At 50.1% G+C, this 234,426-nt stretch overlaps 4 protein-coding genes, 1 long non-coding RNA gene and 1 pseudogene across 9 annotated transcripts; all 6 read left to right on the top strand.

The window, feature by feature from the left end:
- Window positions 1-3,250: 3,250 nt before the first annotated feature.
- Window positions 3,251-13,258, top strand: LOC147650796 (uncharacterized). Its single transcript, XR_015275425.1, has 2 exons — window positions 3,251-3,594; window positions 10,199-13,258. It is a non-coding gene; the product is annotated as an uncharacterized LOC147650796 (long non-coding RNA).
- A 3,697-nt stretch (window positions 13,259-16,955) lies between these two features.
- LOC111922220 (hypoxanthine-guanine phosphoribosyltransferase-like) lies at window positions 16,956-26,427 on the top strand. Of its 2 annotated transcripts, XM_086847708.1 has the most exons (8): window positions 16,956-17,046; window positions 21,625-21,731; window positions 22,171-22,354; window positions 22,694-22,756; window positions 23,513-23,595; window positions 24,590-24,636; window positions 25,311-25,387; window positions 26,296-26,427. In XM_086847708.1, exons 1-8 carry the CDS (start codon window positions 17,029-17,031, stop codon window positions 26,341-26,343), a joined length of 627 nt encoding a protein of 208 aa, XP_086703834.1. In that variant the 5' UTR covers window positions 16,956-17,028; the 3' UTR covers window positions 26,344-26,427. The 2 variants fall into 2 exon arrangements, with proteins under 2 accessions (XP_086703834.1, XP_086703833.1); XM_086847707.1 differs by lacking the exon at window positions 16,956-17,046 and having other exon boundaries at window positions 21,522-21,731.
- Window positions 26,428-26,461: 34 nt separating this feature from the next.
- LOC147650795 (axonemal central pair apparatus protein HYDIN-like) lies at window positions 26,462-83,624 on the top strand. Of its 3 annotated transcripts, none has more exons than XM_086847704.1 (59): window positions 26,462-26,804; window positions 28,129-28,248; window positions 29,331-29,444; window positions 30,953-31,072; window positions 32,853-32,987; window positions 34,498-34,697; window positions 35,143-35,267; window positions 36,575-36,779; window positions 38,478-38,670; window positions 39,299-39,398; window positions 40,643-40,761; window positions 41,932-42,155; window positions 44,062-44,129; window positions 44,931-45,163; window positions 45,973-46,082; window positions 47,315-47,450; window positions 47,899-48,063; window positions 48,961-49,113; window positions 50,945-51,183; window positions 52,334-52,592; window positions 53,218-53,361; window positions 54,683-54,823; window positions 55,302-55,618; window positions 57,192-57,357; window positions 57,867-57,965; window positions 58,671-58,880; window positions 59,705-59,833; window positions 60,582-60,759; window positions 61,279-61,436; window positions 61,768-61,889; window positions 62,838-62,974; window positions 63,612-63,733; window positions 63,821-64,012; window positions 64,407-64,559; window positions 65,627-65,866; window positions 66,466-66,609; window positions 67,029-67,216; window positions 67,391-67,573; window positions 67,812-67,931; window positions 69,138-69,297; window positions 69,403-69,575; window positions 69,731-69,929; window positions 70,617-70,716; window positions 71,245-71,338; window positions 71,823-71,991; window positions 72,278-72,516; window positions 72,835-72,904; window positions 73,538-73,742; window positions 74,115-74,347; window positions 75,409-75,557; window positions 76,506-76,698; window positions 77,246-77,354; window positions 77,944-78,198; window positions 78,544-78,686; window positions 79,030-79,254; window positions 80,413-80,573; window positions 81,433-81,539; window positions 82,117-82,564; window positions 83,233-83,624. In XM_086847704.1, the coding sequence occupies exons 2-59, from the start codon at window positions 28,174-28,176 to the stop codon at window positions 83,393-83,395; spliced, it is 9,711 nt and encodes a 3,236-aa protein (XP_086703830.1). In that variant the 5' UTR covers window positions 26,462-26,804; window positions 28,129-28,173; the 3' UTR covers window positions 83,396-83,624. The 3 variants fall into 3 exon arrangements, with proteins under 3 accessions (XP_086703830.1, XP_086703832.1, XP_086703831.1); XM_086847705.1 differs by having other exon boundaries at window positions 26,795-27,090; XM_086847706.1 differs by lacking the exon at window positions 29,331-29,444 and having other exon boundaries at window positions 26,489-26,804.
- Window positions 83,625-100,144: 16,520 nt separating this feature from the next.
- Window positions 100,145-157,343, top strand: LOC147650794 (axonemal central pair apparatus protein HYDIN-like). Of its 2 annotated transcripts, XM_086847700.1 has the most exons (59): window positions 100,145-100,510; window positions 101,849-101,968; window positions 103,053-103,166; window positions 104,677-104,796; window positions 106,576-106,710; window positions 108,220-108,419; window positions 108,865-108,989; window positions 110,297-110,501; window positions 112,208-112,400; window positions 113,029-113,128; window positions 114,374-114,492; window positions 115,663-115,886; window positions 117,811-117,878; window positions 118,680-118,912; window positions 119,720-119,829; window positions 121,050-121,185; window positions 121,634-121,798; window positions 122,696-122,848; window positions 124,679-124,917; window positions 126,068-126,326; window positions 126,951-127,094; window positions 128,414-128,554; window positions 129,034-129,350; window positions 130,924-131,089; window positions 131,599-131,697; window positions 132,401-132,610; window positions 133,435-133,563; window positions 134,312-134,489; window positions 135,009-135,166; window positions 135,498-135,619; window positions 136,568-136,704; window positions 137,342-137,463; window positions 137,551-137,742; window positions 138,136-138,288; window positions 139,357-139,596; window positions 140,191-140,334; window positions 140,754-140,941; window positions 141,116-141,298; window positions 141,537-141,656; window positions 142,855-143,014; window positions 143,120-143,292; window positions 143,448-143,646; window positions 144,334-144,433; window positions 144,962-145,055; window positions 145,540-145,708; window positions 145,995-146,233; window positions 146,555-146,624; window positions 147,258-147,462; window positions 147,835-148,067; window positions 149,128-149,276; window positions 150,225-150,417; window positions 150,964-151,072; window positions 151,662-151,916; window positions 152,262-152,404; window positions 152,748-152,972; window positions 154,132-154,292; window positions 155,152-155,258; window positions 155,836-156,283; window positions 156,952-157,343. In XM_086847700.1, the coding sequence occupies exons 2-59, from the start codon at window positions 101,894-101,896 to the stop codon at window positions 157,112-157,114; spliced, it is 9,711 nt and encodes a 3,236-aa protein (XP_086703826.1). In that variant the 5' UTR covers window positions 100,145-100,510; window positions 101,849-101,893; the 3' UTR covers window positions 157,115-157,343. The 2 variants fall into 2 exon arrangements, with proteins under 2 accessions (XP_086703826.1, XP_086703827.1); XM_086847701.1 differs by lacking the exon at window positions 103,053-103,166 and having other exon boundaries at window positions 100,159-100,510.
- A 10,768-nt stretch (window positions 157,344-168,111) lies between these two features.
- LOC147650793 (hypoxanthine-guanine phosphoribosyltransferase-like) lies at window positions 168,112-173,061 on the top strand (annotated as a pseudogene).
- Window positions 173,062-173,256: 195 nt separating this feature from the next.
- On the top strand, window positions 173,257-230,145 carry LOC111944238 (axonemal central pair apparatus protein HYDIN-like). Its single transcript, XM_086847702.1, has 59 exons — window positions 173,257-173,438; window positions 174,760-174,879; window positions 175,964-176,077; window positions 177,652-177,771; window positions 179,552-179,686; window positions 181,140-181,339; window positions 181,785-181,909; window positions 183,217-183,421; window positions 185,052-185,244; window positions 185,873-185,972; window positions 187,218-187,336; window positions 188,504-188,727; window positions 190,634-190,701; window positions 191,502-191,734; window positions 192,543-192,652; window positions 193,873-194,008; window positions 194,457-194,621; window positions 195,497-195,649; window positions 197,481-197,719; window positions 198,870-199,128; window positions 199,754-199,897; window positions 201,219-201,359; window positions 201,839-202,155; window positions 203,729-203,894; window positions 204,404-204,502; window positions 205,208-205,417; window positions 206,242-206,370; window positions 207,119-207,296; window positions 207,816-207,973; window positions 208,305-208,426; window positions 209,375-209,511; window positions 210,149-210,270; window positions 210,358-210,549; window positions 210,943-211,095; window positions 212,163-212,402; window positions 213,002-213,145; window positions 213,565-213,752; window positions 213,927-214,109; window positions 214,348-214,467; window positions 215,665-215,824; window positions 215,930-216,102; window positions 216,258-216,456; window positions 217,144-217,243; window positions 217,769-217,862; window positions 218,347-218,515; window positions 218,802-219,040; window positions 219,359-219,428; window positions 220,062-220,266; window positions 220,632-220,864; window positions 221,924-222,072; window positions 223,026-223,218; window positions 223,766-223,874; window positions 224,464-224,718; window positions 225,064-225,206; window positions 225,550-225,774; window positions 226,933-227,093; window positions 227,954-228,060; window positions 228,638-229,085; window positions 229,754-230,145. The coding sequence occupies exons 2-59, from the start codon at window positions 174,805-174,807 to the stop codon at window positions 229,914-229,916; spliced, it is 9,711 nt and encodes a 3,236-aa protein (XP_086703828.1). The 5' UTR covers window positions 173,257-173,438; window positions 174,760-174,804; the 3' UTR covers window positions 229,917-230,145.
- Window positions 230,146-234,426: the final 4,281 nt, after the last annotated feature.

Genomic DNA, 234,426 nt, shown 5'->3' with positions numbered 1-234,426 from the left:
CTTGAGGGGCGATGGGGAATGGGCACAGGCGAAGGACCAGGCCCGGGTTTTGCCAAGGCCGGTCCTTGAAAAGATCAAAACAGCTGCAGAGAAAGCGTTCCTCACGTTACCATCCAGAGAACCCCAAGCGAGTTCCACAATCATTCTGCAGCAACCTAATGAGGCGTTCCTAGATTTTATTGATGGTGGTGGGTTCACATGGAGAAACAGGTGGAAGATCCAGGGCTGCATTTTGCCTTGCTGTTGGAATTAGCAAAGGCAAATGCCAATGATACATGCAAGCCAGTCATTATGGGAATGCCCTTGGATCCTCTCCCCACCGTCACCACCACCATCGAGGTGTGATCCAGAAGGCTGCTAGCTTAGGGGCTGACCATCATAGACAGCCAGGAAGGACGGGGGCTCCAGCAGCGGTGGCGGTCCCACCACCACCTGTAACACCATGGGAACCACGGTGCCATCGCTGTGGGCAGCGAGGGCGTATCACCCATTTCTGTCCAGTGCCCAGCCCCTGTGGGCCAGGACAAAGGAACTGGAGTGGAGGGCAACGTACAAAAAAAAACCAGAAGGGCAGCATGAACCTCCTCTGCGTGTGGATAGAACAGAGCAGGCTTTGCAGGGGGAGGGGGGCTCAGATAAGACATTTCTAACTGGACTGACTTTCACCAAAGGACAAATAATACCTTCAATAAAGTATGGCAGCCTCAATAGCCACTCCATTTAGCAGCAGCAGCAGACCATCTTTTTAGGTCCTGCCATTGGACTGTGATTGCCGTGGACCTACTGGGCAGAAGATTGACTTTCCCTGACCCAGGCTGTAAGTATTTTGTTATTGGGGACACCAAGCACACACCCCCAGAGACTGAAGTCTCTCTGGTCACCCTCAAGGGTGATCTGGATGGACTCATTCTCTCAGTGCGATGCATCCACCCACCCTTCTACTTGGCCAAGGGGCAGGTCATCGCCCAGGCCTTCCTCATGCCATTGGGGGTCCTGGTAGATGAGTTTTCACCTGAGCTCTACTGGACAGAACTGGTGGGTGAGAACAAGCCCATGCTCCCATGCTACGTTAAGCTGGTTTGGAGATCCTAGGGATGAAGGGCTTGTTGGACACTGGGGCAGATGTGACACTCATCCCTGAGAAGAGTTGGCCGTCACATTGGGAATTGAAAACCGTGGCAGGCACCATACAGGGCATGGCGGGGGGGCTTGTTCTTGTTACCTTTTCTATTTTTAAGAGATGTTGTTAAGAGGTACGGAAATTCTGTGCACTGACAGAGCCCTTGTAAGAAGTGTAAATTAGTACAATGCCTTTGGGTTTAAATTCAAGCCAGAAGCACCCCTGCTCCCAGAGCAGCAACCCTTCTGTCACTGCTCTCGGACTGCAGCTTCACAAACAGGTGAAACAGACAGACCTCAGCTTAGAAGACCTAAAAGCTAACTTTGTTTTCCTTGAGCAGATTCAGGAGCTACCTGTATTATATATATATAAATACTTCACAAGAAAAGAACAAGAGTGTCAAAAAGGCAAAAGAGCTTGGTAATTTGTAGAAAGTAACTTTGATCAAAAATACAGTGGGTTAATAGAGCAGTCTGAAGATGACATTCACAATTTTCCTGGTGATATTGTGCACTGTACTGTAACAGTGGGTAACAATTAGACATAGCCAGTAGGATAACTGGATATTCAATCATTGAATTCTCATTCTTCTGAACACTTCAACTGTGCTGTAAACTTCAGAGACATTTTTTCAGCAGCTTTCAACAAGTTACTCTGGATTCATCATTCCTGAGACCTAATTGAGTCAAAATGCCAAGTGGGATTATTCTTTCTTAAAGCCTGGAGCCACACAGAGTGAACAAGTACATAAATCATCATGTGCATCCCCATACACCTAACAGTCCAGCCACTAACCAGAGTTTACAAAGGAAAATTCAACATGCACAGTCATTTTTTCACTTTTGCTACAAATTATGTAAAAGAATAAGCTACAAATAGTATCTGAAACCTGTTTAAACTCAGGGATAGTGATGCGGTGCCACAGTCCCAGGCCAGCTCACCACCACCAAGGCACCCTGACAAGTGTGGGGAACAGCTCCTGAATTTCACAGCAGGGGGGCATTGCAGCCTCCAGCTGCAGAGTATGCAAACTGAGCTGCATTGAAATGTGTCCTCCAGAGCTCAGTTTTAGGCTGGTCCTGGTTACCATCTTTACTGATCATCTGGATGTGGGGATTGAGAGCACCCTCAGTAAATTTGCAGAGGCCCAGTTGGGTGGGAGCGTGGATCTGCTGGAGGATGGGAAGGCTCTGCAGTGAGACTTGGACAGACTCAATCAGTGGGCCAAGGACAATGGCCTGAGGTTCCACAAGGCCAGGTGCCACATCCTGAGGGTCACCAGACACCTCAGAGTGAGCCAGAGTGTGCCCAAGGGGGCAAGAGACCACGGGCACCTGGCCTGTATCAGCACCAGTGTGGGCAGCAGGAGCAGGGCAGTGCCGGCCCCTCCGTGCTGGGCACTGGTGAGGCCCCACCTCGAGTGCTGTGCCCAGCTCTGGGCCCCTCATGAAAAACAACATTGAGGGGCTGGAGTGTGTCCAGAGAAGGGCAGTAAGGCTCATGAAAGGTTGAGAAAATGTCCCATGAGGAGTAGCTGAGGGAGCTGGGTTTAGTCAGTGTTGTTAAGAATAATATGTTACAGTTGCTGTTTGTAAACTCCTTACTTACCTTGTACCCCGGTCCCAGGATATTGTTAAGAATAATACGTTCCAGTTGCTGTTTGTAAACCCCTTACTTACTTTGTAAACCCCTGTCCCAGGTTTACTTACCCTTGTACCCCTGTTGCAAATTGCTGTACCCCATATTTTTGTTCCTTGTTCAGCCAGGCCCTGCCCCCTCTCCCAAGTTGCTGTACCCTGTGTTTCTTGTTCTGTGTTCAGCCAGGCACTGCCCCCACTGCTCCTAGACTCCCACATGGCAACATTGTATCCCTTTCCCAAGTTGCTGCACCGCTCTGAGGAGGAAGATGACATACTGACTTTTATGCAAACGAGAGAGACCAGAGACTTATGGGATGCACCCAGACTGGAGAAGACCCCAAAACAACGAGCCACGCAAAAGGGAAGGAATAGAACCAGCACCATCTAACAAGGAAGACCCAGAGGAGTCCCCTGGCTTCTTTCCAGAGGCCGACGTAACCTCGAGGAGACTCGACTGGGATGACAGCCTAGACTACGAGCCTGAAAGAATGAGTCTTCCCGGGGACTCCCGTGAGGAAGGAAGGCCCAGCTCTGTCCTAGTGACAGAGCTGCACGGATCCTCCTCTTCTGCGGTGTCCAGTGGGAGCAGTGGCGGTGTGCGCAACCCCTCGGGCCCCCACCCCAGAGCTGTGCTGCTTAATAAAGGCCTTTTTAAAAGGAGCTGGTCTCCTGGCCCGTTTATCACAGCTTGGGGGCTCGTCCGGGATAGCCACGCCCTGAAGAGGACCAGGGACGGGACGGCCGCCCATCCTATTGGGCCTCCAGAGGACAGCTGGCTATACCGGACCCAGAAGAACAGCCTGGGATCGACATCGCAGAAGAGCGCCGGATTGGGTAAGCCACCGGTGGCGGGAGTAGGAGGCGAGTGAGTGGATGTGTGAGTGAGACGGGGGCTGGCAGCTCAGACCCCCGGGGCGAGTGTGGACTGCCCAGTACCGCGGTTCCGGACTCCCGCGAGGGGGCCGGCCGGGAACAGCAGGAAGCGAAAGAGGCTCACTTGGGCCCAGAGAAACGAGTGAGGCGTCTCCTGGGGATAAAAGCCCCCCTCTGAGTGCACAGAGGGTACCTAAGAGAGTGAGTGGCGCACATAGGGGTAGGCCCCTCTACTGAAAAGGGCTAAACGGCCTAGGCTGCTCCGGGCGTGTGGAAGGCCTAGGTGAGTGAGAGTCACACGCAGGCAATCTAGGTAACTCCCGGGGTGGTGTGTGGGGGTGCCTAGGTTCGGTGTGAGTGAACACACCCCCCCCGCTTGGGTACTCAGACGACCTGACCGGGGAATTGGAATTGGGGGTCCCCAGGCCCTACCGGCACCAGGCGGTCAGTGAAGGGCCCTCGCTTCCCAGGGTCTGTGACACAGGACGTGCTGAAAGGCTCTAGTTGTCGCGGCTCAGTCTCGGCTCAGGGGGTTCCTGAGAAGGGAGGTCGTTAACCTGCTGCCGGAGAGCACAGGGGCAGGTAGTCTGCGCGGGCGGGCGAGGCAGCTAGAGTAATACACTCACGCATCCCTTAGCCGAAGCCATTCCCTGGTGGGCGGAGCGGCTAGGAGGCAAGGGGGAATTCTCCCACCACTCACTTACAGTCAGCCCTCGCGCAGAAGCTATTCTCACTGGGGAAGGGGGATAGTCAGGGAGCGGAGGGGCAGGGGGTTCCGGGGTGAGCCCTGCTGACCAAATCTTGTGGACGGCACTGAGACAGGGACGGGGGAAGGTCCCAGGAGCGTCTAGTGCTAGGGTCCCCTCGACGTCGACCCAGGAGTGCTCATAGTCTTCGCTGGCAAGGGGGTCAGGGAGGCGAGGCGCGAGGGGAACGGGATTGGGGTGTAGGGAGGGGCAAGCGGAACCTGCAAGCCCCGCTGGGACCTAACCCCCGGGGCAAGCGGAGACTGCAAGCCCCAGAAAATTCAAAGTGTGAGTGGAAGGCCGGCCGAGTGTAAGAAAGGGTGTGGATTCTTGTGTGAGAAGATTGAGTGCATTCCCTAGTGTGAAAGGAGGAGAGAGTAAGTTCCTAAAGTGTGAGTTTTTGTTGAGGTTTGAAAGGTTAGTTGTCCGTCATTAGAAATTTTCAGTCTGAGTAGGAGCACCTTTATAAAGTTTAATTTAAGAGCCAGTTTTAAGCTGGTTGGAAGTTGTGTTGTCTGTCAGTTCCAGTTTTATTCAGGAAAAGGCACCGTAAGTTTTAAGTGAAGGTCCAGAGGTAGGAGGAGCAATGGGACAGTGTTTAAGTAAGAGAGTAAGTCCCAAGGGGAATGAAGAGGCCACCAGAACCATTCCCCCCGATAGCCCACTAGGGCAAATGTTAAATTGCTGGGATGCACAAGAGGCCACCAAGGGCCTGGACCGGATCAAGATGATCCATTACTGTATAGAGGTCTGGCCCAAACTAGAGATACAAGGACAGTGGCCTTGGTATGGTACTAAAGATCCTTGGATGTGCTCCCAACTGTACCAGTATCTGAAAACCAGAAGAGGCTCAAGTCCAGAAGAGATCAGTTATGCAGCCTTGTGGCTGAAACAAAGAGCAGACACAGAGATGGTGAAAGTATGTAAGTTGAAGGAAGAGAAGGGGGAAGGGAAAGAAAGTAAGAAGCAAGAAAAAGAAGCTAGCGAAACAGGTAGTAAATGGGACCCCCTAGATCATCTACCCCCTCCTCCTACATACCCAACAGCACCCCAGACTTCTTCACCCAATTCCCCGACCTTTTCCCCTTCTGCATCACCCCCACAAAACCCTTGTACACCCGGTTCAAACCCTTTCTGCCCAAACCAATCCCCCTCCACATCTTCAGCTTCCTCTACTATCCCGATACCCTTTTCCTCAATCCCACCACCGTTGGTGGCCCCAGTCCTTTCTAATCTACTTCCTACCTCCCCCTTACCTCCAGAAACCCCTACATCAGACCAAGTTTCTTCTCCCTCGCCTAGTACTGTCCCTTTGCCCCCTCCCAACTGGGAGCTGAGTACCCCCAAATTTAATACCAATCCTCCTCCTCCTAACAACCAGCAGCTCCCTAAGACTCCCACCCCTAGTCAAGAACAAGATTTTGGAGATGGACCCTACTGTCACACACGATCTAAGACAACTAAGCTCCTTCCCCTGAGAGAAGTCCCTATGGGAGGAGTAGCTGGAGGGGTAGGGTTTGTCAATGCCCCATTGACAGCTTCAGAAGTCCGGGGATTCAAGAAAGAGCTAGGGAACTTAGTTGAAGACCCAGTAGGGATAGCCAACCAGGTAGACCAGTTCCTGGGTCCAAATACTTACACCTGGGGGGAGTTAAACTCTATTTTAAACATCTTATTTAACCCTGAAGAGGTAGCCATGATCCGTACTGCGGGGATACGAATCTGGGAAAGGGAGAATAGATCAGGACTCCCAGGAGAGTATAAACTCCCACAAGTAGATCCAGGGTGGGATCCTAACAGGGAGGAGGGAAGGCGGAACATGAGGGACTACAGGTCCCTAATAGTGAAGGGTATTAAGGAATCAGTTCCCCGGGGTAATAACACAAAATTAGCCTTTGATGGGACCCAGGAGAAGGACGAGACTCCAGCCACCTGGTTGAATAGGTTGAGGAGAAATTTTCAGCTGTATTCAAACATAGACCCTGACAGCCCTGAGGGCCAGGTGTTATTAAAAGTGCAGTTTGTGACTAAGTCCTGGCCTGATATCAGGAGGAAGCTTGAAAAACTAGAGGACTGGCAAGAAAAGGGGATCAATGAGCTATTAAAAGAAGCTCTAAAAGTCTACTTGAGGAGAGAAGAGGAGAAGACGAAGACAAGGACAAAGCTCATGGTGGCGGTGGCCCGGGAGATTGTTAGGGCAGACAAGGATCAGACAGGTAGGAATCAACAAAGTGATGGAAAGCCAAAGTCCCAGTTTGAGGGAGATAGGAAGAAATCAGTTATGTCTCCATGGACCAACCCTAGGAACTCTCGAGTGAGTGGGAGGTGTTACTACTGTGGAGAGACTGGACATCTCAAAAGAGACTGCAAGAAATTATCCCTGGATGAGGAAATAGCTAGAGAGCAGGATGTCATGGAGAAAATCTTAAGGGGAGAGGAAAGTCGTGATTAGGGGTGTCAGGGGCTATATGTAATAGGGGACCCGATGAAACACCGAGAAGAGCCCCTGGTAAACCTTGAGGTAGGTCCCCAGAGTGAGGAAGTAGAATTTTTAGCAGACACGGGAGCAGACCGTTCAAGTTTGAACAAGCTCCCAACTGGAATGTTTTTAAGCAACAAAGTTTGTGAAGTGTCAGGAGCTGAGGGAAAACCCTTCATGGCTCCTGTGATAAAAAATGTTGAAGTGAAAGGAAATTCTCGGCAGTGCTATGCAGACTTTGTGTACCTACCAGACTTAGAGACTAACTTGCTGGGAAGAGACTTGCAGGTACAACTGGGAGTGGGAGTAATACCAGTGAACGGAAAAATGGTGGTCCATATGATGAAGCTAACAACCAAAGATATAGAAGAGATTAACTCTGAGGTTTGGGCGGAAGAAGGGAAGTTTGGATATTTAGATATTTCCCCAATAAAGATTGAAATCCAGAAGAAAACCCCTCCTATCAGGATCAGGCAGTACCCAATGTCCCTAGAGAGCAGAAAAGGATTGGCCCCAGTTATTGATCACCTGCTGGCATAAGGCATTTTAGAGCCATGCATGTCCCCCCATAACACCCCGATTTTGGCTGTTAAAAAAGCAGAAGGGAAGTACCGGTTAGTCCAAGACCTGAGGGAAGTGAATAAGAGGACTGTTACCAGGCACCCAGTGGTGTCGAATCCATACACCCTCCTGAGTCAAGTACCTAATGAACATGTTTGGTTCACAGTTATCGATCTAAAGGATGCATTCTGGGCATGTCCCCTAGCAGAAGAATGCCGTGATTGGTTTGCCTTTGAATGGGAATATCCTGAAAAGAAAAGAAAACAACAGCTAAGGTGGACTCGGTTGCCTCAAGGCTTTACAGAGTCTCCGAACCTTTTTGGGCAAGCGTTAGAAGAATTACTGAGCCAATTTGATCCCGAAGGTGACATCCAAATTTTACAATATGTTGATGATCTCTTGATATCAGGGGAAGATCAAGACAGGGTAAGAAAAACCAGTGTGCGGCTGTTAAACTTCTTGGGGACCAAAGGGTTAAGGGTGTCCCGGAATAAATTACAGTTTGTAGAGCCCAAAGTCATTTACTTGGGACACATAATAAGACAGGGCAGTAAGGAACTGAGCCCAGAGAGAGTATCAGGCATTCTAGCCATACCTGCACCAAAAACAAAGAGAGACATAAGAAAACTCTTAGGCCTTTTTGGATATTGCAAACTATGGATAGAACAATATACCCAGAGCGTCAAGTTTCTTTATGAAAAGCTGGTTGATTGTGAACCCATAAAGTGGACAGCTGAAGATGAAGCGCAATTAAATCAGCTAAAGGTTAAGCTGTCCACAGCACCAGTTTTAAGCCTGCCTGACCTAAAGAAAGAATTTGATTTGTTTGTCAACTCTGAAGAAGGGACTGCATATGGGGTTCTGACCCAGGAATGGGGAGGATGTCGTAAGCCCATAGCCTATCTATCCAAACTGCTGGACCCAGTAGCTCGTGGGTGGCCCACCTGCGTGCAATCAATAGCTGCTGCTGCCATTTTAATAGAAGAGGCCCAAAAGCTAACCCTACAGGGTAAGATCAGAGTCCACACACCACATGATTTAAAAACAATCTTGAGCCGAAAGGCTCAGCAGTGGCTGACAGATGCCAGGATATTAAAATATGAAGTCATCCTAATGGATACTAGCAATTTGGAGCTAGTAACCTCCAAGGGCCTGAACCCGGCACAATTTTTGTCAGGGGAGCCTCTGCCTGAATTAGAACATGACTGCTTAGAATTGGTAAATCTCCAAACCAAAGTGAGGGAGGATCTGGGAGATGTACCCCTGCCCTATGGGAAGGTACTATTTACTGATGGTTCCTCCAGGGTGGTGGAGGGGAAAAGATATTCAGGGTATGCAGTGGTCATAGAGGTAGGGGAAGGAAAACTAGAGGTCCTAGAAAAAGGGAGACTACCCCCCAGTTGGTCAGCTCAGTGCTGTGAGGTTCATGCTCTAAAGAGGGGTCTGGACTTGCTAGAGAGAGAAAAAGGAACCATCTATACAGATTCAAAGTATGCCTTTGGGATAGTCCATACCTTTGGTAAGATCTGGGAGGAGAGAGGCTACCTGAACTCCAAAGGGAAGAACCTGGCACATGAAGGGCTGATTAAATCAGTATTAGAGTCCTTGACCAAACCCACAGAGATTGCAGTGGTCCACATGAAGGGGCATCAGAAGGGAGACTCCTTAGAAAGCAGAGGGAACCGACTTGCTGACCAAGCAGCTAAAGAAGTGGCCTTAGATCCAAAGGAATCGGTGAAAATTTTTAAACTAGATGAGGTAGTAACTGAAGAGGACGGAAAGAAGGAACCAATATTTACCAAGAAAGAGTGGGAAGTAATAAAAAAATTAGAATTGTCTCAAGGGGAACAAGGGGAATGGTTAACCTCAGATGGGCGAAAGTTTCTGAACAAGGCTTTAGCCCGGAAAATATTAAATGAGATACATGAACTGACTCATTGGGGAACCCAAGGGTTGTGTGATCATTTTCTGAGGGAAAACTTATGCTTGGGAGTTTATGATCTAGCAAAGGCCATAACAAAGGGGTGTGTAATATGCCAGAAGGTAAACCAGAAAGTAATGAGAAAGGCTGAACCTGGGGGAAGAGAGTTAGCCATGAGACCATTCCAGAGTGTGCAAGTAGACTTCACGGAAATGCCTCCTATACAAGGATATAAACACCTATTGGTGATAGTTGACCATCTAACCCATTGGGTAGAGGCATTCCCCACAAAAAAGGAGACAGCAGAAGAAGTTGCCCGGGTAATACTGGAGAGTATTATCCCTAGATATGGGCTAGTGAATACTATTGACTCAGACAGGGGATCCCATTTCACCTCCCAAGCCTTACAGGCCATTGTAAAGGCTCTAGGAATAAAGTGGAGACTGCACACTCCATGGCACCCCCAGAGTTCGGGTCGGGTGGAACGTATGAACAAGACATTGAAAAATGTGTTAACAAAACTAATAGCTGAGACCCAGATGAACTGGTTAAAGTGTTTGCCTCTCGCCCTCCTGAGAATCAGAACCAGGCCACGATCTGACCTTGGTGCCTCCCCATACGAAATGATGTTTGGGCTCCCCTTTCTAATGACCCCTTACAGCACTGGAGATTACATAGAAGGGGAAGAAATAGCTAAAAAGTACCTAGAGACAATTGGGAGGACCCTGAATAACCTAAGAAAGAGAGGATATCTCCCCCAAACCTTCCCACTTGACACAAACATCCACCAGATCAATCCGGGGGATTGGGTATTGATTAAATCCTGGAAAGACACCCCCTTAACCCCAAAATTTGAAGGTCCCTTCCAGGTTCTGCTGGTGACCCACGCTGCTATTCGGACCCAAGAAAAGGGGTGGACTCACGTCTCACGTGTAAAAGGACCGGTATCGCCTCCTCCTGACTGTGGACAAGGCACAGAAAAACCCCCCATGAATTCTCCCAAGTGGACTGCCATTACAGATCCTACCAGTCTAAGAGTGACTCTTAAGAGGCAGCCAGAAACAGACTGAGAGAGAAAGAATATAAACAAAGACTGCAGAACTCTGCTGAGTGAGTTGGTTTAAGTGGGAGTGTTCTTAAAGTTCTTGTGGTTGTTGCTGTAAAATAATTTTGATGTTAGCAAAGTTGGTTGAATGAAAACCCCACCCATTGACTTCTCCCACAGGACATTCTCCAAAAAGGCAACTAAATTAAAGAAGAAGGTGGGAGGAGAAGGACCATACCATCTCTCCTGATCCCCCAAAAGACCTAAGAGGCAAGACCGGGTGAGGCTAACAGGGAAGGTGAGCCATGAAGCTCCCTAAAACAAAACTAGCTCATACCGGACTCTTAGGTGGACTGATGTTGGTCCAGCTGGTGAGCCTTGGGATAGGGGACAGTGGAGAAGCATGTACAAAGTGCTACTATCCCCTATATGATGGAGAGGATCTAGGATCACTGATGAGGGTCCACACAAACATCAATCCCACCTGTTTTGATCACACCAAATTGGAAACCTGTCAGGAGGAAGGAAAGACATATTGGATTACTAGAAATACTGCCTCATTTAGGCAACGTCTTCTTGGAGAATGCCCTGTAGGAGAATCCTGGCTCTGCTTTGAACAGGAGGGACTGAATGATGTAATAAAAGAAAAACAATTGAAGATAAGGAAAGGTGATCTGGATGAAACACGAGGTAAGAACCTATTCATTGACCTGATGGAGAGAATCAGCAGAGAGTTAAACTTAACCAATTGTTGGGTATGTGGGAACACCCAGATGTCAGATATTTGGCCCTGGGAAGGGATCAGCCTGGCACCTTTAGACATTCTAAGGTGGAAATTAACTGAGCAAAAACCCCAGACAGGGAACAGGGGACGGGAACAATGGGATCTGAAAGCAAGAGTGATTGGAGAAGAATGCATTAAAAGGACAGGAAGAAGATACAAAACCCCTGTGGGAAAAATGGCCTGCAAAAGATACCTGACGGTGAAACACTCAGGCAGCAGGTGGATTCCCCAAGAACCAAACAGGTACTGGGCCACTGGGAGAAAGGAAAGGGGGTGTATTTATCATGAGGGGTACAAACTGTATGAGTGCGCAGAAAAAGGAATAAACCCTTTTTGGGGGTTAAGAGAACTCTCAAAATACTGGGAACATCCTACAGACACACAGGACACTTTCTGGAAGGCCCCTGAGTATTTATTTTGGATTTGTGGGAGCACTGCATATACCCACCTCCCAGGGGATTGGGCAGGAAGCTGCACAATTGGGATAATAAAGCCTGCTTTTTTCCTCCTACCTAAGAAATCAGGGTCATACTTGGGAGTCCCCTTGTATGATAACTTAAAAAAAGGCAGTCGAAAGAGGAGGCATGTAATGGACCTAGGAAGCAATCAGAAATGGAAGGGGAAGATCTGGACCCCTGAGGAAATAATTAAGACATATGGACCGGCCACATGGGCCCAGGATGGATCCTGGGGGTATCGTACCCCAGTCTATATGTTAAACCGAATCATCCGTCTCCAGGCAGTATTGGAAGTGGTGTCAAACAGAACTGCCCTTGCTTTAGACCACATCAGCACACAATTGGCACAAACCAGGGCTGTAGTCTATCAGATTCGGCTGGCGGTGGACTACCTATTGGCAGATGAAGGAGGCATTTGTGGAAAGTTTAATTCCTCTGAATGTTGCCTGGAGATAGATGACAAGAGTGAGGTAATCAAAAACATCTCAAAAGAAATACGAAAGATAGCTTATGTGGGCACCCAGGAATGGACTCCTCTGGTGAACTCAGACTGGTGGAATGACCTTTGGTCCTTCAAAAAAGGGTGGTGGAAAAAAATAGTCTTTATTGCTGTCTGTGCATTTGCAAGTTTCTTGATCCTGCCCTGTTTACTCCCCTGCCTAATCAAGACAGTGACTACCACAGTACAAGCAAGCATCCAAATCCCTGAAATAAAAGATAAGAAGCAGGCCAGGATCATGTTAATGGAGACTCAAAGTCAGGATCGAGAGCACAAAACTGCCAGGGAAATATATGAGCAATATCGAGAATTAAGAGATAAATATTCCCAAGAGCCAGAAGTTAATGGTTGATGCGGGCTAGAGCCCGATCAAAATATAAGAGGGGGGATATTGTTAAGAATAATATGTTACAGTTGCTGTTTGTAAACTCCTTACTTACCTTGTACCCCGGTCCCAGGATATTGTTAAGAATAATACGTTCCAGTTGCTGTTTGTAAACCCCTTACTTACTTTGTAAACCCCTGTCCCAGGTTTACTTACCCTTGTACCCCTGTTGCAAATTGCTGTACCCCATATTTTTGTTCCTTGTTCAGCCAGGCCCTGCCCCCTCTCCCAAGTTGCTGTACCCTGTGTTTCTTGTTCTGTGTTCAGCCAGGCACTGCCCCCACTGCTCCTAGACTCCCACATGGCAACATTGTATCCCTTTCCCAAGTTGCTGCACCGCTCTGAGGAGGAAGATGACATACTGACTTTTATGCAAACGAGAGAGACCAGAGACTTATGGGATGCACCCAGACTGGAAAAGACCCCAAAACAACGAGCCACGCAAAAGGGAAGGAATAGAACCAGCACCATCTAACAAGGAAGACCCAGAGGAGTCCCCTGGCTTCTTTCCAGAGGCCGACGTAACCTCGAGGAGACTCGACTGGGATGACAGCCTAGACTACGAGCCTGAAAGAATGAGTCTTCCCGGGGACTCCTGTGAGGAAGGAAGGCCCAGCTCTGTCCTAGTGACAGAGCTGCACGGATCCTCCTCTTCTGCGGTGTCCAGTGGGAGCAGTGGCGGTGTGCGCAACCCCTCGGGCCCCCACCCCAGAGCTGTGCTGCTTAATAAAGGCCTTTTTAAAAGGAGCTGGTCTCCTGGCCCGTTTATCACAGTGTGGAGGAGGCTCAGGAGGGACCTCACTGCTCTCTCCAACTCCCTGCCGGGGCCATGCAGTGAGGTGGGGCCGGTCTCTTCTGCTGGGCCTGCAGTGAGAACCAGAGGAACTGGCCTCACGCCGAGAGAGGAAATTCAGGTTAGATTTAAGAAAAAAATTTTCGCTGTTCAGGTGTTCAGGCCTGGGAATAGGTTGGCCAGGGAGGTGGTGGAGTTGTCATCGCTGGAGGTGTTAAAGAGGCCTCTGCATCTGATATTCGGAAATGGTTTAGTGGTTTAGGGTTTGCAGTGGCAGATGCTGGGCTGACATTGAACTGAGTGGTCTTAAAGACCTCTTCCACCCCTGACGGTTCTACAATTGCAAGAGCTTCCTAGCTGGCTGAGGGGAAGGCTCAGGGCTGTCCCGAGTCCGCCGCGCCCTGAGGCGCTCGGGCGGCGCTGCGGCTGCGGCGGCTCCTGAGGGGCCGAGCCGGGCGCTGCCCTCAGCACGGCGGGGCCGCCGCTGCCCCTCAGGCCAGCGATCCCATCCCTCAGCCCGGCGATCCCTCCCCTCAGCCCGGCGATCCCATCCCTCAGCCCGGCGATCTCGTCCCTCAGCCCGGCGATCTCACCCCTCACCCCGGCGGTCTCGCCCCTCAGCCCGGCGATCCCATCCCTCAGCCCGGCGGTCTCGCCCCTCATCCCGGCGGTCTCGCCCCTCAGCCCGGCGGTCTCGCCCCTCAGCCCGGCGGGCAGAGCTCGGCAGCGGGGACCCGCCTCGCCTCGGGATCTGCCCGGAGCCCCCCGCTCCGCCGGGTCACAGGTACCTAAAGCCTGTGATCCTGACGAGCCTGTGCTGTGGCCGTGGTTGGTGTCTCACACTTCTGCCATAAGAGCTTCCAGGGGAAGTTCACAAAAGTTTCAAAGCAGAAACCTGCACTAGTTCTGAGTGTAGTTTCAGAGCAGTTGGTGTGTGACAGGACTGGGGCTCAGCATGATGGACGAGCAGTGGTGTTCCCAGTGCCAGGAAGGGCTCGTCCCCTGCTCTTTTTATGGCAGATACTCTGTGTGTCAAAGCTTATTCAACTCTCTCTGGCTCCATGCTGGAGCTGATAAAGGTTTCTCTAAAAATGTACACACTGTCAAAATAAAAATGTTTAATTTTTTTTATTACTTTTTTATTTACGTTTAAACAAGAAAGAACTATTTCTAGCAAGTTATCACTTATATGAATACACATGCAAATGAGATCACAATAAAAATTTATCTAAATACGTAAGAAATTAGGAGGAACAGATTGGATAGACCAGGATTAAACTACTAATTTTATTATGCTAGTTATAAACCCTGAGATTTTGATATTTCTGGATCTCAAACCTCAGAGAAATGTAGCATATCTACTCCAGGAGCTGGTAATGGAAGAAAAGAAATACAAGAGTCATTATTTGAATGTTTTAGGCCACAATTAAATGAGCTTGGACCTCCATCCTGTAATTTGTTTCAGTCATCCTTTTGTTTTCTTGCAGAAATCTGAGTTCTGGTCAGATCATCCTGTGTGATGTAAAGCTCTCCTGCTGTCTCCTGCAGCAGGCTCGAGTCTCTAATGAAAATCTCTTTTTCTACAGAAACTTAGAGAAAGTTGCCAGTATTGGCTCCTAAAATGAATGTAAGGTTAAGGTGTGTGGGGTTGAAACCAACCTATTTTCCTTTGCCATGTCTTGTTCTAGAAGAAAACCAGTGTGAGCTGCTTCAGAACAATGGTCTGCCACTTATGATTCAGGTATTGACAGAATCTCAGGATGAGGAACTCATCAAAGCTGCTACTTTTGTGCTGCAGAACTGCAAACAAATGAGTAAGCTCTCAGATACTGCTTTCCAAATGGTTCTTTCAATTTCTGTGTTCTGCTGCTTCCCCAAATGATTTTAACTGTGGCAGCTTTGTAATTCTGTGTACTCCAAGACACGTTTGTTTTCTGCATAGAAAGTTGTTTATTTGTCATCAAGAACTGACTTGGGCAGCAAAAAGAGAAGTAAAAATTCCAACAGTGTTGCAGTAATGCATCTTTCCCAGTTCTGATTCTCCAAAATACCTGGTTTGTTTGCAAGGCCATCGTTTGGAACTCGTTTCCAGTTCAGTCTCTCTCTCAAGAACATCTTCTCTATTCCATGGCATAGCTCAGTCAGCAGACCTTATCTCTGAGTTTGCAGACAGATGTATGAGACTATGTGAGCTTTCAGTCAGGCTTTGAGAATCCTCCACAATTCCATTTCTCACAGACAGGCCACTGGTTTCCTGGAGCCTCCCCAGTCCTGTGCTAACACTCCCTGTTTTCTACAGCCACAAACAGATAGAAAGGTTTGTCTAAGGCAGGAAGGCTCAATGCCAGTGCACCGACTAATTTCTGTTTTAAATCTTCAACCTTCTGCTTGTCTTTTCCCCTCCCAATCTCACCTTCTACTAGCTTTTCATACGAGAGCTTGAGGGCCTGAGTGTACCCTTTGATCCACAGCCTACAATAGCCCAACAAGTCTAGAAGTCTGCTAATCTCTCTCTTAGTTTTTGCTTGCAGGAGTGAGACTATCCCCTTAATTCTTTCAGGATTCAGTCTCTGGTTCTCTTGACAAATTATATGTCCTAAAGTATTTTACCTCACGTCCTACAAATTGAAGTTTCCCCTTTGATACCCTCATTCCTTGGTTTCCCAGAAAATTTAATAATGCTATGGTGGATTCCTGAGCCTTCTTTTCATCCTCTCCTGAGAGATGTAAATTATCCACATACTGGAGAAGTTTTATTTCAGGTGTGGTTGAGAAAAGTTGTAGTACTTCCCTTAGGGCTTGACCAAATAAATTTGGGGATTCAGAAAATCCTTGGGGCAGCCTTGTACACATACACCACTGATTGACCACCTGCTACAACCTCTGTAGGTTTGATTGATCTGATGTGTGTTTGCAGTTAAAAACCCCACTATTCTGCCTAGTCCTTCCCTTTAATTTGACTCACGAGCTTCCCTTTTGCATCTCCCTCATTCCCCACATCTTTACCCTCCTTGGTTACAGCAGAGCTCAAACCCATTTTATTTCTGGTTAATCTGATTAGGTAAGAACCTGGGATTGTGATGTCATTGCATTAGCAGAAGGAAGGAATACTTCCTGCAGGAAAAACAGTGGAGGCCAAAGAACCAGCCAACCTCCAAATGCTGGCTCTCCCCTGGAGAGCTTCTCCCTAGGCCAGACACTTTGATGTCATGAAGAGAAAAAGTGTCACTGCCAGAGGCCTTGGAGTTGAACATGTTAATTTGTTCCACCCCATTGGTTTCCCTCCCTATCAATCCACCCCGATCCATGTATCCCAGTTTCCCCCTCCCCTCTCCTTCCCTATAAATATCCCGGTTTTTTCCCCAGTTCCAGGAGCTGCTGTCACTGGCTCTGTTCACTGAGGGCCCTGCTATAATAAAGGCCATTTCTCAGTGGAATGCCTTCCAGCTCTCCAGTCTCTCTCTCCGTGTTGCCTGCACGCTGCCGCTGAGCTGAGCTGACTCTGCAGGCAGAGGATGTGCCTGTGGCCCTGGGCAGTCCTTTTCAGGACGGCTTCTTCAGGGCAGTGGCAGCAACCCTGCCATTGACACCGCCACAGCAAAAGATGACAATTTTGACCTTTGAGAAGCAAGTCATGATCTGACTGGAAGATTAAAACAGAGCAAGCCAAACTGCAGTAGTAACACCAGCTCATTCTGCGAGAGCATAGCTCAAAGAGGGAATTATGGCTCATGCACTGCAGGTAATAAAAGCATAATGTCCTTGTGTTTGGTTATTTGCCTGGAGGGGGCTTTGGCTGAAAGGGGGGAAAGATCAGCTTTAGCAAAAATAGCAGAGCATTAGAAATACTGACTGTGGTTCTTCTATTTACTTGGCAGAAAAGATGGCTTTCAGAGTAGAGGCATCTTGATAGACTCACTTTTCTACAAATGCATGACATTATTTGACTTTAACATACCTCTATTCATATTCTTTCATTCTGTGCTGATGAAACAATTCTTATGAATTCTTATGAATTCCTCTACTGTACAAAATTGCTGTAGTTCATTTTGTTGTTTTTTCTTAAACTCAGAAATCGACATCAGTAATGGAACAACAGACGATACTGAAACTAAATGAAACAATTAATTCCTCAACTTGTAAACTCATGATTTAAAACTGTAATGATTTTGTATGATAGTTTAGTGGATTTCTTTATATTATGGGCTGTCACGGTATTATTCAGCAATATGCCACAATGCAAAGGATTTAATGAGCCTGTAAGGCAGGTTGCTGTGGTGCTCAAACTGATGCAATCCTTCAAGTTCTGGTTTTGAACCTTCCATTAGGCTTTAAGAAACGCTTCAGACAGAGGATATTGTAGCAGATATTGTTTGTACCCAAGACTCTCACTGAGCAGAGTTGTTAAACCAAGTAACAGCTACAAAGCTGCACTGCTAGACGAGCTCTAAGCAGTAATGACTATTTACATCTGTGTGCCTCAAGATTACCTTTATTGCACGGTTACACCCACACAGACAAAGCTCATCCCTCACCTGAGCTGAAGCAGTTGTAGTGTCACTCATCAAGTGCAGCAGGAAGCTCAGCTTTGCTAAGAAGGCTGAACTTACCTTGCTGTGCAGAAGAAATGCTGTGCATTTAGAAATGCAAAAGCAGATTGTCAAGCTGAAGTCCATTAAATACCGCAGTTAGGATCATGATTAGGCACAAGAAGCTGCTGAAATTGCAGAGAGAATTATCACTGCATTTAAGCTGCAGTTAAGTAGAATGCAATAGACTTGGGAATCTTGGAGACAAACCAAAACAGAACAACACAAACAACACTTTTTATTCTGGTGTCAGTGACTGTCCTTAAAGGTGCTTTTTTTTTGATACTTCAGATGATACAGAGATGGTGTTTATGTGTTGCAGTAGTCTCAAATAATCAGTGTCTTTGACCAATGCTTCTAATTCAGTGACAATCTCATCCCCAGCACTAGCAGCCTCCCAGAGGCAGAAATGGGCCAGTTTTGAGCTGCCCAGCTGGGCTGACCAAACACCAAAGCATGAGCAGCTCTGCACTCCCTGAAGCTGCTCTCAGTGCTGGCACAGCCCAAGCCACAGCCCATCCCAGTGTCACTGCCAGCGTCTCTCCACGATCAACGAGGCACCAACAAACCTGAGCTAAAACCAGTCCTGCACTTAAGCTTTCACTTCACTGACTTCAGCCACAAAGACAACAGTAACTAAACCAGGCAGAGCAGCACTGCTGCCACCCAGCCAGGGCTCAGCTGCGAGGTCATTCTGCATATTCTTGGACCATTAGGGCTGATCAATTTTGAGAACTTGCAGAATGTGCTTAGTGCAGCCAGGAGGAGCTTCTGTTTTCATTGCCTTTTGCTGCTATAATCTGTTCTCTGAAATTTCCTTTAACACCTGGCTCTAGTTTCATCTTTAAATGCAGGAAGCTATTTGTGGCCAATTTAAAATAAATGGCAGTATTTGGTTATTTCCTTTTGGCTGCTGTGAGTTTTGCAAGTAGTAACGTGCTACTGTTTCCTACAGTCCATTTGTCTTTTCTTCCTAAGTACTCATCTCTCCTGTGCCAAAGAAAAGGAGAATTAAAAACAATTCATCTGTGTAAAGAGTTTGCAGGTGTTAACTTGGTGTTAGCAATACTTTATGCTATTACTGCTGAATCCACAGGTCTGCACTTTTAGCAAGATGCTTTACTGAGTTCTGTGGAATGTAACTGGTATGTAGATAACCTGTTTTTCACTAGAGAAGCTTTGAGCCAGCTCTGAATTTTTCTTTCAGTTAGTTCTGTATTTCTAACAACAGCAGGGCAGTATCAGCATGACAAAAATCTCAGGAATTTGTGGGGGGTTTTCTTAATTTATTTCTAAAACATACATATTAATCTTATTCACAATTCTTTCTACTTCCTTCTATTTTTCCTTGCCTGGTTTTGTACCACCACTTTATAAATGAACAAAGCATCCATCAAGGTGTTGAAGGGAGGTAGAATCCAAAGACACAGATTTGTTTGGGGCCAGAAGAGAAACCCAAATGGGGATTATGGAGCTTCTAGACATGCAAGACACCTCTGGGTGCAACCACCTGGAAGCAGCACGTTGGATAAAGAACTGTAACCCTAAATCCTGGAGGCAGAAGGGCTAAAGGCCAAATCTATGGGATGTAGCCATGGCCAGTCCCCAGCCACGATGAGGAGCACTCTGATCCAAGGGCAAACAGCACAACTTCTTCCCATCCATGGGCACCCTCTGCAGCTTCCCCTCTTCTCACTGCCATCCCAAAGCTTCTCCTTTTGGGTGAGCCATCTCCCCTGTCCTCTGAGAGAGTTAATGGCTGGAATGTCAAAGGTTCAGCTGTGAAATCATGCTTAGAAGGCAAAGCTTTCTCTTTTACCCAGTGGAGAACGATGGTCAAAGTAGAGCAGCACCCCAAAGTGACATGCTGACCTGGAATCCCAATCTCCTTGCCTTACATTTTAATTTTCGCTTGTCTACCTGTCATGGAGTTACTTTACCTTTAAGGGAGTTGGAGTTGCTGGGAAGTGCTTGGAGTCTTTTCTCCTGACCAATTATCGGTCATTGCTGGGAATTGACAGCAGTTTAGGCCATTGAAAAGTGGGATCAACTTGTGAACCCTACCTTAAAATGTAAAAGCAGAGCTCTCTGGGCTCTCTTTGTTTTCTGGCTGTGGAGGGTAGCAGAGCTCCAGGCCTCCCGTCCCTGCCCAGGCCATGCGGCCGGGCGGGGATGGGGCCGGGCCTGCCCCGTCTCCCGGCCGGGAGATGGGGGGGCCTGGGGAAGGTTTTCCCCGGGCCGGGCCGAGCCGATCTCTGGCTCGGCTGCAGGTTTTGCTGTAACTAATTCACTAAAAACTGCCCAGTAAAGAAAGAGGGAAACCCTGGACTTGCAGCGGGTTAAAGCAGAAACTACACGCTCCAGAGTAGCCATGAAGAACTTCCTATCGCAGACGGCTCCAGCTCCTGTTCGGCAGAGATCACCGAACCATCTACAAAAGCCTGGGCAAGATGTTAACTCTTTCATTACCCAGATGAGACTTGCGGATTAATCTTTTTATCCAGAGAGAGAGAAAGAGAGAGAGATATCAACATGAAAAGAGACTTTATAAACTACCAGTGACAGGAAAGAAAAGAAGCTTCAAGGAAGGTAGAGAATTAAGAAGATGCTTTAATTAAGCTGAAATATCTCCCTGTTAAAACTATGGAGATAGACAATGAAGTCCTGAAAAGAACTCCTTTAATTCATGATATAGGATCTAGAGAAGAATAGTATTCAAAGTGTAAATTTGAGTAAAGAGTAATTATAGTATAGTGAAGTACTGGGAGATTAAAAGCCTTGAGAGGCCATGAGAAAACTGTTGAGAGATTTGAAGCCCTGAGAGGCCATGAGAAAACTGTTTTCTGGTGAAGCTCACAGAAACAGATGAAGAAGACTTTTTTTCTTTTTTTGCCTTTGAATAACTTATCCTTAAAAATGCTATCTCTAGACGCATAGCCCATACACACCTCAGAGTGATGTGAGAATGGGAAGAGTGAACTCTAATAATAGCATCTCTGAACAGCTAACATTAGGGCAATAGAAAACTATAACAAAAATAGTTTTCTTGTGAGAAACTCGATAAATTAACAAGAAGAAACTTCTGTTTCTCTATAAAGATTAGTAAAAAGACTAGCAAGAATTGGAACTGTTTTAACCATCAGAGTTCCAGAGTTTTTGTCTCTGTTGTCATGTGAACAAGGGAATAGTGAGTAGATAAGGGATGGAAAAGTTTTTCTGGAAGTTTATTCTGGTGTTCTTATTATTGTGGTTTGTCAATAAACTTTCTTTTTTTTTTTCCCCCTTTTAAGTTGTATGCCTGTTTTACTCTTATTCTAATCCATATCTCACAGCAAGAAGTAAGTAATTTTCTTAGTTAGTAGTTTAAAACCACGACACTACCACACAAGCAAGCTACTGAGCTCTGCAGAAGGGCAAATGGAACAAGAGGGGAAGGTTGTTACTATTTTGGGTGGCTTTTTGAATGAGTTGATGATAGCCAAGAATTGATTTCATCATGACTGGGGCAAAGTACTTGTTATGCATTCACAACTCCATTCACAACTCAGCCACCAGCTCCAGTTATCAGATTGTGAATTGTTCTAGCAGAAAGATCAAAAACTCTCAGAAATATTTTTATTTTGACACATTATTGGAGGGGAGGAATTTTTTCTTCACACTGTCACAGACTGGAAGCTTTTTCTTGAATGCCTTGGTTGCTAGTTTTAGATGTATTTCCCTTTTCCTTGCAGATAAGAGATGAGGACAGCGGCTACAACAAAAATCTGTTTTGCATTCCTAAGCATTATGAAGAGGATTTAGAAAGAGTCTTCATTCCTCACGGACTCATCCTGGACAGGTATGAGGGTAAACAGGAAAGAACAGGGACAGTAATGCCCATTTTTGTCCCTCCAAATGAAAAAAGCCTGAGGTCTTGCCCTGTGCAGCCCATGGGAAACGGGGAAACCCTGCAGCCCTAACACTTCTGTCCTAAAGTCTGGGATAAGAGGGGGTTTATGGAGAGGATTCCTCTGCAAGCCCAGTCAAGCTTCCATGTTCCATCACCTCTCTTGAAGCCCACCTATCCTGCAATATTTGTGTTTATGGGTTAAATCTGCTTATGCTGTGCAAATACCTAATTTATTTTCCTATGACTTGCTGTGCTCACAATTTGCTAGTTAGAAAAACCTAACAGCAAGATCAGAATTTTTACTTGAACATTGCTTAATATATGCACAAACAGCTCTGATATACAGAACACTTTCCAGAATTGCCTTTTTTTTCCTTCTTTCTCCCAGGACAGAGCGTTTGGCTAGAGATATCATGCAAGACATGGGAAGTCATCACATTGTTGCACTCTGTGTCCTTAAAGGAGGCTATAAATTCTTTGCTGATTTGCTGGACCATATAAAAGCACTGAATCAAAATGGTGAAAAATCTGTGCCCATTACCGTGGATTTTGTCAAAATAAAAAGCTACTGTGTGAGTGACTTTCTTTTCTTTGGAAAATTGACTCTCTCCATAGACTGGCATTCTAAATACTGGTGGTTTGTGTGAGAACCCCCCAAAAATGGAGTTTATGTGTACATTCTCTTCAAATTACATACTAAAAAGGAACTGATTTACTGATCTGCCCCAAAGGGTGGATATTATATATTCACTGGGATAAACATAGCAGAACACTCAAGATGACAAAGCCAGGGGCAGATCTCCAACTCCTTCCTCTTGTAAGAAGCAAGAGCAGCTCACCTTTCAAACAAATCCAGGACAACACTTTGGGGCATGCTTTATGTGACTTCCATCTCTTCTTTCTCCTTCTAGAATGAGTCACCTGCAGAAAAAATCAGTTTTATTGGTGAGGAGCTGTCTACACTAAGTGGGAAGGTATGAATTGGCATCTTCAGCTTTTAAAGGAAAACAACTCTTCTTGTGTGTTTTCCAGGAAATCCATCTTTATTGAAGATTTTGATACTGCATACTTCCAGCCTCTTAACACTGATTTAAAATGCTGGGCTTTGAAGCAGTGAATAATTCCCACTGATCTCAGTGGAAACTTGGAGTGATCAGCAATGAATGCTCCCAAAGGTCCTATTCCCCATTTTATCCCAGAACCCCCAGAAATGAACCACACTCACCTGACTCATTCAGTGCCTCTGGAATACTGGTGCTGTACACAGAGCAATATACAGACCTGACACAGGTGCCTTTAGCACCATATTTAAGCTTTCAGAAATACTTACAAAAAGACTCTTCAGTAAGCACCAAAGTCAAGTCAGTAGTTCAAGTGACAATCTCCTTTGAAAATCAAGGCAAATTCCTTGTAACTGAGGGTTTTAGCGTGCTTTTCTTGGCTGTTTGGTTTGCTGAAAATTGCCATTTAAGTATTTTTTTTTTCTTTTCCTTCCTTCCCTATGTAATCTCTTCCAGAATGTGTTAGTAGTAGAGGTAAGTAATGACTGAAGGAGGGGTGGAATGACACAGATTCTTTTCTCCCTTCTTTTCAAATGAATACATATTAGATATAAAATAATAATTACTGAAGTTACTGGGCTGCCAGGTTGGTATGCTCTAATTTAATCCACTGACAGTCTGATTTTCCTTTCAAACTTGAAGGATAATTTATTTTTTTATCACTTTCAGGACATTATTGAGACTGGTAGAACAATGAAAACACTGCTTTCAAAACTAAAAGTCAAGAAACCAAGGATGGTAAAAGTTGTAAGGTACAAGGATATAGCTGCTAACTAACATATTCAAATCATTTGGGTGAATAGTCATTGTATGCTGCCAAGTGCTTGTTTGGCTTGAAGTTTGGGGGGGAGAAAGCAAATGCAGGAAGCAATCCTTACCCAGCTGCTGGAAAATTAAGTGTTTCTTAAACTGGGAAATTTCCCTGTGCACTACCATCTTCACTGCTCAAATTAATAAAGGAAGGTTTGATGGCTCTTTCTATGGTGTCCATAAAGTCTGATGGATTCCCTGTTTCTTACTTTATGGCTGAAGGAAATTGATGTCCTTCCGTAAGTTTTCTAACGTCGCCTCAGTTGCCTCAATGCTGGAATGACAACACTCAGAATATCCCTTACTATCCTCAACTCTAGAAGTTTCCAGAATCTAAGAGTCTGTCAGCACTTGGAAGATGACTTCAAGCAGCATTCTAGATCTGCTTGTAGTAGGTCTCTAAAAGGAAATTTTGTGGAATATCCCTGTGTCTGTCAAGTAATCACAATGCTTTATAAAAACAGTTGCTTTATGCACCAGTTATTCAGACAGGCCTTCTAGGGACTGTCCAGGAGGTTCTCAGTTTCTTCTGAAGGGCACAGGCAAACCAAGACTAGATAAGATTTTGCAGAAGAAATGTCCTTTTCTCCCTCCCTCCCTCCCCACTAAAATCATTCCCAGCCACTTGGACATGCTTCCCCCTCTGTGCTGTTCCAATGTCCTGAGGCATTGCTCCATGGAAGGGCAATGACCTGAGACCCAGGATTGGAGGGAACTGAATACAAACTAGAGCCACTTGGACATAAAGAATGAACCTAGATCAGAGCCTTTGCTTCTCCCTCCACGACAAGGCTGAACACTACTGCTTTCTGTGAAATAATCTCACTGCCTTAATTTAATGGCATGATTTTACAAGCTTATGGGGAGGCGTGGCAGAAGGGAAGTCTACAGCTTAGACATATTTTAAAAACCAACCTTCTCTGCTCTGCCTTACAGCCTGCTCGTCAAAAGGACATGTCAGAGTCCAGGTTACAGACCAGACTGTAAGTACCATGTTTTTCTAGTATTTTCCAAAACACAGTCTTACCATTTCCCTTCAGGCAAGCACATCTGACAACTGCACAGAAGTTTCATGAAGGCCAAGAGAAATGGGGAGAAACTACATAAAAACTTGTGAACTGATGTCCAGCTATGGCATCCTGAGGCCTCATGACCACCTTCTGTTTTTCCCCTGGCTGGCCTCAGTGCAGGTTTAGCTATTTGATACACAAATTTAACTATTTAGATAGCAGAAATGAATCAAACCTTAACTGTGTGTTGCTTTGCTTTGGCCCTGGAGGACGTTTGTTTTGACTCTGCATTATTAAACTTGCCTTGTTTCCAAACTGAAAAGTCCTACTGAATCACGGTTCATCTACTTTCACTCAAGTAAAATCTCATTCCTTGTCTCTTCTCCCAGGACTAACTCATAACCAGGTGTTAAACAATTATTTTGTTAATAAACAGAATTCTCTTAACAACCTTAATTATATTACTGACTGATGGGAATGGTTTAGATTCTAACCTCTGTCATCAATTTATAGCTCAGATTCTTAAGGAAGCACCCTGAAAGAGATGATGTCTTTTACTCTTAGCTCAAGTGTGTGTTGAATACAAACTCTGCATTTAAAAGCTGCTTACACCACTGAAGTATAAAAAGAACTGTATTTTCTTACAGATACAGGCTTTGAAATCCCAGATCAATTTGTGGTTGGATATGCTCTTGACTACAATGAATACTTCAGAGATCTAAATGTAAGTACATGCACATTCCTCCACTGCCAAGTATCAGGTACCCAGCAAGAAGATTTGCTTCTACTCAGAGCTTCTCAACAATTAAAAAACCTTCAACTCCAGCTAGAAACTTCCAATAAAGGAGCAAAACCATTTTTAAGGTGCCGAGTTGGTAATGCAGTGTAGGTGCATGAGAAATGTTTGTGCTTCACCTTTTTATAATTCTACTCCACAAGTCTCACGGCTCAGCCGTGCTGCAGAACATTCTGGGCCCCCAGGATGGTGAGCAGCACACAATCTGTGACCCCATCTGAAAATAACTTGTCATTTGACTTTGATTGGATATTTGTCTGACTTAGTTCAACCCTATGTTGCTCTTCAGTCACCAGGTCTTTAAAGCAGCCCTGCAGGGACTCTGTGTGAAGGTCTTCCATACACTTAGGGATAACATGTCTTACATCTTACATGTCTGTAAGAACTCTTCCCTTATTCCATTACAGCTTCTTCAGGCTGCACAGAGTAGTGGCCTTGGAAACATCATAAACTGATAGGGTTGATCATTCTCCCTCTGTTTTCCAAAGTACTTCCTTAATTCTGTTTAACTGGGAAAGTTTTTTACTTCAAAGCCTTTTTCCTAAGACAAACCAGTCCTGCTGAAGACACAAACAGTCTGTGCCATTGCTCAGCAGCATTAAGGAGCATGCAGTAATTTAAGAAACCTAAGTTCTTTCGAATATATAAACCTATATATTACAAATAAACTTGCAAGGAATACTAAGAGCTGGAGTTTACTGCAAGTAGGAAACTTCCAACTATTAGGGTTGTAGTGTGTTTTGAGTGCAGTGCTGGGAATACAGCTGCAAATCAGTCTTACACTTCATTGGAAGATAGAGATGGATAAATATTGTACTTTTTATTTTTTCTTGTAGCACATCTGTATTTTGAAAGAGAAGGCCAAAGAGAAATACAGGATGTGATAATCTCAGTCTTCTGGAGCACTGATTTCTGGCTGCTGCTGAGGTGATCTAAAGCATGCCATCAGGAAATGACTTTTGCTACTTGCGTGTCCCTGAGCAGCAGGAGAAGCTCCCCGTTAGTGCCAGGAGCTGCAGCTCGCTCATTGCCACGTGTAGGCAGCGCTGAACACGAGCTCTGCAGACGCTGGGATTTTTCCTGCTGGAAGCAGCAGCAGCAGCAGGAGCTGGGTGCGGGGCTCTGGCGATAGCGAGAAACGTGCCCGGCACGTTCCGGGCCCCGCAGCGGATTCCTTCGGCTCGTGGCGGGGCCCGAGGGAGCTCCGAGGGCGGAACAGGCCTCGAGCGGAGGCCGAGATGGAAGCCAGGGGCACGGGCAGGGCTCGGGGTTGCCGGGGAACCGCGGCCGCAGCGGCCGCGGCGCTGCTGCTCCAGGCTCAGTTGCGTGGAGACCGCGATCCTCGGTGGGTGTGCGCAGCCTGGGCACGGGCACACGGCTCCCCTGGGCCACTCGCCAGGGGAATTGTTCACAGGGAATGGGGCTGTGCGGGGCACTTCGTGCTGCATTGCTCTCACAGGGAGTCCCGAGTTCGCGGGGCTTTGCTTTCTGCCAGGGACTCCCGAATTCGCGGGGCTTTGGTCTCTGGGAGGGAGTGCCGAATTTTGTTTGAAGTCAGAGATGGACTAAAGTTGTACTTTTTGGTTTTGTCACATCTGTGCCCCGAATTGTGTTGTGGATGTTCGGATCTGGTGTGTTACTTTGCATCCCCTGCACTCATCTGGTGCAAGGCCTCAGGCAGGGCTCTGGGGGCGCGCTGGAGGCCTTGGATGGGTTGTGACACCCCCTCAGCTGCTCCTCATGGCAATGTCCCCTGCATGTGGCCTTCTTGTGGGGGGAGGTTTTAGAGCTGAGCCGCTTTGTGGGAGGGAGGATGGGTGTGCACTGCCTCTTACCAGAGCCTATGCCACACGGCCAAAATTTCCTCCTTGCCCCTCTGTTGAGGGGAGGTTTGTGTGCAAACCTGGCCTCAGCAGATGAGTCTGTGCCTGCGACTTCCCCAGCCTGAAGCCACACAGAGCTGATTCTCAGGACAGCTGCTGCCTTTGGCTTTGGTGTGGATACATTTTTCTCCCTCAGTGTTGTTGACTTCTCCCCAGACCTGAGATCATAGGACAATAGTGTCACCTCTAGTTTGTCTCAAGTTCCTGAGAGGTGGCTTAACTCACAGTCCAAAGTTCCAGTCAGCAGGCATTTCCAGGGAAGGCTGGGCTTTGGTGGTCACGGCTTCTTTATACAAATTTGTCACAACGGGCAAAAAATGCTTTATAACAAGATTTAAGCCATTAGCCATAACATTCCAGTCTCTCACACGTCTTGTGAGGAGCAGCTGAGAGAGCAAGGGGTGTTTAGCCTAAAGAAGAGGAAGTCCATTCTAGCTATTTTAAAATAATATTAATATTTAAATTAATAATAATAATAATAATAATAATAGTAGTAGTAGTAGTATAATATTGAATCTAATAATATTAAAGCTACAGCTTTTACAGTCTGTTCTAACTATTATTAATGTTATTCAGATTTTTAGCTCCAGGTTTCAGTGTGATTCATTTTGGAATTGCACAACATAGCCATATAGTTCAACTAGAGGCCTAACAGTCCTAGGTACTCACACCAAACAAGCACTTGGCTACTTTTAAGTAATATAAATTTTTTAGCATCAGTGTATCTCTTGAGTCTGCCGTGAATTGGATTCTGGATTTTCAGAGTTCCATTCTTGCTCCTTGCAGTTTTCTTGAGGCATTGTTGATCTTCTGCGACTTCCTGCTTTCAAAATGCCTTCTGGATTCCCAGAAAAGACAACGACACCTCCTCGGCTTTTGCTCAGGGAAAGACTGAAGTCTTTTAGTGTAAGTAGCCTCTGGGGCTGTGTTAAGGCTGGAAATGCCCCTGGTGTCCCTCCTCTCCGTGCCCCTCCTGTTGTCCAGCAGCACTGTGAGGCTGCAGAGCCCTCCCCAGCTCTCTGTGCCGTGCTCCTGTTGCTGGGGGCTGTCCTGGTGCACTTGGGAACAGCGTGTGTTGCTCCAGGGACACTCCAGTGTCTTCCCTGGCTGTGCCAGCGGGGCCAAGTGAAACCAATGTCCAGCTGGAGCCCTGAGCATGCGCTTCTCTCCCTGCCCTTGTCACAGCAATTCCTTCTGCCAGGCTGGGCACTCACTGTGCTGCTCTCACAAAGCTGCCCTTGAGCACCTGGGCAGCTCCAACTCTGCCCAAAGCCTTGAGAGACACGGCTGGTCCCAGCAGCAGAGGTTCCAGAGCAGCTGTTCTCTCTCATCTCCTGCGTGGGGCACAGATCCAGCCCTGCAGACAGCACTGGAGTCAGGGCCACAAAGGTCCCTTGGCTGTCTGGAGCTCGCTTGACTGAAGATGCCCTGCTGCTGAGGCTCTGTCCAGGAGATCCTTGTGTTTTCTTCTGTGGAGGGCTGTGGGAGCCCAGACAGAGCAAGCAAATGCTAATTAACAGAGAGAACTAAAACCTGGACACTTTCCTGTGCCCCTCACTCTTGGTACCACTTTGCTTTCTTGCATCTCCTGGACTCACCCAGCAGCGCTATCTCCTCGCTGTGAGCTTTGAGTGTCGTGCAGGGATGGAGTTAGGGAGTTCTGACAGCTCCTCCCCACTCTCTGAAAAGATCACTGCCTCAATCCAGTGAACCTAAAGAGGAAAGAAATGCCCAAAGAGCAGAAATCCCCAAACATGTCCCATCAAATCATGGAGAAGCTGAGGGACACAGCCATGTGTTTGGAGTATGTCTATTCTGCTCTGTTATTAATTTACTGATGCTAAGTATCTCAACAAGTAACTTAGGGAGCTTCCAGGACTGTCCTAGATGATGTGATCACCAATTAGTCACCAGTGCCACTTGTTCAAGAAAAGCCTTTCTGAACAAGCACATCTCTGATGGTTTTGCTGGGTTTTTTTTCCTTTCAGCTGCTTCCCTCTAGATTCTCGAGAGAGAAGTTCAACAAGAATGAGGCCAGTGCTGGGGAGAGTAGTCTGCCCAGAATTGGCCCATTTCTACACACGAGTGAGACTGGTCAGAAGGTAGCCTTTTCCTGCTCTTTTCCTTTCTGTCTGATGCAAGGTTTGAGGAGGGTGTGTGCTTGTGACAGGCTCGCCTCCAGCAAAATCCCTCAGTGTCCAGGTGCTGTTGTCATTGCAAACTGCTGGTAGTGGTGGACTTGGAGTCCTGGTCTGCACCAAGCCAACACAAATAACTTCTGCTGAAACTGCTGGGGTTTGCTGGAGTGGAGCTGCCATTGCTAAAACAGTGGGGGGAAGGGTGGGGACACAAAGGCACAAATTTGCCATTTGCCATTCTCCTGCTGAAATAACCACCTCTTGCTTTGCTGTGGTCACCATCAAATGCTTGGGGTCATAGGATTCCATCCACAGTGGCAGTGCTGGCCTCTGAAGGCCAAGGAGCTGCAGGAATGACTGCAGATTTAACAAAACTAACTGCATGAATGCTTTGGGTTGGAACAATGTGTTGGGAGCCTGAGAGATTCTGCAGGCTGCCAGGTGTACAGGGGACTCGCCCTGGGCAGGGGGAATGGATGTGCTTTCTCTGGATCAGTGCCTACTTAGAGGTGTGTTTAAAGCTGCTTTTCCTGCAGGACTGGCTGGGTACATTGCACAGTCCAGATGTGGTAGGTGGCCGAGGTGGGTGCTGAGCAGGAAATTGGCAGCAAGAGACAGTAACAAAGTGGTGAAGGATTGCCCTGGAGAGGGAGGTCAGGGACAGCTCAGAGAAGGGCACAACCAAGGGACAGTGTGCTGCAGCCACTCCCTTCAGCAGTGCAGTCCCACAGGAGAGCTGCTGGTGTGTCTGGAGTGGCAGCAGTGTGGCTGGAGAAGGCAGACAACAGGGGAGAGTTTTCTCAAAGCAATGTCTCGGCTCCAGAAGCATTTGCTGCTGTTGTGTCATTTCAGACATGCCTCTAGAATGGTATCAAATAAGACAGCAATAATAGACTACAAGAAAGCACCCATTTTAAAGCTCATGGGAAAAGGAGATACTAACTCTACTCTTACCCAAGTTACTGAGAAAAGAACTGACCCTTATCCTCATTCAGCATTCACCTCATTTGTCTTTTTCCTAATTTCTGTGTTATTGTATTTTTGCCTTTACCTCTGTTAGAAACACACTAACTTTTAAATACAATTAAAGGGGACAAAGTTGTGGAAGCAAAAGAAAACTGTTCATTAGTGACAATTCAGCTGAGCTGGGTGTGTGTCTCCCTCCCTGAGAGCTGAGCACACACACCCCCTTCACCAAAATGGCTTTTTTTATACCCTTTATACCCTTTTATATAGCTTCTTTTATACCCTTTATACCCTTTTATATGGCTTCTTTTATACCCTGCCCTGTGTGGCCCAGCAGCTCTTGAGCAGCTCAGAGCAGAGGTGGCTGAGCTACTGTTTCCCCAGTGTGGCCTGGGCAGACGTGCTCTCCCAGAGTCTGTACTTCACTGGGGATCAGAGGAAGAGTCTCCCTCATGAACATTCCTCCCAGCAGCTGAACCTCTCCCTGCTCTCTCTTGTCTCTCCAGTTGTTGCCAGTTCTCCCGAAACAGAGCTCGTTTCGTGTTTCCCCACCAGAGGTGGTGTTTCAGAACTTCGTGGCTCATGAAGTCTCTGAAATGGAACTGTCTCTCACAAATGAGAGCAAGGTGAGTGCTGGGGCCTGGAGCTTTAACACTGTGCTGGAAGAGGAGAGGGGTGTCATTCCCATGGTGTGCAGCAAAGCAAGTTCCCTGCTGCAGCACATCCAGAAGAAAATGTCTCAGCACCTTTGTTCTGCAGGATGCTGGAAATCTTGCTGTGCTGGGAATTCTCCCCTGAGTTTGCCTATGCATTGATGGTATCTATCCCAAAAGGATTTGCTTTCTCTTGAAAGCTCTGGATTGATAGGAATGTTGAGGGCTGTACAGTTCTAACCTGCTTTCATGCTTTGCCTTGGGTCTATACCACATGCTGTGTCTCCCTGGTTAATCTTGGTAGGAATCCTGGTAGGAATCTCTGCCTCTCTCAGCCTGTTTGGCTCCCTTTGAGCAGCTCACAGTCAAAGCTCATGGGCTGAGACTTCTCCACTTTATGCTGGAATCACTTAGCACTGATGGCATTGGTACTGCAGGAAATGTGTTCTGAAACAGCCCTGGAGTCAGACTGATGCAGCAGAAGCAGTGAGAGGCCTTTAGGTGCCACTTCAGGCTCCTGCTAAGCTTCATCCAGCTCTGCTCAGGTTTTCCAAAAGCAACGTGGTGCTCTGCTTTCCCTTTGGAGAACCACAGCACATCCAAAGTCATGTGCTCCTGGAGGATTTCACCTTCACTTGAGGCAATTGTGATTATTTTTCAGTTTCCCAAGAGAGCTGAGAGGGGAAAAAGTTGAAAAATGTCAGCAGTTGTGTTCCACTGTAAAGAGGAAAATCGAAACCGTTTGAATTTCAGTCAGGGAAACATTTTCTCAAATGAGGCTTGTGCCGAGAGTGGACTGGTGGGAAGAGCCAGGAGGGAGTCAAAATCATCTGGTTTAGACTTTTTGAGAGCATTTGGGTGCTCAGGGGTTGATATCTATGTGCTAGAAAATGCACATTTGCTGTGTCTGTGTATCCCAGAGGGCAGAACCTGGCCTGCTGGCTGCAGGCAGGAATGCCCAGCAGCCCAGCTCACCTGCACAGGCAGCAAGAGCCCCTGGGGAGCCAAGATTGCTTTAATGCTGCAATGTGAGTCAACACTGGTCATGTTTGTCCAGGCAGAAAATGCCTTTGAAGCCCACAGTCAATAGGCACAGCCTGTCTGTATTTCCATCACTTTTGGCAAAGTGATTGCTGTCCTGGTTTTATGATTCTTCCTTGCTGCTGTAGTTGCTCATTTAAATTCTCTTTTGCCATCTCCATGATTTAGGGATTTTCTTGCTGTGTTCCTTCTTTGCCTTTTCAGGTTTGCTTTTATTCCCAGGGAGGCCACAGTGTTTGGTCTCCTCTCTTGCTGGTCTGCCTGCCTGACTGTATCCCCAGACCTGCCCTAGGCAAACCTGATCTGCTAGAAGGGAATTTCTTCCTTCCCCCAGGATAATGTGCTGCTTTGCTTTCAGGTAGCACATCCCCTGTCTGGAACACCACTGCATGGCTGTGTGCAGGCAGCAGCCAGCAGGTTTTTTGGCCTTGTTGAATGTGCAGATGACTTGGTGCAGGTGCTCTGTCTCCATCCTGCTGGTGCTGACCTGCTGGGCCCTTCCTTCCCACGGGGCACTGCCCTAGTGCCCCTGGCCAAAATGAGCCAGACAGAAGGGATTCAAGTTGTCCCTTGTGAATGATGTGCCTGTACCTGCACAGCTGAAAGTGCTTTGGGAAAGGGATCAAGGAAGGATGTCAGCAGGGCACGGACAGGTCTCCTGTCAGCCTGTTTGCACAAGTGGCACAATCATTGTTTCATGTCTTCCCTGCAGTGTGTTCAGCTGGTGCAGGTCTCCATGCAGAGCTCGCCTTATTTCAGGCTGGTGTGCCCCAACGACGCGTACCGTGCTGTGCCACGAGGTGCGACTGCCCGTGTGCGCATTCAGTTCACCCCCAACGAGAGCAAGGTGAGACTGAGCCAAAACACACCATTATCTCCAGAGCCATTGTTCTCCCTGCACTCTGGGACAGCCCATTCCATGCTGTGAGCTTGGCTCCAGGCTGGGGGCAGGCAGCCTGCAGCCAGGCTCACCTTGGCACGTGCTGTCAGGGGCTGCAGCCAGGCCTGACAGGCCCTGCTTCCCCTCCCTGCACATTCCTGAGCATTCCCAAGGGAAGATGCACAGGGAACAGGATGAAAATGACAGAGGGCTGTTGAGAGATGTTCAGCCATCTCTAGGTACGGTGGAAGGGGTTTCATTCTTATGGAAAACACTGGAAGAATGAAGAGCTCAGAGAGCTTTCCTCCTTCCTGACTGGCAACAGCTTCCCTGCCTCAGCCTGGGCTGGAGCAAAGTGGTGATTTCTGCCCCCTCTGTTCTCCAGCCTTGCAGCTGTGCTGTGCCACAGCACAAGTGACCAAGGTACAGCTGCAAGGCCAGGGCAGAGGATGTGCTGTGCCTGTGAGCCCAGCCTGGCACAGGCACTCTGAGCTCTAGGTGCCCTTAGCAGGAGGTTGGTGAGCTGCAGGGGACTTGGACACCTGCTGAAAGAGCTGCTGTAGGGCAGGTACAACCTGCAGGCAGAGCTGTGAGCCCAGAGCCTGTGGCAGTGACACTGCTGTGGCTCTGTCTTCATGCCTGTCACTGGGGCTGCTCTGTCCACTGGCCCCCATTCCGTGCCAAACGTGCTTTGCTGGGGAGATTTGAGCAGCAGTGCCGAGGCCCTGGAGCTCTGATCTCAGTGCTGGGATCTGGAGGTTTGTTCATACAGAAGGGTTTAGGACATGGCAGGGAAGGGAGGAAGGGAAACAAACAACATCCAACAGCATCCTGCTACCTCTTAGCACTGTTCTTCTGACTTGCTTGGAGAGGCAAAGTTAGAGGGGAGTTGTGAGCCAACTCATGTTTCTACACTAGACCAGAGGTGCAGGACCTTTTTGGGTGCAGCTGTTTTCTCACCTTCCTTTCCTTTTGCTGCTTAGAGTCAGTTTAACATTTGGTCTTATTCTCAAACAGCAGGAATACAGGAACCTAAAGAGGAATGGCCTGTGTTCCCTAGCTCCATGTTCCTTAGAAGGGACTTGGAAATTATTTAACATCATTTAACTTTAGAGTAAAAGCTGTGGCCTAGGGCAGTTCTCTGTATGACCCTAATGACATGAGAGCTTAATGCCACTGAGATAGGTTTTGCAAAGTGCACTGGTGCCTTTAGTAATAATAATATTATTGGTAGAACTTAGTGTTCATTTTGGGGTGGAATAGAATAGAATAGAATAGAATAGAATAGAATAGAATAGAATAGAATAGAATAGAATAGAATAGAATAGAATAGAATAGAATAGAATAGAATAGAATAGAATAGAATAGAATAGAATAGAATAGAATAGAAGCCCTTGAAGAGTTCTAGGCCATTGTTTTCTTCTGCCATGGGAATGGCACTAAATGCCCCATGCTGAGCTAGTTTCTTTTCCTGCAGGATTATTCCCATGAGCTGGTCTGCATCACTAAAACAGAAAGGATAGTTGTGCCAATTCGGGCCATTGCTGCCCGAGCTATCCTGACCATCCCAGACCAGCTGAACTTCTCGGAGTGTCCGGTCAAGAGCAGCACCAAGAAGACTCTGCTGCTTCGCAACACTGGCAACCTGGAGGCTCATTACTACATCAGCACCCAGAGGTGAGGCAGCTCCTCTGTCCTTGTGCAAAACACCTTTGGGTGATAATAGGCTTGGCAAAGAGCAACAAAAGGAAGCTGAGCATCAGGGCTGCACTGCAGCTCTGGCTGGAAGTGAGCAGGATGGATGGCATCTGCTCTTGCTTTCAGTGGTTTCACAAACCATTCTCTGATGGGATTGCTGGCAGTGGGATCCTTGGGTCTCATTGCAGAGAGCTGGATGCAGAGTATGGGGCAGATGAGGTCATTTTATCCCACAGGATCTCCTGAGGTCTGTATCCGCTCAGAAGTGGGTCAGCAGCTGTTTCTGATCCTGTTTTGTCTCTTTTCTGTTGCCTGAGGTTTCTGTGCTCCCTGCTTGCCCAAGGGAGCCGAAGTGACCTGCACTGCAGAAGGAATATCATCCCCAGATGTCCCCTGAGTCCTGATCTCTCTCTTTGTGTTGCAGTCCTTTCTCCGTGGTTCCGGCCATGGGAGCTCTGGGTGCTGGTGACAGCGTGCAGGTGACAGTGGGATTTCACCCGCTGACCACTGGTGCCCATTTTGGGTCCATGGTGGTGTGCTACAACACAGGTGAGTGCTGGGCACTGCACGGGGCACAGGACACTTCTCCAGCACCACTCCCTGTTGTGCCAGCCACCTCAATTCCCTCTAGGTGTACCTCCCCTGTTCCAGCTCAACCCCAAAGAAAACTGAGAACCAGTTGGTGCTTAGGGGGCTGATAAAGTGCATCCCCTCTAACAGGACTAAGATTTTTGGGCTCCTGTTTTGCTGAGAGTTGCTGAGTGGAGGAAGGAGGAGCCCTGATTCTCCACTGCCACGTGGCTATGCCTGGCTGAAGTTTTGTTTTATTCTGGCCAGTGCTGTGTGTGAGGTGTGAGGTCTCCATCAGACTCTCTCCAATGCAGTGTATTTCTTGCACACCTCTGTCCCATAGGCTGCTGCTCCACTGGCTTGTCACAGACCCTTGTACTGTGTTGCCCTCTACACATATATATAGTTTCTGTCCAATAACATTTTCAAATCCTCAACTACTTTTTGGTGACAAATCAAGACAATTTTTTCCTTGTCCCCATTTCCCAGGCCATTCATGCTGTTGCACACCTCTCACATCTATCTCCCATTTGATTTCTTGACTGAGGAATCCCATTCAGGCTTCATGTGGAAGCTGCTCTGTACTTACTGATCTTTCCTTGGTCCCTTTTTTATTCAATTTGAAATGCTCCAGTTTGGTTTTTGAGATCAGAACAATATCAAATATTTCAAGACTGATGTGGCTGTGTGTTTGGACAGGGAGCTGCTGCTGCTGCTGCTGATTTTCATGGTGTTCATTTTGTAGTGGTTTGTCATATTGCAGAGCCAGGCTGGTTGTGTTTCCTCACCTGGGTCCCCTCCTGCTGTGGGCTTCACCTCACTTGTTCCTCTGGGCCTCCTTTTTCTGCTCACATGCCCCCAGGTGGATTTGCTTGTCAGCAGCAAGGGATCCAAGGGATCAGGAGAGACAGGAATCTCATGGGATGCCCAGGGGGAACCCCAGGCAAGCCAGGACTGAACAGGGCTCCTCAGCATCACCTGAAGGACTTGGATGCAGAAATCCTGGTGATCTGAGTGGGTCACCTGAGCACACCTGACAAACCTCACTGTACCTTGGGGCCAAATCTCCACAAACACACTCCAAAATGAGCTGTTTTAGGAGGTGCCCAGGACACCCTCACGCTGCACACACACAGCTGTCAGGACGTTATAAATGTGCTGACCCCTAGAACTGCAAATAGAGCTAAAAGCTGTGACCCTTTCTTCTGTCACCTGTGGTTTGCTCTGTTCCTTGGGCTTTCATCAGCAACTGAGCTGAGCAAAGGCTCCCCTTTGCTTTGTTCCAGGTGAAGAAAGGATCCACACAAACCTTCAGGGAGAAGCTGTAGATGTCAGCATCGGGTTGAGGACGTATTCTGTGGAGCTGAAGAAGACTTTCATCACCACGTCAAGCCACACAGCAATGTTCATCGAGAACAGGAGTAACATCAGAGCCCAGTTCCAGTGGAAGACTTTTCCTAGTGAGGAAGATGAGAATGAAGAGAAGAGGAGGTTGGTTTGAAAGATGCATTTCAGTGAGATCCATGGGCCAAGACTAAAACTAACGTACGGCCTCAGGAGGGTGTTGGTGCTTTGGAATGGCTCAGGCCAAGTAAAGCATCCCTGGCATTAGGGGGTGTGTCCCTGGGCTTCAGGAGCTCAGCACTTGACATTCCAGTTCCATTTATACCCCAGCCAGGGATGGCATTTTGGGAAGGAAAGGTTGATGGCAATGACTGGATTTCCTCAAGTTCTAACGGGGCAGCAGCAGCAATGGCTTTTGGTCATTTGTAAACCATTGCTGGGGGGGAAAAAAAGGGAAGAAAGCAAAAAGAAAATAAAAGGCAAGCACCTCACAACCAGCCAAAAGACACAACCCACTACAGAAGGAGGGTGGGTGGCTGCATCCTTTCTGCTCAGCCTGCTTGTGCAAACTGCCCTGCCAGAACTGCCCTGCCAAAACTGCCCTGGAAAGCCCCTGCTTGCTGTGGGCCAGGTCATTTGCACTCCTCAGAGCCATTTTAAGCTGCCTGCAAAGGACCAGGACTGGCCCACTTGAATGGCTGGCAACAGGGTCCTTCAGTGCCCTGGGCTTCTTGGTTTTCCACTGTTCTCTATCTGCTTACACGATGTCTGACTTTCATACAAGCTCTGTGTGTTAAAAGAAAATCCTGTGACCTTCTCTGGCTGCTTCCCTGGGCTGTTTATTTCCATTTTTCCCACTTGCCTGCCTCAGCCTGGACCCCAGGTGATCCACTTTCCCCTCAGAAGCAACAAGGTTTCCCCAAAGGAAACTTCAGCCTGGTTTTGGTTTTATGGGTTTTTTTCCTAAAGCATCTGTTTTCACACCAGTTTTATGACAGTCCTAGACTGTCACCATGACATTTCATTCTTCCTTATTTCCAGTCCTAGGGATGGTTTTAGCTCCAAGGCCACTGTCCTGCTGTCAGAGAAGCTTTTGAGGTCTTGGAGCAGAGAAGACTTTTTTTTATGAGAGGAGATAGTGTAGGATCCTTTTCTTCTCAGGACTACTACAGGATTCTACTACCATGCACTGGGATGGGACCCAAAAAGCTCTGGATCACAAAAAGGTCTCTCCAGGAGTTTGCTGTCCCCCTCCTGCACAACCAAGTCCCTTCCCTTCTCAGAGCCTCTGTTTTCATGCATATAAAACCTTGAATGTCATTGAAGGGATGCAGTGCCTGAATTCATCCTTTTCCTTTGGAAGTGCTCTGGGATGCTCTTGAGAAAGGCAGAGCAGGGAACAGGGCAGGTCCCAAAGAGAAGAAATTAAGAGTGATGCTGGTAACACAGAGCTGTGACCCAGCTTCATCTCCCCTTCCCAGGGAAGTCCTGCTCCATGATCTTTATCTCCTCCCCTGAGCATCTCAGTGGTAGGAAAAGCCAGTTGAGGTGGCTGCTGGATTGTCCCTCAGTTTTGGCAGAGGCTTTGAGGCCGGAGGTTCTCTTAAGGGATGCTGGCTTTCCAAACCTCTCCTGTGTTTGCAAGTGTGCAGTAAAACTACCTGTTGTACCAGTGAACAAGTTATGCTCTGATCCACTTGGGATTGCCATGGCTTGGGGTCAGCCCTTGCTGGGAGCTGCTGCTGCTCCTCCCCAGGTGCTTTGCTCTCCTGCACTTCCACTTCTCTCTGCAAATCTCGGGCTCATTGAACCATCTGCTGGCTTTGTCTGTCCCTGTGGCTGCAGGCAGTGTTACTTGCTGCGATCACCGAGAGAGGCCTGCGTGGACAACACGACGGGAGAGAGAAGAAGAGCGAAGAAGAAGGGTTCCTGTGAAGATCGCCGCGCCATCCTGAAGAGCAGCGTCCGGGAGAAGATGATGATGGTGAAAGAAGACCCCATGCTATTCTCCAATGATGCTTTTTCCCTTGAGCCACTGGTAAGTGATAGCTGAGAGCCTCACTTTCTTCCTCTAACTCTAACTCTCTAACTCCCTAACACTCTAACACTCTAACTCTTCCCTTTCCCCTTCCCCTTCCCCTTCCCTTTCCTCCTCCTCCTCTTCTGTTTATGCAAGTGAACCCCCACGTTCTCCCATCAACCAGAGCCCTGATTCTGAGGATTGGCATTGTGAGAGATGATGAATGCCTGGTGTCTGCACAGTGCAAAATCCCTTCTCATCTTGGAGTAAACCCCAGAATAATCCCAACCCCTGCTTTCTTTCCAAACAGGTTAAACTAATATTTTTATTTCCAGGGAAGGGGATCATGTTCTCTTCTTGCCAAGTGCACCAGTGCACAGAGGCAGTTACATACTGCAGCTGACAGCAGCATGATGTGACCAACAGCTTGTGTCAGAGCAGTGGGAATGTTGTGGAGAGTGGGAGCTGATCAGCTGAGCATTGAGAGCTTCCAGTGGTGTATTGAGCTGGGTTTGGAGCGTTTCCTTGGGCTCCTTGTGTTGTTCACTCATCACTGATGCTCTAAATAAAGGCTTGCAGGACTGTGGTTGTACACAAGAAATGGGAAGTTTGAAGAGAAATGTTTTGCTGTCTCTTTCTGTTTCAGGAGGGAGAGATCGGGCCAAATAGTTCAGTCCAAATCAAGGTGACCTTTAAACCCCTAAAGGCCCGAGAGTATCGGAGTGTGGCTTACTGCAACATCTCAGGTACAGCTCCTTTCCCCTGTTTCTCTCAGCCCTACTGAAGCCATGGTGCAAGCCTGAGCCCACTGGGCTCCCCTGGAACTGCTGGGAAGAGTCCCTGGGCAGCAGGGCAGTGCTGGCACATGCCACTGCCCCTGCAGCTTCCAGGGAGTCTCCTGTGCAAGGCCAGGGTCAGAATCCTGGGTCTGGGTTACTGATCCCAGAACAACCCAGGCACTGCAGGGAGATGTTTTCATGGCACGGCTTTGCCAGCATTTCCTCAAAGGCCAGAGCAGAACAGCTTGAGAGAGCAAGCACTAAGCCCCTCTAGACCAGTGACCTCCAGGATGGGTCCATTTGGCATGGATCCATCATCAGGCAGCAGGAGCTGAGTTAGAAATGTGCTCCCTGAGCCTGGATCACCTCCCACTGCTCACACACCACCAGACCAGAGGTGGCTGAGCCCCACTGAGCCCAGGGTCTTTGTAGAGGGACCAGCCTTGGCCAGCACCTGCTTCTCTCCCTGTGTGGGAATTGGCACCTTGCAGCTCCCAGTCTGTGGAGATAGAACACAATGCTGAGTGCCAGAAGTTGAGGGCTTGGGCAACAAAGTCTTGTGCTACTGGGCCAGGTAGTTTGGCAATTGCTGCCCAGCAATCTGCCAGGTACAATTGCCAAACTCTTGATGAGCTTGTGCCTTCACTGAATGGATTTCAAAGCTCCTCTAGGTGCATGGGAAGGAAACCATAGAATCATGGTGTGTTAGGGATGGAATGGACCTTAAAGATGATGTAGTCCCAAGAGCCCTGCCTTGGGCAGGGACACCTCCCACTAGAGCAGGTAGCTCCAAGCCCCAAGCAGCCTGGCTTTGAACACTTTCAGGGCTGGAACCTCCACAATTCCCCTGGGGAGCCTGCTCCAGTGTCTCACCAGCCTCACAGTAAAACATTTCTTCCTAATACCTCACCTAAATTTCCTTTCTTTCCATTGATACCCATTACTCCTTGGGCTGTCACTTCAGGACATGAGAGATGTTTAAAACTCAGCAAACTGGTGGCTAAAATTGGAAACCAGCCCAAGGAATGGGTTAGAAATTGGAAGTCAGCCCCAAGGGAAATGTCCTGAGGGAAGAGAAGGGTCCAAATCTTCTCTTGCAATATCAGGAGCTGGTTTTATCCAGCTCAGAGTCAGGGGCCAGCGTTCAGGCAGGCTGGAAAATAGAGTGTAACAGTGGGAATTATTGTACTGAAATGAGCATCTCTCCCCAGGCCGTGGGAGCAGGCTGCCCCTGCACCTCCGAGGGGAAGGCCAAGGACCCGTGGTTGAATTCAGCCGTCAAATGCTGAAACTTGGGAACATTTTTGTCAACACCTCCCACGTCTATGAGGTGAGCAGCAGGGGTTGGGATGGATCTTGATGGCTCCTGAGGCAGCAGCAAGCCTGGTGGACCTGTGGAATTCCTGACAACACGGGCAGTTGTGAGCAGGGAATATTGGACGTACTGGGCAGATCTGGTGGGGTCAGAAAGGTGTGTCTGCTGTTCATGAAGCCCCAGTCCCTTGGTAATGCCAATTTTTGGCAGCCTTCCTTGGGGATCAGCTCAGAAGCTTCCTGAAAAACAACCCCTTGGCATATGAAACCCAGACTGGGTCAAAAAGCTGCACGTTCAGAGGCTTTTGTGGCAGCCCCAGACACAAGGCACCTTTGCACTGGACTGTTCAGAAGCAGCTGGAACAAACTGGCTGTGTTGAGCTTCAGTACCCTGCAAACAATTCTCAGTGGAGTGTCTCCTGCTTATTCCTGGGAGTCACAGGAAAGCCATCCAGCCTCCTGGCTCAGTGCTGGCCCTTGCAAAGGGCTTGGGATTCTTTCCTTTGCTGACCACTCCCTCACCACACTCCAGCCTTGCTGCATCCCTGACTCTAGAAAGACAAAAGTGTTCCTGGGAATAAAGCTAAGGATCTTTCTACCTCTTTGCCTCCCCCTCAAAATAGTGTCAAGTTTGCAAAAAAAATAGAGAGCAACTGAAAGAGGGAGAAAATAAGGCACTGCATCATGCCAGACTCTTTCAAAAGCTTGGCTGTGGAAAGGAAAAACACACTGGGTTTTTTTTACCAAAAGATGGTGCTGTCTCTGTATTTGGTGGTGATGCCTCGTTATCAATGTGTTGTTGTCATGATTTGGGAAAAGGTGAATGAGTAGATGGAACTGTTGGAGCTGTGCTAAGTGGGGCAGTGGCAGCTCTCTGGTGATTGACTACGCAGCTGCCCCACGCTGCTCTCAGGGCCAGCTCTGAATGAGCTTGGTGATGCTGGCCAGAGCTGGAGTGCTCTGTGTCCATGGGAGAAGCCCAGGGTGACTCTGGTTATGTGCAATTACTGCTGCTTTGCATGAAAACCCAAAGGCAGAACTTGTCCTGTTGTATTTTTGGACTTCTGCCTTTCAGCAGCACAAAGCATCTTCTGCCTTTTCTGGGTGGGAATTGCATCATTAGAAAATAACTGACAAGAAGGGAAGATTGCACATGAATTTCCCTTTTGCTTTCTTGCTGCTGCAGGTGAAACTGATGAACCGAGGAGCTATAGATGCTCCCTTCACCTACATCCCTTCAGCCACAACCGTGGGCCGCTGCTTCAAGTTTGCCCCCGAGGAGGGCGTCATTGCAGCAGGTGGGATCCAGACGATTCACATCTCCTTCAATGCCACCGTCCTGGGGAGCTTTGAGGAACAATTCCAGTTCCGTGTGGCTGCATCTCCTACGCCTGTGATCCTGACAGTCTGGTAAGGACTCTGGGAGCTTGCTGGGCACATCTGTAGCTGTCTCTGGGACATCCCCCACCTCCCTCATTTTGGGGTCGAGCAGAGGAAAAAGGAGTTTCCTGAGCTCTTCATCTCTGCTCTGATCCTGGCACTGCCCCAGTGTAGGGTGCCCGGGGGCTGGAATGACTCCTCCCTGCAGGGATCTCCCTCTGCCTTGGGCCATGGCAGGCAGTGGGATGGATCAGCTTTGGGCAGTAGCTGCTCTGGGCTGTCCCAGCTCAACACCCAGCAAAGCTCCCAGGGCTTTGGAGATGGGGCAGCCTGGGTGATTCTGCAGCAGCAGCAGTGTTTTTAAAAACTTCTGCTCATAATCCATCCCAAATGGGCAGCAGCAGCCTCACCTCACCTCTCATGGCCATGCTGTGGGGGACAAGCTGTGCTCCCAACTCCTGTGCAGAGAGTGCTCCAGTCCCTCCTTTCCACAGCCAGGAAAGGGCTGGGAGACAGGGAACTGTGCAGCAGGAATGTGCCAAGGACATGGGCATCATCCCATGGGCTGGTGCCACTGCAAGAGATAATCCTGGCCCAGCAAAGGGAGAAGGGGTGATAACAGGGAAGGCAGAGCTCAGTCCTCAGTTCCACAGCAGCACGAGGGATTGTCCCTGCCAGCCTGAGCCATGTGCTGGTAGGATAATGTCCTGCAAGCAGGAAAGCTGATGCTGGCTGCTCTGGAGCTTTGCAGCTAGGCTGCTGCTGTTGGGAGGCACTGGATCAAGGCAATAAAGAAATGAATGCACCCTGCACTTGATTATACCAATGAGATAAGGGAGATGGATCAAAAAAGAATAAGAAAATTAGGACTTAGCAAGAGGAAAGTGGTGAGTAGGTCTGCCTGCAGTGGAGAAACAATTATGCTGGCTTTGTTTTTGGAGGAAAAGTGCTGCTCTGTTATTTTGGAAATCAAGAGGGAACCTTTCACCATCAATTGATTCTCCTCTGTCTCCCCCCAATCTGCTCCTGGGACATTATTGCATAAGCAGCTTTCTCCTTGGGCAAGGGCAGGTGTCTCTTGTAGAGATGTGTAGAGCAGAGCCAGTGGCAGTCCTGGGAACACAAGAGAAGGCACAGTTCACTGGTCCTTGATTTTTAACCAAAAAGCAGAGTGGGCATGGATTGGTGTCACCCACAAAATAAACTCGTGAGTGTTGTGCAGCTTCAAGTGCTGATTTCAGTGGATGTTGGTGACTTTTGGAGCCTGTCTGCTGAGTTCAAGGACAGGTGAGGTGGCGTGGTAGATTCAGGACACCCGTGTTTGGTTGTTGAAGCCATTGCCCTTGGCTGTGCCGGCTGCTGCACTGGTGCCAGGCTGGTCCTTTCCTCTAGGATTCATCTGCCCACTGTGCAGAACTGTTGCTGCTCTTTTCAGAGGATGCTTGGGGCTCCCCTGGCTTCATGTCTCTAAAGTCTGTCAGTAATGATTGTGTGGCTCAAAATCTCCTGAGAAAGCTCCTCCATGGGAACACCAGTTGGAGCTAAGAAGCAGCAAGGCAGGGAGCCCGTGGCTGGAAAGGCTGGTTACAGAAGTTTGTGGGGACTTTTATGTCCATCACATTACAGATGGGGAAACTGAGGCAATGGAGCCATGTGTGGGTGTGTGTTCAGGGTCCTTCATGGCACCACCAGCAACTGGGGGCTTTTCCTGCCTGCCCTGTGCCCAAATCCCCACCAGTGGCTGTTGGCTGCCGGCCACTTGGCTTTAGCTGCCTCCTGCCCACACGGACACTGTGCTGAGCACATGGTGCTGTGTTGATTTGAAGCCCACGGTGCCCCTGACCCCAGGCTTTATGTCCCCGAGCCAGGGCTGCCACACGCTTTGTAACTGCCTTTAACCGAGGCATTTCCTCCTGCTCTGTGCTCGTCATCGCAGGGGGTGTGTCACTGGGCCGGCTTTACACTTCGACCTCCATGAGCTCCACTTCGGTGACATCTCCTTCGGTGAGTGTTCCCTGGGCTTGGGCACAGCGTGAGGGATCTGTGCGTTCCACAATGAACCACTTGAACATAAAAACATCCATCACTCGTCTTCTGCCACAGCAGCCTCTTCAGGCTGGGAACTCCAGGGCTGCTGGTGCCTCAGGTAGCATTTTGCCCTTGTCAGATCAAATAGAACCAAGGAATAGAAGCTCTGGGCTGTGCCTGCAGTTGTTTTTTCCCCCCATCTGTGTTCAAATGACTCTTGGTGAGCAGGCCTGGGAGAAGTCTCCTCCCCACAGAGCTGGCCAGCCAAGCCAGATGTCCAGTGCAGAGCAGTGGTGGCCGGTGGCCGGGCTCTGCAGGACATCCCCACCATGTGTGGCTGGAGCTCTGGCTTTCCAGGATGGAAAGCAAATCTCAGAGCTCAAGTGGGGTAAACCCTTGCAGGCAGCAATCACAGGGAGCAGCAGGGCTGTGATGGCCCCCTTTGTTGGGTGAGGTGGGACATGGTTCCTAATCACTGCTCTCGAAGCAAGGCTCAGGTTTGCCTCCAGTGGAATGTGCTCTGAGCTGTCACCTGCTCAGTCTGTTTGGCCCAAACCAGGAGATGCCTTAAGGATGCTGCAGAGAGAAACTGCATTAGGGTGCTTTGCATCACCTTCTAGCTCCAGATTCCATTAATTCCTCACGTAGCTTCTCGGTGAGCTGTAGTTCAGATAGTAAAGAGCTAAACTGCAGTCACCCTTTCATCCTACCAGGCTGTTCACACCAGCAGTCATGACACAGTTGGTGCCTAAATGGATATTTGTGTCCTTTTCCCAGGTTTTCCCCGCACCATGACCTGTCGCCTCACTAACACCTCCCCGCTGGCCGTGACATTCAAGCTCCGCATGTCGGACGATGGCACGCAGCCTGCTGTCAGCAGCTTGGATCAAATCTGCAAGGAAGGTGACCCATCCTGGAGGAAGGGAATTCATTTTTATGTGGAGCCAAGGGAGTTTACAATGAATCCCAGCCAAGGGACCATCCTCCCCCAGGGACACCAGGATATCGAGGTATGGGAAGAGTCCAGCCACACACGCTTCAGCCCCAGGGCTAAAGCTTCACTGGAGTGTGCGAGGGCTTTAGCTCTGATGCCAGCTTTGAGGATCATGTGAGTGAGAGATCTGCACTGGCCTGAGGCCTCTGTTAGCTGGGTTACTCAGGATGTAACTGAAGCAGCACTGTTTTGTTCCCAAAATCATACGCTGAGATCACAAACCGTATGGTAAAGTACTGGAGCCATTCTTGTGTTTTTGAGAGCAGTTTCTTTGATTGCAAGTGGGCAAGAGGAAGGATGAGGACAGAATGAGAGGTGTCATTGTAGAAAGCAGTTTGCTTTTCTTCTTGGTCTCATGTCTCCTCTCCTGGAGAGCAGAATGATTTGTGTTCATTGCAGGGATCTCCAGTGGAGACAAAAAGCTCTGCAGCCATGAACTGCCCAGCACCTGCTGGGCCACATTTGCCCTCAGCTTCCTGTTGTAAAGCTGAACTCATTCTGTCCAAGTCAGCAGATTTCATCTGCATTTGTGTCATTGTAGTCAGATGAAAAATTGGCCCCTTAATTTGGGTACAGTGGTGTGTAGAGCTTTAGCCTAATGTTTGAATTTAGCTGACCTATGCCATGATAGCAAGGTGTGTTTAACAAATCTGGTATTGCCAGAAGGCTTTTGTTAACTCTCAGAGACTGTGCTCTACACATGGATCAGCAGAGTAATTAAGGCAAAATCCTCCCTTTCCTTAGCATGAAACAAGAACTGGAGAATACCACGTGTGGGTAATGAGCTTTTATAAGGAAGAATTTACTGCTCTTCTCTTCCACCAGGTGACCCTGTGCTCCAACACGGTGATGGAATACTACCGGAAAATGCTGGTGGACCTGGTGGGCCTGGAGGGTGTTGGCAAGGAAGTGGCATCAGTGATCATCACAGCCAGGTACCAGCACTTCCCTGGCCTCTCCCAGCACACTGCCTGGCACAGGGTTTGCTGGCTGCAGCTCCCAAGGGAAGTGTTATTTAATGTTCTCATGTTGTGACCAGCTGGACACGAGAACAGCAGTGCTTGGAAAGCAGCCTGTGGTGAAAAGCAGCCCTGCTCACAGCCCAGCACAGTCCTGGGCCTTTTTCTAGAGGGACCAGGAATGAAATCATTTATTGGCCTGGTTTTTGGTGCTTGAGCTGGAACAAATTTCCCGAGGACCTGCTCTCCTTCTTCCTGCAAGAGATGGAGCTGTGCTGGGTTGAGACCCCCCTGCTTTGGTTTGGGACACACCAAGCAGCCTGCTGAGAGTCAGGGTCTCGTTCTGTTCATGAGGGCACGTGACAGTGGGGAAGTGGCTCACAGCCAGAGTGGTGAGGGCAAGATCTTACGAGGGGAAAAGAGCCCTTGATGTGGCAAGTCAGCTCTAGTTTTTCTCCTTTCCTCTGCTTCCCATTTTGAGCTTGAATGTTTTCAGACTTAAACCAAAAGTTGCTCTTGCTGCAGCAGAATTCCATCCTGCCAGTTTAATGACGAGAGGGATGCAGTTCCCTGGTGCTGCTCCCTCTCGCAGGCAGAGCCATGCAGTCAGTGCCTGGGCTGCAGTTTTGTCAAGCAAGTGCAAATGGGGACAGTCAGTGCATGGAGCTGTGGAGTGAAGGACCGAGGGAGCTGTAGGAACTGGGAGGGGGTGATCACCCACTCTGTAGGGCAGGTGGTGTCCCATGCCCTCCAAAGCTGGGGCAAACAGCTGAGTTTTCAGGCAGGGCAACAGCCCCGTGGGAGAGTCATTTTTACTGAAGGGAGTCATTTTTACTGAGACACCGGAGTCGTGTGTTCCTTGAGCCTTAGTGAGCACTGATCCGTGTTGGGAATGCTCCCCCAGAGCTCATGGATCACCGGGACTGTTACAGGAGTCCTTGCAAGCCTTCTGGGCTAAAGGAGAGGCTGAGGCAGCTGTGGGACAAAGTAAGTGCTCTGCCTGGGGCACTTGGCAGCATCTGGCTGCTGCCTCTCAGGGTTTGCCCCTCCTTGACAAGCCGTGTTGGAGTGGGAAGGCTTTGAAGGCAATTTCTCACTGCAGGGCTGTTAAATGTCTGTTTGACAGTGACAAATGGGTTATCTTTGGGGGTAAATGTTCTCTGTTCTCTCAGTATCTCTGATTCCCTTGGGGTCATCTCTTTGCCCAGATGTCTGGTTCCTGAGCTGCAAGTGTACCCCCAAATCATGCGCTGCAATAAGTGCCACCTGAAGGAGCCATACGAGATGAAGTTCATCATCACCAATAAAACTCACCTTCCTGGCTGCTACGGGCTCATTCCCCAGGTTTGCCATTGCATCCACCTCCTCCTCTCAAATATTGCTGAGGAGATTATTAGGGGAAAAAAGGGTTTGGATAAGACCTTGCTGTTTTCTGTTCAGCCTTAAAAATCTGCTGAGAGCAGGATCCTACCTGAATGTAAACTTTAGGAGGCAGTTTAACCTCCTGAGGAAACAGTTTATGTTCTAGTCTTCAGGGTGTTCTCTGGTGGGAGATCTTAGAGGGTTGTGAAAAGCTGCTGCAGCCACAGACACCAACAGCTGTGCTGGCAGCCTCCTTGCAGGACCCCCTGAGAATGCTAAGCCTGCAATTCTTGCATCTTCTTTGGGCCTTTTACCTTTGTCCTGGGGATTTTGAAAAACGTGTGTGAGTTGCTGTGGCGGTGGATGTTAAGGAGTTTCAAGCTGAATTTGGAGGTCCCTCTGAAGCTGCATTTGATTGTGTCCCTTCTAGAAACGCAAGGAGGACTCTCCTGTGTTGTACTCCAGCCCCAAACCCTGTGGCATTGTCCAGCCTCGCAGCACTGCAGAGATTCCGGTTACAATCCAAGTGCAAACATTGGGCGATCATCGCACCAATGTTCTGATCGGCGTGTTTGGGGATGAAAGAAACCCACTGGTGAGTGCAAGGGGAGATGTGTGCCTTTGTGCAGCTCCTCCTGGCAGGGTGCAGAGTGTGCAGGGATTCTTCTGGGAAAAACAGGCACAGGCTGCTGTGGAGAAGGACAGAAGGGACTGGTGCCATAAAGAGCTTATGCCTTATAGGTGGTAATCTCAGTGTCTGACTCTGAATGTAGTTCCTAAGATGGAATTGAGGATAATTTTAGTTAAATTAATCTTTAAAATGCTAGTAACTTTGGAAATACCTGTTTTCAAATGTCATCTCTTTAAGCACAAAAGAGGATGTCAGAAGACTTCTGGGAAGGTTGAGCTTTGTGGAAAAGAAAGGAAAGCTGGCATTTGAAGAGTAGTTGCAAGGATTTAAACTTACATTAAAACGCATGGAAGTGATGATGGCAAATTCCCTGGATGGCACCAAGTATCTGACCCTGGGCCATTGTGACACTGCATGTAAATCAGTCAGCAGGAAGGACAGGCAGTGCAGGCTGTGCCAGGGAGCCTGAAGTTTGACACAACAGTTGCTTTCAACTATCAGGCTGCTTACCTTAAGCAGGAGGGTTTCTCCCCACCAGAATAACCAATTGTTTACCTGTCAGCCTGGTCTTAACTAGACATTTCTTGCAAAGCTTTTACCTTGGGCCAATCATTTGTATTTTGAAAGTTTCTCTTACCTTGATCCTTTTGAATTTGGAGGTGAATATGTAACTTTATTTTTTTTTTCCCAAAAGCCCAGCATTTCAGCTGGAGAGTGGTTAAATAATAAATAATAAATAATAAATAATAAATAATAAATAACTTGAGTAGAGTTGAGCTGTTTAAGCTTTTTTAGGTTTCCCTGTTGTGGTTTGTTTTGGCTTTTATAAAAATCTTTCTTTCCTGCTTCTTCCTGGAACAGAGAGCAGAATTCCTGAGCTCTGGAGAGCTGGCAGAAATCTATGGAACTCCAAAGAAGATAGACTTTGGCATGATCCCAGTGCTACAGCCGAGCTCACAAACTCTTACCCTCTTCAACACAGGTCTCGTCCCTGTAGACTTCAGGATCAAGATTGTAAGTACCTGTGGGGCTGTTTTCCAGGGAATTGACTGGTCAGTAGCAGCCAGGACTTTTTATGACTGGTTTTGATATGCAAGATTTCCATCTGGCCCATCTGGTGTGAGAGGTGGCAGGATACTCCAATATTCCATCGGAGCGAGGCAAGACGAACCTGGCTCTGGAGTGGTTTTAGCTGGGGCCCTCGGTGAAATCAGGTGCAGAGATGTTGGAGCAGAAACAAGTCTGGATTGTGGTGACAGGTCCTCCCTTCACTTTCTGGAAGGTCTTCAGATGTGCGTGTGACATTTTTGGAGCTCTGAGATCAGAGAAACCTGTGTTCCTTTGCTCCCCAGAGAGCCTGGATTTCCCTATGGTTTCCCTGTCCCAGCTGCATTTGCTTTGTGCCCAAGTGCTGTTTGTAGTGGAGAGCAGGGTGTGAGCTCTGTCCTCAGACTGCAATTGTCACAGCTCCTGTGGCTCAAGCCAGTTGGGCTGTGCACACGAAGATGTGTGGGGGTTGTGCACCCCCCCAGCCTGTGATCTTTGTGCTGTTGAAGAGCATCTTTGGGGAGCAGCTGCAGAGAAAGGCTGTTTTCATATGTGGAGGTTGCACAGGGCAGAAGGAGCTGGGGCTGCTCCCCTGGCAGGGAGAGCAGGGCTGGCACAGCCAGGAAGGGCTTGTAGGCTGGGGCTGGGGCTGGCTGGGTTGTCTGCTGGAGGGGGAGATCTGGGAGGGGCTTGAGGTTTGTTTTTCTTCATGCTGGATGTGTTGAACTTGTGGAGCTGCTTCAAACCTGATCCTATGGCCTTGTTTGTGTTTGTGGCTAAAGCATCAGGCCATGTGGGAGAGTCCAGCCACAGCCTCGTGGGCCAAGGAGGAGGGCTGTGAAGTTGAACTTGCTGCTTTTCCAGCTCTTTGGGGGATAAATGCCACCTTCAAGTGAGGGTTTTTTCCAGGACAGCTTTCTCTAACTCCACAATGAAATTCTGCTTTCAGCCTTTGCAGGGAGCAGTGCATCTTGGCTGGGTGGGCCTGGCATGGAAATGATGGGTTTCATATGCTCCTAGCAGGGCTGGGCCTGCAGAGCTGTGTCTGTACAGCTGTGCTGGTGCCAGACCTTTCCTCCCTGCTCTGAGCAGCTTCCAGCTCTCTTGCCCAATCCATGGAGTCCATGAGAAAGCAGATGACAAGAGTTCTTGGGAAGAGTGGGCCATGTGCACAGAGCACACATCATCCAGTTTCCTTTCTGCTTCTTGCTTTTCTGCTCTGCTGTAACCATTTTGAGGTGGCTTTTCCAAAGCAGAGGGCACTGGGGCACCTCTCTACAGCTGATGGTCAGTGGGAAGTGAGGGCTTCAGTCCTTCAGGGGATCTTGAGAAGCACTGATGGCCCCTTGAGCAAGAATAGTTTGGTGTTGGGGTTGCAACTGGTATTGCAGTGATATTCTTCAGGATCTCAGCAGTGTCCTCCAGCTGTGTGGTTTCTGGAGTGGGATTTGAGCAGTCCTGGCTTCCTCTGGCCTTGAGCCTTTGTGAGAAGGCAGGAGAGAGAGAAAGCAGCTTTCCTTGGCACACACTCCAGAGCAAGAGTGGGGAAGGAACACTCTCCTGAGGATAAACATCCCTTGGGTTGGGCAGAGCTGGGGTCATTAGGTGAGTCTGTTAAAGGAGAGGAAAATACAGGTTGTATGAGCTCTGCTGTTGCCTGAGACTGCAGCTCAAATTTAGGGAAATGAAGCCTTTATGATTTTTATCCTCCCCTCTTCAGTCTGTCCTTTTCTTATATCCCACAAGAGATCACGGTGCATGGTTTCCATCCTAAATGCATCTTCTGCTTGTCTTACAGGCTGATAAACCCCAGTGCTTTGTTCTTGAAACCCAAGAAGGAGTGATCCCCGCTAGGGGTGAGGTTCCTGTGACTGTCACAGCCATCCTGGATGACACTGGGCATTTTGCTGACTCCATCCAGCTCTTCATTGAGAACAGCTTTTGCTTCAGCTTCTTACTGAGGGCTATGGGCACTGGCACCACAATTGTCACAGACAAACCACTGGCCCCAGAGCTCAACTTGGGATACCAATTCAGGTAGGAGATCTCCCCACTCCCACCTCTCCTCCTGGCTCAACAAGGAGCAGTTTTGCTGTAGTCCTTCAGGCAAGATCTTCTTCAGTGTTCCAATCCCTGAGTCCTTCCCTGAAGGCAGAGATTCCTTCAGAAACGTGTGGTGGCCAGTTGAGAGTTGTTAGATACCCTCAAAAGCCACTGGAAGGGAAACCAGTTGCTAAATGGCCACTGAATTGTCTTTAGTTGTAATACATTTATGTCCTCACTTGATCAAGCAGTGGTGTCACAGCTCCCCCAGAACAAAAGGTTCCCAAAAGGGCGCCCGGGTGAGGCGGTCCCTCCGTGGGGCTGAGGGACCAAGGGCAGATGGCCTCACAGCCTTCCCTTCTGAAATGGCACTTCCCAGGCAAGCAGGGCCTGGGAACAGAGAGACAGGAGGGCACCAACCCCCCCAGGAAGGCAGGAGCCCCCAGAGCAGTTCCAGGGCCAGATGGAAACTGCTGCTTTGTGTGGGGCCCGCAGTGCCACTGCCGCTTCCTCCTGCTGTTCCTGGGCCCTGCTGCTGCCCTGCTGTGCCCAGGGCCTCGATGGCTTTTTTGCTGCCAGCAGAGTTTGCAAAGTTCACTTCAAAACAGTTTCTAATTGCAAAATGAAGTTCTACAAATGGCTCTCAGTGCAAAACCAAAGCTGCTACCAAGGAGAGGGGCCCTGCTGCCCTGGTTTCCTCTCCTGGAGCAGGCAGACGATTTTTACCAGCTTGCTGGGATCGTGCAGAAGCTGCCTCTGAGCTGGCTTTTAGAAATGCCTGCAATCATACCCCACACACAAGGTCCTCAAGGGCAGCATCTCAAAGATTCACTGACAGTGTGGGGCACAGAGCAATGCAAAATACAGTAACAGTACGAATCAGCCCAGAACAAACATTTTGGAGGAAAACACCAGGTCCTGTTAGTCTCACCTTGAAAATGCTACATTAGCATTAAAAGCAGATTTCTCTTTGCAATAATGACACCAGAAGGGCAGCTTGTCAGACAGTTTCTGGCCCACATTAAGAGCTGGAAATGAAGACAGTCCCCAAGTTATGAACACCTCAGATGGCTCATCAGGAGCAATCTGATGAGCAGGGAAACAGCTGCTCCCACACCATTTTCCATCCTGGCTTCTCTTGTAGCCACCTTCCCAGTACTCACCAGTTCCAAGTAACAAACAGGGGCCACCATTTCCATCGGCTCTTCTGGAGCGTGGAATGCTACAGGCCAGCCAAGAGGAAGGGCCAGAGCGTCTCAGCCCTCAGCAGCCCCAAGGCCGAAGATGATTTCGAGAGCCGCAGTCGTACGAGCGCCGTGTTCGGGCTGGAGCCAGGCTCCTGGCACCTGCAGCCAGGCCAGTCTGTGGCCATGGTGCTGCGAGGCTTCTCCCACATGCCACAGGTGAGGTCCCCACCAAGGGCTGAGCCTGGGGAGCCCTCACATCCCCTCCCCTGGCCTTGTTCCACAGTGCCTTGACATTTGCCTGGGGAAATGAGCAAGGCCCTTCAAGAAACTGCTTTAAGGCCGCACGTTTCTGTGGCAGCACCAGTTGCTTTCCTTGCTGGCCACCATCAGAGCAGCCAAGGCTTTATTGGGATTCCACAGCTACCAAAACCCAGTGCTGATCCCAAAGCAGGGCTGGAAGGAAATAATGCTCTTTTGGGGCAAACGGTGTTGCACGCTGAGTCGGCAAAGAAGGGCAGACAAATAAGTTACACTTAGACTAGGAGCACAAAAAGAAAGGGAATTCAACAAGTGCCAAGTGGTTTATCTGGGGTAAGCACAGATAAAACAAAAGCCATGTGAAGGGAGGGGAGTTCTCACAAGTGCCTTTTGTGGGCATTGGGGTGCAGTGTTACAGACAACTGAGTGCAGAATAAATCAGCTGCATCACGGCAAGAAAAGGAGGCAGTGCCCACTGTAACTGTGTGGCAGGAATAGGGGCTGTGCTGGGTGCTGAGCCAGTGCAGGGCATTTGCTGGTGCCCTGCCACCCTCCACTGGTGACAAGTGACTCTTGCATGCAGGAGGTGAGGGATTACATGAGGTGTGAAGCTGTCGTTGGCACAAGCGTGGTGACAAAGAAGATCATAGAAACCATCATTAGCTGCAAGTTCATAGATCCCTCTATAGAAGTATCAGCCAGAAAACTCTCTTTCCGGGTGGAGAAGGTAAGTCTCTGGATTGCATCCTGGCATTTAGCAGCATGGCTGAGGGGGGTGTGTCCTTGTGTTAAAGCCCCTCTTTGCTCTGCCTGAGGCACTTGGTCAAGTGAGTGAAGATGCTTTTAGAGATGAGACTGGTATTTAACTGCCCCAAAGTAAAACTGCAGTTACAGCTGCACTGCTGTGGGGATCATGGCCACTTGCAGAGAAATGCCAGTTTCTCTGCACACTGTAAAGGGAGGATTTTAAGGATCCTTCAAGGCACGTTGATGTCTGTACACTGAAGCTGTAGGCAAGCTGGGGGGAAGAATGGAAATTTCTGTGAATTCCTCAGGCTAACGAGGAAAAACCCATCATCTCCTGTGTCTCTTTGCCTTCTCTGCTGTTGGCATGGATGCTTTAGGGTATAGCTATAAGGTATAGCTCTGTGCATTTCCCTAGGCTTCATCTGCTTCAAAAGACCCCCAGACATCCTGCAGTGATGATAACACTGAGGCAGAGCAGGTGCCCTTTAGTCTCTGGATCCCAGCTCCAGCATCATCTTTCCCTCTCCTGCAAGTTGTCTGAAAAAGAGAATATGTTTCATGATTTGGTTTCTGTAGTGTCAGGCCTCTCGTTTGGCTCCCAGGCTTCCACTGAAGTACAGAATCCCTGGAACAGGCAGTTCAGATGTAATTAGAAGCCTTTCAGCTCTCCCTGATTCTGCCTGGGTTCTGCTCAATGCCACATACACCAACTGATTGATTGCATACTATGGCACAGCACCTGTTTGATATCAGTACATCCAGAAGCAGTTTCCCAAACTCTCTGGTTTCTCTAAAGCATGCAGGAAGCCCAGCACAATGCACAGACAGGAAGGAAGAGCCTAGGCTGATCACAGCTTAGAGACCACACACACCTTGTCCCTGTAGCAGGGGCTGCAGGACACTTGTTGCAGACTAACTGCTTTTTTGAGGCTGCTAGAGCCAATAAGGTTGTAAGAAATGACAGCATGTGAGTGAAGATCATCCAGTGCTGTTCTGCCCAATAGAGAGACAAAACTGGACACAAATGGTCTGGATTCACTTTCTGCTTTAGGTCTTGTTCAAGCAGCCACCTCCTCTCCTATTCCCTCATCTGTACATGGGAGTGGTGCCCTGTCCCCAGAGGATGCTGTGGTTTCTAAACATGACAAGCATCTGCTATAAAGAAACATCTCCTGGGAAAGTAGAAACAAATAGAAAGGATCAATAGAATGTGTGCACTTCTGGGGCTGAAAAATGTGAGATGCAACAGAAGCAGGAGGAGGTCTCTGGCTACTTGAGGCTGTTTTTCCTTGTTTCCATAGAAACCCAGTGATGTCCTAACTCTGCAGTACCAGCCTTTGGCTTTAACAAACACCTGCTCCCTGCCGCTCGACCTCGTGCTGGACGTGGAGCAGCCGTTCCTGGTGTGTGATGAGGACCAGCAGCCCCTCCCAGATGGCCAGGTGAGCAGCCCTGGACTCCTCCAGTGGGGCTGGAAGAGGAGGGATGTGCTGGTGCCTTTCTCTTGGGAGGTCCTTGAGTCAACAAGTTTATTGTGTAGCATCAGCAGTGGGCTGGCCTGAGCTGCATCAGCAGAGCTGCTGAAGGAATCAAAAGATTACCTGAATTGAGAAGTTCCATCCTGGCTTTAAGGCACAAGGAGGAGGGAGCAGGCAATTTGGTCTGGGCAAGCCATGCAGTAAAGGTGTCTCCTGGAAAGCATCCCAGCTCTCCAGCAGCCATCCCCTTGTATTGCTGCTGAGCACAGAAACATGAGCCTGAGGGAATCCTGGACTGGACTGTGGTGCCTGCAGTCACACCCTTGCTATAAAGAAGTGAATGATAAACTGAGAAGCCCATGCTGGGGCCACACTTGGAGCATTTACTGTTTCATGCTGTCAGACCTTGGCATGTCATTAATTACTGTCCATCTCCTTGCAGCCTGTGACAGTGGGTGTAGAGGAGACCTGCCATGTCTACATCGCATTTGACCCAGCTTACAAACTGGAGCTTCACAGCTGGAAAGAACAGAAGATTCTGAAGATAGACATGGTTAGGGACCATCCTTATGTGGAGTATATCGAGCTTTGGGGAGAAGTCCACTTCCCAAATCTCCGAATCCAGCCCAGCAGCCTGGAGTTTGGCTGCATCGTGGCTGGCACGGAAGCAGTGCGCTCTCTGAGGATGAGCAACTGCAGCCCCCTTCCTGTGGAGTACCACTGGGCATTGCAGGCAGACAGCCAGGTGCACAAGTTCAGGTATGTGCACCTTTGCCCTCTCCTCTTCTTCCTGCTGTCCTGTTTGTGCTTTGCAAAGAACAGAGCTGTTTGTCTAGGATCTGACAGACTGCTCTGACTTCTCCTTGTGCAAATAACACTGACCAGCTGTGCTCAGGCTGCACGCTCAGGGAATAGGTTTTCCACCAATTTGGTGCTGTGTAGCCCCCACAGTGGTTTCCCTTGGGAAGGAAAGCTGGGGCCAAAGCTGCTTTCTCAGAGCTCTGTGGCCTGAGGCGATGTCCACCTTGATGAAGGGCTCCTAATCCCAGCTCCCACAGTGCTGCTGGAGGCCCTTTTGGGGGTGCCCTTTTGGCCCCTCTGCTTTGGGATGGGTCCTCTGTGCAGGAGCTGCTCTCTGCTCCTTGCCTTCCTCCCTTGCCTTGTGCTGGAGGATGCCCAGAAAGTCCCAACAGCAGAGAAAGAGCTACTCAGCACCTGGGCTGATGCAGAACATCTCGTTACCTTTCCTTCTTTTCTGAGACAACTCCTTTAGTGCCAGGGTGATTTCTTTCCCAAGGCTCAACTCTTGGTGGACACCTTGGATTCTTCACTCCCTTTTTTGGTGACACTTGTTACTCATTCTGACTTTTCCCCACTGCAACACGTCCCTTATGGGTTCTGTAGTGCTGGACAGCAGGACTTGTTCATCACACCATCTCCTGTCCCTGCCTCCCAGAGAGTTTCTATTTTAGAGTGAAAAATGCCATTGTCTGGGCACCATGGTCCTGGGAAGTTGCCTCAAACCATTGATTCAAACTAAAGGCAGTGGAATAGATGATATGGGATCTCTTGGGGGTTATGATGAGAGATCCTCTCATCCAGAAATGAAACCCAGCCTTAGATAAGAAGCCACAAAGCTAAAGACAGTTATTCTTTGGGGAGCAGGTCATTATTGGCACTGAATGCCTGTCTGGGAATGGAGCATTCAGGCCGTGTTTGGCTGTAGGGGAGCTCTTGCAGCTCAGCAGGGTGACAGGCAGGCACAGCCCAACTGTGTCCTCACGTGGCATTAGAAACACAAGCAGAGTTACCCTGAGCACCTGCTTCAATCTAAAGTGGGGAATGTGACCTGAGCCAGCTGGGAGTGTTGGGAAATGCCAACCACCCCTGCCTGCACTGTCAGGGAAACATTCCTGATAAATACCTGGGAGAGCTGCAGAGTTTCTGGCATTGGGCATTGGCAGAGCTGTGCTGGCTCATCACTGCCTGGGTGTGCCCTTGGTGTCTCAAATCTCACTTTTTGCTCTCCTCCTTCTCTGTCTTTTCCTCTCCCACTGTGCTTTTTGCATCCTCACAAGGTGTTAATCCCTGTCCTCTGTAGTTCCTCAATGCAAGCAGTTGCAGCTGCCTGCACCACTGCTACCTCAGTGTCATCCCTGGGCTGGTTTAGAACAGACCTGCTCCAGCCTGGATTGGGAAGGGCTGGATCAAACCATTCCTGAGTTCAGTGCACCAGCACCCAGCCAGGGGCTGCATCCTGACCAGGAGCTCCTCATGCAGGTGTCCCTCCCTCCCACTGCAGGTCCCTGCTCACAGTTATGTTCTTTTCCAGGTATGAACTTTGCCCACCTAAATTCAGACCCTCACCACCAAAGCTGAAGAGTACCTGTTTGAATTGCTCAGCATCTCAATGGAGCCACTGCAGTATTAAAAATGTGGAGGAGCCAGACACAGACCTGCAAGAACCACAGGATCTTGGCCAATCTTCAAGAGCAGAGGTAGATTTTGTTGTACACCCAGTGCTGTGTTGTCTCCCCAGCTTGCCACCACCAAGTCATGCTCATGCTGACCTCCCTTTTTGCTGCCCTGCTGGTTTGTGCCTTGAGAGTGGGCTGGGCAGCGGGGCCTGTGGATGGACATGGGCTGTGTGGGAGGGAGGAGCAGGAGAGTTTTCCTTGGAGAAGCCTGCTCAGATCCTACAGATCTAAGCTCAACACAGATCTGTGTTGAGTGTGGGATTTTTTGGCCTTGTTCTCTTCACAATGTAAGATGAGGCTTTCATCTGCATCATGATGCTAAGACCTCCAGCTTCCTTCCCAGAGCAAGCTGTGATGAGTCCTGATCTCCATGTACCCTCTTCCCAACCCTGCCAGACCACCTGTTTCCAGGTGTCTGCTTTCACCTGAGAGCTGGTATTGCAGTGGTGGCCCTGAAGCTGTCTTCTAAAATGAGACTTTGCCAAGTGTCTCTCTCTTCCTCTCAGCATAGAAAATGGCTTGTTTTTCAGCTGCCAACATATATTCGTGGAAGGCATTACATCCCAGTGGGGCTGGCAGGATTCAGTCACTCCGTGGATGTACCATGGATTCCCCTCAAAGTGGAGAAGGTAAGAGGGAATCTGTCTCACTTCCACGTTTTCAGTGTGGCAAGCAGGGCTGTAGCTGCCAGCCCCACTGGTGGCCCTCAGCATTGCCCACAGAGGGGCCTGGCATCCCTCCAGACCCATCACAAAGTGCTGCTGAAGCAACTGGTTATTGGAGAGGCCACGCAGGACATGCTGTAGGGAGGCCCAAGGACGCTGTGCAGCACCTGTGGAGGGCATTGCTCCCCCTGGACATCATCAGGTGGTCCGTAGGAAAGTTTTGCAGGAGCTTTTGCTGTAGCACCTTGAAAAAGCAGCAGATAAATCAGAGAGAGAGAGAGAGGGGAAAAGCCTCAGGAGTCAGATGAGCTGGGCTGGGGTCCTTCCCTGAGCTCCAAGAGCTCTCACTCTGCGTGTCCCGCTTTTCTAAAAGCAGTCATAAATGCTTTTTAAAGGCAAGTTGTGTGTCAGAGAGAATTTCTACTGCCAGGAGACATCCCAGTTCACTTCAATGTAGTGTATTACTGCACTGATCCGTGAGTATGGGAGAAGATTTTCCTCATGGTGCCTCCACTGGTCAGTGGCATGGATACAGGATGAGATCAGGATGATTCTGGCTGTGTTGTCTGAGGAATAGATCCCTCTGGCTACAGCTGCACTTTGCTCCAAGGTGCTCTTGTGCATCCATTTCCATGCTCAGCACCTCAGTCTCTCCTGTTCTCCGTGCAGGTTTTCAGGATCCTGCCGCTGTCGGGTGTGCTGCAGCCGGGAGAGAGACAGGAGGTCTTCTTCACCTTCACTGGCCACCTCAACACCATGGCCCAAGTCACAGCGCTGTGCCACGTGGAGGGAGGCCCCACCTACGAGGTGAAGCTGACCGGGGAGGCCTCACGTGTCAGCTTCTCCCTGAGCGCCCGGGAGATCAACTGCGGCTCCCAGGTACCCCACGGGTCCCCGGGCACAGCTCCTCGCCTCGCTGCCTTCCTGCCCACCTCGCTCCAGGGCTCCCTTCCCAGCCCCTTTGTTGTCTCTGGGGCTTGGAAGTACAACCTTTGTGGGACACATCTGGCATCCAAGCTGTAAAATGGCCGTCTCCAACCCTCTCCAAAATGCTGGGAATGCCTCTTGTTCAGGGGACTTAACACTGCCTCCTGAGGCACCGCAGGGGGATGCTCTGGACGTCCCTCTGCTGATCCACTCCAAAAGCCTGACCTCCAAGGAGATGCTCTTGTCGAACGCTCTTCTTAATCCATGCAATAATCAGGGGAAGATCTTGGGCTTCCAGTCACTATAGCTGGAGACACTGTCCCAGAATGATCCCCACTTCACTCTTTTTCAGTTGAAAGCCCACAGCTATTTCCAGCTGCTGGCCCTGTCGGTGTTGCTCTGTGTGACTCCCTTGTTGCCTGTATGCTGCTTGCCAATACTTGCATGCAGGTGCCTTTTCTTTTGGAGTGCCTCCGTGCTGTCTCTGTTTCTCCTGGCTGCTGGTGACCCCTCAGAGGGCCTGTGTCCCCACAATGAAATGTGTTCATTTATTACTGGCCCTCCCATGGTTGTTGCCACACCTCTGGGTGCTGCCAGAGCTCCCTGGTCCTGTGCAGGTGCCCTGTGCCTGGGGGTTCCCCGGGTTCCCAAGTGCCCCCATCTCCTCTCTGGTCCCTGCTCCCATCATGTGTCTGCTTTCAAGGCCAGGAGAGAGGAAGGAGATTCCCAGCAGCAGGCCTGGCTCTGTAACTTCCCGCTCTCTGCCTTCTCTGCAGATGTTTAACGAAGTTCATCACAGCACGGTCATCCTGGCAAACACCAGCAAGATTAAATTCAACTGGGTGCTAGAACCCAGCACTGCAGACCAAGACCTGCCTGGTGTGTTTCTGGTCAAGCCCACCACTGTAAGTAGCACGAGTGACTGACCCCAGCCCTGTCAGGTGGCCCAGGAGAGTGTTAAAGGGACAAAAGAGGGGGAGGGGGAAAAGGGGGAAAAAGGTCCGAGGGGAAAACCCCAAACTCAGCCACGAGATAGAGAGGGCTGTAAGCAATTTCTTCTGGGGGCAGAGAAAGTCAAACCAGTGCTATTGAAAGTCAATAAAGCAAAAGGAACAGTGGTGGGTGCTTGGCTCGTGTGCTTAGCCATAGCCAGAGGCACACCAGTCAACACAACCACATCCATTATAGACCCTGGGTACTGCAACAGCCTAATACAAATTCACAAATGGTTACACATATTCAAATATTTTAACATAGTTCTTCCTCCATCCTACCTTTTTGGAGCATGTACAGTTGCCCTAGTCCTGGTCATTTGGTACTTTTTGACACATTCAACAGGTTCCCATTAACTTCATTGGTTAAATGTTAATATGACAGCAACTCTTCCCCAACACTGGTATCACCACAAAACATTTGCCTTAAAAAAATTCTAAACTTTAGCAAAAATTCTTTGACAAAAGCCAACATTATAAAACACACAGTATTTACTCTAACAACTGTGCAAGGCAACACTATAATGTATTTATCACAAAGGTGATGTGGTCTGATGGTTTCTTCTAGATAGAGAACCTGTCTTGTCAGCCTGTCTGTCCCCTGAGCCATCCCCCATCAAACACTCTGATGTATTCCCTTCCTCCTCTGCCATTCCTGCAGGGCTCCATTGCATGTGGCAGGAAGCAAGTGCTGAGATTCTCTTACATGCCAGGAGTACCAGGAGCCTTTAGCAGGACATACCAGCTTAAAGTGGGTGACCTGGAGCCGGAAAAGATCTGCCTGAAAGGAGAAGCGTCCTTTCCTATGATCAGTGTCAACCTGCCCTGGAACATCAAAGGTGGGCACTGCCTGTGTGCCCCCAGGAAGGGCCCCTCTGGTTTTGTTCCCTACCAAATGCCCACAGGGCAGCTCATGCCCACCTGCACCAAGCCTGGAGGGCTGCAGGACTCCCAGAGCCACTCAAGCCATCTGACTGCTTTGTGAGTCTTGAGCAGAGGATCCCATGTGGCCTTTGTCCCAGGAACCATCCTGCAGAGCTTGCCAGCACATCTGGCAGGGTCCTGAAGGATGATGGCTGGCCTGAAAGGCTTGGGAAAGCTGTAAGAGAGGCTGGCAGGGCTTCTGGCAGGGTTGGATTTGCGTGACATTGCAGGGGATGAGATGTTCCTCTGTGGGGAGGAAGATGGATGGGAGCGAACGTGAGCATTCCGAGAGGAGCAGCAGCATCCACTTTCTATAGATGGCTTGAGGGATTTCTTTCTGGAAGAAAGCAGTGTTTGGGAGCTAGGGACTTCCCAATTTAAGTGGGATTGGCACTTTGCTCACACTTCTCTTGGTGGATGTTTTCTTCCTTCAGGAAATGAGAAACGTGGAAAGCCACTACGGCTTGCAGAACACAGGCAGCAATACAGTGAGACCCTGAAAATTCAGATCCCAGCAGCTCAGCCCTTAAAAAGTCCAGATGTGAAGACTGGGAAGCTGCAGCCCTGCATGCCTGGAGGCTCTGACATTGTAGTAAGAACAGCTGCAGCCCCGTTTGGCACATGCCACTGTCTCCATGTCGCCTGAGCCCCTTGCAGCCCACAGCAGTTTCCCGGTGCCCTGATGGCACCTGGGACCTCCCTGCCCACTTAGAACCATGTGTCACCTCAGCATTGCCCCTAGGGCTGCCACTCTGGCCATGGTCTCTCTGGGGGTTGGCTTGCACCAGCTTGTCAGACACCGAGCAGCCAGACAGGAGAACCCCACACCCCTCTCAACAAGAGCAGGGTGGGATCCTTTCTCAGGTGCAAACCTCGGGAAAGACCTTTGCTAACCAGACACTGTCTGTCTTCCGTTTCCTCAGGCAAACACTCGGCTGCAGATAAAGATGATCGAGAAGGCTGCTCTGGAGCTGCAGAAGAAGCTCACGTGCCATCCCCCAAAGACCGAGTTCCCTGACAAAAAGCTGTGCCAGAGCCTTGTCAAGTGAGTAGGGACTCCCATCCCCATCTCCAGGTGCCCCGTGGGGAACAGCCAGCAATGTCCCCTTCTCCTGAGAGCTCCTTGTTTCTGCAGAGCTGGGAATAGCCTGGACTGCAGCGAGGCTCTTGTCCCGGTGGCTGTGACACGCTGCGTGTGAGCAGCTGAGTGCCCTCCCTTCCCCAGCACCACGCTGAGCTTTGGACTCAGCTCCCCACAGCTGTGGGGTTCTGTCCCTAGAGCTGAGGGGACCCACTGCAGACCTTCAAGCCCTTCCAGACAGCTTCAATTCTGTCCCTGCTGACTAGCTCTGAAAGAGACAATTCCCAGCTGATGTCTTGGTTCCAACTAACAGAGCACACTAAACAAAAGGAGGAGGGAACTGCACATGTCAGCAAACCCTTGAAAGCCCAAAATCAGATGGCTTGAATCCTGGTGGGGTGGCAGGGCTTATCTAATTAACTTGGTCTGTCCCTTTGCACCATCATGATGCAGCACAAGCAAGGGAGGCTTCAATTCAGGAAGATGCTCTGCAGAACAGATCAGGTGATCTGGCTGCAGAGCAGTGAAGATTTCCTGTGCAGGCAAATCTTATTGCTAGGCCCCAAAGCAATTTCAGGCTCAGGCTGTACACCAGCCTAAGTGGTTTCATTTAGTCCAGTGGAGGCCCAGTGGACTCACCTCTACTGGCTTTTCATGGCAGAGGAGCTGTGGACAGTTTCCATTTTAAACTAATTTTATTTCCAGGTACCATTAGTAGCTGATAAAACCTAGGACCTGCACTCCTCCTGACTTCCCAAAGTCATTGCCAGGTGGTCAGGCCATGGGTTTCACGGGCTTGAGCTGAGTTTTTGCAGCAGTGAATAAAGAAATAGCCATTTGATTTGTATCCTCCATCCACCTGGACATGGAGGCAGGCTGTGGTTTAAGGACTGTCCTTACTCCTCCTTGCAGAGTTGAGCTGCCCGAGTATGTCCTGGACATGGGCACTGTCCTGAAGGGTTTCACTGAGAGACGCACTCTGGAGATCACCAACCCTGGGCAGATCCCAGTGTCCTTCTGGGTCGATGCATCTGTCCTGCAGGACACAGGTAAGCAGTGCTGGAGACACTTCCTGTGGGCATGGAGGAGGTGTCTCACCCAGATTAGCTGAAGCCACTGAACTTGGGGAGGTTTTTCAGCTTTTTCTTCTCCCTGCCCCTGCTGGGAGCTTCAGAGGCAGAATCCTCCTGTCCAGCCATGCCCAGGGACCTGGCCTGCCTACAAGTGCCCTGACACTCCAGTGTGGGGCCAGATGGGCTCATCACCCTGGTCACCTCTCAGCATCTTCTGCCCTTGGCTCCCACGAGCATCAAGTTTCTTTGGGCACTCTGTGGCCTTGTTTTGTGAACCAGTGGTGTCTGCTGTGTTTTGGAAGTGCTTTGTTTGGAGTTCACACTGTCACAGCACTTGTATTCAGCCTTTCTTGAGGAAACAGCCTGTGAGATCCTCTGGTGGATCAAAAGAGGCTTCCAGAAGAGGCCTTGAGGCAAGGCTGCACTTGCATCACACAGTGGCTCGCTGTGTCGAGGGGCGTTCAGGTGCACTCTGAGTTTTTGTCCAGGTCACAGCACAGCCTGGGGTTTTTCCCAGACCTCTCACCAGGACAGCTGTAAGGCCTTAACGTGCTTCTGACACATTGCTTGTGTTTCCTGTGTATCTCAGCTGCTTTGTTTTCATCTATTCAAGGTTTCAGCGTGGACCTGGGCCAGATGAAGAGTCTGCCCCACATGCACACCCTGAGGTTTGATGTGTGCTTTGAAAGTGCCCAGCAACCACAGGGTGACGTGGATGTGCTGCTGCCCATACAGGTACCACAGCTCTTGGGGCAGGCAGCAGGCTGGGCACAGCAGCAGATGTCACCTGCACCCTCTGCTGAATTCTCTGTCCTTCTACAGGTAACAAAAGGCCCCACGTCTCACATCCGCCTCCGTGCCACTGTCTTGGAACTGTCGCTCGACCTCTCCCAGAACACACTGCAGTTCCCCAGTATCCTCGTTGGGCAGTGCCAGGTTGAGACAGTCCAGCTCTACAACGGGTTCCAAGTGCCCTGCAAATGGTTCATCACTGCCATCAAGCCTGTTACGAAGGTAAAGCACAGGCAGCACTGAACACACAACTTCCTGGCTGGGTTTTCTTTGTGTCTCCTGCCCTTTCTGCTCCTGTGGCTGCCCGAGCACTTGGGTCTGTGGCGTGTTTGAAGAAGCTTCTGAGGGTCTAGATCAAGGCTGGTTTTCCTAGACCTGTTCCATTAGCTGCTGCTTTGCTTTTGTGCCATCTTCAGCCATTCCTCCTCCTCTGAGGACAGCAGTTCCCTCAGCCTGCCATGTCTACAGGTTTTCCCTCCAGCTCTAGGCTTTGGGGCCACACTTGGTTTGGCTGTGGGTGCTGTCAGCGCTGTATCAGTGTCTCAGAGCACTACAGGAACTGAGGCTCTGTCCTCACAGGCTGAGGAGACCTCACCCCATTGGTTTCTGTGTCCAGAGCAATCAACTCAGATACATGACACCAGCCCAAGGTCAGAAGCAGCAGGCGCTGGAGGAAAGGCGCTGCCCCTTTGAAGTGACGCCCTCCAAAGGAACCCTTGATGCAGGAGCGTGGCAGAACTTGCAAATCCAGTTTGCACCCAAGGAGGAGGTGAGATTGGCAGCTGTCAGCCCAGGAGGCCTGTCAGGGCTATCTGGAAATGAGGGCCTGGTGCAGAGAGTGTGGGACGAGCTCTGCCTTCACAGGGGGCTTTCTGCAAGCGCCATGCTCAGCGTGGCTCAGTTCAGCCCACAGAGCACTCCCGGGAGATGTGCTCTGAAATGCCCACAGGGAGCTTGCACAGAGAGCATCAGGGCTCTGTGGCTGCCTCTCGGCACAGGGGAGGGATGTGCCCAGCTCCCCTCAGCCTCCCCCTTGCCTGGCCCTGTTTGCAGCTGCGACACTCGGTGCAGAGCAGCTGCACACTCGCAGAGGATAATCCTGGAATGGCCGCTCTAGGCCCATCCTGCTGCACAACTGACTGGCAAAACAGCCACCAGACACCTTCCTGAGCATGGCAGGACAGTCACCTGTCGTGGTGTGCTGCCAGCAGTCAGTCCCTGGGGCTCTGGCCTGCCTGCACATTCCCACACAGCTGGGGATTCAACTGAAAAGGATGCAGCATTCCCAAAAGTACTTTGCCTGGGGCCGCTGGGTCTTGGAAACTGACAGTGTGTAGCAGTATGGACACAAGTGCTTCTGTGCCCACAGACAGTCCCAGGGACCTTTTAATTGCTCAAGAGATGTAAACATCTTGTGTCTGGCTTTGATCAGAGCCAAACACCAAGCAGAGAAGGTGACCCTTATTTCTGGCCACCCAGAGCTCATTTGCCTCTCTCCTGGAGCTGGCGTTTGCCTGATGCAGCAGTGCCAGGACTGGGTGTGGACACTGTAACCCCAAGGGCCCTTCTCTTGAGCACTGCACTCCTGCATGCCTGGGTGAAAACGCCTGGCAGTCCACTGTCCATCCATCTGGTACCCAATACCCAGTGACAGTGCACACCAGGACTCATCCCAGTTACTCACACCCAGACACAGGCGCTGTAGTCCCTCGCAGAAGTGAATATCTGGTTTCTGTTCACCTTGGAGGGACTGATAACACCCTGGCCTTGGGGCAAGCGCTGTATTTGGGGTCCTGGGGCTTCATGGATAAGTTTTCTGCACTTTTCTCTTTTCAGAGGTCTTACAAGTATGAACTGAAACTTAACATTCATGGGAGCAGCAATCACTTAAGTCTGCACCTCTCGGGGCAAGGTCTGGAGCCACGGTTGGAGTTCAGTCCCCCAGCACTAAAGATGGGATGGGGGCTGGTGGACAGCGATGGGGTGGAGGCCACAGTGGTGGTGAAGAACCCATGCAAATTCCCCATCGAGTTTTACTCCCTGGATTTTGATGAGCAGTACCTGGAGGAGGAGAAGGTGAGAAGGCAGGTCTGGTCCCCGTGTACATGCTGCCCAAGCTTCACAGCACTCCAATCTTCCCAGGCTTGTGTCAGGGAGATGGAGGCAATGCCCAGGGCAAAGCCAGCTCTGCTGATGTGCTGTGGGAGGATTTAAAGAGTTTGTGTTGTTGGGAGGAAGGGAGGAGACAGAAAATGGGTTTATTGCATCTGTGGCATGAAAGGTGAGAAAAGGAATCTTGCATATGGTTTCTCTTCCCTGCTGGCAGGCTGGGCATGACTTGGGCTGGGCATGTGCTCTGGCAGAAAACTCCACTGGTTCTCAGGGCTTTGCTGGCAGAGTGCAGTCCTGGCTAGTGTGGCTAGTGTGGCTGCAGGCAGTGAGCAGCTCATGGTCATTGTTTTCTTCAGATGAGTCACTTGGGAGGGGTTTCTCTCCCAGTCCTGCTTGTAGCTCTTGCCTCTGCTCTGGAGCCTGCTCACCCCACTGGGCATAACAAAATACTTGTACGTGATGGAAATCAAAAAGCCCATTGCCAAAAGCTCAGTGCCTTCAAAGAAGGAGTTGTGAGGATGAAGGTGACAGAAGTATAAACAGGATTTTCTCTCGTCTTTTAGATGCTGAGGCATCTGGGACTGCATCCCCAAGGGCCTCCCCTTCCCCCTGCTGCTGTCCTCTCCAGAGTTGACTGCCCAGAGGAGCGGCTGGGCTCTGCAGAGCATGTGAAGCCCTTCACCATTGTTACACCTGAAGACAATCTGGTGGGTACTGCAGTGATGCTGGCACTGAAGGTGCCAGGGCAGGGACCAGGCTAGATGGGGGCATGAGGGACAGGTGGATGGAAAAGGATCATTGTGGAGAGGTAGTGAAGATGTGATGGGGCCCCACGTCTGCAGGTCTCCTTTCTGTCAGGGATGGGGCAAAAGAGACAGCTTTGCTGGAGACAGAGCAGTTCTGTAAGAGGGGAAAAATCACTTAAAACCACCAACTTCCTTTGAGGAGAGGATCCTGAATTAGAAGGGGTGTCCTAGACAAAACAAACCCCAGTAAGGAAGACCAAGTTCCTGGGCAGGTGCACTTATTTATTCTCTCTTCCATCGGTGAACGAAGGCCCATTTTTCTTTCCAGGATGGGAATGTCTCAGGGCTCACCCCTCTCTCCCTTTTCTCTCTCCCTTTAGGCCAAGACCCCAGATGAGATGGGCAGTTCTGCTGAGGGCCAGCCAAAGAAGGGTAAAGCAGCCAGCAGAGACAAGTCTCCAAAGGGGAGCCAAATATCTACACAGAGAACAGAAAGTCCCTGGGAATCCTCCAGCACAAGGTCCAAATGTACACTGGAAAGTGCCTCAGTCCCCACAGAATTCCTCAGGTGAGCTGCACAGGAGGAGGTGATGCCTCTGCTTCTTGGTCCTCTTGCCAAACAAGGTCCATCGTCCCCAGCTGCACAGGAACCCTGTGCCAGGGCCTCCATGGGATGGCCAGTGCACCCTCCTTGTTTCATTTGCTCCTCAGCCATGTCTGAAGCCTCCTCTTTAATTGCCAGGCTGAAACGGTACCGCTGGATAGTGCCTGCCCTCGGTGAGGTGGAACTGAAGGTCCACTTCTCCACCAAAAAGCCAGGGGAGTTTGAGCAGACGCTGAGGTTTGAGCTGGTGGGGACAAAGCGGCAGTACGAGCTGCCCTGCAGTGGCACCGGCCTGTACCCCAGCATCAGCCAGAACCCACGGTAAGGCTGGCCCCTGGTAGCCTCCCACACTGCTGCCCCCGAGCTCACAGCCAGGGCTGCTCCTTGGGCATTCTGGCCTGGGCACATGGTGCTGCCTGACGTCACCCAGCATCTCTTTCTGTGCTGGGAGCTGGGAAGGCAGATGGTCCCTGAGCCACCAGGATGGGTTATGGCTTTCTGACTGCATTTCCTACCTGCAGCATCTCATAGCTCCTCCTTCCCTGCTTTCTCTGCCCAGGCTGGTGTTTCCACAGTGGAGGAGGACCATGAAGGAAGGTGAAATCATCTTCAAGGAATATGTTGAGAGCACCAAGCAATTCCACTTTGGACCGCTGCTGTGTGGGAAATCAAGAGAGTGGTATGTGCTCCCTGCTGGGTGTTGTACTTTCTTTCCTGGACACGCTTGGGGACATGGACACAATCCAGGGCAGTCCCTGGCAGAGTCCTGGCACACACGTGGGTTTGAAGGAGCACAGATGTGTGAACCTGAGCATACAAGAGGCAAATGAGCCTTGGGGGTGCCGCTCTGCCTGCCTGCTGGGTGCCTTGGCCAGAGCCCCAGGCTGCTGCCAGTCCAAAGGGGACTTGGGGCAACTTTTGTCTGCCTCCACATCTCAGCTTCACCCCTTAGGAAATGTATGGTGGTTTTTGAAGTGCTTTGAGCTCGGCAGTTAGCCTGAGTGAGCAATTATTCTGTAGGTGGTTTTGTAAAGCTATCATTGATCTGTAATTATTAATAAGATTTTATGGTTGACCTGCCAGTGGGTGTCAGGGGGTATGTACAGCAGGAACTACATTTGCCTGTAATGACATTGCATCATCACTGCTGGATAAAGTCTGCCTGAAAACGTTGTCATTGAAGCTATTGTGCATTTCTACTTTTACTGTCACTTTTTAAAAAATAGTATTTAACATTAAGTTCTTGTCTCCATGGGAGCTCTGGAGGGCTAAATCTATTTTGACAACACAGTTTCAAAAACCAGACAATCTTTAGCCAGGTTTATGGGATGGTCTGGGATTTCTGTTTGCCTCTTTAACCCTTTCACTCCAAAGTCATTTCCACACCTGAGAGAAGGGTCACTTGTTATCTTTTTGCATTCCTCTTGGGAAATGATGCTTTATATTTCTTTCTCAGATTTTGTGATAAGCCATGAAATCCAAAGCAGTTTCATGACTTTTTGGAAAGAGATCAGCTAAACTCTTTTTCCAAAAGCCTTTCTTTATACCCTGCAGGGAAGGCACCCCAAGAAAGAAGGGGAAAGAACCCATGGGCCTGGTGTACTGTTATTTTTCTAGGCACCTTTGAATTTACATTGTATTAAAAACACTTGAAGTGGCCTGAGCATCATCAGGCTTCTGGGGTGGAGGCCCCAAGTACAGGGGAAGGCATCAAAGTCAGGCAAGGATGAGCACATGCCCACGCCCCTGGCTGGGATCCACTTCCCTCACTTGTTTGTTAGAGCAGGGTCCTCCAGCACCGCTTCCTCGGCTGCACACGGTGCTTTCCTCGATGCGTGGCAAAGGCAACAGTCTCCTCTGCAGCCTTTTCCCCTTTTGTGGACAGGTACAAGGCCCAGAACTGTCCTGCCAACTCGGAGAATATAACCATCCTCAACAACTCCCCCATGGACGTAGAGGTCCAGTTCTTCTTTGAGGATGATGGAAAAGCAGAGACGTTCCTTCTGGACCCTCCCAGCATGACCCTGAAACCAAAGAAGAAGCAGGTAGGAGAGGGGCAGGTAGAGCAGGCACCGTAGAAGTGCCCAGGAGCTGCTGCTCCTGCTCACACACAGAGCTCTTTCTATTTCTTTCCGTGGGGCCGGGTCCAGGAGCTGACCATTTGGGCATACCCCACTTCCCCTGGCTTCCTGGAAGACAAACTCATCTGCTGCATTGACAAGAACCCAGAGCCAGTGGTCTTCAGCGTGTGCTGCCACGGGGTGCACGTGAAGCTGGAGGTCAGCCCCCTGGAGCTGTCTTTTGACAAGCTGCTTCTGCACAGGTCAGTCATCCCACAAGCACTCCAAGACTTGTGACAAAGACAAAACATTTGACTCTGCTTTCCAGGGCTCGGATGGAGCTGCTCCAGGTTGCATTCAGTGGCGAGGCTGGTGTGACCAGCCAGCAGCTGATGCCAAGTGCCTCCTGTCTCTGCAGGACTGACAGCAGGACCTTGGTCCTGAAAAACAACACCCTACTGCCCATGGCCTGGCAGCTCAGTGGGCTGGATGACCTTGCTGAGGACTTCTCACTGTCACAAGATAACGGCACCATTGATCCCCGCTCAGAGTTTGAAGTGACAGTGAATTTCAAGGCCCAGCAGATTGGCACCATTGAGAAGACCCTTCGACTAGAGGTGAGAGGGACTGTGCCCTGCCTGGCACAGTGAGCAGCCACGTGCTCTTAGGGACAGAGTCAGGAAGAGCTGCCCCTGACAGACACAAGGGTGCTGTGACCCCAACTTGTGCCTCTACACAGCGTTTGCCAGAACGTGCAGTGCATCCACATCCCCCAGATAAGCAGACACTGCACCCTGAGCCTGTAGCACAAGCACCTTGGCCCTGTGAATGGTTGAAGGTTGTTGTTTGGTTGTACAGACTGCAGCGTGATCTCTGCATTTCTCCTGGAGCTTGTCCAAACCTCTGGCATCGTGCAACAAACTCTGCCCCTGGCATTTTGTTCCCCATGGTTTAGGGGCTGCATTTCAGAGAGGGTGCTAGGTGATTGCAAAGGGTTGTCAATGCCACCTGCTCTGAGACACCCTACACTTCCTGTGGTTGTTCTTACATCCCTGTGCCTCTCAAGGAAGCTTTAGCAGCAGCATTCCCTGCTGTAGGAATGCAGAGTTGGGCTGATGGGGTTTTTTACTGCAGCAGAATCCCACTGGGACAGCCCATGAGATGAACGGGTTAGGAAAGCTTGGGTGTCCACCAACACTTGTGAAGCTGGGGAGGCCATAGGGGAAGCAGCCAGCAGAGACAAGGACTTAGAGGCTGTCTAGCAAAAGAATAATCTGAACAGTGTTTGTTTCTTGCTTCCTCAGGTTTCAGATACAGAAAACATCCTGGGGATTGTTCAGGTTGAAAACATCAAACTGTCTGCAGAGGTGTATGATGTTCTCCTGAGCATGGTCCTGCCTGAAGGTCAGTGGATGTCTCCCAAACACAGCAGTCCAGCTGCACTGCCTGACCTTGGGTGGTGGGTGACCAAAGCACTTGGGATGGGATGGGATGCAAGGATGGCATGGATACATAAAGCACATACCCTGCAAGCTGCATGGAATAAAGCACTGTCAGGGCACTGGCAGCCTTAAGTCTCTCCCCTCTGAACTTTGAAGTGTGCAGCTTCACGTGCAGGTTGGATTTGGGGGCTTTGAAACACCAGTGACGTGAACAGGCAGTTGGCAATTCCCACAGGCTCAGCACAGCATGTAAAGTGATGGGATTTGTGCTTGGAAGCGAGGAAATGGAAGCCGAGCTCCTTAGCTACTAAGCCTGCAGATATTTTGAGTAAGAAGAGAAAGGGCAGACAAGTAGCTGGAAAACCCTTCCAAGAACAGCAACTTGCTGAAAAGGGTTTTGTGCTGGGACCTCCATGTAGCTTGGGACCTGGTGTATTCTGCAGCAGCTCACAAATACCATGTCTGATCTCGCTCTGTGCGTTGTCTGCAGATGAAACCTTGGATTTTGGAACCATCCATGTCCTGGATAATGTGAAGACCGTCCTGACTCTAAAGAACAAAGGGTTGTACAACATTGAGTACAGGTGAGTCCAGCTGCCTGGTGGTGAGCATTTCCCTGGGTTCCCAGGCCTGCAGTCTCCCTCTGTCAATGGTTAGAACCTGTTTCCATGCTGGCTACCTCACAATAAACACAAAACCTGGGCTCCCTCAGCTATTTCACCAGAGATTCCAGCCACAAACTAGCAGTTCTCCACAGTTCAGCAGGGAACCCAAAGGAGAGCCCCAAGAATTTCAGGCACTGAAATGCTGAGATTCATTGCCTTTCTTTGATGGTCACCTCCTTTCTCCTTCTGAGACTCTGTAAAAGAGTGAATGAAAAATTTCAGTGTCAAGGCTTCTTGCAATAACCTCATGACTGTCTGTGCTCTCTGTCAGCATCCAGGATTCCCTGAGCAGAGCTGCACTCTCCCTTTTCTTCTTTTTCTGGTCCTATGCAAAGTCCTGGCTGTGCTGGCAGCACCTCTACTTGTAACTGCAGAGATCTCCATTCCTTCCCTTTCTCCCCAGATTGATGCTGAAGGGTGCAGGTCCCAGGATGCGAGACTTGGCATCCCACTTCACTGTCAAGCCTCAGTCGGGCAAGCTGATCGCCTCCCAGCCTGGTGTGAATATTGAGATATTCTTCCACCCCACAAGGGAAATGCTCCTCAAGAACAGCCCCATCCTGTACTGCCAGGTGAGCTGCCTGGGCCAGGCTGTTACCACACGGTGTTTTGGGAGCATAAACAGGACAGGTGTCTAATGGAAGGAGGGCTTTAACTGGAGAATCCTCTCTCCTACGTACACAAACAAAGTCTTCAAAACCATTTGGGAGGCTTCCTAAGGGAGCTGAGAATCTGAATCTGGAGGAGGTGCTTTAACTGGGTGGGTGAACTGATGGAGGCCTGGGGTGGAGGCTGGGGACTGGAGTAGAGGCTGGCTGGCCTCTTTGCTTTGTTTACCACCCCTTCCTGTGGACACAGGTGATAGATGCCATCGCAGGGGAAGGAGGCCAGACTGTCGCCAACATCCCAGTGAGGGTGTCGGCCAGAGCTGCGTACAGCAAGTTCAGTATTGAGCCCGCCTCACCCATCAATTTCGGTGCCATGATGAAGGGCAGCAAGAAGACCCAGACTGTCGTGCTGGAGAACACAGGCACGATCAGCTTCAAATTCCACATCCAGCCAGCAACCGAGGATGCATCTTCACTGGAAAGCAAAAGGTACGAGAAGCCCTGCACCACCCTTCCTGCCTGAGGAGGCACCAGCCCACGGCTGAGATGTGGCAGGCAGCCAGACCTGGGCTATCGCCCATTTGCATCCCTGCCTTGGGGAGAGGGAGCAAAACACGCCTCAGTGTCCCCATGTGTAGTAGGAAGCTGGTGCTCGAGCTGCTCTGTCCAGCAATGGGTGCTGCAGGCTGCTCTCTGGGAACCATCTGGAGCAGGAAGGCTTTCCTCTGTGAGGAGGAAGGCCAGCTTTGGCCTCAGAGAAAGGCAGGGGAGCTCAGCATGACAGATACCTCTGCTTTCTCCTCTCAGTTCAAAGCAAGGGGAATCTGTTCCATCAGCTAGGAAGTGCTCAGCGGGAAGGAAATCAAGCTTGACACAGGTGGGTGACTCCTGCTCCCCAACAATGCTGCTGCTGCAGGGGATGTGAGAAGATGCTGCTGTGCCCAGGCTGGGGGCTCATCTCCATTGGGTGGGACGTGGTCTGCAGGATGGAGTCCAGGATCTGCTCAGTCCCATTGACAGTCCTGTACTCTGGCTCTGACCTGCAGTTGTGGGCTCAGCAGAGGGGAGCAGGTCCTGTGTGTGATAGCTGCTGGCCAGCATGTGTCTGTGAACACCACAGAAGCAAAAACATCCCCCCTGAACTCCCGGTCCACAGAGCTCAGACAACATTTTTTTTTCTTCCTTTTCTTCATCTCATTCCCCTACCTCTCTCCCATCATTTCTCACAGCTGTTTCTGCTCTCCTGTTACCTCTGGAGGCTGAGGATCACAGCTACCACCTTCATTCTTTACACTCAATCTCCTTTCTCTCTGCCACTTGAGACAGGCTTGCAGCTCCTCTTGGCTTGTTGGGCTCAACCTGGAGCTGCCTTTGGGCCATGGAGTCATCTTTCCCTGCCCTGGGACTGGCTGCTTGGGCCCAGCTGGAGGCCAAGGCAGGACATACTCTTTGCTGGGGTGCTCAAGGCACAGCTATTACCCTTCAGCCTCTCCTGGAACTTCTTCTGCAGGGTCAGCTCAATGTGGGCATGTTCACGGTGTCCCCTTGCTCCGGCTCCATCGCTCCGTGGGGACAGCAGCAGATCACGGTGGAGTGCCTGGCAGGGCAGGAGGGGACTTGTGAGGAGCAGCTGTACATTGACATCGTGGGCAGAGACCCCAGGGACAATCCCCTCGGCATTCCCTTTACCCTGACTGCCGAGTCCTGCCTGCCAGGTACGTGCTCTCCACAGGTTCCCTTGGCCAGACCTGCTGCTGATCAGCACCTCAACTTGCTGCTTGGATAGGGAGGCATGCTAGCCCTGGTGTCCCCCCTTGAAATCTTCAGAGTTTCCAGCCCTCTTAAGTCCACTGGTGAATTCATCCCTCCCCAGCTGAGAGGGATGCATGGAAGGATAAAAGGAAAGCAATGCTCTTTAAGACTCAGGTTGACTGAGCTCCATCCTCATAGCCAGCTCCCCCACCCAAAGCTGGGTTTAGCAGTTACCTGGGCAGAAAGAGCTTACCAAGCCTTCTCAGAGGCCAGCAAGGCCCAGATGAATTCATCAGGGAGGCTTCTTCATGCTCATCCCTCTGGTCTGTCCACAGCATTTGCTGAGGATGCGATGTTAATCTTCGAAGAATACCCGATCTGCAGCAGCACTGACCTCAGCCACAAGCTGCTCTCTGTGCACGGTGTGGGCCTGTTTGTGAGAGATGAAAACAAGTTCATCTTCAACAAGATTCTGGTTGGGCAAGAGGCTGAAGCCCACTTCAACATCTACAACACAAGTGCTCTGCCGTGTGACGTGGTCCTCTCCATCAGCCCCCTGCCAGGACAGGTAAGAACAGGAGGCCAAGGAGATGGTTGCCCTCTAAGGGCCATGTGAAAGCTGTTTTGTTCTCCAGATTGCTTTCTGTGGCCCACACTAGCTCAGTGTAGGTCAAACTTCAGGGCAGAGCAGCAGAGCCAGGGAACAGTTGTGTTGAATTCTCATGTCTTGGGCAAGGTTTTGGCTCACACCTCTGGGTCTTTGGTGGGAGAAGTGAATCCTTCTGAACCTCTCTTGGAAGCACACTCAGAGAGGGGCTGTTATCAACTGACATGCCAGGGCTCAAAGCAGAGCATCTCCTCAGGCTCCCTGGCTTTTCCTCTCTCTGAAGGCCAGTTGTAGGTTATTTGCAGGGTTTTCCATGCAGTGACCACCTCCCACATAGGGCAGGGCAGCTGCCAGCACTCAGAACACACAATGCTTTAGCACAAGGTCAGCATTCCCTGCTTGAACAACTCATCCTTAAAACAATACCCCTGAGTTCACAGCCCATAAACACACCTCTAGGAGGGCTGTGAAAATGGGAAGAGCTGTCACAATGCAAGATTTTTGCCTGGCTGGCTGCTATTCATGGAAAAGAGAAGCCAGGAGAAAACTGCTTCTTGTAGAAAAGTCTCCATAGCATGACAAGAAAAAACTCTTCTTCTTACAAGGACTGATCAAAGACTATTGTAGAGTTGATACTGCTTTACCATCCCAGGTTTTGTCTCCCAGTGGTCAAAAGTGGGAAAAGAAAAAGTTGGGTAGGGGGAGAAAAAGTGTTCTGGAGGTTTTATTCTGATGTTTCTTATTCCTGTAGTCCTGTTGATAAAATTTCTTTATTCCTTTTAAGTTTTAAACCTGTTTTACCCTTCTCCTAATCCATAGTTCACAACAAAAAATGCATAAGTGTCCTGGTGATTTTAGCCAGTGCTAAACCCCACCACATTATTTAGTGCATTGACTGAGAAACTCCAATTAGCAAATCTAAACCACTACAGACATGCTGTTTTCAGTAATGCTTTTATGAATGAAACTGTGTCGTGCTGGAAGGTGTTTTCTCCTAACACTGCTCTCTGGCTTCCCCCAAGGAAAAAGGCCCTATCACCGTTTTCAAGTTGCATCCAGTCCAGATGTCCATTCCCGGCTCATCCCACGCTGTTGCTACAGTGACCTTCACCCCTCCAGACGAGCAGAACTACGACTGCACTTTTAAGGCTTCCCTTGTCATCCCCAAATGGTAATTGACCCTGAGAAATATTGGGGGAGGCCTCTCTGACAGCTGCCTCTCCACTGGGAAGGCACAGACCTCTTGTTAGCTCTAATGCTCTCAGCAGCCTTAGGCAGAGTACTTGGCATGAGATGATCTGGGAGGCAGTCACTGTTGGATAGAGCAGAAAAATGAGGCAGATTTGTCATACAGGTTTAGCCTGTATGAGCAAATAGGAAGACAGGGAAATAGGTAGCCAACTGGAAGTTACTGAGATGTGCTACAGCTGAGCTGGGCATTTCCAAGGACAGAAGCTTAGATGGATCAGTTTCTGTGGCAGCAAGTCAGCAGTCACAATTTCCTCTTGGTTTCTGTGACATTAATGATCCTCTGTGATTCCCTGCATTCATGAAGCTATTTCATGTGAGTGATGGGAGCTGGTATGAAAGAGGAGCCCTGTTCCTCTGCACTGGGACCTGTGTACAGGGGCTTTGACCTGCCCTTCCTCAAGCCTTTAGTGGCTGAATTGGAGCCAGAGAAGTCTAATTGCTAATAAGCAATTGCTTTTCTATTGTTCTTGGAAATGATCTTGGTGGATGGTGACAATGATTTCTTTTTGCCTTCTTGCTTTTGTACTGCTTTCATGCTGTGCTTTTTTTGCTTGTTGCCTATGTCTCATCTCACTGCAGCCAGGGGATTTGCCATATCTCATCTGGTGCCTCATTATGTATCTGCTGTACTGCATGACTCAATTAAGTGGAATTACTTTTAACTGTTACTGTGGAAGGCTCTGGCTCTTTGGACAGGTTCCTCTTGTGAATGGCCCTGAGGGGATTGGGAAGAGGCTGGTGGGGGGCTGTGTTGTGGGCTACAGGAGCACCAGGCAGGGAAAACAGTGTGGACTGCCCCTGCTGCTTGGCTTGCCCAGTGAGAAATGGGTTAGTGCCAGCTGGAATTGTTTGTGTGCCTCTCCTGCAGCTCTGTGAAAATCAAGCCCCAAATCCTGAGCTTCACCATCAGTGGGAGGGGGCACGAGCCGCAGGTGACAGTCGTGTGCCCGAGAGCTCGCAGCAAGAGAGGAAATGCCGTGCTGCGCTTCCAGAGGCTCCAGCTGGGGGATTTAGAGATGCTCCCCCTGGTCGTCCGTAACAACGGCATCGTACCTGTCAAGGTGAGGACCTGCTCAAGGAATGGGCTGGTTTGGGAATAAGTGCTTGTGGCACAGGGGGAGGGTCCCAAAAACCATGGCAGACCTGGCAAGAGGTGTCACAAATTCTTTTTAAGCAAGGGACTGACATCTGTTCTCCAAGAAGGGAGTTCTTGAAAATTTTCCATCCAGTCTTTCTTCTTTAAGTTGAACACAAGGAAGGTGGTGGAGTATTTCCCCCCATCTTTCAGGTTTGTTCTCAAGGAATGTGTGATTTTCCAGTTCCATTAGGTTGTATTCCCCAGTTTACTATATTTTAAGCAAACTTAGTTGTGGTTTAATTATATTCTGCTTATTGCTTTCTGTCCTGTTTGGTTCCGTGTTGGTTCAATCCAAATGGCTCTAAAGAGCCCTTTTTCCCAGCTGGTTTGACTTAACTTTTGTGCTCAGTGCTGTTTGCAGTGGGAGAGGTGCTGGGTTCCTATGCAGGACCAGCAGCACTGTGGTGTCAGTCCCTGTGCCATCCTGTACTCACACCAGTATCATTGTGCTCTGTGTTCCCTTTTCTCAGTTTATGTTACACCTGGAGGATGAGCATGGAGCATTCTTCTTGAAAGCCAGGCGCTCCACACTGGAGAGATTCCACACTGAAGATGTGGGAGAGGACTCTGTTGAAAATGGTAAATTCGTTAACCATGAAGTGCGATGGTGCACAGAGGGAAAACGTGTGCCCTGCTCTTGGCTTCTCTGAGCTGCAGCCAGATGTTGGACACACTTTCTTTCCTTGGGCTCTCTGTCCCCCGAGCTTTTCATGGGGACCTTTTCCAGGGTTTCCTCCTAGCAAGGAGTAGGAAGTTCTTGTGTTCTTCTAGACGTGGTGGGCTGGGTTCTGGGGGACTCTCACTGCCTCAGTGCAGCCTCTGAGGTATTTGCAGCATGTGGCAAGGTCCCAGCCTGAACGGACACAGCCCTTGAGCACACAGGCAGCCAGCAGAAGCCCAAAGTGCTCTTTGGCTCAGCTTTCCATGTGGCTGGAGCTGTCTGGAAGCGATGGAATGAGGGCTGGGCATCAACCTGAGGTTAAGCTGCTTAAGTGGTGATGTGTCTGGAGATGGCAGTCTTGTGAACATAAGAAGAGGGTCGGGAACCACTGCGGGTAGAACAACCTGTGCTCAGAAGGCAGCTGGTTTCAACCTTCTGTTCCTCATATATGGAAATATTTCCTCTGTACAACTGTATCACTTCATTCTGATTTCCATTGCTGTGCAGAGAGCAAGCCCCCAGGGAAGCCTCTCCTGCTTCTGCATCGTGGGCAATCGGCAGAGTTTGATGTCATTTTCAATCCCACCCTGGCTCAACGTGTGGAAGGGAAGATCCGCGTTTTAGTGGGGGACACCTACTCTGACAAGACCCTGATAGAGCTGGTGGGTGAAGGCCACAAGGATGAATTCAGCTTCGACTGTCTAGAGGAAGACCCACAGTTGAGGAATGATAAGAGCAGTTTGAACAAAGACATCATTGATGGTAAGAGAGGAGAGGCTGCCAAGGTGGAACAAGGAAGAAGAAAATATCTGATCATGTGTGTCCTCTCTCTAGGCAGGCCTGGGCTGTCACCCCTGGACATGGAGGCCTGTGGGTGTGGCAGCCATGCATGCAGAGCAGTGTGTGCTGTGCTGCATGGCGCTGGCTCAGGGGTGTGCCAGGGTGTTTCCCTGAAAGTGGTGGGATGGGGAACTGCCTGGGGAGCTCCCTGCCAGAGGGAGGAAGGCTTGGAGCAAGGAAGCATTGAACATACAGGAGTCTGTGCATGTGAGGGGGGTGGGGTGGAACTCCCTGCATGCTGAGATCCCTTGCTTTCCTCCTTAACAGCTGTCAGACTGAACCACATCCAGTTTGGGGACTGTCCTGTTGGGAAGCCCTGCCACAGGATCTTCACCATCACCAACCACACCGGCATGATGTTCATGCGCTTCGAGTGGGAGGCAGACGTCCCATTCCAGTTCTCCCCCAGGGTGAGTGGGGGCTGCTCTGCCTTTCCCCATTGCTCAAGCCCTGCCCTGGCGTTCCTGGGAGCTGGCAGGGAGACCTCACATGCCAGTGCTAGCCCATTCCAGTGCCACACAGGAGATGCACTCCCTGGCTTGGCTGGGCCAAGGCTGCCAGCCTTGCAGAAAAGGCTTCGCGTTATGGGAGGTGGTACCTTCTCTTCATACTTTTGTCTATCAAACTTCACAGAAATCCACACTGAGGTGCAGGTTCCTGGCACAGCTGCTCACCACATCAGTCCCCTTTGCTATATCAGTCCTGCCCTTGGCAGTGCTTCCAGTTTGGTCTTGATTCCCTGATTCTCCCTAGGTGGGACATCTCCACCCTGGCTGCACCAAGGCCATCACAGTGACCTTGAAATCAGATGTCCCAGCCACCTTCAGGAGGCACCTTGTGAAATGTAAGGTGACCAAGATCAAATTTGAGCTGCCACTATGGAATGTTCCGGACTGGGACGACGAAATGCGCACTGTCATGTGGAAGGACATCACCGGGAACCAGGAGCCAGCAGCCCAATGGCCTGAAAAAGAGAAGGTAAGAAGCAAAATGGCAAACAAAGCCACCACAGCTTTTCCAAAAAGAACCATCATAACACCATCACTGCTGGCTGAGCAGCTCCTGCTTCCTCTGGACACTGGACAGCCCTGAGGTTCACCAGCAGGGCATTCTAGGGGAGAGGTGGATGCACATGACCCTCACACAAGAGGGAAAGCCTTTAGACAAGAGACCATTAGCCACACACTATCAGTCTGGGCCACAAGCACAAGTGCTGCAGCCCATGTTGAATGGGAGACAATGTTTTTGATTATCTCATTTTATGGTGTTTGAAATCTCTCCATATGATTTGGTGCCTTTTCACCAACAAGGAGTTAAGTCTGCTGCACTCTGTCTCTTCTTTAGAAGTGGAGACAAATACACTTCTACTGCACCTGCTGGTGAATGCCAAGGTTTGTCTCCATGGATACCAGAGATTTTGGTTGTGGTCTCTGTATTGGGAGGGTTATCTCATCATGGAGTAGCCCAGGCACTGTGTGACCGTATGGAGGAGTCCGGAGAAGGATCATCTCTGGAGACTCTTGCTTTTATTGTCATTATTGCCAAACACACTCAGCTTGGGTGAAGGCTCTTTCCAAGTTTCTGGACCATTTTAAGGCCTCTAAACCATCCTCTTTTCTATCAGAACATCTGCAGTTGGACACTTTCCTAGTGAGATCTTTCACATCCCAAAATGCCCATCCCCAGCTGCCAGCAGTGTGGCTGTTGCTCCACAGGTGACATCTGGAGAGCACTTTCTCCTAAGACAAGAAGAAAAAAGTGCTTCCTAGAAGTCTGCAGTCATGGGGTTCTCCACCCACAGAGCTCCAGCAGGGGAACTTAACCCTAATTTTGAGACCTGCTGGATTTCTAGGGGACCAGGGAAAAAGTCAGTCCCTCTCCAAGGTTGAAGTACAGGGATTGGAACGCCGCTGTAGTCTCCATGGGTACATTAACAGCTGTGCTAGGACTGCTTTGATCAGTGGGCAGAAACAACTACTGCAGCACAACAGTCCCAATTCTGTCATCTTTCCAGGGAAGTAAAAGTGAATGGTCCTTTCTAGTCCCTCTATGAGGCTGATGTTGGAGGCCCAAAGATTCCCTTCTCAGCCTGACTTTCTGGGCTCTGCTCAGCGATTCTTTTCTCCTCTTTTGCAGACAGTGGAGACAGTCCCGGAACCGGCTCACACTGTGCTGAAGAAGAGCGGCCAGGAGGCCGAGCTGTGCCTCAGTGCCTTGGTTGCCTACGCCCAGTTCAAACTGGACACAGTCGTGGTTCAGCTCAAGGATACCTTGCCCTTCCAGACAAGGACAGCCACGTGAGTGCTGAGGCCAGGCAGGGCCCTGCCAGCGGGAGCTGCCTTTGTGGAACTTTGTGCTGGCCGTGGCTGGGGAGACAAAACTCACGACTCGAGCTCCAGGTGCTCAGGAGACAAAACAGCCTCGTTCATTATTCAGAGCTCACTGAAATACCCAATGCAAATCTCCTGAGCTAGACAGCCATTGGCTGAGATCTCTCTCCTGCCCAACTTCCTGGCCAGTGCTGTGCTCACTTCTCAGCTTGGATGGGGCTGGCCAAGGGTCCCCTGTAACTTACCTGGGAACACGTTCAGGCATGAACTAGGCCAGCTGAATTGGATTTGTGTTATGGCCACATTCACTGTGTCCAGTCCAGACCAGCTGTACTGTGACAATGCTGTGACACCTTTGCCCAGGGCTGACCCAGTGCCTGCTTCCCAGAACTCCACCCCAGCCAAAACCAGCACAGGCTTGTTCACATGCATGCCAAGCCAAGCAGGAGAGGGTGGTCAGGAGAGGCTCAATGCTGCCATTTTCTGCTGAGAACAGCCACGGGTTTGCTTTCACTGCGTGTCACCTGTCCTCATCTGCTCAAGAATAAGTTTGCAGTCAAACAAGACCTAAAGAAAGTCCAAAGTAAGCCCCTTAGCTTCAATGTCCTGGGCACCATGTTGGCCCTTTCCTCTTCAACTTCCAGACTTCGAAATACTTTTCTGGGCCACCCAGGAAGGACAGCAGTCTGAGCATGGCAGGGTTGCCTGGGGAAGAAGATGCTCCTCAGCAGAAAGTGGTAGCAGGAGTCCCTCAGACAATGTTACTGTACTATTTGCTTTCTATTTATTGGACTTTTTTTTTTAATTCCTCCTTCTTGCTTTTCAGTTTCAGGATGCACAACACAGGGAAGGTGGCCCTGGAATACTTCTGGGAGGAAGCTGCTCCTGCAGATAGTGAAGCAGTGAGGATGCCATATTCAACCTCTCTGATGGGTAAGGGCATTTCACTTGGTAGCTGAGGGCCTGGGGAGAAGACCCTGCCCCTTCACCCCAAAACTTGAATTCCTTTTTCCTCCTTGTCCACACGTTCACTTTCATCAGCATCTTCCCAGCTGCAGCTGGAGAGTTTTCTCCTTGCCCCCTCTGCCTTTCAGCCCCTTTTGTTCTTGCTCTGCCACTTCAGCTCTGCAAAGGAGCTGAGCCAGGCTCTGGGGAGAGCCACGTGCTGGGTCAGGACTGGGAGGGGGGACATCAGGTCATTGCTTTGAGAAGTCTGAGTCTGGGGAGAGCAATGGTGTAACGAGTGAGCTGCCCTGCAGCCACTGTCTGTGTGCAGTTCCCCACTCCAGGGCAGCTGCAAAGTCACTGTCTAAAACCAGCTCCTGCTTTGGCACAGGAGTGTGTGCTGCAGCAGAGACCCTGCTCCCAGAAGCTCTGTTCCCTGCTGGGAACTTGGCCAGAGATGCTCCGAGTGCATCCCAGCTCTCTTCCACCTATGTGCTGCTGCAGGAGGCAGCGTTGCTGGCAACACAGATTTTGTCTTTGAATGGTGTCCTCTTCCTCTCTGCAGGTGGGCTCATCTCTGCTCCTGTTGTAAGGCAGCGCAGAAAGCTGGTGCTTCTTTTCCGGGGGGAGCAGGACCATCCTTTTGAGACGCATCCTTCTGAGCTGCGGCACCTACAGTGGCTTGCCGAGGAGCAGCAAGATTCCGAGCAGGAACAGCTGCAGGATTCCGAGCAGGAACAGCAAGATTCTGACCAGGAGCAGCTTTCTGAGGAAGAGCAGCTGGATGCCAAGCAGAAGAAGAGTTCCAAGAAGTGGTGCCGCTCCAAGGAATGGAATCTCTCCCCGCAGCGTGCCACTTCCTCCCTGGAAGTCCTCCCAGATGTCACCCATGACCAGTCACTGTTCTCCATCAACCCCAACTTCGGCACCATCGCTCCTGGCCAGAAGAAGACCTTTCATGTGCTCTTCTCCCCAAAGGATGTGGGGAACTTTGAGACCACCATGCTGTGCAGGTGGGAAACATGGACACACTTGCCAACTCACACTTCTGATGGCTATCACTGAATCACAGGGTGGGACAGGGTGGAAGGGACCACAGGAGGTCATCTGGTCCCACTTCCCTACTCAAGCGGGGTCATCCCAGAGCACATGGCACAGAGCAGTGTCCAGAGGGCTCTGCAATAATTCCAGTGAGGGACACTCCACACCCTCTCTGGGCAGCCTGTCACCCACAAAGGGAAGAAGTTCTTCCTCAGGTTCAGGTGCAACTTCCTGTTCAGGTTCTGCCCGTTGCCTCTTGTGCTATTGCTGGGCATCACCAAGCACAGCCTGGTTCATCCCCTAACACCCTCCCTTCAGTCCCTCTGACCGGGATGGGGAGGTGGGCCTGGAGACAAGCAGTCCCAGAGAGGCAGCAGCTCCCACAGGAGCACAGAGAGATCATCTGGCCTTGGTAGGGAGACACTGGCAAAAGACACTGTATGAAACATTAAGCTCCTGGAGGGTTGCAAGATCTTGAATGAGAGACCCAGGGACCAGCCAGTCCCTAGCTCTGCTTCTGGCACAGAGCTGCTCACTGCTTGCACAGAGGGAGGATGCAATGCTGTGTGCTCTGCAAGGAGGCAGAAAAGCGTCTGGCTGGAAATGTTTCTCTGGCTAATACCAGTCCCTTTCTCCCCAGCATTCCTAACCTGGAGCAGACTCACAGGACGGTGCAGGTGGTTCTGAAAGGCAGAGCCCGGCAGTGGAAGCGTTTTGAAAAACCAAAATGCTCTGCCTTACAGCAGACAGAGGAAGGCCAGGGACACAAGAAGCAGCTGCACTGGCAACCAACACCACAGTGACAGCATTTGTGTCAGCTGGAGCATCCAGCAGGAGCCAGCAACATCTTGTTTCCTACTGCTGATGGTGTCCCACCCTTTACATGCGACCTCTGCAGCTGCCCTTCCCAGCTCCAGCCATCATCATCTTTTAATTAACTTTGTTAATTAAATAATTGTTTGTTAATTTGTTAAATAACTTAAGTTTCAGTTAACTGTAAATAAACACTTGCTAATAAGTTGTTAACCGTTAGCCATGGTGCCAGAGATCTTTCCTTAAACCCCACTACCCCAGTTCAAACCCCCAAGTTAGTACATTCTGAGGTTCCCCCCAGTTGTCTCCAGTTACTCCGTTCACCCTCTCCTCCCTGGTGTACCCAGAATGGCTCCTGGAGAGCACAAGATGGTGGGGACCGCATGGCCAGGCCCCTCCCTTGTACTTCTCCTCCCCAAAATCCTTTCCTTCTTCCTACTTCCAACCCCTTCTTCCCTGATGCTCCTCCCCCTGTTATCTCTCCTCCTCCAGTTGTCCCTCCCCTTCCTGTCCCCTCGGACCCCTCCTTCTCCACTTGGGCTCCTCCTCCTGAAAAGGTCCCCACCCCTTCCTTTCACAATGGCCCCTCCTCTGAGCCCTCCTCTTTCCCCTGCAGCACCGCCAACCCTCTTCTGACTTTCAGTTCCCACGCCCCTCCTTCTGGTTCCCACACCCTGCGAGCCACAAGTGCCGAGCCCAGGAACCGGAACCCAGAACAGGAGACCCTTCCTCTTGCCACTCCAATTATGTTCAATTATGTGGGAGTGTGCTTCAGGAATGGGAGCCATTCTCATTTCAAAACAAAAGAGAACTCTGCAAAGCCCAGAAAGAGTTTGGAAAGGGAAGCAAATATTTTAAGGGCCTTTTAAAGGCCACCCTCTCCTCCAATCTCTCAGTCCCGTATGACCTCCATGATTTATTTTCGTGCCTCCTTACCCCATCAGAATATCTTGCATGGGAGGGGGCATGGAAGAGGTCATTACAGGCCGAATGTTCTGAGTTATTGCAAAGTTCCGACAGCGCCCTTGATGCCATTGGGAATAAAATAACAACCGAGCACTTGAGCGGCGATGGGGAATGGGCACAGGCGAAGGACCAGGCCCGGGTTTTGCCAAGGCCGGTCCTTGAAAAGATCAAAACAGCTGCAGAGAAAGCGTTCCTCACGTTACCATCCAGAGAACCCCAAGCGAGTTCCACAATCATTCTGCACCAGCATTTTTGAGAAGAGTTGGCCGTCACACTGGGAATTGAAAACCGTGGCAGGCACCATACAGGGCATGGGGGGAGCTTGTTCTTGTTATCTTTTCTATTTTTAAGAGATGTTGTTAAGAGATACGGAAATTCTGTGCACTGACAGAGCCCTTGTAAGAAGTGTAAATTAGTACAATGCCTTTGGGTTTAAATTCAAGCCAGAAGCACCCCTGCTCCCAGAGCAGCAACCCTTCTGTCACTGCTCTTGGACTGCAGCTTCACAAACAGGTGAAACAGACAGACCTCAGCTTAGAAGACCTAAAAGCTAACTTTGTTTTCCTTGAGCAGATTCAGGAGCTACCTGTATTATATATATAAATACTTCACAAGAAAAGAGCAAGAGTGTCAAAAAGGCAAAAGAGCTTGGTAATTTGTAGAAAGTAACTTTGATCAAAAATACAGTGGGTTAATAGAGCAGTCTGAAGATGACATTCACGATTTTCCTGGTGATATTGTGCAGTGTACTGTAACAGTGGGTAACAATTAGACATAGCCAGTAGGATAACTGGATATTCAATCACTGAATTCTCATTCTTCTGAACACTTCAACTGTGCTGTAAACTTCAGAGACATTTTTTCAGCAGCTTTCAACAAGTTACTCTGGATTCATCATTCCTGAGACCTAATTGAGTCAAAATGCCAAGTGGGATTATTCTTTCTCAAAGCCTGGAGCCACACAGAGTGAACAAGTACATAAATCATCATGTGCATCCCCATACACCTAACAGTCCAGTCACTAACCAGAGTTTACAAAGGAAAACTCAACATGCACAGTCATTTTTTCACTTTTGCTACAAATTATGTAAAAGAATAAGCTACAAATAGTATCTGAAACCTGTTTAAACTCAGGGATAGTGATGCGGTGCCACAGTCCCAGGCCAGCTCACCACCACCAAGGCACCCTGACAAGTGTGGGGAACAGCTCCTGAATTTCACAGCAGGAGCTGAACCTTCGAGCCGCTGCCCTACAGCACGTTAGAGCTGTCAGCACAAGGAAGAGGGAAAGGACGAGGAGAAGGCTCTCTGAACGGCACCCAGGAACGAGCACATGCTCTGAACGGGTCACGGACAAAGCCACAAGCACTCTGTGCTGGGGATTAAATAGAAAGAGTGGCTACAACCTGTCAACCAATGAGGAGCCAACAGGGCAGGAGCATCAGGCAGGATTAACAGCACAGGGACCAATAAGGATAAGGGGGAGGAGAGAACAGGTCACACGGGCCAATGGGGCCTCGAGGATTGGGGGATTGACAGGGGGGTGGGGCAATCAGGGATTGGCCCAACTGGGCATTGACAGGGAAGGGTCTGGAAGGAAGGGGCAGTGACAGGCAGGGAAGGTTTGGGGTAAGGGCTTGGGTCACAATGATAGGCAGCGTAGGGGAGGATACAACTTAGGGGCAATCCAACTTTGGGGGAACACAGGAATATAGGAACAAACCATTAGCTGTACAACCAGAAATTAAGAAACTATTAAAATGAACACATGCCGCAACACGATGGCATTGCAATACTGTCGCTGCCCGCTTGGCCCTTCACGCCCCGGCTAGCTCGTGCCAAGCGGGCAGCGGCAGGAGTGGGGAACCAGGCGAGCACTGTGTGGCTCGACCTGGAACCTCTAGAGCTCCTTTGGGCTTGGGCTCTATAGTGTGCAGGGCGACACGAGGTGCAGTAAAGGGAGAGAGAGTGCTCGGAGTCCTCCAATTTCCCAGGAACAAGTTTATTCCAGCAGCTGCAGGGAGAAGGCGATGAGGGACAGGGCTGGGATCTCGAGGAGAAAGTCCGAGCCGAGACCCTGGGCACCTCTGTGCGCCAGGTTTTAAAGCCCGTGGGCGGCTCATACAACAACCAATGATATGGCAGCAGGGGAGGTGTTGTAGGAAGGGGTTACAATACACAAATCCAATGGTAGGGACTTGGGGGAGGGAGGATAGCTATACAACCAATAGGGCATCGAGTAAGGGATGATGAGCAGGGAAGGAACCAGAACAAAAGGTGTGGTGTACATAGATTGATAGGGCTTGGGGGTAGGACCAAAGTGATGGATGGGGAACAATCTGGAAAGAGGGGAGAGGTTTACAATGACAGGCAACTGGGAACAAACTATATATGGGATAGTGGGGGAGTAACTGGGTCAAACCAACTCTAAGCTCAACGAAGGTGAACAAACATACTTAATGAAGATAAACTAACAGGCGGCAACATCTCCCCCTTTCTTTTTTAGAAAGAGGAGGTTGCATCGGCAGGAGGTGCAGAGGGTTCAACAAACCAGTCTTGGGGTACGGGAGAAGGAGGAGGTGAAGAGGGAGGAGAAGGAGCGCTAACAAAATTGACTTGAGGGGAGGGGGATACAAGATGTAAAACCGACTGAACTGAACATCTCTTTAAAACTGCAAACGCTATTAAAACGATGAAAACGATGAAAACAATCCATAAAACAGTCTTTAAAATGGACGAGAGCCATCCGGAGACCCCCCATCCCGAAAAAAGACTGGTGACCCAGTCATTAGTCTCTGGGCCACCAGCATCATCAGGAGCGCAGTGGTTGGCGCAACGATCGGGGTGGTCATCTTTCCGATGGCTCTTTCTGAAAACAAAACATACGAAAAGCATAGCTTTAACTGAAAAAGGTAGGTTGACGTAACAAAAAGGGGCTTGGGTTGTTTCCTCCTCCTCATCGGGATGGGGGATGGCTCATCCGGACGCGACGTCATTGACATCCTCGACCCTATCTGGTGGCCTGCTTGGATGTCTGGGGACGTAAGGTTTCACCCATCTTTGTGGGATCCACCTTAGTCCCTGGGGCGAGGATATGCAAGCGTACCCCCGCCCCCAGGTCACCAGATCAAAAGGACCCAAGATCTTCTGGGTCTCAGGGTCCCGGACCAGCACTGGAGGGCGCTGCTGCAACTGGTAGTTCTTGTTGGTCTTGAAATACCGGGCCACTGGAGGGCTAGGGTCCTGTTCGGAACAATTGAGAAAGTTTAGCGTGTAAAGGGCTTTGCACAACCGCTCTTGTGGCGTGCAGCCCTTCACAGTCTCCCTTTGATGAGAAAGGACACGCTTGAGCGACTGATGGGCTCGCTCAACGATCGCTTGGCCGGTGGGGGAGTGTGGGATGCCTCTCTTATGTTCCACTCCCCACTCCTGCAGGAATTCCTCCAGTTTCCTGGAGGTGTATGCTGGGCCATTGTCTGTTTTTATTTCTTTGGGGACCCCCAGTACAGAGAAAGCCTGCATTAGATGCTTACAGACATGCTCGGCTTTCTCTCCTGTGTGGGCAGAAGCAAAGACAGCACCTGAGAAGGTATCGATGGAAAGGTGTACGAACCGAAACCTGCCAAACTCAGGGACGTGTGTTACGTCCATCTGCCACACTTCGCAGCTTCCCAGACCTCGAGGGTTGACCCCCGATCCCAAGGAGGGCATTGCGGTGGATTGGCAATGTGGGCATGTGGCCACAATGGCTCTGGCTTGATCTCGCCGCAGGTGGAATTGGCGGACCAGACCAGGCACATTTTGATGGAACATCTGATGGCTCAGCTTAGCTTGTTGGAACAGATCTGGGAGCTGAGCCATGGAAACAGGGGCAGCGAGGGAATCAGCTACCTGGTTTCCCTCGGCTACCGGGCCAGGGAGATCCGTATGTGACCCTACATGCATTACAAAAAATGGTTGCTTTCTGTGGGAAACAGCATATATTAGCTTAGAAAGCAACTCAAACAATTTCGGGTTTGAGACCTCCTTCAGAGCAGCGTGCTCTGCTCTGGCAACTACCCCTGCAACATAGGCCGAATCAGTGATTAAATTGAAAGGTTCAGGAAACCTCTCAAAGGCTCTGACGACTGCATCCAACTCAGCAACTTGTGGAGACCCTTCCACATATTGAATATCTGCTTCCCACTGCTGAGTTTCGGGATCTCGCCAAGTCACTACAGACTTGTGAGATGCCCCGGATGCGTCTATGAACACAGTCAAAGCTTTGAGGGGCTTTCTGCTCCGCATTTCTTTTGGAATCGGTTCAAATTTAGAATTGAGAAATTTGTGGGCAGGGGCATGGACCGAAACTTGGCCTTCAAAACTATCTAAAGCAATCTGGAGTGTCTCATTCTCCCGAAGTAGTTGATTAAACATTTCTTTTGTCAGCCTATCTGGAGACGCTTTGTCCCGAGACAAGCTGACTGGTACTCGAACGCATGCAAAATCACATCCAGCCATCTCCCGAAGCCGAGCTCGAGCTCTCCCGATGAGCTGAGCCATCAGCTCCTGTGGCCGGATGATACTTTTGGACCTTTGATGGCTCAAGAAAACCCACTCTATGATTAAGAGGGGATCCTTAGAGCCCTGGTCCCACTGAAAAATCAGCCCACTGAGGTGTGGCATTCTCCCGAGTATGATGAATTCAAAAGGCAGGGTCGGCTCGTACCGATGTGCTTGCCTTTCGACAAGCGCATCCTCCACTTTCTCTAGGGCTTTCCTCGCCTCTGGGGTCAGAGTCCTGGGAGAACTCAGCTCTTTCTCCCCCTTCAAAAGTGTGAAGAGGGGGGCTAGGTCTTCCGTGGAAAGGCCCAGCCAAGGCCTGACCCAGTTTAAGGTCCCACACAGCGAGTGAAGGTCCGCTAAGGTTTTCGGATTGCTGTTTATTGCCAATTTTTGAGGCACAACAGTCCTCTCAGCAATCCGCAGACCCAGATACTTCCAGGGTGGCATCCGTTGAACTTTATCCTCCTGGAGTTGAAAACCTGCGGATGTTAAAACTTTAACCACTCGGTCAAGAGAGCGTGTGAGTAAATCGTCATGGGGGGCGCACACTAGGACATCATCCATGTAGTGATGGATGATGACCTCCCCCATTTCGGCACGTACAGGAGACAGCAATGAGGAGACATACCACTGGCAGATAGTCGGCGAGTTTTTCATGCCCTGGGGCAATACCCGCCAGTGGAACCTCCTCATTGGGGCTTCTCGGTTAAGGGTAGGCACCGAGAAGGCAAACCGTGGGGCATCTTCAGGGTGTAGAGGAATTTGGAAGAAGCAATCTTTGATGTCAACTACTGCCAATTGCCAATTTCGAGGGAGCATGGTTGGGGAAGGCATCCCTGGTTGAAGAGGTCCCATGTCTACAGTGATCTTGTTGATTTCACGAAGATCGTGAAGGAGCCGCCACTTGTCTTTCCCCGGCTTACGGATTACAAATACCGGGGAGTTCCAAGGGCTGGTGGTCTCGACTATATTACCCTTCGCTAACTGCTCCTCCACGAGTTCGTTGAGCGCCTTCAATTTATCTTTCCTGAGCGGCCACTGATCAATCCAGACCGCTTCGTTAGTGGTCCAATCTAACTTCTGGAAAGGGCGCTCCACAGTGGCCGCTTCTAAAAATCCTGAGGGGTTTTCGGGATTTCAATCTTCACCCCCCACTGAGACATGAGATCCCTCCCCCACAAGGGAACCTGATAATCCGCAACGAATGGGCGTAAGTTTGCCAATTGCCCATCCGGCCCCGCAATTTGTACCACACTCTTTGAAATGCGAGCCAATTGGGTACCCCCTATACCCTGTATCTTCCCTGCCACGGGTTGCAACTCCCAATGTGACGGCCATCTCCTTTCGGGGATGATCGTCACATCCGCTCCTGTGTCAAGCAGACCTTTCATCTGTAAGGATTCTGCACCCTGCTTGACGCTGCAGTCTATGATGGGTTTATCCTCACCCACTACTTCTGCCCAGTAGACACCTGGTGCGTGGTCGTCTACTGGGATACCCTCGGGAATGGGGATAAACTGGGCGATGATCTGGCCTTTAGGGAGGAAGTATGGTGGGTGAGTGCAGCGCGCCAGGAGAATGAGGTTCTCCGGACCACCTGGGAAGGTGATCGGAGAAATCTCAATCTCCGGGGGTGTGTGCTTGGTGTCCCCGATGGCAATATACTTACAGTCGTGTCCATTCCCTGGCTGGTTCTCCTCCAGTGGGTCCACAGCTACCACCGTCCAGTGCTGGGACCGGAAGAGGATGTCTTTGACGGTGATAAGGTGTCGCGTCCGGTAAATTTGCCACGTCCGATGATTCTTTCCCCCCACCTCCGCGATACCTGCCCCATTTTTTGCATCGCGCGGGGCAGGTTCGCGCCGCGCTCTCAGTTTTTTTGTTTTTTATTAGCTGTTCCCTCCAGTACCCTCTCCCCAGATCCATTTCCCACGAGCCCCTGGCGTGGGTGGGCGGTGGGACAGTCCCTCGCCATGTGACCCAGTTGTCCACATCGGTAACACTGAGTAGTTCTTGCTGGTGGAAGGATGAACTGGCCCGACGGGTGTTGGGTCACTGCCGCTGTTGGTGTTCTCCTGGCCGCCTGTGGTGGTGGTGGTACCCTGGACGCCCCCACTAACGGAACTTTCTTCTCACATGCATCAATGAGGACGTCCAAGGTTGGCGGTGGATACATGGGCAAACTAAATATAACCTGTTTGCAGATGTCATTACAGTTCGCCTTAGCCATTTCTAAGACAAGCTGCTCTTGTAGCTCAGGTTTATCAACTTGTCTTTCTATTTGCTCCTGTAAACGGTTAATAAACACGGTACATGGCTCATCGGGGAACTGTTTAATATTTGAGAAGTTGGCCAGGGGTTCCCCCCCTGGCAGGATGTTAAATACCTTCTCTGCGGCCTCCGTGATCTTAGCTAAGACAGGCCGTGGTAAAACCCTTGCCTGTTCTTCCGGCTTCCCCCAATTCCCTTCACCGCACAAGTGATCTATCGAGAGGGGGTTTTCATCCGCGTCAACCGCGGACTCCTCGCTGCGCAACAGCTCAGGAAGGATGGCCTCTAATGACTTCTTCCACCTCAGTTTCCACAGCCTATAATCAGCTGGGGAAAGGAGGCAGGCAAACAACTCTTTTAAGTCGTGGGGGACCATCTCGTTCGCGGAGAAGGTGGCTTTTAATAAACCCTTAAAGTATTCACTTCTCCTGCCGAACTCTTTCTGGGCTTTGCACAGCTCCCTCTTTGTCTGGAAGGAGAAGGGTTCCCATTCTCGGTACCTCCCTCCCCTTCCTCTAAAACTGACCGGTGCGGCAAAGGGAATCACTACCTGTTCCGGGTTCTGGTCCTCAGGCCTGTCACTTCCTGTCCCCGAAGCGTGGGAACCGGATGGGACAGTGTGGGAGCTGGGAGGAGGGACGTGGGAACCAGGAAGAGGGGCGTGGGAACCAGGAAGAGGGGCGTGGGAACCGGGAGGAGGGGCGTGGGAACCGGGAGGAGGGGCGTGGGAACCAGAAGCCGGAAGAGGCGGGGCTGGAGGACCGACTGAGGAGGAGGGCTGAAGGGAGGAGCAGCGGCTGGAAGGGGTGGGGTTTTGGGAGGTCACACTTTGGAGACACGCCCCTGAGGAGGAGGAACCACCCAAGGGGAGGTGGGAGGAGTCAGGGTAGGATGGAAGGGAGGGGCTAGGGAGGAAAGGGTTGGTCATTGAGGGAAGAAAGGGGTTCTTGGAAGAAGGAGCACAAGGGGGGGGTCCGACCATGCGGTCCCCACCATCTTGTGCCCTTTGGAGGCCATTTTGAGGGTTAGGAGAGGGGTCAGGGGATATAGGGGAGCATTGAAAACTGGGGGAAACTGAGGCACGGGGGTTAGAAGAGGAATCAGGGAACATGGAGGAGCCTTGGAGACTGGGGGAAACTGAGACATGGGGGTCTGAGGGTAAAAACTGGGGACTTGTAACCTGGGAAACGTTTAACTGAGGGTTGCTAACTGGGGAAACTGAGGAATGGGAAGACACTCTGGCAGCTTGGCCAGGGCTGCCAGGGCAAGGGTTCTGGGAGAGACGTGGGGAGCCAGGGATCCTGTTACCCTTGGGGGATCCCTGAACAGGACAACTTGCCCTGCAGGTCGCTCTGCAGGTCTCCCTCAACTCGGGATCAGCTCTATTACAGCAGACCGAATTAAAATAAATAATGTTACAAATTTTTCAACCGAATTATCACCTCCATTAACTATCTCCGTTAATTTTGATCCAACTGCATTCCAGAATTCTACAGAATTTGCTTTGTCTGGGGTCACATTTGGGAAATGCAGGAACAGCCATCTCACAAACCTCTTTACCCTCCCATGAGAAAACTTCTTATTCCCCCCCTCAAGGGTACCCACAACTTGGTAAAAGACTCTCTTTTGCTGTGCCGAAAGACGTGCTCCCATCTTGTCAGCCCTGGCACAGCAATCCCACCGCCCCCTGCAACCAAACGACAAATCAACGAAATAAAAACACGGGTCCGGACCGGGCTACACACACACACTCCCCCCCGAGGGAGTTTTCACACACTGGGCGCCCCCTCGTCCCACACACAGGGACCACTCACCCAAGTCCGGACGACTGTTGCAGGCGACGTCCACACCTCCCGAGGCGACTGTCTGCACGTCTGACGGCTGCCGCCTCGACCTCTGGGAGCGCAACTCGGCAAAAACGAGTCTACTACTACCAGAGCAGCTGCCGCTCACGGTCTCTGTGAAATCCACTGGAATTTGTAGATCCACCAACCTCTCTGGGGGTCTCCACGCCTCACAAGAGGCCCCACGTTGGGCGCCAGCTGTCGCTGCCCGCTCGGCCCTTCACGCCCCGGCTAGCTTGTGCCAAGCGTCGGCGGCAGGAGTGGGGAACCAGGTGAGCACTGTGTGGCTCGACCTGGAACCTCTAGAGCTCCTTTGGGCTCGGGCTCTATAGTATGCAGGGCGACATGAGGTGCAGTAAAGGGAGAGAGAGTGCTCAGAGTCCTCCAATTTCCCAGGAACAAGTTTATTCCAGCAGCTGCAGGGAGAAGGCGATGAGGGACAGGGCTGGGATCTCGAGGAGAAAGTCCGAGCCGAGACCCTGGGCACCTCTGTGCGCCAGGTTTTAAAGCCCGTGGGCGGCTCATACAACAACCAATGATATGGCAGCAGGGGAGGTGTTGTGGGAAGGGGTTACAATACACAAATCCAATGGTAGGGACTTGGGGGAGGGAGGATAGCTATACAACCAATAGGGCATCGAGTAAGGGATGATGAGCAGGGAAGGAACCAGAACAAAAGGTGTGGTGTACATAGATTGATAGGGCTTGGGGGTAGGACCAAAGTGATGGATGGGGAACAATCTGGAAAGAGGGGAGAGGTTTACAATGACAGGCAACTGGGAACAAACCATATCGGGATAGTGGGGAGTAACTGGGGCAAACCAACTCTAAACTCAACGAAGGTGAACAAACATACTTAATGAAGGTAAACTAACAGGCAGCAACAATTTGTGGCCAATTTAAAATAAATGGCAGTATTTGGTTATTTCCTTTTGGCTGCTGTGAGTTTTGCAAGTAGTAACGTGCTACTGTTTCCTACAGTCCATTTGTCTTTTCTTCCTAAGCACTCATCTCTCCTGTGCCAAAGAAAAGGAGAATTAAAAACAATTCATCTGTGTAAAGAGTTTGCAGGTGTTAACTTGGTGTTAGCAATACTTTATGCTATTACTGCTGAATCCACAGGTCTGCACTTTTAGCAAGATGTTTTACTGAGTTCTGTGGAATGTAACTGGTATGTAGATAACCTGTTTTTCACTAGAGAAGCTTTGAGCCAGTTCTGAATTTTTCTTTCAGTTAGTTCTGTATTTCTAACAACAGCAGGGCAGTATCAGCGTGACAAAATCTCAGGAATTTGAGGGGGTTTTCTTAATTTATTTCTAAAACTTACATATTAATCTTATTCACAATTCTTTCTACTTCCTTCTATTTTTCCTTGCCTGGTTTTGTACCACCACTTTATAAATGAACAAAGCATCCATCAAGGTGTTGAAGGGAGGTAGAATCCAAAGACACAGATTTGTTTGGGGCCAGAAGAGAAACCCAAATGGGGATTATGGAGCTTCTAGACATGCAGACACCTCTGGGTGCAACCACCTGAAAGCAGCACGTTGGATAAAGAACTGTAACCCTAAATCCTGGAGGCAGAAGGGCTAAAGGCCAAATCTATGGGATGTAGCCATGGCCAGTCCCCAGCCACGATGAGGAGCACTCTGATCCAAGGGCAAACAGCACAACTTCTTCCCATCCATGGGCACCCTCTGCAGCTTCCCCTCTTCTCACTGCCATCCCAAAGCTTCTCCTTTTGGGTGAGCCATCTCCCCTGTCCTCTGAGAGAGTTAATGGCTGGAATGTCAAAGGTTCAGCTGTGAAATCATGCTTAGAAGGCAAAGCTTTCTCTTTTACCCAGTGGAGAACGATGGTCAAAGTAGAGCAGCACCCCAAAGTGACATGCTGACCTGGAATCCCAATCTCCTTGCCTTACATTTTAATTTTCGCTTGTCTACCACACGAGCAAGCTACTGAGCTCTGCAGAAGGGCAAATGGAACAAGAGGGGAAGGTTGTTACTATTTTGGGTGGCTTTTTGAATGAGTTGATGATAGCCAAGAATTGATTTCATCATGACTGGGGCAAAGTACTTGTTATGCATTCACAACTCCATTCACAACTCAGCCACCAGCTCCAGTTATCAGATTGTGAATTGTTCTAGCAGAAAGATCAAAAACTCTCAGAAATATTTTTATTTTGACACATTATTGGAGGGGAGGAATTTTTTCTTCACACTGTCACAGACTGGAAGCTTTTTCTTGAATGCCTTGGTTGCTAGTTTTAGATGTATTTCCCTTTTCCTTGCAGATAAGAGATGAGGACAGCGGCTACAACAAAAATCTGTTTTGCATTCCTAAGCATTATGAAGAGGATTTAGAAAGAGTCTTCATTCCTCACAGACTCATCCTGGACAGGTATGAGGGTAAACAGGAAAGAACAGGAACAGTGATGCCCATTTTTGTCCCTCCAAATGAAAAAAGCCTGAGGTCCTGCCCTGTGCAGCCCATGAGAAACGGGGAAACCCTGCAGCCCTAACACTTCTGTCCTAAAGTCTGGGATAAGAGGGGGTTTATGGAGAGGATTCCTCTGCAAGCCCAGTCAAGCTTCCATGTTCCATCAACTCTCTTGAAGCCCACCTATCCTGCAATATTTGTGTTTATGGGTTAAATCTGCTTATGCTGTGCAAATACCTAATTTATTTTCCTACGACTTGCTGTGCTCACAATTTGCTAGTTAGAAAAACCTAACAGCAAGATCAGAATTTTTACTTGAACATTGCTTAATATATACACAAACAGCTCTGATATACAGAACACTTTCTAGAATTGCCTTTTTTTTCCTTCTTTCTCCCAGGACAGAGCGTTTGGCTAGAGATATCATGCAAGACATGGGAAGTCATCACATTGTTGCACTCTGTGTCCTTAAAGGAGGCTATAAATTCTTTGCTGATTTGCTGGACCATATAAAAGCACTGAATCAAAATGGTGATAAATCTGTGCCCGTTACCGTGGATTTTGTCAGAATAAAAAGCTACTGTGTGAGTGACTTTCTTTTCTTTGGAAAATTGACTCTCTCCATAGACTGGCATTCTAAATACTGGTGGTTTGTGTGAGAACCCCCCAAAAATGGAGTTTATGTGTACATTCTCTTCAAATTACATACTAAAAAGGAACTGATTTACTGATCTGCCCCAAAGGGTGGATATTATATATTCACTGGGATAAACATAGCAGAACACTCAAGATGACAAAGCCAGGGGCAGATCTCCAACTCCTTCCTCTTGCAAGAAGCAAGAGCAGCTCACCTTTCAAACAAATCCAGGACAACACTTTGGGGCATGCTTTATGTGACTTCCATCTCTTCTTTCTCCTTCTAGAATGAGTCACTTGCAGAAAAAATCAGTTTTATTGGCGAGGAGCTGTCTACACTAAGTGGGAAGGTATGAATTGGCATCTTCAGCTTTTAAAGGAAAACAACTGTTCTTGTGTGTTTTCCAGGAAATCCATCTTTATTGAAGATTTTGATACTGCATACTTCCAGCCTCTTAACACTGATTTAAAATGCTGGGCTTTGAAGCAGTGAATAATTCCCACTGATCTCAGTGGAAACTTGGAGTGATCTGCAATGAGTGCTCCCAAAGGTCCTATTCCCCATTTTATCCCAGAACCCCCAGAAATGAACCACACTCACCTGACTCATTCAGTGCCTCTGGAACACTGGTGCTGTACACAGAGCAATATACAGACCTGACACAGGTGCCTTTAGCACTATATTTAAGCTTTCAGAAATACTTACAAAATGACTCTTCATTAAGCATCAAAGTCAAGTCAGTAGTTCAAGTGACAATCTCCTTTGAAAGTCAAGGCAAATTCCTTGTAACTGAGGGTTTTAGTGTGCTTTTCTTGCCTGTTTGGTTTGCTGAAAATTGCCACTTAAGTATTTTTTTTTCTTTCCCTTCTTTCCCTATGTTATCTCTTCCAGAATGTGTTAGTAGTAGAGGTAAGTAATGACTGAAGGAGGGGTGGAATGACACAGATTCTTTTCTCCCTTCTTTTCAAATGAATACATATTAGATATAAAATAATAATTACTGAAGTTACTGGGCTGCCAGGTTGGTATGCTCTAATTTAATCCACTGACAGTCTGATTTTTCTTTCAAACTTGAAGGATAATTTTTTTTTTTATCACTTTCAGGACATTATTGAGACTGGTAGAACAATGAAAGCACTGCTTTCAAAACTAAAAGACAAGAAACCAAGGATGGTAAAAGTTGTAAGGTACAAGGATATAGCTGCTAACTAACATATTCAAATCATTTGGGTGAATAGTCATTGTATGCTGCCAAGTGCTTGTTTGGCTTGAAGTTTGGGGGGGAGAAAGCAAACGCAGGAAGCAATCCTTACCCAGCTGCTGGAAAATTAAGTGTTTCTTAAACTGGGAAATTTCCCTGTGCACTACCATCTTCACTGCTCAAATTAATAAAGGAAGGTTTGATGGCTCTTTCTATGGTGTCCATAAAGTCTGATGGATTCCCTGTTTCTTACTTTATGGCTGAAGGAAATTGATGTCTTTCCATAAGTTTTCTAACGTCGCCTCAGTTGCCTCAATGCTGGAATGACAACACTCAGAATATCCCTTACTATCCTCAACTCTAGAAGTTTCCAGAATCTAAGAGTCTGTCAGCACTTGGAAGATGACTTCAAGCAGCATTCTAGATCTGCTTGTAGTAGGTCTCTAAAAGGAAATTTTGTGGAATATCCCTGTGTCTGTCAAGTAATCACAATGCTTTATAAAAACAGTTGCTTTATGCACCAGTTATTCAGACAGGCCTTCTAGGGACTGTCCAGGAGGTTCTCAGTTTCTTCTGAAGGGCACAGGCAAACCAAGACTAGATAAGATTTTGCAGAAGAAATGTCCTTTTCTCCCTCCCTCCCTCCCCACTAAAATCATTCCCAGCCACTTGGACATGCTTCCCCCTCTGTGCTGTTCCAGTGTCCTGAGGCATTGCTCCATGGAAGGGCAATGACCTGAGACCCAGGATTGGAGGGAACTGAATACAAACTAGAGCCACTTGGACATAAAGAATGAACCTAGATCAGAGCCTTTGCTTCTCCCTCCACGACAAGGCTGAACACTACTGCTTTCTGTGAAATAATCTCACTGCCTTAATTTAATGGCATGATTTTACAAGCTTATGGGGAGGCGTGGCAGAAGGGAAGTCTACAGCTTAGACATATTTTAAAAACCAACCTTCTCTGCTCTGCCTTACAGCCTGCTCGTCAAAAGGACATGTCAGAGTCCAGGTTACAGACCAGACTGTAAGTACCATGTTTTTCTAGTATTTTCCAAAACACAGTCTTACCATTTCCCTTCAGGCAGCACATCTGACAACTGCACAGAAGTTTCATGAAGGCCAAGAGAAATGGGGAGAAACTACATAAAAACTTGTGAACTGATGTCCAGCTATGGCATCCTGAGGCCTCATGACCACCCTCTGTTTTTCCCCTGGCTGGCCTCAGTGCAGGTTTAGCTATTTGATACACAATTTAACTATTTAGATAGCAGAAATGAATCAAACCTTAACTGTGTGTTGCTTTGCTTTGGCCCTGGAGGACGTTTGTTTTGACTCTGCATTATTAAACTTGCCTTGTTTCCAAACTGAAAAGTCCTACTGAATCACGGTTCATCTACTTTCACTCAAGTAAAATCTCATTCCTTGTCTCTTCTCCCAGGACTAACTCATAACCAGGTGTTAAACAATTATTTTGTTAATAAACAGAATTCTCTTAACAACCTTAATTATATTACTGACTGATGGGAATGGTTTAGATTCTAACCTCTGTCATCAATTTATAGCTCAGATTCTTAAGGAAGCACCCTGAAAGAGATGATGTCTTTTACTCTTAGCTCAAGTGTGTGTTGAATACAAACTCTGCATTTAAAAGCTGCTTCCACCACTGAAGGATAAAAAGAACTGTATTTTCTTACAGATAGAGGCTTTGAAATCTCAGATCAATTTGTGGTTGGATATGCTCTTGACTACAATGAATACTTCAGAGATCTAAATGTAAGTACATGCACATTCCTCCACTGCCAAGTATCAGGTACCCAGCAAGAAGATTTGCTTCTACTCAGAGCTTCTCAACAATTACAAAACCTTCAACTCCAGCTAGAAACTTCCAATAAAGGAGCAAAACCATTTTTAAGGTGCCGAGTTGGTAATGCAGTGAAGGTGCATGAGAAATGTTTGTGCTTCACCTTTTTATAATTCTACTCCACAAGTCTCACGGCTCAGCCGTGCTGCAGAACATTCTGGGCCCCCAGGATGGTGAGCAGCACACAATCTGTGACCCCATCTGAAAATAACTTGTCATTTGACTTTGATTGGATATTTGTCTGACTTAGTTCAACCCTATGTTGCTCTTCAGTCACCAGGTCTTTAAAGCAGCCCTGCAGGGACTCTGTGTGAAGGTTTTCCATACACTTAGGGATAACATGTCTTACATCTTACATGTCTGTAAGAACTCTTCCCTTATTCCATTACAGCTTCTTCAGGCTGCACAGAGTAGTGGCCTTGGAAACATCATAAACTGATAGGGTTGATCATTCTCCCTCCTTTGTTTTCCAAAGTACTTCCTTAATTCTGTTTAACTGGGAAAGTTTTTTACTTCAAAGCCTTTTTCCTAAGACAAACCAGTCCTGCTGAAGACACAAACAGTCTGTGCCATTGCTCAGCAGCATTAAGGAGCATGCAGTAATTTAAGAAACCTAAGTTCTTTCAAATATATCAACCTATATATTGCAAATAAACTTGCAAGGAATACTAAGAGCTGGAGTTTACTGCAAGTAGGAAACTTCCAACTATTAGGGTTGTAGTGTGTTTTGAGTGCAGTGCTGGGAATACAGCTGCAAATCAGTCTTACACTTCATTGGAAGATAGAGATGGATAAATATTGTACTTTTTATTTTTTCTTGTAGCACATCTGTATTTTGAAAGAGAAGGCCAAAGAGAAATACAGGATGTGATAATCTCAGTCTTCTGGAGCACTGATTTCTGGCTGCTGCTGAGGTGATCTAAAGCATGCCATCAGGAAATGACTTTTGCTACTTGCGTGTCCCTGAGCAGCAGGAGAAGCTCCCCGTTAGTGCCAGGAGCTGCAGCTCGCTCATTGCCACGTGTAGGCAGCGCTGAACACGAGCTCTGCAGACGCTGGGATTTTTCCTGCTGGAAGCAGCAGCAGCAGCAGCAGCAGGAGCTGGGTGCGGGGCTCTGGCGATAGCGAGAAACGTGCCCGGCACGTTCCGGGCCCCGCAGCGGATTCCTTCGGCTCGTGGCGGGGCCCGAGGGAGCTCCGAGGGCGGAACAGGCCTCGAGCGGAGGCCGAGATGGAAGCCAGGGGCACGGGCAGGGCTCGGGGTTGCCGGGGAACCGCGGCCGCAGCGGCCGCGGCGCTGCTGCTCCAGGCTCAGTTGCGTGGAGACCGCGATCCTCGGTGGGTGTGCGCAGCCTGGGCACGGGCACACGGCTCCCCTGGGCCACTCGCCAGGGGAATTGTTCACAGGGAATGGGGCTGTGCGGGGCACTTCGTGCTGCATTGCTCTCACAGGGAGTCCCGAGTTCGCGGGGCTTTGCTTTCTGCCAGGGACTCCCGAATTCGCGGGGCTTTGGTCTCTGGGAGGGAGTGCCGAATTTTGTTTGAAGTCAGAGATGGACTAAAGTTGTACTTTTTGGTTTTGTCACATCTGTGCCCCGAATTGTGTTGTGGATGTTCGGATCTGGTGTGTTACTTTGCATCCCCTGCACTCATCTGGTGCAAGGCCTCAGGCAGGGCTCTGGGGGCGCGCTGGAGGCCTTGGATGGGTTGTGACACCCCCTCAGCTGCTCCTCATGGCAATGTCCCCTGCATGTGGCCTTCTTGTGGGGGGAGGTTTTAGAGCTGAGCCGCTTTGTGGGAGGGAGGATGGGTGTGCACTGCCTCTTACCAGAGCCTATGCCACACGGCCAAAATTTCCTCCTTGCCCCTCTGTTGAGGGGAGGTTTGTGTGCAAACCTGGCCTCAGCAGATGAGTCTGTGCCTGCGACTTCCCCAGCCTGAAGCCACACAGAGCTGATTCTCAGGACAGCTGCTGCCTTTGGCTTTGGTGTGGATACATTTTTCTCCCTCAGTGTTGTTGACTTCTCCCCAGACCTGAGATCATAGGACAATAGTGTCACCTCTAGTTTGTCTCAAGTTCCTGAGAGGTGGCTTAACTCACAGTCCAAAGTTCCAGTCAGCAGGCATTTCCAGGGAAGGCTGGGCTTTGGTGGTCACGGCTTCTTTATACAAATTTGTCACAACGGGCAAAAAATGCTTTATAACAAGATTTAAGCCATTAGCCATAACATTCCAGTCTCTCACACGTCCTGTGAGGAGCAGCTGAGAGAGCAAGGGGTGTTTAGCCTAAAGAAGAGGAGGTCCATTCTAGCTATTTTTAAATAATATTAATATTTAAATTAATAATAATAATAATAATAATAATAATAATAATAATAGTAGTAGTAGTAGTAGTAGTATAATACTGAATCTAATAATATTAAAGCTACAGCTTTTACAGTCTGCTCTAACTATTATTATATTCAGATTTTTAGCTCCAGGTTTCAGTGTGATTCATTTTGGAATTGCACAACATAGCCATATAGTTCAACTAGAGGCCTAACAGTCCTAGCTACTCACACCAAACAAGCACTTGGCTACTTTTAAGTAATATAAATTTTTTAGCATCAGTGTATCTCTTGAGTCTGCCGTGAATTGGATTCTGGATTTTCAGAGTTCCATTCTTGCTCCTTGCAGTTTTCTTGAGGCATTGTTGATCTTCTGCGACTTCCTGCTTTCAAAATGCCTTCTGGATTCCCAGAAAAGACAACGACACCTCCTCGGCTTTTGCTCAGGGAAAGACTGAAGTCTTTTAGTGTAAGTAGCCTCTGGGGCTGTGTTAAGGCTGGAAATGCACCTGGTGTCCCTCCTCTCCGTGCCCCTCCTGTTGTCCAGCAGCACTGTGAGGCTGCAGAGCCCTCCCCAGCTCTCTGTGCCGTGCTCCTGTTGCTGGGGGCTGTCCTGGTGCACTTGGGAACAGCGTGTGTTGCTCCAGGGACACTCCAGTGTCTTCCCTGGCTGTGCCAGCGGGGCCAAGTGAAACCAATGTCCAGCTGGAGCCCTGAGCATGCGCTTCTCTCCCTGCCCTTGTCACAGCAATTCCTTCTGCCAGGCTGGGCACTCACTGTGCTGCTCTCACAAAGCTGCCCTTGAGCACCTGGGCAGCTCCAACTCTGCCCAAAGCCTTGAGAGACACGGCTGGTCCCAGCAGCAGAGGTTCCAGAGCAGCTGTTCTCTCTCATCTCCTGCGTGGGGCACAGATCCAGCCCTGCAGACAGCACTGGAGTCAGGGCCACAAAGGTCCCTTGGCTGTCTGGAGCTCGCTTGACTGAAGATGCCCTGCTGCTGAGGCTCTGTCCAGGAGATCCCTGTGTTTTCTTCTGTGGAGGGCTGTGGGAGCCCAGACAGAGCAAGCAAATGCTAATTAACAGAGAGAACTAAAACCTGGGCACTTTCCTGTGCCCCTCACTCTTGGTACCACTTTGCTTTCTTGCATCTCCTGGACTCACCCAGCAGCGCTATCTCCTCGCTGTGAGCTTTGAGTGTCGTGCAGGGATGGAGTTAGAGAGTTCTGACAGCTCCTCCCCACTCTCTGAAAAGATCACTGCCTCAATCCAGTGAACCTAAAGAGGAAAGAAATGCCCAAAGAGCAGAAATCCCCAAACATGTCCCATCAAATCATGGAGAAGCTGAGGGACACAGCCATGTGTTTGGAGTATGTCTATTCTGCTCTGTTATTAATTTACTGATGCTAAGTATCTCAACAAGTAACTTAGGGAGCTTCCAGGACTGTCCTAGATGATGTGATCACCAATTAGTCACCAGTGCCACTTGTTCAAGAAAAGCCTTTCTGAACAAGCACATCTCTGATGCTTTTGCTGGGGTTTTTTTTGCCTTTCAGCTGCTTCCCTCTAGATTCTCGAGAGAGAAGTTCAACAAGAATGAGGCCAGTGCTGGGGAGAGTAGTCTGCCCAGAATTGGCCCATTTCTACACACGAGTGAGACTGGTCAGAAGGTAGCCTTTTTCTGCTCTTTTCCTTTCTGTCTGATGCAAGGTTTGAAGAGGGTGTGTGCTTGTGACAGGCTCGCCTCCAGCAAAATCCCTCAGTGTCCAGGTGCTGTTGTCATTGCAAACTGCTGGTAGTGGTGGACTTGGAGTCCTGGTCTGCACCAAGCCAACACAAATAACTTCTGCTGAAACTGCTGGGGTTTGCTGGAGTGGAGCTGCCATTGCTAAAACAGTGGGGGGAAGGGTGGGGACACAAAGGCACAAATTTGCCATTTGCCATTCTCCTGCTGAAATAGCCACCTCTTGCTTTGCTGTGGTCACCATCAAATGCTTGGGGTCATAGGATTCCATCCACAGTGGCAGTGCTGGCCTCTGAAGGCCAAGGAGCTGCAGGAATGACTGCAGATTTAACAAAACTAATTGCATGAATGCTTTGGGTTGGAACAATGTGTTGGGAGCCTGAGAGATTCTGCAGGCTGCCAGGTGTACAGGGGACTTGCCCTGGGCAGGGGGAATGGATGTGCTTTCTCTGGATCAGTGCCTACTTAGAGGTGTGTTTAAAGCTGCTTTTCCTGCAGGACTGGCTGGGTACATTGCACAGTCCAGATGTGGTAGGTGGCCGAGGTGGGTGCTGAGCAGGAAATTGGCAGCAAGAGACAGTAACAAAGTGGTGAAGGATTGCCCTGGAGAGGGAGGTCAGGGACAGCTCAGAGAAGGGCACAACCAAGGGACAGTGTGCTGCAGCCACTCCCTTCAGCAGTGCAGTCCCACAGGAGAGCTGCTGGTGTGTCTGGAGTGGCAGCAGTGTGGCTGGAGAAGGCAGACAACAGGGGAGAGTTTTCTCAAAGCAATGTCTCTGCTCCAGAAGCATTTGCTGCTGTTGTGTCATTTCAGACATGCCTCTAGAATGGTATCAAATAAGACAGCAATAATAGAGATATACAAGAAAGCACCCATTTAAAGCTCATGGGAAAAGGAGATACTAACTCTACTCTTACCCAAGTTACTGAGAAAAGAACTGACCCTTATCCTCATTTAGCATTCACCTCATTTGTCTTTTTCCTAATTTCTGTGTTATTTTATTTTTGCCTTTACCTCTGTTAGAAACACACTAACTTTTAAATACAATTAAAGGGGACAAAGTTGTGGAAGCAAAAGAAAACTGTTCATTAGTGACAATTCAGCTGAGCTGGGTGTGTGTCTCCCTCCCTGAGAGCTGAGCACACACACCCCCTTCACCAAAATGGCTTTTTTTATACCCTTTATACCCTTTTATATGGCTTCTTTTATACCCTTTATACCCTTTTATATGGCTTCTTTTATACCCTGCCCTGTGTGGCCCAGCAGCTCTTGAGCAGCTCAGAGCAGAGGTGGCTGAGCTACTGTTTCCCAAGTGTGGCCTGGGCAGACGTGCTCTCCCAGAGTCTGTACTTCACTGGGGATCAGAGGAAGAGTCTCCCTCATGAACATTCCTCCCAGCAGCTGAACCTCTCCCTGCTCTCTCTTGTCTCTCCAGTTGTTGCCAGTTCTCCCGAAACAGAGCTCGTTTCGTGTTTCCCCACCAGAGGTGGTGTTTCAGAACTTCGTGGCTCATGAAGTCTCTGAAATGGAACTGTCTCTCACAAATGAGAGCAAGGTGAGTGCTGGGGCCTGGAGCTTTAACACTGTGCTGGAAGAGGAGGGGGGTGTCATTCCCATGGTGTGCAGCAAAGCAAGTTCCCTGCTGCAGCACATCCAGAAGAAAATGTCTCAGCACCTTTGTTCTGCAGGATGCTGGAAATCTTGCTGTGCTGGGAATTCTCCCCTGAGTTTGGCTATGCATTGATGGTATCTATCCCAAAGGATTTGCTTTCTCTTGAAAGCTCTGGATTGATAGGAATGTTGAGGGCTGTACAGTTCCAACCTGCTTTCATGCTTTGCCTTGGGTCTATACCACATGCTGTGTCTCCCTGGTTAATCTTGGTAGGAATCCTGGTAGGAATCTCTGCCTCTCTCAGCCTGTTTGGCTCCCTTTGAGCAGCTCACAGTCAAAGCTCATGGGCTGAGACTTCTCCTCTTTATGCTGGAATCACTTAGCACTGATGGCATTGGTACTGCAGGAAATGTGTTCTGAAACAGCCCTGGAGTCAGACTGATGCAGCAGAAGCAGTGAGAGGCCTTTAGGTGCCACTTCAGGCTCCTGCTAAGCTTCATCCAGCTCTGCTCAGGTTTTCCAAAAGCAACGTGGTGCTCTGCTTTCCCTTTGGAGAACCACAGCACATCCAAAGTCATGTGCTCCTGGAGGATTTCACCTTCACTTGAGGCAATTGTGATTATTTTTCAGTTTCCCAAGAGAGCTGAGAGGGGAAAAAGTTGAAAAATGTCAGCAGTTGTGTTCCACTGTAAAGAGGAAAATCGAAACCATTTGAATTTCAGTCAGGGAAACATTTTCTCAAATGAGGCTTGTGCCGAGAGTGCACTGGTGGGAAGAGCCAGGAGGGAGTCAAAATCATCTGGTTTAGACTTTTTGAGAGCATTTGGGTGCTCAGGGGTTGATATCTATGTGCTAGAAAATGCACATTTGCTGTGTCTGTGTATCCCAGAGGGCAGAACCTGGCCTGCTGGCTGCAGGCAGGAATGCCCAGCAGCCCAGCTCGCCTGCACAGGCAGCAAGAGCCCCTGGGGAGCCAAGATTGCTTTAATGCTGCAATGTGAGTCAACACTGGTCATGTTTGTCCAGGCAGAAAATGCCTTTGAAGCCCCCAGTCAATAGGCACAGCCTGTCTGTATTTCCATCACTTTTGGCAAAGTGATTGCTGTCCTGGTTTTATGATTCTTCCTTGCTGCTGTAGTTGCTCATTTAAATTCTCTTTTGCCATCTCCATGATTTAGGGATTTTCTTGCTGTGTTCCTTCTTTGCCTTTTCAGGTTTGCTTTTATTCCCAGGGAGGCCACAGTGTTTGGTCTCCTCTCTTGCTGGTCTGCCTGCCTGACTGTATCCCCAGACCTGCCCTAGGCAAACCTGATCTGCTAGAAGGGAATTTCTTCCTTCCCCCAGGATAATGTGCTGCTTTGCTTTCAGGTAGCACATCCCCTGTCTGGAACACCACTGCATGGCTGTGTGCAGGCAGCAGCCAGCAGGTTTTTTGGCCTTGTTGAATGTGCAGATGACTTGGTGCAGGTGCTCTGTCTCCATCCTGCTGGTGCTGACCTGCTGGGCCCTTCCTTCCCACGGGGCACTGCCCTAGTGCCCCTGGCCAAAATGAGCCAGACAGAAGGGATTCAAGTTGTCCCTTGTGAATGATGTGCCTGTACCTGCACAGCTGAAAGTGCTTTGGGAAAGGGATCAAGGAAGGATGTCAGCAGGGCACGGACAGGTCTCCTGTCAGCCTGTTTGCACAAGTGGCACAATCATTGTTTCATGTCTTCCCTGCAGTGTGTTCAGCTGGTGCAGGTCTCCATGCAGAGCTCGCCTTATTTCAGGCTGGTGTGCCCCAACGACGCGTACCGTGCTGTGCCACGAGGTGCGACTGCCCGTGTGCGCATTCAGTTCACCCCCAGCGAGAGCAAGGTGAGACTGAGCCAAAACACACCATTATCTCCAGAGCCATTGTTCTCCCTGCACTCTGGGACAGCCCATTCCATGCTGTGAGCTTGGCTCCAGGCTGGGGGCAGGCAGCCTGCAGCCAGGCTCACCTTGGCACGTGCTGTCAGGGGCTGCAGCCAGGCTTGACAGGCCCTGCTTCCCCTCCCTGCACATTCCTGAGCATTCCCAAGGGAAGATGCACAGGGAACAGGATGAAAATGACAGAGGGCTGTTGAGAGATGTTCAGCCATCTCTAGGTACGGTGGAAGGGGTTTCATTCTTATGGAAAACACTGGAAGAATGAAGAGCTCAGAGAGCTTTCCTCCTTCCTGACTGGCAACAGCTTCCCTGCCTCAGCCTGGGCTGGAGCAAAGTGGTGATTTCTGCCCCCTCTGTTCTCCAGCCTTGCAGCTGTGCTGTGCCACAGCACAAGTGACCAAAGTACAGCTGCAAGGCCAGGGCAGAGGATGTGCTGTGCCTGTGAGCCCAGCCTGGCACAGGCACACTGAGCTCTAGGTGCCCTTAGCAGGAGGTTGGTGAGCTGCAAGGGGACTTGGACACCTGCTGAAAGAGCTGCTGTAGGGCAGGTACAACCTGCAGGCAGAGCTGTGAGCCCAGAGCCTGTGGCAGTGACACTGCTGTGGCTCTGTCTTCATGCCTGTCACTGGGGCTGCTCTGTCCACTGGCCCCCATTCCGTGCCAAACGTGCTTTGCTGGGGAGATTTGAGCAGCAGTGCCGAGGCCCTGGAGCTCTGATCTCAGTGCTGGGATCTGGAGGTTTGTTCATACAGAAGGGTTTAGGACATGGCAGGGAAGGGAGGAAGGGAAACAAACAACATCCAACAGCATCCTGCTACCTCTTAGCACTGTTCTTCTCCTGACTTGCTTGGAGAGGCAAAGTTAGAGGGGAGTTGTGAGCCAACTCATGTTTCTACACTAGACCAGAGGTGCAGGACCTTTTTGGGTGCAGCTGTTTTCTCACCTTCCTTTCCTTTTGCTGCTTAGAGTCAGTTTAACATTTGGTCTTATTCTCAAACAGCAGGAATACAGGAACCTAAAGAGGAATGGCCTGTGTTCCCTAGCTCCATGTTCCTTAGAAGGGACTTGGAAATTATTTAACATCATTTAACTTTAGAGTAGAAGTTGTGGCCTAGGGCAGTTCTCTGTATGACCCTAATGACATGAGAGCTTAATGCCACTGAGATAGGCTTTGCAAAGTGCACTGGTGCCTTTAATAATAATAATATTATTGGTAGAACTTAGTGTTCATTTTGGGGTGGAATAGAGTAGAGTAGAGTAGAGTAGAGTAGAGTAGAGTAGAGTAGAGTAGAATAGAATAGAATAGAATAGAAAAGAATAGAATAGAATAGAATAGAATAGAATAGAATAGAATAGAATAGAATAGATGCCCTTGAAGGGTTCTAGGCCATTGTTTTCTTCTGCCATGGGAATGGCACTAAATGCCCCATGCTGAGCTAGTTTCTTTTCCTGCAGGATTATTCCCATGAGCTGGTCTGCATCACTAAAACAGGAAGGATAGTTGTGCCAATTCGGGCCATTGCTGCCCGAGCTATCCTGACCATCCCAGACCAGCTGAACTTCTCGGAGTGTCCGGTCAAGAGCAGCACCAAGAAGACTCTGCTGCTTCGCAACACTGGCAACCTGGAGGCTCATTACTACATCAGCACCCAGAGGTGAGGCAGCTCCTCTGTCCTTGTGCAAAACACCTTTGGGTGATAATAGGCTTGGCAAAGAGCAACAAAAGGAAGCTGAGCATCAGGGCTGCACTGCAGCTCTGGCTGGAAGTGAGCAGGATGGATGGCATCTGCTCTTGCTTTCAGTGGTTTCACAAACCATTCTCTGATGGGATTGCTGGCAGTGGGATCCTTGGGTCTCATTGCAGAGAGCTGGATGCAGAGTATGGGGCAGATGAGGTCATTTTATCCCACAGGATCTCCTGAGGTCTGTATCCCCTCAGAAGTAGGTCAGCAGCTGTTTCTGATCCTGTTTTGTCTCTTTTCTGTTGCCTGAGGTTTCTGTGCTCCCTGCTTGCCCAAGGGAGCCGAAGTGACCTGCACTGCAGAAGGAATATCATCCCCAGATGTCCCCTGAGTCCTGATCTCTCTCTTTGTGTTGCAGTCCTTTCTCCGTGGTTCCGGCCATGGGAGCTCTGGGTGCTGGTGACAGCGTGCAGGTGACAGTGGGATTTCACCCGCTGACCACTGGTGCCCATTTTGGGTCCATGGTGGTGTGCTACAACACAGGTGAGTGCTGGGCACTGCACGGGGCACAGGACACTTCTCCAGCACCACTCCCTGTTGTGCCAGCCACCTCAATTCCTTCTAGATGTACCTCCCCTGTTCCAGCTCAACCCCAAAGAAAACTGAGAACCAGTTGGTGCTTAGGGGGCTGATAAAGTGCATCCCCTCTAACAGGACTAAGATTTTTGGGCTCCTGTTTTGCTGAGAGTTGCTGAGTGGAGGAAGGAGGAGCCCTGATTCTCCACTGCCACGTGGCTATGCCTGGCTGAAGTTTTGTTTTATTCTGGCCAGTGCTGTGTGTGAGGTGTGAGGTCTCCATCAGACTCTCTCCAATGCAGTGTATTTCTTGCACACCTCTGTCCCATAGGCTGCTGCTCCACTGGCTTGTCACAGACCCTTGTACTGTGTTGCCCTCTACACATATATATAGTTTCTGTCTAATAACATTTTCAAATCCTCAAGTACTTTTTGGTGACAAATCAAGACAATTTTTTCCTTGTCCCCATTTCCCAGGCCATTCATGCTGTTGCAGACCTCTCACATCTATCTCCCATTTGATTTCTTGACTGAGGAATCCCATTCAGGCTTCATGTAGAAGCTGCTCTGTACTTACTGATCTTTCCTTGGTCCCTTTTTTATTCAATTTGAAATGCTCCCGTTTGGTTTTTGAGATCAGAACAATATCAAATATTTCAAGACTGATGTGGCTGTGTGTTTGGACAGGGAGCTGCTGCTGCTGCTGCTGATTTTCATGGTGTTCATTTTGTAGTGGTTTGTCATATTGCAGAGCCAGGCTGGTTGTGTTTCCTCACCTGGGTCCCCTCCTGCTGTGGGCTTCACCTCACTTGTTCCTCTGGGCCTCCTTTTTCTGCTCACATGCCCCCAGGTGGATTTGCTTGTCAGCAGCAAGGGATCCAAGGGATCAGGAGAGACAGGAATCTCATGGGATGCCCAGGGGGAACCCCAGGCAAGCCAGGACTGAACAGGGCTCCTTAGCATCACCTGAAGGACTTGGATGCAGAAATCCTGGTGATCTGAGTGGGTCACCTGAGCACACCTGACAAACCTCATTGTACCTTGGGGCCAAATCTCCACAAACACACTCCAAAATGAGCTGTTTTAGGAGGTGCCCAGGACACCCTCACGCTGCACACACACAGCTGTCAGGACGTTATAAATGTGCTGACCCCTAGAACTGCAAATAGAGCTAAAAGCTGTGACCCTTTCTTCTGTCACCTGTGGTTTGCTCTGTTCCTTGGGCTTTCATCAGCAACTGAGCTGAGCAAAGGCTCCCCTTTGCTTTGTTCCAGGTGAAGAAAGGATCCACACAAACCTTCAGGGAGAAGCTGTAGATGTCAGCATCGGGTTGAGGACGTATTCCGTGGAGCTGAAGAAGACTTTCATCACCACGTCAAGCCACACAGCAATGTTCATCGAGAACAGGAGTAACATCAGAGCCCAGTTCCAGTGGAAGACTTTTCCTAGTGAGGAAGATGAGAATGCAGAGAAGAGGAGGTTGGTTTGAAAGATGCATTTCAGTGAGATCCATGGGCCAAGACTAAAACTAACGTACGGCCTCAGGAGGGTGTTGGTGCTTTGGAATGGCTCAGGCCAAGTAAAGCATCCCTGGCATTAGGGGGTGTGTCCCTGGGCTTCAGGAGCTCAGCACTTGACATTCCAGTTCCATTTATACCCCAGCCAGGGATGGCATTTTGGGAAGGAAAGGTTGATGGCAATGACTGGATTTCCTCAAGTTCTAACGGGGCAGCAGCAGCAATGGCTTTTGGTCATTTGTAAACCATTACTGGGGGGGAAAAAAAGGGAAGAAAGCAAAAAGAAAATAAAAGGCAAGCACCTCACAACCAGCCAAAAGACACAACCCACTACAGAAGGAGGGTGGGTGGCTGCATCCTTTCTGCTCAGCCTGCTTGTGCAAACTGCCCTGCCAGAACTGCCCTGCCAAAACTGCCCTGGAAAGCCCCTGCTTGCTGTGGGCCAGGTCATTTGCACTCCTCAGAGCCATTTTAAGCTGCCTGCAAAGGACCAGGAGATGAACACTGGCCCACTTGAATGGCTGGCAAGAGGGTCCTTTAGTGCCCTGGGCTTCTTGGTTTTCCACTGTTCTCTATCTGCTTACACGATGTCTGACTTTCATACAAGCTCTGTGTGTTAAAAGAAAATCCTGTGACCTTCTCTGGCTGCTTCCCTGGGCTGTTTATTTCCATTTTTCCCACTTGCCTGCCTCAGCCTGGACCCCAGGTGATCCACTTTCCCCTCAGAAGCAACAAGGTTTCCCCAAAGGAAACTTCAGCCTGGTTTTGGTTTCATGGGTTTTTTTCCAAAAGCATCTGTTTTCACACCAGTTTTATGACAGTCCTAGACTGTCACCATGACATTTCATTCTTCCTTATTTCCAGTCCTAGGGATGGTTTTAGCTCCAAGGCCACTGTCCTGCTGTCAGAGAAACTTTTGAGGTCTTGGAGCAGAGAAGACTTTTTTTTATGAGAGGAGATAGTGTAGGATCCTTTTCCTCTCAGGACTACTACAGGATTCTACTACCATGCACTGGGATGGGACCCATAAAGCTCTGGATCACAAAAAGGTCTCTCCAGGAGTTTGCTGTCCCCCTCCTGCAGAACCAAGTCCCTTCCCTTCTCAGAGCCTCTGTTTTCATGCATATAAAACCTTGAATGTCATTGAAGGGATGCAGTGCCTGAATTCATCCATTTCCTTTGGAAGTGCTCTGGGATGCTCTTGAGAAAGGCAGAGCAGGGAACAGGGCAGGTCCCAAAGAGAAGAAACCAAGAGTGATGCTGGTAACACAGAGCTGTGACCCAGCTTCATCTCCCCTTCCCAGGGAAGTCCTGCTCCATGATCTTTATCTCCTCCCCTGAGCATCTCAGTGGTAGGAAAAGCCAGTTGAGGTGGCTGCTGGATTGTCCCTCAGTTTTGGCAGAGGCTTTGAGGCCGGAGGTTCTCTTAAGGGATGCTGGCTTTCCAAACCTCTCCTGTGTTTGCAAGTGTGCTGTAAAACTACCTGTTGTACCAGTGAACAAGTTATGCTCTGATCCACTTGGGATTGCCATGGCTTGGGGTCAGCCCTTGCTGGGAGCTGCTGCTGCTCCTCCCCAGGTGCTTTGCTCTCCTGCACTTCCACTTCTCTCTGCAAATCTCGGGCTCATTGAACCATCTGCTGGCTTTGTCTGTCCCTGTGGCTGCAGGCAGTGTTACTTGCTGCGATCACCGAGAGAGGCCTGCGTGGACAACACGACGGGAGAGAGAAGAAGAGCGAAGAAGAAGGGTTCCTGTGAAGATCGCCGCGCCATCCTGAAGAGCAGCGTCCGGGAGAAGATGATGATGGTGAAAGAAGACCCCATGCTATTCTCCAATGATGCTTTTTCCCTTGAGCCACTGGTAAGTGATAGCTGAGAGCCTCACTTTCTTCCTCTAACTCTAACTCTCTAACTCCCTAACACTCTAACACTCTAACTCTTCCCTATCCCCTTCCCCTTCCCCTTCCCTTTCCTCCTCCTCCTCTTCTGTTTATGCAAGTGAACCCCCACGTTCTCCCATCAACCAGAGCCCTGATTCTGAGGATTGGCATTGTGAGAGATGATGAATGCCTGGAGTCTGCACAGTGCAAAATCCCTTCTCATCTTGGAGTAAACCCCAGAATAATCCCAACCCCTGCTTTCTTTCCAAACAGGTTAAACTAATATTTTTATTTCCAGGGAAGGGGATCATGTTCTCTTCTTGCCAAGTGCACCAGTGCACAGAGGCAGTTACATACTGCAGCTGACAGCAGCATGATGTGACCAACAGCTTGTGTCAGAGCAGTGGGAATGTTGTGGAGAGTGGGAGCTGATCAGCTGAGCATTGAGAGCTTCCAGTGGTGTATTGAGCTGGGTTTGGAGCGTTTCCTTGGGCTCCTTGTGTTGTTCACTCATCACTGATGCTCTAAATAAAGGCTTGCAGGACTGTGGTTGTACACAAGAAATGGGAAGTTTGAAGAGAAATGTTTTGCTGTCTCTTTCTGTTTCAGGAGGGAGAGATCGGGCCAAATAGTTCAGTCCAAATCAAGGTGACCTTTAAACCCCTAAAGGCCCGAGAGTATCGGAGTGTGGCTTACTGCAACATCTCAGGTACAGCTCCTTTCCCCTGCTTCTCTCAGCCCTACTGAAGCCATGGTGCAAGCCTGAGCCCACTGAGCTCCCCTGGAACTGCTGGGAAGAGTCCCTGGGCAGCAGGGCAGTGCTGGCACATGCCACTGCCCCTGCAGCTTCCAGGGAGTCTCGTGTGCAAGGCCAGGGTCAGAATCCTGGGTCTGGGTTACTGATCCCAGAACAACCCAGGCACTGCAGGGAGAAGTTTTCATGGCACGGCTTTGCCAGCATTTCCTCAAAGGCCAGAGCAGAACAGCTTGAGAGAACAAGCACTAAGCCCCTCTAGACCAGTGACCTCCAGGATGGGTCCATTTGGCATGGATCCATCATCAGGCAGCAGGAGCTGAGTTAGAAATGTGCTCCCTGAGCCTGGATCACCTCCCACTGCCCACACACCACCAGACCAGAGGTGGCTGAGCCCCACTGAGCCCAGGGTCTTTGTAGAGGGACCAGCCTTGGCCAGCACCTGCTTCTCTCCCTGTGTGGGAATTGGCACCTTGCAGCTCCCAGTCTGTGGAGATAGAACACAATGCTGAGTGCCAGAAGTTGAGGGCTTGGGTAACAAAGTCTTGTGCTACTGGGCCAGGTAGCTTGGCAATTGCTGCCCAGCAATCTGCCAGGTACAATTGCCAATCTCTTGATGAGCTTTGTGCCTTCACTGAATGGATTTCAAAGCTCCTCTAGGTGCATGGGAAGGAAACCATAGAATCATGGTGTGTTAGGGATGGAATGGACCTTAAAGATGGTCCAGTCCCAAGAGCCCTGCCCTGGGCAGGGACACCTCCCACTAGAGCAGGTAGCTCCAAGCCCCAAGCAGCCTGGCTTTGAACACTTTCAGGGCTGGAACCTCCACAATTCCCCTGGGGAGCCTGCTCCAGTGTCTCACCAGCCTCACAGTAAAACATTTCTTCCTAATACCTCACTTTAATTTCCTTTCTTTCCATTGATACCCATTACTCCATGGGCTGTCATTTCAGGACATGAGAGATGTTTAAAACTCAGCAAACTGGTGGCTAAAATTGGAAACCAGCCCAAGGAATGGGTTAGAAATTGGAAGTCAGCCCCAAGGGAAATGTCCTGAGGGAAGAGAAGGGTCCAAATCTTCTCTTGCAATATCAGGAGCTGGTTTTATCCAGCTCAGAGTCAGGGGCCAGCGTTCAGGCAGGCTGGAAAATAGAGTGTAACAGTGGGAATTATTGTACTGAAATGAGCATCTCTCCCCAGGCCGTGGGAGCAGGCTGCCCCTGCACCTCCGAGGGGAAGGCCAAGGACCCGTGGTTGAATTCAGCCGTCAAATGCTGAAACTTGGGAACATTTTTGTCAACACCTCCCACGTCTATGAGGTGAGCAGCAGGGGTTGGGATGGATCTTGATGGCTCCTGAGGCAGCAGCAAGCCTGGTGGACCTGTGGAATTCCTGACAACACGGGCAGTTGTGAGCAGGGAATATTGGACGTACTGGGCAGATCTGGTGGGGTCAGAAAGGTGTGTCTGCTGTTCATGAAGCCCCAGTCCCTTGGCAATGCCAATTTTTGGCAGCCTTCCTTGGGGGTCAGCTCAGAAGCTTCCTGAAAAACAACCCCTTGGCATATGAAACCCAGACTGGGTCAAAAAGCTGCACGTTCAGAGGCTTTTGTGGCAGCCCCAGACACAAGGCACCTTTGCACTGGACTGTTCAGAAGCAGCTGGAACAAACTGGCTGTGTTGAGCTTCAGTACCCTGCAAACAATTCTCAGTGGAGTGTCTCCTGCTTATTCCTGGGAGTCACAGGAAAGCCATCCAGCCTCCTGGCTCAGTGCTGGCCCTTGCAAAGGGCTTGGGATTCTTTCCTTTGCTGACCACTCCCTCACCACACTCCAGCCTTGCTGCATCCCTGACTCTAGAAAGACAAAAGTGTTCCTGGGAATAAAGCTAAGGATCTTTTTACCTCTTTGCCTCCCCCTCAAAATAGTGTCAAGTTTGCAAAAAAAATAGAGAGCGACTGAAAGAGGGAGAAAATAAGGCACTGCATCATGCCAGACTCTTTCAAAAGCTTGGCTGTGGAAAGGAAAAACACACTGGGTTTTTTTTACCAAAAGATGGTGCTGTCTCTGTATTTGGTGGTGATGCCTCGTTATCAATGTGTTGTTGTCATGATTTGGGAAAAGGTGAATGAGTAGATGGAACTGTTGGAGCTGTGCTAAGTGGGGCAGTGGCAGCTCTCTGGTGATTGACTACGCAGCTGCCCCACGTTGCTCTCAGGGCCAGCTCTGAATGAGCTTGGTGATGCTGGCCAGAGCTGGAGTGCTCTGTGTCCATGGGAGAAGCCCAGGGTGACTCTGGTTATGTGCAATTACTGCTGCTTTGCATGAAAACCCAAAGGCAGAACTTGTCCTGTTGTATTTTTGGACTTCTGCCTTTCAGCAGCACAAAGCATCTTCTGCCTTTTCTGGGTGGGAATTGCATCATTAGAAAATAACTGACAAGAAGGGAAGATTGCACATGAATTTCCCTTTTGCTTTCTTGCTGCTGCAGGTGAAACTGATGAACCGAGGAGCTATAGATGCTCCCTTCACCTACATCCCTTCAGCCACAACCGTGGGCCGCTGCTTCAAGTTTGCCCCCGAGGAGGGCGTCATTGCAGCAGGTGGGATCCAGACGATTCACATCTCCTTCAATGCCACCGTCCTGGGGAGCTTTGAGGAACAATTCCAGTTCCGTGTGGCTGCATCTCCTACGCCTGTGATCCTGACAGTCTGGTAAGGACTCTGGGAGCTTGCTGGGCACATCTGTAGCTGTCTCTGGGACATCCCCCACCTCCCTCATTTTGGGGTCGAGCAGAGGAAAAAGGAGTTTCCTGAGCTCTTCATCTCTGCTCTGATCCTGGCACTGCCCCAGTGTAGGGTGCCCGGGGGCTGGAATGACTCCTCCCTGCAGGGATCTCCCTCTGCCTTGGGCCATGGCAGGCAGTGGGATGGATCAGCTTTGGGCAGTAGCTGCTCTGGGCTGTCCCAGCTCAACACCCAGCAAAGCTCCCAGGGCTTTGGAGATGGGGCAGCCTGGGTGATTCTGCAGCAGCAGCAGTGTTTTTAAAAACTTCTGCTCATAATCCATCCCAAATGGGCAGCAGCAGCCTCACCTCACCTCTCATGGCCATGCTGTGGGGGACAAGCTGTGCTCCCAACTCCTGTGCAGAGAGTGCTCCAGTCCCTCCTTTCCACAGCTAGGAAAGGGCTGGGAGACAGGGAACTGTGCAGCAGGAATGTGCCAAGGACATGGGCATCATCCCATGGGCTGGTGCCACTGCAAGAGATAATCCTGGCCCAGCAAAGGGAGAAGGGGTGATAACAGGGAAGGCAGAGCTCAGTCCTCAGTTCCACAGCAGCACGAGGGATTGTCCCTGCCAGCCTGAGCCATGTGCTGATAGGATAATGTCCTGCAAGCAGGAAAGCTGATGCTGGCTGCTCTGGAGCTTTGCAGCTAGGCTGCTGCTGTTGGGAGGCACTGGATCAAGGCAGTAAAGAAATGAATGCACCCTGCACTTGATTATACCAATGAGATAAGGGAGATGGATCAAAAAAGAATAAGAAAATTAGGACTTAGCAAGAGGAAAGTGGTGAGTAGGTCTGCCCGCTGGAGAACAATTATTATAATTGGAGAAACAATTATGCTGGCTTTGTTTTTGGAGGAAAAGTGCTGCTCTGTTATTTTGGAAATCAAGAGGGAACCTTTCACCATCAATTGATTCTCCTCTGTCTCCCCCCAATCTGCTCCTGGGACATTATTGCATAAGCAGCTTTCTCCTTGGGCAAGGGCAGGTGTCTCTTGTAGAGATGTGTAGAGCAGAGCCAGTGGCAGTCCTGGGAACACAAGAGAAGGCACAGTTCACTGGTCCTTGATTTTTAACCAAAAAGCAGAGTGGGCATGGATTGGTGTCACCCACAAAATAAACTCGTGAGTGTTGTGCAGCTTCAAGTGCTGATTTCAGTGGATGTTGGTGACTTTTGGAGCCTGTCTGCTGAGTTCAAGGACAGGTGAGGTGGCGTGGTAGATTCAGGACACCCGTGTTTGGTTGTTGAAGCCATTGCCCTTGGCTGTGCCGGCTGCTGCACTGGTGCCAGGCTGGTCCTTTCCTCTAGGATTCATCTGCCCACTGTGCAGAACTGTTGCTGCTCTTTTCAGAGGATGCTTGGGGCTCCCCTGGCTTCATGTCTCTAAAGTCTGTCAGTAATGATTGTGTGGCTCAAAATCTCCTGAGAAAGCTCCTCCATGGGAACACCAGTTGGAGCTAAGAAGCAGCAAGGCAGGGAGCCCGTGGCTGGAAAGGCTGGTTACAGAAGTTTGTGGGGACTTTTATGTCCATCACATTACAGATGGGGAAACTGAGGCAATGGAGCCATGTCTGGGTGTGTGTTCAGGGTCCTTCATGGCACCACCAGCAACTGGGGGCTTTTCCTGCCTGCCCTGTGCCCAAATCCCCACCAGTGGCTGTTGGCTGCCGGCCACTTGGCTTTAGCTGCCTCCTGCCCACACGGACACTGTGCTGAGCACATGGTGCTGTGTTGATTTGAAGCCCACGGTGCCCCTGACCCCAGGCTTTATGTCCCCGAGCCAGGGCTGCCACACGCTTTGTGACTCCCTTTAACCGAGGCATTTCCTCCTGCTCTGTGCTCGTCATCGCAGGGGGTGTGTCACTGGGCCGGCTTTACACTTCGACCTCCACGAGCTCCACTTCGGTGACATCTCCTTCGGTGAGTGTTCCCTGGGCTTGGGCACAGCGTGAGGGATCTGTGCGTTCCACAATGAACCACTTGAACATAAAAACATCCATCACTCGTCTTCTGCCACAGCAGCCTCTTCAGGCTGGGAACTCCAGGGCTGCTGGTGCCTCAGGTAGCATTTTGCCCTTGTCAGATCAAATAGAACCAAGGAATAGAAGCTCTGGGCTGTGCCTGCAGTTGTTTTTTCTCCCCATCTGTGTTCAAATGACTCTTGGTGAGCAGGCCTGGGAGAAGTCTCCTCCCCACAGAGCTGGCCAGCCAAGCCAGATGTCCAGTGCAGAGCAGTGGTGGCCGGTGGCCGGGCTCTGCAGGACATCCCCACCATGTGTGGCTGGAGCTCTGGCTTTCCAGGATGGAAAGCAAATCTCAGAGCTCAAGTGGGGTAAACCCTTGCAGGCAGCAATCACAGGGAGCAGCAGGGCTGTGATGGCCCCCTTTGTTGGGTGAGGTGGGACATGGTTCCTAATCACTGCTCTCGAAGCAAGGCTCAGGTTTGCCTCCAGTGGAATGTGCTCTGAGCTGTCACCTGCTCAGTCTGTTTGGCCCAAACCAGGAGATGCCTTAAGGATGCTGCAGAGAGAAACTGCATTAGGGTGCTTTGCATCACCTTCTAGCTCCAGATTCCATTAATTCCTCACGTAGCTTCTCGGTGAGCTGTAGTTCACATAGTAAAGAGCTAAACTGCAGTCACCCTTTCATCCTACCAGGCTGTTCACACCAGGAGTCATGACACAGTTGGTGCCTAAATGGATATTTGTGTCCTTTTCCCAGGTTTTCCCCGCACCATGACCTGTCGCCTCACTAACACCTCCCCGCTGGCCGTGACATTCAAGCTCCGCATGTCGGACGATGGCACGCAGCCTGCTGTCAGCAGCTTGGATCAAATCTGCAAGGAAGGAGACCCATCCTGGAGGAAGGGAATTCATTTTTATGTGGAACCAAGGGAGTTTACAATGAATCCCAGCCAAGGGACCATCCTCCCCCAGGGACACCAGGATATCGAGGTATGGGAAGAGTCCAGCCACACACGCTTCAGCCCCAGGGCTAAAGCTTCACTGGAGTGTGGGAGGGCTTTAGCTCTGATGCCAGCTTTGAGGATCATGTGAGTGAGAGATCTGCACTGGCCTGAGGCCTCTGTTAGCTGGGTTACTCAGGATGTAACTGAAGCAGCACTGTTTTGTTCCCAAAATCATACGCTGAGATCACAAACCGTATGGTAAAGTACTGGAGCCATTCTTGTGTTTTTGAGAGCAGTTTCTTTGATTGCAAGTGGGCAGAGGAAGGATGAGGACAGAATGAGAGGTGTCATTGTAGAAAGCAGTTTGCTTTTCTTCTTGGTCTCATGTCTCCTCTCCTGGGGAGCAGAATGATTTGTGTTCATTGCAGGGATCTCCAGTGGAGACAAAAAGCTCTGCAGCCATGAACTGCCTAGCACCTGCTGGGCCACATTTGCCCTCAGCTTCCTGCTGTAAAGCTGAACTCATTCTGTCCAAGTCAGCAGATTTCATCTGCATTTGTGTCATTGTAGTCAGATGAAAAATTGGCCCCTTAATTTGGGTACAGTGGTGTGTAGAGCTTTAGCCTAATGTTTGAATTTAGCTGACCTATGCCATGATAGCAAGGTGTGTTTAACAAATCTGGTATTGCCAGAAGGCTTTTGTTACTCTCAGAGACTGTGCTCTACACATGGATCAGCAGAGTAATTAAGGCAAAATCCTCCCTTTCCTTCCCATGAAACAAGAACTGGAGAATACCACGTGTGGGTAATGAGCTTTTATAAGGAAGAATTTACTGCTCTTCTCTTCCACCAGGTGACCCTGTGCTCCAACACGGTGATGGAATACTACCGGAAAATGCTGGTGGACCTGGTGGGCCTGGAGGGTGTTGGCAAGGAAGTGGCATCAGTGATCATCACAGCCAGGTACCAGCACTTCCCTGGCCTCTCCCAGCACACTGCCTGGCACAGGGTTTGCTGGCTGCAGCTCCCAAGGGAAGTGTTGTTTAATGTTCTCATGTTGTGACCAGCTGGACACGAGAACAGCAGTGCTTGGAAAGCAGCCTGTGGTGAAAAGCAGCCCTGCTCACAGCCCAGCACAGTCCTGGGCCTTTTTCTAGAGGGACCAGGAATGAAATCATTTATTGGCCTGGTTTTTGGTGCTTGAGCTGGAACAAATTTCCCGAGGACCTGCTCTCCTTCTTCCTGCAAGAGATGGAGCTGTGCTGGGTTGAGACCCCCCTGCTTTGGTTTGGGACACACCAAGCAGCCTGCTGAGAGTCAGGGTCTCGTTCTGTTCATGAGGGCACGTGACAGTGGGGAAGTGGCTCACAGCCAGAGTGGTGAGGGCAAGATCTTACGAGGGGAAAAGAGCCCTTGATGTGGCAAGTCAGCTCTAGTTTTTCTCGTTTCCTCTGCTTCCCATTTTGAGCTTGAATGTTTTCAGACTTAAACCAAAAGTTGCTCTTGCTGCAGCAGAATTCCATCCTGCCAGTTTAATGTCGAGAGGGATGCAGTTCCCTGGTGCTGCTCCCTCTCGCAGGCAGAGCCATGCAGTCAGTGCCTGGGCTGCAGTTTTGTCAAGCAAGTGCAAATGGGGACAGTCAGTGCATGGAGCTGTGGAGTGAAGGACCGAGGGAGCTGTAGGAACTGGGAGGGGGTGATCACCCACTCTGTAGGGCAGGTGGTGTCCCATGCCCTCCAAAGCTGGGGCAAACAGCTGAGTTTTCAGGCAGGGCAACAGCCCCGTGGGAGAGAAGGGAGTCATTTTTACTGAGACACCGGAGTCGTGTGTTCCTTGAGCCTTAGTGAGCACTGATCCGTGTTGGGAATGCTCCCCCAGAGCTCATGGATCACCGGGACTGTTACAGGAGTCCTTGCAAGCCTTCTGGGCTAAAGGAGAGGCTGAGGCAGCTGTGGGACAAAGTAAGTGCTCTGCCTGGGGCACTTGGCAGCCTCTGGCTGCTGCCTCTCAGGGTTTGCCCCTCCTTGACAAGCCGTGTTGGAGTGGGAAGGCTTTGAAGGCAATTTCTCACTGCAGGGCTGTTAAATGTCTGTTTGACAGTGACAAATGGGTTATCTTTGGGGGTAAATGTTCTCTGTTCTCTCAGTATCTCTGATTCCCTTGGGGTCATCTCTTTGCCCAGATGTCTGGTTCCTGAGCTGCAAGTGTACCCCCAAATCATGCACTGCAATAAGTGCCACCTGAAGGAGCCATACGAGAAGAAGTTCATCATCACCAATAAAACTCACCTTCCTGGCTGCTACGGGCTCATTCCCCAGGTTTGTCATTGCATCCACCTCCTCCTCTCAAATATTGCTGAGGAGATTATTAGGGGAAAAAAGGGTTTGGATAAGACCTTGCTGTTTTCTGTTCAGCCTTAAAAATCTGCTGAGAGCAGGATCCTACCTGAATGTAAACTTTAGGAGGCAGTTTAACCTCCTGAGGAAACAGTTTATGTTCTAGTCTTCAGGGTGTTCTCTGGTGGGAGATCTTAGAGGGTTGTGAAAAGCTGCTGCAGCCACAGACACCAACAGCTGTGCTGGCAGCCTCCTTGCAGGACCCCCTGAGAATGCTAAGCCTGCAATTCTTGCATCTTCTTTGGGCCTTTTACCTTTGTCCTGGGGATTTTGAAAAACGTGTGTGAGTTGCTGTGGCGGTGGATGTTAAGGAGTTTCAAGCTGAATTTGGAGGTCCCTCTGAAGCTGCATTTGATTGTGTCCCTTCTAGAAACGCAAGGAGGACTCTCCTGTGTTGTACTCCAGCCCCAAACCCTGTGGCATTGTCCAGCCTCGCAGCACTGCAGAGATTCCGGTTACAATCCAAGTGCAAACATTGGGCGATCATCGCACCAATGTTCTGATCGGCGTGTTTGGGGATGAAAGAAACCCACTGGTGAGTGCAAGGGGAGATGTGTGCCTTTGTGCAGCTCCTCCTGGCAGGGTGCAGAGTGTGCAGGGATTCTTCTGGGAAAAACAGGCACAGGCTGCTGTGGAGAAGGACAGAAGGGACTGGTGCCATAAAGAGCTTATGCCTTATAGGTGGTAATCTCAGTGTCTGACTCTGAATGTAGTTCCTAAGATGGAATTGAGGATAATTTTAGTTAAATTAATCTTTAAAATGCTAGTAACTTTGGAAATACCTGTTTTCAAATGTCATCTCTTTAAGCACAAAAGAGGATGTCAGAAGACTTCTGGGAAGGTTGAGCTTTGTGGAAAAGAAAGGAAAGCTGGCATTTGAAGAGTAGTTGCAAGGATTTAAACTTACATTAAAACACATGGAAGTGATGATGGCAAATTCCCTGGATGGCACCAAGTATCTGACCCTGGGCCATTGTGACACTGCATGTAAATCAGTCAGCAGGAAGGACAGGCAGTGCAGGCTGTGCCAGGGAGCCTGAAGTTTGACACAACAGTTGCTTTCAACTATCAGGCTGCTTACCTTAAGCAGGAGGGTTTCTCCCCACCAGAATAACCAATTGTTTACCTGTCAGCCTGGTCTTAACTAGACATTTCTTGCAAAGCTTTTACCTTGGGCCAATCATTTGTATTTTGAAAGTTTCTCTTACCTTGATCCTTTTGAATTTGGAGGTGAATATGTAACTTTATTTTTTTTTTCCCAAAAGCCCAGCATTTCAGCTGGAGAGTGGTTAAATAATAAATAATAAATAATAAATAATAAATAATAAATAACTTGAGTAGAGTTGAGCTGTTTAAGCTTTTTTAGGTTTCCCTGTTGTGGTTTGTTTTGGCTTTTATAAAAATCTTTCTTTCCTGCTTCTTCCTGGAACAGAGAGCAGAATTCCTGAGCTCTGGAGAGCTGGCAGAAATCTATGGAACTCCAAAGAAGATAGACTTTGGCATGATCCCAGTGCTACAGCCGAGCTCACAAACTCTTACCCTCTTCAACACAGGTCTCGTCCCTGTAGACTTCAGGATCAAGATTGTAAGTACCTGTGGGGCTGTTTTCCAGGGAATTGACTGGTCAGTAGCAGCCAGGACTTTTTATGACTGGTTTTGATATGCAAGATTTCCATCTGGCCCATCTGGTGTGAGAGGTGGCAGGATACTCCAATATTCCATCGGAGCGAGGCAAGAGGAACCTGGCTCTGGAGTGGTTTTAGCTGGGGCCCTCGGTGAAATCAGGTGCAGAGATGTTGGAGCAGAAACAAGTCTGGATTGTGGTGACAGGTCCTCCCTTCACTTTCTGGAAGGTCTTCAGATGTGCGTGTGACATTTTTGGAGCTCTGAGATCAGAGAAACCTGTGTTCCTTTGCTCCCCAGAGAGCCTGGATTTCCCTATGGTTTCCCTGTCCCAGCTGCATTTGCTTTGTGCCCAAGTGCTGTTTGTAGTGGAGAGCAGGGTGTGAGCTCTGTCCTCAGACTGCAATTGTCACAGCTCCTGTGGCTCAAGCCAGTTGGGCTGTGCACACGAAGATGTGTGGGGGTTGTGCACCCCCCCAGCCTGTGATCTTTGTGCTGTTGAAGAGCATCTTTGGGGAGCAGCTGCAGAGAAAGGCTGTTTTCATATGTGGAGGTTGCACAGGGCAGAAGGAGCTGGGGCTGCTCCCCTGGCAGGGAGAGCAGGGCTGGCACAGCCAGGAAGGGCTTGTAGGCTGGGGCTGGGGCTGGCTGGGTTGTCTGCTGGAGGGGGAGATCTGGGAGGGGCTTGAGGTTTGTTTTTCTTCATGCTGGATGTGTTGAACTTGTGGAGCTGCTTCAAACCTGATCCTATGGCCTTGTTTGTGTTTGTGGCTAAAGCATCAGGCCATGTGGGAGAGTCCAGCCACAGCCTCCTGGGCCAAGGAGGAGGGCTGTGAAGTTGAACTTGCTGCTTTTCCAGCTCTTTGGGGGATAAATGCCACCTTCAAGTGAGGGGTTTTTCCAGGACAGCTTTCTCTAACTCCACAATGAAATTCTGCTTTCAGCCTTTGCAGGGAGCAGTGCATCTTGGCTGGGTGGGCCTGGCATGGAAATGATGGGTTTCACGTGCTCCTAGCAGGGCTGGGCCTGCAGAGCTGTGTCTGTACAGCTGTGCTGGTGCCAGACCTTTCCTCCCTGCTCTGAGCAGCTTCCAGCTCTCTTGCCCAATCCATGAAGTCCATGAGAAAGCAGATGACAAGAGTTCTTAGGAAGAGTGGGCCATGTGCACAGAGCACACATCATCCAGTTCCTTTCTGCTTCTTGCTTTTCTGCTCTGCTGTAACCATTTTGAGGTGGCTTTTCCAAAGCAGAGGGCACTGGGGCACCTCTCTACAGCTGATGGTCAGTGGGAAGTGAGGGCTTCAGTCCTTCAGGGGATCTTGAGAAGCACTGATGGCCCCTTGGGCAAGAATAGTTTGGTGTTGGGGTTGCAACTGGTATTGCAGTGATATTCTTCAGGATCTCAGCAGTGTCCTCCAGCTGTGTGGTTTCTGGAGTGGGATTTGAGCAGTCCTGGCTTCCTCTGGCCTTGAGCCTTTGTGAGAAGGCAGGAGAGAGAGAAAGCAGCTTTCCCTGGCACACACTCCAGAGCAAGAGTGGGGAAGGAACACTCTCCTGAGGATAAACATCCCTTGGGTTGGGCAGAGCTGGGGTCATTAGGTGAGTCTGTTAAAGGAGAGGAAAATACAGGTTGTATGAGCTCTGCTGTTGCCTGAGACTGCAGCTCAAATTTAGGGAAATGAAGCCTTTATGATTTTTATCCTCCCCTCTTCAGTCTGTCCTTTTCTTATATCCCACAAGAGATCACGGTGCATGGTTTCCATCCTAAATGCATCTTCTGCTTGTCTTACAGGCTGATAAACCCCAGTGCTTTGTTCTTGAAACCCAAGAAGGAGTGATCCCCGCTAGGGGTGAGGTTCCTGTGACTGTCACAGCCATCCTGGATGACACTGGGCATTTTGCTGACTCCATCCAGCTCTTCATCGAGAACAGCTTTTGCTTCAGCTTCTTACTGAGGGCTATGGGCACTGGCACCACAATTGTCACAGACAAACCACTGGCCCCAGAGCTCAACTTGGGATACCAATTCAGGTAGGAGATCTCCCCACTCCCACCTCTCCTCCTGGCTCAACAAGGAGCAGTTTTGCTGTAGTCCTTCAGGCAAGATCTTCTTCAGTGTTCCAATCCCTGAGTCCTTCCCTGAAGGCAGAGATTCCTTCAGAAACGTGTGGTGGCCAGTTGAGAGTTGTTAGATACCCTCAAAAGCCACTGGAAGGGAAACCAGTTGCTAAATGGCCACTGAATTGTCTTTAGTTGTAATACATTTATGTCCTCACTTGATCAAGCAGTGGTGTCACAGCTGCCCCAGAACAAAAGGTTCCCAAAAGGGCGCCTGGGTGAGGCGGTCCCTCCGTGGGGCTGAGGGACCAAGGGCAGATGGCCTCACAGCCTTCCCTTCTGAAATGGCACTTCCCAGGCAAGCAGGGCCTGGGAACAGAGAGACAGGAGGGCACCAACCCCCCCAGGAAGGCAGGAGCCCCCAGAGCAGTTCCAGGGCCAGATGGAAACTGCTGCTTTGTGTGGGGCCCGCAGTGCCACTGCCGCTTCCTCCTGCTGTTCCTGGGCCCTGCTGCTGCCCTGCTGTGCCCAGGGCCTCGATGGCTTTTTTGCTGCCAGCAGAGTTTGCAAAGTTCACTTCAAAACAGTTTCTAATTGCAAAATGAAGTTCTACAAATGGCTCTCAGTGCAAAACCAAAGCTGCTACCAAGGAGAGGGCCCTGCTGCCCTGGTTTCCTCTCCTGGAGCAGGCAGACGATTTTTACCAGCTTGCTGGGATCGTGCAGAAGCTGCCTCTGAGCTGGCTTTTAGAAATGCCTGCAATCATCCCCCACACACAAGGTCCTCAAGGGCAGCATCTCAAAGATTCACTGACAGTGTGGGGCACCGAGCAATGCAAAATACAGTAACAGTACGAAATCAGCCCAGAACAAACATTTTGGAGGAAAACACCAGGTCCTGTTAGTCTCACCTTGAAAATGCTACATTAGCATTAAAAGCAGATTTCTCTTTGCAATAATGACACCAGAAGGGCAGCTTGTCAGACAGTTTCTGGCCCACATTAAGAGCTGGAAATGAAGACAGTCCCCAAGTTATGAACACCTCAGATGGCTCATCAGGAGCAATCTGATGAGCAGGGAAACAGCTGCTCCCACACCATTTTCCATCCTGGCTTCTCTTGTAGCCACCTTCCCAGTACTCATCAGTTCCAAGTAACAAACAGGGGCCACCATTTCCATCGGCTCTTCTGGAGCGTGGAATGCTACAGGCCAGCCAAGAGGAAGGGCCAGAGCGTCTCAGCCCTCAGCAGCCCCGAGGCCGAAGATGATTTCGAGAGCCGCAGTCGTACGAGCGCCGTGTTCGGGCTGGAGCCAGGCTCCTGGCACCTGCAGCCAGGCCAGTCTGTGGCCATGGTGCTGCGAGGCTTCTCCCACATGCCACAGGTGAGGTCCCCACCAAGGGCTGAGCCTGGGGAGCCCTCACATCCCCTCCCCTGGCCTTGTTCCACAGTGCCTTGACATTTGCCTGGGGAAATGAGCAAGGCCCTTCAAGAAACTGCTTTAAGGCCGCACGTTTCTGTGGCAGCACCAGTTGCTTTCCTTGCTGGCCACCATCAGAGCAGCCAAGGCTTTATTGGGATTCCACAGCTACCAAAACCCAGTGCTGATCCCAAAGCAGGGCTGGAAGGAAATAATGCTCTTTTGGGGCAAACGGTGTTGCACGCTGAGTCAGCAAAGAAGGGCAGACAAATAAGTTACACTTAGACTAGGAGCACAAAAAGAAAGGGAATTCAACAAGTGCCAATGGTTTATCTGGGGTAAGCACAGATAAAACAAAAGCCATGTGAAGGGAGGGGAGTTCTCACAAGTGCCTTTTGTGGGCATTGGGGTGCAGTGTTACAGACAACTGAGTGCAGAATAAATCAGCTGCATCACGGCAAGAAAAGGAGGCAGTGCCCACTGTAACTGTGTGGCAGGAATAGGGGCTGTGCTGGGTGCTGAGCCAGTGCAGGGCATTTGCTGGTGCCCTGCCACCCTCCACTGGTGACAAGTGACTCTTGCGTGCAGGAGGTGAGGGATTACATGAGGTGTGAAGCTGTCGTTGGCACAAGCGTGGTGACAAAGAAGATCATAGAAACCATCATTAGCTGCAAGTTCATAGATCCCTCTATAGAAGTATCAGCCAGAAAACTCTCTTTCCGGGTGGAGAAGGTAAGTCTCTGGATTGCATCCTGGCATTTAGCAGCATGGCTGAGGGGGGTGTGTCCTTGTGTTAAAGCCCCTCTTTGCTCTGCCTGAGGCACTTGGTCAAGTGAGTGAAGATGCTTTTAGAGATGAGACTGGTATTTAACTGCCCCAAAGCAAAACTGCAGTTACAGCTGCACTGCTGTGGGGATCATGGCCACTTGCAGAGAAATGCCAGTTTCTCTGCACACTGTAAAGGGAGGTTTTTAAGGATCCTCCAAGGCACGATGATGTCTGTACACTGAAGCTGTAGGCAAGCTGGGGGGAAGAATGGAAATTTCTGTGAATTCCTCAGGCTAACGAGGAAAAACCCATCATCTCCTGTGTCTCTGCCTTCTCTGCTGTTGGCATGGATGCTTTAGGGTATAGCTATAAGGTATAGCTCTGTGCATTTCCCTAGGCCTCACCTGCTTCAAAAGACCCCCAGACATCCTGCAGTGATGATAACACTGAGGCAGAGCAGGTGCCCTTTAGTCTCTGGATCCCAGTTCCAGCATCATCTTTCCCTCTCCTGCAAGTTGTCTGAAAAAGAGAGTATGTTTCATGATTTGGTTTCTGTACTTTCAGGCCTCTCGTTTGGCTCCCAGGCTTCCACTGAAGTACAGAATCCCTGGAACAGGCAGTTCAGATGTAATTAGAAGCCTTTCAGCTCTCCCTGATTCTGCCTGGGTTCTGCTCAATGCCACACACACCAACTGATTGATTGCATACTATGGCACAGCACCTGTTTGATATCAGTACATCCAGAAGCAGTTTCCCAAACTCTCTGGTTTCTCTAAAGCATGCAGGAAGCCCAGCACAATGCACAGACAGGAAGGAAGAGCCTAGGCTGATCACAGCTTTGAGACCATACACACCTTGTCCCTGTAGCAGGAGCTGCAGGACACTTGTTGCAGACTGACTGCTTTTTTGAGGCTGCTAGAGCCAATAAGGTTGTAAGAAATGACAGCATGTGAGTGAAGATCATCCAGTGCTGTTCTGCCCAATAGAGAGACAAAACTGGACACAAATGGTCTGGATTCACTTTCTGCTTTAGGTCTTGTTCAAGCAGCCACCTCCTCTCCTATTCCCTCATCTGTACATGGGAGTGGTGCCCTGTCCCCAGAGGATGCTGTGGTTTCTAAACATGACAAGCATCTGCTATAAAGAAACATCTCCTGGGAAAGTAGAAACAAATAGAAAGGATCAATAGCATGTGTGCACTTCTGGGGCTGAAAAATGTGAGATGCAACAGAAGCAGGAGGAGGTCTCTGGCTACTTGAGGCTGTTTTTCCTTGTTTCCATAGAAACCCAGTGATGTCCTAACTCTGCAGTACCAGCCTTTGGCTTTAACAAACACCTGCTCCCTGCCGCTCGACCTCGTGCTGGACGTGGAGCAGCCGTTCCTGGTGTGTGATGAGGACCAGCAGCCCCTCCCAGATGGCCAGGTGAGCAGCCCTGGACTCCTCCAGTGGGGCTGGAAGAGGAGGGATGTGCTGGTGCCTTTCTCTTGGGAGGTCCTTGAGTCAACAAGTTTATTGTGTAGCATCAGCAGTGGGCTGGCCTGAGCTGCATCAGCAGAGCTGCTGAAGGAATCAAAAGATTACCTGAATTGAGAAGTTCCATCCTGGCTTTAAGGCACAAGGAGGAGGGAGCAGGCAATTTGGTCTGGGCAAGCCAATGCAGTAAAGGTGTCTCCTGGAAAGCATCCCAGCTCTCCAGCAGCCATCCCCTTGTATTGCTGCTGAGCACAGAAACGTGAGCCTGAGGGAATCCTGGACTGGACTGTGGTGCCTGCAGTCACACCCTTGCTATAAAGAAGTGAATGATGAACTGAGAAGCCCATGCTGGGGCCACACTTGGAGCATTTACTGTTTCATGCTGTCAGACCTTGGCATGTCATTAATTACTGTCCATCTCCTTGCAGCCTGTGACAGTGGGTGTAGAGGAGACCTGCCATGTCTACATCGCATTTGACCCAGCTTACAAACTGGAGCTTCACAGCTGGAAAGAACAGAAGATTCTGAAGATAGACATGGTTAGGGACCATCCTTATGTGGAGTATATCGAGCTTTGGGGAGAAGTCCACTTCCCAAATCTCCGAATCCAGCCCAGCAGCCTGGAGTTTGGCTGCATCGTGGCTGGCACGGAAGCAGTGCGCTCTCTGAGGATGAGCAACTGCAGCCCCCTTCCTGTGGAGTACCACTGGGCATTGCAGGCAGACAGCCAGGTGCACAAGTTCAGGTATGTGCACCTTTGCCCTCTCCTCTTCTTCCTGCTGTCCTGTTTGTGCTTTGCAAAGAACAGAGCTGTTTGTCTAGGATCTGACAGACTGCTCTGACTTCTCCTTGTGCAAATAACACTGACCAGCTGTGCTCAGGCTGCATGCTCAGGGAATAGGTTTTCCACCAATTTGGTGCTGTGTAGCCCCCACAGTGGTTTCCCTTGGGAAGGAAAGCTGGGGCCAAAGCTGCTTTCTCAGAGCTCTGTGGCCTGAGGCGATGTCCACCTTGATGAAGGGCTCCTAATCCCAGCTCCCACAGTGCTGCTGGAGGCCCTTTTGGGGGTGCCCTTTTGGCCCCTCTGCTTTGGGATGGGTCCTCTGTGCAGGAGCTGCTCTCTGCTCCTTGCCTTCCTCCCTTGCCTTGTGCTGGAGGATGCCCAGAAAGTCCCAACAGCAGAGAAAGAGCTACTCAGCACCTGGGCTGATGCAGAACATCTCGTTACCTTTCCTTCTTTTCTGAGACAACTCCTTTAGTGCCAGGGTGATTTCTTTCCCAAGGCTCAACTCTTGGTGGACACCTTGGATTCTTCACTCCCTTTTTTGGTGACACTTGTTACTCATTCTGACTTTTCCCCACTGCAACACGTCCCTTATGGGTTCTGTAGTGCTGGACAGCAGGACTTGTTCATCACACCATCTCCTGTCCCTGCCTCCCAGAGAGTTTCTATTTTAGAGTGAAAAATGCCATTGTCTGGGCACCATGGTCCTGGGAAGTTGCCTCAAACCATTGATTCAAACTAAAGGCAGTGGAATAGATGATATGGGATCTCTTGGGGGTTATGATGAGAGATCCTCTCATCCAGAAATGAAACCCAGCCTTAGATAAGAAGCCACAAAGCTAAAGACAGTTATTCTTTGGGGAGCAGGTCATTATTGGCACTGAATGCCTGTCTGGGAATGGAGCATTCAGGCCGTGTTTGGCTGTAGGGGAGCTCTTGCAGCTCAGCAGGGTGACAGGCAGGCACAGCCCAACTGTGTCCTCACGTGGCATTAGAAACACAAGCAGAGTTACCCTGAGCACCTGCTTCAATCTAAAGTGGGGAATGTGACCTGAGCCAGCTGGGAGTGTTGGGAAATGCCAACCACCCCTGCCTGCACTGTCAGGGAAACATTCCTGATAAATACCTGGGAGAGCTGCAGAGTTTCTGGCATTGGGCATTGGCAGGGCTGTGCTGGCTCATCACTGCCTGGGTGTGCCCTTGGTGTCTCAAATCTCACTTTTTGCTCTCCTCCTTCTCTGTCTTTTCCTCTCCCACTGTGCTTTTTGCATCCTCACAAGGTGTTAATCCCTGTCCTCTGTAGTTCCTCAATGCAAGCAGTTGCAGCTGCCTGCACCACTGCTACCTCAGTGTCATCCCTGGGCTGGTTTAGAACAGACCTGCTCCAGCCTGGATTGGGAAGGGCTGGATCAAACCATTCCTGAGTTCAGTGCACCAGCACCCAGCCAGGGGCTGCATCCTGACCAGGAGCTCCTCATGCAGGTGTCCTTCCCTCCCACTGCAGGTCCCTGCTCACAGTTATGTTTTTTTCCAGATATGAACTTTGCCCACCTAAATTCAGACCCTCACCACCAAAGTTGAAGAGTACCTGTTTGAATTGCTCAGCATCTCAATGGAGCCACTGCAGTATTAAAAATGTGGAGGAGCCAGACACAGACCTGCAAGAACCACAGGATCTTGGCCAATCTTCAAGAGCAGAGGTAGATTTTGTTGTACACCCAGTGCTGTGTTGTCTCCCCAGCTTGCCACCACCAAGTCATGCTCATGCTGACCTCCCTTTTTGCTGCCCTGCTGGTTTGTGCCTTGAGAGTGGGCTGGGCAGCGGGGCCTGTGGATGGACATGGGCTGTGTGGGAGGGAGGAGCAGGAGAGTTTTCCTTGGAGAAGCCTGCTCAGATCCTACAGATCTAAGCTCAACACAGATCTGTGTTGAGTGTGGGATTTTTTGGCCTTGTTCTCTTCACAATGTAAGATGAGGCTTTCATCTGCATCATGATGCTAAGACCTCCAGCTTCCTTCCCAGAGCAAGCTGTGATGAGTCCTGATCTCCATGTACCCTCTTCCCAACCCTGCCAGACCACCTGTTTCCAGGTGTCTGCTTTCACCTGAGAGCTGGTATTGCAGTGGTGGCCCTGAAGCTGTCTTCTAAAATGAGACTTTGCCAAGTGTCTCTCTCTTCCTCTCAGCATAGAAAATGGCTTGTTTTTCAGCTGCCAACATATATTCGTGGAAGGCATTACATCCCAGTGGGGCTGGCAGGATTCAGTCACTCCGTGGATGTACCATGGATTCCCCTCAAAGTGGAGAAGGTAAGAGGGAATCTGTCTCACTTCCACATTTTCAGTGTGGCAAGCAGGGCTGTAGCTGCCAGCCCCACTGGTGGCCCTCAGCATTGCCCACAGAGGGGCCTGGCATCCCTCCAGACCCATCACAAAGTGCTGCTGAAGCAACTGGTTATTGGAGAGGCCACGCAGGACATGCTGTAGGGAGGCCCAAGGACGCTGTGCAGCACCTGTGGAGGGCATTGCTCCCCCTGGACATCATCAGGTGGTCCGTAGGAAAGTTTTGCAGGAGCTTTTGCTGCAGCACCTTGAAAAAGCAGCAGATAAATCAGAGAGAGAGAGAGGGGAAAAGCCTCAGGAGTCAGATGAGCTGGGCTGGGGTCCTTCCCTGAGCTCCAAGAGCTCTCACTCTGCGTGTCCCGCTTTTCTAAAAGCAGTCATAAATGCTTTTTAAAGGCAAGTTGTGCGTCAGAGAGAATTTCTACTGCCAGGAGACATCCCAGTTCACTTCAATGTAGTGTATTACTGCACTGATCCGTGAGTATGGGAGAAGATTTTCCTCATGGTGCCTCCACTGGTCAGTGGCATGGATACAGGATGAGATCAGGATGATTCTGGCTGTGTTGTTTGAGGAATAGATCCCTCTGGCTACAGCTGCACTTTGCTCCAAGGTGCTCTTGTGCATCCATTTCCATGCTCAGCACCTCAGTCTCTCCTGTTCTCCGTGCAGGTTTTCAGGATCCTGCCGCTGTCGGGTGTGCTGCAGCCGGGAGAGAGACAGGAGGTCTTCTTCACCTTCACTGGCCACCTCAACACCATGGCCCAAGTCACAGCGCTGTGCCACGTGGAGGGAGGCCCCACCTACGAGGTGAAGCTGACCGGGGAGGCCTCACGTGTCAGCTTCTCCCTGAGCGCCCGGGAGATCAACTGCGGCTCCCAGGTACCCCACGGGTCCCCGGGCACAGCTCCTCGCCTCGCTGCCTTCCTGCCCACCTCGCTCCAGGGCTCCCTTCCCAGCCCCTTTGTTGTCTCTGGGGCTTGGAAGTACAACCTTTGTGGGACACATCTGGCATCCAAGCTGTAAAATGGCCGTCTCCAACCCTCTCCAAAATGCTGGGAATACCTCTTGTTCAGGGGACTTAACACTGCCTCCTGAGGCACCGCAGGGGGATGCTCTGGACGTCCCTCTGCTGATCCACTCCAAAAGCCTGACCTCCAAGGAGATGCTCTTGTCGAACGCTCTTCTTAATCCATGCAATAATCAGGGGAAGATCTTGGGCTTCCAGTCACTATAGCTGGAGACACTGTCCCAGAATGATCCCCACTTCACTCTTTTTCAGTTGAAAGCCCACAGCTATTTCCAGCTGCTGGCCCTGTCGGTGTTGCTCTGTGTGACTCCCTTGTTGCCTGTATGCTGCTTGCCAATACTTGCATGCAGGTGCCTTTTCTTTTGGAGTGCCTCCGTGCTGTCTCTGTTTCTCCTGGCTGCTGGTGACCCCTCAGAGGGCCTGTGTCCCCACAATGAAATGTGTTCATTTATTACTGGCCCTCCCATGGTTGTTGCCACACCTCTGGGTGCTGCCAGAGCTCCCTGGTCCTGTGCAGGTGCCCTGTGCCTGGGGGTTCCCCGGGTTCCCAAGTGCCCCCATCTCCTCTCTGGTCCCTGCTCCCATCAGGTGTCTGCTTTCAAGGCCAGGAGAGAGGAAGGAGATTCCCAGCAGCAGGCCTGGCTCTGTAACTTCCCGCTCTCTGCCTTCTCTGCAGATGTTTAACGAAGTTCATCACAGCACGGTCATCCTGGCAAACACCAGCAAGATTAAATTCAACTGGGTGCTAGAACCCAGCACTGCAGACCAAGACCTGCCTGGTGTGTTTCTGGTCAAGCCCACCACTGTAAGTAGCACGAGTGACTGACCCCAGCCCTGTCAGGTGGCCCAGGAGAGTGTTAAAGGGACAAAAGAGGGGGAGGGGGAAAAGGGGGAAAAAGGTCTGAGGGGAAAACCCCAAACTCAGCCACGAGATAGAGAGGGCTGTAAGCAATTTCTTCTGGGGGCAGAGAAAGTCAAACCAGTGCTATTGAAAGTCAATAAAGCAAAAGGAACAGTGGTGGGTGCTTGGCTCGTGTGCTTAGCCATAGCCAGAGGCACACCAGTCAACACAACCACATCCATTATAGACCCTGGGTACTGCAACAGCCTAATACAAATTCACAAATGGTTACACATATTCAAATATTTTAACATAGTTCCTCCTCCATCCTGCCTTTTTGGAGCATGTACAGTTGCCCTAGTCCTGGTCATTTGGTACTTTTTGACACATTCAACAGGTTCCCATTAACTTCATTGGTTAAATGTTAATATTACAGCAACTCTTCCCCAACACTGGTATCACCACAAAACATTTGCCTTAAAAAAATTCTAAACTTTAGCAAAAATTCTTTGACAAAAGCCAACATTATAAAACACACAGTATTTACTGTAACAACTGTGCAAGGCAACACTATAATGTATTTATCACAAAGGTGATGTGGTCTGATGGTTTCTTCTAGATAGAGAACCTGTCTTGTCAGCCTGTCTGTCCCCTGAGCCATCCCCCATCAAACACTCTGATGTATTCCCTTCCTCCTCTGCCATTCCTGCAGGGCTCCATTGCATGTGGCAGGAAGCAAGTGCTGAGATTCTCTTACATGCCAGGAGTACCAGGAGCCTTTAGCAGGACATACCAGCTTAAAGTGGGTGACCTGGAGCCGGAAAAGATCTGCCTGAAAGGAGAAGCGTCCTTTCCTATGATCAGTGTCAACCTGCCCTGGAACATCAAAGGTGGGCACTGCCTGTGTGCCCCCAGGAAGGGCCCCTCTGGTTTTGTTCCCTACCAAATGCCCACAGGGCAGCTCATGCCCACCTGCACCAAGCCTGGAGGGCTGCAGGACTCCCAGAGCCACTCAAGCCATCTGACTGCTTTGTGAGTCTTGAGCAGAGGATCCCATGTGGCCTTTGTCCCAGGAACCATCCTGCAGAGCTTGCCAGCACATCTGGCAGGGTCCTGAAGGATGATGGCTGGCCTGAAAGGCTTGGGAAAGCTGTAAGAGAGGCTGGCAGGGCTTCTGGCAGGGTTGGATTTGCGTGACATTGCAGGGGATGAGATGTTCCTCTGTGGGGAGGAAGATGGGTAGGAGCGAACGTGAGCATTCCGAGAGGAGCAGCAGCATCCGCTTTCCATAGATGGCTTGAGGGATTTCTTTCTGGAAGAAAGCAGTGTTTGGGAGCTAGGGACTTCCCAATTTAAGTGGGATTGGCACTTTGCTCACACTTCTCTTGGTGGATGTTTTCTTCCTTCAGGAAATGAGAAACGTGGAACGCCACTACGGCTTGCAGAACACAGGCAGCAATACAGTGAGACCCTGAAAATTCAGATCCCAGCAGCTCAGCCCTTAAAAAGTCCAGATGTGAAGACTGGGAAGCTGCAGCCCTGCATGCCTGGAGGCTCTGACATTGTAGTAAGAACAGCTGCAGCCCCGTTTGGCACATGCCACTGTGTCCATGTCGCCTGAGCCCCTTGCAGCCCACAGCAGTTTCCCGGTGCCCTGATGGCACTTGGGACATCCCTGTCCACTTAGAACCATGTGTCACCTCAGCATTGCCCCTAGGGCTGCCACTCTGGCCATGGTCTCTCTGGGGGTTGGCTTGCACCAGCTTGTCAGACACCGAGCAGCCAGACAGGAGAACCCCACACCCCTCTCAACAAGAGCAGGGTGGGATCCTTTCTCAGGTGCAAACCTCGGGAAAGACCTTTGCTAACCAGACACTGTCTGTCTTCCGTTTCCTCAGGCAAACACTCGGCTGCAGATAAAGATGATCGAGAAGGCTGCTCTGGAGCTGCAGAAGAAGCTCACGTGCCATCCCCCAAAGACCGAGTTCCCTGACAAAAAGCTGTGCCAGAGCCTTGTCAAGTGAGTAGGGACTCCCATCCCCATCTCCAGGTGCCCCGTGGGGAACAGCCAGCAATGTCCCCTTCTCCTGAGAGCTCCTTGTTTCTGCAGAGCTGGGAATAGCCTGGACTGCAGCGAGGCTCTTGTCCCGGTGGCTGTGACACGCTGCGTGTGAGCAGCTGAGTGCCCTCCCTTCCCCAGCACCACGCTGAGCTTTGGACTCAGCTCCCCACAGCTGTGGGGTTCTGTCCCTAGAGCTGAGGGGACCCACTGCAGACCTTCAAGCCCTTCCAGACAGCTTCAATTCTGTCCCTGCTGACTAGCTCTGAAAGAGACAATTCCCAGCTGATGTCTTGGTTCCAACTAACAGAGCACACTAAACAAAAGGAGGAGGGAACTGCACATGTCAGCAAACCCTTGAAAGCCCAAAATCAGATGGCTTGAATCCTGGTGGGGTGGCAGGGCTTATCTAATTAACTTGGTCTGTCCCTTTGCACCATCATGATGCAGCACAAGCAAGGGAGGCTTCAATTCAGGAAGATGCTCTGCAGAACAGATCAGGTGATCTGGCTGCAGAGCAGTGAAGATTTCCTGTGCAGGCAAATCTTATTGCTAGGCCCCAAAGCAATTTCAGGCTCAGGCTGTACACCAGGCTAAGTAGTTTCATTTAGTCCAGTGGAGGCCCAGTGGACTCACCTCTACTGGCTTTTCATGGCAGAGGAGCTGTGGACAGTTTCCATTTTAAACTAATTTTATTTCCAGGTACCATTAGTAGCTGATAAAACCTAGGACCTGCACTCCTCCTGACTTCCCAAAATCATTGCCAGGTGGTCAGGCCATGGGTTTCACGGGCTTGAGCTGAGTTTTTGCAGCAGTGAATAAAGAAATAGCCACTTGATTTGTATCCTCCATCCACCTGGACATGTAGGCAGGCTGTGGTTTAAGGACTGTCCTTACTCCTCCTTGCAGAGTTGAGCTGCCCGAGTATGTCCTGGACATGGGCACTGTCCTGAAGGGTTTCACTGAGAGACGCACTCTGGAGATCACCAACCCTGGGCAGATCCCAGTGTCCTTCTGGGTCGATGCATCTGTCCTGCAGGACACAGGTAAGCAGTGCTGGAGACACTTCCTGTGGGCATGGAGGAGGTGTCTCACACAGATTAGCTGAAGCCACTGAACTTGGGGAGGTTTTTCAGCTTTTTCTTCTCCCTGCCCCTGCTGGGAGCTTCAGAGGCAGAATCCTCCTGTCCAGCCATGCCCAGGGACCTGGCCTGCCTACAAGTGCCCTGACACTCCAGTGTGGGGCCAGATGGGCTCATCACCCTGGTCACCTCTCAGCATCTTCTGCCCTTGGCTCCCACGAGCATCAAGTTTCTTTGGGCACTCTGTGGCCTTGTTTTGTGAACCAGTGGTGTCTGCTGTGTTTTGGAAGTGCTTTGTTTGGAGTTCACACTGTCACAGCACTTGTATTCAGCGTTTCTTGAGGAAACAGCCTGTGAGATCCTCTGGTGGATCAAAAGAGGCTTCCAGAAGAGGCCTTGAGGCAAGGCTGCACTTGCATCACACAGTGGCTCGCTGTGTCGAGGGGCGTTCAGGTGCACTCTGAGTTTTTGTCCAGGTCACAGCACAGCCTGGGGTTTTTCCCAGACCTCTCACCAGGACAGCTGTAAGGCCTTAACGTGCTTCTGACACATTGCTTGTGTTTCCTGTGTATCTCAGCTGCTTTGTTTTCATCTGTTCAAGGTTTCAGCGTGGACCTGGGCCAGATGAAGAGTCTGCCCCACATGCACACCCTGAAGTTTGATGTGTGCTTTGAAAGTGCCCAGCAACCACAGGGTGACGTGGATGTGCTGCTGCCCATACAGGTACCACAGCTCTTGGGGCAGGCAGCAGGCTGGGCACAGCAGCAGATGTCACCTGCACCCTCTGCTGAATTCTCTGTCCTTCTACAGGTAACAAAAGGCCCCACGTCTCACATCCGCCTCCGTGCCACTGTCTTGGAACTGTCGCTCGACCTCTCCCAGAACACACTGCAGTTCCCCAATATCCTCGTTGGGCAGTGCCAGGTTGAGACAGTCCAGCTCTACAACGGGTTCCAAGTGCCCTGCAAATGGTTCATCACTGCCATCAAGCCTGTTATGAAGGTAAAGCACAGGCAGCACTGAACACACAACTTCTGGCTGGGTTTTCTTTGTGTCTCCTGCCCTTTCTGCTCCTGTGGCTGCCCGAGCACTTGGGTCTATGGCGTGTTTGAAGAAGTTTCTGAGGGTCTAGATCAAGGCTGGTTTTCCTAGACCTGTTCCATTAGCTGCTGCTTTGCTTTTGTGCCATCTTCAGCCATTCCTCCTCCTCTGAGGACAGCAGTTCCCTCAGCCTGCCCTGTCTACAGGTTTTCCCTCCAGCTCTAGGCTTTGGGGCCACACTTGGTTTGGCTGTGGGTGCTGTCAGCGCTGTATCAGTGTCTCAGAGCACTACAGGAACTGAGGCTCTGTCCTCACAGACTGAGGAGACCTCACCCCATTGGTTTCTGTGTCCAGAGCAATCAACTCAGATACATGACACCAGCCCAAGGTCAGAAGCAGGAGGCGCTGGAGGAAAGGCGCTGTCCCTTTGAAGTGACGCCCTCCAAAGGAACCCTTGATGCAGGAGCGTGGCAGAACTTGCAAATCCAGTTTGCACCCAAGGAGGAGGTGAGATTGGCAGCTGTCAGCCCAGGAGGCCTGTCAGGGCTATCTGGAAATGAGGGCCTGGTGCAGAGAGTGTGGGACGAGCTCTGCCTTCACAGGGGGCTTTCTGCAAGCGCTGTGCTCAGCGTGGCTCAGTTCAGCCCACAGAGCACTCCCGGGAGATGTGCTCTGAAATGCCCACAGGGAGCTTGCACAGAGAGCATCAGGGCTCTGTGGCTGCCTCTCAGCACAGGGGAGGGATGTGCCCAGCTCCCCTCAGCCTCCCCCTTGCCTGGCCCTGTTTGCAGCTGCGACACTCGGTGCAGAGCAGCTGCACACTCGCAGAGGATAATCCTGGAATGGCCGCTCTAGGCCCATCCTGCTGCACAACTGACTGGCAAAACAGCCACCAGACACCTTCCTGAGCATGGCAGGACAGTCACCTGTCGTGGTGTGCTGCCAGCAGTCAGTCCCTGGGGCTCTGGCCTGCCTGCACATTCCCACACAGCTGGGGATTCAACTGAAAAGGATGCAGCATTCCCAAAAGTACTTTGCCTGGGGCCGCTGGGTCTTGGAAACTGACAGTGTGTAGCAGTATGGACACAAGTGCTTCTGTGCCCACAGACAGTCCCAGGGACCTTTTAATTGCTCAAGAGATGTAAACATCTTGTGTCTGGCTTTGATCAGAGCCAAACACCAAGCAGAGAAGGTGACCCTTATTTCTGGCCACCCAGAGCTCATTTGCCTCTCTCCTGGAGCTGGCGTTTGCCTGATGCAGCAGTGCCAGGACTGGGTGTGGACACTGTAACCCCAAGGGCCCTTCTCTTGAGCACTGCACTCCTGCATGCCTGGGTGAAAACGCCTGGCAGTCCATTGTCCATCCATCTGGTACCCAATACCCAGTGACAGTGCACACCAGGACTCATCCCAGTTAACTCACACCCAGACACAGGCGCTGTAGTCCCTTGCAGAAGTGAATATCTGGTTTCTGTTCACCTTGGAGGGACTGATAACACCCTGGCCTTGGGGCAAGCGCTGTATTTGGGGTCCTGGGGCTTCATGGATAAGTTTTCTGCACTTTTCTCTTTTCAGAGGTCTTACAAGTATAAGCTTCAGCTCAACATTCATGGGAGCAGCAATCACTTAAGTCTGCACCTCTCGGGGCAAGGTCTGGAGCCACGGTTGGAGTTCAGTCCCCCAGCACTAAAGATGGGATGGGAGCTGGTGGACAGCGATGGGGTGGAGGCCACAGTGGTGGTGAAGAACCCATGCAAATTCCCCATCGAGTTTTACTCCCTGGATTTTGATGAGCAGTACCTGGAGGAGGAGAAGGTGAGAAGGCAGGTCTGGTCCCCGTGTACATGCTGCCCAAGCTTCACAGCACTCCAATCTTCCCAGGCTTGTGTCAGGGAGATGGAGGCAATGCCCAGGGCAAAGCCAGCTCTGCTGATGTGCTGTGGGGGGATTTAAAGAGTTTGTGTTGTTGGGAGGAAGGGAGGAGACAGAAAATGGGTTTATTGCATCTGTGGGATGAAAGGTGAGAAAAGGAATCTTGCATATGGTTTCTCTTCCCTGCTGGCAGGCTGGGCATGACTTGGGCTGGGCATGTGCTCTGGCAGAAAACTCCACTGGTTCTCAGGGCTTTGCTGGCAGAGTGCAGTCCTGGCTAGTGTGGCTAGTGTGGCTGCAGGCAGTGAGCATGGTCATTGTTTTCTTCAGATGAGTCACTTGGGAGGGGTTTCTCTCCCAGTCCTGCTTGTAGCTCTTGCCTCTGCTCTGGAGCCTGCTCACCCCACTGGGCATAACAAAATACTTGTACTTGATGGAAATCAAAAAGCCCATTGCCAAAAGCTCAGTGCCTTCAAAGAAGGAGTTGTGAGGATGAAGGTGACAGAAGTATAAACAGGATTTTCTCTCGTCTTTTAGATGCTGAGGCATCTGGGACTGCATCCCCAAGGGCCTCCCCTTCCCCCTGCTGCTGTCCTCTCCAGAGTTGACTGCCCAGAGGAGCGGCTGGGCTCTGCAGAGCATGTGAAGCCCTTCACCATTGTTACACCTGAAGACAATCTGGTGGGTACTGCAGTGATGCTGGCACTGAAGGTGCCAGGGCAGGGACCAGGCTAGATGGGGGCATGAGGGACAGGTGGATGGAAAAGGATCATTGTGGAGAGGTAGTGAAGATGTGATGGGGCCCCACGTCTGCAGGTCTCCTTTCTGTCAGGGATGGGGCAAAAGAGACAGCTTTGCTGGAGACAGAGCAGTTCTGTAAGAGGGGAAAAATCACTTAAAACCACCAACTTCCTTTGAGGAGAGGATCCTGAGTTAGAAGGGGTGTCCTAGACAAAACAAACCCCAGTAAGGAAGACCAAGTTCCTGGGCAGGTGCACTTATTTATTCTCTCTTCCATTGGTGAACGAAGGCCCATTTTTCTTTCCAGGATGGCAATGTCTCAGGGCTCACCCCTCTCTCCCTTTTCTCTCTCCCTTTAGGCCAAGACCCCAGATGAGATGGGCAGTTCTGCTGAGGGCCAGCCAAAGAAGGGTAAAGCAGCCAGCAGAGACAAGTTTCCAAAGGGGAGCCAAATATCTACACAGAGAACAGAAAGTCCCTGGGAATCCTCCAGCACAAGGTCCAAATGTACACTGGAAAGTGCCTCAGTCCCCACAGAATTCCTCAGGTGAGCTGCACAGGAGGAGGTGATGCCTCTGCTTCTTGGTCCTCTTGCCAAACAAGGTCCATCGTCCCCAGCTGCACAGGAACCCTGTGCCAGGGCCTCCATGGGATGGCCAGTGCACCCTCCTTGTTTCATTTGCTCCTCAGCCATGTCTGAAGCCTCCTCTTTAATTGCCAGGCTGAAACGGTACCGCTGGATAGTGCCTGCCCTCGGTGAGGTGGAACTGAAGGTCCACTTCTCCACCAAAAAGCCAGGGGAGTTTGAGCAGACGCTGAGGTTTGAGCTGGTGGGGACAAAGCGGCAGTACGAGCTGCCCTGCAGTGGCACCGGCCTGTACCCCAGCATCAGCCAGAACCCACGGTAAGGCTGGCCCCTGGCAGCCTCCCACACTGCTGTCCCCGAGCTCACAGCCAGGGCTGCTCCTTGGGCATTCTGGCCTGGGCACATGGTGCTGCCTGACGTCACCCAGCATCTCTTTCTGTGCTGGGAGCTGGGAAGGCAGATGGTCCCTGAGCCACCAGGATGGGTTATGGCTTTCTGACTGCATTTCCTACCTGCAGCATCTCATAGCTCCTCCTTCCCTGCTTTCTCTGCCCAGGCTGGTGTTTCCACAGTGGAGGAGGACCATGAAGGAAGGTGAAATCATCTTCAAGGAATATGTTGAGAGCACCAAGCAATTCCACTTTGGACCGCTGCTGTGTGGGAAATCAAGAGAGTGGTATGTGCTCCCTGCTGGGTGTTGTACTTTCCTGGACACGCTTGGGGACATGGACACAATCCAGGGCAGTCCCTGGCAGAGTCCTGGCACACACCTGGGTTTGAAGGAGCACAGATGTGTGAACCTGAGCATACAAGAGGCAAATGAGCCTTGGGGGAGCCGCTCTGCCTGCCTGCTGGGTGCCTTGGCCAGAGCCCCAGGCTGCTGCCAGTCCAGAGGGGACTTGGGGCAACTTTTGTCTGCCTCCACATCTCAGCTTCACCCCTTAGGAAATGTATGGTGGTTTTTGAAGTGCTTTGAGCTCGGCAGTTAGCCTGAGTGAGCAATTATTCTGTAGGTGGTTTTGTAAAGCTATCATTGATCTGTAATTATTAATAAGATTTTATGGTTGACCTGCCAGTGGGTGTCAGGGGGTATGTACAGCAGGAACTACATTTGCCTGTAATGACATTGCATCATCACTGCTGGATAAAGTCTGCCTGAAAACGTTGTCATTGAAGCCATTGTGCATTTCTACTTTTACTGTCGCTTTTTAAAAAATAGTATTTAACATTAAGTTCTTGTCTCCATGGGAGCTCTGGAGGGCTAAATCTATTTTGACAACACAGTTTCAAAAAACAGACAATCTTTAGCCAGGTTTATGGGATGGTCTGGGATTTCTGTTTGCCTCTTTAACCCTTTCACTCCAAAGTCATTTCCACACCTGAGAGAAGGGTCACTTGTTATCTTTTTGCATTCCTCTTGGGAAATGATGCTTTATATTTCTTTCTCAGATTTTGTGATAAGCCATGAAATCCAAAGCAGTTTCATGACTTTTTGGAAAGAGATCAGCTAAACTCTTTTTCCAAAAGCCTTTCTTTATACCCTGCAGGGAAGGCACCCCAAGAAAGAAGGGGAAAGAACCCATGGGCCTGGTGTACTGTTATTTTTCTAGGCACCTTTGAATTTACATTGTATTAAAAACACTTGAAGTGGCCTGAGCATCACCAGGCTTCTGGGGTGGAGGCCCCAAGCACAGGGGCATCAAAGTCAGGCAAGGATGAGCACATGCCCACGCCCCTGGCTGGGATCCACTTCCCTCACTTGTTTGTTAGAGCAGGGTCCTCCAGCACCGCTTCCTCGGCTGCACACGGTGCTTTCCTCGATGCGTGGCAAAGGCAACAGTCTCCTCTGCAGCCTTTTCCCCTTTTGTGGACAGGTACAAGGCCCAGAACTGTCCTGCCAACTCGGAGAATATAACCATCCTCAACAACTCCCCCATGGACGTAGAGGTCCAGTTCTTCTTTGAGGATGATGAAAAAGCAGAGACGTTCCTTCTGGACCCTCCCAGCATGACCCTGAAACCAAAGAAGAAGCAGGTAGGAGAGGGGCAGGTAGAGCAGGCACCGTAGAAGTGCCCAGGAGCTGCTGCTCCTGCTCACACACAGAGCTCTTTCTATTTCTTTCCGTGGGGCCGGGTCCAGGAGCTGACCATTTGGGCATACCCCACTTCCCCTGGCTTCCTGGAAGACAAACTCATCTGCTGCATTGACAAGAACCCAGAGCCAGTGGTCTTCAGCGTGTGCTGCCACGGGGTGCACGTGAAGCTGGAGGTCAGCCCCCTGGAGCTGTCCTTTGACAAGCTGCTTCTGCACAGGTCAGTCATCCCACAAGCACTCCAAGACTTGTGACAAAGACAAAACATTTGACTCTGCTTTCCAGGGCTCGGATGGAGCTGCTCCAGGTTGCATTCAGTGGCGAGGCTGGTGTGACCAGCCAGCAGCTGATGCCAAGTGCCTCCTGTCTCTGCAGGACTGACAGCAGGACCTTGGTCCTGAAAAACAACACCCTACTGCCCATGGCCTGGCAGCTCAGTGGGCTGGATGACCTTGCTGAGGACTTCTCACTGTCACAAGATAACGGCACCATTGATCCCCGCTCAGAGTTTGAAGTGACAGTGAATTTCAAGGCCCAGCAGATTGGCACCATTGAGAAGACCCTTCGACTAGAGGTGAGAGGGACTGTGCCCTGCCTGGCACAGTGAGCAGCCACGTGCTCTTAGGGACAGAGTCAGGAAGAGCTGCCCCTGACAGACACAAGGGTGCTGTGACCCCAACTTGTGCCTCTACACAGCGTTTGCCAGAACGTGCAGTGCATCCACATCCCCCAGATAAGCAGACACTGCACCCTGAGCCTGTAGCACAAGCACCTTGGCCCTGTGAATGGTTGAAGGTTGTTGTTTGGTTGTACAGACTGCAGCATGATCTCTACATTTCTCCTGGAGCTTGTCCAAACCTCTGGCATCGTGCAACAAACTCTGCCCCTGGCATTTTGTTCCCCATGGTTTAGGGGCTGCATTTCAGAGAGGGTGCTAGGTGATTGCAAAGGGTTGTCAATGCCACCTGCTCTGAGACACCCTACACTTCCTGTGGTTGTTCTTACATCCCTGTGCCTCTCAAGGAAGCTTTAGCAGCAGCATTCCCTGCTGTAGGAATGCAGAGTTGGGCTGATGGGGTTTTTTACTGCAGCAGAATCCCACTGGGACAGCCCATGAGATGAACGGGTTAGGAAAGCTTGGGTGTCCACCAACACTTGTGAAGCTGGGGAGGCCATAGGGGAAGCAGCCAGCAGAGACAAGGACTTAGAGGCTGTCTAGCAAAAGAATAATCTGAACAGTGTTTGTTTCTTGCTTCCTCAGGTTTCAGATACAGAAAACATCCTGGGGATTGTTCAGGTTGAAAACATCAAACTGTCTGCAGAGGTGTATGATGTTCTCCTGAGCATGGTCCTGCCTGAAGGTCAGTGGATGTCTCCCAAACAAAGCAGTCCAGGTGCACTGCCTTACCTTGGGTGGTGGGTGACCAAAGCACTTGGGATGGGATGGGATGCAAGGATGGCATGGATACATAAAGCACATACCCTGCAAGCTGCATGGAATAAAGCACTGTCAGGGCACTGGCAGCCTAAAATCTCTCCCCTCTGAACTTTGAAGTGTGCAGCTTCACGTGCAGGTTGGATTTGGGGGCTTTGAAACACCAGTGACGTGAACAGGCAGTTGGCAATTCCCACAGGCACAGCACAGCATGTAAAGTGATGGGATTTGTGCTTGGAAGCGAGGAAATGGAAGCCGAGCTCCTTAGCTACTAAGCCTGCAGATATTTTGAGTAAGAAGAGAAAGGGCAGACAAGTAGCTGGAAAACCCTTCCAAGAACAGCAACTTGCTGAAAAGGGTTTTGTGCTGGGACCTCCATGTAGCTTGGGACCTGGTGTATTCTGCAGCAGCTCACAAATACCATGTCTGATCTCGCTCTGTGCGTTGTCTGCAGATGAAACCTTGGATTTTGGAACCATCCATGTCCTGGATAATGTGAAGACCGTCCTGACTCTAAAGAACAAAGGGTTGTACAACATCGAGTACAGGTGAGTCCAGCTGCCTGGTGGTGAGCATTTCCCTGGGTTCCCAGGCCTGCAGTCTCCCTCTGTCAATGGTTAGAACCTGTTTCCATGCTGGCTACCTCACAATAAACACAAAACCTGGGCTCCCTCAGCTATTTCACCAGAGATTCCAGCCACAAACTAGCAGTTCTCCACAGTTCAGCAGGGAACCCAAAGGAGAGCCCCAAGAATTTCAGGCACTGAAATGCTGAGATTCATTGCCTTTCTTTGATGGTCACCTCCTTTCTCCTTCTGAGACTCTGTAAAAGAGTGAATGAAAAATTTCAGTGTCAAGGCTTCTTGCAATAACCTCATGACTGTCTGTGCTCTCTGTCAGCATCCAGGATTCCCTGAGCAGAGCTGCACTCTCCCTTTTCTTCTTTTTCTGGTCCTATGCAAAGTCCTGGCTGTGCTGGCAGCACCTCTACTTGTAACTGCAGAGATCTCCATTCCTTCCCTTTCTCCCCAGATTGATGCTGAAGGGTGCAGGTCCCAGGATGCGAGACTTGGCATCCCACTTCACTGTCAAGCCTCAGTCGGGCAAGCTGATCGCCTCCCAGCCTGGTGTGAATATTGAGATATTCTTCCACCCCACAAGGGAAATGCTCCTCAAGAACAGCCCCATCCTGTACTGCCAGGTGAGCTGCCTGGGCCAGGCTGTTACCACACGGTGTTTTGGGAGCATAAACAGGACAGGTGTCTAATGGAAGGAGGGCTTTAACTGGAGAATCCTCTCTCCTACGTACACAAACAAAGTCTTCAAAACCATTTGGGAGGCTTCCTAAGGGAGCTGAGAATCTGACTCTGGAGGAGGTGCTTTAACTGGGTGGGTGAACTGATGGAGGCCTGGGGTGGAGGCTGGGGACTGGAGTAGAGGCTGGCTGGCCTCTTTGCTTTGTTTACCACCCCTTCCTGTGGACACAGGTGATAGATGCCATCGCAGGGGAAGGAGGCCAGACTGTCGCCAACATCCCAGTGAGGGTGTCGGCCAGAGCTGCGTACAGCAAGTTCAGTATTGAGCCCGCCTCACCCATCAATTTCGGTGCCATGATGAAGGGCAGCAAGAAGACCCAGACTGTCGTGCTGGAGAACACAGGCACGATCAGCTTCAAATTCCACATCCAGCCAGCAACCGAGGATGCATCTTCACTGGAAAGCAAAAGGTACGAGAAGCCCTGCACCACCCTTCCTGCCTGAGGAGGCACCAGCCCACGGCTGAGATGTGGCAGGAAGCCAGGAGACCTGGGCTATCGCCCATTTGCATCCCTGCCTTGGGGAGAGGGAGCAAAACACGCCTCAGTGTCCCCATGTGTAGTAGGAAGCTGGTGCTCGAGCTGCTCTGTCCAGCAATGGGTGCTGCAGGCTGCTCTCTGGGAACCATCTGGAGCAGGAAGGCTTTCCTCTGTGAGGAGGAAGGCCAGCTTTGGCCTCAGAGAAAGGCAGGGGAGCTCAGCATGACAGATACCTCTGCTTTCTCCTCTCAGTTCAAAGCAAGGGGAATCTGTTCCATCAGCTAGGAAGTGCTCAGCGGGAAGGAAATCAAGCTTGACACAGGTGGGTGACTCCTGCTCCCCAACAATGCTGCTGCTGCAGGGGATGTGAGAAGATGCTGCTGTGCCCAGGCTGGGGGCTCATCTCCATTGGGTGGGACGTGGTCTGCAGGATGGAGTCCAGGATCTGCTCAGTCCCATTGACAGTCCTGTACTCTGGCTCTGACCTGCAGTTGTGGGCTCAGCAGAGGGGAGCAGGTCCTGTGTGTGATAGCTGCTGGCCAGCATGTGTCTGTGAACACCACAGAAGCAAAAACATCCCCCCTGAACTCCCGGTCCACAGAGCTCAGACAACATTTTTTTTTCTTCCTTTTCTTCATCTCATTCCCCTACCTCTCTCCCATCATTTCTCACAGCTGTTTCTGCTCTCCTGTTACCTCTGGAGGCTGAGGATCACAGCTACCACCTTCATTCTTTACACTCAATCTCCTTTCTCTCTGCCACTTGAGACAGGCTTGCAGCTCCTCTTGGCTTGTTGGGCTCAACCTGGAGCTGCCTTTGGGCCACGGAGTCATCTTTCCCTGCCCTGGGACTGGCTGCTTGGGCCCAGCTGGAGGCCAAGGCAGGACATACTCTTTGCTGGGGTGCTCAAGGCACAGCTATTACCCTTCAGCCTCTCCTGGAACTTCTTCTGCAGGGTCAGCTCAATGTGGGCATGTTCACGGTGTCCCCTTGCTCCGGCTCCATCGCTCCGTGGGGCCAGCAGCAGATCACGGTGGAGTGCCTGGCAGGGCAGGAGGGGACTTGTGAGGAGCAGCTGTACATTGACATCGTGGGCAGAGACCCCAGGGACAATCCCCTCGGCATTCCCTTTACCCTGACTGCCGAGTCCTGCCTGCCAGGTACGTGCTCTCCACAGGTTCCCTTGGCCAGACCTGCTGCTGATCAGCACCTCAACTTGCTGCTTGGATAGGGAGGCATGCTAGCCCTGGTGTCCCCCCTTGAAATCCTCAGAGTTTCCAGCCCTCTTAAGTCCACTGGTGAATTCATCCCTCCCCAGCTGAGAGGGATGCATGGAAGGATAAAAGGAAAGCAATGCTCTTTAAGACTCAGGTTGACTGAGCTCCATCCTCATAGCCAGCTCCCCCACCCAAAGCTGGGTTTAGCACTTACCTGGGCAGAAAGAGCTTACCAAGCCTTCTCAGAGGCCAGCAAGGCCCAGATGAATTCATCACGGAGGCTTCTTCATGCTCATCCCTCTGGTCTGTCCACAGCATTTGCTGAGGATGCAATGTTAATCTTCGAAGAATACCCGATCTGCAGCAGCACTGACCTCACCCACAAGCTGCTCTCTGTGCACGGTGTGGGCCTGTTTGTGAGAGATGAAAACAAGTTCATCTTCAACAAGATTCTGGTTGGGCAAGAGGCTGAAGCCCACTTCAACATCTACAACACAAGTGCTCTGCCGTGTGACGTGGTCCTCTCCATCAGCCCCCTGCCAGGACAGGTAAGAACAGGAGGCCAAGGAGATGGTTGCCCTCTAAGGGCCATGTGAAAGCTGTTTTGTTCTCCAGATTGCTTTCTGTGGCCCACACTAGCTCAGTGTAGGTCAAACTTCAGGGCAGAGCAGCAGAGCCAGGGAACAGTTGTGTTGAATTCTCATGTCTTGGGCAAGGTTTTGGCTCACACCTCTGGGTCTTTGGTGGGAGAAGTGAATCCTTCTGAACCTCTCTTGGAAGCACACTCAGAGAGGGGCTGTTATCAACTGACATGCCAGGGCTCAAAGCAGAGCATCTCCTCAGGCTCCCTGGCTTTTCCTCTCTCTGAAGGCCAGTTGTAGGTTATTTGCAGGGTTTTCCATGCAGTGACCACCTCCCACATAGGGCAGGGCAGCTGCCAGCACTCAGAACACACAATGCTTTAGCACAAGGTCAGCATTCCCTGCTTGAACAACTCATCCTTAAAACAACAGCCCCTGAGTTCACAGCCCATAAACACACCTCTAGGAGGGCTGTGAAAATGGGAAGAGCTGTCACAATGCAAGATTTTTGCCTGGCTGGCTGCTATTCATGGAAAAGAGAAGCCAGGAGAAAACTGCTTCTTGTAGAAAAGTCTCCATAGCATGACAAGAAAAAACTCTTCTTCTTACAAGGACTGATCAAAGACTATTGTAGAGTTGATACTGCTTTACCATCCCAGGTTTTGTCTCCCAGTGGTCAGCTGGGAAAAGAAAAAGTTGGGTAGGGGGAGAAAAAGTGTTCTGGAGGTTTTATTCTGATGTTTCTTATTCCTGTAGTCCTGTTGATAAAATTTCTTTATTCCTTTTAAGTTTTAAACCTGTTTTACCCTTCTCCTAATCCATAGTTCACAACAAAAAATGCATAAGTGTCCTGGTGATTTTAGCCAGTGCTAAACCCCACCACATTATTTAGTGCATTGACTGAGAAACTCCAATTAGCAAATCTAAACCACTACAGACATGCTGTTTTCAGTAATGCCTTTATGAATGAAACTGTGTCGTGCTGGAAGGTGTTTTCTCCTAACACTGCTCTCTGGCTTCCCCCAAGGAAAAAGGCCCTATCACCGTTTTCAAGTTGCATCCAGTCCAGATGTCCATTCCCGGCTCATCCCACGCTGTTGCTACAGTGACCTTCACCCCTCCAGACGAGCAGAACTACGACTGCACTTTTAAGGCTTCCCTTGTCATCCCCAAATGGTAATTGACCCTGAGAAATATTGGGGGAGGCCTCTCTGACAGCTGCCTCTCCACTGGGAAGGCACAGACCTCTTGTTAGCTCTAATGCTCTCAGCAGCCTTAGGCAGAGTACTTGGCATGAGATGATCTGGGAGGCAGTCACTGTTGGATAGAGCAGAAAAATGAGGCAGATTTGTCATACAGGTTTAGCCTGTATGAGCAAATAGGAAGACAGGGAAATAGGTAGCCAACTGGAAGTTACTGAGATGTGCTACAGCTGAGCTGGGCATTTCCAAGGACAGAAGCTTAGATGGATCAGTTTCTGTGGCAGCAAGTCAGCAGTCACAATTTCCTCTTGGTTTCTGTGACATTAATGATCCTCTGTGATTCCCTGCATTCATGAAGCTATTTCATGTGAGTGATGGGAGCTGGTATGAAAGAGGAGCCCTGTTCCTCTGCACTGGGACCTGTGTACAGGGGCTTTGACCTGCCCTTCCTCAAGCCTTTAGTGGCTGAATTGGAGCCAGAGAAGTCTAATTGCTAATAAGCAATTGCTTTTCTATTGTTCTTGGAAATGATCTTGGTGGATGGTGACAATGATTTCTTTTTGCCTTCTTGCTTTTGTACTGCTTTCATGCTGTGCTTTTTTTGCTTGTTGCCTATGTCTCATCTCACTGCAGCCAGGGGATTTGCCATATCTCATCTGGTGCCTCATTATGTATCTGCTGTACTGCATGATTGAATTAAGTGAAATTACTTTTAACTGTTACTGTGGAAGGCTCTGGCTCTTTGGACAGGTTCCTCTTGTGAATGGCCCTGAGGGGATTGGGAAGAGGCTGGTGGGGGGCTGTGTTGTGGGCTACAGGAGCACCAGGCAGGGAAAACAGTGTGGACTGCCCCTGCTGCTTGGCTTGCCCAGTGAGAAATGGGTTAGTGCCAGCTGGAATTGTTTGTGTGCCTCTCCTGCAGCTCTGTGAAAATCAAGCCCCAAATCCTGAGCTTCACCATCAGTGGGAGGGGGCACGAGCCGCAGGTGACAGTCGTGTGCCCGAGAGCTCGCAGCAAGAGAGGAAATGCCGTGCTGCGCTTCCAGAGGCTCCAGCTGGGGGATTTAGAGATGCTCCCCCTGGTCGTCCGTAACAACGGCATCGTACCTGTCAAGGTGAGGACCTGCTCAAGGAATGGGCTGGTTTGGGAATAAGTGCTTGTGGCACAGGGGGAGGGTCCCAAAAACCATGGCAGACCTGGCAAGAGGTGTCACAAATTCTTTTAAGCAAGGGACTGACATCTGTTCTCCAAGAAGGGAGTTCTTGAAAATTTTCCATCCAGTCTTTCTTCTTTAAGTTGAACACAAGGAAGGTGGTGGAGTATTTCCCCCCATCTTTCAGGTTTGTTCTCAAGGAATGTGTGATTTTCCAGTTCCATTAGGTTGTATTCCCCAGTTTACTATATTTTAAGCAAACTTAGTTGTGGTTTAATTATATTCTGCTTATTGCTTTCTGTCCTGTTTGGTTCCGTGTTGGTTCAATCCAAATGGCTCTAAAGAGCCCTTTTTCCCAGCTGGTTTGACTTAACTTTTGTGCTCAGTGCTGTTTGCAGTGGGAGAGGTGCTGGGTTCCTATGCAGGACCAGCAGCACTGTGGTGTCAGTCCCTGTGCCATCCTGTACTCACACCAGTATCATTGTGCTCTGTGTTCCCTTTTCTCAGTTTATGTTACACCTGGAGGATGAGCATGGAGCATTCTTCTTGAAAGCCAGGCGCTCCACACTGGAGAGATTCCACACTGAAGATGTGGGAGAGGACTCTGTTGAAAATGGTAAATTCGTTAACCATGAAGTGCGATGGTGCACAGAGGGAAAACGTGTGCCCTGCTCTTGGCTTCTCTGAGCTGCAGCCAGATGTTGGACACACTTTCTTTCCTTGGGCTCTCTGTCCCCCGAGCTTTTCATGGGGACCTTTTGCAGGGTTTCCTCCTAGCAAGGAGTAGGAAGTTCTTGTGTTCTTCTAGACGTGGTGGGCTGGGTTCTGGGGGACTCTCACTGCCTCAGTGCAGCCTCTGAGGTATTTGCAGCATGTGGCAAGGTCCCAGCCTGAACGGACACAGCCCTTGAGCACACAGGCAGCCAGCAGAAGCCCAAAGTGCTCTTTGGCTCAGCTTTCCATGTGGCTGGAGCTGTCTGGAAGCGATGGAATGAGGGCTGGGCATCAACCTGAGGTTAAGCTGCTTAAGTGGTGATGTGTCTGGAGATGGCAGTCTTGTGAACACAGGAAGAGGGTCGGGAACCACTGCGGGTAGAACAACCTGTGCTCAGAAGGCAGCTGGTTTCAACCTTCTGTTCCTCATATATGGAAATATTTCCTCTGTACAACTGTATCACTTAATTCTGATTTCCATTGCTGTGCAGAGAGCAAGCCCCCAGGGAAGCCTCTCCTGCTTCTGCATCGTGGGCAATCGGCAGAGTTTGATGTCATTTTCAATCCCACCCTGGCTCAACGTGTGGAAGGGAAGATCCGCGTTTTAGTGGGGGACACCTACTCTGACAAGACCCTGATAGAGCTGGTGGGTGAAGGCCACAAGGATGAATTCAGCTTCGACTGTCTAGAGGAAGACCCACAGTTGAGGAATGATAAGAGCAGTTTGAACAAAGACATCATTGATGGTAAGAGAGGAGAGGCTGCCAAGGTGGAACAAGGAAGAAGAAAATATCTGATCATGTGTGTCCTCTCTCTAGGCAGGCCTGGGCTGTCACCCCTGGACATGGAGGCCTGTGGGTGTGGCAGCCATGCATGCAGAGCAGTGTGTGCTGTGCTGCATGGCGCTGGCTCAGGGGTGTGCCAGGGTGTTTCCCTGAAAGTGGTGGGATGGGGAACTGCCTGGGGGGCTCCCTGCCAGAGGGAGGAAGGCTTGGAGCAAGGAAGCATTGAACATACAGGAGTCTGTGCATGTGAGGGGGGTGGGGTGGAACTCCCTGCATGCTGAGATCCCTTGCTTTCCTCCTTAACAGCTGTCAGACTGAACCACATCCAGTTTGGGGACTGTCCTGTTGGGAAGCCCTGCCACAGGATCTTCACCATCACCAACCACACCGGCATGATGTTCATGCGCTTCGAGTGGGAGGCAGACGTCCCATTCCAGTTCTCCCCCAGGGTGAGTGGGGGCTGCTCTGCCTTTCCCCATTGCTCAAGCCCTGCCCTGGCATTCCTGGGAGCTGGCAGGGAGACCTCACATGCCAGTGCTAGCCCATTCCAGTGCCACACAGGAGATGCACTCCCTGGCTTGGCTGGGCCAAGGCTGCCAGCCTTGCAGAAAAGGCTTCGCGTTATGGGAGGTGGTACCTTCTCTTCATACTTTTGTCTATCAAACTTCACAGAAATCCACACTGAGGTGCAGGTTCCTGGCACAGCTGCTCACCACATCAGTCCCCTTTGCTATATCAGTCCTGCCCTTGGCAGTGCTTCCAGTTTGGTCTTGATTCCCTGATTCTCCCTAGGTGGGACATCTCCACCCTGGCTGCACCAAGGCCATCACAGTGACCTTGAAATCAGATGTCCCAGCCACCTTCAGGAGGCACCTTGTGAAATGTAAGGTGACCAAGATCAAATTTGAGCTGCCACTATGGAATGTTCCGGACTGGGACGACGAAATGCGCACTGTCATGTGGAAGGACATCACCGGGAACCAGGAGCCAGCAGCCCAATGGCCTGAAAAAGAGAAGGTAAGAAGCAAAATGGCAAACAAAGCCACCACAGCTTTTCCAAAAAGAACCACCATAACACCATCACTGCTGGCTGAGCAGCTCCTGCTTCCTCTGGACACTGGACAGCCCTGAGGTTCACCAGCAGGGCATTCTAGGGGAGAGGTGGATGCACATGACCCTCACACAAGAGGGAAAGCCTTTAGACAAGAGACCATTAGCCACACGCTATCAGTCTGGGCCACAAGCACAAGTGCTGCAGCCCATGTTGAATGGGAGACAATGTTTTATGATTATCTCATTTTATGGTGTTTGAAATCTCTCCATATGATTTGGTGCCTTTTCACCAACAAGGAGTTAAGTCTGCTGCACTCTGTCTCTTCTTTAGAAGTGGAGACAAATACACTTCTACTGCACCTGCTGGTGAATGCCAAGGTTTGTCTCCATGGATACCAGAGATTTTGGTTGTGGTCTCTGTATTGGGAGGGTTATCTCATCATGGAGTAGCCCAGGCACTGTGTGACCGTATGGAGGAGTCCGGAGAAGGATCATCTCTGGAGACTCTTGCTTTTATTGTCATTATTGCCAAACACACTCAGCTTGGGTGAAGGCTCTTTCCAAGTTTCTGGACCATTTTAAGGCCTCTAAACCATCCTCTTTTCTATCAGAACATCTGCAGTTGGACACTTTCCTAGTGAGATCTTTCACATCCCAAAATGCCCATCCCCAGCTGCCAGCAGTGTGGCTGTTGCTCCACAGGTGACATCTGGAGAGCACTTTCTCCTAAGACAAGAAGAAAAAAGTGCTTCCTAGAAGTCTGCAGTCATGGGGTTCTCCACCCACAGAGCTCCAGCAGGGGAACTTAACCCTAATTTTGAGACCTGCTGGATTTCTAGGGGACCAGGGAAAAAGTCAGTCCCTCTCCAAGGTTGAAGTACAGGGATTGGAACGCCGCTGTAGTCTCCATGGGTACATTAACAGCTGTGCTAGGACTGCTTTGATCAGTGGGCAGAAACAACTACTGCAGCACAACAGTCCCAATTCTGTCATCTTTCCAGGGAAGTAAAAGTGAATGGTCCTTTCTAGTCCCTCTATGAGGCTGATGTTGGAGGCCCAAAGATTCCCTTCTCAGCCTGACTTTCTGGGCTCTGCTCAGCGATTCTTTTCTCCTCTTTTGCAGACAGTGGAGACAGTCCCAGAACCGGCTCACACTGTGCTGAAGAAGAGCGGCCAGGAGGCCGAGCTGTGCCTCAGTGCCTTGGTTGCCTACGCCCAGTTCAAACTGGACACAGTCGTGGTTCAGCTCAAGGATACCTTGCCCTTCCAGACAAGGACAGCCACGTGAGTGCTGAGGCCAGGCAGGGCCCTGCCAGCGGGAGCTGCCTTTGTGGAACTTTGTGCTGGCCGTGGCTGGGGAGACAAAACTCACGACTCGAGCTCCAGGTGCTCAGGAGACAAAACAGCCTCGTTCATTATTCAGAGCTCACTGAAATACCCAATGCAAATCTCCTGAGCTAGACAGCCATTGGCTGAGATCTCTCTCCTGCCCAACTTCCTGGCCAGTGCTGTGCTCACTTCTCAGCTTGGATGGGGCTGGCCAAGGGTCCCCTGTAACTTACCTGGGAACACGTTCAGGCATGAACTAGGCCAGCTGAATTGGATTTGTGTTATGGCCACATTCACTGTGTCCAGTCCAGACCAGCTGTACTGTGACAATGCTGTGACACCTTTGCCCAGGGCTGACCCAGTGCCTGCTTCCCAGAACTCCACCCCAGCCAAAACCAGCACAGGCTTGTTCACATGCATGCCAAGCCAAGCAGGAGAGGGTGGTCAGGAGAGGCTCAATGCTGCCATTTTCTGCTGAGAACAGCCACGGGTTTGCTTTCACTGCGTGTCACCTGTCCTCATCTGCTCAAGAATAAGTTTGCAGTCAAACAAGACCTAAAGAAAGTCCAAAGTAAGCCCCTTAGCTTCAATGTCCTGGGCACCATGTTGGCCCTTTCCTCTTCAACTTCCAGACTTCGAAATACTTTTCTGGGCCACCCAGGAAGGACAGCAGTCTGAGCATGGCAGGGTTGCCTGGGGAAGAAGATGCTCCTCAGCAGAAAGTGGTAGCAGGAGTCCCTCAGACAATGTTACTGTACTATTTGCTTTCTATTTATTGGACTTTTTTTTTTAATTCCTCCTTCTTGCTTTTCAGTTTCAGGATGCACAACACAGGGAAGGTGGCCCTGGAATACTTCTGGGAGGAAGCTGCTCCTGCAGATAGTGAAGCAGTGAGGATGCCATATTCAACCTCTCTGATGGGTAAGGGCATTTCACTTGGTAGCTGAGGGCCTGGGGAGAAGACCCTGCCCCTTCACCCCAAAACTTGAATTCCTTTTTCCTCCTTGTCCACACGTTCACTTTCATCAGCATCTTCCCAGCTGCAGCTGGAGAGTTTTCTCCTTGCCCCCTCTGCCTTTCAGCCCCTTTTGTTCTTGCTCTGCCACTTCAGCTCTGCAAAGGAGCTGAGCCAGGCTCTGGGGAGAGCCACGTGCTGGGTCAGGACTGGGAGGGGGGACATCAGGTCATTGCTTTGAGAAGTCTGAGTCTGGGGAGAGCAATGGTGTAACGAGTGAGCTGCCCTGCAGCCACTGTCTGTGTGCAGTTCCCCACTCCAGGGCAGCTGCAAAGTCACTGTCTAAAACCAGCTCCTGCTTTGGCACAGGAGTGTGTGCTGCAGCAGAGACCCTGCTCCCAGAAGCTCTGTTCCCTGCTGGGAACTTGGCCAGAGATGCTCCGAGTGCATCCCAGCTCTCTTCCACCTATGTGCTGCTGCAGGAGGCAGCGTTGCTGGCAACACAGATTTTGTCTTTGAATGGTGTCCTCTTCCTCTCTGCAGGTGGGCTCATCTCTGCTCCTGTTGTAAGGCAGCGCAGAAAGCTGGTGCTTCTTTTCCGGGGGGAGCAGGACCATCCTTTTGAGACGCATCCTTCTGAGCTGCGGCACCTACAGTGGCTTGCCGAGGAGCAGCAAGATTCCGAGCAGGAACAGCTGCAGGATTCCGAGCAGGAACAGCAAGATTCTGACCAGGAGCAGCTTTCTGAGGAAGAGCAGCTGGATGCCAAGCAGAAGAAGAGTTCCAAGAAGTGGTGCCGCTCCAAGGAATGGAATCTCTCCCCGCAGCGTGCCACTTCCTCCCTGGAAGTCCTCCCAGATGTCACCCATGACCAGTCACTGTTCTCCATCAACCCCAACTTCGGCACCATCGCTCCTGGCCAGAAGAAGACCTTTCATGTGCTCTTCTCCCCAAAGGATGTGGGGAACTTTGAGACCACCATGCTGTGCAGGTGGGAAACATGGACACACTTGCCAACTCACACTTCTGATGGCTATCACTGAATCACAGGGTGGGACAGGGTGGAAGGGACCACAGGAGGTCATCTGGTCCCACTTCCCTACTCAAGCGGGGTCATCCCAGAGCACATGGCACAGAGCAGTGTCCAGAGGGCTCTGCAATAATTCCAGTGAGGGACACTCCACACCCTCTCTGGGCAGCCTGTCACCCGCAAAGGGAAGAAGTTCTTCCTCAGGTTCAGGTGCAACTTCCTGTTCAGGTTCTGCCCGTTGCCTCTTGTGCTATTGCTGGGCATCACCAAGCACAGCCTGGTTCATCCCCTAACACCCTCCCTTCAGTCCCTCTGACCGGGATGGGGAGGTGGGCCTGGAGACAAGCAGTCCCAGAGAGGCAGCAGCTCCCACAGGAGCGCAGAGAGATCATCTGGCCTTGGTAGGGAGACACTGGCAAAAGACACTGTATGAAACATTAAGCTCCTGGAGGGTTGCAAGATCTTGAATGAGAGACCCAGGGACCAGCCAGTCCCTAGCTCTGCTTCTGGCACAGAGCTGCTCACTGCTTGCACAGAGGGAGGATGCAATGCTGTGTGCTCTGCAAGGAGGCAGAAAAGCGTCTGGCTGGAAATGTTTCTCTGGCTAATACCAGTCCCTTTCTCCCCAGCATTCCTAACCTGGAGCAGACTCACAGGACGGTGCAGGTGGTTCTGAAAGGCAGAGCCCGGCAGTGGAAGCGTTTTGAAAAACCAAAATGCTCTGCCTTACAGCAGACAGAGGAAGGCCAGGGACACAAGAAGCAGCTGCACTGGCAACCAACACCACAGTGACAGCATTTGTGTCAGCTGGAGCATCCAGCAGGAGCCAGCAACATCTTGTTTCCTACTGCTGATGGTGTCCCACCCTTTACATGCGACCTCTGCAGCTGCCCTTCCCAGCTCCAGCCATCATCATCTTTTAATTAACTTTGTTAATTAAATAATTGTTTGTTAATTTGTTAAATAACTTAAGTTTCAGTTAACTGTAAATAAACACTTGCTAATAAGTTGTTAACCGTTAGCCATGGTGCCAGAGATCTTTCCTTAAACCCCACTACCCCAGTTCAAACCCCCAAGTTAGTACATTCTGAGGTTCCCCCCAGTTGTCTCCAGTTACTCCGTTCACCCTCTCCTCCCTGGTGTACCCAGAATGGCTCCTGGAGAGCACAAGATGGTGGGGACCGCATGGCCAGGCCCCTCCCTTGTACTTCTCCTCCCCAAAATCCTTTCCTTCTTCCTACTTCCAACCCCTTCTTCCCTGATGCTCCTCCCCCTGTTATCTCTCCTCCTCCAGTTGTCCCTCCCCTTCCTGTCCCCTCGGACCCCTCCTTCTCCACTTGGGCTCCTCCTCCTGAAAAGGTCCCCACCCCTTCCTTTCACAATGGCCCCTCCTCTGAGCCCTCCTCTTTCCCCTGCAGCACCGCCAACCCTCTTCTGACTTTCAGTTCCCACGCCCCTCCTTCTGGTTCCCACACCCTGCGAGCCACAAGTGCCGAGCCCAGGAACCGGAACCCAGAACAGGAGACCCTTCCTCTTGCCACTCCAATTATGTTCAATTATGTGGGAGTGTGCTTCAGGAATGGGAGCCATTCTCATTTCAAAACAAAAGAGAACTCTGCAAAGCCCAGAAAGAGTTTGGAAAGGGAAGCAAATATTTTAAGGGCCTTTTAAAGGCCACCCTCTCCTCCAATCTCTCAGTCCCGTATGACCTCCATGATTTATTTTCGTGCCTCCTTACCCCATCAGAATATCTTGCATGGGAGGGGGCATGGAAGAGGTCATTACAGGCCGAATGTTCTGAGTTATTGCAAAGTTCCGACAGCGCCCTTGATGCCATTGGGAATAAAATAACAACCGAGCACTTGAGCGGCGATGGGGAATGGGCACAGGCGAAGGACCAGGCCCGGGTTTTGCCAAGGCCGGTCCTTGAAAAGATCAAAACAGCTGCAGAGAAAGCGTTCCTCACGTTACCATCCAGAGAACCCCAAGCGAGTTCCACAATCATTCTGCACCAGCATTTTTGAGAAGAGTTGGCCGTCACACTGGGAATTGAAAACCGTGGCAGGCACCATACAGGGCATGGGGGGAGCTTGTTCTTGTTATCTTTTCTATTTTTAAGAGATGTTGTTAAGAGATACGGAAATTCTGTGCACTGACAGAGCCCTTGTAAGAAGTGTAAATTAGTACAATGCCTTTGGGTTTAAATTCAAGCCAGAAGCACCCCTGCTCCCAGAGCAGCAACCCTTCTGTCACTGCTCTTGGACTGCAGCTTCACAAACAGGTGAAACAGACAGACCTCAGCTTAGAAGACCTAAAAGCTAACTTTGTTTTCCTTGAGCAGATTCAGGAGCTACCTGTATTATATATATAAATACTTCACAAGAAAAGAACAAGAGTGTCAAAAAGGCAAAAGAGCTTGGTAATTTGTAGAAAGTAACTTTGATCAAAAATACAGTGGGTTAATAGAGCAGTCTGAAGATGACATTCACGTTTTTCCTGGTGATATTGTGCTCTGTACTGTAACAGTGGGTAACAATTAGACATAGCCAGTAGGATAACTGGATATTCAATCATTGAACTCTCATTCACCTGAACACTTCAACTGTGCTGTAAACTTCAGAGACATTTTTTCAGCAGCTTTCAACAAATTACTCTGGATTCATCATTCCTGAGACCTAATTGAGTCAAAATGCCAAGTGGGATTATTCTTTCTCAAAGCCTGGAGCCACACAGAGTGAACAAGTACATAAATCATCATGTGCATCCCCATACACCTAACAGTCCAGTCACTAACCAGAGTTTACAAAGGAAAATTCCACATGCACAGTCATTTTTTCACTTTTGCTACAAATTATGTAAAAGAATAAGCTACAAATAGTATCTGAAACCTGTTTAAACTCAGGGATAGTGATGCCGTGCCACAGTCCCAGGCCAGCTCACCACCACCAAGGCACCCTGACAAGTGTGGGGAACAGCTCCTGAATTTCACAGCAGGAGCTGAACCTTCCAGCCGCTGCCCTACAGCACGTTAGAGCTGTCAGCACAAGGAAGAGGGAAAGGACGAGGAGAAGGCTCTCTGAACGGCACCCAGGAACGAGCACATGCTCTGAACGGGTCACGGACAAAGCCACAAGCACTCTGTGCTGGGGATTAAATAGAAAGAGTGGCTACAACCTGTCAACCAATGAGGAGCCAACAGGGCAGGAGCATCAGGCGGGATTAACAGCACAGGGACCAATAAGGATAAGGGGGAGGAGAGAACAGGTCACACGGGCCAATGGGGCCTCGAGGATTGGGGGATTGACAAGGGGGTGGGGCAATCAGGGATTGGCCCAACTGGGCATTGACAGGGAAGGGTCTGGAAGAAGGGGCAGTGACAGGCAGGGAAGGTTTGGGGTAAGGGGCTTGGGTCACAGTGATAGGCAGCGTAGGGGAGGATACAACTTAGGGGCAATCCAACTTTGGGGGAACACAGGAATATAGGAACAAACCATTAGCTGTACAACCAGAAATTAAGAAACTATTAAAATGAACACATGCCGCAACACGATGGCATTGCAATACCCTAAAAAATTCCAAGGGTACCTAGTGCTGCTGCAGTAATACAAGAGAACTGTAACTATGTGTTACTAGTTGTTATCCATATTAGATAAAAATGGCTTAACTCAGCTTTATAAAGCAGGAAGCAAGTCATGGAGAGTTGAAATGATATAGCTGGGACAGTGCAGCCATTCTGTTTTCTGCGAGAGATGCTCTTAAGCCGTGGTGGTAGTAACGTGCTCATCTCCTGTAATTTTGCTCCTTGTGATCTACTTATCCACCTCTCAAGTTTTTTGATTTTTTTTCTTTTTCTTCACTTTTTCAGCTGAGTGCCAAAAGGAAACACACAACTTCAATGTTACTACCAAAATAATATATCTATTTTTCAAAATAAGAAATACTCAGAGCTTTCAGAAAACACAACAGAAGTGTTGGAATGTATAAACAGTAGAAGATATTGAACAGTATTTTTACACTGTACATGTACATCAGCCAAACAAATGGATAATAGCGCTTGAGGAACAAGGATATAAATGAAGCTTCATTGAAAGGGCTTATTTTGGTTTCTATGTGCTGTTACCACCATGATGTAAATAATTCACAATCCATTTAAATTTTCCTAAGTTGTATTATTTCATGATCAGCTATGATTTATTTAATTTCTGTTGTACCCTTCACTGAATGATCTGAGCACAATCTCCAAACAAGGCAAATGGTAGAGTAGCAAAGGGCTAACAGGGTAAGTCATATTGACATTTACTTCTGATGACTCACCTCTGAAAGAAAAAGGCAGTAGCTGTTTTTGGCAGAGAAGTTGCATTTACAAATTGGCTTATGGATGCTAAATCTAAACCACAGTGCCTGTACAAATTACAGGCCGCCTAGCTCCTCGGGCTGCCTGAGAAAATAGCCTGGGAAAAATATGAGAAGGAATTAAAACAATTCTCAGGGACACTAAACAGCCTTGCAGGTGTTGTTTTGCAGTTTTGTTTTCTTTTGCAGGAGAAGGCCAGGGGGGTGATGGGCCCCCCTGACCAATGATGGTGATGTAGCACTTTGTTAACCAATAGGAGTTTCTTTTCTGTACCTTCCACGTACCAGTCTATAAAACAGGCCTGAAGTAATAAACCAGGGAATTCTCGTGTTGTGACTCCCTTGAGAGTCCAGTGTCGTTCTTCCTCGCCGTTCCCAATCGGAGCGACATTGGCTCACCTCATTGGCAGCAGAACTCCCTTGTTTCTTATAAAAGCTGCTCATCAGCTTGAGTGGGGAGAAGGTGCAAAAGGGTGAGAGAGGCTGACGGAGCTCTGAGGATCCAATGGTGCAAAGATCTGAAAGGTGAAATACCTTTCCTTGAGTTCAGGGTCATTAGGGAAAGGGAGTGCTGAAAGCTTGGTTCTGTCAGCCACATTCACCTAGTAAAAGGTTTTTTTCCAGCAACCATGTGTGCAGCCAATGCCACGGGATGGCTGCTCTTTCTGTTGTGGGGGCATTGCAGCCTCCAGCTGCAGAGTATGCAAACTGAGCTGCATTGAAATGTGTCCTCCAGAGCTCAGTTTTAGGCTGGTCCTGGTCACCATCTTTACTGATCATCTGGATGTGGGGATTGAGAGCACCCTCAGTAAATTTGCAGAGGCCCAGTTGGGTGGGAGCGTAGATCTGCTGGAGGATGGGAAGGCTCTGCAGTGAGACTTGGACAGACTCAATCAGTGGGCCAAGGACAATGGCCTGAGGTTCCACAAGGCCAGGTGCCACATCCTGAGGGTCACCAGACACCTCAGAGTGAGCCAGAGTGTGCCCAAGGGGGCAAGAGACCACGGGCACCTGGCCTGTATCAGCACCAGTGTGGGCAGCAGGAGCAGGGCAGTGCCAGCCCCTCCGTGCTGGGCACTGGTGAGGCCCCACCTCGAGTGCTGTGCCCAGCTCTGGGCCCCTCATGAAAAACAACATTGAGGGGCTGGAGTGTGTCCAGAGAAGGGCAGTAAGGCTCATGAAAGGTTGAGAAAATGTCCCATGAGGAGTAGCTGAGGGAGCTGAGTTTAGTCAGTGTGGAGGAGGCTCAGGAGGGACCTCACTGCTCTCTCCAACTCCCTGCCGGGGCCATGCAGTGAGGTGGGGCCGGTCTCTTCTGCTGGGCCTGCAGTGAGAACCAGAGGAACTGGCCTCACGCCGAGAGAGGAAATTCAGGTTAGATTTTAGAAAAAAATTTTCGCTGTTCAGGTGTTCAGGCCTGGGAATAGGTTGGCCAGGGAGGTGGTGGAGTTGTCATCGCTGGAGGTGTTAAAGGGGCCTCTGGATCTGATATTCGGAAATGGTTTAGTGGTTTAGGGTTTGCAGTGGCAGATGCTGGGCTGACATTGAACTGAGTGGTCTTAAAGACCTCTTCCACCCCTGACGGTTCTACAATTGCAAGAGCTTCCTAGCTGGCTGAGGGGAAGGCTCAGGGCTGTCCCGAGTCCGCCGCGCCCTGAGGCGCTCGGGCGGCGCTGCGGCTGCGGCGGCTCCTGAGGGGCCGAGCCGGGCGCTGCCCTCAGCACCGCGGGGCCGCCGCTGCCCCTCAGGCCAGCGATCCCATCCCTCAGCCCGGCGATCTCGCCCCTCAGCCCGGCGGTCTCGCCCCTCAGCCCGGCGGTCTCGCCCCTCAGACCGGCGGTCTCGCCCCTCAGCCCGGCGGTCTCGCCCCTCAGACCGGCGGTCTCGCCCCTCAGCCCGGCGGGCAGCGCTCGGCAGCGGGGACCCGCCTCGCCTCGGGATCTGCCCGGAGCCCCCCGCTCCGCCGGGTCACAGGTACCTAAAGCCTGTGATCCTGACGAGCCTGTGCTGTGGCCGTGGTTGGTGTCTCACACTTCTGCCATAAGAGCTTCAAGGGGAAGTTCACAAAAGTTTCAAAGCAGAAACCTGCACTAGTTCTGAGTGTAGTTTCAGAGCAGTTGGTGTGTGACAGGACTGGGGCTCAGCATGATGGACGAGCAGTGGTGTTCCCAGTGCCAGGAAGGGCTCGTCCCCTGCTCTTTTTATGGCAGATACTCTGTGTGTCAAAGCTTATTCAACTCTCTCTGGCTCCATGCTGGAGCTGATAAAGGTTTCTCTAAAAATGTACACACTGTCAAAATAAAAATGTTTAATTTTTTTTATTACTTTTTTATTTACGTTTAAACAAGAAAGAACTATTTCTAGCAAGTTATCACTTATATGAATACACATGCAAATGAGATCACAATAAAAATTTATCTAAATACGTAAGAAATTAGGAGGAACAGATTGGATAGACCAGGATTAAACTACTAATTTTATTATGCTAGTTATAAACCCTGAGATTTTGATATTTCTGGATCTCAAACCTCAGAGAAATGTAGCATATCTACTCCAGGAGCTGGTAATGGAAGAAAAGAAATACAAGAGTCATTATTTGAATGTTTTAGGCCACAATTAAATGAGCTTGGACCTCCATCCTGTAATTTATCTCAGTCATCCTTTTGTTTTCTTGCAGAAATCTGAGTTCTGGTCAGATCATCCTGTGTGATGTAAAGCTCTCCTGCTGTCTCCTGCAGCAGGCTCAAGTCTCTAATGAAAATCTCTTTTTCTACAGAAACTTAGAGAAAGTTGCCAGTATTGGCTCCTAAAATGAATGTAAGGTTAAGGTGTGTGGGGTTGAAACCAACCTATTTTCCTTTGCCATGGCTTGTTCTAGAAGAAAACCAGTGTGAGCTGCTTCAGAACAATGGTCTGCCACTTATGATTCAGGTATTGACAGAATCTCAGGACGAGGAACTCATCAAAGCTGCTACTTTTGTGCTGCAGAACTGCAAACAAATGAGTAAGCTCTCAGATACTGCTTTCCAAATGGTTCTTTCTGTCTCTGTGTTCTGCTGCTTCCCCAAATGATTTTAACTGTGGCAGCTTTGTAATTCTGTGTACTCCAAGACACGTTTGTTTTCTGCATAGAAAGTTGTTTATTTGTCATCAAGAACTGACTTGGGCAGCAAAAAGAGAAGTAAAAATTCCAACAGTGTTGCAGTAATGCATCTTTCCCAGTTCTGATTCTCCAAAATACCTGGTTTGTTTGCAAGGCCATCGTTTGGAACTCGTTTCCAGTTCAGTCTCTCTCTCAAGAACATCTTCTCTATTCCATGGCATAGCTCAGTCAGCAGACCTTATCTCTGAGTTTGCAGACAGATGTATGAGACTATGTGAGCTTTCAGTCAGGCTTTGAGAATCCTCCACAATTCCATTTCTCACAGGCAGGCCACTGGTTTCCTGGAGCCTCCCCAGTCCTGTGCTAACACTCCCTGTTTTCTACAGCCACAAACAGATAGAAAGGCTTGTCTAAGGCAGGAAGGCTCAATGCCAGTGCACCGACTAATTTCTGTTTTAAATCTTCAACCTTCTGCTCGTCTTTTCCCCTCCCAATCTCACCTTCTACTAGCTTTTCATACGAGAGCTTGAGGGCCTGAGTGTACCCTTTGATCCACAGCCTACAATAGCCCAACAAGTCTAGAAGTCTGCTAATCTCTCTCTTAGTTTTTGCTTGCAGGAGTGAGACTATCCCCTTAATTCTTTCAGGATTCAGTCTCTGGTTCCCTTGACAAATTATATGTCCTAAGTATTTTACCTCACGTCCTACAAATTGAAGTTTCCCCTTTGATACCCTCAGTCCTTGGTTTCCCAGAAAATTTAATAATGCTATGGTGGATTCCTGAGCCTTCTTTTCATCCTCTCCTGAGAGATGTAAATTATCCACATACTGGAGAAGTTTTATTTCAGGTGTGGTTGAGAAAAGTTGTAGTACTTCCCTTAGGGCTTGACCAAATAAATTTGGGGATTCAGAAAATCCTTGGGGCAGCCTTGTACACATACACCACTGATTGACCACCTGCTACAACCTCTGTAGGTTTGATTGCTCTGATGTGTGTTTGCAGTTAAAAACCCCACTATTCTGCCTAGTCCTTCCCTTTAATTTGACTCACGAGCTTCCCTTTTGCATCTCCCTCATTCCCCACATCTTTACTCTCCTTGGTTACAACAGGGCTCAAACCCATTTTATTTCTGGTTAATCTGATTAGGTGAGAACCTGGGATTGTGATGTCATTGCATTAGCAGAAGGAAGGAATACTTCCTGCAGGAAAGATGGCAATTTTGACCTTTGAGAAGCAAGTCATGATCTGACTGGAAGATTAAAACAGAGCAAGCCAAACTGCAGTAGTAACACCAGCTCATTCTACGAGAGCATAGCTCAAAGAGGGAATTATGGCTCATGCACTGCAGGTAATAAAAGCATAATGTCCTTGTGTTTGGTTATTTGCCTGGAGGGGGCTTTGGCTGAAGGGGGGGAAAGGTCAGCTTTAGCAAAAAGAGCAGAGCATTAGAAATACTGACTGTGGTTCTTCTATTTACTTGGCAGAAAAGATGGCTTTCAGAGCAGAGGCATCTTGATAGACTCACTTTTCTACAAATGCATGACATTATTTGACTTTAACATACCTCTATTCATATTCTTTCATTCTGTGCTGATGAAACAATACTTATGAATTCTTATGAATTCCTCTACTGTACAAAACTGCTGTAGTTCATTTTGTTGTTTTTTCTTAAACTCAGAAATCGACATCAGTAATGGAACAACAGACGATACTGAAACTAAATGAAACAATTAATTCCTCAACTTGTAAACTCATGATTTAAAACTGTAATGATTTTGTATGATAGTTTAGTGGATTTCTTTATATTATGGGCTGTCACTGTATTATTCAGCAATATGCCACAATGCAAAGGCTTTAATGAGCCTGTAAGGCAGGTTGCTGTGGTGCTCAAACTGATGCAATCCTTCAAGTTCTGGTTTTGAACCTTCCATTAGGCTTTAAGAAACGCTTCAGACAGAGGATATTGTAGCAGATATTGTTTGTACCCAAGACTCTCACTGAGCAGAGTTGTTAAACCAAGTAACAGCTACAAAGCTGCACTGCTAGACGAGCTCTAAGCAGTAATGACTATTTACATCTGTGTGCCTCAAGATTACCTTTATTGCACGGTTACACCCACACAGACAAAGCTCATCCCTCACCTGAGCTGAAGCAGTTGTAGTGTCACTCATCAAGTGCAGCAGGAAGCTCAGCTTTGCTAAGAAGGCTGACCTTACCTTGCTGTGCAGAAGAAATGCTGTGCATTTAGAAATGCAAAAGCAGATTGTCAAGCTGAAGTCCATTAAATACCACAGTCAGGATCATGATTAGGCAAAAGAAGCTGCTGAAATTGCAGAGAGAATTATCACTGCATTTAAGCTGCAGTTAAGTAGAATGCAATAGACATGGGAATCTTGGAGACAAACCAAAACAGAACAACACAAACAACACTTTTTATACTGGTGTCAGTGACTGTCCTTAAAGGTGCTTTTTTTTTGATACTTCAGATGATACAGAGATGGTGTTTATGTGTTGCAGTAGTCTCAAATAATCAGTGTCTTTGACCAATGCTTCTAATTCAGTGACAATCTCATCCCCGGCACTAGCAGCCTCCCAGAGGCAGAAATGGGCCAGTTTTGAGCTGCCCAGCTGGGCTGACCAAACACCAAAGCATGAGCAGCTCTGCACTCCCTGAAGCTGCTCTCAGTGCTGGCACAGCCCAAGCCACAGCCCATCCCAGTGTCACTGCCAGCGTCTCTCCACGATCAACGAGGCACCAACAAACCTGAGCTAAAACCAGTCCTGCACTTAAGCTTTCACTTCACTGACTTCAGCCACAAAGACAACAGTAACTAAACCAGGCACAGCAGCACTGCTGCCACCCAGCCAGGGCTCAGCTGCGAGGTCATTCTGCATATTCTTGGACCATTAGGGCTGATCAATTTTGAGAACTTGCAGAATGTGCTTAGTGCAGCCAGGAGGAGCTTCTGTTTTCATTGCCTTTTGCTGCTATAATCTGTTCTCTGAAATTTCCTTTAACACCTGGCTCTAGTTTCATCTTTAAATGCAGGAAGCTATTTGTGGCCAATTTAAAATAAATGGCAGTATTTGGTTATTTCCTTTTGGCTGCTGTGAGTTTTGCAAGTAGTAACGTGCTACTGTTTCCTACAGTCCATTTGTCTTTTCTTCCTAAGCACTCATCTCTCCTGTGCCAAAGAAAAGGAGAATTAAAAACAATTCATCTGTGTAAAGAGTTTGCAGGTGTTAACTTGGTGTTAGCAATACTTTATGCTATTACTGCTGAATCCACAGGTCCACACTTAATAGCAAGATGCTTTTCTGAGTTCTGTGGAATGTAACTGGTATGTAGATAACCTGTTTTTCACTAGAGAAGCTTTGAGCCAGCTCTGAATTTTTCTTTCAGTTAGTTCTGTATTTCTAACAACAGCAGGGCAGTATCAGCATGACAAAAATCTCAGGAATTTGAGGGAGTTTTCTTAATTTATTTCTAAAACTTACATATTAATCTTATTCACAATTCTTTCTACTTCCTTCTATTTTTCCTTGCCTGGTTTTGTACCACCACTTTATAAATGAACAAAGCATCCATCAAGGTGTTGAAGGGAGGTAGAATCCAAAGACACAGATTTGTTTGGGGCCAGAAGAGAAACCCAAATGGGGATTATGGAGCTTCTAGACATGCAGACACCTCTGGGTGCAACCACCTGAAAGCAGCACGTTGGATAAAGAACTGTAACCCTAAATCCTGGAGGCAGAAGGGCTAAAGGCCAAATCTATGGGATGTAGCCATGGCCAGTCCCCAGCCACGATGAGGAGCACTCTGATCCAAGGGCAAACAGCACAACTTCTTCCCATCCATGGGCACCCTCTGCAGCTTCCCCTCTTCTCACTGCCATCCCAAAGCTTCTCCTTTTGGGTGAGCCATCTCCCCTGTCCTCTGAGAGAGTTAATGGCTGGAATGTCAAAGGTTCAGCTGTGAAATCATGCTAAGAAGGCAAAGCTTTCTCTTTTACCCAGTGGAGAACGATGGTCACAGTAGAGCAGCACCCCAAAGTGACATGCTGACCTGGAATCCCAATCTCCTTGCCTTACATTTTAATTTTCGCTTGTCTACCACACGAGCAGGCTACTGAGTTCTGCAGAAGGGCAAATGGAACAAGAGGGAAGGTTGTTACTATTTTGGGTGGCTTTTTGAATGAGTTGATGATAGCCAAGAATTGATTTCATCATGACTGGGGCAAAGTACTTGTTATGCATTCACAACTCCATTCACAACTCAGCCACCAGCTCCAGTTATCAGATTGTGAATTGTTCTAGCAGAAAGATCAAAAACTCTCAGAAATATTTTTATTTTGACACATTATTGGAGGGGAGGAATTTTTTCTTCACACTGTCACAGACTGGAAGCTTTTTCTTGAATGACTTGGTTGCTAGTTTTAGATGTATTTCCCTTTTCCTTGCAGATAAGAGATGAGGACAGCGGCTACAACAAAAATCTGTTTTGCATTCCTAAGCATTATGAAGAGGATTTAGAAAGAGTCTTCATTCCTCATGGACTCATCCTGGACAGGTATGAGGGTAAACAGGAGAGAACAGGGACAGTGATGCCCATTTTTGTCCCTCCAAATGAAAAAAGCCTGAGGTCCTGCCCTGTGCAGCCCATGGGAAACGGGGAAACCCTGCAGCCCTAACACTTCTGTCCTAAAGTCTGGGATAAGAGGGGGTTTATGGAGAGGATTCCTCTGCAAGCCCAGTCAAGCTTCCATGTTCCATCAACTCTCTTGAAGCCCACCTATCCTGCAATATTTGTGTTTATGGGTTAAATCTGCTTATGCTGTGCAAAGACCTAATTTATTTTCCTACGACTTGCTGTGCTCACAATTTGCTAGCTAGAAAAACCTAACAGCAAGATCAGAATTTTTACTTGAACATTGCTTAATATATGCACAAACAGCTCTGATATACAGAACACTTTCTAGAATTGCCTTTTTTTTCCTTCTTTCTCCCAGGACAGAGCGTTTGGCTGGAGATATCATGCAAGACATGGGAAGTCATCACATTGTTGCACTCTGTGTCCTTAAAGGAGGCTATAAATTCTTTGCTGATTTGCTGGACCATATAAAAGCACTGAATCAAAATGGTGATAAATCTGTGCCCGTTACCGTGGATTTTGTCAGAATAAAAAGCTACTGTGTGAGTGACTTTCTTTTCTTTGGAAAATTGACTCTCTCCATAGACTGGCATTCTAAATACTGGTGGTTTGTGTGAGAACCCCCCAAAAATGGAGTTTATGTGTACATTCTCTTCAAATTACATACTAAAAAGGAACTGATTTACTGATCTGCCCCAAAGGGTGGATATTATATATTCACTGGGATAAACATAGCAGAACACTCAAGATGACAAAGCCAGGGGCAGATCTCCAACTCCTTCCTCTTGCAAGAAGCAAGAGCAGCTCACCTTTCAAACAAATCCAGGACAACACTTTGGGGGGCATGCTTTATGTGACTTCCATCTCTTCTTTCTCCTTCTAGAATGAGTCACCTGCAGAAAAAATCAGTTTTATTGGTGAGGAGCTGTCTACACTAAGTGGGAAGGTATGAATTGGCATCTTCAGCTTTTAAAGGAAAACAACTCTTCTTGTGTGTTTTCCAGGAAATCCATCTTTATTGAAGATTTTGATACTGCATACTTCCAGCCTCTTAACACTGATTTAAAATGCTGGGCTTTGAAGCAGTGAATAATTCCCACTGATCTCAGTGGAAACTTGGAGTGATCAGCAATGAGTGCTCCCAAAGGTCCTATTCCCCATTTTATCCCAGAACCCCCAGAAATGAACCACACTCACCTGACTCATTCAGTGCCTCTGGAACACTGGTGCTGTGCACAGAGCAATATACAGACCTGACACAGGTGCCTTTAGCACCATATTAAAGCTTTCAGAAATACTTACAAAAAGACTCTTCAGTAAGCACCAAAGTCAAGTCAGTAGTTCAAGTGACAATCTCCTTTGAAAATCAAGGCAAATTCCTTGTAACTGAGGGTTTTAGTGTGCTTTTCTTGGCTGTTTGGTTTGCTGAAAATTGCCATTTAAGTATTTTTTTTTTCTTTTCCTTCCTTCCCTATGTAATCTCTTCCAGAATGTGTTAGTAGTAGAGGTAAGTAATGACTGAAGGAGGGGTGGAATGACACAGATTCTTTTCTCCCTTCTTTTCAAATGAATACATATTAGATATAAAATAATAATTACTGAAGTTACTGGGCTGCCAGGTTGGTATGCTCTAATTTAATCCACTGACAGTCTGATTTTCCTTTCAAACTTGAAGGATAATTTATTTTTTTTATCACTTTCAGGACATTATTGAGACTGGTAGAACAATGAAAGCACTGCTTTCAAAAATAAAGACAAGAAACCAAGGATGGTAAAAGTTGTAAGGTACAAGGATATAGCTGCTAACTAACATATTCAAATCATTTGGGTGAATAGTCATTGTATGCTGCCAAGTGCTTGTTTGGCTTGAAGTTTGGGGGGGAGAAAGCAAATGCAGGAAGCAATCCTTACCCAGCTGTGGGAAAATTAAGTGTTTCTTAAACTGGGAAATTTCCCTGTGCACTACCATCTTCACTGCTCAAATTAATAAAGGAAGGTTTGATGGCTCTTTCTATGGTGTCCATAAAGTCTGATGGATTCCCTGTTTCTTACTTTATGGCTGAAGGAAATTGATGTCCTTCCGTAAGTTTTCTAACGTCGCCTCAGTTGCCTCAATGCTGGAATGACAACACTCAGAATATCCCTTACTATCCTCAACTCTAGAAGTTTCCAGAATCTAAGAGTCTGTCAGCACTTGGAAGATGACTTCAAGCAGCATTCTAGATCTGCTTGTAGTAGGTCTCTAAAAGGAAATTTTGTGGAATATCCCTGTGTCTGTCAAGTAATCACAATGCTTTATAAAAACAGTTGCTTTATGCACCAGTTATTCAGACAGGCCTTCTAGGGACTGTCCAGGAGGTTCTCAGTTTCTTCTGAAGGGCACAGGCAAACCAAGATTTTGGTTTGATAAGATAAGATTTTGCAGAAGAAATGTCCTTTTCTCCCTCCCTCCCTCCCCACTAAAATCATTCCCAGCCACTTGGACATGCTTCCCCCTCTGTGCTGTTCCAGTGTCCTGAGGCATTGCTCCATGGAAGGGCAATGACCTGAGACCCAGGATTGGAGGGAACTGAATACAAACTAGAGCCACTTGGACATAAAGAATGAACCTAGATCAGAGCCTTTGCTTCTCCCTCCACGACAAGGCTGAACACTACTGCTTTCTGTGAAATAATCTCACTGCCTTAATTTAATGGCATGATTTTACAAGCTTATGGGGAGGCGTGGCAGAAGGGAAGTCTACAGCTTAGACATATTTTAAAAACCAACCTTCTCTGCTCTGCCTTACAGCCTGCTCGTCAAAAGGACATGTCAGAGTCCAGGTTACAGACCAGACTGTAAGTACCATGTTTTTCTAGTATTTTCCAAAACACAGTCTTACCATTTCCCTTCAGGCAAGCACATCTGACAACTGCACAGAAGTTTCATGAAGGCCAAGAGAAATGGGGAGAAACTACATAAAAACTTGTGAACTGATGTCCAGCTATGGCATCCTGAGGCCTCATGACCACCTTCTGTTTTTCCCCTGGCTGGCCTCAGTGCAGGTTTAGCTATTTGATACACAAATTTAACTATTTAGATAGCAGAAATGAATCAAACCTTAACTGTGTGTTGCTTTGCTTTGGCCCTGGAGGACATTTGTTTTGACTCTGCATTATTAAACTTGCCTTGTTTCCAAACTGAAAAGTCCTACTGAATCACGGTTCATCTACTTTCACTCAAGTAAAATCTCATTCCTTGTCTCTTCTCCCAGGACTAACTCATAACCAGGTGTTAAACAATTATTTTGTTAATAAACAGAATTCTCTTAACAACCTTAATTATATTACTGACTGATGGGAATGGCTTAGATTCTAACCTCTGTCATCAATTTATAGCTCAGATTCTTAAGGAAGCACCCTGAAAGAGATGATGTCTTTTACTCTTAGCTCAAGTGTGTGTTGAATACAAACTCTGCATTTAAAAGCTGCTTACACCACTGAAGGATAAAAAGAACTGTATTTTCTTACAGATACAGGCTTTGAAATCCCAGATCAATTTGTGGTTGGATATGCTCTTGACTACAATGAATACTTCAGAGATCTAAATGTAAGTACATGCACATTCCTCCACTGCCAAGTATCAGGTACCCAGCAAGAAGATTTGCTTCTACTCAGAGCTTCTCAACAATTAAAAAACCTTCAACTCCAGCTAGAAACTTCCAATAAAGGAGCAAAACCATTTTTAAGGTGCCGAGTTGGTAATGCAGTGTAGGTGCATGAGAAATGTTTGTGCTTCACCTTTTTATAATTCTACTCCACAAGTCTCACGGCTCAGCCGTGCTGCAGAACATTCTGGGCCCCCAGGATGGTGAGCAGCACACAATCTGTGACCCCATCTGAAAATAACTTGTCATTTGACTTTGATTGGATATTTGTCTGACTTAGTTCAACCCTATGTTGCTCTTCAGTCACCAGGTCTTTAAAGCAGCCCTGCAGGGACTCTGTGTGAAGGTTTTCCATACACTTAGGGATAACATGTCTTACATCTTACATGTCTGTAAGAACTCTTCCCTTATTCCATTACAGCTTCTTCAGGCTGCACAGAGTAGTGGCCTTGGAAACATCACAGACTGACAGGGTTGATCATTCTCCCTCCTTTGTTTTCCAAAGTACTTCCTTAATTCTGTTTAACTGGGAAAGTTTTTTACTTCAAAGCCTTTTTCCTAAGACAAACCAGTCCTGCTGAAGACACAAACAGTCTGTGCCATTGCTCAGCAGCATTAAGGAGCATGCAGTAATTTAAGAAACCTAAGTTCTTTCAAATATATAAACCTATATATTACAAATAAACTTGCAAGGAATACTAAGAGCTGGAGTTTACTGCAAGTAGGAAACTTCCAACTATTAGGGTTGTAGTGTGTTTTGAGTGCAGTGCTGGGAATACAGCTGCAAATCAGTCTTACACTTCATTGGAAGATAGAGATGGATAAATATTGTACTTTTTATTTTTTCTTGTAGCACATCTGTATTTTGAAAGAGAAGGCCAAAGAGAAATACAGGATGTGATAATCTCAGTCTTCTGGAGCACTGATTTCTGGCTGCTGCTGAGGTGATCTAAAGCATGCCATCAGGAAATGACTTTTGCTACTTGCGTGTCCCTGAGCAGCAGGAGAAGCTCCCCGTTAGTGCCAGGAGCTGCAGCTCGCTCATTGCCACGTGTAGGCAGCGCTGAACACGAGCTCTGCAGACGCTGGGATTTTTCCTGCTGGAAGCAGCAGCAGCAGCAGGAGCTGGGTGCGGGGCTCTGGCGATAGCGAGAAACGTGCCCGGCACGTTCCGGGCCCCGCAGCGGATTCCTTCGGCTCGTGGCGGGGCCCGAGGGAGCTCCGAGGGCGGAACAGGCCTCGAGCGGAGGCCGAGATGGAAGCCAGGGGCACGGGCAGGGCTCGGGGTTGCCGGGGAACCGCGGCCGCAGCGGCCGCGGCGCTGCTGCTCCAGGCTCAGTTGCGTGGAGACCGCGATCCTCGGTGGGTGTGCGCAGCCTGGGCACGGGCACACGGCTCCCCTGGGCCACTCGCCAGGGGAATTGTTCACAGGGAATGGGGCTGTGCGGGGCACTTCGTGCTGCATTGCTCTCACAGGGAGTCCCGAGTTCGCGGGGCTTTGCTTTCTGCCAGGGACTCCCGAATTCGCGGGGCTTTGGTCTCTGGGAGGGAGTGCCGAATTTTGTTTGAAGTCAGAGATGGACTAAAGTTGTACTTTTTGGTTTTGTCACATCTGTGCCCCGAATTGTGTTGTGGATGTTCGGATCTGGTGTGTTACTTTGCATCCCCTGCACTCATCTGGTGCAAGGCCTCAGGCAGGGCTCTGGGGGCGCGCTGGAGGCCTTGGATGGGTTGTGACACCCCCTCAGCTGCTCCTCATGGCAATGTCCCCTGCATGTGGCCTTCTTGTGGGGGGAGGTTTTAGAGCTGAGCCGCTTTGTGGGAGGGAGGATGGGTGTGCACTGCCTCTTACCAGAGCCTATGCCACACGGCCAAAATTTCCTCCTTGCCCCTCTGTTGAGGGGAGGTTTGTGTGCAAACCTGGCCTCAGCAGATGAGTCTGTGCCTGCGACTTCCCCAGCCTGAAGCCACACAGAGCTGATTCTCAGGACAGCTGCTGCCTTTGGCTTTGGTGTGGATACATTTTTCTCCCTCAGTGTTGTTGACTTCTCCCCAGACCTGAGATCATAGGACAATAGTGTCACCTCTAGTTTGTCTCAAGTTCCTGAGAGGTGGCTTAACTCACAGTCCAAAGTTCCAGTCAGCAGGCATTTCCAGGGAAGGCTGGGCTTTGGTGGTCACAGCTTCTTTATACAAATTTGTCACAACGGGCAAAAAATGCTTTATAACAAGATTTAAGCCATTAGCCATAACATTCCAGTCTCTCACACGTCCTGTGAGGAGCAGCTGAGAGAGCAAGGGGTGTTTAGCCTAAAGAAGAGGAAGTCCATTCTAGCTATTTTAAAATAATATTAATATTTAAATTAATAATAATAATAATAATAATAGTAGTACTAGTAGTATAATATTGAATCTAATAATATTAAAGCTACAGCTTTTACAGTCTGCTCCAACTATTATTAATGTTATTCAGATTTTTAGCTCCAGGTTTCAGTGTGATTCATTTTGGAATTGCACAACATAGCCATATAGTTCAACTAGAGGCCTAACAGTCCTAGCTACTCACACCAAACAAGCACTTGGCTACTTTTAAGTAATATAAATTTTTTAGCATCAGTGTATCTCTTGAGTCTGCCGTGAATTGGATTCTGGATTTTCACAGTTCCATTCTTGCTCCTTGCAGTTTTCTTGAGGCATTGTTGATCTTCTGCGACTTCCTGCTTTCAAAATGCCTTCTGGATTCCCAGAAAAGACAACGACACCTCCTCGGCTTTTGCTCAGGGAAAGACTGAAGTCTTTTAGTGTAAGTAGCCTCTGGGGCTGTGTTAAGGCTGGAAATGCCCCTGGTGTCCCTCCTCTCCGTGCCCCTCCTGTTGTCCAGCAGCACTGTGAGGCTGCAGAGCCCTCCCCAGCTCTCTGTGCCGTGCTCCTGTTGCTGGGGGCTGTCCTGGTGCACTTGGGAACAGCGTGTGTTGCTCCAGGGACACTCCAGTGTCTTCCCTGGCTGTGCCAGCGGGGCCAAGTGAAACCAATGTCCAGCTGGAGCCCTGAGCATGCGCTTCTCTCCCTGCCCTTGTCACAGCAATTCCTTCTGCCAGGCTGGGCACTCACTGTGCTGCTCTCACAAAGCTGCCCTTGAGCACCTGGGCAGCTCCAACTCTGCCCAAAGCCTTGAGAGACACGGCTGGTCCCAGCAGCAGAGGTTCCAGAGCAGCTGTTCTCTCTCATCTCCTGCGTGGGGCACAGATCCAGCCCTGCAGACAGCACTGGAGTCAGGGCCACAAAGGTCCCTTGGCTGTCTGGAGCTCGCTTGACTGAAGATGCCCTGCTGCTGAGGCTCTGTCCAGGAGATCCCTGTGTTTTCTTCTGTGGAGGGCTGTGGGAGCCCAGACAGAGCAAGCAAATGCTAATTAACAGAGAGAACTAAAACCTGGACACTTTCCTGTGCCCCTCACTCTTGGTACCACTTTGCTTTCTTGCATTTCCTGGACTCACCCAGCAGCGCTATCTCCTCGCTGTGAGCTTTGAGTGTCGTGCAGGGATGGAGTTAGGGAGTTCTGACAGCTCCTCCCCACTCTCTGAAAAGATCACTGCCTCAATCCAGTGAACCTAAAGAGGAAAGAAATGCCCAAAGAGCAGAAATCCCCAAACATGTCCCATCAAATCATGGAGAAGCTGAGGGACACAGCCATGTGGTTGGAGTATGTCTATTCTGCTCTGTTATTAATTTACTGATGCTAAGTATCTCAACAAGTAACTTAGGGAGCTTCCAGGACTGTCCTAGATGATGTGATCACCAATTAGTCACCAGTGCCACTTGTTCAAGAAAAGCCTTTCTGAACAAGCACATCTCTGATGCTTTTGCTGGGTTTTTTTTTGCCTTTCAGCTGCTTCCCTCTAGATTCTCGAGAGAGAAGTTCAACAAGAATGAGGCCAGTGCTGGGGAGAGTAGTCTGCCCAGAATTGGCCCATTTCTACACACGAGTGAGGCTGGTCAGAAGGTAGCCTTTTCCTGCTCTTTTCCTTTCTGTCTGATGCAAGGTTTGAAGAGGGTGTGTGCTTGTGACAGGCTCGCCTCCAGCAAAATACCAACAGTGTCCAGGTGCTGTTGTCATTGCAAACTGCTGGTAGTGGTGGACTTGGAGTCCTGGTCTGCACCAAGCCAACACAAATAACTTCTGCTGAAACTGATGGGGTTTGCTGGAGTGGAGCTGCCATTGCTAAAACAGTGGGGGGAAGGGTGGGGACACAAAGGCACAAATTTGCCATTTGCCATTCTCCTGCTGAAATAGCCACCTCTTGCTTTGCTGCGGTCACCATCAAATGCTTGGGGTCATAGGATTCCATCCACAGTGGCAGTGCTGGCCTCTGAAGGCCAAGGAGCTGCAGGAATGACTGCAGATTTAACAAAACTAATTGCATGAATGCTTTGGGTTGGAACAATGTGTTGGGAGCCTGAGAGATTCTGCAGGCTGCCAGGTGTACAGGGGACTTGCCCTGGGCAGGGGGAATGGATGTGCTTTCTCTGGATCAGTGCCTACTTAGAGGTGTGTTTAAAGCTGCTTTTCCTGCAGGACTGGCTGGGTACATTGCACAGTCCAGATGTGGTAGGTGGCCGAGGTGGGTGCTGAGCAGGAAATTGGCAGCAAGAGACAGTAACAAAGTGGTGAAGGATTGCCCTGGAGAGGGAGGTCAGGGACAGCTCAGAGAAGGGCACAACCAAGGGACAGTGTGCTGCAGCCACTCCCTTCAGCAGTGCAGTCCCACAGGAGAGCTGCTGGTGTGTCTGGAGTGGCAGCAGTGTGGCTGGAGAAGGCAGACAACAGGGGAGAGTTTTCTCAAAGCAATGTCTCTGCTCCAGAAGCATTTGCTGCTGTTGTGTCATTTCAGACATGCCTCTAGAATGGTATCAAATAAGACAGCAATAATAGAGATATACAAGAAAGCACCCATTTAAAGCTCATGGGAAAAGGAGATACTAACTCTACTCTTACCCAAGTTACTGAGAAAAGAACTGACCCTTATCCTCATTTAGCATTCACCTCATTTGTCTTTTTCCTAATTTCTGTGTTATTTTATTTTTGCCTTTACCTCTGTTAGAAACACACTAACTTTTAAATACAATTAAAGGGGACAAAGTTGTGGAAGCAAAAGAAAACTGTTCATTAGTGACAATTCAGCTGAGCTGGGTGTGTGTCTCCCTCCCTGAGAGCTGAGCACACACACACCCTTCACCAAAATGGCTTTTTTTATACCCTTTATACCCTTTTATATGGCTTCTTTTATACCCTTTATATCCTTTTATATGGCTTTTATACCCTTTATACCCTTTTATATGGCTTCTTTTATACCCTTTATACCCTTTTATATGGCTTCTTTTATACCCTGCCCTGTGTGGCCCAGCAGCTCTTGAGCAGCTCAGAGCAGAGGTGGCTGAGCTACTGTTTCCCCAGTGTGGCCTGGGCAGACGTGCTCTCCCAGAGTCTGTACTTCACTGGGGATCAGAGGAAGAGTCTCCCTCATGAACATTCCTCCCAGCAGCTGAACCTCTCCCTGCTCTCTCTTGTCTCTCCAGTTGTTGCCAGTTCTCCCGAAACAGAGCTCGTTTCGTGTTTCCCCACCAGAGGTGGTGTTTCAGAACTTCGTGGCTCATGAAGTCTCTGAAATGGAACTGTCTCTCACAAATGAGAGCAAGGTGAGTGCTGGGGCCTGGAGCTTTAACACTGTGCTGGAAGAGGAGAGGGGTGTCATTCCCATGGTGTGCAGCAAAGCAAGTTCCCTGCTGCAGCACATCCAGAAGAAAATGTCTCAGCACCTTTGTTCTGCAGGATGCTGGAAATCTTGCTGTGCTGGGAATTCTCCCCTGAGTTTGGCTATGCATTGATGGTATCTATCCCAAAAGGATTTGCTTTCTCTTGAAAGCTCTGGATTGATAGGAATGTTGAGGGCTGTACAGTTCTAACCTGCTTTCATGCTTTGCCTTGAGTCTATACCACATGCTGTGTCTCCCTGGTTAATCTTGGTAGGAATCCTGGTAGGAATCTCTGCCTCTCTCAGCCTGTTTGGCTCCCTTTGTGCAGCTCACAGTCAAAGCTCATGAGCTGAGACTTCTCCACTTTATGCTGGAATCACTTAGCACTGATGGCATTGGTACTGCAGGAAATGTGTTCTGAAACAGCCCTGGAGTCAGACTGATGCAGCAGAAGCAGTGAGAGGCCTTTAGGTGCCACTTCAGGCTCCTGCTAAGCTTCATCCAGCTCTGCTCAGGTTTTCCAAAAGCAACGTGGTGCTCTGCTTTCCCTTTGGAGAACCACAGCACATCCAAAGTCATGTGCTCCTGGAGGATTTCACCTTCACTTGAGGCAATTGTGATTATTTTGCAGTTTCCTAAGAGAGTTGAGAGGGGAAAAAGTTGAAAAATGTCAGCAGTTGTGTTCCACTGTAAAGAGGAAAATCGAAACCATTTGAATTTCAGTCAGGGAAACATTTTCTCAAATGAGGCTTGTGCCGAGAGTGGACTGGTGGGAAGAGCCAGGAGGGAGTCAAAATCATCTGGTTTAGACTTTTTGAGAGCATTTGGGTGCTCAGGGGTTGATATCTATGTGCTAGAAAATGCACATTTGCTGTGTCTGTGTATCCCAGAGGGCAGAACCTGGCCTGCTGGCTGCAGGCAGGAATGCCCAGCAGCCCAGCTCGCCTGCACAGGCAGCAAGAGCCCCTGGGGAGCCAAGATTGCTTTAATGCTGCAATGTGAGTCAACACTGGTCATGTTTGTCCAGGCAGAAAATGCCTTTGAAGCCCACAGTCAATAGGCACAGCCTGTCTGTATTTCCATCACTTTTGGCAAAGTGATTGCTGTCCTGGTTTTATGATTCTTCCTTGCTGCTGTAGTTGCTCATTTAAATTCTCTTTTGCCATCTCCATGTTTTAGGGATTGTCTTGTTGTGTTCCTTCTTTGCCTTTTCAGGTTTGCTTTTATTCCCAGGGAGGCCACAGTGTTTGGTCTCCTCTCTTGCTGGTCTGCCTGCCTGACTGTATCCCCAGACCTGCCCTAGGCAAACCTGATCTGCTAGAAGGGAATTTCTTCCTTCCCCCAGGATAATGTGCTGCTTTGCTTTCAGGTAGCACATCCCCTGTCTGGAACACCACTGCATGGCTGTGTGCAGGCAGCAGCCAGCAGGTTTTTTGGCCTTGTTGAATGTGCAGATGACTTGGTGCAGGTGCTCTGTCTCCATCCTGCTGGTGCTGACCTGCTGGGCCCTTCCTTCCCACGGGGCACTGCCCTAGTGCCCCTGGCCAAAATGAGCCAGACAGAAGGGATTCAAGTTGTCCCTTGTGAATGATGTGCCTGTACCTGCACAGCTGAAAGTGCTTTGGGAAAGGGATCAAGGAAGGATGTCAGCAGGGCACGGACAGGTCTCCTGTCAGCCTGTTTGCACAAGTGGCACAATCATTGTTTCATGTCTTCCCTGCAGTGTGTTCAGCTGGTGCAGGTCTCCATGCAGAGCTCGCCTTATTTCAGGCTGGTGTGCCCCAACGACGCGTACCGTGCTGTGCCACGAGGTGCGACTGCCCGTGTGCGCATTCAGTTCACCCCCAGCGAGAGCAAGGTGAGACTGAGCCAAAACACACCATTATCTCCAGAGCCATTGTTCTCCCTGCACTCTGGGACAGCCCATTCCATGCTGTGAGCTTGGCTCCAGGCTGGGGGCAGGCAGCCTGCAGCCAGGCTCACCTTGGCACGTGCTGTCAGGGGCTGCAGCCAGGCCTGACAGGCCCTGCTTCCCCTCCCTGCACATTCCTGAGCATTCCCAAGGGAAGATGCACAGGGAACAGGATGAAAATGACAGAGGGCTGTTGAGAGATGTTCAGCCATCTCTAGGTACGGTGGAAGGGGTTTCATTCTTATGGAAAACACTGGAAGAATGAAGAGCTCAGAGAGCTTTCCTCCTTCCTGACTGGCAACAGCTTCCCTGCCTCAGCCTGGGCTGGAGCAAAGTGGTGATTTCTGCCCCCTCTGTTCTCCAGCCTTGCAGCTGTGCTGTGCCACAGCACAAGTGACCAAGGTACAGCTGCAAGGCCAGGGCAGAGGATGTGCTGTGCCTGTGAGCCCAGCCTGGCACAGGCACACTGAGCTCTAGGTGCCCTTAGCAGGAGGTTGGTGAGCTGCAGGGGACTTGGACACCTGCTGAAAGAGCTGCTGTAGGGCAGGTACAACCTGCAGGCAGAGCTGTGAGCCCAGAGCCTGTGGCAGTGACACTGCTGTGGCTCTGTCTTCATGCCTGTCACTGGGGCTGCTCTGTCAACTGGCCCCCATTCCGTGCCAAACGTGCTTTGCTGGGGAGATTTGAGCAGCAGTGCCGAGGCCCTGGAGCTCTGATCTCAGTGCTGGGATCTGGAGGTTTGTTCATACAGAAGGGTTTAGGACATGGCAGGGAAGGGAGGAAGGGAAACAAACAACATCCAACAGCATCCTGCTACCTCTTAGCACTGTTCTTCTCCTGACTTGCTTGGAGAGGCAAAGTTAGAGGGGAGTTGTGAGCCAACTCATGTTTCTACACTAGACCAGAGGTGCAGGACCTTTTTGGGTGCAGCTGTTTTCTCACCTTCCTTTCCTTTTGCTGCTTAGAGTCAGTTTAACATTTGGTCTTATTCTCAAACAGCAGGAATACAGGAACCTAAAGAGGAATGGCCTGTGTTCCCTAGCTCCATGTTCCTTAGAAGGGACTTGGAAATTATTTAACATCATTTAACTTTAGAGTAAAAGCTGTGGCCTAGGGCAGTTCTCTGTATGACCCTAATGACATGAGAGCTTAATGCCACTGAGATAGGTTTTGCAAAGTGCACTGGTGCCTTTAGTAATAATAATATTATTGGTAGAACTTAGTGTTCATTTTGGGGTGGAATAGAATAGAATAGAATAGAATAGAATAGAATAGAATAGAATAGAATAGAATAGAATAGAATAGAATAGATGCCCTTGAAGGGTTCTAGGCCATTGTTTTCTTCTGCCATGGGAATGGCACTAAATGCCCCATGCTGAGCTAGTTTCTTTTCCTGCAGGATTATTCCCATGAGCTGGTCTGCATCACTAAAACAGAAAGGATAGTTGTGCCAATTCGGGCCATTGCTGCCCGAGCTATCCTGACCATCCCAGACCAGCTGAACTTCTCGGAGTGTCCGGTCAAGAGCAGCACCAAGAAGACTCTGCTGCTTCGCAACACTGGCAACCTGGAGGCTCATTACTACATCAGCACCCAGAGGTGAGGCAGCTCCTCTGTCCTTGTGCAAAACACCTTTGGGTGATAATAGGCTTGGCAAAGAGCAACAAAAGGAAGCTGAGCATCAGGGCTGCACTGCAGCTCTGGCTGGAAGTGAGCAGGATGGATGGCATCTGCTCTTGCTTTCAGTGGTTTCACAAACCATTCTCTGATGGGATTGCTGGCAGTGGGATCCTTGGGCCTCATTGCAGAGAGCTGGATGCAGAGTATGGGGCAGATGAGGTCATTTTATCCCACAGGATCTCCTGAGGTCTGTATCCCCTCAGAAGTGGGTCAGCAGCTGTTTCTGATCCTGTTTTGTCTCTTTTCTGTTGCCTGAGGTTTCTGTGCTCCCTGCTTGCCCAAGGGAGCCGAAGTGACCTGCACTGCAGAAGGAATATCATCCCCAGATGTCCCCTGAGTCCTGATCTCTCTCTTTGTGTTGCAGTCCTTTCTCCGTGGTTCCGGCCATGGGAGCTCTGGGTGCTGGTGACAGCGTGCAGGTGACAGTGGGATTTCACCCGCTGACCACTGGTGCCCATTTTGGGTCCATGGTGGTGTGCTACAACACAGGTGAGTGCTGGGCACTGCACGGGGCACAGGACACTTCTCCAGCACCACTCCCTGTTGTGCCAGCCACCTCAATTCCCTCTAGATGTACCTCCCTTGTTCCAGCTCAACCCCAAAGAAAACTCAGAACCAGTTGGTGCTTAGGGGGCTGATAAAGTGCATCCCCTCTAACAGGACTAAGATTTTTGGGCTCCTGTTTTGCTGAGAGTTGCTGAGTGGAGGAAGGAGGAGCCCTGATTCTCCACTGCCACGTGGCTATGCCTGGCTGAAGTTTTGTTTTATTCTGGCCAGTGCTGTGTGTGAGGTGTGAGGTCTCCATCAGACTCTCTCCAATGCAGTGTATTTCTTGCACACCTCTGTCCCATAGGCTGCTGCTCCACTGGCTTGTCACAGACCCTTGTACTCTGTTGCCCTCTACACATATATATAGTTTCTGTCCAATAACATTTTCAAATCCTCAACTACTTTTTGGTGACAAATCAAGACAATTTTTTCCTTGTCCCCATTTCCCAGGCCATTCATGCTGTTGCACACCTCTCACATCTATCTCCCATTTGATTTCTAGACTAAGGAATCCCATTCAGGCTTCATGTGGAAGCTGCTCTGTACTTACTGATCTTTCCTTGGTCCCTTTTTTATTCAATTTGAAATGCTCCCGTTTGGTTTTTGAGATCAGAACAATATCAAATATTTCAAGACTGATGTGGCTGTGTGTTTGGACAGGGAGCTGCTGCTGCTGCTGCTGATTTTCATGGTGTTCATTTTGTAGTGGTTTGTCATATTGCAGAGCCAGGCTGGTTGTGTTTCCTCACCTGGGTCCCCTCCTGCTGTGGGCTTCACCTCACTTGTTCCTCTGGGCCTCCTTTTTCTGCTCACATGCCCCCAGGTGGATTTGCTTGTCAGCAGCAAGGGATCCAAGGGATCAGGAGAGACAGGAATCTCATGGGATGCCCAGGGGGAACCCCAGGCAAGTCAGGACTGAACAGGGCTCCTCAGCATCACCTGAAGGACTTGGATGCAGAAATCCTGGTGATCTGAGTGGGTCACCTGAGCACACCTGACAAAGCTCACTGTACCTTGGGGCCAAATCTCCACAAACACACTCCAAAATGAGCTGTTTTAGGAGGTGCCCAGGACACCCTCACGCTGCACACACACAGCTGTCAGGACGTTATAAATGTGCTGACCCCTAGAACTGCAAATAGAGCTAAAAGCTGTGACCCTTTCTTCTGTCACCTGTGGTTTGCTCTGTTCCTTGGGCTTTCATCAGCAACTGAGCTGAGCAAAGGCTCCCCTTTGCTTTGTTCCAGGTGAAGAAAGGATCCACACAAACCTTCAGGGAGAAGCTGTAGATGTCAGCATCGGGTTGAGGACGTATTCCGTGGAGCTGAAGAAGACTTTCATCACCACGTCAAGCCACACAACAATGTTCATCGAGAACAGGAGTAACATCAGAGCCCAGTTCCAGTGGAAGACTTTTCCTAGTGAGGAAGATGAGAATGAAGAGAAGAGGAGGTTGGTTTGAAAGATGCATTTCAGTGAGATCCATGGGCCAAGACTAAAACTAACGTACAGCCTCAGGAGGGTGTTGGTGCTTTGGAATGGCTCAGGCCAAGTAAAGCATCCCTGGCATTAGGGGGTGTGTCCCTGGGCTTCAGGAGCTCAGCACTTGACATTCCAGTTCCATTTATACCCCAGCCAGGGATGGCATTTTGGGAAGGAAAGGTTGATGGCAATGACAAAGGGAAGAAAGCAAAAAGAAAATAAAAGGCAAGCACCTCACAACCAGCCAAAAGACACAACCCACTACAGAAGGAGGGTGGGTGGCTGCATCCTTTCTGCTCAGCCTGCTTGTGCAAACTGCCCTGCCAGAACTGCCCTGCCAAAACTGCCCTGGAAAGCCCCTGCTTGCTGTGGGCCAGGTCATTTGCACTCCTCAGAGCCATTTTAAACTGCCTGCAAAGGACCAGGAGATGAACACTGGCCCACTTGAATGGCTGGCAAGAGGGTCCTTTAGTGCCCTGGGCTTCTTGGTTTTCCACTGTTCTCTATCTGCTTACACGATGTCTGACTTTCATACAAGCTCTGTGTGTTAAAAGAAAATCCTGTGACCTTCTCTGGCTGCTTCCCTGGGCTGTTTATTTCCATTTTTCCCACTTGCCTGCCTCAGCCTGGACCCCAGGTGATCCACTTTCACCTCAGAAGCAACAAGGTTTCCCCAAAGTAAACTTCAGCCTGGTTTTGGTTTTATGGGTTTTTTTCCAAAAGCATCTGTTTTCACACCAGTTTTATGACAGTCCTAGACTGTCACCATGACATTTCATTCTTCCTTATTTCCAGTCCTAGGGATGGTTTTAGCTCCAAGGCCACTGTCCTGCTGTCAGAGAAGCTTTTGAGGTCTTGGAGCAGAGAAGACTTTTTTTTTATGAGAGGAGATAGTGTAGGATCCTTTTCCTCTCAGGACTACTACAGGATTCTACTACCATGCACTGGGATGGGACCCATAAAGCTCTGGATCACAAAAAGGTCTCTCCAGGAGTTTGCTGTCCCCCTCCTGCACAACCAAGTCCCTTCCCTTCTCAGAGCCTCTGTTTTCATGCATATAAAACCTTGAATGTCATTGAAGGGATGCAGTGCCTGAATTCATCCTTTTCCTTTGGAAGTGCTCTGGGATGCTCTTGAGAAAGGCAGAGCAGGGAACAGGGCAGGTCCCAAACAGAAGAAACCAAGAGTGATGCTGGTAACACAGAGCTGTGACCCAGCTTCATCTCCCCTTCCCAGGGAAGTCCTGCTCCATGATCTTTATCTCCTCCCCTGAGCATCTCAGTGGTAGGAAAAGCCAGTTGAGGTGGCTGCTGGATTGTCCCTCAGTTTTGGCAGAGGCTTTAAGGCCGGAGGTTCTCTTAAGGGGTGCTGGCTTTCCAAACCTCTCCTGTGTTTGCAAGTGTGCAGTAAAACTACCTGTTGTACCAGTGAACAAGTTATGCTCTGATCCACTTGGGATTGCCATGGCTTGGGGTCAGCCCTTGCTGGGAGCTGCTGCTGCTCCTCCCCAGGTGCTTTGCTCTCCTGCACTTCCACTTCTCTCTGCAAATCTCGGGCTCATTGAACCATCTGCTGGCTTTGTCTGTCCCTGTGGCTGCAGGCAGTGTTACTTGCTGCGATCACCGAGAGAGGCCTGCGTGGACAACACGACGGGAGAGAGAAGAAGAGCGAAGAAGAAGGGTTCCTGTGAAGATCGCCGCGCCATCCTGAAGAGCAGCGTCCGGGAGAAGATGATGATGGTGAAAGAAGACCCCATGCTATTCTCCAATGATGCTTTTACCCTTGAGCCACTGGTAAGTGATAGCTGAGAGCCTCACTTTCTTCCTCTAACTCTAACTCTCTAACTCCCTAACACTCTAACACTCTAACTCTTCCCTTTCCCCTTCCCCTTCCCCTTCCCTTTCCTCCTCCTCCTCTTCTGTTTATGCAAGTGAACCCCCACGTTCTCCCATCAACCAGAGCCCTGATTCTGAGGATTGGCATTGTGAGAGATGATGAATGCCTGGAGTCTGCACAGTGCAAAATCCCTTCTCATCTTGGAGTAAACCCCAGAATAATCCCAACCCCTGCTTTCTTTCCAAACAGGTTAAACTAATATTTTTATTTCCAGGGAAGGGGATCATGTTCTCTTCTTGCCAAGTGCACCAGTGCACAGAGGCAGTTACATACTGCAGCTGACAGCAGCATGATGTGACCAACAGCTTGTGTCAGAGCAGTGGGAATGTTGTGGAGAGTGGGAGCTGATCAGCTGAGCATTGAGAGCTTCCAGTGGTGTATTGAGCTGGGTTTGGAGCGTTTCCTTGGGCTCCTTGTGTTGTTCACTCATCACTGATGCTCTAAATAAAGGCTTGCAGGACTGTGGTTGTACACAAGAAATGGGAAGTTTGAAGAGAAATGTTTTGCTGTCTCTTTCTGTTTCAGGAGGGAGAGATCGGGCCAAATAGTTCAGTCCAAATCAAGGTGACCTTTAAACCCCTAAAGGCCCGAGAGTATCGGAGTGTGGCTTACTGCAACATCTCAGGTACAGCTCCTTTCCCCTGCTTCTCTCAGCCCTACTGAAGCCATGGTGCAAGCCTGAGCCCACTGGGCTCCCCTGGAACTGCTGGGAAGAGTCCCTGGGCAGCAGGGCAGTGCTGGCACATGCCACTGCCCCTGCAGCTTCCAGGGAGTCTCCTATGCAAGGCCAGGGTCAGAATCCTGGGTCTGGGTTACTGATCCCAGAACAACCCAGGCACTGCAGGGAGAAGTTTTCATGGCACGGCTTTGCCAGCATTTCCTCAAAGGCCAGAGCAGAACAGCTTGAGAGAACAAGCACTAAGCCCCTCTAGACCAGTGACCTCCAGGATGGGTCCATTTGGCATGGATCCATCATCAGGCAGCAGGAGCTGAGTTAGAAATGTGCTCCCTGAGCCTGGATCACCTCCCACTGCTCACACACCACCAGACCAGAGGTGGCTGAGCCCCACTGAGCCCAGGGTCTTTGTAGAGGGACCAGCCTTGGCCAGCACCTGCTTCTCTCCCTGTGTGGGAATTGGCACCTTGCAGCTCCCAGTCTGTGGAGATAGAACACAATGCTGAGTGCCAGAAGTTGAGGGCTTGGGCAACAAAGTCTTGTGCTACTGGGCCAGGTAGTTTGGCAATTGCTGCCCAGCAATCTGCCAGGTACAATTGCCAATCTCTTGATGAGCTTTGTGCCTTCACTGAATGGATTTCAAAGCTCCTCTAGGTGCATGGGAAGGAAACCATAGAATCATGGTGTGTTAGGGATGGAATGGACCTTAAAGATGGTCCAGTCCCAAGAGCCCTGCCCTGGGCAGGGACACCTCCCACTAGAGCAGGTAGCTCCAAGCCCCAAGCAGCCTGGCTTTGAACACTTTCAGGGCTGGAACCTCCACAACTCCCCTGGGGAGCCTGCTCCAGTGTCTCACCAGCCTCACAGTAAAACATTTCTTCCTAATACCTCACCTAAATTTCCTTTCTTTCCATTGATACCCATTACTCCTTGGGCTGTCACTTCAGGACATGAGAGATGTTTAAAACTCAGCAAACTGGTGGCTAAAATTGGAAACCAGCCCAAGGAATGGGTTAGAAATTGGAAGTCAGCCCCAAGGGAAATGTCCTGAGGGAAGAGAAGGGTCCAAATCTTCTCTTGCAATATCAGGAGCTGGTTTTGTCCAGCTCAGAGTCAGGGGCCAGCGTTCAGGCAGGCTGGAAAATAGAGTGTAACAGTGGGAATTATTGTACTGAAATGAGCATCTCTCCCCAGGCCGTGGGAGCAGGCTGCCCCTGCACCTCCGAGGGGAAGGCCAAGGACCCGTGGTTGAATTCAGCCGTCAAATGCTGAAACTTGGGAACATTTTTGTCAACACCTCCCACGTCTATGAGGTGAGCAGCAGGGGTTGGGATGGATCTTGATGGCTCCTGAGGCAGCAGCAAGCCTGGTGGACCTGTGGAATTCCTGACAACACGGGCAGTTGTGAGCAGGGAATATTGGACGTACTGGGCAGATCTGGTGGGGTCAGAAAGGTGTGTCTGCTGTTCATGAAGCCCCAGTCCCTTGGCAATGCCAATTTTTGGCAGCCTTCCTTGGGGGTCAGCTCAGAAGCTTCCTGAAAAACAACCCCTTGGCATATGAACCCAGACTGGGTCAAAAAGCTGCACGTTCAGAGGCTTTTGTGGCAGCCCCAGACACAAGGCACCTTTGCACTGACTGTTCAGAAGCAGCTGGAACAAACTGGCTGTGTTGAGCTTCAGTACCCTGCAAACAATTCTCAGTGGAGTGTCTCCTGCTTATTCCTGGGAGTCACAGGAAAGCCATCCAGCCTCCTGGCTCAGTGCTGGCCCTTGCAAAGGGCTTGGGATTCTTTCCTTTGCTGACCACTCCCTCACCACACTCCAGCCTTGCTGCATCCCTGACTCTAGAAAGACAAAAGTGTTCCTGGGAATAAAGCTAAGGATCTTTCTACTTCTTTGCCTCCCCCTCAAAATAGTGTCAAGTTTGCAAAAAAAATAGAGAGCAACTGAAAGAGGGAGAAAATAAGGCACTGCATCATGCCAGACTCTTTCAAAAGCTTGGCTGTGGAAAGGAAAAACACCCTGGGTTTTTTTACCAAAAGATGGTGCTGTCTCTGTATTTGGTGGTGATGCCTCGTTATCAATGTGTTGTTGTCATGATTTGGGAAAAGGTGAATGAGTAGATGGAACTGTTGGAGCTGTGCTAAGTGGGGCAGTGGCAGCTCTCTGGTGATTGACTACGCAGCTGCCCCACGTTGCTCTCAGGGCCAGCTCTGAATGAGCTTGGTGATGCTGGCCAGAGCTGGAGTGCTCTGTGTCCATGGGAGAAGCCCAGGGTGACTCTGGTTATGTGCAATTACTGCTGCTTTGCATGAAAACCCAAAGGCAGAACTTGTCCTGTTGTATTTTTGGACTTCTGCCTTTCAGCAGCACAAAGCATCTTCTGCCTTTTCTGGGTGGGAATTGCATCATTAGAAAATAACTGACAAGAAGGGAAGATTGCACATGAATTTCCCTTTTGCTTTCTTGCTGCTGCAGGTGAAACTGATGAACCGAGGAGCTATAGATGCTCCCTTCACCTACATCCCTTCAGCCACAACCGTGGGCCGCTGCTTCAAGTTTGCCCCCGAGGAGGGCGTCATTGCAGCAGGTGGGATCCAGACGATTCACATCTCCTTCAATGCCACCGTCCTGGGGAGCTTTGAGGAACAATTCCAGTTCCGTGTGGCTGCATCTCCTACGCCTGTGATCCTGACAGTCTGGTAAGGACTCTGGGAGCTTGCTGGGCACATCTGTAGCTGTCTCTGGGACATCCCCCACCTCCCTCATTTTGGGGTCGAGCAGAGGAAAAAGGAGTTTCCTGAGCTCTTCATCTCTGCTCTGATCCTGGCACTGCCCCAGTGTAGGGTGCCCGGGGGCTGGAATGACTCCTCCCTGCAGGGATCTCCCTCTGCCTTGGGCCATGGCAGGCAGTGGGATGGATCAGCTTTGGGCAGTAGCTGCTCTGGGCTGTCCCAGCTCAACACCCAGCAAAGCTCCCAGGGCTTTGGAGATGGGGCAGCCTGGGTGATTCTGCAGCAGCAGCAGTGTTTTTAAAAACTTCTGCTCATAATCCATCCCAAATGGGCAGCAGCAGCCTCACCTCACCTCTCATGGCCATGCTGTGGGGGACAAGCTGTGCTCCCAACTCCTGTGCAGAGAGTGCTCCAGTCCCTCCTTTCCACAGCCAGGAAAGGGCTGGGAGACAGGGAACTGTGCAGCAGGAATGTGCCAAGGACATGGGCATCATCCCATGGGCTGGTGCCACTGCAAGAGATAATCCTGGCCCAGCAAAGGGAGAAGGGGTGATAACAGGGGAGGCAGAGCTCAGGCCTCAGTTCCACAGCAGCACGAGGGATTGTCCCTGCCAGCCTGAGCCATGTGCTGGTAGGATAATGTCCTGCAAGCAGGAAAGCTGATGCTGGCTGCTCTGGAGCTTTGCAGCTAGGCTGCTGCTGTTGGGAGGCACTGGATCAAGGCAATAAAGAAATGAATGCACCCTGCACTTGATTATACCAATGAGATAAGGGAGATGGATCAAAAAAGAATAAGAAAATTAGGACTTAGAAAGAGGAAAGTGGTGAGTAGGTCTGCCTGCAGTGGCGAAACAATTATGCTGGCTTTGTTTTTGGAGGAAAAGTGCTGCTCTTTTATTTTGGAAATCAAGAGGGAACCTTTCACCATCAATTGATTCTCCTCTGTCTCCCCCCAATCTGCTCCTGGGACATTATTGCATAAGCAGCTTTCTCCTTGGGCAAGGGCAGGTGTCTCTTGTAGAGATGTGTAGAGCAGAGCCAGTGGCAGTCCTGGGAACACAAGAGAAGGCACAGTTCACTGGTCCTTGATTTTTAACCAAAAAGCAGAGTGGGCATGGATTGGTGTCACCCACAAAATAAACTCGTGAGTGTTGTGCAGCTTCAAGTGCTGATTTCAGTGGATGTTGGTGACTTTTGGAGCCTGTCTGCTGAGTTCAAGGACAGGTGAGGTGGCGTGGTAGATTCAGGACACCCATGTTTGGTTGTTGAAGCCATTGCCCTTGGCTGTGCCGGCTGCTGCACTGGTGCCAGGCTGGTCCTTTCCTCTAGGATTCATCTGCCCACTGTGCAGAACTGTTGCTGCTCGTTTCAGAGGATGTTTGGGGCTCCCCTGGCTTCATGTCTCTAAAGTCTGTCAGTAATGATTGTGTGGGTCAAAATCTCCTGAGAAAGCTCCTCCATGGGAACACCAGTTGGAGCTAAGAAGCAGCAAGGCAGGGAGCCCGTGGCTGGAAAGGCTGGTTACAGAAGTTTGTGGGGACTTTTATGTCCATCACATTACAGATGGGGAAACTGAGGCAATGGAGCCATGTCTGGGTGTGTGTTCAGGGTCCTTCATGGCACCACCAGCAACTGGGGGCTTTTCCTGCCTGCCCTGTGCCCAAATCCCCACCAGTGGCTGTTGGCTGCCGGCCACTTGGCTTTAGCTGCCTCCTGCCCACACGGACACTGTGCTGAGCACATGGTGCTGTGTTGATTTGAAGCCCACGGTGCCCCTGACCCCAGGCTTTATGTCCCCGAGCCAGGGCTGCCACACGCTTTGTAACTGCCTTTAACCGAGGCATTTCCTCCTGCTCTGTGCTCGTCATCGCAGGGGGTGTGTCACTGGGCCGGCTTTACACTTCGACCTCCATGAGCTCCACTTCGGTGACATCTCCTTCGGTGAGTGTTCCCTGGGCTTGGGCACAGCGTGAGGGATCTGTGCGTTCCACAATGAACCACTTGAACATAAAAACATCCATCACTCGTCTTCTGCCAAGCAGCCTCTTCAGGCTGGGAACTCCAGGGCTGCTGGTGCCTCAGGTAGCATTTTGCCCTTGTCAGATCAAATAGAACCAAGGAATAGAAGCTCTGGGCTGTGCCTGCAGTTGTTTTATCCCCCCATCTGTGTTCAAATGACTCTTGGTGAGCAGGCCTGGGAGAAGTCTCCTCCCCACAGAGCTGGCCAGCCAAGCCAGATGTCCAGTGCAGAGCAGTGGTGGCCGGTGGCCGGGCTCTGCAGGACATCCCCACCATGTGTGGCTGGAGCTCTGGCTTTCCAGGATGGAAAGCAAATCTCAGAGCTCAAGTGGGGTAAACCCTTGCAGGCAGCAATCACAGGGAGCAGCAGGGCTGTGATGGCCCCCTTTGTTGGGTGAGGTGGGACATGGTTCCTAATCACTGCTCTCGAAGCAAGGCTCAGGTTTGCCTCCAGTTGAATGTGCTCTGAGCTGTCACCTGCTCAGTCTGTTTGGCCCAAACCAGGAGATGCCTTAAGGATGCTGCAGAGAGAAACTGCATTAGGGTGCTTTGCATCACCTTCTAGCTCCAGATTCCATTAATTCCTCACGTAGCTTCTCGGTGAGCTGTAGTTCAGATAGTAAAGAGCTGAACTGCAGTCACCCTTTCATCCTACCAGGCTGTTCACACCAGGAGTCATGACACAGTTGGTGCCTAAATGGATATTTGTGTCCTTTTCCCAGGTTTTCCCCGCACCATGACCTGTCGCCTCACTAACACCTCCCCGCTGGCCGTGACATTCAAGCTCCGCATGTCGGACGATGGCACGCAGCCTGCTGTCAGCAGCTTGGATCAAATCTGCAAGGAAGGTGACCCATCCTGGAGGAAGGGAATTCATTTTTATGTGGAGCCAAGGGAGTTTACAATGAATCCCAGCCAAGGGACCATCCTCCCCCAGGGACACCAGGATATCGAGGTATGGGAAGAGTCCAGCCACACACGCTTCAGCCCCAGGGCTAAAGCTTCACTGGAGTGTGCGAGGGCTTTAGCTCTGATGCCAGCTTTGAGGATCATGTGAGTGAGAGATCTGCACTGGCCTGAGGCCTCTGTTAGCTGGGTTACTCAGGATGTAACTGAAGCAGCACTGTTTTGTTCCCAAAATCATACGCTGAGATCACAAACCGTATGGTAAAGTACTGGAGCCATTCTTGTGTTTTTGAGAGCAGTTTCTTTGATTGCAAGTGGGCAGAGGAAGGATGAGGACAGAATGAGAGGTGTCATTGTAGAAAGCAGTTTGCTTTTCTTCTTGGTCTCATGTCTCCTCTCCTGGGGAGCAGAATGATTTGTGTTCATTGCAGGGATCTCCAGTGGAGACAAAAAGCTCTGCAGCCATGAACTGCCCAGCACCTGCTGGGCCACATTTGCCCTCAGCTTCCTGCTGTAAAGCTGAACTCATTCTGTCCAAGTCAGCAGATTTCATCTGCATTTGTGTCATTGTAGTCAGATGAAAAATTGGCCCCTTAATTTGGGTACAGTGGTGTGTAGAGCTTTAGCCTAATGTTTGAATTTAGCTGACCTATGCCATGATAGCAAGGTGTGTTTAACAAATCTGGTATTGCCAGAAGGCTTTTGTTAACTCTCAGAGACTGTGCTCTACACATGGATCAGCAGAGTAATTAAGGCAAAATCCTCCCTTTCCTTCCCATGAAACAAGAACTGGAGAATACCACGTGTGGGTAATGAGCTTTTATAAGGAAGAATTTACTGCTCTTCTCTTCCACCAGGTGACCCTGTGCTCCAACACGGTGATGGAATACTACCGGAAAATGCTGGTGGACCTGGTGGGCCTGGAGGGTGTTGGCAAGGAAGTGGCATCAGTGATCATCACAGCCAGGTACCAGCACTTCCCTGGCCTCTCCCAGCACACTGCCTGGCACAGGGTTTGCTGGCTGCAGCTCCCAAGGGAAGTGTTGTTTAATGTTCTCATGTTGTGACCAGCTGGACACGAGAACAGCAGTGCTTGGAAAGCAGCCTGTGGTGAAAAGCAGCCCTGCTCACAGCCCAGCACAGTCCTGGGCCTTTTTCTAGAGGGACCAGGAATGAAATCATTTATTGGCCTGGTTTTTGGTGCTTGAGCTGGAACAAATTTCCCGAGGACCTGCTCTCCTTCTTCCTGCAAGAGATGGAGCTGTGCTGGGTTGAGACCCCCCTGCTTTGGTTTGGGACACACCAAGCAGCCTGCTGAGAGTCAGGGTCTCGTTCTGTTCATGAGGGCACGTGACAGTGGGGAAGTGGCTCACAGCCAGAGTGGTGAGGGCAAGATCTTACGAGGGGAAAAGAGCCCTTGATGTGGCAAGTCAGCTCTAGTTTTTCTCCTTTCCTCTGCTTCCCATTTTGAGCTTGAATGTTTTCAGACTTAAACCAAAAGTTGCTCTTGCTGCAGCAGAATTCCATCCTGCCAGTTTAATGACGAGAGGGATGCAGTTCCCTGGTGCTGCTCCCTCTCGCAGGCAGAGCCATGCAGTCAGTGCCTGGGCTGCAGTTTTGTCAAGCAAGTGCAAATGGGGACAGTCAGTGCATGGAGCTGTGGAGTGAAGGACCGAGGGAGCTGTAGGAACTGGGAGGGGGTGATCACCCACTCTGTAGGGCAGGTGGTGTCCCATGCCCTCCAAAGCTGGGGCAAACAGCTGAGTTTTCAGGCAGGGCAACAGCCCCGTGGGAGAGAAGGGAGTCATTTTTACTGAGACACCGGAGTCGTGTGTTCCTTGAGCCTTAGTGAGCACTGATCCGTGTTGGGAATGCTCCCCCAGAGCTCATGGATCACCGGGACTGTTACAGGAGTCCTTGCAAGCCTTCTGGGCTAAAGGAGAGGCTGAGGCAGCTGTGGGACAAAGTAAGTGCTCTGCCTGGGGCACTTGGCAGCCTCTGGCTGCTGCCTCTCAGGGTTTGCCCCTCCTTGACAAGCCGTGTTGGAGTGGGAAGGCTTTGAAGGCAATTTCTCACTGCAGGGCTGTTAAATGTCTGTTTGACAGTGACAAATGGGTTATCTTTGGGGGTAAATGTTCTCTGTTCTCTCAGTATCTCTGATTCCCTTGGGGTCATCTCTTTGCCCAGATGTCTGGTTCCTGAGCTGCAAGTGTACCCCCAAATCATGCACTGCAATAAGTGCCACCTGAAGGAGCCATACGAGAAGAAGTTCATCATCACCAATAAAACTCACCTTCCTGGCTGCTACGGGCTCATTCCCCAGGTTTGCCATTGCATCCACCTCCTCCTCTCAAATATTGCTGAGGAGATTATTAGGGGAAAAAAGGGTTTGGATAAGACCTTGCTGTTTTCTGTTCAGCCTTAAAAATCTGCTGAGAGCAGGATCCTACCTGAATGTAAACTTTAGGAGGCAGTTTAACCTCCTGAGGAAACAGTTTATGTTCTAGTCTTCAGGGTGTTCTCTGGTGGGAGATCTTAGAGGGTTGTGAAAAGCTGCTGCAGCCACAGACACCAACAGCTGTGCTGGCAGCCTCCTTGCAGGACCCCCTGAGAATGCTAAGCCTGCAATTCTTGCATCTTCTTTGGGCCTTTTACCTTTGTCCTGGGGATTTTGAAAAACGTGTGTGAGTTGCTGTGGCGGTGGATGTTAAGGAGTTTCAAGCTGAATTTGGAGGTCCCTCTGAAGCTGCATTTGATTGTGTCCCTTCTAGAAACGCAAGGAGGACTCTCCTGTGTTGTACTCCAGCCCCAAACCCTGTGGCATTGTCCAGCCTCGCAGCACTGCAGAGATTCCGGTTACAATCCAAGTGCAAACATTGGGCGATCATCGCACCAATGTTCTGATCGGCGTGTTTGGGGATGAAAGAAACCCACTGGTGAGTGCAAGGGGAGATGTGTGCCTTTGTGCAGCTCCTCCTGGCAGGGTGCAGAGTGTGCAGGGATTCTTCTGGGAAAAACAGGCACAGGCTGCTGTGGAGAAGGACAGAAGGGACTGGTGGCATGAAGAGCTTACGCCTTATAGGTGGTAATCTCAGTGTCTGACACTGAATGTAGTTCCTAAGCTGGAATTGAGGATAATTTTAGTTAATTAATCTTTAAAATGCTAGTAACTTTGGAAATACCTGTTTTCAAATGTCATCTCTTTAAGCACAAAAGAGGATGTCAGAAGACTTCTGGGAAGGTTGAGCTTTGTGTAAAAGAAAGGAAAGCTGGCATTTGAAGAGTAGTTGCAAGGATTTAAACTTACATTAAAACACATGGAAGTGATGATGGCAAATTCCCTGGATGGCACCAAGTATCTGACCCTGGGCCATTGTGACACTTCATGTAAATCAGTCAGCAGGAAGGACAGGCAGTGCAGGCTGTGCCAGGGAGCCTGAAGTTTGACACAACAGTTGCTTTCAACTATCAGGCTGCTTACCTTAAGCAGGAGGGTTTCTCCTCACCAGAATAACCAATTGTTTACCTGTCAGCCTGGTCTTAACTAGACATTTCTTGCAAAGCTTTTACCTTGGGCCAATCATTTGTATTTTGAAAGTTTCTCTTACCTTGATCCTTTTGAATTTGGAGGTGAATATGTCACTTTATTTTTTTTTTCCCAAAAGCCCAGCATTTCAGCTGGAGAGTGGTTAAATAATAAATAATAAATAACTTGAGTAGAGTTGAGCTGTTTAAGCTTTTTTAGGTTTCCCTGTTGTGGTTTGTTTTGGCTTTTATAAAAATCTTTCTTTCCTGCTTCTTCCTGGAACAGAGAGCAGAATTCCTGAGCTCTGGAGAGCTGGCAGAAATCTATGGAACTCCAAAGAAGATAGACTTTGGCATGATCCCAGTGCTACAGCCGAGCTCACAAACTCTTACCCTCTTCAACACAGGTCTCGTCCCTGTAGACTTCAGGATCAAGATTGTAAGTACCTGTGGGGCTGTTTTCCAGGGAATTGACTGGTCAGTAGCAGCCAGGACTTTTTATGACTGGTTTTGATATGCAAGATTTCCATCTGGCCCATCTGGTGTGAGAGGTGGCAGGATACTCCAATATTCCATCGGAGCGAGGCAAGAGGATCCTGGCTCTGGAGTGGTTTTAGCTGGGGCCCTCGGTGAAATCAGGTGCAGAGATGTTGGAGCAGAAACAAGTCTGGATTGTGGTGACAGGTCCTCCCTTCACTTTCTGGAAGGTCTTCAGATGTGCGTGTGACATTTTTGGAGCTCTGAGATCAGAGAAACCTGTGTTCCTTTGCTCCCCAGAGAGCCTGGATTTCCCTATGGTTTCCCTGTCCCAGCTGCATTTGCTTTGTGCCCAAGTGCTGTTTGTAGTGGAGAGCAGGGTGTGAGCTCTGTCCTCAGACTGCAATTGTCACAGCTCCTGTGGCTCAAGCCAGTTGGGCTGTGCACACGAAGATGTGTGGGGGTTGTGCACCCCCCCAGCCTGTGATCTTTGTGCTGTTGAAGAGCATCTTTGGGGAGCAGCTGCAGAGAAAGGCTGTTTTCATATGTGGAGGTTGCACAGGGCAGAAGGAGCTGGGGCTGCTCCCCTGGCAGGGAGAGCAGGGCTGGCACAGCCAGGAAGGGCTTGTAGGCTGGGGCTGGGGCTGGCTGGGTTGTCTGCTGGAGGGGGAGATCTGGGAGGGGCTTGAGGTTTGTTTTTCTTCATGCTGGATGTGTTGAACTTGTGGAGCTGCTTCAAACCTGATCCTATGGCCTTGTTTGTGTTTGTGGCTAAAGCATCAGGCCATGTGGGAGAGTCCAGCCACAGCCTCCTGGGCCAAGGAGGAGGGCTGTGAAGTTGAACTTGCTGCTTTTCCAGCTCTTTGGGGGATAAATGCCACCTTCAAGTGAGGGTTTTTTCCAGGACAGCTTTCTCTAACTCCACAATGAAATTCTGCTTTCAGCCTTTGCAGGGAGCAGTGCATCTTGGCTGGGTGGGCCTGGCATGGAAATGATGGGTTTCACGTGCTCCTAGCAGGGCTGGGCCTGCAGAGCTGTGTCTGTACAGCTGTGCTGGTGCCAGACCTTTCCTCCCTGCTCTGAGCAGCTTCCAGCTCTCTTGCCCAATCCATGGAGTCCATGAGAAAGCAGATGACAAGAGTTCTTGGGAAGAGTGGGCCATGTGCACAGAGCACACATCATCCAGTTTCCTTTCTGCTTCTTGCTTTTCTGCTCTGCTGTAACCATTTTGAGGTGGCTTTTCCAAAGCAGAGGGCACTGGGGCACCTCTCTACAGCTGATGGTCAGTGGGAAGTGAGGGCTTCAGTCCTTCAGGGGATCTTGAGAAGCACTGATGGCCCCTTGAGCAAGAATAGTTTGGTGTTGGGGTTGCAACTGGTATTGCAGTGATATTCTTCAGGATCTCAGCAGTGTCCTCCAGCTGTGTGGTTTCTGGAGTGGGATTTGAGCAGTCCTGGCTTCCTCTGGCCTTGAGCCTTTGTGAGAAGGCAGGAGAGAGAGAAAGCAGCTTTCCTTGGCACACACTCCAGAGCAAGAGTGGGGAAGGAACACTCTCCTGAGGATAAACATCCCTTGGGTTGGGCAGAGCTGGGGTCATTAGGTGAGTCTGTTAAAGGAGAGGAAAATACAGGTTGTATGAGCTCTGCTGTTGCCTGAGACTGCAGCTCAAATTTAGGGAAATGAAGCCTTTATGATTTTTATCCTCCCCTCTTCAGTCTGTCCTTTTCTTATATCCCACAAGAGATCACGGTGCATGGTTTCCATCCTAAATGCATCTTCTGCTTGTCTTACAGGCTGATAAACCCCAGTGCTTTGTTCTTGAAACCCAAGAAGGAGTGATCCCCGCTAGGGGTGAGGTTCCTGTGACTGTCACAGCCATCCTGGATGACACTGGGCATTTTGCTGACTCCATCCAGCTCTTCATCGAGAACAGCTTTTGCTTCAGCTTCTTACTGAGGGCTATGGGCACTGGCACCACAATTGTCACAGACAAACCACTGGCCCCAGAGCTCAACTTGGGATACCAATTCAGGTAGGAGATCTCCCCACTCCCACCTCTCCTCCTGGCTCAACAAGGAGCAGTTTTGCTGTAGTCCTTCAGGCAAGATCTTCTTCAGTGTTCCAATCCCTGAGTCCTTCCCTGAAGGCAGAGATTCCTTCAGAAACGTGTGGTGGCCAGTTGAGAGTTGTTAGATACCCTCAAAAGCCACTGGAAGGGAAACCAGTTGCTAAATGGCCACTGAATTGTCTTTAGTTGTAATACATTTATGTCCTCACTTGATCAAGCAGTGGTGTCACAGCTGCCCCAGAACAAAAGGTTCCCAAAAGGGCGCCCGGGTGAGGCGGTCCCTCCGTGGGGCTGAGGGACCAAGGGCAGATGGCCTCACAGCCTTCCCTTCTGAAATGGCACTTCCCAGGCAAGCAGGGCCTGGGAACAGAGAGACAGGAGGGCACCAACCCCCCCAGGAAGGCAGGAGCCCCCAGAGCAGTTCCAGGGCCAGATGGAAACTGCTGCTTTGTGTGGGGCCCGCAGTGCCACTGCCGCTTCCTCCTGCTGTTCCTGGGCCCTGCTGCTGCCCTGCTGTGCCCAGGGCCTCGATGGCTTTTTTGCTGCCAGCAGAGTTTGCAAAGTTCACTTCAAAACAGTTTCTAACTGCAAAATGAAGTTCTACAAATGGCTCTCAGTGCAAAACCAAAGCTGCTACCAAGGAGAGGGGCCCTGCTGCCCTGGTTTCCTCTCCTGGAGCAGGCAGACGATTTTTACCAGCTTGCTGGGATCGTGCAGAAGCTGCCTCTGAGCTGGCTTTTAGAAATGCCTGCAATCATACCCCACACACAAGGTCCTCAAGGGCAGCATCTCAAAGATTCACGGACAGTGTGGGGCACAGAGCAATGCAAAATACAGTAACAGTACGAATCAGCCCAGAACAAACATTTTGGAGGAAAACACCAGGTCCTGTTAGTCTCACCTTGAAAATGCTACATTAGCATTAAAAGCAGATTTCTCTTTGCAATAATGACACCAGAAGGGCAGCTTGTCAGACAGTTTCTGGCCCACATTAAGAGCTGGAAATGAAGACAGTCCCCAAGTTATGAACACCTCAGATGGCTCATCAGGAGCAATCTGATGAGCAGGGAAACAGCTGCTCCCACACCATTTTCCATCCTGGCTTCTCTTGTAGCCACCTTCCCAGTACTCACCAGTTCCAAGTAACAAACAGGGGCCACCATTTCCATCGGCTCTTCTGGAGCGTGGAATGCTACAGGCCAGCCAAGAGGAAGGGCCAGAGCGTCTCAGCCCTCAGCAGCCCCGAGGCCGAAGATGATTTCGAGAGCCGCAGTCGTACGAGCGCCGTGTTCGGGCTGGAGCCAGGCTCATGGCACCTGCAGCCAGGCCAGTCTGTGGCCATGGTGCTGCGAGGCTTCTCCCACATGCCACAGGTGAGGTCCCCACCAAGGGCTGAGCCTGGGGAGCCCTCACATCCCCTCCCCTGGCCTTGTTCCACAGTGCCTTGACATTTGCCTGGGGAAATGAGCAAGGCCCTTCAAGAAACTGCTTTAAGGCCGCACGTTTCTGTGGCAGCACCAGTTGCTTTCCTTGCTGGCCACCATCAGAGCAGCCAAGGCTTTATTGGGATTCCACAGCTACCAAAACCCAGTGCTGATCCCAAAGCAGGGCTGGAAGGAAATAATGCTCTTTTGGGGCAAACGGTGTTGCACGCTGAGTCAGCGAAGAAGGGCAGACAAATAAGTTACACTTAGACTAGGAGCACAAAAAGAAAGGGAATTCAACAAGTGCCAAGTGGTTTATCTGGGGTAAGCACAGATAAAACAAAAGCCATGTGAAGGGAGGGGAGTTCTCACAAGTGCCTTTTGTGGGCATTGGGGTGCAGTGTTACAGACAACTGAGTGCAGAATAAATCAGCTGCATCACGGCAAGAAAAGGAGGCAGTGCCCACTGTAACTGTGTGGCAGGAATAGGGGCTGTGCTGGGTGCTGAGCCAGTGCAGGGCATTTGCTGGTGCCCTGCCACCCTCCACTGGTGACAAGTGACTCTTGCATTCAGGACGTGAGGGATTACATGAGGTGTGAAGCTGTCGTTGGCACAAGCTTGGTGACAAAGAAGATCATAGAAACCATCATTAGCTGCAAGTTCATAGATCCCTCTATAGAAGTATCAGCCAGAAAACTCTCTTTCCGGGTGGAGAAGGTAAGTCTCTGGATTGCATCCTGGCATTTAGCAGCATGGCTGAGGGGGGTGTGTCCTTGTGTTAAAGCCCCTCTTTGCTCTGCCTGAGGCACTTGGTCAAGTGAGTGAAGATGCTTTTAGAGATGAGACTGGTATTTAACTGCCCCAAAGCAAAACTGCAGTTACAGCTGCACTGCTGTGGGGATCATGGCCACTTGCAGAGAAATGCCAGTTTCTCTGCACACTGTAAAGGGAGGATTTTAAGGATCCTTCAAGGCACGTTGATGTCTGTACACTGAAGCTGTAGGCAAGCTGGGGGGAAGAATGGAAATTTCTGTGAATTCCTCAGGCTAACGAGGAAAAACCCATCATCTCCTGTGTCTCTTTGCCTTCTCTGCTGTTGGCATGGATGCTTTAGGGTATAGCTATAAGGTATAGCTCTGTGCATTTCCCTAGGCTTCATCTGCTTCAAAAGACCCCCAGACATCCTGCAGTGATGATAACACTGAGGCAGAGCAGGTGCCCTTTAGTCTCTGGATCCCAGCTCCAGCATCATCTTTCCCTCTCCTGCAAGTTGTCTGAAAAAGAGAATATGTTTCATGATTTGGTTTCTGTAGTGTCAGGCCTCTCCTTTGGCTCCCAGGCTTCCACTGAAGTACAGAATCCCTGGAACAGGCAGTTCAGATGTAATTAGAAGCCTTTCAGCTCTCCCTGATTCTGCCTGGGTTCTGCTCAATGCCACACACACCAACTGATTGATTGCATACTATGGCACAGCACCTGTTTGATATCAGTACATCCAGAAGCAGTTTCCCAAACTCTCTGGTTTCTATAAACCATGCAGGAAGCCCAGCACAATGCACAGACAGGAAGGAAGAGCCTAGGCTGATCACAGCTTAGAGACCACACACACCTTGTCCCTGTAGCAGGGGCTGCAGGACACTTGTTGCAGACTAACTGCTTTTTTGAGGCTGCTAGAGCCAATAAGGTTGTAAGAAATGACAGCATGTGAGTGAAGATCATCCAGTGCTGTTCTGCCCAATAGAGAGACAAAACTGGACACAAATGGTCTGGATTCACTTTCTGCTTTAGGTCTTGTTCAAGCAGCCACCTCCTCTCCTATTCCCTCATCTGTACATGGGAGTGGTGCCCTGTCCCCAGAGGATGCTGTGGTTTCTAAACATGACAAGCATCTGCTATAAAGAAACATCTCCTGGGAAAGTAGAAACAAATAGAAAGGATCAATAGAATGTGTGCACTTCTGGGGCTGAAAAATGTGAGATGCAACAGAAGCAGGAGGAGGTCTCTGGCTACTTGAGGCTGTTTTTCCTTGTTTCCATAGAAACCCAGTGATGTCCTAACTCTGCAGTACCAGCCTTTGGCTTTAACAAACACCTGCTCCCTGCCGCTCGACCTCGTGCTGGACGTGGAGCAGCCGTTCCTGGTGTGTGATGAGGACCAGCAGCCCCTCCCAGATGGCCAGGTGAGCAGCCCTGGACTCCTCCAGTGGGGCTGGAAGAGGAGGGATGTGCTGGTGCCTTTCTCTTGGGAGGTCCTTGAGTCAACAAGTTTATTGTGTAGCATCAGCAGTGGGCTGGCCTGAGCTGCATCAGCAGAGCTGCTGAAGGAATCAAAAGATTACCTGAATTGAGAAGTTCCATCCTGGCTTTAAGGCACAAGGAGGAGGGAGCAGGCAATTTGGTCTGGGCAAGCCAATGCAGTAAAGGTGTCTCCTGGAAAGCATCCCAGCTCTCCAGCAGCCATCCCCTTGTATTGCTGCTGAGCACAGAAACGTGAGCCTGAGGGAATCCTGGACTGGACTGTGGTGCCTGCAGTCACACCCTTGCTATAAAGAAGTGAATGATGAACTGAGAAGCCCATGCTGGGGCCACACTTGGAGCATTTACTGTTTCATGCTGTCAGACCTTGGCATGTCATTAATTACTGTCCATCTCCTTGCAGCCTGTGAGAGTGGGTGTAGAGGAGACCTGCCATGTCTACATCGCATTTGACCCAGCTTACAAACTGGAGCTTCACAGCTGGAAAGAACAGAAGATTCTGAAGATAGACATGGTTAGGGACCATCCTTATGTGGAGTATATCGAGCTTTGGGGAGAAGTCCACTTCCCAAATCTCCGAATCCAGCCCAGCAGCCTGGAGTTTGGCTGCATCGTGGCTGGCACGGAAGCAGTGCGCTCTCTGAGGATGAGCAACTGCAGCCCCCTTCCTGTGGAGTACCACTGGGCATTGCAGGCATACAGCCAGGTGCACAAGTTCAGGTATGTGCACCTTTGCCCTCTCCTCTTCTTCCTGCTGTCCTGTTTGTGCTTTGCAAAGAACAGAGCTGTTTGTCTAGGATCTGACAGACTGCTCTGACTTCTCCTTGTGCAAATAACACTGACCAGCTGTGCTCAGGCTGCATGCTCAGGGAATAGGTTTTCCACCAATTTGGTGCTGTGTAGCCCCCACAGTGGTTTCCCTTGGGATGGAAAGCTGGGGCCAAAGCTGCTTTCTCAGAGCTCTGTGGCCTGAGGCGATGTCCACCTTGATGAAGGGCTCCTAATCCCAGCTCCCACAGTGCTGCTGGAGGCCCTTTTGGGGGTGCCCTTTTGGCCCCTCTGCTTTGGGATGGGTCCTCTGTGCAGGAGCTGCTCTCTGCTCCTTGCCTTCCTCCCTTGCCTTGTGCTGGAGGATGCCCAGAAAGTCCCAACAGCAGAGAAAGAGCTACTCAGCACCTGGGCTGATGCAGAACATCTCGTTACCTTTCCTTCTTTTCTGAAACAACTCCTTTAGTGCCAGGGTGATTTCTTTCCCAAGGCTCAACTCTTGGTGGACACCTTGGATTCTTCACTCCCTTTTTTGGTGACACTTGTTACTCATTCTGACTTTTCCCCACTGCAACACGTCCCTTATGGGTTCTGTAGTGCTGGACAGCAGGACTTGTTCATCACACCATCTCCTGTCCCTGCCTCCCAGAGAGTTTCTATTTTAGAGTGAAAAATGCCATTGTCTGGGCACCATGGTCCTGGGAAGTTGCCTCAAACCATTGATTCAAACTAAAGGCAGTGGAATAGATGATATGGGATCTCTTGGGGGTTATGATGAGAGATCCTCTCATCCAGAAATGAAACCCAGCCTTAGATAAGAAGCCACAAAGCTAAAGACAGTTATTCTTTGGGGAGCAGGTCATTATTGGCACTGAATGCCTGTCTGGGAATGGAGCATTCAGGCCGTGTTTGACTGTAGGGGTGCTCTTGCAGCTCAGCAGGGTGACAGGCAGGCACAGCCCAACTGTGTCCTCACGTGGCATTAGAAACACAAGCAGAGTTACCCTGAGCACCTGCTTCAATCTAAAGTGGGGAATGTGACCTGAGCCAGCTGGGAGTGTTGGGAAATGCCAACCACCCCTGCCTGCACTGTCAGGGAAACATTCCTGATAAATACCTGGGAGAGCTGCAGAGTTTCTGGCATTGGGCATTGGCAGGGCTGTGCTGGCTCATCACTGCCTGGGTGTGCCCTTGGTGTCTCAAATCTCACTTTTTGCTCTCCTCCTTCCCTGTCTTTTCCTGTCCCCCTGTGCTTTTTGCATCCTCACAAGGTGTTAATCCCTGTCCTCTGTAGTTCCTCAATGCAAGCAGTTGCAGCTGCCTGCACCACTGCTACCTCAGTGTCATCCCTGGGCTGGTTTAGAACAGACCTGCTCCAGCCTGGATTGGGAAGGGCTGGATCAAACCATTCCTGAGTTCAGTGCACCAGCACCCAGCCAGGGGCTGCATCCTGACCAGGAGCTCCTCATGCAGGTGTCCCTCCCTCCCACTGCAGGTCCCTGCTCACAGTTATGTTCTTTTCCAGGTATGAACTTTGCCCACCTAAATTCAGACCCTCACCACCAAAGCTGAAGAGTACCTGTTTGAATTGCTCAGCATCTCAATGGAGCCACTGCAGTATTAAAAATGTGGAGGAGCCAGACACAGACCTGCAAGAACCACAGGATCTTGGCCAATCTTCAAAAGCAGAGGTAGATTTTCTTGTACACCCAGTGCTGTGTTGTCTCCCCAGCTTGCCACCACCAAGTCATGCTCATGCTGACCTCCCTTTTTGCTGCCCTGCTGGTTTGTGCCTTGAGAGTGGGCTGGGCAGCGGGGCCTGTGGATGGACATGGGCTGTGTGGGAGGGAGGAGCAGGAGAGTTTTCCTTGGAGAAGCCTGCTCAGATCCTACAGATCTAAGCTCAACACAGATCTGTGTTGAGTGTGGGATTTTTTGGCCTTGTTCTCTTCACAATGTAAGATGAGGCTTTCATCTGCATCATGATGCTAAGACCTCCAGCTTCCTTCCCAGAGCAAGCTGTGATGAGTCCTGATCTCCATGTACCCTCTTCCCAACCCTGCCAGACCACCTGTTTCCAGGTGTCTGCTTTCACCTGAGAACTGGTATTGCAGTGGTGGCCCTGAAGATGTCTTCTAAAATGAGACTTTGCCAAGTGTCTCTCTCTTCCTCTCAGCATAGAAAATGGCTTGTGTTTCAGCTGCCAACATATATTCATGGAAGGCATTACATCCCAGTGGGGCTGGCAGGATTCAGTCACTCCGTGGATGTACCATGGATTCCCCTCAAAGTGGAGAAGGTAAGAGGGAATCTGTCTCACTTCCACGTTTTCAGTGTGGCAAGCAGGGCTGTAGCTGCCAGCCCCACTGGTGGCCCTCAGCATTGCCCACAGAGGGGCCTGGCATCCCTCCAGACCCATCACAAAGTGCTGCTGAAGCAACTGGTTATTGGAGAGGCCACGCAGGACATGCTGTAGGGAGGCCCAAGGACGCTGTGCAGCACCTGTGGAGGGCATTGCTCCCCCTGGACATCATCAGGTGGTCCGTAGGAAAGTTTTGCAGGAGCTTTTGCTGTAGCACCTTGAAAAAGCAGCAGATAAATCAGAGAGAGAGAGAGAGGGGAAAAGCCTCAGGAGTCAGATGAGCTGGGCTGGGGTCCTTCCCTGAGCTCCAAGAGCTCTCACTCTGCGTGTCCCGCTTTTCTAAAAGCAGTCATAAATGCTTTTTAAAGGCAAGTTGTGTGTCAGAGAGAATTTCTACTGCCAGGAGACATCCCAGTTCACTTCAATGTAGTGTATTACTGCACTGATCCGTGAGTATGGGAGAAGATTTTCCTCATGGTGCCTCCACTGGTCAGTGGCATGGATACAGGATGAGATCAGGATGATTCTGGCTGTGTTGTCTGAGGAATAGATCCCTCTGGCTACAGCTGCACTTTGCTCCAAGGTGCTCTTGTGCATCCATTTCCATGCTCAGCACCTCAGTCTCTCCTGTTCTCCGTGCAGGTTTTCAGGATCCTGCCGCTGTCGGGTGTGCTGCAGCCGGGAGAGAGACAGGAGGTCTTCTTCACCTTCACTGGCCACCTCAACACCATGGCCCAAGTCACAGCACTGTGCCACGTGGAGGGAGGCCCCACCTACGAGGTGAAGCTGACCGGGGAGGCCTCACGTGTCAGCTTCTCCCTGAGCGCCCGGGAGATCAACTGCGGCTCCCAGGTACCCCACGGGTCCCCGGGCACAGCTCCTCGCCTCGCTGCCTTCCTGCCCACCTCGCTCCAGGGCTCCCTTCCCAGCCCCTTTGTTGTCTCTGGGGCTTGGAAGTACAACCTTTGTGGGACACATCTGGCATCCAAGCTGTAAAATGGCCGTCTCCAACCCTCTCCAAAATGCTGGGAATACCTCTTGTTCAGGGGACTTAACACTGCCTCCTGAGGCACCGCAGGGGGATGCTCTGGACGTCCCTCTGCTGATCCACTCCAAAAGCCTGACCTCCAAGGAGATGCTCTTGTCGAACGCTCTTCTTAATCCATGCAATAATCAGGGGAAGATCTTGGGCTTCCAGTCACTATAGCTGGAGACACTGTCCCAGAATGATCCCCACTTCACTCTGTTTCAGTTGAAAGCCCACAGCTATTTCCAGCTGCTGGCCCTGTCGGTGTTGCTCTGTGTGACTCCCTTGTTGCCTGTATGCTGCTTGCCAATACTTGCATGCAGGTGCCTTTTCTTTTGGAGTGCCTCCGTGCTGTCTCTGTTTCTCCTGGCTGCTGGTGACCCCTCAGAGGGCCTGTGTCCCCACAATGAAATGTGTTCATTTATTACTGGCCCTCCCATGGTTGTTGCCACACCTCTGGGTGCTGCCAGAGCTCCCTGGTCCTGTGCAGGTGCCCTGTGCCTGGGGGTTCCCCGGGTTCCCAAGTGCCCCCATCTCCTCTCTGGTCCCTGCTGCCATCATGTGTCTGCTTTCAAGGCCAGGAGAGAGGAAGGAGATTCCCAGCAGCAGGCCTGGCTCTGTAACTTCCCGCTCTCTGCCTTCTCTGCAGATGTTTAACGAAGTTCATCACAGCACGGTCATCCTGGCAAACACCAGCAAGATTAAATTCAACTGGGTGCTAGAACCCAGCACTGCAGACCAAGACCTGCCTGGTGTGTTTCTGGTCAAGCCCACCACTGTAAGTAGCACGAGTGACTGACCCCAGCCCTGTCAGGTGGCCCAGGAGAGTGTTAAAGGGACAAAAGAGGGGGAGGGGGAAAAGGGGGAAAAAGGTCCGAGGGGAAAACCCCAAACTCAGCCACGAGATAGAGAGGGCTGTAAGCAATTTCTTCTGGGGGCAGAGAAAGTCAAACCAGTGCTATTGAAAGTCAATAAAGCAAAAGGAACAGTGGTGGGTGCTTGGCTCGTGTGCTTAGCCATAGCCAGAGGCACACCAGTCAACACAACCACATCCATTATAGACCCTGGGTACTGCAACAGCCTAATACAAATTCACAAATGGTTACACATATTCAAATATTTTAACATAGTTCTTCCTCCATCCTACCTTTTTGGAGCATGTACAGTTGCCCTAGTCCTGGTCATTTGGTACTTTTTGACACATTCAGCAGGTTCCCATTAACTTCATTGGTTAATTGTTAATATTACAGCAACTCTTCCCCAACACTGGTATCACCACAAAACATTTGCCTTAAAAAAATTCTAAACTTTAGCAAAAATTCTTTGACAAAAGCCAACATTATAAAACACACAGTATTTACTCTAACAACTGTGCAAGGCAACACTATAATGTATTTATCACAAAGGTGATGTGGTCTGATGGTTTCTTCTAGATAGAGAACCTGTCTTGTCAGCCTGTCTGTCCCCTGAGCCATCCCCCATCAAACACTCTGATGTATTCCCTTCCTCCTCTGCCATTCCTGCAGGGCTCCATTGCATGTGGCAGGAAGCAAGTGCTGAGATTCTCTTACATGCCAGGAGTACCAGGAGCCTTTAGCAGGACATACCAGCTTAAAGTGGGTGACCTGGAGCCGGAAAAGATCTGCCTGAAAGGAGAAGCGTCCTTTCCTATGATCAGTGTCAACCTGCCCTGGAACATCAAAGGTGGGCACTGCCTGTGTGCCCCCAGGAAGGGCCCCTCTGGTTTTGTTCCCTACCAAATGCCCACAGGGCAGCTCATGCCCACCTGCACCAAGCCTGGAGGGCTGCAGGACTCCCAGAGCCACTCAAGCCATCTGACTGCTTTGTGAGTCTTGAGCAGAGGATCCCATGTGGCCTTTGTCCCAGGAACCATCCTGCAGAGCTTGCCAGCACATCTGGCAGGGTCCTGAAGGATGATGGCTGGCCTGAAAGGCTTGGGAAAGCTGTAAGAGAGGCTGGCAGGGCTTCTGGCAGGGTTGGATTTGCGTGACATTGCAGGGGATGAGATGTTCCTCTGTGGGGAGGAAGATGGATGGGAGCGAACGTGAGCATTCCGAGAGGAGCAGCAGCATCCACTTTCTATAGATGGCTTGAGGGATTTCTTTCTGGAAGAAAGCAGTGTTTGGGAGCTAGGGACTTCCCAATTTAAGTGGGATTGGCACTTTGCTCACACTTCTCTTGGTGGATGTTTTCTTCCTTCAGGAAATGAGAAACGTGGAAAGCCACTACGGCTTGCAGAACACAGGCAGCAATACTGTGAGACCCTGAAAATTCAGATCCCAGCAGCTCAGCCCTTAAAAAGTCCAGATGTGAAGACTGGGAAGCTGCAGCCCTGCATGCCTGGAGGCTCTGACATTGTAGTAAGAACAGCTGCAGCCCCGTTTGGCACATGCCACTGTGTCCATGTCGCCTGAGCCCCTTGCAGCCCACAGCAGTTTCCCGGTGCCCTGATGGCACCTGGGACCTCCCTGCCCACTTAGAACCATGTGTCACCTCAGCATTGCCCCTAGGGCTGCCACTCTGGCCATGGTCTCTCTGGGGGTTGGCTTGCACCAGCTTGTCAGACACCGAGCAGCCAGACAGGAGAACCCCACACCCCTCTCAACAAGAGCAGGGTGGGATCCTTTCTCAGGTGCAAACCTCGGGAAAGACCTTTGCTAACCAGACACTGTCTGTCTTCTGTTTCCTCAGGCAAACACTCGGCTGCAGATAAAGATGATCGAGAAGGCTGCTCTGGAGCTGCAGAAGAAGCTCACGTGCCATCCCCCAAAGACCGAGTTCCCTGACAAAAAGCTGTGCCAGAGCCTTGTCAAGTGAGTAGGGACTCCCATCCCCATCTCCAGGTGCCCCGTGGGGAACAGCCAGCAATGTCCCCTTCTCCTGAGAGCTCCTTGTTTCTGCAGAGCTGGGAATAGCCTGGACTGCAGCGAGGCTCTTGTCCCGGTGGCTGTGACACGCTGCGTGTGAGCAGCTGAGTGCCCTCCCTTCCCCAGCACCACGCTGAGCTTTGGACTCAGCTCCCCACAGCTGTGGGGTTCTGTCCCTAGAGCTGAGGGGACCCACTGCAGACCTTCAAGCCCTTCCAGACAGCTTCAATTCTGTCCCTGCTGACTAGCTCTGAAAGAGACAATTCCCAGCTGATGTCTTGGTTCCAACTAACAGAGCACACTAAACAAAAGGAGGAGGGAACTGCACATGTCAGCAAACCCTTGAAAGCCCAAAATCAGATGGCTTGAATCCTGGTGGGGTGGCAGGGCTTATCTAATTAACTTGGTCTGTCCCTTTGCACCATCATGATGCAGCACAAGCAAGGGAGGCTTCAATTCAGGAAGATGCTCTGCAGAACAGATCAGGTGATCTGGCTGCAGAGCAGTGAAGATTTCCTGTGCAGGCAAATCTTATTGCTAGGCCCCAAAGCAATTTCAGGCTCAGGCTGTACACCAGCCTAAGTGGTTTCATTTAGTCCAGTGGAGGCCCAGTGGACTCACCTCTACTGGCTTTTCATGGCAGAGGAGCTGTGGACAGTTTCCATTTTAAACTAATTTTATTTCCAGGTACCATTAGTAGCTGATAAAACCTCGGACCTGCACTCCTCCTGACTTCCCAAAGTCATTGCCAGGTGGTCAGGCCATGGGTTTCACGGGCTTGAGCTGAGTTTTTGCAGCAGTGAATAAAGAAATAGCCATTTGATTTGTATCCTCCATCCACCTGGACATGGAGGCAGGCTGTGGTTTAAGGACTGTCCTTACTCCTCCTTGCAGAGTTGAGCTGCCCGAGTATGTCCTGGACATGGGCACTGTCCTGAAGGGTTTCACTGAGAGACGCACTCTGGAGATCACCAACCCTGGGCAGATCCCAGTGTCCTTCTGGGTCGATGCATCTGTCCTGCAGGACACAGGTAAGCAGTGCTGGAGACACTTCCTGTGGGCATGGAGGAGGTGTCTCACCCAGATTAGCTGAAGCCACTGAACTTGGGGAGGTTTTTCAGCTTTTTCTTCTCCCTGCCCCTGCTGGGAGCTTCAGAGGCAGAATCCTCCTGTCCAGCCATGCCCAGGGACCTGGCCTGCCTACAAGTGCCCTGACACTCCAGTGTGGGGCCAGATGGGCTCATCACCCTGGTCACCTCTCAGCATCTTCTGCCCTTGGCTCCCACGAGCATCAAGTTTCTTTGGGCACTCTGTGGCCTTGTTTTGTGAACCAGTGGTGTCTGCTGTGTTTTGGAAGTGCTTTGTTTGGAGTTCACACTGTCACAGCACTTGTATTCAGCCTTTCTTGAGGAAACAGCCTGTGAGATCCTCTGGTGGATCAAAAGAGGCTTCCAGAAGAGGCCTTGAGGCAAGGCTGCACTTGCATCACACAGTGGCTCGCTGTGTCGAGGGGCGTTCAGGTGCACTCTGAGTTTTTGTCCAGGTCACAGCACAGCCTGGGGTTTTTCCCAGACCTCTCACCAGGACAGCTGTAAGGCCTTAACGTGCTTCTGACACATTGCTTGTGTTTCCTGTGTATCTCAGCTGCTTTGTTTTCATCTGTTCAAGGTTTCAGCGTGGACCTGGGCCAGATGAAGAGTCTGCCCCACATGCACACCCTGAAGTTTGATGTGTGCTTTGAAAGTGCCCAGCAACCACAGGGTGACGTGGATGTGCTGCTGCCCATACAGGTACCACAGCTCTTGGGGCAGGCAGCAGGCTGGGCACAGCAGCAGATGTCACCTGCACCCTCTGCTGAATTCTCTGTCCTTCTACAGGTAACAAAAGGCCCCACGTCTCACATCCGCCTCCGTGCCACTGTCTTGGAACTGTCGCTCGACCTCTCCCAGAACACACTGCAGTTCCCCAATATCCTCGTTGGGCAGTGCCAGGTTGAGACAGTCCAGCTCTACAACGGGTTCCAAGTGCCCTGCAAATGGTTCATCACTGCCATCAAGCCTGTTACGAAGGTAAAGCACAGGCAGCACTGAACACACAACTTCTGGCTGGGTTTTCTTTGTGTCTCCTGCCCTTTCTGCTCCTGTGGCTGCCCAAGCACTTGGGTCTATGGCGTGTTTGAAGAAGTTTCTGAGGGTGTAGATCAAGGCTGGTTTTCCTAGACCTGTTCCATTAGCTGCTGCTTTGCTTTTGTGCCATCTTCAGCCATTCCTCCTCCTCTGAGGACAGCAGTTCCCTCAGCCTGCCCTGTCTACAGGTTTTCCCTCCAGCTCTAGGCTTTGGGGCCACACTTGGTTTGGCTGTGGGTGCTGTCAGCGCTGTATCAGTGTCTCAGAGCACTACAGGAACTGAGGCTCTGTCCTCACAGGCTGAGGAGACCTCACCCCATTGGTTTCTGTGTCCAGAGCAATCAACTCAGATACATGACACCAGCCCAAGGTCAGAAGCAGCAGGCACTGGAGGAAAGGCGCTGTCCCTTTGAAGTGACGCCCTCCAAAGGAACCCTTGATGCAGGAGCGTGGCAGAACTTGCAAATCCAGTTTGCACCCAAGGAGGAGGTGAGATTGGCAGCTGTCAGCCCAGGAGGCCTGTCAGGGCTATCTGGAAATGAGGGCCTGGTGCAGAGAGTGTGGGACGAGCTCTGCCTTCACAGGGGGCTTTCTGCAAGCGCCGTGCTCAGCGTGGCTCAGTTCAGCCCACAGAGCACTCCCGGGAGATGTGCTCTGAAATGCCCACAGGGAGCTTGCACAGAGAGCATCAGGGCTCTGTGGCTGCCTCTCGGCACAGGGGAGGGATGTGCCCAGCTCCCCTCAGCCTCCCCCTTGCCTGGCCCTGTTTGCAGCTGCGACACTCGGTGCAGAGCAGCTGCACACTCGCAGAGGATAATCCTGGAATGGCCGCTCTAGGCCCATCCTGCTGCACAACTGACTGGCAAAACAGCCACCAGACACCTTCCTGAGCATGGCAGGACAGTCACCTGTCGTGGTGTGCTGCCAGCAGTCAGTCCCTGGGGCTCTGGCCTGCCTGCACATTCCCACACAGCTGGGGATTCAACTGAAAAGGATGCAGCATTCCCAAAAGTACTTTGCCTGGGGCCGCTGGGTCTTGGAAACTGACAGTGTGTAGCAGTATGGACACAAGTGCTTCTGTGCCCACAGACAGTCCCAGGGACCTTTTAATTGCTCAAGAGATGTAAACATCTTGTGTCTGGCTTTGATCAGAGCCAAACACCAAGCAGAGAAGGTGACCCTTATTTCTGGCCACCCAGAGCTCATTTGCCTCTCTCCTGGAGCTGGCGTTTGCCTGATGCAGCAGTGCCAGGACTGGGTGTGGACACTGTAACCCCAAGGGCCCTTCTCTTGAGCACTGCACTCCTGCATGCCTGGGTGAAAACGCCTGGCAGTCCACTGTCCATCCATCTGGTACCCAATACCCAGTGACAGTGCACACCAGGACTCATCCCAGTTACTCACACCCAGACACAGGCGCTGTAGTCCCTCGCAGAAGTGAATATCTGGTTTCTGTTCACCTTGGAGGGACTGATAACACCCTGGCCTTGGGGCAAGCGCTGTATTTGGGGTCCTGGGGCTTCATGGATAAGTTTTCTGCACTTTTCTCTTTTCAGAGGTCTTACAAGTATGAACTGAAACTTAACATTCATGGGAGCAGCAATCACTTAAGTCTGCACCTCTCGGGGCAAGGTCTGGAGCCACGGTTGGAGTTCAGTCCCCCAGCACTAAAGATGGGATGGGGGCTGGTGGACAGCGATGGGGTGGAGGCCACAGTGGTGGTGAAGAACCCATGCAAATTCCCCATCGAGTTTTACTCCCTGGATTTTGATGAGCAGTACCTGGAGGAGGAGAAGGTGAGAAGGCAGGTCTGGTCCCCGTGTACATGCTGCCCAAGCTTCACAGCACTCCAATCTTCCCAGGCTTGTGTCAGGGAGATGGAGGCAATGCCCAGGGCAAAGCCAGCTCTGCTGATGTGCTGTGGGAGGATTTAAAGAGTTTGTGTTGTTGGGAGGAAGGGAGGAGACAGAAAATGGGTTTATTGCATCTGTGGGATGAAAGGTGAGAAAAGGAATCTTGCATATGGTTTCTCTTCCCTGCTGGCAGGCTGGGCATGACTTGGGCTGGGCATGTGCTCTGGCAGAAAACTCCACTGGTTCTCAGGGCTTTGCTGGCAGAGTGCAGTCCTGGCTAGTGTGGCTAGTGTGGCTGCAGGCAGTGAGCAGCTCATGGTCATTGTTTTCTTCAGATGAGTCACTTGGGAGGGGTTTCTCTCCCAGTCCTGCTTGTAGCTCTTGCCTCTGCTCTGGAGCCTGCTCACCCCACTGGGCATAACAAAATACTTGTACTTGATGGAAATCAAAAAGCCCATTGCCAAAAGCTCAGTGCCTTCAAAGAAGGAGTTGTGAGGATGAAGGTGACAGAAGTATAAACAGGATTTTCTCTCGTCTTTTAGATGCTGAGGCATCTGGGACTGCATCCCCAAGGGCCTCCCCTTCCCCCTGCTGCTGTCCTCTCCAGAGTTGACTGCCCAGAGGAGCGGCTGGGCTCTGCAGAGCATGTGAAGCCCTTCACCATTGTTACACCTGAAGACAATCTGGTGGGTACTGCAGTGATGCTGGCACTGAAGGTGCCAGGGCAGGGACCAGGCTAGATGGGGGCATGAGGGACAGGTGGATGGAAAAGGATCATTGTGGAGAGGTAGTGAAGATGTGATGGGGCCCCACGTCTGCAGGTCTCCTTTCTGTCAGGGATGGGGCAAAAGAGACAGCTTTGCTGGAGACAGAGCAGTTCTGTAAGAGGGGAAAAATCACTTAAAACCACCAACTTCCTTTGAGGAGAGGATCCTGAGTTAGAAGGGGTGTCCTAGACAAAACAAACCCCAGTAAGGAAGACCAAGTTCCTGGGCAGGTGCACTTATTTATTCTCTCTTCCATTGGTGAACGAAGGCCCATTTTTCTTTCCAGGATGGGAATGTCTCAGGGCTCACCCCTCTCTCCCTTTTCTCTCTCCCTTTAGGCCAAGACCCCAGATGAGATGGGCAGTTCTGCTGAGGGCCAGCCAAAGAAGGGTAAAGCAGCCAGCAGAGACAAGTCTCCAAAGGGGAGCCAAATATCTACACAGAGAACAGAAAGTCCCTGGGAATCCTCCAGCACAAGGTCCAAATGTACACTGGAAAGTGCCTCAGTCCCCACAGAATTCCTCAGGTGAGCTGCACAGGAGGAGGTGATGCCTCTGCTTCTTGGTCCTCTTGCCAAACAAGGTCCATCGTCCCCAGCTGCACAGGGACCCTGTGCCAGGGCCTCCATGGGATGGCCAGTGCACCCTCCTTGTTTCATTTGCTCCTCAGCCATGTCTGAAGCCTCCTCTTTAATTGCCAGGCTGAAACGGTACCGCTGGATAGTGCCTGCCCTCGGTGAGGTGGAACTGAAGGTCCACTTCTCCACCAAAAAGCCAGGGGAGTTTGAGCAGACGCTGAGGTTTGAGCTGGTGGGGACAAAGCGGCAGTACGAGCTGCCCTGCAGTGGCACCGGCCTGTACCCCAGCATCAGCCAGAACCCACGGTAAGGCTGGCCCCTGGCAGCCTCCCACACTGCTGTCCCCGAGCTCACAGCCAGGGCTGCTCCTTGGGCATTCTGGCCTGGGCACATGGTGCTGCCTGACGTCACCCAGCATCTCTTTCTGTGCTGGGAGCTGGGAAGGCAGATGGTCCCTGAGCCACCAGGATGGGTTATGGCTTTCTGACTGCATTTCCTACCTGCAGCATCTCATAGCTCCTCCTTCCCTGCTTTCTCTGCCCAGGCTGGTGTTTCCACAGTGGAGGAGGACCATGAAGAAAGGTGAAATCATCTTCAAGGAATATGTTGAGAGCACCAAGCAATTCCACTTTGGACCGCTGCTGTGTGGGAAATCAAGAGAGTGGTATGTGCTCCCTGCTGGGTGTTGTACTTTCTTTCCTGGACACGCTTGGGGACATGGACACAATCCAGGGCAGTCCCTGGCAGAGTCCTGGCACACACGTGGGTTTGAAGGAGCACAGATGTGTGAACCTGAGCATACAAGAGGCAAATGAGCCTTGGGGGAGCCGCTCTGCCTGCCTGCTGGGTGCCTTGGCCAGAGCCCCAGGCTGCTGCCAGTCCAAAGGGGACTTGGGGCAACTTTTGTCTGCCTCCACATATCAGCTTCACCCCTTAGGAAATGTATGGTGGTTTTTGAAGTGCTTTGAGCTCGGCAGTTAGCCTGAGTGAGCAATTATTCTGTAGGTGGTTTTGTAAAGCTATCATTGATCTGTAATTATTAATAAGATTTTATGGTTGACCTGCCAGTGGGTGTCAGGGGGTATGTACAGCAGGAACTACATTTGCCTGTAATGACATTGCATCATCACTGCTGGATAAAGTCTGCCTGAAAACGTTGTCATTGAAGCTATTGTGCATTTCTACTTTTACTGTCACTTTTTAAAAAATAGTATTTAACATTAAGTTCTTGTCTCCATGGAGGGCTAAATCTATTTTGACAACACAGTTTCAAAAACCAGACAATCTTTAGCCAGGTTTATGGGATGGTCTGGGATTTCTGTTTGCCTCTTTAACCCTTTCACTCCAAAGTCATTTCCACACCTGAGAGAAGGGTCACTTGTTATCGTTTTGCATTCCTCTTGGGAAATGATGCTTTATATTTCTTTCTCAGATTCTGTGATAAGCCATGAAATCCAAAGCAGTTTCATGACTTTTTGGAAATAGATCAGCTAAACTCTTTTTCCAAAAGCCTTTCTTTATACCCTGCAGGGAAGGCACCCCAAGAAAGAAGGGGAAAGAACCCATGGGCCTGGTGTATTGTTATTTTTCTAGGCACCTTTGAATTTACATTGTATTAAAAACACTTGAAGTGGCCTGAGCATCATCAGGCTTCTGGGGTGGAGGCCCCAAGTACAGGGGAAGGCATCAAAGTCAGGCAAGGATGAGCACATGCCCACGCCCCTGGCTGGGATCCACTTCCCTCACTTGTTTGTTAGAGCAGGGTCCTCCAGCACCGCTTCCTCGGCTGCACACGGTGCTTTCCTCGATGCGTGGCAAAGGCAACAGTCTCCTCTGCAGCCTTTTCCCCTTTTGTGGACAGGTACAAGGCCCAGAACTGTCCTGCCAACTCGGAGAATATAACCATCCTCAACAACTCCCCCATGGACGTAGAGGTCCAGTTCTTCTTTGAGGATGATGAAAAAGCAGAGACGTTCCTTCTGGACCCTCCCAGCATGACCCTGAAACCAAAGAAGAAGCAGGTAGGAGAGGGGCAGGTAGAGCAGGCACCGTAGAAGTGCCCAGGAGCTGCTGCTCCTGCTCACACACAGAGCTCTTTCTATTTCTTTCCGTGGGGCCGGGTCCAGGAGCTGACCATTTGGGCATACCCCACTTCCCCTGGCTTCCTGGAAGACAAACTCATCTGCTGCATTGACAAGAACCCAGAGCCAGTGGTCTTCAGCGTGTGCTGCCATGGGGTGCACGTGAAGCTGGAGGTCAGCCCCCTGGAGCTGTCTTTTGACAAGCTGCTTCTGCACAGGTCAGTCATCCCACAAGCACTCCAAGACTTGTGACAAAGACAAAACATTTGACTCTGCTTTCCAGGGCTCGGATGGAGCTGCTCCAGGTTGCATTCAGTGGCGAGGCTGGTGTGACCAGCCAGCAGCTGATGCCAAGTGCCTCCTGTCTCTGCAGGACTGACAGCAGGACCTTGGTCCTGAAAAACAACACCCTACTGCCCATGGCCTGGCAGCTCAGTGGGCTGGATGACCTTGCTGAGGACTTCTCACTGTCACAAGATAACGGCACCATTGATCCCCGCTCAGAGTTTGAAGTGACAGTGAATTTCAAGGCCCAGCAGATTGGCACCATTGAGAAGACCCTTCGACTAGAGGTGAGAGGGACTGTGCCCTGCCTGGCACAGTGAGCAGCCACGTGCTCTTAGAGACAGAGTCAGGAAGAGCTGCCCCTGACAGACACAAGGGTGCTGTGACCCCAACTTGTGCCTCTACACAGCGTTTGCCAGAACGTGCAGTGCATCCACATCCCCCAGATAAGCAGACACTGCACCCTGAGCCTGTAGCACAAGCACCTTGGCCCTGTGAATGGTTGAAGGTTGTTGTTTGGTTGTACAGACTGCAGCGTGATCTCTGCATTTCTCCTGGAGCTTGTCCAAACCTCTGGCATCATGCAACAAACTCTGCCCCTGGCATTTTGTTCCCCATGGTTTAGGGGCTGCATTTCAGAGAGGGTGCTAGGTGATTGCAAAGGGTTGTCAATGCCACCTGCTCTGAGACACCCTACACTTCCTGTGGTTGTTCTTACATCCCTGTGCCTCTCAAGGAAGCTTTAGCAGCAGCATTCCCTGCTGTAGGAATGCAGAGTTGGGCTGATGGGGTTTTTTACTGCAGCAGAATCCCACTGGGACAGCCCATGAGATGAACGGGTTAGGAAAGCTTGGGTGTCCACCAACACTTGTGAAGCTGGGGAGGCCATAGGGGAAGCAGCCAGCAGAGACAAGGACTTAGAGGCTGTCTAGCAAAAGAATAATCTGAACAGTGTTTGTTTCTTGCTTCCTCAGGTTTCAGATACAGAAAACATCCTGGGGATTGTTCAGGTTGAAAACATCAAACTGTCTGCAGAGGTGTATGATGTTCTCCTGAGCATGGTCCTGCCTGAAGGTCAGTGGATGTCTCCCAAACACAGCAGTCCAGCTGCACTGCCTTACCTTGGGTGGTGGGTGACCAAAGCACTTGGGATGGGATGGGATGCAAGGATGGCATGGATACATAAAGCACATACCCTGCAAGCTGCATGGAATAAAGCACTGTCAGGGCACTGGCAGCCTTAAGTCTCTCCCCTCTGAACTTTGAAGTGTGCAGCTTCACGTGCAGGTTGGATTTGGGGGCTTTGAAACACCAGTGACGTGAACAGGCAGTTGGCAATTCCCACAGGCTCAGCACAGCATGTAAAGTGATGGGATTTGTGCTTGGAAGCGAGGAAATGGAAGCCGAGCTCCTTAGCTACTAAGCCTGCAGATATTTTGAGTAAGAGAAAGGGCAGACAAGTAGCTGGAAAACCCTTCCAAGAACAGAAACTTGCTGAAAAGGGTTTTGTGCTGGGACCTCCATGTAGCTTGGGACCTGGTGTATTCTGCAGCAGCTCACAAATACCATGTCTGATCTCGCTCTGCGCGTTGTCTGCAGATGAAACCTTGGATTTTGGAACCATCCATGTCCTGGATAATGTGAAGACCGTCCTGACTCTAAAGAACAAAGGGTTGTACAACATCGAGTACAGGTGAGTCCAGCTGCCTGGTGGTGAGCATTTCCCTGGGTTCCCAGGCCTGCAGTCTCCCTCTGTCAATGGTTAGAACCTGTTTCCATGCTGGCTACCTCACAATAAACACAAAACCTGGGCTCCCTCAGCTATTTCACCAGAGATTCCAGCCACAAACTAGCAGTTCTCCACAGTTCAGCAGGGAACCCAAAGGAGAGCCCCAAGAATTTCAGGCACTGAAATGCTGAGATTCATTGCCTTTCTTTGATGGTCAACTCCTTTCTCCTTCTGAGACTCTGTAAAAGAGTGAATGAAAAATTTCAGTGTCAAGGCTTCTTGCAATAACCTCATGACTGTCTGTGCTCTCTGTCAGCATCCAGGATTCCCTGAGCAGAGCTGCACTCTCCCTTTTCTTCTTTTTCTGGTCCTATGCAAAGTCCTGGCTGTGCTGGCAGCACCTCTACTTGTAACTGCAGAGATCTCCATTCCTTCCCTTTCTCCCCAGATTGATGCTGAAGGGTGCAGGTCCCAGGATGCGAGACTTGGCATCCCACTTCACTGTCAAGCCTCAGTCGGGCAAGCTGATCGCCTCCCAGCCTGGTGTGAATATTGAGATATTCTTCCACCCCACAAGGGAAATGCTCCTCAAGAACAGCCCCATCCTGTACTGCCAGGTGAGCTGCCTGGGCCAGGCTGTTACCACACGGTGTTTTGGGAGCATAAACAGGACAGGTGTCTAATGGAAGGAGGGCTTTAACTGGAGAATCCTCTCTCCTACGTACACAAACAAAGTCTTCAAAACCATTTGGGAGGCTTCCTAAGGGAGCTGAGAATCTGACTCTGGAGGAGGTGCTTTAACTGGGTGGGTGAACTGATGGAGGCCTGGGGTGGAGGCTGGGGACTGGAGTAGAGGCTGGCTGGCCTCTTTGCTTTGTTTACCACCCCTTCCTGTGGACACAGGTGATAGATGCCATCGCAGGGGAAGGAGGCCAGACTGTCGCCAACATCCCAGTGAGGGTGTCGGCCAGAGCTGCGTACAGCAAGTTCAGTATTGAGCCCGCCTCACCCATCAATTTCGGTGCCATGATGAAGGGCAGCAAGAAGACCCAGACTGTCGTGCTGGAGAACACAGGCACGATCAGCTTCAAATTCCACATCCAGCCAGCAACTGAGGATGCATCTTCACTGGAAAGCAAAAGGTACGAGAAGCCCTGCACCACCCTTCCTGCCTGAGGAGGCACCAGCCCACGGCTGAGATGAGGCAGGCAGCCAGACCTGGGCTATGGCCCATTTGCAGCCCTGCCTTGGGGAGAGGGAGCAAAACACGCCTCAGTGTCCCCATGTGTAGTAGGAAGCTGGTGCTCGAGCTGCTCTGTCCAGCAATGGGTGCTGCAGGCTGCTCTCTGGGAACCATCTGGAGCAGGAAGGCTTTCCTCTGTGAGGAGGAAGGCCAGCTTTGGCCTCAGAGAAAGGCAGGGGAGCTCAGCATGACAGATACCTCTGCTTTCTCCTCTCAGTTCAAAGCAACGGGAATCTGTTCCATCAGCTAGGAAGTGCTCAGCGGGAAGGAAATCAAGCTTGACACAGGTGGGTGACTCCTGCTCCCCAACAATGCAGCTGCTGCAGGGGATGTGAGAAGATGCTGCTGTGCCCAGGCTGGGGGCTCATCTCCATTGGGTGGGACGTGGTCTGCAGGATGGAGTCCAGGATCTGCTCAGTCCCACTGACAGTCCTGTACTCTGGCTCTAACCTGCAGTTGTGGGGTCAGCAGAGGGGAGCAGGTCCTGTGTGTGATAGCTGCTGGCCAGCATGTGTCTGTGAACACCACAGAAGCAAAAACATCCCTCCTGAACTCCCAGTCCACAGAGCTCAGACAACATTTTTTTTTCTTCCTTTTCTTCATCTCATTCCCCTACCTCTCTCCCATCATTTCTCACAGCTGTTTCTGCTCTCCTGTTACCTCTGGAGGCTGAGGATCACAGCTACCACCTTCATTCTTTACACTCAATCTCCTTTCTCTCTGCCACTTGAGACAGGCTTGCAGCTCCTCTTGGCTTGTTGGGCTCAACCTGGAGCTGCCTTTGGGCCATGGAGTCATCTTTCCCTGCCCTGGGACTGGCTGCTTGGGCCCAGCTGGAGGCCAAGGCAGGACATACTCTTTGCTGGGGTGCTCAAGGCACAGCTATTACCCTTCAGCCTCTCCTGGAACTTCTTCTGCAGGGTCAGCTCAATGTGGGCATGTTCACGGTGTCCCCTTGCTCCGGCTCCATCGCTCCGTGGGGCCAGCAGCAGATCACGGTGGAGTGCCTGGCAGGGCAGGAGGGGACTTGTGAGGAGCAGCTGTACATTGACATCGTGGGCAGAGACCCCAGGGACAATCCCCTCGGCATTCCCTTTACCCTGACTGCCGAGTCCTGCCTGCCAGGTACGTGCTCTCCACAGGTTCCCTTGGCCAGACCTGCTGCTGATCAGCACCTCAACTTGCTGCTTGGATAGGGAGGCATGCTAGCCCTGGTGTCCCCCCTTGAAATCCTCTGAGTTTCCAGCCCTCTTAAGTCCACTGGTGGATTCATCCCTCCCCAGCTGAGAGGGATGCATGGAAGGATAAAAGGAAAGCAATGCTCTTTAAGACTCAGGTTGACTGAGCTCCATCCTCATAGCCAGCTCCCCGACCCAAAGCTGGGTTTAGCAGTTACCTGGGCAGAAGGAGCTTACCAAGCCTTCTCAGAGGCCAGCAAGGCCCAGATGAATGGAGGCTTCTTCATGCTCATCCCTCTGGTCTGTCCACAGCATTTGCTGAGGATGCAATGTTAATCTTTGAAGAATACCCGATCTGCAGCAGCACTGACCACAGCCACAAGCTGCTCTCTGTGCACGGTGTGGGCCTGTTTGTGAGAGATGAGAACAAGTTCATCTTCAACAAGATTCTGGTTGGGCAAGAGGCTGAAGCCCACTTCAACATCTACAACACAAGTGCTCTGCCGTGTGACGTGGTCCTCTCCATCAGCCCCCTGCCAGGACAGGTAAGAACAGGAGGCCAAGGAGATGGTTGCCCTCTAAGGGCCGTGTGAAAGCTGTTTTGTTCTCCAGATTGCTTCCTGTGGCCCACACTAGCTCAGTGTAGGTCAAACTTCAGGGCAGAGCAGCAGAGCCAGGGAACAGTTGTGTTGAATTCTCATGTCTTGGGCAAGGTTTTGGCTCACACCTCTGGGTCTTTGGTGGGAGAAGTGAATCCTTCTGAACCTCTCTTGGAAGCACACTCAGAGAGGGGCTGTTATCAACTGACATGCCAGGGCTCAAAGCAGAGCATCTCCTCAGGCTCCCTGGCTTTTCCTCTCTCTGAAGGCCAGTTGTAGGTTATTTGCAGGGTTTTCCATGCAGTGACCACCTCCCACATATGGCAGGGCAGCTGCCAGCACTCAGAACACACAATGCTTTAGCACAAGGTCAGCATTCCCTGCTTGAACAACTCATCCTTAAAACAATACCCCTGAGTTCACAGCCCATAAACACACCTCTAGGAGGGCTGTGAAAATGGGAAGAGCTGTCACAATGCAAGATTTTTGCCTGGCTGGCTGCTGTTCATGGAAAAGAGAAGCCAGGAGAAAACTGCTTCTTGTAGAAAAGTCTCCATAGCATGACAAGAAAAAACTCTTCTTCTTACAAGGACTGATCAAAGACTATTGTAGAGTTGATACTGCTTTACCATCCCAGGTTTTGTCTCCCAGTGGTCAGCTGGGAAAAGAAAAAGTTGGGTAGGGGGAGAAAAAGTGTTCTGGAGGTTTTATTCTGATGTTTCTTATTCCTGTAGTCCTGTTGATAAAGTTTCTTTATTCCTTTTAAGTTTTAAACCTGTTTTACCCTTCTCCTAATCCATAGTTCACAACAAAAAATGCATAAGTGTCCTGGTGATTTTAGCCAGTGCTAAACCCCACCACATTATTTAGTGCATTGACTGAGAAACTCCAATTAGCAAATCTAAACCACTACAGACATGCTGTTTTCAGTAATGCCTTTATGAATGAAACTGTATCGTGCTGGAAGGTGTTTTCTCCTAACACTGCTCTCTGGCTTCCCCCAAGGAAAAAGGCCCTATCACCGTTTTCAAGTTGCATCCAGTCCAGATGTCCATTCCCGGCTCATCCCACGCTGTTGCTACAGTGACCTTCACCCCTCCAGATGAGCAGAACTACGACTGCACTTTTAAGGCTTCCCTTGTCATCCCCAAATGGTAATTGACCCTGAGAAATATTGGGGGAAGCCTCTCTGACAGCTGCCTCTCCACTGGGAAGGCACAGACCTCTTGTTAGCTCTAATGCTCTCAGCAGCCTTAGGCAGAGTACTTGGCATGAGATGATCTGGGAGGCAGTCACTGTTGGATAGAGCAGAAAAATGAGGCAGATTTGTCATACAGGTTTAGCCTGTATGAGCAAATAGGAAGACAGAGAAATATTAGGTAGCCAACTGGAAGTTACTGAGATGTGCTACAGCTGAGCTGGGCATTTCCAAGGACAGAAGCTTAGATGGATCAGTTTCTGTGGCAGCAAGTCAGCAGTCACAATTTCCTCTTGGTTTCTGTGACATTAAGTGATCCTCTGTGATTCCCTGCATTCATGAAGCTATTTCATGTGAGTGATGGGAGCTGGTATGAAAGAGGAGCCCTGTTCCTCTGCACTGGGACCTGTGTACAGGGGCTTTGACCTGCCCTTCCTCAAGCCTTTAGTGGCTGAATTGGAGCCAGGGAAGTCTAATTGCTAATAAGCAATTGCTTTTCTATTGTTCTTGGAAATGATCTTGGTGGATGGTGACAATGATTTCTTTTTGCCTTCTTGCTTTTGTACTGCTTTCATGCTGTGCTTTTTTTGCTTGTTGCCTATGTCTCATCTCACTGCAGCCAGGGGATTTGCCATATCTCATCTGGTGCCTCATTATGTATCTGCTGTACTGCATGACTCAATTAAGTGGAATTACTTTTAACTGTTACTGTGGAAGGCTCTGGCTCTTTGGAGCAGATTCCTCTTGTGAATGGCCCTGAGGGGATTGGGAAGAGGCTGGTGGGGGGCTGTGTTGTGGGCTACAGGAGCACCAGGCAGGGAAAACAGTGTGGACTGCCCCTGCTGCTTGGCTTGCCCAGTGAGAAATGGGTTAGTGCCAGCTGGAATTGTTTGTGTGCCTCTCCTGCAGCTCTGTGAAAATCAAGCCCCAAATCCTGAGCTTCACCATCAGTGGGAGGGGGCACGAGCCGCAGGTGACAGTCGTGTGCCCGAGAGCTCGCAGCAAGAGAGGAAATGCCGTGCTGCGCTTCCAGAGGCTCCAGCTGGGGGATTTAGAGATGCTCCCCCTGGTCGTCCGTAACAACGGCATCGTACCTGTCAAGGTGAGGACCTGCTCAAGGAATGGGCTGGTTTGGGAATAAGTGCTTGTGGCACAGGGGGAGGGTCCCAAAAACCATGGCAGACCTGGCAAGAGGTGTCACAAATTCTTTTTAAGCAAGGGACTGACATCTGTTCTCCAAGAAGGGAGTTCTTGAAAATTTTCCATCCAGTCTTTCTTCTTTAAGTTGAACACAAGGAAGGTGGTGGAGTATTTCCCCCCATCTTTCAGGTTTGTTCTCAAGGAATGTGTGATTTTCCAGTTCCATTAGGTTGTATTCCCCAGTTTACTATATTTTAAGCAAACTTAGTTGTGGTTTAATTATATTCTGCTTATTGCTTTCTGTCCTGTTTGGTTCCGTGTTGGTTCAATCCAAATGGCTCTAAAGAGCCTTTTTTCCCAGCTGGTTTGACTTAACTTTTGTGCTCAGTGCTGTTTGCAGTGGGAGAGGTGCTGGGTTCCTATGCAGGACCAGCAGCACTGTGGTGTCAGTCCCTGTGCCATCCTGTACTCACACCAGTATCATTGTGCTCTGTGTTCCCTTTTCTCAGTTTATGTTACACCTGGAGGATGAGCATGGAGCATTCTTCTTGAAAGCCAGGCGCTCCACACTGGAGAGATTCCACACTGAAGATGTGGGAGAGGACTCTGTTGAAAATGGTAAATTCGTTAACCATGAAGTGCGATGGTGCACAGAGGGAAAACGTGTGTCCTGCTCTTGGCTTCTCTGAGCTGCAGCCAGATGTTGGACACACTTTCTTTCCTTGGGCTCTCTGTCCCCCGAGCTTTTCATGGGGACCTTTTGCAGGGTTTCCTCCTAGCAAGGAGTAGGAAGTTCTTGTGTTCTTCTAGACGTGGTGGGCTGGGTTCTGGGGGACTCTCACTGCCTCAGTGCAGCCTCTGAGGTATTTGCAGCATGTGGCAAGGTCCCAGCCTGAACGGACACAGCCCTTGAGCACACAGGCAGCCAGCAGAAGCCCAAAGTGCTCTTTGGCTCAGCTTTCCATGTGGCTGGAGCTGTCTGGAAGCGATGGAATGAGGGCTGGGCATCAACCTGAGGTTAAGCTGCTTAAGTGGTGATGTGTCTGGAGATGGCAGTCTTGTGAACATAAGAAGAGGGTCGGGAACCACTGCGGGTAGAACAACCTGTGCTCAGAAGGCAGCTGGTTTCAACCTTCTGTTCCTCATATATGGAAATATTTCCTCTGTACAACTGTATCACTTCATTCTGATTTCCATTGCTGTGCAGAGAGCAAGCCCCCAGGGAAGCCTCTCCTGCTTCTGCATCGTGGGCAATCGGCAGAGTTTGATGTCATTTTCAATCCCACCCTGGCTCAACGTGTGGAAGGGAAGATCCGTGTTTTAGTGGGGGACACCTACTCTGACAAGACCCTGATAGAGCTGGTGGGTGAAGGCCACAAGGATGAATTCAGCTTCGACTGTCTAGAGGAAGACCCACAGTTGAGGAATGATAAGAGCAGTTTGAACAAAGACATCATTGATGGTAAGAGAGGAGAGGCTGCCAAGGTGGAACAAGGAAGAAGAAAATATCTGATCATGTGTGTCCTCTCTCTAGGCAGGCCTGGGCTGTCACCCCTGGACATGGAGGCCTGTGGGTGTGGCAGCCATGCATGCAGAGCAGTGTGTGCTGTGCTGCATGGCGCTGGCTCAGGGGTGTGCCAGGGTGTTTCCCTGAAAGTGGTGGGATGGGGAACTGCCTGGGGAGCTCCCTGCCAGAGGGAGGAAGGCTTGGAGCAAGGAAGCATTGAACATACAGGAGTCTGTGCATGTGAGGGGGGTGGGGTGGAACTCCCTGCATGCTGAGATCCCTTGCTTTCCTCCTTAACAGCTGTCAGACTGAACCACATCCAGTTTGGGGACTGTCCTGTTGGGAAGCCCTGCCACAGGATCTTCACCATCACCAACCACACCGGCATGATGTTCATGCGCTTCGAGTGGGAGGCAGACGTCCCATTCCAGTTCTCCCCCAGGGTGAGTGGGGGCTGCTCTGCCTTTCCCCATTGCTCAAGCCCTGCCCTGGCGTTCCTGGGAGCTGGCAGGGAGACCTCACATGCCAGTGCTAGCCCATTCCAGTGCCACACAGGAGATGCACTCCCTGGCTTGGCTGGGCCAAGGCTGCCAGCCTTGCAGAAAAGGCTTCGCGTTATGGGAGGTGGTACCTTCTCTTCATACTTTTGTCTATCAAACTTCACAGAAATCCACACTGAGGTGCAGGTTCCTGGCACAGCTGCTCACCACATCAGTCCCCTTTGCTATATCAGTCCTGCCCTTGGCAGTGCTTCCAGTTTGGTCTTGATTCCCTGATTCTCCCTAGGTGGGACATCTCCACCCTGGCTGCACCAAGGCCATCACAGTGACCTTGAAATCAGATGTCCCAGCCACCTTCAGGAGGCACCTTGTGAAATGTAAGGTGACCAAGATCAAATTTGAGCTGCCACTATGGAATGTTCCGGACTGGGACGACGAAATGCGCACTGTCATGTGGAAGGACATCACCGGGAACCAGGAGCCAGCAGCCCAATGGCCTGAAAAAGAGAAGGTAAGAAGCAAAATGGCAAACAAAGCCACCACAGCTTTTCCAAAAAGAACCACCATAACACCATCACTGCTGGCTGAGCAGCTCCTGCTTCCTCTGGACACTGGACAGCCCTGAGGTTCACCAGCAGGGCATTCTAGGGGAGAGGTGGATGCACATGACCCTCACACAAGAGGGAAAGCCTTTAGACAAGAGACCATTAGCCACACACTATCAGTCTGGGCCACAAGCACAAGTGCTGCAGCCCATGTTGAATGGGAGACAATGTTTTTGATTATCTCATTTTATGGTGTTTGAAATCTCTCCATATGATTTGGTGCCTTTTCACCAACAAGGAGTTAAGTCTGCTGCACTCTGTCTCTTCTTTAGAAGTGGAGACAAATACACTTCTACTGCACCTGCTGGTGAATGCCAAGGTTTGTCTCCATGGATACCAGAGATTTTGGTTGTGGTCTCTGTATTGGGAGGGTTATCTCATCATGGAGTAGCCCAGGCACTGTGTGACCGTATGGAGGAGTCCGGAGAAGGATCATCTCTGGAGACTCTTGCTTTTATTGTCATTATTGCCAAACACACTCAGCTTGGGTGAAGGCTCTTTCCAAGTTTCTGGACCATTTTAAGGCCTCTAAACCATCCTCTTTTCTATCAGAACATCTGCAGTTGGACACTTTCCTAGTGAGATCTTTCACATCCCAAAATGCCCATCCCCAGCTGCCAGCAGTGTGGCTGTTGCTCCACAGGTGACATCTGGAGAGCACTTTCTCCTAAGACAAGAAGAAAAAAGTGCTTCCTAGAAGTCTGCAGTCATGGGGTTCTCCACCCACAGAGCTCCAGCAGGGGAACTTAACCCTAATTTTGAGACCTGCTGGATTTCTAGGGGACCAGGGAAAAAGTCAGTCCCTCTCCAAGGTTGAAGTACAGGGATTGGAACGCCGCTGTAGTCTCCATGGGTACATTAACAGCTGTGCTAGGACTGCTTTGATCAGTGGGCAGAAACAACTACTGCAGCACAACAGTCCCAATTCTGTCATCTTTCCAGGGAAGTAAAAGTGAATGGTCCTTTCTAGTCCCTCTATGAGGCTGATGTTGGAGGCCCAAAGATTCCCTTCTCAGCCTGACTTTCTGGGCTCTGCTCAGCGATTCTTTTCTCCTCTTTTGCAGACAGTGGAGACAGTCCCGGAACCGGCTCACACTGTGCTGAAGAAGAGCGGCCAGGAGGCCGAGCTGTGCCTCAGTGCCTTGGTTGCCTACGCCCAGTTCAAACTGGACACAGTCGTGGTTCAGCTCAAGGACACCTTGCCCTTCCAGACAAGGACAGCCACGTGAGTGCTGAGGCCAGGCAGGGCCCTGCCAGCGGGAGCTGCCTTTGTGGAACTTTGTGCTGGCCGTGGCTGGGGAGACAAAACTCACAACTCGAGCTCCAGGTGCTCAGGAGACAAAACAGCCTCGTTCATTATTCAGAGCTCACTGAAATACCCAATGCAAATCTCCTGGGCTAGACAGCCATTGGCTGAGATCTCTCTCCTGCCCAACTTCCTGGCCAGTGCTGTGCTCACTTCTCAGCTTGGATGGGGCTGGCCAAGGGTCCCCTGTAACTTACCTGGGAACACGTTCAGGCATGAACTAGGCCAGCTGAATTGGATTTGTGTTATGGCCACATTCACTGTGTCCAATCCAGACCAGCTGTACTGTGACAATGCTGTGACACCTTTGCCCAGGGCTGACCCAGTGCCTGCTTCCCAGAACTCCACCCCAGCCAAAACCAGCACAGGCTTGTTCACATGCATGCCAAGCCAAGCAGGAGAGGGTGGTCAGGAGAGGCTCAATGCTGCCATTTTCTGCTGAGAACAGCCACGGGTTTGCTTTCACTGAGTGTCACCTGTCCTCATCTGCTCAAGAATAAGTTTGCAGTCAAAGCAAGACCTAAAGAAAGTCCAAAGTAAGCCCCTTAGCTTCAATGTCCTGGGCACCATGTTGGCCCTTTCCTCTTCAACTTCCAGACTTCGAAATACTTTTCTGGGCCACCCAGGAAGGACAGCAGTCTGAGCATGGCAGGGTTGCCTGGGGAAGAAGATGCTCCTCAGCAGAAAGTGGTAGCAGGAGTCCCTCAGACAATGTTACTGTACTGTTTGCTTTCTATTTATTGGACTTTTTTTTTTAATTCCTCCTTCTTGCTTTTCAGTTTCAGGATGCACAACACAGGGAAGGTGGCCCTGGAATACTTCTGGGAGGAAGCTGCTCCTGCAGATAGTGAAGCAGTGAGGATGCCATATTCAACCTCTCTGATGGGTAAGGGCATTTCACTTGGTAGCTGAGGGCCTGGGGAGAAGACCCTGCCCCTTCACCCCAAAACTTGAATTCCTTTTTCCTCCTTGTCCACACGTTCACTTTCATCAGCATCTTCCCAGCTGCAGCTGGAGAGTTTTCTCCTTGCCCCCTCTGCCTTTCAGCCCCTTTTGTTCTTGCTCTGCCACTTCAGCTCTGCAAAGGAGCTGAGCCAGGCTCTGGGGAGAGCCATGTGCTGGGTCAGGACTGGGAGGGGGGACATCAGGTCATTGCTTTGAGAAGTCTGAGTCTGGGGAGAGCAATGGTGTAACGAGTGAGCTGCCCTGCAGCCACTGTCTGTGTGCAGTTCCCCACTCCAGGGCAGCTGCAAAGTCACTGTCTAAAACCAGCTCCTGCTTTGGCACAGGAGTGTGTGCTGCAGCAGAGACCCTGCTCCCAGAAGCTCTGTTCCCTGCTGGGAACTTGGCCAGAGATGCTCCGAGTGCATCCCAGCTCTCTTCCACCTATGTGCTGCTGCAGGAGGCAGCGTTGCTGGCAACACAGATTTTGTCTTTGAATGGTGTCCTCTTCCTCTCTGCAGGTGGGCTCATCTCTGCTCCTGTTGTAAGGCAGCGCAGAAAGCTGGTGCTTCTTTTCCGGGGGGAGCAGGACCATCCTTTTGAGACGCATCCTTCTGAGCTGCGGCGCCTACAGTGGCTTGCCGAGGAGCAGCAAGATTCCGAGCAGGAACAGCTGCAGGATTCCGAGCAGGAACAGCAAGATTCTGACCAGGAGCAGCTTTCTGAGGAAGAGCAGCTGGATGCCAAGCAGAAGAAGCGTTCCAAGAAGCGGTGCCGCTCCAAGGAATGGAATCTCTCCCCGCAGCGTGCCACTTCCTCCCTGGAAGTCCTCCCAGATGTCACCCATGACCAGTCACTGTTCTCCATCAACCCCAACTTCGGCACCATCGCTCCTGGCCAGAAGAAGACCTTTCATGTGCTCTTCTCCCCAAAGGATGTGGGGAACTTTGAGACCACCATGCTGTGCAGGTGGGAAACATGGACACACTTGCCAACTCACACTTCTGATGGCTATCACTGAATCACAGGGTGGGACAGGGTGGAAGGGACCACAGGAGGTCATCTGGTCCCACTTCCCTACTCAAGCGGGGTCATCCCAGAGCACATGGCACAGAGCAGTGTCCAGAGGGCTCTGCAATAATTCCAGTGAGGGACACTCCACACCCTCTCTGGGCAGCCTGTCACCCGCAAAGGGAAGAAGTTCTTCCTCAGGTTCAGGTGCAATTTCCTGTTCAGGTTCTGCCCGTTGCCTCTTGTGCTATTGCTGGGCATCACCAAGCACAGCCTGGTTCATCCCCTAACACCCTCCCTTCAGTCCCTCTGACCGGGATGGGGAGGTGGGCCTGGAGACAAGCAGTCCCAGAGAGGCAGCAGCTCCCACAGGAGCGCAGAGAGATCATCTGGCCTTGGTAGGGAGACACTCGCAAAAGACACTGTATGAAACATTAAGCTCCTGGAGGGTTGCAAGATCTTGAATGAGAGACCCAGGGACCAGCCAGTCCCTAGCTCTGCTTCTGGCACAGAGCTGCTCACTGCTTGCACAGAGGGAGGATGCAATGCTGTGTGCTCTGCAAGGAGGCAGAAAAGCGTCTGGCTGGAAATGTTTGTCTGGCTAATACCAGTCCCTTTCTCCCCAGCATTCCTAACCTGGAGCAGACTCACAGGACGGTGCAGGTGGTTCTGAAAGGCAGAGCCCGGCAGTGGAAGCGTTTTGAAAAACCGAAATGCTCTGCCTTACAGCAGACAGAGGAAGGCCAGGGACACAAGAAGCAGCTGCACTGGCAACCAACACCACAGTGACAGCATTTGTGTCAGCTGGAGCATCCAGCAGGAGCCAGCAACATCTTGTTTCCTACTGCTGATGGTGTCCCACCCTTTACATGCGACCTCTGCAGCTGCCCTTCCCAGCTCCAGCCATCATCATCTTTTAATTAACTTTGTTAATTAAATAATTGTTTGTTAATTTGTTAAATAACTTAAGTTTCAGTTAACTGTAAATAAACACTTGCTAATAAGTTGTTAACCGTTAGCCATGGTGCCAGAGATCTTTCCTTAAACCCCACTACCCCAGTTCAAACCCCCAAGTTAGTACATTCTGAGGTTCCCCCCAGCTGTCTCCAGTTACTCCGTTCACCTTCTCCTCCCTGGTGTACCCAGAATGGCTCCTGGAGAGCACAAGATGGTGGGGACCGCATGGCCAGGCCCCTCCCTTGTACTTCTCCTCCCCAAAATCCTTTCCTTCTTCCTACTTCCAACCCCTTCTTCCCTGATGCTCCTCCCCCTGTTATCTCTCCTCCTCCAGTTGTCCCTCCCCTTCCTGTCCCCTCGGACCCCTCCTTCTCCACTTGGGCTCCTCCTCCTGAAAAGGTCCCTCCTCTGAGCCCTCCTCTTTCCCCTGCAGCACCGCCAACCCTCTTCTGACTTTCAGATCCCACACCCCTCCTTCTGGTTCCCACACCCCGTGAGCCACAAGTGCCGAGCCCAGGAACCGGAACCCAGAACAGGAGACCCTTCCTCTTGCCACTCCAATTATGTTCAATTATGTGGGAGTGTGCTTCTGGAATGAGAGCCATTCTCATTTCAAAACAAAAGAGAACTCTGCAAAGCCCAGAAAGAGTTTGGAAAGGGAAGCAAATATTTTAAGGGCCTTTTAAAGGCCACCCTCTCCTCCAATCTCTCGGTCCCGTATGACCTCCATGATTTATTTTCGTGCCTCCTTACCCCATCAGAATATCTTGCATGGGAGGGGGCATGGAAGAGGTCATTACAGGCCGAATGTTCTGAGCTATTGCAAAGTTCCGACAGCGCCCTTGATGCCATTGGGAATAAAATAACAACCGAGCACTTGAGCGGCGATGGGGAATGGGCACAGGCGAAGGACCAGGCCCGGGTTTTGCCAAGGCCGGTCCTTGAAAAGATCAAAACAGCTGCAGAGAAAGCGTTCCTCACGTTACCATCCAGAGAACCCCAAGCGAGTTCCACAATCATTCTGCACCAGCATTTTTGAGAAGAGTTGGCCGTCACACTGGGAATTGAAACCATGGCAGGCACCATACAGGGCATGGGGGGAGCTTGTTCTTGTTATCTTTTCTATTTTTAAGAGATGTTGTTAAGAGATACGGAAATTCTGTGCACTGACAGAGCTCTTGTAAGAACTGTAAATTAGTACAACGCCTTCGGGTTTAAATTCAAGCCAGAAGCACCCCTGCTCCCAGAGCAGCAACCCTTCTGTCACTGCTCTCGGACTGCAGCTTCACAAACAGGTGAAACAAACAGACCTCAGCTTAGAAGACCTAAAAGCTAACTTTGTTTTCCTTGAGCAGATTCAGGAGCTACCTGTATTATATATATAAATACTTCACAAGAAAAGAGCAAGAGTGTCAAAAAGGCAAAAGAGCTTGGTAATTTGTAGAAAGTAACTTTGATCAAAAATACAGTGGGTTAATAGAGCAGTCTGAAGATGACATTCACAATTTTCCTGGTGATATTGTGCACTGTACTGTAACAGTGGGTAACAATTAGACATAGCCAATAGGATAACTGGATATTCAATCATTGAATTCTCATTCTTCTGAACACTTCAGCTGTGCTGTAAACTTCAGAGACATTTTTTCAGCAGCTTTCAACAAGTTACTCTGGATTCATCATTCCTGAGACCTAATTGAGTCAAAATGCCAAGTGGGATTATTCTTTCTCAAAGCCTGGAGCCACACAGAGTGAACAAGTACATAAATCATCATGTGCATCCCCATACACCTAACAGTCCAGTCACTAACCAGAGTTTACAAAGGAAAATTCCACATGCACAGTCATTTTTTCACTTTTGCTACAAATTATGTAAAAGAATAAGCTACAAATAGTATCTGAAACCTGTTTAAACTCAGGGATAGTGATGCGGTGCCACAGTCCCAGGCCAGCTCACCACCACCAAGGCACCCTGACAAGTGTGGGGAACAGCTCCTGAATTTCACAGCAGGAGCTGAACCTTCGAGCCGCTGCCCTACAGCACGTTAGAGCTGTCAGCACAAGGAAGAGGGAAAGGACGAGGAGAAGGCTCTCTGAACGGCACCCAGGAACGAGCACATGCTCTGAACGGGTCACGGACAAAGCCACGAGCACTCTGTGCTGGGGATTAAATAGAAAGAGTGGCTACAACCTGTCAACCAATGAGGAGCCAACAGGGCAGGAGCATCAGGCGGGATTAACAGCACAGGGACCAATAAGGATAAGGGGGAGGAGAGAACAGGTCACACGGGCCAATGGGGCCTCGAGGATTGGGGGATTGACAGGGGGGTGGGGCAATCAGGGATTGGCCCAACTGGGCATTGACAGGGAAGGGTCTGGAAGAAGGGGCAGTGACAGGCAGGGAAGGTTTGGGGTAAGGGCTTGGGTCACAATGATAGGCAGCGTAGGGGAGGATACAACTTAGGGGCAATCCAACTTTGGGGGAACACAGGAATATAGGAACAAACCATTAGCTGTACAACCAGAAATTAAGAAACTATTAAAATGAACACATGCTGCAACACGATGGCATTGCAATACTGTCGCTGCCCGCTTGGCCCTTCACGCCCCGGCTAGCTCGTGCCAAGCGGGCAGCGGCAGGAGTGGGGAACCAGGCGAGCACTGTGTGGCTCGACCTGGAACCTCTAGAGCTCCTTTGGGCTTGGGCTCTATAGTGTGCAGGGCGACACGAGGTGCAGTAAAGGGAGAGAGAGTGCTCGGAGTCCTCCAATTTCCCAGGAACAAGTTTATTCCAGCAGGTGCAGGGAGAAGGCGATGAGGGACAGGGCTGGGATCTCGAGGAGAAAGTCCGAGCCGAGACCCTGGGCACCTCTGTGCGCCAGGTTTTAAAGCCCGTGGGCGGCTCATACAACAACCAATGATATGGCAGCAGGGGAGGTGTTGTAGGAAGGGGTTACAATACACAAATCCAATGGTAGGGACTTGGGGGAGGGAGGATAGCTATACAACCAATAGGGCATCGAGTAAGGGATGATGAGCAGGGAAGGAACCAGAACAAAAGGTGTGGTGTACATAGATTGATAGGGCTTGGGGGTAGGACCAAAGTGATGGATGGGGAACAATCTGGAAAGAGGGGAGAGGTTTACAATGACAGGCAACTGGGAACAAACTATATATGGGATAGTGGGGGAGGTAACTGGGTCAAACCAACTCTAAGCTCAACGAAGGTGAACAAACATACTTAATGAAGATAAACTAACAGGCGGCAACATCTCCCCCTTTCTTTTTTAGAAAGAGGAGGTTGCATCGGCAGGAGGTGCAGAGGGTTCAACAAACCAGTCTTGGGGTACGGGAGAAGGAGGAGGTGAAGAGGGAGGAGAAGGAGCGCTAACAAAATTGACTTGAGGGGAGGGGGATACAAGATGTAAAACCGATTGAACTAAACATCTCTTTAAAACTGCAAACGCTATTAAAACGATGAAAACGATGAAAACAATCCATAAAACAGTCTTTAAAATGGACGAGAGCCATCCGGAGACCCCCCATCCCGAAAAAAGACTGGTGACCCAGTCATTAGTCTCTGGGCCACCAGCATCATCAGGAGCGCAGTGGTTGGCGCAACGATCGGGGTGGTCATCTTTCCGATGGCTCTTTCTGAAAACAAAACATACGAAAAGCATAGCTTTAACTGAAAAAGGTAGGTTGACGTAACAAAAAGGGGCTTGGGTTGTTTCCTCCTCCTCCTCGGGATGGGGGATGGCTCATCCGGACACGACGTCATTGACATCCTCGACCCTATCTGGTGGCCTGCTTGGATGTCTGGGGACGTAAGGTTTCACCCATCTTTGTGGGATCCACCTTAGTCCCTGGGGCGAGGATATGCAAGCGTACCCCCGCCCCCAGGTCACCAGATCAAAAGGACCCAAGATCTTCTGGGTCTCAGGGTCCCGGACCAGCACTGGAGGGCGCTGCTGCAACTGGTAGTTCTTGTTGGTCTTGAAATACCGGGCCACTGGAGGGCTAGGGTCCTGTTCGGAACAATTGAGAAAATTTAGCGTGTAAAGGGCTTTGCACAACCGCTCTTGTGGCGTGCAGCCCTTCACAGTCTCCCTTTGATGAGAAAGGACACGCTTGAGCGACTGATGGGCTCGCTCAACGATCGCTTGGCCGGTGGGGGAGTGTGGGATGCCTCTCTTATGTTCCACTCCCCACTCCTGCAGGAATTCCTCCAGTTTCCTGGAGGTGTATGCTGGGCCATTGTCTGTTTTTATTTCTTTGGGGACCCCCAGTACAGAGAAAGCCTGCATTAGGTGCTTACAGACATGCTCGGCTTTCTCTCCTGTGT

The sequence above is a fragment of the Cyanistes caeruleus genome, chromosome 12 (assembly GCF_971803275.1).
Source record: "Cyanistes caeruleus chromosome 12, bCyaCae1.hap1.1, whole genome shotgun sequence".
NCBI classification, from domain to species: Eukaryota; Metazoa; Chordata; class Aves; order Passeriformes; family Paridae; genus Cyanistes; species Cyanistes caeruleus.
Note: the sequence above shows the minus strand (reverse complement) of the source record. Positions and strands in the feature narration are given on the sequence as shown.

What these genes read in the sequence shown, in the direction of transcription:
- LOC147650794 (XM_086847700.1), top strand. Translation starts at nt 101,894, where the DNA reads ATGCCTTCTGGATTCCCAGAAAAGACAACGACACCTCCTCGGCTTTTG. An exon ending in GGAAATCAAGCTTGACACAG is followed by an intron (nt 146,625 to 147,257) that starts GTGGGTGACTCC and finishes CTTCTTCTGCAG; the next exon opens with GGTCAGCTCAATGTGGGCAT. An exon ending in AATGGCCTGAAAAAGAGAAG is followed by an intron (nt 152,973 to 154,131) that starts GTAAGAAGCAAA and finishes CCTCTTTTGCAG; the next exon opens with ACAGTGGAGACAGTCCCAGA.
- LOC147650795 (XM_086847704.1), top strand. Translation starts at nt 28,174, where the DNA reads ATGCCTTCTGGATTCCCAGAAAAGACAACGACACCTCCTCGGCTTTTG. An exon ending in CTTCGGTGACATCTCCTTCG is followed by an intron (nt 44,130 to 44,930) that starts GTGAGTGTTCCC and finishes TCCTTTTCCCAG; the next exon opens with GTTTTCCCCGCACCATGACC. An exon ending in AGCCCCTCCCAGATGGCCAG is followed by an intron (nt 54,824 to 55,301) that starts GTGAGCAGCCCT and finishes ATCTCCTTGCAG; the next exon opens with CCTGTGACAGTGGGTGTAGA.
- LOC111944238 (XM_086847702.1), top strand. Translation starts at nt 174,805, where the DNA reads ATGCCTTCTGGATTCCCAGAAAAGACAACGACACCTCCTCGGCTTTTG. An exon ending in GACAAGCTGCTTCTGCACAG is followed by an intron (nt 216,103 to 216,257) that starts GTCAGTCATCCC and finishes CTGTCTCTGCAG; the next exon opens with GACTGACAGCAGGACCTTGG. An exon ending in GAGCATGGTCCTGCCTGAAG is followed by an intron (nt 217,244 to 217,768) that starts GTCAGTGGATGT and finishes CGTTGTCTGCAG; the next exon opens with ATGAAACCTTGGATTTTGGA.
- LOC111922220 (XM_086847707.1), top strand. Translation starts at nt 21,580, where the DNA reads ATGCCTTGGTTGCTAGTTTTAGATGTATTTCCCTTTTCCTTGCAGATA. An exon ending in TCAAAATAAAAAGCTACTGT is followed by an intron (nt 22,355 to 22,693) that starts GTGAGTGACTTT and finishes TTCTCCTTCTAG; the next exon opens with AATGAGTCACCTGCAGAAAA. An exon ending in TGTCTACACTAAGTGGGAAG is followed by an intron (nt 22,757 to 23,512) that starts GTATGAATTGGC and finishes TATCACTTTCAG; the next exon opens with GACATTATTGAGACTGGTAG.